Source organism: Lemur catta, chromosome 12 (genome assembly GCF_020740605.2).
Source record: "Lemur catta isolate mLemCat1 chromosome 12, mLemCat1.pri, whole genome shotgun sequence".
NCBI lineage: Eukaryota > Metazoa > Chordata > Mammalia > Primates > Lemuridae > Lemur > Lemur catta.
This window is the reverse complement of record NC_059139.1, coordinates 51827454-52108112: the sequence shown is the minus strand read 5'-3', so window position 1 is coordinate 52108112 and position 280659 is coordinate 51827454. Positions and strand designations below refer to the sequence as shown.

General features: G+C 37.7%; 2 protein-coding genes and 2 pseudogenes across 9 annotated transcripts; 3 read left to right on the top strand and 1 right to left on the bottom strand.

The window, feature by feature from the left end:
- Positions 1-40865: 40865 nt before the first annotated feature.
- On the bottom strand, positions 40866-227473 carry MSH3 (mutS homolog 3). Of its 2 annotated transcripts, XM_045566469.1 has the most exons (24): positions 227092-227473; positions 225426-225546; positions 218882-219102; positions 215231-215446; positions 213529-213645; positions 213004-213121; positions 211234-211379; positions 206845-207011; positions 168914-169026; positions 167368-167482; positions 153754-153838; positions 151226-151335; positions 134685-134817; positions 128241-128428; positions 127343-127511; positions 121936-122000; positions 119466-119582; positions 113826-113933; positions 98206-98317; positions 79626-79783; positions 51997-52183; positions 50301-50430; positions 43509-43680; positions 40866-41111 (listed from the first exon to the last, which is right to left on the bottom strand). In XM_045566469.1, the coding sequence occupies exons 1-24, from the start codon at positions 227290-227292 to the stop codon at positions 41000-41002; spliced, it is 3381 nt and encodes a 1126-aa protein (XP_045422425.1). In that variant the 5' UTR covers positions 227293-227473; the 3' UTR covers positions 40866-40999. The 2 variants fall into 2 exon arrangements, with proteins under 2 accessions (XP_045422425.1, XP_045422426.1); XM_045566470.1 differs by lacking the exons at positions 225426-225546; positions 227092-227473 and adding an exon at positions 225251-225310.
- Positions 191414-193280, top strand: LOC123648586 (annotated as a pseudogene). The gene is made up of 2 exons (XR_006738662.1): positions 191414-192474; positions 192822-193280. The product of XR_006738662.1 is annotated as a peptidyl-prolyl cis-trans isomerase FKBP1A-like (transcript).
- On the top strand, positions 227090-276251 carry DHFR (dihydrofolate reductase). Of its 6 annotated transcripts, none has more exons than XM_045566474.1 (7): positions 227435-227617; positions 227980-228029; positions 229954-230059; positions 240884-241010; positions 244390-244505; positions 273222-273278; positions 276078-276251. In XM_045566474.1, the coding sequence occupies exons 1-6, from the start codon at positions 227532-227534 to the stop codon at positions 273247-273249; spliced, it is 513 nt and encodes a 170-aa protein (XP_045422430.1). In that variant the 5' UTR covers positions 227435-227531; the 3' UTR covers positions 273250-273278; positions 276078-276251. The 6 variants fall into 6 exon arrangements, with proteins under 6 accessions (XP_045422427.1, XP_045422428.1, XP_045422430.1 ...); XM_045566473.1 differs by lacking the exon at positions 276078-276251 and adding an exon at positions 274165-274479; XM_045566475.1 differs by lacking the exon at positions 276078-276251 and adding an exon at positions 274092-274479.
- LOC123648587 lies at positions 260607-268085 on the top strand (annotated as a pseudogene).
- Positions 276252-280659: the final 4408 nt, after the last annotated feature.

The window sequence follows — 280659 nt, the reverse complement described above, 5'->3', positions numbered from 1 at the left end:
AACTATTCTTTGTATTTTTTAAAAAAACAGGTTTATTGTGGTACAACCGACTTACCACAAACTTCACATATTTAAAGAATACTATTTGATAAGTTTCAGTAAGTTAGATACCCATGAAACCAACACCACAATCAAAATAAGAAACATTTCCATCACCCCAAAAAAGTCACCTCATTCCCCTTGGAAATCCCTTCTCCCACCTTTTTTCCCCCTCAACCCCAGGCAGCTCCTGGTCTACTTTGTCACTGTGAATTAGTTTGCATTTTTTTAAATTTTATGCAGATGGACTCATACAGTATGTACTCTTTTGTCTGGCTTCTTTCATTCAGCATAATGATTTTGAAGTTTGTCCATTTTGATGAGTATATCGAGAGTTTATTTCTTTTCATTGCTGAATAGTATTCTATTGTGTTGTATTCTGTTGGATGGGCACACAAAAACATGTGTTTATACACTCACCTGTTGATGGACACTTGGGTTGTCCTTTGGGTTAACTCAAGAATGCTAAGATTTTATTCTATGTTTTTTTTTTATCAACAGAAGTTTTCTGGGGTTAGCTCCTACATTTAAGCCTATAATCCAATGGTATAAGGTATGAATTGAAGTTAGTATTTTTGAATATGGCTATCCAACCATTTCAGCACCATTTGTTGAAAAGATTATTCTTTCTCTATGGAATTCCTTTGTCAAAAATCAATTGGCTATACATGTACGGATCTCTTTCTGGACCCTATTCTGTTCCTTTAATGTATATCTTTATATATACACAAATCTACATTGATATATATCTTTACACCAACATGACACTATTTTGATTTTAATTTTCCAAAAAGTCTTAAAATCAAGTAGTTTAAAACTTTCAGTTTGGTTCTTCATTTTCAAAATTGTTTTGGCTATTCTAAGTCTTTTGTATAATATTTTCATATAAATCCTAGCTTCAAATCTTAGCTTGTAAATTTCTACCAAAAATGTCTTGCTGGGGTTTAGATTAAAATTGGCTTGAATCTACAGGTCAGTTTTAAGAGAACTGACATCTTAACAATATTGAATCCTCCAATCTATGAGTAAGGTTAATCTTTTCACTTGTTTAGGTCTTCTTTAAGTTCTCTCAGTGGTGGTGTGTAGTTTTCAGTGTACAGGTCTTGCACAACTTTTGCCCGACTTAACTCTAAGTAGTTCATATATATATATATATATATTTTTTTTTTTTTTTTTGAGACAGAGTCACCCTGGCCAGAGTGCTGTGGTGTCAGCCTAGCTCACAGCACCCTCAAACTCCTGGGCTCAAGCGATCCTACTGCCTCAGCCTCCCGAGTAGCCGGGACTACAGGCATGTGCCACCATGCCCGGCTAATTTTTTTTCTATATATATTTTTAGATGTCCATATAACTTCTTTCTATTTTTTAGTAAAGACGGGGTCTCGCTCTTGCTCAGGCTGGTCTCAAACTCCTAACCTCGAGCGATCCACCCGCCTCAGCCTCCCAGAGTGCTAGGATTACAGGTGTGAGCCACCGTGCCCAGCCAGTTCATATTTTTTGATGCAATCATAAATGGTGTGTTTTAAGTTATTTTATGGTTGTTCATTGATAGTAAATAGAAATAGAATTAATTTTGATATATTGATCTTATATCCTGAAACCTGCTAAATTCACTTATAAGTGCTTGTAACCTTTTTGTAGATTGTTTAAGATTTTCTGCATAGACAATCATGTTGTATGTTAATAAATATACTTTTATTTCTTCCTTTCATATCAGTATGCCTTTCATTTCTATTTCTGTCTCTTGCGATAGCTGGGACCTCAAAAAAAAAAGTTAAATAGAAGTGGTGAGAGTGTATATCCTTGCTTATTCCTGATCTTAGTAGGAAAGAATTTGGTCTTTGCCTGATTAAGTATGATGTTAGCTGTAGTTTTGTCATAGATGCCCTTAATCAGGTTGAAAAAGTTTCCTACTATTCCTGGTTTGCTGGGACTTTTTGATCATGACTGGATATTGAATTTTGACAGATGCTTTTTTGATGTTCTTATGGTTTTTCTTTTTTAATCTTTCAGTATCGTAAAGTAATAACTGCTTTTCAATGTTAAATAAGCCTTGCATTCAGGAATAAACTCTATCTTATTATGATGTATTATCTGCTGTTAACCCCATTAAGTGTATTTTTTCATCTTCAACATTATTTTTCACCACTAAAAGTTTGATTTGGGTCTTTTTGTCTTCCATTCTCTCCTCATCATGCTCATGCTTCCCTCTCCCATATCTGGCATATGGGGTATATTTATAAAAGCTGTTTTAATGTCCTTGTCTGCTAATTTTGTCATTTGTGTCATTTCTGGGTCTGCTCTTTTTGTTACTTCTTTTTCCTTCCTATGAACCACATTTTCCTTCTTCTTTGCCATTTTTGTTTAGATGAAAGGTGAATTTTACCTTTTGGGTTCTGTTATTGTTGCTATTTGTTTGTTTGTTGTAATACAGTCCTTTAAATATTTTCAACTTCGCTCTGGGGCTCAGTTAAGCAACTTGGAGATGGTTTGATCCATTTGAGGCTTGGTTTTAAGCCTTCCTAGGTGGGTTCAGGACAGATTTTAGCGGAGGTTAATTTGTCCTACCTATCTGAAGGCTCTACTTCACACTCCATGTGTTAGCAAATCTTTCCATTCTGACTACTAAGAAGTAGTGTAAGCTTTGAAGATTGTTCCTGCTGCTTCTTTCCAGAGGTTCTTTTTCAGGAAGTTCTCTCACATACATGAGCTAGTTAGGGTTCAGCTAAAGACTGTAGGAGAACCTCTGCAGATTTGGAGCTTTCCCTTTATGCAACTCTCTCTTCTCCAGCAATCTGTCCTGTATATTCTCGTCACTGGGCTCACTGAGCTCTTCGTCCCAGGGAGGCCATCAGGGCCTCTTTGGATTCTCTCACTCAGCGCTGCAGCCCAGCAACGCTCCCTGGGCTTAGGCTGGGGCACCCTGAGGGCTCATCTTGTTTGCTTCCTTTACTCAAGGATTATGATCTGTTATTGCCAATTTTACCATGTCTGGAAACCACTGTTTCACATATTTTGTCCTGTTTTTTTAGTTGTTTGAGGCAAGAAGTGGAAATTCTGTCTTTGTTCCTGGGAAATAATTTGACAGTTGCTCGTATAAGATGGAGAGTTGATGTTGCTGGGATAGCTACAGAGTAAACAGGTACCTTATCCTGCATGCAGGAGAGACTGAAAAAGAGCTGCACCAAGCTTGGCAGAAACTCACCATGGACTGGATTATTGATGTCCTATCTACCTGAGGTGAGGTGACTTATTTAACACAGAGGACCAGAGATGGCTCATGTTGGACCCTGGAGTACTGTTAGGTTCTTAAACAGGGGGTAGGGCATATGTCTCCCCCTAATTAGAATTAATCTTCCTTCCATAAAATCACCCTGAGAGGAGGTTGATTCCAAGACAAGAAATAAGAACTGGAGAGGAAAGGCTGGACCGAAGGGAGAGAGCGGCTCTCTTTAGTACCAGGAAACTCCTGTGTTAGTCTCCATGTTTAACACCTGCATTCTCTTCTCTCTCTGAACTCTGAGTTCTCTGTGCTTCTGAGGAAAATTAAAGAAAGGACCTATTCCATGCTTGGAATGGGTTGGTAAAGGTGAGTGTTGCTTTTCCTAACAGTCATCATTCCAACTGGCCTGAGGAAGGAGAGGCTCTGGAATTGCATGGAGGCAATTCCAGCTGCCAGGGGATAATAGACAAAAATGGAAACTCAGTGAGGAGGCTGGAGCAGGAGACTCTGTGCAAACATCTTTATGAGACCTCATAAGGAAGCAAGGCCTTTTTTTTTTTTTTTTTTTTTGAGACAGAGTCTCACTCTGTCACCCTGGCTAGAGTGTAATGGCGTCATCAGAGCTCAATGCAGCCTCAAACTCCTGGGCTCAAGTGATCCTCCTGCCTCAGCCTCCTGAGTAGCTGGGACTACAGGCACATGCCACCACTCCCAGCTATTTTTTTTTTTTTTCTATTTTTAGTAGAGGTGGGTCTTGCTCTTTCTCAGGCTGGTCTTAAACTCCTGAGCTCAAGTGATCCTCCTGCCTTAGCCTCCCAGAGTACTGGGATTACAGGTGTGAACCACTGTGCCTGGCCTCTCAGTGGCCTTTTAGCAATAACACTTTTTGATGGCAAAATTCCTACAGTCAGCTGGATGGGATATGGAAGCATGGTAATTAGTTATTAAAAGGCATGTTTCCTTATTTATTATCCTTGGATGTTGGTGCCTAAACACACACACACACACACACACACACACACACACACACACACACACAAATTAGGTATGCTGGCCAAGGTACCATTGGGAGTGCACATTCATATCCTTTAGGTTGAGGTCAGAAGTTTCCAAGTAATTCTAATGGCTAACTAGGGTTAAGAACCACTGCTCTCGGCCTTTGAGGCACGTGCTCCTGAGTTGTATGAAACCATCCATCTTATCCAGGTGCACACAGAACTGCTTGTTTTCGCCCTCTTCAATTCCTCTCCTCCTCTGCGAGGGTCCACTCCTCCTCTCATTCTTTCACTAGCTTCTCCTTTCCTATTTGTCCTCACTCATCTCTTCTAATGGGTTATTTCACCTGTAGCCCAGCTCTGTGGGCTAAAAGGCTAACCCTACACAGCCAAGGTTAGCCAATCAAAGAGGTGCTTTCCTTCTGGGTGTCAACCTCCACATCCAATCAGAGAGCTGTTTTCCTTCTAGATGGCAGCCTGGCCAATCACAGCACTTCAGCTGTAAAATTCTGAGCCTTGCCTCTTCCCAGCCATCCGTTCTTCATCGGGTGACCACCTTGTCCCAGTTGCCCAGGACTTCCTGGTTTCATCGTTGAAAGTTCTTTATCCTGCAAACTCCTCCATCCCCATCCCTCCCTCATTCCCCAACAAATGGGATGGTTGGTCTCCCTAACCCTGAGTGTCAATGCATGACTTCTTTGTTCCCGAGAGCTGTTTTCAAGGGCATTCAAGGTTTAAGTCCATCTGAGTACTTGAGAGTGGAAGTGGTGAGTTCCCAGATGACCTAAGATTTACCATGCTGGAGCTTGTTACCAAATGTTTATGCAGTTACATTTCCATGGTTTATTTTAAATGATAAAATGTTCATGTTCTGAGGCAGTAAATGTATCAGAGCCAAATACACACATAGAGTAGCATGTTTGCCTGAGGCAACTAAAATGAGATTCTGCAACTGTTAGTATGGGAAGCACACTTTTTAAATAGGGATTATTCTTTTTTGTGCAGGCTTTGGTACAAATTGTAAAGAAATACATAAAGAATAACAGTGTATATATACTTTATATTTGAAAAAAAATTACGCACCCACCACTAGCAAAGCATACATTCTCAGTTGATTTTCCGGTGCTGGCAATAGGCTCTGTGCTCCATCCACAGTCTTCCATCGAGCCACACATGGGGCCAAGGACAGAAATCTGGACCAGAGAATGCTGGGGGTAAGGGCATAGAGTGATGCTCACTGATTCACACAAAATCTAGAAGTGGCAGTGTGCATGGGGACATAGGCCTCTGAAGGACACTAGGAAAGAGAGATTCTACCATCTATGAGTCATCACTTTGAGTTTATCATTACAGTGTCCCTGGACATTTTTTTTAAATGCATACACTCCCCACAGAGATACACATCTTTGTATTAATGGGTTTATCAGATCATGTTCCTCCCAACAAGAGAAATAGAGCAGCATGAAAGCCCTAGATCTAAAAGAGGGAAATTGTAGGGAGAGAGGGGGAAGAGAGGTACAGGGTGATGTTAATGATGATAATTAATGATATTAGGGCAAAATGTATAGTTGAAAGACTTGGCAGAAAGGAGATTGGGAGACATTATATCATTCAGGGTTCAATTAGGGAAATTTAAGAATTTTAAACAAAGAGAATTTAATTCAGGGATGGAGGACCAAACAGAATTTGGGGTGGAAACTCAAAAATTAGGAACTGCAGGAAGACACTACAACTTCTCGTCTGAAGAGACAAAGGGAGAAGGTGAACACCTGGGCACCTGGAGTCACCTGACAGAAGCTGAATCAGGGTGGGCTTGTCTGGTGGGAGCTGAATCAGGGAGGAGGCTCAGCCCCGGCAGCAGACACCAGCCACGTCAGAGATGGGGAGAGAACTGGCTCCATGCTCTCTCTGAATTCTGACCCAGGCAGAGCCTGGGAGACATGCAGAGCCACAGGTGGCAAAAGTGGATTTGAGCCCAAGCAAGCCCAAGACTGGCTGACGCCAGACACACAGCTGTCCGTGCTGCTTCATGATTTATTCAACGTCCAACTGCCAGCGGTATGCTCTGAGCACTGGAGTGTTCCAGCCCTAGACTTTAAAACATACAACCTTACACTCCCAACTCTGTTTGCCCAAACTAGAAATAAGTTTATGGTCTCTGTGATCCACATCATTCAGAGGTCAATTCAACAAACATTTATTGAATTCCTACTAGTGATGGTGCTGATGATGGAAACAAATGTGAACAAGACACATGAGCCTCTAAGAGTTCCCCATCTGAGAGGAGAGGACTCACACAGGGACAGATGTTTATGAGGCAGGCAAGACAGAACGCCAAGGTGAGTTTTACCTGGCGCCACCAGAACAACAAACCCCGGATTTCTGGTTGATCTCAGTTTTTACTATGCTCAAAGAGTTTATTGAATAAATGAATGTTTTCCACCTCTAGTTCTCTATTTATATTGTTATTCTGTAAGTGTAACCTTCTTTCTTCACCTGGCAAATGCATGCTTTTTAATAGCTCCTTCTCTCTTCTGCCCTTCAACTGATGAGTGGATAAAGAAAATGTGGTGTGTGTACACACACACATACACACACCATGGAGTACTACTCAGCTACAAAAAGGAATGAAATAATGTACTTTGCAGCAACTTGGAGGGAACTGGAGATCATTATCCTAAGTGAAGTATCTCGGGAATGGAAAAACAAAACCCGCATGTTCTCACTTATAAGTGGGAGCTAAACGAGAAATATATATGGCCACAAAGAGGTGTGAAGGGCCGGGCGCGGTGGCTCACGCCTGTAATCCTAGCACTCTGGGAGGCCAAGGCGGGTGGATCGCTCGAGGTCAGGAGTTCGAGACCAGCCTGAGCAAGAGTGAGACCCCGTCTCTACTAATAATAGAAAGAAATGATCTGGCCAACTAAAAATATGTATAGAAAAAGTTAGCCAGGCATGGTGGCGCATGCCTGTAGTCCCAGCTACTTGGGAGGCTGAGGCAGTAGGATTGCTTCAGCCCAGGAGTTTGAGGTTGCTGTGAGCTAGGCTGACGTCACGGCACTCATGCCAACCCGGGCAACAGAGCGAGACTGTGTCTCAAAAAAAAAAAAAAAAAGAGGTGTGAAGGACATTGAGAACTAAGAAGGGGGAGGATGCGGGGTGAGGGATAAAAATCTACCTATCCAGTAAAATGTACACCATTCTGGTGAGAGGTACACTAAAAACCCTGACTTCAGCATTCCACAATTCATCTGTGTAACAAAAAAAACTTGTACCCCCTAAATCTATCGAACTAAAAAAGAAAGAAAAGACAAGGGAGTAGGGAGGAACAGAGCAACCCTCAGTCCCTGGGAGGTGGGATCGCAAGCCCCAGTCAAGGCCATCCCTGCCCAGCTACTTCAGCCACTGAAGTTCCCTCCCTCCATTCTTTTGAACTGAACACAATGGAGATTCCTGCTGTGCAAATTACACTGCCCAGTTAAGTCACTGAGGCCTGCCCAGCATTTTCCTGCTGATTAAGCTTTCATCTGAAGAAGCCCAGGAGCCTGTAGTGTCCCAGGTAACAACAGTGACAATAACAGCAAACACATAGCACTTGCTTACTATGTGCCAGATGTTGGGCTATGTCACTTCATAATTAAATTTTATAAGTTAACTAATTTGATCCTTACAGCAACCTTTTGAAGTGCATTTTATTATTATCACTCTTTTACAATGAAGAAACTAAGGCACAGAGAGGTTGAGTAACTTACCCAAAGACATATAGCTCATAAGTTGTAGAACCAGAATTTGAACTGTTAATCAAATAAAAAAAACAGAGACTCTCTAAAAGAAAATGATATTTGTTCACGAATAGAGCATAGTAATGGGAATACTATGTCAGAGTAAACTATGTGTGTATTCGGGGAAGTAAGGAAAGATGAAGGTTTTTAAAGGAAAGATGAGGAGGATTACATGATTGTTTTGAGACAATCATCCTTGGCTGTAAGGATCAATAATAAGGTGGCACCAGTCCAAGGCTGCACAAGCAGTTGCTGGGCAGATGTCTTCACAGAAGTACTTTTTCGGTAAGGTTGCAATGACCTTTGCAAAAGGTTGTGGGTTTTGCAGCATCTTTTGTGATAGCTTTTGTTATCAAGCATTTATGCAGGAGAACTCTACCTTCATAACCTTTCCTGGCTCTATTTTTCAGGGTTTTTGTTGACAAAGGTGACTATTTTGATTCTGACAATTTTCACAGAACCCAAGCAGTCTGGCTTTAGAATTAATGCTTTTAAGCACTATCTGGGACTTGTCTACCTTTCCAAAGGGGACATTTCTCCCGTTCCCATAGGGTCAAATGAGGTTTATCTAGTCTTGTTCTAACAGTTTCTTCTCTTTATGAATAACAAAAACCACTCTAGGTTCTTTAAGCAGAATGGGAATTTAATAAAGGAGTTCAAAGAATCCTGATGAGGATGAGAGAGTCAGGCTTTGAGGTTTGGGGCACAGAGCCAGGAACTTCCCAGGACTGCCTGGAGGCTCCTGCCCCCGTCTCGCGCTGGCATCCACAGGAGACCACCGCTGTCCTGCCACTCTGCCCCTGGCAGCTCAGAGTCTCTGGGTCACTCTCCAACACTCTTACCAGCTACTTCCTCATGACTTTCTCCTCATACTGAAGTCATGGGCAGGTATGTCTAAAAGCAGAGCCTAGGTCACATGCCAATGCTGCTGAGGAAGCAGGCACCTGAGTTCTGGTTTCTACTTTGGGAAGGAAGTACTCATAACCAGGGACTCTCCTCAGTGTAAAAGGATTTACAAAATATATCAGGCACAAGAATGCTCATACTAGCATTATTCGTGCTGCCCTCAAATTGGAAACAAGCCAAATGCCCATCAACATTAGAACAGATATTTCAATCAATTGTGGTATATTCATACAATGGAATAATATACAGCAATGCAATGAATGAAGAACAACTACAGGAAACAGCATGGATGAATCTCACACACATGTAAAATGAAAGAGCAGGCAAAACTGATGTGCAGTGTTAGAAATCAGAACAGTGCTTACCCTTAGGGAATTACTAACTGGGAGGGCATGTGAAAGAGTCTTCTAGGCTGTTGGAGATTTTCTAAATAGTGCTCTGGGTGCTGGTTACACAGTTGTTTTCACTGTATACAAATTCAGTGAGCTATATGCTTATGCATGTTATATTTTGATTAAAAAGTTTACTTAAATAAATGTGAGGGGCAGCTACATAAATGATAAATACAATCAACTGTCTGTTGCCATCTTCTCTGCTAAGTGATTGAGCGAATGAATTATTTTGTTCACATCCATCTCCTGGTCAAAACTTTCAGTAGTTCTTGGTAGACTGGAGGATAATATTGTATGTAAGCTCTTTAAACTGCCTTGCAAGAGTCTTTCTGGTCCAGCCTCAACCCTGATGCTCTGGCTTGGGCTGCACTCACCTGCCCTGACCCCTGGGGTTGGCTCTGCTCTCACCTGGAAAGGCCACACCTGAGAACTCTGGAAAACCCAATATTTTCTTGTAAGGCCAACTAAACCCTACCTCCTCCCTAGGGCCTCCTCACTCTGCACTTGACGATAAGTAAGGTTATCCTCAACTACCCCCAACTCCTATTGCAATTAGGATACATAAGATGCACTTGACAACCCCTTTTGCGTTCCAAGTAACAGCTCTTGAAATATGACTTAACTTTTTTTGTGGTTAATCACTTCCATGTATTTGCATTTTGTCTCACCAGCCAGATTGTGGACTTTTGGAAGAGTGATCATAGCTGACGGACTTATTTTCCTTGCAGGGTGTTGTATAGCCCTTGGTCCAAGGAGACAGTCTTTGGTAACTTTTAGACACATAGGTTCAGGCAGAAGGTTCACGTTTGAGGCTCCACTTCTGCCCCTTGCTAGCTGTAACTATGGAAGTTACTCAGGAATATAGAACTTTCCTGAATGGGTAGATAATGATAATTTACATACCCTTGCTAAGTGCTCCATGAATGTTAGACATAGTTAATATTTTTTTGTTTTTAACTCTAGAGCACCTTTTAAAGTTTGCCAGGAACCACGGGTCTCAGACCATAAAGAAGATGAGGACCTTGACTTTGGACATGGAAGGAAAGGAGCTTTGCTAGGGGAAGGTTCCAGGGAGAAGAAATGGCTTAAATGAGTCCATGTTCTTACCTCTCCAGGCCCTGAATTGAGCAATATTATAAATCTGACCCTGCCTCTCACCTTTCAGAATTTATGTGGGAATTCAATTGCTCAAATAATATTAGAAATGGTAGAGTTTAGCTTATTTTAGGTTTTAATTTTTACCAGCCTTAGCTGTGGCCCATCCACAGTGGCATGAAAATTAAAAGGCTCTCTCAGCAGAGGAAAAATGCCACCACTGAAGCCATGTAAAAAATGATTGATGGACATAATCCTGTTGTTAGCAGAGACTAGAGTATATGTCATTTGAACCAAAGATGCAAAACTTGGGTGAGCTCTGGAATGTCAGGTTAGCAGGCAGATGGAGGGTAAGATGACAGAAGAAATAAAATCCTTGAGATATGTCTTTTTTATTCAGGCAGCAATTTATAATTTTTTTGCCATTCTAAAAAGTTTTTATGTAATGATATTGAATTGCATGCCATTTTTACTTCTTTGGGTTGGGGTAATAATTGCAATAAAGAGATTGCAAAGATTTTAGGAATCTCATGGTCTGCTGTATGATCCATGATGGTGCCTGGCTATTGTGGTAATGATTGGTAGAAAGTTAGCTAAAGTGTGGCCATGTTTTATTTTTTGCAGAGCCTGAATGTGAGTGTTCTCTAGATGTGTCAATTTCTATGCCTGAGCTCAACTGTCACAGTCAGTGTGGTGGGAATGAAGTGCATTTTCAGCATCCAAGGGAACGTGCCAACAACTAGGCAAAGAATGTTCTGAGGAAAGAGGCTCTGAGCAGACCCCCTCTGGTCCTGACCACAGCACTTTCTCCCAGCTCAGCACTCTATGGATATTTGAGCTCATCTCCAGGGTCTCTGGGCTTATTAAAATAGTTCTTAGCCAGGCATTGTGGGGTGTGCCTGTAGTCCCAGATACTGAAGAGGCTGAGGTGGGAGGATCTCTTGAGCCCAGGAGTTCAAGGCTGTAGTGCACAATGATTGTGCCTGTGAATAGCCAGTGCACTCCAGCCTGGGCAGCATAGTGAGGCTCTGTCTCACCAAAAAAAGGTCTTAAAAACATAAAAATAAACATCAATACTACAGGGTAATCTTATTAGTTAATTAGGCCCCAAATCAGCTGCCAATCAGATAATTAAAATTCCTAACCTTATCTTTGTTCATTTGAGTGGGAGCCCTAAAGATAGTGTTCCTGACATGTTACTCAGTTAAGGCGAGGTATGAAACTTCGATGGGGATGTGGGGCAGAATTGTTCTAGAGATGAACCTGTGGAAGACAAGCCTGTATGAGACACCTCAGTAAGGATCTGGGAAGCAAAATGGAGAAGCTGCCCAACAAATGCTATCTGAGCAAAGCCAAGCCACAGTGGAGCTGCCTAAAGCTGAAAAGACAGCACATGTGGAGCAGTATGGTTTTATATAAATGCTGGAGCTAGTCATGGTACCAGTATGCATAATATCAATCTCAGATTCTTAAGTCAAATAGGCAGGGTTCAAATTCTGGTTCTGCCACTCATCAAAAGACTGTGGCCAACTCTGTAAGCTGGCACCTCAAAACCCAATGGAAATGTGTCCATTGATTTCCACATCTGTAAGTAGGAATAATGAAGATGATGAGGATGATGATGACGCCCACCTCATAGAGTTGTTCTAAAGATTAATGTATGCAAATTTTTAGCACAGTGCTGGGCATGCAGTATATATTCACTAGTTAACTATCATTATTCTACCCACTATCCCTGATCTTAGCCAAAATGCCAAGAAATTCAGCAGAAGTCTCAATCATTTCTTAACAAGCTCATTCCTTTGATCAATCCTTAGCTACTGCTACCCTTATTCTTTTATTTCTCACCAAGTTAATGGTAATGGATAGTAAAGCATTTCCTGTGGGATAGTCATTCAAATTTCCTATGCTGGGGACAAGCTCAATTTCCTGGAAAGGACCATCTGGCATCACCCCAGGCTGTCATTTGGAGCCAGGAACATTGCCTGGCAGTTGACATCTAGAGTATGTTTCATTTTTTCTTGTAGGATTCAATAGTCATATTTCCTTCAAATTACAGTTCTGCTCTCCTTTAGTGGTGGAATCAAATGTGAAAATTAGGCCTGAAATGAACATTCATTTTATAAAATTGTTGTCTCTATGTAGCAGCAATCTCTAGGTCTTGACCCAGTCCATAAATTCTGTAATGTTTTATTAAGAAGGCAATGAGAACCAGAGAGATTAGAAAAGAAACTTCTGCCCTGGGCTGCTAAAAGAAATCACTTAAGAAGACTCAAGCCTTAGAGTTTTTATGCTGTGTTGCACATACATTTTCATTTATTTTTATTTGCCTTTGTTTGCATGAGTTGTATGACGTTAACTGTCAATGAGTTTATTTATATGACTTTCATGGTGTTGTAGTTGCTGGTATCTACTGCTGTGATCATTATTTATGACAAAATTAGCTCTTCTTGGTAAACCTAGCAGGTTTTCACTCACAGAGTACATCTAGGTTTGTGTTATTTTAATCTCAAATGCAATTTGGCAAGCACTATAGTTGTGGAAGAGAACAAGGAAGCTGGATTATAGATTGCCTTTATGGAAAACAAAATATCCTGGGGATACTTTAAACTTTATTTTTTAATGGCATCTGAGGAAAATTGAGAAATTGACTGCATGGTTGGAATGTATGTGTCCCCTCTAAAATTCTTATGTCAGAACTTAAACCCCAAGGCAATGGTATTAGAAGGTAGCGCCTTCGGGAGGTGATTAGGTCATGAGGGCTCTACCCTTGTGAATAAAATTAATGCCCTTATAACATTGCTAGAGGGAACAGCTTGGCTCTTTTTTTGCCCTTCTATCCCTCCCACCACACAGTGTTCATTGCCTCCAGAGGATGCAACAAACAAGGCGCCACATTGGAAACAGAGAGCAGTCCTCACCAGACACCAAATCTGCCAGCACCTTGATCTTGAACTTCTCAGCCTCCAGAACTATGAGAAATAAATTTCTATTGTTTATATTACACATTGCCCAGTCTCAGGTATTTTGTTATAGCAGCAGGAACAGACTAAGATATATCCTAACTCTGATAATTACTTCTACCTTTGACTCTGATGATACCATTTTTTGGACTTAATGAGTTGAATTTTAACTCGATTTCCTGCTTTTATTTCCTGTGTTGTTAGTGTAGCTTGTCAGGTTATTGCACGCATAAACTTGAAAGATCACAGGAACTTTTAAAATACACTCATTTGTCTTAGTGGTGAGGAATATGCTTTAAGAATAAAAATTAATATTGAAATTGCTTTGAAGTTAAGATGCAGAAAAACTATATCCATGGAGGGTCACACGATGTGGGTTGCAGCATATTTAGAAATGGAGTTTTTTCTCATTAGTATTGGCACAGTTGAATAGATACTGACACATTGAGAAATTTTGGATTTCCAGTCATTGAGACCCCCTTGGAACATTATTACTACTTTTGCTGTATGACATAGTAACATTATCCCTTGAGCATCTTCCATTCTAAATTGTTACAATGGTCAAGAAAAAAAAAAAAAAACTCCTATTTTTAAAAGTCCTTTATCAAAGGAACTTCTCTGGTCACCTTTGGCCTGGCCCCACAGGAAGCAACTAGATCTCCCCTGGGCCACACCCAGCACCATTCTAAGCCTATTGTAAAGAGCTGTGATCACTGGGGCCTGGATCATACGAATATTCCCATTAGGCAACTGGTGGAGCCCTGCTTGGACAATGGAATAATGCAATAACACTTCCCTATATTTTTAGCAGGCTTTTATTTCAAAAATATCAAAATGTGACCCTATGTCATCTTGCAGGAATAACATTTAGGAAGTAATTTAGACCACGGTTCTCAAAACATTGCTTTATCAAAAGTTTCATTAGTCTTCTATGAAATGAGAAAAATAAAGACAATGTAGTAAGTTTATAATACAACTGGATTTATTAAAATTTAAAAGGCCCTCCTTTATACTGAAATTTTTGCCTTTTCTATTTTAGCCATTAAAATATTATTTTTATATTAAGTGATAGTGGTTGTAGAGAGTAAGATTTTAAAAAAATATTCTTAGCAAAATAAAGAACTGACAATCTAATCCAAGTTCTCCTCTACTCCCCAGCTCCGATTAAAAAAAAAAAAAAAAGAAAAATACAACTTGGATCCATTGAGCTATTCTTTTTGCAAGCTACACTGTGTACAAGTGAGTTGGGGTGTGCTGTGTTCTCCTGCATTTAAGAATCTTGCATGTGCAAGAATCTCCAGAACTGTGAGAAATAAAGCTCTATTGTTTATAAATCACCCAGTCTGAAGTATTTGTTATAGCAGCAGGAATAGACTGAGACATGCCCCAACTCATCCTTGACTATGCTTTGATTTCCTGACAGGGTTTGGCACCCTGAATGCAGTAGGTGTCCAATAAACACTTGTTTCATTGACTGTGAAGCAACTTCCATTTATAATGGAACCATCTTCAGGGAAATAGAATGCAGCCTATATTTCATGGTAATACAGTATTCTGAGAGTTGGTTACAATAGTAAAAGAGAGTGGAAAGGGATGCGGAGCAGCAAGCCTGGATGGATTCCTGGTTCCGTCCCTTTTCCATGATCCTCCTAAGTTTTGGTACCTTAGTTTTTGTCAATGAAATGTAGAAGATATTGTGCTTTGCTTCCCCATGGACTTGGTTGTGAGGATCAGATGTGAGTGCAGTGGCCTGCTCTTTGTTTACCTGGCACTCTATTTTGTTCCTCAGCATCTGTCCCATCGTGTGATTCTAGGGCAGCCTCCCAGCCATAATTCTGGGTCATAATGATGGGTGTGGGCCCAACAGCCACTTTCTCCTCTGCACAGTGGAAGCCTGAATGTAGTTGAAGCCTGAGTGAATTAGCCAAGCCGAGATGAGACCATGGCTAGTACACATTAAGTCCTCACTGTGCACTAGATATTGTCCTGAGCACTTTTGCACAAGAACCTTGGAGGTAGGTGCTGTTATTGTTATTCTCATACATCCAGGAGGAGCCCACATTCTCAGCCACCACATCACAACTGCCTTTCAAGGTGGAGGGACAGGAGGCAGACAAGTCATAACAAAGCCCTCGTAGGTCCACTCTTGTCCTTCTCAGTTACACAAGCCAACAGAGCCCCACTTTTGAAGGCAAGTGGTTACCCACAGGTCTGCTGTCAGGACTGCAGAAGGTCAGAACCATAAGGAGTGCAAGGAATATAGGCTCCATCCTCTTAGGAAGATGAGGAAACAGGTCCCATGATGTACACAAAGCCACGTGTTCCTGACATTGTTGGGGCCTCATACCCCACTCCTGCCTCTCACAAAGCTTCTGTACATCTTACCCCCCACCCCACACACCTCAGCACTCTTGCTCTTCTGCCATCACTCTCTTCTGTTTGAATTCTACCACCCATTCAATTCCATCCCTTCTGGGAAGCCTTTGCTCATCCCACCAGCCCTCCACAGTTCTCTTTCTTTCCTCTGGGTCACCATAGCAGTGTCTATACCAATCAACTGTATTCACAGAATGCCTACTGGGATCTTTAGTGTTGATATTTAATCCTGACCTCTATTCAATTCATGTACCCGATCCTTGATGCCACTAAATTTCTTGAAGGGCAGGACATTCTCTTTATTTCTCTTTTGTAGTTCTCAAAGCAGCTAGCACTAGTACCTGACATACAATTAATGTGTGTGGGTTGACCCTTACTTTGCTGTCATTCATCTTTCTCTCACACTACTGCCTGTCAGTTCTTCCTAAGAAGGTCAATAGCCTCCTCCCCTTATCGCTTCTGGCAGAGAGACCCAAGCACCCTTCCCAAGCCCAATCCAGCCTGGGGTCTGGTGATACTCAGACCTTCAAACCTCAGTCAGGAATGGAAAAAAACCAGGAACGGGACAGCCCTGTAACAGAGAAGCTGCCATTTGGGAATCTGGTGTACCCTCTATGTGACCTGGACCAATACACAACCTAGATATGTCACTGTAAATCTTTGTTGTATGAATAGCTCCAATATCATCAAAGTCACATCTTACCACCTCCTTTTCAACAGTTGTCACAAACTTCTTGAGAAAAAATATGTTGTCTAGGAAAATTGAAGGCTAGAATTGGATGGAAACATTAAATATAGGAAGAAGTAGTGTCCAGAATCCAAAATGTCAGAAGAAATTCGACATTAGGCCATACAAGTTAATGAACAAAATATTTGGTATTTTTCAATCAGAAAAAAATAGCTCAATTTTTTATTTTTATTTTTTGGTATTTTCTATGGTCAGGCACCCTACTGAATGCCTTAAACCTTGTAACAAAGTAAGGATTGTTTCATTTTATAGACTAGGAAACCGACCCTCATAGAGGCTGATGACCGGTCCAGGATAACACAAATGGAGAGAGAGAGTCATGTGGACTCTTAGCAGAGACTCGAAAACACTGTTTCATACCTAATTTTTAAAAGAACAGCAACTAAATCAGGTCATAAGTAATACGTGTATGTTTACTCCATTATGCCTTACGTAAACTTGTCTTAATGCAAACCACAGCAAAGATTCTTCCATTGATAAAGTTTCAAGTATTCCAAAATGGAAACATCATAATTTATCTAATTATAAAAGCAGGTGCTCAATATACTTTACCACAACTAAAAAACATCAAAAGAGTAAATGTTCATTATAAAAATTAAAAAAATAGTACCACAAATATAATAAACAGAATAAAAATCACTAGTAATCTTCTCCTCTCTCAGAATAACCGATTTATAATTTAGGATTCTGTAAGAAATTTAAATTCTCCTGCATTGTTACAGCTCTGCAGTGACCCCTCAGAGATGTTAACACTGAACGGCAGGCTTCTCTTCTGCCCAGTTTATCACCATATTTTTATTTTAGTTTCATTGATCTTTGAGGGGAGAGGGGTTAAAGTCAAAGTACTGGCAAATTCACACAAATCTATTGCAATCAGCAGTCTAAACGGCTTTGTGCACCTAAGCTGACAGCTTCTCCCTTTGTACGCAGAAGACTCAATGTTCAAAACAATATCATTGTGTCGATCAGGTAACCAAAAGAAGTGGGACACTTCAGGGCAAAAAGGATGACTCTAAATGTCAGTGCAAGGTGGAAAATGCTGTCTTTCTAAACCCAGTGAAGTCGTCCTGTTTTCCAGGTAAACACAGGTTTTACTTCTTACATAGAAAGCAGATTTACTGTTGAATGTTGAGGGTCTAAGAAACAAATAAAAGAAGGTCAAGTGTACGTGATTTCTACTTATGCCACTAGCTGACAGCTCCTATAATCCAAACTAACATATAGTAGTCCCTCTTATCCATGGGGATTACATTCCAAGACCCCAGCGGATGCCTGAAACACAGATAGTACCAAACCCTATATATGTGTTTTTTCCTATACATACATACCTATGGTAAAGTTTAATTTATAAGTTTTAAATTAGGCACAGTAAGATTAATAAAATAGAACAATTGTAATAACATACTGTAATAAAAACTATGTAAATGTGGTCTCTCTCTCTCTCTCTCTCTCTCTCAATAGCTTATTGTGCTGTACTCCAGGTAACTCAAACTGTGGAATGTGAAACAACAGATAAGGGGAGATCACTGTATTGCTTACATTGTTTTAAAAGGCATATTTTACCTCTCATAACATACCATACTAAGGAAATTCCTACATAACATGAATTTAGAGACAATCTCTATAATTTAAAAGAATACAATCATCTAGGCACTGAAGAAAAGGACATACACCAGAATTACAATATTAAAGAAACTGAAAGAGGTATTTAGAGTTATTTTGCCTGGATTGAGAAGGTTAAAGTGTGACAAAAACTGCCTTTGAGATATAAAAGGATATTATGAGAGATTGTGGTAAACCTACCATATTTACCAATTGCAAACCACTGTTACTTAACTACAATTTATAATGTCTCTAAACTTTAATGTATAACTGAAAAAGGAATATAACCCAATTAAGTCAATAATAGATACCTGATCCAATCCTATCAAAGTGATTCAGTCTGTTTTAGCTTAAGGAGCCCACTATGAATCACCTCCTTAGCACAAACTATTGGGTATGGTCTGAGGTGCCCACCATGAATAACAAAAACTTTCCTATTACTTGAGAAATTCCAAGGGTTTAGAGGTTACCTCTCAGGAAATAGGGACAAAGGCCAGCCAAATTTTTTATTACACAAAATTATATATCTAATAAAAGTCTAGAATATATAAAGGACACTTACAATTGAACAACAAAAAGACTATCCAATTAAAAAGTGGGCAAGGAATGTGAATAGACATTTTTCAAAAGAAGTTATACAAATGGCCAATGGGCACATGAAAAGATACTCAGCATCATTAGTTATTAGGAAATGCCAATCCAAACTACAATGAGATACTACTTCACACCATTATGATGGTTGTAATAATTTTCTTAAAAATAACAAGTGTTTGCAAGGATGTGGATTGGAGCCCTCATGCGATGCTGGTGGGAATGTAAATGATGCAGCCACTTCTTTGAAGCGTCTGTTCTGATTTTTACTCAAATTTTCTTTTAGGGATCATGCTTTGATATCATATCTAAAAACTCTTGGGTTAGGCCAGGTGTGGTGGCTCACACCTATAATCCTAGCACTTTGGGAGGCTGAGGCAGGAGGATTCCTTGAGAGCAGGAGTTTGAGACCAGCCTGAGCAACAGCAAGACCCCGACTCTACAAAAAAATAGAAAAATTAGTCGGGTGTGAGGTGATGCCCATACCTGTAGTCCCACCTACTCAGGAAGCTGAGGCAGGAGGATTGCTTGAGCCCAAGAGTTGGAGGTTGCAGTGAGCTATGATGATGCCACTGCACTCTAGCCGGGGTGACAGAGTGAGACCCTGTCTCCAGAAAACCAAAAAACCAAAACAAAACTCTTGGCCTAACCCAAGATCATAAGGACTTTCTGCTTTGTTTTCTTTCAAAAATTTTATAGCTTAATGTTTTACATTTAGGACTACAGTCGACCCACTTTGGGTCAATTTTTATTTAAGGTTTGAGTGAGGGATATGTTTTTGGCAAATGGATTTTTGATAAACAATGTCCAATTCTCACAGCACCAATTGTTGAAAATACTATCTTTTCCCTATTAAACTGCCTTTGCATCTTTGTCTAAAATGAATTGACTACATATTTGTGTGACATCTATTTCTGGACTTTCTGTCTTGATTAGTTTTATAGTAAGTCTTAAAATAGATCAGATTTTTTCAGTTTTGTTCTTTTTCAAATTTGTTTTAGCTATTCTAGTTCATTTGCCTTTTTATGTAAATTTTAGAGTCAGTCTGTCATATCTACAAAAATAACTGGTATGACTGATTGGGATTGTACTGAATCTATAGATTAATCTGGGAAGCAATGATGTCTTAACAAAATTGAGTCTTTCAATACATAAGCACAGTATCTCTTCATTTATTTATCTTTTGATTTCTTTCATCAATGTTTGGTAGTTTCACTATAAATATCCTGCACATATTTTGTTAGATGTGTACCTAAGTATTTCATTTTAGGGTATTGTAAATGGTACTGTCCTTTAATTTGGATTCAAATTTTTTATACAAAAATTGAATAAAATTATATACAATTGATTTTTTGTATATTGACCTTGTATCCTACAACTTGCAAAACTAATTTAATTAGTGCTAGCTTTTTTTGTAGATTTCTTTGGATTTTTTATATAGACAACCATGTAATCTGTAAACAGAAAACTATTTAATTTCTTCCTTTCCAATTTATATGCCTTTTTTTCTTTTTCTTGACTTATCGCATTGGCTAAGATTTCCAGTATGATATTACATAGATGTGGTGAGAGAAGACTTCCTTGCCTTGTTCTTGATCTTAGGGCAAAAGTATTCAGTCTTTCACAATTAAGAATATTAGCTGTAGGCTTTTTTAGACACCTTTTATCAGTTTCAGGAAGTTCTTTTCTAATCCTAGTTTGCTGAGTTTTTATCATAAATGGATATTAAATTTTGGTAAATGCTTTTTTGGTACCTACTGAGATGGTCATATGGTTTTTTTCTTTAGTTTGTTAATAGGGCCAGTTATATTATTGTCTGGAACAAACTCCTCTTAGTCATGACATTATTCTTTTTATTTATTACTGGATTTATTTTGCTAGTATTTTGTTGAGGATTTCTGTGTCTAAAGGGTATTGTTTATTGAATATTGACCTTGTGTTCAGAAGCTGTACTGAAACTTCAATTCATTTTGAATTGAGGTACAGGAATGCAAAGGCAACATGACCTATCTCTCATTCTATCTGTACTTTCCAAACCTCCACCAGGGAGATCTGTGCTTCGGAAGGAATCAGGTAAACCTCACACTTTGGTCTTCATTTAGTTCCTTGAGTACATTATCCGACAGTTAGAATCTGAGGATTAGAGGGGACAGTTGACTGGTAGCTCAGACCTCCAACAGGCCTGGCACGGGAAGATTAAGCATGCTGTGCTTTCTGCTCTACATTCTCCAAGACTATTTTATCCTTTGTCAAGACTCAGGTCAGGTGCCACCTCTGCTAGATGACTTCCCTGAATTTCTCCCCTGGTCCCACCCTCAATTTTGATTTAAGTGCATCTCCCATATGTTCCTCCTATACTTTATATATTTCTGCCAATGCATATAATAGATGACATCTATTACATGATGTTCTTATGACATGTAGACAATACAGTGTTGTAATTAAAAGTATGGATGCTAGAGTCAGCATGTCTGGGTTTAAATTCTAGCTTTATTTCTTAGAAGCTATGTAACTTAAAGAAAGTTTCTTAAATTCTGTGTGCCTCAGCTTTCTCATCTCTAATACAAGGATAATAATGCCTCTTTCATAAGGTTGTTGAGAGCATTAGGTAATTTATGTATAGCAGTTAGAATTATGTGCTTGGTATTTGGTAATTGATCAATAAATATTAGGTATTATTATTGTTATTTTAAATTTCTATTTATCCAAGGGGTAGTAAGGTTCTTGAGGGCAGAGAGCTTCATCTTACTCCTTTGTCATTCTTCAGCACTAGTAAGTGTGGCTGGTACACAGTAGGTGTTCAATAAATGTTTTGCTGTGTTTTGATATAGGCAGAACCAAGATGGCCTTGTCTCAGGGGTAGAATAAAAAAATAAACTTTAGTCTATCACCAAACACCAACGGTTCCTTTTGCTTCTCTCCAGAGTCTACGCAGTAACCACTGTTTGGACTATCCATGGTGCTGACCTTTGGCTAATTGGCTTAAGTAGCCAGAGGCTGCTTGACCAATAATTTGGGCCATGTCTTCTACTGACTTAATATCTCTGTCTCTGCTATGCCCCCAACATAACAAAGCATATTGTCACCTCATTGTGGCTAGAGACTAAGGTGTTTTTGGTAAGCCTCCCTACCTGACCTCTTAAATAAGCCAGTGGACTCTTGCTTAAATCCTACCCTGTTCAACTTGCTTCTCATGACACTGATCACAAAAGTAAGTAACTCTCTTCTCCATTCCTTCTTCCTTCCTCTCTTTCTCTAATGCCTTTTTCCTATGGTTTCTCCCCATTATTTTGTTGCTCTTGGGGTTTTATCCTATCTTTTCTTCCTTTTCTCCTTCCCCAACATTGATCCCATTCGACATCCACTACATTATTGGTGACTCTCCCTCAAAAAAATCCTTGACAATTAGGTATATTTTATCTAAATGCAGAGAGACAGGAAATAGAGGAGGCCTTCCATGGGAGAAGAGCAAGAGGCAGGCAGGCTTTCCAGAGGAAGGAAGCTGTATATTGGGCCTCTAATATTTACCTGTTTAAAATATGTTCACAGATTTCCTTAAGACAAAACTGAGGATAGGTGGGTTATGGGGGTTATATATAATGACAGGGATCTGACTAGGACTTAAAGCCCAGATGGGAAATGTCCCAAGGATGAACTCTGGTTACATCACTGGCTTCTGTGAGGCCAGACCTGGCTACAGAGTCAGTTTTTTGTTCCACATAAACTCTGCTAGAAGGAAGACATCTAAAGAAGAAGGAAAGTTCTGCAGGTTCCCCCTCTCCCCATTGGATTGACTTAAAAGAAATTCAGCTACACCTGTACACAGATAAATGTCATCACCATCTTTGAGTAAGAAGACCAGGAACACTAAACGTATGCAGTTTCTAATACTGCTATAGCAAAGTGCAACCAACAAATTTCATCTAGTGAAGGACCTGAATGAACCAGGTTTAGATAGGACAGTCTTAGAGCTCCTCTGACAGTCACTGGTGGAGGTGCACTGAGCCAAAGGGGCTAAGACAGCTTCTAACCGTTCACATGCTGGCAATTATTTACTGAAATGTTCCTAAGGTGAATAAGTGTGCATACAGCAACATACACACTTGTGTTTGTTAATATGAGGAACTGGTACAAGAATTTTTAAAAAATTTTGTTTTGTTTTGCTTTTTAAAGCTAACACTAGTTAGAGCCAGGCATTTTTCTAAGATCTTTACATCTATTAGCCCATTCAATTTCCAAAGTAGCCCAATGATTTAGGCACCATCACTATACAATTTTACATACAAAGAATAGGGCCTAGAGAAGTTAAGTAACTTGGCCAAACTCACAACACACCTAGGAAATGACTGTGTCAGCTGAATCAGGATTCAAATCCAGGGCTTCTGGCTCCACTCTCTGCTCTTAAACCTTGCGCTCCTCTGGGCCTTGAAGGGGATTATTGTGATGGGCCATTTTTCTAGGGGCACAGGAATGGGCAGAGGTGAATCCACGCTTCTTTAAATATCTTTCCAACAAATGTTAAGAACTCTTTAAAGTGAAAATGAGAATCTATCACCAGTAGTACACGCAATTCAAGGCAGCTATGGATGGGGTGAGCAAGGTGTTAGTTTGTGAGCTCAGCTCTGACTCACCCCGAAGGGGGCCACTTCTTAATTCACTCACTGTCTCCTAGGGTCCCAGTTACTTAGCTTTTCCCAACTCTGTGCCCTCAAATATACTAGACAATTTATAATCATATATTATCACATTATAACAAATATAAAATAGCATTTTATTGTGAAGAAATGGATCTGAAAGTTCTCTGAACATTTCTTGAAATATCCCTTATGATTTATTCTTTGAAACCATGTAATTTATCTGAGCGAGATCTCTGCAAAATCAGTCTAACCTCTCCCCATGCTTCATTTCCTGTAGTTTCTAACATCCATCCTGCAAAACAGCTCCCTCCCTTTACTTGTGCTGCTTCTCAGTCTCCTCACCCCAGGTCATCAGAAGTTGTTTTGGGGTGGACAGAGTCACCCCCTGCCTTGGGTGGTTGCTGTCTGATCTGAGCTCTTTCCTTCTCTACTTTGTTTTCTTCTCCCCAGTGAGTCCAACATTCTGGAGTCACCTTCTCCATCGTGTGTCTTCTCCCATCCCCAGCTCAGTTCATTCCTTCTCAGGAAATCTTTTTCCCAACCACGTCTCCAGTAATTCTCTTCCTCTTTCAGCTCTTTCTTCCTTGCTCCAGGAAAATCTCTGCCACAGACGTTGTTCATTCTAAAAACCAACCAACTAGACTTTTGTCCCTTGTTTGCTGCCATATCCCATTCAGAGCCTGCAGCAAGCAGTCTCTGTTACTTAGTAGACGATCAATACTCAATCTGTTCAATTAATGAAAGGGCTGAAGGAGACTGAAATCATGACTGTTAGATGAAATAAAGTGTCTTTGATACAACTTTCTCAAGAAGAAAACTATGATGTTTTTTCATTTCTTAAAACTTTCTTATTAAATTTACACTTGCATCTTTTACCTAATTATTTTTAGAAAATGTTTACTGAAGAATATCTTGAAACCATGTCAAGCTGCTTACTTTTATTTTAAAGAGAAACAGATATAATAAATAAAACTAGCGTCATTTGTCTTTCTATTGTCCCTGTTGGATTCATAAGAGTATTTCTCTACATCCCCACCTAGTTAAATTTGTTTTTCCTTGACAATTAGCATTTAACACATGTTTTTGAAAGCTTCTTTCTTACTCAATTGTGTTGATTTTCTGGCTACTTAAGTTACCCCTATTACAATATTCTGCTCTTATTCATCGCAATGTACAAAATTTTAGTCCTATTCTGGGATGAGATAGGCTTTTATGAGCTAACCTAGAAACATAAGTGCCCTCTTAACCTTGTTTCCATGGGGAAATGCATTTCAAATAACCAGCTAGCACACAGACTGTTAGAACACAAGCCATTTGTACACCATTGGCTGCCTGGAATGTTGAGGGCCTATGACTTTTATTTGCCACATGATATGCAGCAACAAAGTAGTTAAATGTGCTTTTCACTTGCATGTATCTGCACAGATGTTTCAAGGTTTTTGTAAGCTGATGGAAGAATGGAAATGCTCCAACAAAAAACCCACAATAAATCAACAAGGTGAAGTACTCTGTAAGAGCTTGATGCATTAGTCCATCCAAAGAAAATTTTATGGGACAACGTGCAGAAACAGATATTTTTGGTAAAGCTCTTCTAATTCAAGGCATAAATCTAAGAAAGAATGCTAAGAACTCACAGGTGCTGAGTAGCAACAAAACTTGACCTAGGGGCAATCTAACTATAAAATGGAGGAAACAGAAAGTGGAGAAAAACTGCAAATTTCTCACACCCAATTACTACCTAATTTATATGACGTAAATTAAAATGGCACAGTAAAAATTAAAAAGAAGAAGTTATTTTTATGAAGATCAATTCAGACCATTTAGGAAAACACTGTATTAGCTTTAATAGCAGCTTGACTGTTCTTAGGGGAATTTTTCAAAGCAGTTACCAGGATTGATTTAAGTGACTGTACAAATTTTACATATTTCTCTCTTATTAACAAGGTAGAAAGAAGTATATGGTAGCACAGACTCAAGTATCAAAATAACATTTTTGGCAAAAATAAAATATACTATGTAAAACAAAGACAAAAAGAAAGTAATGCTAGAACAACTGAGATATTTGTTGTGTGTTTCTAGAAACCTGAAATTAAAGTCAGATTCCTATGTGACATCCAGACACCATACTCTGCTATGACAAAAAAAAGAAAGACACCAAGAAAAATTAAAGAATGATCACATTTATGAGACTTTTTCAAGATCCATAAACAAAGACATAAGAAAAAGATTAAGAGTAGCAAAACATGGTTTGTGAAATAAAAACTAGAAAAAAACACAAGGAACATCTGGAAATAATAGATGATATAATGCCTAAAAAAAGACTGCTCCAAGAAACAATGAAAAGACCAAACTTTTATTGAGCATTTAGATGCCGGCTTACTTGCCTAAATCCATGATCTACCCTGTGGTGGTTGCTGCTGCTCATGACAGTGACTGAGAGTGGGGGAATATCCTTGCTTCAGAGGATGGCATGCATAGTACTCTTTGGGGCTAAAGCTATGAGGTCCCTTTGCATTCATTTATGTTGCAGCATTCAGATAGAATACAGATAGAGAGGGCTCAAGACAGTGGTATTGGCAGCTCCTCTGGCTTGCCTATCTTTTGTTTTTGAAATTACACATTAGGGTCTGGGGATACAGACCTGGGGAAAAAAACAGGCCTAGGCAGCTTCTAGGACTAGGTAGAGATTAAGGACACTACAACAAATGGCCACAGGGAGCTGAGAGCTTTGTTCAGTGCATACACCAAGGAGGACTTCATCAAGGTCTGAGCTGCACTAGGCTAGTCAAATTAAGCAAAACTCCCCAAATCCTTTTACTTTCATTATAGTTTTTTAAAGAACTGGTAAATCCAAGGCCTATCTGGGGCAGTCCTAAAGATGAACCCATTGTGAAACAGGCCAAGTGAACAAAGCTTTGTCCACACAGATTGTATCAGTTAGGATGCTTTGGGCAGCAAGAAACAGAAAAATCAGACATATGGCTTGAAACATGAACACATTAACAGTTCACTGAGATGTCGAGGTAGGCAGTCTATTGAGTGATTGATAGTTCAATTATGTCATCAAGGACCCCAGCTCTCTCTCTCCTGGACTCTACTGTTCTCAGCACACTGGTGTTTATCCTCATGGTCAGAGTTCAAGTATCACATTCTTACATTATGGCTTTTGAAATTGAAAGCAGAGGGAAGAGGACAAAAAATGCTTTCTCTGTGCATGTGACTCTTACCAGAAAAGAAAAATTCCCCTGGATTCTTGGGCAGATACCCCTTAAATCTCATTGTTCTGAACTGGGTCACATGCTCAGCCCTAGATGAATTACTTTCAAGAGAGAACCGAGTTGCTATGATTGGCTTAGAATTATCAAACTGTAGTCGGGCACATTGCTGACATTGGGTATATTGTAGCTAGGATTCTGAAGCTAGGATATTGAAGCTGGGATTCTGTTATTAAGGAACAAAAAGGAAACTGAGTAAGTTTGGCTTTCAGGACAGAATAATTAGGTACGTAAGAAGCCTCAGCAAAATGTTATATAAGTTACATAAATGTTTATGATGCTGCTATTATTTGGATGGAAAAATGCAACAGTCAGGAAAAGCTAAAGTTAAGCTGCAGGAACAAACAACCCCAAGAAAACAAAGGTTTATTTTCTGCTCACGTTATATGTCTATTACGGATCAGCTGTAAATCTGTTTCACGCACAGACTCAGGCTCACAGAGCAGGTCTTATCTGGGATACCGCTGGTCTTATAGAAGAGGAATAAAAGACACAGGGAATCAGGTGCCACTTCTTAATATTTCTGCTTCAAAGTGACACAGGTCACTTCTGCTCACAATTTATTGCCCAGAACAAGCCATTTTACTATGCTAGAGTTCAACAGTCAGGGAGTATAATCCTGTTGCAGCAAGGTGAACTCAGATAAGGCCAACAAATATTTTGAATGATAACACAATCTACCAAAAAGATGGATTTAGCCATTACTCACTTCAATATGGTCATGCTCATTTGTGACTCAGCATTAGGCTTTTCTGAGACTGCAGTCTTGCTTGAGTTTTTCTGTTGCCATTAAAAGTACAGCAGACAGACCTTACCATCATTTATTCTATGATGAGATGCTGCCTGAAGAACAAAGTCGATGTACAACAGCATTTATTTTCCTCTTAAATTTTTTTCAGTAGAATAAACAATACAACAACATTAAAGACTGTTTAACATGGCCCATACAAAATCCCATTTCCTGGGCTCCATCTCCCTTTCACGCTTTAAGCCCTTCTGAGTGCAGAAAGAATTTTATCCCCTCAACACCTCACACTCTTTTTTTTAAATCTAGAGTTAAGTTGGCTCAAGTGATAGTTCTCACACAACCACAACAGCCTCACCTGCACAGTTCAGATATGGCCTAGTTGGAAAAAGTGTTGAGAAGCTAGTTTAAACTGGGTGGGGGGTGGGGGGGCTGCAAACCCCACACCCTCTAAAGCTTGATTCTAGTCCTCCCAGGACACAGCCTGATAATGTCCTTGGTAAAGCAACTCTCTCCCAGAGCATTCTTTCCTGTATCCTCAGGATGAGAATCAGGGTAATTACATAACTATCTCTGATTTCCTGGTAATAATTATAAGAAGAAACATTGCTTTTCTTGTTGCATAGGGCTTTGCAGAAGGATCTGAAGCAAGCTTTTTGCATTTACAGTATATTTGAACTTATTTTGTGATTAAAAAAATTTCATGGCAACATATTATACAGAAATCATACATAACTTATGTAAAATAGTTGATAGATTAACTTTTTCCTCTTTAAACAACTCAACATGAATTTGTATGGGTTCATACATTTCCCCCCCCTGCATTTCTAAATCAAGACCTATGAATAAACAATATTATACAATCTATTAACTGTTAAAAACTGTGGTAAAGCATGCATAAGATCAAATGTATCATTTAACCATTTTGAAGTGTTCAGGTCAGTGGCATTCAGTACATTCACATTACTGTGCAACCAACAGCACTTGCCATCTTCGTCACTTTTCATCCTCTCAAACAGAAGCTCTGTACCCATTAAACACTAACTCCTCATTCTCCCTGTTTCCCAACCACCATTCTATTTTCTGTCTCTATGAATTTAACTACTCTAGGTACCTCACATAAGTGGAATCATATGGTATTTGTCTTTTTGCGACTGGCTTACCTCACTTAGCATAATGTCTCCAAGCTTCATCTATGCTGCAGCATGTGTCAGAATTTCCTTCCTTTTAAAGTCTATTAATTGTTAAATTGATACAGATGATGGGTTAAAAATGATTATTTTTACAAATACTTTTATTTTCTTTTTATTTTACATATGGTCAGATTCACTTTTGTCGACGTACAGTTCTATGAGTTGCAATATATGCATAGGTTTGTATTATCACACTCGGGATACAGAACTCCCAAAAGTTCCCTCATTACACCTTCTTCCCCCACTCTAACCTCAGGCAACCACTAATCAGTTCTTTCTCCTTATAGTTTGCCTTTTCCAGAATGTTATATAAATGGAATCACAGAGTACGTAACCTTTTGGGAGTGGCTTCTTTCACTTGGCACAATATGTGATATTTACTCATGTCATTGTACAGAGCAATAGTTTGTTCCTTTTTGTTGCTGAAAAGTATTTCAGTTGTACGGAGGTACCACGGTTTGTTTATCCAGTTACCAGATGAAAGGCATTTGGGTTGTTTCTAGTTATGGAACATTCTGAATGATGCCACAATAAACATTCATTACAAGTTTTTGTGTGAATATGTTTTCATTTCTCTAGAGTAAATAGCTAGGAGTGTGAATGCTAAACCATATGGCAACTGTATATTTCACTTTAATAGAAACTACCAAACTGTTTTCTAAAGTGGGTGTACCATTTTGCACTCCCACCAGCAACATGTAAGAGTTCCAATTGCTCCATATCATCACCAACATTTGGTATTGTCAGTTGTGTGTGTGCTGAGCCATTCTAATAGGCGTGCAATGGTATCTCATGGTTTTAACTTACATTTCTCTAATAACTAATGATGCCGCTCATCTTCTCACATGCTTTTTTGCCATTCATGTACCTTTTTCAGGGAAGTGTCTTCACACCTGTTGCCCATTGTTTCATTCAGTTGTTTCCTCATTGTTGAGTTTCAAGAACTCTTTATATATTATGGCTATAAGTCCTCTGTTGGATATGTGATCTGCAAATATTTTTTTCCCAGTCTATAGCTCTTTTCATTCTTCTAACAGTGTATTTTACAGATCAAAGGTATTTTTTAAATTTTGATGAAGACCCACTTATCCATTTTTAAAATGAATTATATTTGGTGTCATATCTGAAAACTCTTTGCCTAATCTAAGGTCATGAAGATTTTCTCCTATGTTTTCTTCTAGTAATGTTATAGGTTTTACATTTTACATTTAGGTCTACAGTACATTTTGAGTTAATTTTTGTACAAGGAGTGACATATAGCTCAGGTTTAGTTGCATATGGATATCCAGTTGTTCCAACATCATCTGTCAAAAAGACTGTTCTTTCTCCAAAGAATTGCCTTTTCTTCTTTGTCAAAAATCAATTGACAGCTGGGTGCAGTGGCTCATACCTGTAATACTAGCACTTTGAGAGTCCAAGGTGGGAGGATCACTTGAGGCCAGGAGTTCAAGACAAGCCTGGGCAATAGTGAGACCACATCTTTACAAAAAATTTAAGAAAAATTGCCAGGTATGGTGGCATGTGCCTGTAGTCCCAGCTACTCTGGGACAGGAGGCAGTAGGAACACTTGAGAAGGCGAGTTTGAGGTTGCAGTGAGCTATGATGACACCACTGCACTCTAGCCCAGTGACAGAGAGCCCGTCTCAAATAAATAAATAATAAATTGACCATATTTGTGGCATTTATTTCTGGACTCTATTCTATTCCATTGATCTGTGTTTGCCCTTTGTCACACTATCTTGATTCTTGTACATTTAGAGTAATTCTTAAAATTGAGTAAGATGAATCTTTTTCAAAATAGTTTTACCTTTTCATATACATTTTAAAACCCCTTGTCTATACCTATAAAAAATCTTGCTGGAATTTGGATTAGAATTCACTAAAATTATAAACTTGGGAGATTTGAAATAATAACTCTATTGAATCTTCTAATCCATGAACAGTATCTCTTCATTTATTATGATCTTTAATTTTTTTAAATCAGTGTTTCTAAGTTTTTAGCATATAGATTCTGCAGATATTTTGTTAGATTTAAACCAAAGTATTTCATTTTTGGGGAACTAAATAGTAGTTCTTTAAAACTTTTGATGTTCAATTGCTCATTGCTGGTAAATAGCAATGTGGTTGGCTTTTACATATTAACTGGGTATCCTGCATGCTAACCATGCTAAACTGACTAGTTCTAGCATCTCTTTTTAGAGATTCTCTTCGATTTCCTACATAGACAATCATACTGTTTGTGAGTAGAGAAAGTTTTATCTTCTCCTTTCCAATCTGTATGCCTCTTACTTATGTTTTCTATCTCATTACACTGGCCAGGAATTCTAGTATGATATTAAATAGAAATACTGAGAGCAGATATTCTTGCCTTTTTCCCAATCTTACGGGAAAGCAATTAGTTCTTCATTAAGAATGATGTTAGCTGCCAGTGTTTCATAGTTGCCATTTATCAAGTTAAGGAAGTTCTTTTATGTTCCTATTTTGTTGAATTTTGTTTTGTTTTTATCAAGAACGGATGTTGAATTTTGTCAAATGCATTTTCTGCATCTATTGATACAATCATGTTGTTTTTATACTTCAGTTTGTTAATATGGTGGATTCCATTGACCGAACAGCCTTGCATTCCTGGAAGAAACTCCACATAGTCTTGATCCATTTTTTTAAAATATATTGCTGGATTCAATTTGCTAATAGTTGAGGATTTTTGTGATACTGGTCTTGTCTTTGAAATCTTTCTCCAGTTTTGGTACTGGGGTAATGCTGATTCTTAAAATGAGTTGGGAATTATTCCTTCCTCTTCTATTTTTTGGAAGAGATTTTTTGAATTGGTCTTATTCTTCCTTAAATCTGGACCTGGAATTTTCTCTGCTAAAAGGTTTTTAACTACAAATTCAGTTACTTTAATGGATATACAATTATTCAAATTATCTATTTCTTCTTGTGTGAGCTTCGTTTGTGTTTCAAGGAAATGGCTCATTTTATCTAAGTTGTTGAACTTACGTGCACAGACTTGCTTATAGTATTTCCTCACTATTCTTTTGACGCTTATGTGATCAGTATTGCTTTTGCATCTTTCATTCCAGATATATTTCGTGTCTTTTCACTTTGGTCAGTCTGGCTAGAGGTTTACCAGTTTTATTGATCTTTTCCAAAGTTTTGGTTTCATTAGTGTTCTCTTTTGTTTACTATCTTCTGCTTGCCTTGGGTTTATTTTGCCCTTCATTTTTCTAGTTTCTTAAAATAGAAGCTTAGTGATTTCAGATCATCATTCTTTTCTACTGTATGCTATAAATTTTATGCTACAAATTTCCCATATAAATGTAATGCTATAAAATTCTGTTTTAGCTGCATCCCATAGATTTAGATATGTTGTATTTTCATTTTCACTACCTCCAAAATATTTTCTAATTTCCCTTGAGACTTTCTCTTTGGCCCATGGATTATTTAGAAGTGTGTTGTTTAATATCCACTTATATGGAGGAATTTCCAGATATCTTTGTGTTACTGATTTCTAGTTTAATTCCATGTTAGTGAGAGATGATTTTGTATTATTTCAATTCTTTAAAATTTGCTAAGGTTTTATGACCAAGGATATGGTATATTATGGGCAAAATTACATGTGTACTTGAAAGGAATGTGTATACTGCTCTTTCCGGGTGTCACACTCTATAAAAGTCAAGTAGATCAAGTTGGTTGATGGTATTCAGGCCTTCTATATTCTTGCTGGTTTTCTGTCTACTTGTTCTATTGATTACGGAGAGGAGTATTTAAGTTTCCATCTATAATTGTGGATTTATCTATTTCTCCTTTCAGTTCCATCAGTTTTTGTTTTATGTATTTTGAAGCTCTGTTGTTAGCTGCATACATATCCAGGATTAAGTCTTCTTAGTTAATTAACCACTTAATTATGTAATTTACCTCTTTAAACTGGTTGATTTTCCTTGTTTTGAAGTCTGTTTTGTCTGAGCAATATCTCCATTCTGGCTTTCTTTTGATGAGTCTTTGCATGAAATATCTTTTTCCATCCTTTTACTTTTTACTTAAAGTGGACTTCTAATAGATAGCATATATGATAAGTCCTTATTTAATGTCATTGATACGTTCTTGGAAACTGCGACTTTAAGTGAAATAATGTATAACAAAACCAGTTTTTTTCTTAACATTATAATAAAATGAAGTTATTCAAGGACCTGCCTTACATTTTGTCACTTAAAGTCATGTTTCCAAGAACCCATTGACAACATTAAATGAGGGCTTACTGTAGGTGGGTCTTCTATTCTGAACCAAAACGACCTATTCTGTCTTTTAATTGGTGTTTCTAGTACATTTACATTTAATGTAACTATTGATGGAATTGGATCTATCATTCTATTGTTTTCTGTTTATCCTCTCTTTTTCTTCATTCCTCAGTTTCTCCTTTTCTGCATGCTTTTGAATTATTTGAATACCTTTTGGTTTTATTTTTCTTCTTCGCTTTTTAAAAACTATATACTTTTTATAATATTTTTATGATTGCTCTAGGGATTATAATATACTTAACTTTTATAATCTACTTAGAATATTTTATCACTTCAAATAAAATGTAGGAAACTTTCAACCATATAGATCTCTTTACTTTTCACCCTTTGTGTTGTCATCATATGTATTATATCCACATACACCAAAAATCCCACCATTGAGTGTTATATTTCCCTGCAACCATTATGCATACGTTAAAGAACTTAAGAGAAGTAAAAGGTATATTTTATCTGTATATTGGCTATTTCTGTTGCTCTTCCTTCATTCCTTCATTCCTGAAGAACTTTTCTTAGCATTTCTTTTAGAGCAGGTGCACTGGTGACAAATTCTATTTTCCCTTTATCTGAGAATGCCTTTATTTTGCCCTCATTCCTGGGGGATATTTTCACAGAATGTAGAATTCTGAGTTGACATATCTTTACTGTTAGCATTTAAAATGTTCTACTGCTTTCTGGCCTCCATGATTTCTGATAAGAAATCCAGTCATTTGAATTATTTTGCCTGTATATATGTAATGTGGTGTATATATACCATATATACCATGGAGTACTACTTAGCCATAAAAAGGAATGAAATAATGTATTTTGCAACAACTTGGATAGAACTAGAGACCATTATCTTAAGTGAAGCATCTCAGGGATGGAAAAACAAACACCATATGCTTTCTCTAATAATTGGGAGCTAAATGATGGGCACACACAGGCAAAAAAAGGTGTAAAGGATATTGGAAACCAAAAAAAGGGGGAGGGTGGGAATGAGGGATAAAAACTTACTTATCGAATACAATGAACACTATTCTGGTGATGAGCACACTAAAAGCCCTGACTTAAGCATTATACAATGTATCCATATAACAAAAACATTTGTACTCCCTTAATATTTTGAAATTTTTAAAAAAGTCAGTAATCATAGATGCAGCAAAAACAAATAGAGAAAAGCTGATTCTCTGTAATGGTGGAACAGCCACCAAATTGGGAGAAACAGAAGCAGTGAGAAATGGAAGCCTATTGCTGATGAAGTGACAAAACAACAGAAATAGAACTATGCTGTATTCTGAAAATGATTCCAATTTCTCTTCTTCTATGAGCCCAGGTTAGGCCACTGTTTCTGTTTTTCTTCTCAATGTATCCTCTAGTGTCTTTCTGCTCTTGAAACTTAAAATAACCTATCACTGTTAAAGAAGTTTGCAACTATTCATTTAGACACAGATCAATGAACCTATGATAAATTGCCATTCTGAAGGAATCATTTTAGTTTAACAAGGTCTTAACTATGGTTGGGCATTCATATAACATTTTATTTTCTCTATTTTAGGGCTGGTCACAAATTGCCTGAATATAATAACAAGGTGTCTTGCAATTGACTACCTATACTGGCTTCCACTCATAAATGCATTTTTTACATTTAGATCAGATACCTTGAAGTCTCTAGTAGTTAATTCTATAGAAAAGTTACTATTTTCAATTTGTTCTTTCCCACAAATAAGGAATAGCATTTTCTCACTGCAAGAGAACATTAACTGAATGACTTTTTAAATTCAAACCTGACTTCAAGGCTTCTGATAAAGGAGTGATTGCTCTAGGAGCATCTAATACTGCAGTATAACTTAACCCACTGCTGATCAGCATTCATTTACACAAGGATATGTTTGCCTGTTGTTTAGTATGAGTTAATTCCTGTGTCCATCAAGAACCCTTTTCTAAGTCCATCATATTTTTGTACCTATAGCCAAATACTTTAGAAACCCAAAATATTGTGTGTGCTATAAAAGCTATTGATCACTAGAAAATTATAATGCCCAAGGTCACGAAGCAGAGTTAGTGCTTGGGGATACTTTCACTAAGTCTTTATCTGATAATGCTATACATTGATCTGAATATTATTTACAATGTAAAATACCATTATAGAAGAGAGTTTATAAACAATGTGAGGCATCAAGTGTGTTCTTTATAGGCCCTCCTTTAAATCTCATAACACAAAAATACAACTTCAAATGTCTGCTTTTGCCTGATATTCTGTTAAAAAGAAATCTAAAGATTTAGAGACATTAGAGGCTCACTGTTATTTGCAGAAGTGGCTTCTTCTGATGAATAAGAATTTGAAGGCAGTAATGTCCATCCTTCTCAAAACTAGACTCTTTAAAATATCTGCATTGGGATTACTTAGGATACTCAGCTTAAAAATCAAGTCCTACCTGTATTTCCACTCAATTTTGCTGTGAATCTAAAATTGCTCTAAAAAATAAAGTCTACTAAAAAAAGAACCTGGATATAAACCTTGTATCCTTTACAAAAATTAACTCAAATGGATCATTGTAAAATGCAAACTATAAAATTCATAGAAGATAATAGAGGAGAAAATCTAGATGATCTTGGCTGGCCATGGCAATGACTTTTTAGATACAACACCAAAGGCATGATCCCTGAAAGAAAGAATTGATTAGCTGGACCTCATTCAAACTAAAAACTTCTGCTCTGTGAAAGACACTGTCAAGAGAATGAGAAGATAAAGCATAGACGGGAAGAAAAGGTTTGCAAAAGACGTATCTGGTAAGTGACTGTTATCCAAAATATACAAAGAATGCTTAAAATTCAACAATGATAAAATGAACAACCAGATTCAAAATTGAGCCAAAGACCTCAACAGACACTTCACCAAAGAAGATATTCAGACGGCAAGTAAGCATATGAAAAGATGCTCCAAATCACATGTCATCAGGACAATGTAATTTAAAACAATGATATGCTACTACATGTTATTAGAATGACCAAAATCTGGAACATGGACAATACCAAATGCTGGAGACGAAGAGCAGCAATAGGAACTCTCATTCTTTGCTAGTGGGAATGCAATATGGTACAGCCACTTTGGAAGACAGTTTGGCAGTATTTTACAAAACTAAACATATTCTTACCATACAATCCAGCAATCACACTCCTTGGTATTTACCCAAATGAGCCGAAAACATCACACAAAAACCTGTACACAGATGTTTACAGCAGCTTTATTCATAACTGTCAAAATTTGGAGACAACCAGGATGTCCTTCAGTAGGTGAGTGGATAAACTCATGCAAATGATGGAATATTAAATTCAGCACTAAGAAGAAACAAGCTATCAAGCCATGAAAAGACATGGAGGACACTTAAGGGCATATTACTAAGTGACAAATGCCAGTTCTCAGCTCGCATTCTGAGCTGGAATCATAACATATGGAAACATATGGTATGTATAATTTTGAATCTAAAATTGCTCTAGGAAATAGTCCATTAAAAAATAATAATGAAGTTCCCAGGGCCCCACACCAGACCTGAGATGAAGACAGAAACTAACATTGACATATTTCTGTGTCCCAACTTCAGAGATTCAGATTCAAAAGCTTTAAAGTGGGGCCTGGAAATCTGCATTTTAAAAATTCCTTAGGTGCTTCTGATAGAAGGTGGATGATATCCCTACATTCAAAAGGGAGCTTCAGGGAAGTCAGCTTAAGAACAAGGGGCTTGCGGCTAGAAAGAAGATTAAAGTGGCAAATAATATTTCTGATGTGGAAATAAAAGACTGCTCTGAATGGCAAGCAAGCAAGCAAACAAACCAACCAACCAGAGATAATGAAGAGAGGATCTGAGCAAAGGACAAAACAACCAGAGAAAAGGATTCTTCCTCTGGAGCTTAATAATTATTTATGCAAGAAGACAGCCTGGCTATGTGTTTCATGAAGTCATGTAGGTACACATTCTTCACCATGATTTCATGGAAACAAGGTAGATGACAAGTTATCTTTGGGGATTTAGTCTCAAAAATAGATTAGGTAGTAAAGCTCTAACATACCAATTAGCAGTGTTGCAGTTTCTAAATGCCACAATACAAAGCACTTATCAAGAACAGGCAAAAATTGTTCTTTCTAATTGACAGGTCTTTGGGGAGAAAATAGGTTCACCCAATGGGTAAGAAAAAAATGGATTTTTTAGGATGACATTCAAAATCTAGCAAGTCAGTGAGTATGACTGCGAAATTGCACCTATAATTGGGGTAACCATATAAGTTATTACCCATAACAGAACACTTTTGAGTTAAAGAGGCTTTTAATAAATATGCCAGCAAAATAGGTGTAGACCAGAACTGTCCCAGGTAAACCAGAATGGATATTTCCCCAACTGTAACATTTCCCTGGATGTTAATAAACCTAACGATAATCATATATACTAATTCCAATGTTCCACAGAGGAATTGGCCTTCATTACAAAGTTGGAAACCACAGATGGTGTTAATACAAGTTGCTTTTTCTCTCCACCCATATCCTTGGTGTGAAACATCAAATAGCACTTTTATAATTACATAGCACAGCAGTAATTAATATTGATCTCAGAACTTAGTAAAGGTCAACATTAATTTGTAGAACACATTGAATTCAATCTAGTCTTTACTCTGGAATTCATGCAGTGGGCACTATTTCACCAGCCCCATTACCACCACCACCATGACAACAAACTCAAACTTGAACCAACTGTTAGCAAACCTTTTTATTTCTTTCTTAAGATATAGCACACTTCTCTAAGGATCTTGAGTTCCTAGTGAAATGGTGCCTTGATCATGAAAAGAAGCATCTTTTCACTGGGTGTCTAACCTGAAGGAGTTTGTTTCTTATTTTCTATAGTAGCAAATGTTTATCAGCATCTATAATATGCCATACTTGTCCTAAGTGACAGATAAAGCAGAGGAGAGAAGGGCCAAATGATTGTCAACCCAATAAAAAACATTGTTTTGCATTTGGAATCACTGAGACTAATGGTTCACAAACCTGACCGCACATCAAAATTACAAGGGGAGCTTTAAAAAAAAAAATACTATGCCTCTCCTCATCACCTAAAAACCTGTACACAAATGTTCACGGCAGAATTATTCATAATAGCCCCAAATGGAAACAATCCAAATATGCATCAACTGATTAATAGGTAAATAAAAATGCGGTAGATATATAAAATGGAATAGTTTCCAGCAGTAAATAAGAATGAGAGTCTGATACATGCTACAACATGGATGAACTTGGAAAACATCATACTAAGTGAAAAAAATCAGACACAAAAGACTACCTATGGTATGATTCCGTTCATATGAAATGTCCAAAATAGGCAAATCTACAGAGACAGAATGTAGATTAGTGGTTGTCTAGAGCTGGAGATCCTGGGAAGGAATGGAGAGTGACTGCTAATGGGTATAGGGCTTCTTTTTTAGGGTGATAAGACTGTTCTAAAATTGGCTATAGTGACAGTTGTACAACTTTGTGAATATAAAAACCCACTGAATTATACACTCTAAATGCATGAATTGTACAGTGTATAAATTATATGTCAATAAAGCTGATAAGAAATACAACACTAAACTTGGGTCCCAGTCCCAAAGATTCAATTGGGTTAGGTGGTACCTGGAATCACTTGATTTTAACATTTAGTGCTGAGAACCACTGGGATAGACTGAATAACTCAAATGCTTAGATTTTTACATTTTTTTCTTTCCCTTAAAGGTGTTTTTTAAATTATAAAATTTAACTTAAAAACTTACCTTTTCCCTTTTTTCTCTTTTAAAATTATAAATTGTAGTCCTGTGGATTTTTAAATATTCCTGTAATAGTTACATTATTATACAATAAGAATATTTTTAAAACTGTATAGAATACACAGCACTAATGAGATTAAGCAGCAGGGAAGTCAAAGCTGAAACTGGTTAAAATACGTTTTGGCTTTTTCCCTCCTAAGGTTGGAGTTATTAAATTGAATGGTCTGTATTTAGAAGGGGAATTGGTATTTGTTACTGCAGAAGCACTAGCTCTTAATTTGTAATTCTGCGGCTAAAAACAGACAAGTCACTTAAAGGAATATCTCCCATTTCATAGTTACTTCCCTTGATGTATTGGCCACCAGTCAGCCTGTCTTCCCCAGCTTCATTCAGTCTGAAGCGCTGAAGACATTCAACCTCCAGGCTCAGGCCCACCCAGTACTCCAGGGAACCTGGAGGGTCTTAGCAATACATTCACATCCCCATTCTCACACGTGTGGGTCATTTCTAACATTTGAATTGCAGCCCTAAGTTGGGTCTCTAGAATACAAACACAATCAATTGCAACTTTCCTGCCCATCTCCATGGCTTTTGTGTATTCTTTATGTCTGAGATTTGGCCTCAACTTTCCCTTCTACACCTCAGTAACCTGGCTGGGAATAAGCCCTACTTAGAAATGCAGTTTGGCAGTGCTAGGTTTCTCCCCTGTCTGGAGCTGGCTGGCTGGTGGACATCCTGCTTCATGCAGGAGAATCTACCCTATACTGTTCCACACTGTCACCTGCCAGAAGCTGTGTGTTGCCACTGGCAGGACACACTGCTCCTGGAACCCCCACCTGCTTGAATGCTGATGCTGGCCTGGAGCCCTGAAGGTCCACTCGGACATTACCAGTGATTGCTGGTCCCTGCAGCTCCCTCCGGCATGGGCATGACATTCCTGGATTCATCTCCTTTTCTCCCTGGCCTGCCAGTGAGGATACAGCATCATCTCTGAAATCTTAAATGTTTTAGAATGTAAAACATTTGCACTCATATAGAGTATCGAAACAATTTAGTTTTTTTTTTAAATGTAAAGAGTACATTCCAACTAAGTCTATTTTGAGACAATTTTGAGAATTTCACTACATGTTAATATTTCTGGAGGAGTGGTGGAATCAATCAAACTACATCATACCCTAAACTCCAAAAAGGCTGGGAATCAGAGAGCTGAAGTGTGAGCCACTCAAAAGTAAAGCAACAAACCACTCTTTGGGGACACTGTATTGACTCCTATGTCTGGAGTCACTGCTAGATTCACTGAAGGTAATAATCTAGAAGAAGGAATTATAAACATGTCCATCAAATGTGGGGAAGACATTTAACTGAGCCAGAATACTAAGTGGGTAGGAAATAGGATGGAGAGCCTTTGTGCAAAATCATATATTTAGAAACCGAAAGAACACATGGATAAGAGAAACCAGATTGTAAGTGCTGTAAAAAACCCAGGGACATAGTTGAGCACATGTCACCCTAAACTTGCATGGAGGGAGGGCTGTTATGAATCAACTAAGCTATAAGGCTGAATACTGGGGAGATCATACATTTGCTATGTTGATTAATGAAAAAGTCCAAAGTGAACAAGTTCAGTTCTGTTTATTGCTATGGTCAGAGTAGCAACCTTGGCTCCATAATTAAACCTAAAGAATGGCAATTGCCAGATATTTGAAAACATCAAAATTCAACAAGACATGCCATAATCTATAGCAAGTATTCATTAAGTATTTATTATTTGAATGATAAATAATTTCATCCAATAATCCTTAAACTGCTTAAAATATGCAACTTTTCAAATTTCATATGACCTTATTCCTTCTCTGCTCTAGTTTCTAAACGCTTGATAATTCTTTTTATTTCTTATCAAAAATTCTTATGTTCTTGGTGTGTAAACTGGTGGCATTATAAAATTACTTTAGTTCAAATGGAAGGGTAGATTCCTGCCAAACTGACCCAGTTGCCAACTATCTGAACTGAAACAAATAAAAATATGAAGTAAATTTTTATATCACCTTCCAAAAGTTCATGAATTGCAATTTACCACTTAAGACTTTATTTAGAAGATTTTGATCTTATGTGAAACTTACTGTCTGTGAAATTTTCTAATTACAAGGTGGAAGTCTTAATATTAAAAGGTGTTTATACTTTGAGAAGTCAGAAAGACAGTAACGTGAAAAAGACTTTCTTCACAAAGCCTCTGTTACCAATAGAAATATACCACAGTCATAATTTTATGCTCACATGTCATACAAAGATGGGCTGTTACTGGAGAGTTATTTTGTACAGTTGGTATTTTTAATTCTCCATTTTTTGTTCAAAAATTCAGTCTTCATTTTAATCAGGAAGAGAAGTCTGTGTTCCTTCCATTTCAAACTCATCGGTCCACTTTTGCAGGTCTTTTGCGTTGTGTATTGTCCACGACTTAGCAAAATACTTCAGCCTTTTCCTGGAGAAAAAAGAAAATACTACTTATTTAATAAATGAAATTATTGGGGGACAATACGTCTCAAGGGAAGCTACAAAAAGTCTGTAACAACACAATACCAGGTAGGCTCTGTGGTTAGGAAGCTGTGTCAGAGTCACCTTTCTGGCAAAAAGAGCTTTCAGAGCTACTGCTATAATCAGTCAAGGGACCAAGGTAATTGATCACCACTATTGCCTCTGTGCCTTCTCCTAAAATCCCTACTCCCAGAGAGGAGAACCTGACCTCCTCCCACTTCTGACTCTGCCAGAGGATAGCTGTGTGTGTGTCTATTTGCACCTGAAGACAAAAACACTCCTGTAGTGTGTTCCCAGGATGAAAGTGAAACTGTCTTAATAAAATAAAGCTAGCTAATGAATGAGTAAAATGCTAGCATAACATAGACCTGCTTTTTTTCCTGCAGAGTAGCAACCTAAGTAAGTATTCAGGATCTGGAGCTGGAGTACCTGAGTTCTAATTACTACTCCACCACCAACTGGCTATGTGACCCTGCATCAGTTTCTGGTCCATGCTGGCCTCCCTTTCCCCAGCTATAGCATGGGGATAATGATAGTCCCTAACTCACAAGGTGTTGTAAGGATTAAGTGAGTTAATGTATGTAAAACAGTAAGAACAGTAACTGGCTCAGTGTCTAGGCTGCTGCAAATGACTGCTTCAACTGGTTTCTGCACACAATAAATACTATTATGACAAATCCAAATGAAGGCATGAGAGTGAGTTTGATGTCTTTGATCTGGCCAACGGAATTGATGAGATAAGCACTTTTAGTGAAAAAGTAAGATAGTAAATATAGTGTCCTAATACATTACCAGATTCCATCCCAATGCAAGCTCTTCCAATAATTCTCTCATCTTGTTGGTAGAACGTTATAGATTTCAAAACGTCATGTACTAGTTGGAAGAGTTAAAATATTTATGAGTTTTCTGTGAATTTTCTTGTTCTTGCTTTATAGGCTATCTAGCAGCAGCAAGTGTAAACTATCATATTGTATTGCCATCTTGCATGTATATCCTTTGTAGTGAAGTTTTATTCTACTTTTTTCAGGAAAAAAGAATAATGATAATAAGACAACAATAAAAGAGGATTTAAATTTGTCTTTGGACTTTGCAGAGGAACAATGACTAAGTTTATTTTAAAATTGTCATAGATAATTTTCCCTCAGGAAAATTTTATCCTAATCTGCCTTGTAACAGAAATACGTTAAAATTGATTCTGGCACTTTGTTTCTGATCTGGCATTGTGGAAATGAGCCAGACACGGTGTTGATGGAGGTGGCTATGCACCATTCGTAGAGTCCCAGCACTCTGGACTTGGTCAACCACCATATGCCATGGCAAGGTGTGGCGTACAAGGCAGAACCGGTGGGGGAAGAGCTGACTGCACAACTGTTCTTCAGTATACAAGTTAGCAACTATTTCTTTAACTAACATTATTGGTATTAATATTTCAATATTGAAATTCGGTAATGATTCCCAGAACTAAAGAATATTCTTGGAGTATAACATGGGGGCCACTGGTAGCCAGCAAAGACTTTCTATTTGATCAACAACCTGTTCACTCATGGTCACATGGTTATCAACCAGGACACTAATGCCCTGCCCCCAGCACATCAGACTCTTCGGGTAGGGCAGAGGTAGGACAGCCGGTAGATGGGGAACTTACGATGTTTTATAATTTTATGTTTGGGATACAAAAGGCTGTCATTTACTATTTATTAACATGATATATTCCTAGGAATATCTACTTTCCAAAGTGTATCTCAGGTTTACATTAAGATTAGTTAATATGCTGACTCCATACTGGCTGGACAGCAAGGGTAAAAGGTAGAAACAGAGAGAAGCCAGTTGAGAACGTAAAATTTGTCACAAACAATCCACAAAATAAGTGATGTGTGGCTACTGACTATGATTATATGGTTATATAACATTATTATTTTCATTCATATCCTGATAGAATTCTCAATTTCTGAACGCAATCACTGCATAACTGAACGTAATATATGAATAAAAGAAGTCCTCTGGGATTTGTAAATATTGAAGGTTCTTTCAGTAATGTTTTTTATAATTGAATGTTTTAAACAACTAATATGTTGGCACACAGTAAGGAGTTAACTTAATTCTTTAGAAAAACGACTGAAAAACCAATTTAGCAACTTAATAAAATCTGACTAATACATAAAGATGGACTGAAGTCACCTGAGCTTTGCCAAGAGCTATTTTCACTTTATCATAATTAAATAATATGGAATATTTGAAGAAGTGCTTAAAAGTAGATCTGATGTTCATTTACAGGACAATCCTCTTCCTTGGACAACTCTGAAGGTTTCTTTATAAACAAACAATGCAGCACAATCATTCTGACCTTTTCATATTTACTAATCCTTCCAGCTCTTTTGACTTGTGAGCTGCTTTCTTCAAAACTTCTCCAGGAACATCTGCTAGTTTAGCCACATTTAATCCATAACTCCTTGCTGCAATTCCTCTGGTTATTTGATAAAGAAAAGTGACAAAATCAGGGACTTGTTCTTCTTTGCCTATTAAATAAAGAAAAAAAGAAAAGGATATCAAAACCAGGCTTGAAAGTTGAAAAAGAGGATTAAGAAGACATAAATTCTTATAATTTTATTAAAATTTATAATCTGAAAAAGAAATCCATTGTTCCTAATCACCTGTTAGCTCTTTTTGTCAATTTTACATATCTATAAAAAGGGAAAATACTGTTTTGAAATGCTTTTGCATTTAAGATCTTTTAGCTCAGTTAAAATAAGTTTTTTTTTTGTTGTTTGTTTGTTCGTTTGAGACAAGGTCTCTCACTCTGTCGCCCTGGCTGGAGTGCAGTGGCGTCATCATAGTTCACTGCAACCTCAAACTCTTGGGCTCAAGTGATCCTCCTGCCTCAGTCTCCCAAGTAGCTGGGACTACAGGCACGAGCACACCTGGTTAATTTTTGTATTTTTTGTAGAGATGCGGGTCTCCCTCTTGCTCTGGCTGGTCTTGAATCCCCGACCCTCAAGCGATCCTCCTGCCTCGGGCTCCCAAAGTGCCAGGATTACAGGAGTGAGCTACCACACCTGGCCTTAAAATAGTTTTTAACAACAAATCACCACAAAATTTGAAATGAACTTTATAAAAAATAAAGTGATTCTGATATATGTGGTACAATATAATTTCTCCTTTAAAAATAGATAAGGAAATATTACATGTTGCACAGTTTAAACAACAGACTGAGAAATTTTGGTTTATTAAATATTCTGGCTAAGAGTTATACATATTGATGTGGATGCCATTCAGTACCACCTGGATCCCAGTTAGGATTAAGGGGATTCCCCCAGCTGTCAGGAAGGTTGCCAGCCTGCAACCCTCAGCTGTATGCCCCTCTGGGAGCTGGTGCAGCTAAAGAGAGATGCTTCACCCAAAGTCATACTCCCTCTCAGGGCAGCCTGCATCTGGTGACTTGTTGCTATGGGGGTTGGTAGGCAGCCTCTAAGATGGTCACCAAAGATTCCTGACTCCTCATGTTCATGCCCTTGTATTATTCCCTCCCTCTGAGTGTGGGCTGGACCCACTGACTCGCTGCTAATGAATAGAGTATGGCAAAAGTGATGGGATGGAATGTCATTTCAGAAAGTGGGTAACAAAGACTGTGGCCTCTGTCTTGGGCACTCTCGCTTGCTTGCTTGCTTGCTCTGAGGGAAGCCAGCTGCCATGTTGTGAGCTGCCCTAGGGAGAGACCCACCTGGAAAGAAGCTGATGTTTTCCACCGGCAGTCAGTGAGGGCTTGAGGCCTGCCAAAATTTGGAGGCTTGCCAATAGCTATGTGAGTGGGCTAGGAAGTAGACTGCCTCAGTCAAGCCTTGAAGTGACTTCTGCCCTGGCCAATACCTTGACTGTAGCCTGGTGAGAGATCCTGAGCTAGAAGTGTTCTGCTAAATTGCCCCTAGATTCCTGATCCACAGAAATTATGAGGTAATGAATGTTTGTTGTTTTAAGATGCTATGTTTTGGGGGTAATTTTTTGTATATTGTTTGCAAATTACCCCAAACTAATAAAGATAACTAATAAAGGGTGTAAAGGCCTGGCCCCCTCACCCCAAGCTGAGGTAACTTTAAAGAACCACCCCAGCCTCAGAGCTCTCTGTAGGGCTGGCTGAAGCCTTATGATGCCACACAGCCCAATACTGCCCAGTCCTGCCTGCAGGTGTAAATCATGACACAACATTCCACAGTAAACCTCTTGAATGCAAATCTCAGAATCTGTTTCCTGGAGAATTCAGTCTGCCACACATAAACATACACGTGAATTTACAACTTTTAAAGAATTGGGATATAATGAAGTCCAATACTAACATGATGCTGAATGCAGTTTAATCGTTGACAAATCTAAAGCACATTAGATAATGTAGCTTTTATTATGAAATTCAATATAACTGCACGGTGTTGCTAATGTGTACAAGATGGACCATATGTATAATGATTTCTGTGACCTATTATAAGTTTTTCAAGAGCATTTTCTCATGCATTATTTTATTTGATAAATGTGCATGCTTTTTTTATCAGTTAAAAACTAAAACGCCAAAAGACTGAACACAACAGTGAGAAAGGACATGGAATCCTTACCCTCCTATAAGAATTCAGCAACAGACAAATAAGAGCTTTCTAAGGGTGGGTGCTGGAAGTGAGAGGTGGAGAGATGCCAACTCACTCAGGAACACACAGACTCAAACTACCATCACAAAGCACTGAAAATACCTTTTGCCCCCAAATAAAACTTAAAGAACACAAAGAACTGGTAAGGAAATCGGTGGAAACACGTTAGGGAAGATACATCTAGAAACCAATACCTATGAACTCGGATAATTTTTTGTTACTCTTAGATGCTCACAAGACTAAAGTGAAGTGAACAGCGGTAAGCAATCAAAAAAGCAAACTTTTCTCATTTTTAAGACAGAAAAATAGTCTTATCACTTCAACTGGGTTAGTCCTAACTGATTTCCCTGTCTCCAGGTTCTCCTGTATAACTTAGCCTCCATGCTGGTCTTTCGAAAACAAGATTCATTCATCTGTTTGTCTGCTCATCCGTCTGTCCAGTCAATACCAGGAGTTTCTGAGAGCCTGCTAAATGCCACAAAACTCCCCTAACTCAAAAATTGCTTTGCTGATGGGTTTTTAATTTTTTTTGTTTTTGGTATGTAATATGTAGTATGTATATAATACATTAATACATAGATAGGTAGATATAGATATAGCTATAATTATGTTTTTATGTGTAAATGTATAATATAGCTATAAAATATCACTAAATTACATGAAATATTACACTGTTCTGAACACCTTGTTCACACACCTCAGTACAAACAGCTGCTGAGTTTGTTATCATATGCTGGTCTCCACTTTAATACTAATTATGGTAGTTCTCACACCCTTCAAGGCAAAAAATAGCTTTTTCCATATATATGCTTTTACCCCTCTTTGTAGTGTGTGTGTGTGTGTGTGTGTGTGTTGGAAATATGGAGGCAGAGAGCCAGGCAGGAGAGAAGATGAACAAAAACAACTTGTTTTCTTACAGCCTCATAATAAAAGTTCTTGATGAGGATTTGACTTATAAGCTATGATGATTTCTTAAATGGATATTACTGAAAAGTTGATCTGGCACTGCTTAGAGTCACTGAAAGCATGTTTATGCTTATTATAAGGAAAATTAGCAAAATTTATTTTAAAGCCAAACTTTTCTAGGCAATTATTAAAGAGATGTATGCTGATCACATTATTTCTTTTAGGATAGATTCATGAAAATTTAGAGGTAGATGAATCTTATCCAAGACCATGCAAACTGGAATAGACCAAAACACAAGCTTCCTGACTGCTTGTCCCTTACTTTACCTATCACACCACGGGAAATGGACAAGCAGAGTATCTCAGAAGCCATCCAAAAGACCTCTGGGGCATTTTATTTTATTTTATTTTATTTTATTTTATTTTATTTTATTTTATTTATTCTTATTTCAGCATATTGTGGGGGTACAAAAGTTTAGGTTACATACATTGCCTTCCCTCCCACCCCCCGAGGCAGAGCTTCAAACGTGTCCAACCCCTAGACAGTGTGCATGACACTCTTTATGTATATATACACCCATCCCCTCCCCCACCCACATCTGCCCAACACCCGATCAATGTTATTCCTAAATGTGCTCTTAGGTGATGACCAGTGAAACCAATTTGATGGTGAGTACATGTGGTGCTTATTTTTCCATTCTTGGGATACTTCACTTAGTAGCATGGGTTCCAACTCTTTCCAGGAAAATACAAGAGGTGCTATATCACCATTGGTTCTTATAGCTGAGTAGTACTCCATGGTATACATATACCACATTTTGTTAATCCACTCATGTATTGATGAGCACTTGGGTTGCTTCCACATCTTCACAATTGTGAACTGTGCTGCTATAAACATTCAGGTGCAGATATCTTTGTTATAGAATGTCTTTTGTTCTCTGGGGCATTTTAGTGATGGCCTCTAATTTAGAAGAGGAGAAGTTCAGGTAGGGGTAATGGATGCAGCATAAATTTAGCCAGGAACAATATTGGAAGGGAACAGGCAATGGAGCAACGCTTCAACATTCTGAGTGAAAATGGCTTTCAACCTAAAATTCTAACCCTAGCTGAATTATAAATCAAATATAGAGGTATAGTGGAGACATTTTCATTCATGCAAAGCCTGAAAACTTTTAATTCCTTTAGTTAATATTAGTAGTAGCCTACCTAAAATTGATTCCACCCCTAAGAAAACCCTGATTTTATAAGGAATTAACTCCCTAACCATTTTACTGAGCTGATTGTACCCTCATATTCAGCTCCAAAAGTTGATCCTAGTCCATCTAGGCCCATCAAAGTCATCTCTGCCATCCTCACTGCTAAGAACTGATTTAAGAATAGGCATGCGATTCCATTCTGAAAATGAGACAGCATAATCATGAGACACTAGCAGGCTCTGAGAAAAAGGTTCCCTTGTTCCTAAGAGTCGCAGGATATGCTGGTTCCTTTTCTTTCTTCCTTTGAATATTGCCAATTCTGGATGTGATGCCTGAAAGAGCTGCAGCCATCTGGCTACCAGCAGATGATGAAGCTGATGATGAAGCTAGCCAGGCAGGAAGAGAGAGTCTAGAAAATTACAAAGAGGTGGAGCTAAAGCCCATTCTTCCCCTGAGGTGCCTGTAATTTGAGATTATTTGAGATTATATTTACTGTATCCTTATTGTTTGACCCAGTGTGAGTCTGGGTATTTTGTTACTTGCATCAAATGCCCAGAAGAGAGGTAAGAGAATTCCTACAATGGTAGCAAAGACAGGCCTCAGGACACCAGCCAGCTCAGATGAGGAGGAAGACAAAGGGCGCCAGGATAAAGAATCCCAGTGGGGACAAACTGGAACCACTAGGTTGAATCATGTGGAAAAACCTCCAGAGAAGCATTTCACAAAGAGAACATAAGATTCAGCTATAGACTAAAAAAACCAAACAAAACCAAAAAAGCCAAAATGAAAAATGTAAGAACAAGGCAATTCTTATCTTTAAGAAAATAGAAAAAGTAGTAAAAGAAAGAAAATGTACTTGTCTGCATACTTGGCTCATCAGTAAGCAATACCTACATGGCAATAATAATGGAAACTATAAATATGAATGAAATACAAAAAACATGAAACGATTATATTGAGAGGACAGGGGAAGGGAAGGCTGAAGACTCCCAACTAACACAATGAGAAGTCCATCAATCATGTATCAAGTTGAAGAATCAAGAGATAGGAAAATATGCATATTATTGAGATATATGACAGAAATGAAGAAAAGACTTGAAGACTGGGATGGGGAGAGGTGTGGAGTGAAGGGACAGAAGCCTGAGCCTTTTAGATCATTTAATTTTAAAAATTATGTTCATTGATAAAAGTTTAAATCAATAAAACAAAATACCAGAACACTTAGGGGAAAGGTATCATGCTCTGGGTTAAGCAGTCAGTTCACATCAAATGCTTAGCGGCACTGACGCTTCCCCTTCCCTGTTGGTGAACTCTATTTTGTCTGTCCCATGGGTTTTACCTTAAGTCTCCTCCTGTCACTTTGGATGCAGATTAATAGATACAAAACTTCTTCCATGACAGAATTTATGATCTGTTTTTCAAGAGTTCATGGTGGTGAAAGACAGGAATTGCCTAACATTACATTTATTTTAGGTCCAGTGCTTTGTTTTATTTGGGCTAGTTGCCTGATTTCTTTTTCAGGTCTATCCTTCTTTCTTTTCCAAAATAAAATTTGGACCCTGGAGTGCCCTGGATAATGGATTTTCCATTGTAGCACAACAATTGTGCAAATCACCACAAGGCCACAGGCTGGTAGCTTAAAAAAATTACTACTGAACAGAAAAAAAAATATGCTAAAGTCTACCATATTACTTACAGCAGTTGAATTTATTTCTATTGGCTAATGATGTTCTTTTTCATAAAAAGACTCATTTCTGTGCAATAACTGGAAAGGATAGGAAAAATGCTGTAGATCCTCCATGGCAGCTCTAGCAGAGTGGAAGAGAAGAGAATCTGGAAGCAGAAGACGTGGATTCTAGGCTCAGGTTAGCAACCCCCCGCCCCGACCCCCGAGTGGCTAACATGGGCAAGCACTTAACCTGAGATTCAGCTCCCTAGTAATATTAAGATAAAACATATGTCCAGTACAGTACTTGGCCCTTAGTAAGTACTATTCAATGATATTTGGAGGAAAATATTGGTTATTTTTAAAGATGACAAATAATACTCTGCACTTGACTATCAAGGGATCTTTCCTGAGATGAATCATGTAAGAATGTAAGGCACTAAGAGAAAAACTTAAAAACCCTCTCCACCCTCCAACCTCCCCCTTCTTGTTTTTTTTTAAAAGGTTTGCCATTACAAATGAGATGAGGAAGACCAGAGGACTCAGAGATAGCAAGGATAAATGTAAAGTCTACTTGACCTAAGCTTAGCAAAAATGTATCTGAAAAAATGTTATTTTAACTGACATTCATAGCTTTCATTATTAACAAGCAATGAGTTCATATTCCTATAAACTTAGAGTTGTCAAACATGAAAACCAATAATATTCTACTTGTACCTACTGCGGAAATATTTCATTACCTGGATCCTGTTTGCTTTCGTCCTCGATGACCAAGAATCCCATGTGGTAATTCCCCACATGTTGTGAGTAACTTTTCTCTAGTTCACAAACTGGTGGATAATGGGTGACAAACAGGGTTAAGGATTTCACCTGAAGCAATAAGACATAGCACAAATGTTATTTTACTTTTAAATTTTAATGACAACTTTTTTTAAACTTTGTTTTGAAAATTTTCAAATCCTCATAAAAGTTGTAAGAAAACTACAATGACCACCCTTGTACTCTTAATCTAGGCAACCAACTGTTAATATCTTGCCATATTCCCTTCCTTCCTCCCTTCCCCCCACAGACACACACACATTTTTTCCTGAACCATTTGAGAATTAGTTGTAGACATCATGACACTTTATCCCTAAATACTTAAGATTCTAAGAACAAAAACATTCTCCTCTAGAATCAGAATAAAATTACACTCAAGAAATATATTCCTATTATATAGTCCGTAAATTTCCCCAATTGTCCCAATAGTTCTTTTTTCCCCTCTTTTCTTGTCTTTTATGACATTAACATTTTTGAAGACTAAAGAAAGACGATCATCTGGAAAAATAAATGGAAATTACACCTTAAAAACAAAACAAAAACCAAAAAACTGAGGGCCACAAAAGGTTAAAGAGAAAGTAATTTTATTTTTGTATTGTTTTTTGAAAAGAAACATAAGTAATAAAATATGCTTTTATTGGCTACTTAAGGAAGAGGTGAAGAAATGAAAATGGGAAGAAGACAAAACGAAAAGAGCAATAAAATGGGGAAAAAAATGGAAAAAAAAAGACCAAAGGAAAGAACGGCTCGGGGCAGGTGCTAAGAGGGAGGAATAGAAAGGCAGAAACCAAAATGAACAAACACACAGAAAATAAACAAAAGGGGAGAGTTGGACAGAGATGACAGGGATGGAAAGTTTGACACAAACAAAATTTCACACAGAGATGCTTAGAAATGCACTCTGAAAAAAGAGATATGCAATGAACGAATGATGTTACTAAATTAGAGAGGGACACAAAGAGATGAGATATCGACATCTTTTAGGATGTCAGTGAAAGAAGTATTTCAGAGGGTAGAAATGGCACTATCTCATTGTCTTTCCTTAAGGAATCTGGCTGGCGGTGTATGGTCCCTGCTCTTGATTTAGAGTTTGCCAAGGATAATAAGATGCAGTTCTGACTGGAAATATTGCCAGGGAGGCCCTTCTCGTACAACCAGATTTATTTTGATTCAGCAAAAGAAAGAAAGACCATCAAACAACTATAAGCATTATTTAGGGTCACTCTATCTGAATTCAGTGCATAGCATTCTAATAATCAAATAGATTATGCCGGGCTAGGGTCAATTATAATCGAGTATTTGGAGACTGAGATCAGGCAAGTGAACTCTATAGTACGTACCACCCATATACAAAAAGGCATGCAGGGATCGCATAAAAGTACTATGACTATAGTCAATAATAATATATTACATGTTTCATAATAACTAAGAATAAATTTCAAATGTCTTACCACAAGAAATGATAAGCAAGGTGAATGACATGTTAACTGGCTTGATTTAATTATTCCACACTGTTTACACATATTCAAACATGTACTCCATAAATGTATACAATTATGATTTGTCAATTTAAAATAGTATTAATTTATTTTTTGAAAAGGTATTCAGGATACTTACATCTCTAATAAAATACTCAAGTGTAGCATAGGCAATGGCAATTCCATCATGGGTGCTTGTCCCTCTTCCCAGTTCATCCAAGATAACCAAGGACTGGGATGTTGCTTTTCTGATTATCTCTGCTGTGTCAGTCAGTTCTTCCATAAATGTACTCCGTCCTTTATATATATTGTCTGCAGCACCCATCCTGCAAATAAGATGACAACACCCTGATTTTCCTCTTAACTTCTTATTAGGAAGCCCAGCATTATTTTATTCATAATAAATATAAACAATCCCTAGGGATCTATGCCTTTTTAGCCAGTAATAGCTGAAATTGTATTAAACAAAAGAAAACATATGTTGAATGTAAGGAGTGCCTAACTTCAAAATGCACCTTGTGGGAACATTCTGGATAGAATCTCAGGTATTGGACAGAACGAAAAAGTAGGCAAACTTCTGAACCTGCCTTTTTCTGACCAATTACTTCCAAACCAAAGTTTTGGTATTCACAGCACAAAACAATGCTTCTCTGTATTGCTGTGTTTGAAACAGCATGAGTACAGTATTAGGATACTGTACAATTAAAGGATTTTTCAGTATTTCCTTAAGATTTCATACTGACATTATGAATTAAAGTACCATGTGTAAAATAATTTATTTATATAAAACTTTTTACTGGAACTAGAATTATAGATGTTTGCAACCTTGGATAGCAGCTAATACAGGTTGCAGGTTCCCAAGGTGGATTTTATGAAACACAGTTCCTAGAGATGTCAAGAAATGGGTCTAAAATATTTAAGGATTTCTTTCCTGTAAGACTTCTTAGAACCTGTAATATTGGATTACATATTGTGCATTTCTTAGAGAAGGATCTCTAGCACACATCTTTTATTTAAATGATTTAACCATGGACCTTAAAATTTCTTCTAAAGCACCTTGTAGCAATAATGTCCTACAGAACACATTTGAGAAAACACCTATTTAGTGCAAAAGGAACCTGAAAAAATGAAACGGAATAATTATGTAATACTTACTTAATGTCATGCAGTTAATTGGAAAACTCAGATTTCAGGTTTTTGACCCACTAGCCAGCTTTGTGGATGCTGGTAAGTATTTTTTCAGCAAAATCCCTTCATCAATTTAGTTTTGTTACAATGGTTCATAAAGTATAGCACACACTTCACACTTGACCTACAGCACTATAATATACCTTTCATTTCTGGAGAAATTCATGGTAAAAACAACCCTTAGCCAGCTGTGTGGCTGAAGCCATAAAATGGCGAGGAGATGAAGTGTGACATCCACAGATGGGCAGAGCCTTAGAACTGTTCCAGTAACCAGTGGTATTTAGAAACTGTAATTAACTACATCTATGATGGAGTTAATCAAGTTTTAGTCAAAGTGCTGTCAATTTTATCCGTTTAAAAATCAATAAATACAAAGCATAATTTCTGAAATGTTGCTAACTTAGGAACATTCTGGCTACTTTTTCAAAGTTCAAATACTGTTATTGACCTCAAACTTTATTAACTTTCTGTAATTATGATTTTTAAAAAGTATACTATGTCACTTTTATTAAAATCTACATGTACAGAAAAAAATATAGAGGGTTATGAACATGTTTATAGTAGTTATCTCTGGGTGGGAGGATTACTGGTCATTTGGTGACCCTTTCTCCTCCCCCAAGGACCTAGCAAAACATTTGGCACAAAGAGGAGATTGATAAACAGATATTAAATAAAAGCAACATAAAGCTTTCCTTCCCAACTCTAAAGGATTAAAACATATTAGAAACATTGCTCTAATATGACTGCAAAAAGATTTTACGCTGTTTATGTATTCTTTCTATTACTATCATTGGGGTACCTTTAGGAATCAGTTCAAATAAAATATATAGAGCCAATAAATATAGATTATATGTATGCATATAAGTAGCTAATTTAGTTTAATTTAAAGCAGCAAATCATATTTGATACAATAGAGACATTCACAAAGACTCAGTTTTGTCACTAGAAATTTGTGGTCTTATTTGATTACAGCTAAATTCATACAGCCTTCCAACATGAAAAGGTTCCCCACCTCTACCCTAAGGTGATTCCAATGATGTCCACCTCGTGGTGTTCACCCTCTCATGTGATCACCTCCCCCTGAGTGTAGGCAGGACCCGTGATTTGTTTTTAACCAAAAGACTATGGCAAAGGTGATGGGATATTAATCCTGTGAATATATATATATTATGCTTTGTTAGTTGACTGGCACTACAGACTTTCTCCCTACCTGGCTCTGAAGAAGTTCGCTGCCATGTTGTGAGAGGGTCATGTGATCTGTGAGTAGCCTCTAGGAGCTGAAAGCAGTGCCCAACCTACAGCCTGCAAGGGGCTGGGGACCTCAGCCCTATAACCACAGGAGATGAAATCTCCCAACAACCTGAGTGAGCTTGAAAGTGGGCCCATCTCTAGTTCTGTCTCCAGGCAAGAACCCAGCCTTGGTCAGTACCTTGACTGCAGCTTTGCATAGGCCCTGACCAAGCTGTGTCTGCAGTCATGAATCACAGAAATTGTGAAATAATAAAAGTGTTGCTTAAGCTGCTAAATTTGTTAAACAGCCCAGAAAACTAATACAGTAACTTTGTTTTATAAATATGAAAAATGAGAATTCAGCATTTCTTTCATTCCCTCTGCTCCCTTAATCTCTAATATCCAGTCCCTAAAACACTTTCAATCCCACTGTTGATTCACTAGTTTATACTCTTTGGCCTAAGCTATTCCAATACCCTAAATTTTTTCTCTACCCTCACTTTCCCTAATAGCTGATGTATCTTTCACCACTCCAGCAGATTCATATTTTAAAATTTACTGAGTCATTTTGATTCCTACACTTAAAAACTTAAATGGTTTCCTAATACTTGGAAAATAAAACTCAAAATTCCTAGCATGGTTTTCGAGACCATCTGGTGTGCTCTGGCGTTAAACCTCTCCCCAGTCTCTACTGCCCCAGGATCCCACATCCCTGTCACAACAATTTATGCTTGTCATCGCTGATACATGGCATATACTGTTTTTTAAAAAATAGCATTATTAAGATATAACTGACATAGCATAAAATTCAACCTTTTAAAGTGTATACAGTAGGCCATCCATAGCCATGGGTTCCACAGCTACAGATTCAACCAGCCACAGATTGAAAATATTTGAAAAAAATAAAAATAATACAAATTTAAGAAACAATACAGTATAACAACTATTTGCAAAGCATTCATACTGTATTAGGTATTATAATCTAGAGATGATTTAAAGATACAGGAGGATGTGCATAGGTTATATGCAAATATTATGCCATTTTATATCTGGGACTTGAGCATCCATAAATTTTGGTATGGAGGCAGTGATCCTTGGAACAATCACCCATGGATACTGATGGACAACTGTAATTCAGTGTTTTTTTAGTAAATTTAGAGAGTTGATGCCACACACCCTGTTCCCTCTGGGCATTTCCTCATTGCTCTGTTAGCATGGAATAGTCTTCACCCCTTTCTTTCTGTGGACCGAAAGCCTATTCTTTAAGCTGTTTCTCTGTAGCTCTCCCTGACTCCCCTCTTGTAGAACTGACTAGAAGATATATATATATACACACACACACACACACACACACACACACACACACACACACAGATGCTATCTTTCTGGAAGTAAGAGTTCTTTGATAACAAACCTGAGGGATTTACCTCTGTACTCTTCAATTGCTAAGCAGAGTATCCTTTACATAAGATGACCAACACATGTTGAAATGAATGATTTGTTTCCAGGGTTGTAATACAACTTCCTCAACCCAAATCATTCAAGAGTTAACAACTCTGTAAATGTCCAAAATTAAAATAAAGTTTAAAAACAGAAAGAACTAACTGATCCTTTGTGGGGAAAGTTGCAAGGAGCAACAGGATTTAAATTTTTTGTTGTTATTTTTGACACAGGGTCTCACTCTGTCACCCAGGTTGGAGTGCAGTGGCACAATCATAGCTCAGTGCAGCCTTGAACTCCTGGGCTCAACTATCCTACCACCTCAGCCTACTGAGTAGCTAGAACTACAGGTTCCTGCCACCACATCCAGCTCATTTTTTTTTTAGTTTTTGTAGAGATGGGGTCTTGGTATGTTACCCAGGCTGGCCTTGAACTCCTGGGCTCAAGCAATCCTCCTGCCTTGGCCTTCCAAAGTGCTGGGATTACAAGCATGAGCCACTGCACCCTGCTATGATTTAAATTTATATTTTTCCTTTGTGCTTCCATATAAATTAGGGTATCCTGGTACATTTTTGCTGAGTTTACTCTAAAAGACAAAATTATAATGTACATAATTCTAAGATTAAATATGGGAATCTTAATTTTTAATGGGATATCAAAAAGTAATTTTTAACATTTTAATGCAAAGTTTATTACAATAATATGATAACTGATAATTAAAGATTGGCACACAACCTCAGCAGTATTCATTCACACTTTCCACTCAGTTAAAAACACTGCATTTTAAAAAGTAATTCCAATTTTTATTTTTCACAGTGACCTAATTAATATAAAAATGCCTTTTCTATGTTGGTAAAGCCAAACTCATGCTAATGAAGTAAAATTTTTTAAAAATTCTATTGCGTTTTTTTTTTTCACCTTCTGCTTATCCAAACTGCCTTTGCTAGTATCTTCAAGACCTTCTTCACTAACATGACTAACAGATCACCCATCCTCCAGCCTGCCCCTCTTAGGTTTTGTCACTGATGACTACCCACTTGTAGATGCTTCTGATGATCTTAGTATCAAAGCCCAGACAGCCTCTCAGTCACCTTTTAACAAAAGCTTTTGCTCTTACCAAACCTTTCCTATAGGACTAACCTAGACAAGCTATAAGCAACAAAAAGGTGATTGTCCTAGAGCTACTCACCTTTCCTATAATTTTTATTTGTTTCTGTGCTCATATTCTCTACAGAGAATTCAGTCCTTCTCCTTTGACAGAAGGGAAGAACTCGTCGGATGGCAAAGCTTTTGCCATCACTGAGGCAAGAGATAGAATCAAAAAAGTCTTGCTGCTGGGAAAGTTCTTAGTAATCATTTTATACTCTCATGTTACAGATTAGGTAGAACATTTCAGAAGCCAAGTCACTTTCCCAAAATGATGAGCTAATCTGTGGCAAAGAAGAAACAAATACTCAGGTCCTCTGGTTCCTGGTCTGGGGTTTGCAGAATCACCACTATGTGCCTCATGATATTATAGGGTTTCTCTGTCCTTGAGGAGGCCAGGCCGGATTTCAGAAGAACTTGGATATACTTTTATTACGTAATGGTCCTGACTCCACTATTAGGTCAGTGGTTTTCAAATATATTTTTAGCTGTTAAATACTTTGTTCAAATAACATTTTATAAGAAAATTCACTCTGCAGATTAAAGGGATTACGCTTTGGCCAAGAACCCAGCACTACTAGGCCCCTTACCCTCATCCAGAGGGGTCTCTAGCACCCTGTAGAACAGTTTCAAGGCCATGGCATTAGGAGCTAACACATTTTCTATTATGATTCTATTTTTCCATAGAACCTGATGATAAAGTAGCAATGCTGCCCTGGAGATATTAAAGAAATACGAACCCATGAACCAGTCATCGAGGCTACTAGGGAATGCATTTGTGATTGTGGGAAGTATTTATTAATAAAAATGTTTTCTGTTAACTTCCCTTAAAAAATGTATAGTTTATTCTAATTTATTTATTCTCATTTGATTACTGGAAAACAACTGAACATCTTATAATAACAAATAGAAACCTGACTTTATCTTATGTTTCTATCCTTATTTTCTCTTTGATACAATGTCTTGAATACATACCATTCTCCTCTCTCATTATTCTGCTATATTGTATATATCTCAGTAAACTGTGTAAAATAATTTTTTATCAAGGCAGCATAATTTATATTAAATTATTAGTATTAAATCATAAGGTTTTATAATTTATAAAGATAATTTATATTAAATTATAAAGTTAATTTTTAAATTTCTAAAGTTTATAACTTTTATTAAATCAATCATTTATAAGACATGCTACTGGACAATGATTCTGAAATGTTCAAATGTTAAGATATATTAGAGATTTAAGGAATTATAGAACATGTAATTATCATTCTGTATTTATTTATAGTCAAACATGGTAAAAAAAATGGAAAATACATTCTTTAGGTTTCATCTTAGAGTTAGTTTGCCCTGAGTAGACAGAAGGTTACAGTTATGTGATTAAGAAAAAAAAATCACTCTGATATTTTTAGGAGTGGTGGCTGACTAATCTTTCTAATCCCTCTACTCCCCTCCTCTCCTATAACCCTTATATAGGTCAACAAAGCTTAATAAAGCATTAATGGAGAAAAGAAACTATTACTTTTTAAGGCAGTTTCTAAAATCAAATATATTATTTTGAAAATTGGAAAAAGTTTGTTTTTATGAGATCTTGATATTTTGAGATAATATTCTAGATGTTTCTCAGTTAGGCAAATGGGGAGGGCCTGTGTCCCTTCAAATCACTATCTCTGGGCCTTTTGCAAGGAAAATGCTAGTATGAGGAAAAAATACTGCAATTTGGAGGAAAAGAAGATTTTTCATATTGAATGATAAATAATTGGAGGTCAAATATTAAAATTGTTAATAGAGGCGATAATTACTTGTATTATATTCCTTGACATACTTTCAGTCCTTTTTTAAAAAATTGTGGTAAAATATAACAAAATTTACCATTTTAGTATTTCTTAGGTATGCAGTTCAGTGGTATTAAATACATTCACAATGTTGTGCAGCCATCACTACTATCCATTTGCAGAACTTCATCATTCCAAACAGAAGCTCTATATCCAATTAAAATAACTCTTTATTCTCCCCCTCCGCAGCCCCTAAAAACCTCTATTCTATTTTGTATCTATGAATTTGCTTATTTCCAAGTACCTTATATAAGTGGAATCATACAATATTTGTCCTTTAAGTGCTTTCTATAGGAGGGTTTTATGTCAGCTTATTTTGCCTTCTTTCTGAAACTGAAGATGTTCCCATTCATTTCACTTTGCTAAAAAGTTTGCAGAATTCTATCCAGAATGGTTGACTAAGCTTCTTGGTGTTTCCGTATACTACAAAAGATAATCTCCTAAAAAACAAAGTATTCTGAAATTTTAAAAAAAGTAACTTTTAAGAAGGATGGTAGAAGGAAGAAAAAACAAACCCAAAACCCAAAAACATTAAAGTCCAAGAGGAAAGGCTGCAAAAGAATACCAATTACTAAAAGACGTGTAGGCACTGCATAGTATTTAAAAGGCATAAAAATAGTGAAGTAGTACATCTGTGTTGCATTTAATTAAACATAAACATTAACTCAGAAGCTGAATGAAATTACAAATGACAAACCACTGCACATGTGCATTTTTAAAAAGCCTGGAAGGCCAAATACCTAGACCATAATGATCTCCAGGTGGTAGAATTACAGGTGATTTAAAAATTTTTCTTTTTGAGTTTTAAATTTTGCATAATAAATAAGCATTACTTGTGTGATTAGAAAAACAAATGTTACTTTAAAAAATCACAAATGATACATATAAGAACACTTTATACTGTATCATTAAGACAAGGCAGAATGATGATAATTACCAGATTAAATAACCAGCTTTCTTCTAGCAATACCAAAAATATTTTATTGGCATTGGTGAAATTACAGAGTCCCTGACTTATGAATTTTTTACTTTAGGATAGGTTTATCAGGGTATTAAATACATTTTGATTTATGATTTTTTTTCACTTATGATGGGTTGATCGGGACATTAATTAAGGAACATCTGTATTGTAATAGAAAAGAAAAATATTTCTTTCTCTAGTATAATCCTTTCTACCAATGGTTACAATCAAATCACACTACAGTATTTAATGTTTATTTATAAAAGCTATACTACTGAACTGCAAATATAACCAATCAAAAACCACTGTAGCAATCTTTCAATTTCAGTGGAAACATTGCTGAGAATCAAGATAGCAATCCTAAAAAATGCTAAACTTGTATTGGCTCATGTGACACAATGTTCACTGGAAGTGTCTACAAAGCATGTGCAGGAAACTTATGAAGGATGTGGGTAGTTTCCTATCAAAGGAAATTTACACTGTGCTGACTGGGTATATCATCCTCTGACATGGCTAGCAGTCCACTCTGTGGGAAAGCGCTAATAATCGCAAAAAAATAATAATTAAAAGAGCAAATGCTCTTACTCAACCTTAACTACAGCTGTGAAAAACCACAGATAGTTAAGGTTGCCAAAGGAAGATAAAATTATCAGTCATCAGGGATAAGATTAATCAGATTAATTAATAAGATTAATAGAAGGGAACTCAACATAACCAGAGGATACATCCTTATAATTGCACACACTATGGCCTCAGGCAAATCACAATCTCTCTGATCCTCAGTTTTTCTTTCTATAAGATGTTAGAAGTTGAAATTGAAACAATGGCTCCTAAATCTGGATATGCATCAGAGTCACTTGCAAAGGAGCTTAAAAATAATGAGTTCAAGCAGAAATTAGAAAAATGAAATTAAATCCAAAGCAGAAGAAATGATAAGATTAAAGCAGAAATCAATGAAACTGAAAACAGGAAATCAATAGACAAAATCAACCAAGAATTGATTCTTTGAAAAGATCAATAAAATTGATAAGCCTCTAGGGCAGGCTAAGAAAAAAAAAGAGGACACAAATTACTAATATTACAAATAAAAGAGGAAATACCACTAAAGAACCTATGGACATTAAAAAGGTAATAAAGGATTACTTTATGCTTCAAAATTTCATAATCTAGATGAAACAGACCAATTCCTTGAAAGACACCACCTGCCAAAACTCATACAAGAGGAAACAATCTGAATAGACCTGTATCTATTGAAGAAATTGAATCAATAATAACCTTCCAAAACAGAAAGCACCAGGCACAAATGGCTTCACTGGTGAATTCTATCAAACATTTAGGGAAGAAATTATATCAATTCCCTACAAACTCTTTCAGAGGATAGAAAGAGAGGGAATACTTCCTAGCACATTCTATAAGGCCAGCATTTCCTTAATACCAAAACCAGACAAAAACATTATAAGGAAACTACAGACTGGTATCTCTCATGAATATAGATGCAAATATACTCAACAAAACATTAGCAAATCGAATCCAACAATGTATAAAAGCATTATACACCACAACCAAATAGGATTCATGCCAGGGATGCAAAGCTGGTTTAACATCTGAAAATCAATTAATGTAATTCATCCCCACAACAGACTAAAGAAAAACCACATGATTCTATCAATAGATGGTGAGAAAGCATTTGACGAAATCCAAATCCAAAACTCCCAGTAAACTAGGAATAGAGGGGAACTTCCTCAACTTGATAAAGAGTAACTACAAAAAACCTACAGCTAACATCATACTTAATGGTAAGAAATTTTAAGCTTTCCCAACTAGGATCAGGAACCAGAAAAGCTGTCCACTCGTATCACTCCTTTTCAACACTCCTGCAAGTACTAGCTAAATGCAATAAGGCAGAAAAAGGAATTAAAAGGTGTTACGGTTTGAAATTTTTGTCCTTTCTGAAACTCATGTTGAAACTTAATCCCAAATGTAATGATATTAAAAGGTGGGGCCCTTAAGAGGTGACTGGCTCTGTCCTCATGAGTGGAATAATGCCAAGAGGAGAGGTGGGGTCAGAACCAGAGCCAGCACATAGAGCCCCTACTAGGGCAATGCCTAGTGGAACAGTGGGAGCAGGACCACTACTGAGGCCCTAGGACTGTAGAATCACCAATGTGCAGCTCCATCCTGGGAAAGCTGCAGGCACCTGACTCAAACCTGTGAGAACCGAAGCCTGGGCTGAGCCCAGGAAAGCTGTGGTTGGGGAGGAGGGCCTACCTGAGGCCCTGGGGGGCCACCAAAGGCTTTGCGGGGGCCAACCCCCATGCCAGTGTATCTAAGAAGTGGGAGTCAAGGGAGATTATTCTGTTCCTTCAAGATTTTATGTTTTTCCTGTTGGGTTTTATAATAATACTTATTTGGGGCCTGTTACTCCTTTTTTCTTGACTATATCTCCCTTATGAAATAGGAATGCCTGTCTTATGCCTGTGCCACCACTGTATTTTGGAAACAGATAACTTGTTTGATTTCACAGGCTCACAGCTATAAGAAACTTACCTCGAAAAGAAATGGACCTTGAGCCTTGCCCATACTGATTCAGATGAGACTCTGGACTTTGGACTTTTGAAGTGGTATTGGAATGACTTAAAACTTTGGGGCTATGAGCCACAAATTACTAATATTACAAATAAAAGAGGAAATACCACTAAAGAACCTATGGACATTAAAAAGGTAATAAAGGATTACTTTATGCTTCAAAATTTCATAATCTAGATGAAACAGACCAATTCCTTGAAAGACACCACCTGCCAAAACTCATACAAGAGGAAACAATCTGAATAGACCTGTATCTATTGAAGAAATTGAATCAATAATAACCTTCCAAAACAGAAAGCACCAGGCACAAATGGCTTCACTGGTGAATTCTATCAAACATTTAGGGAAGAAATTATATCAATTCCCTACAAACTCTTTCAGAGGATAGAAAGAGAGGGAATACTTCCTAGCACATTCTATAAGGCCAGCATTTCCTTAATACCAAAACCAGACAAAAACATTATAAGGAAACTACAGACTGGTATCTCTCATGAATATAGATGCAAATATACTCAACAAAACATTAGCAAATCGAATCCAACAATGTATAAAAGCATTATACACCACAACCAAATAGGATTCATGCCAGGGATGCAAAGCTGGTTTAACATCTGAAAATCAATTAATGTAATTCATCCCCACAACAGACTAAAGAAAAACCACATGATTCTATCAATAGATGGTGAGAAAGCATTTGACGAAATCCAAATCCAAAACTCCCAGTAAACTAGGAATAGAGGGGAACTTCCTCAACTTGATAAAGAGTAACTACAAAAAACCTACAGCTAACATCATACTTAATGGTAAGAAATTTTAAGCTTTCCCAACTAGGATCAGGAACCAGAAAAGCTGTCCACTCGTATCACTCCTTTTCAACACTCCTGCAAGTACTAGCTAAATGCAATAAGGCAGAAAAAGGAATTAAAAGGTGTTACGGTTTGAAATTTTTGTCCTTTCTGAAACTCATGTTGAAACTTAATCCCAAATGTAATGATATTAAAAGGTGGGGCCCTTAAGAGGTGACTGGCTCTGTCCTCATGAGTGGAATAATGCCAAGAGGAGAGGTGGGGTCAGAACCAGAGCCAGCACATAGAGCCCCTACTAGGGCAATGCCTAGTGGAACAGTGGGAGCAGGACCACTACTGAGGCCCTAGGACTGTAGAATCACCAATGTGCAGCTCCATCCTGGGAAAGCTGCAGGCACCTGACTCAAACCTGTGAGAACCGAAGCCTGGGCTGAGCCCAGGAAAGCTGTGGTTGGGGAGGAGGGCCTACCTGAGGCCCTGGGGGGCCACCAAAGGCTTTGCGGGGGCCAACCCCCATGCCAGTGTATCTAAGAAGTGGGAGTCAAGGGAGATTATTCTGTTCCTTCAAGATTTTATGTTTTTCCTGTTGGGTTTTATAATAATACTTATTTGGGGCCTGTTACTCCTTTTTTCTTGACTATATCTCCCTTATGAAATAGGAATGCCTGTCTTATGCCTGTGCCACCACTGTATTTTGGAAACAGATAACTTGTTTGATTTCACAGGCTCACAGCTATAAGAAACTTACCTCGAAAAGAAATGGACCTTGAGCCTTGCCCATACTGATTCAGATGAGACTCTGGACTTTGGACTTTTGAAGTGGTATTGGAATGACTTAAAACTTTGGGGCTATGAGGATGGAATGAATGTGAGAAGGACATGAGTTCTGGGAGGCCAGGGGCAGAATGGTATGGTTTGAATGATTGTTCCCTCTGAAACTCATATTGAAACTTAATCCCCTACGTAACAGTATTAAGAGGTGGGGCCTTTAAGAGGTAATTGGGTCAGGATGGCTCTGCCCTTATGAATGGATTAATATATTCATGGATTAATGGGTTATCATGAGAGTGTGTCTGTTATAAAAGCCAGTTTGGTTTTCTCTTGCAAGCCCTCTCACCATGTGATACCTTCTGCCGTGTTAAGATGCAGTAAGAATGCCCTCACCAGATGCAGCCAGCCTCAAGCCCTTATGTAAACTATGGACTTTGGGTGGTAATGATGTGTAAATGTAGGTTCATCAATTGTAACAAAGATACCACTCTGGTCAGGGATGTTTACAATAGGGAAGGCTATGCATGTGCGGGAGCAGGGATATAGGGAAATTTCTGCACCTTCCTCTTAATTTTGATGTAAACCTAAAACTGCTCTAAAAAAACAAAGTCTTAGCTGAACATAGTGGCTCATGCCTGTAATCTCAGCACTTTGGGAGGCTGAGATGGAAGGATCACTTGAGGTCAGGAGTTAGAGGCTGCAGTGATCTAGGATTGTGCCACTGCATTCCAGCCTGAGTGACATAGTGAGACTCCGTCTCTAAAAATAAAAATAAATAAAGTCTTTAAAAAAAATAGAGTTCAAGCTTCTTATCTGGGCACGGTGGCTCATGTCTATAATCCCAGCACTCTGGGAGCTGAGGTAGGAGGATTGCTAGAGGCCAAGAGTTTGAGACCAGCCTGGGCAACATAGTGAGACCTCTACAAAAAAAAAGGTTTTAAATTAAAGAATCAGTTGGGCATGGTGGCAGCTGTAGTCCCAGCTACTCAGGAGGCTGAGGAAGGAGGATCCCTTGAGTACAGGAATTCAAGGCTATAGTGAGCTATGATCCAATGCCGTTGTGCTCCAGCCTGGTGACAGATTGAGACCTTTCTTTAAATACAAAAAAAAAGGGGGGGTCTCTATCATACCTACTGCAAGAGTATCTCCAGGGGATCTACATTCAGGGGATTTGTCTGGGATCTGTGTTAAAAACCTAATCAAATCAAACCTTCAGGTGTTTTTGAGGCAGCCGATAAAGAACGGGCATTAAATTTACACAACCACTTCCCATCAAAAGATGAAGTGAGATATCTAGTGTTTGCTATATACAGCTACCAGAGCTAAATAAAGCACAGACATTCATAAGGCAACATTTCTGATGCCAATAAAATCATAACAACTTACTCATTTAGTAAAATGTCACTTATCATGTGGTTTTTAGTGCTGGTATTTACTACTAATTAGAAGATGTGGACTGATTCAAGATGTTTTCTTTCTGCCCATAAAGAATATATTTTGTATAGAGTACAAATACTCCACAGTAGGTACTCAATAAATATCTGCTGAATTAAACTAAATTAGGTAAACAAAGTTATCATCCACATGGTCAAAAGCAAACATTTAACATAATTTAAGCACTTAAATGCCTATTATTTTCCAGTTCTCTTTCAAGATAAACATACTGGTGCCATTCTGAGTACACAGCATTCGCAGAAGCTGGGTGTCAGAAGAGGGAGTTTATGGGGGTAGTGTGGCATAGAAATTATTAACTAGGGGCCACTTAATATAAATATCCCTTTTCACCAACATTTAATTGGCATAAATACAAATAAATTATGCTGGGAGAAGAGGCCAATTGTTTCGCTTTTTTTCAAACTATTTTCTAACCAAACTTAATAATTCATGGCTTTTCTAAAACTTCATTACTGAGTCTAAAAAGCTGAATGAGATTTAAGTTTATATTCATCAGGATAATGAACAACAGATCTTATCTCAGTGACACTCAAAGATTTTAATGATCCTTGGAAATATGGGTCTAGAAATATTTCATTGATGAGTGCATACACCACAATACAGATATAAATATATCAATTAAAGCTAAACATGCATGTTGGCCAAAACTCTATTTTAAAAAAAAAATCTGCTTGTTATTCAGGAAAAGGCTCATATGAAGTTATAATATTCAGGAAAAAAAAGATTCCTAACCTCCTATTTATAGCTTTTCATCCATTTACTTATTCTTAGAGCACACTGCACAGAACACAGTAGGCATTCTATGAGTATTTATGGAATCCACAAATTTAAACCTAGTGCTCTAAATGACCAATTAATAATATAAAAATAACCAATTTAAAGAGAAAGCTTGGAGCTTATGCAAATATCTCATTCTATTAGATTTTAATATTTTTCCATTGAGCACAAAAAGCATTTGAAGTGATTTAGAATAACATATTTCTAAGGAAAGAATTGCAATGAACATGAAACTAAGATTACAAGACATACGATAGATTCTCAAATTTGAGAAGCAAGCTTAGCATGAGCTTTAAAATGCCAATTCTTGGGTACCACCTTAGAGATTCCAAGTAAAAGATGTGTGCAATAGTGCTTAGAAAGTAGCATTTTTAACAAGCACCCCTATGATTCTGATACAGCTGTTCTAAGAATCATGCTAGATAAATACTCCCATGTAAGAAGAGAAGGGGAAAACCAAACCAAATTTGTTTCCACACCTGAGCCTCAAATTTAGCTCTCGCTGTCTTGGCAGCCAAGAGAAAAAGGAATTAAAGAGGAAGCAGCCATTGGCTGATAACAGGAAGCCTGGCAGTTTGTCAAGAAAGGCCAATCAATTGCTTCAAATCTTTTTGTAAACAGGCACAGTAAGCACATGGAGAGAAAAAATATCCCTTGCATTAACAAAATAATTTACCAGATGGCACCTCATGTAAAGGACATTAAGTAATAGAAATGAAAATGTCCTTATGAGCAATTTTGGAGAATATATAGAAACATCATCAAATGGGCACTTATTCTAATTTATTTTAAGCATGAGGACAAATTTTTAAATACTGCTGGTGGGATTCTAAACTAGTACAGCCCCCTCAGAGAAAATGAAAGATGCATGTTCCTTACAATCCAGCAATTCCACTCATAGATAAATTCTAGAGTCAGAAAGCTCACTTATGTACACTACAAGTTGCATATAAGTACTAGGACTGTTTGCAAAAAATTGGGATCATGCCAAATATCTCTCAAGGAAAATGAGTAAACTGTGATATATGCATATAATGGAATATCATCATTAGGAAAAATTAATGAGCTAGAAGTGTATGTACCCATATGGATTTATTTCCTAAGTATAACATGGGGGCGGAGCCATTTGTATTATAGAAGAATAGATAGTGTGACATAGTGCATATAAAGTTTAAGAGCATACCAAATAATTCTATGTATTGTTTCAAAACACATACCAATGAAGTAAAAATATAGAGAAATGTATAACACCAAAGTCAAGGACAACCAGTTAGTTACTATGGATGGGGTGGAGAGAAATTGGGTTAGGGTGGATTGGGGGCTCAATCATATTATAGTGCTTCATTTCTTCAGTAGCAGGAAGGTAAGTGGGGAATTATTATATGTCTGAATTATTTCATAATAAATAAATGAAAACTATTAATATAAGGGCATAATATTAAACTATATCCTGGTAAAGATTCTAAGGATATAATTTAATGTGGCCCACGTAGATTCCTTCCTATCCAGGAAGAGAGGTGGAGGACAGGGGAACAGATAGGGAACATGCCCTGCATACTAGAGGGCAGTCCATCCCAGATGGAGCTCTCAGAGGTTAGAGATCAAGGAGTATCTGTAGTACAGATACACTGCAGCCATTTAAAAGAGTGAGACTAATCTGAATGAACTGATAGGGAAATACGTCCTCCACAGGAAAACAAACTACCCAGTGGTAATGCTTAGTATGAAACCTTTTTTTAAAAAAGATTTACTTGTAGACTTGTGAAAGGTTACATAAGAAGCCATTAATAGTGCTAGACCTGGGGAGAAGGGCATATGTTTTTGTTTCACTTTATACCCTACCATACTGTCAAATATTTTTCATAATAAGCATCTATTGCTTTGCCAATTACACAACTGAGCTCTCCAGTAGGGGCTTCGGGAGAAACTTAGTTGTTCTTTAACATACTGATTGGCAATCCATCTAGCCCCTTAAGGCTGCTTCTGGGTCATGAGATAAAGGGATGTCATCAGCATGGAGGAAGATGTGCATCTTTCACGTGAGCACCTTCCATGCTCAGCCACTTCCTTAGAACACGAGGAATGGCACTGCCATCACCCCATTCTGGGTGGTCTATGGGTTTCTGAATTCTCAACTCTATTACAGCCACAGTATGATAGAGACAAGGTCAGGGCGACTGTATTGGTTAACTTCTTTCAGTGATGATAATGAAGAGCACTTCATAGTGATTTTATATCCTTTTAAAAATTATTCTCAAATCAACCCTGTGAAGTTAGTATTATCAAACTTTGTTTTACAGATGCAAAAACTGATACTCAGTTTAGAAAAGGGAGTACTATACACTCACATATATGAAAACAGACTTTTAAATCCAGAACACTAATGACATAGAATCTAAAAGAAAGAAAACTAAGATTTACCAAGTACCTACTATGTGCTTGGCATTTTTATGTACTTTAACTCCCACAGTAATCTATGAGGTAAGCAGTATCATCTCCATTTTATAGGTGAAAAACTGAGGTACTGAGTAGTAATTTGGAAAAAGCCACACATAGTTGTTAAGTGTCAAACGCAAGATTTGTACCCAAGTATAACATGTCAGATTCTTTTTACTATGACACAGTTCTTCTCTCAGGGCCCCATAAGGATGAAGCAACTTGTGCTCGGTCAGGAAACTGGGGAACTTGCACTGAATCCTGAGCTTTCTAGCTCTGTAGCCTCCATTCTTTCTGAAACACAGCCTACCTACTCACATCTTAGGAGATTTAATATTAGCAAGAGATTAGAGAATACTATTGACACATCAAGAACTGTGGAAAGTCTGGGATTTTACTATACTTCCAAGCTAACAAGTTTGCCCAGTAATGCTTCATAGGTGCTGGCAGAAGACATGAGACCCAAGGGTCAGAGACAAAGGACTCTTTTACTCATGTTGGTTTGCAACAGCCCCCAAGTCTTCTGAGGGTGATGCAAAGGGGCCCAGCATGTATGCTGTGCATGCAGTTAAGAAAAGCAAGCTTCCTCTCTGAGGGAAGATTTACATTATTCCTCAATGCTGTTTGCTGTAAGCGCAACCTTGACAAATGGGAAACAGCCCAGGTAAAGAGCTATAAGAGCACACAGAATGTGCAGGGACACAGGGCCCAAGGCAGACTGTTTCTATAAACATGACTTTAAGGCCCACAAAACAATAGCTACTTAAATGGCAAAGCAAAGGAAAATGTCCCATGTTTCAGTATTTAAATCTTCATAACATGCATATTTCTTTTTAACTGGCCTAAATGATTTTGTTAATTAATGTTTTAAAGTCATGATTGATCTTGAAATATGAGGTCAATAACTCTGGGTATGTTTTAGATTAATGAAGACTTCCAGGAAAAAGTGAAAATAATTTCAAATAAATTTAAAAATAATTTCATTTCTGATTGATTTTAATTTATATTAATACCTATACTTATTACCATACTGAATGGGGTAGAGGATAAAAAATGGAGTGGAGTTCTTTTCCTCCAACACTGTGTAATATCATGATGGCATGGGACAAGCAGTTATAAACTTAAAACAGATACTGAAATAAGACACTGAAAAAACTCAGTGTCCAAGTAAGTGGTGCATTAGGAGTTCAGAGGACATAGATCATTGTGGGATGAAATGGTCAGGTTAAGCTTCATGGAGATAGGACTTAAAATAATAACTAATAGTTATTGAGCAACTATTATATGCCAGGCACTACATTAAGTGTTTTATGTACATTTATTTAAACTACACATCAGCCCTAGAATATATGTATCATGATTATCCCATCTTACAGAGAAGGAAGCAGGTTCAGAGACTTTAATTGCTGGTATGGTCTGATATACAGATTTGCCCAAGACCTACAATTTTAAGGATGAGAATCCAGACTAGCTTCAGATTGAGCAACTCAGCTTCACCTGGACTTTCACAAAGTCCAAATCTCCTCTTATTCAGCATCACAAAGGTGCACTGGTGCACAGAGTACTGCCAGGACAGACTAATGTCCTTAACACTAGAAATTGTGCTCTTTACCTCTGTATCAGTGTGAATTTATTCTGTCCCATACCTAGATTTAAATGTATTCTTTATAAGACCAAATCTTACATAGAAATTAGGGCCGGGCGCAGTGGCTCACGCCTGTAATCCTAGCACTCTGGGAGGCCGACGCGGGCGGATCCCTCGAGGTCAGGAGTTCGAGACCAGCCTGAGCAAGAGCGAGACCCCGTCTCTACTAAAAATAGAAAGAAATTATCTGGCCAACTAAAAATATATATAGAAAAAAATTAGCTGGGCATGGTGGCTCATGCCTGTAGTCCCAGCTACTCGGGAGGCTGAGGCAGTAGGATTGCTTAAGCCCAGGAGTTTGAGGTTGCTGTGAGCTAGGCTGACGCCACGGCACTCACTCTAGCCCTGGCAACAGAGCGAGACTCTGTCTCAAAAAAAAAAAAAAGAAATTAGATGACTTTTTGAGTCCTGTGAAAAAACCTAGTTAAGCTGCGATGTTCTATTTTAGATGATATTTGAATCACAGGGGATGTTTCAGCCAGATTCCAGAAATCTGGACTAAGAAACATACGATGTCAACACATTTATTTTATTTATGAAAATTTTTATTGTCAGTCTTTTAACAAATACTGCATACCTACTTTGTACTGGGAAAGAGGAGATATGAAGATGTGCAGAATAGGCACAATTTCTGTCTCAGTGGCACCTGTCGTACAAGAATAACAATCAAACATCATTTCCTAAACTCTAGGCAAACCAAAGGGACCCAATAAAAACTAGTCTGTGTGTTATTACCCAATATATACTTCTAGCTGGTCTTATTACTAAAACTTGTCCAATACAATAGAAAGGTTTTTTTTTTAGTTGTTTTCTTAAGTAATTCACTTGGTTTTCTGGACACTGTGAACTACTTAATTGAACAAGTTTACCTTTGTGAAAACCTCTGAACCAGATCTGTGGCTTATCCACAGCAGTGCTGGTCATTGTGGGATATTTTAAGCCCTCATCTTCATTTTGACTTATACTATTTTGAATTTTCTGCAAGCTGCCTCATTCCTTTCTGGAAGATGGCAGGATAAATGTGAATGAATGAGCAAGCAAATAAAAATGTATACACATACTTCTATAGCACTGCATGACCATACTAAATTGTAATGACTTGTTTTTTCATCTCCCTTACTGGACTTGAGTTCCTTGAGGACAGGCAATTGTCTTACTCAACTTTGTATTCATAATGCCTAGCATAAAACTTTGGTACACTAAGGTTTTAATAAAAGTATGTTTTCAGCACAACAGAGTTTCGATCTTATTAATGGGAAATGCTAACATCTAATACCACTATAGTTTGTACTGACAACACAGAAATGTAATGGCCATCTTATCATGTATCCTCATTGCTGTGCCACACACTACAAGTTAAGATGACTTCTCAAATCAGATCCTTCCACCTGAGTATCAAGGTTTCTTAGGAGCACCACCATTCTATCACCCAGGCTTGGTGCCTTACTCTTTGCCTCTATTTCTTCATCTTTCTTCATCCATTGTAGTTGCCAAGGCCTGTCCATTGTAGCCCTACAAACTTTCTCCTCTGTCCCTTGTTCTATTTCCATCATTCTATTAATACTTAAGATGCCCAGGATCTCCCTGAGAACAATGCATCACATCATCCCTTTGTAGAGACTGTCTTTCACAGTGTTGCCAGATGAATATTCTTGAAACATAAATTGTAGCTCTGATCACATCACTTCCCTGCTAACAAGTCTTCAAGGACTCCCCACTACTCACAGAATGTTTCCACTTGCCTGACCCTGACTTCAGAGTTAATTCATTCAATAGCCCTGTTCTGAAGTATCTATTATGCATGTACAAAGCAAAGTTCTAGGGTAAGGGAGAGGAAGAGAAAAGTACAAAATATGAAACATCTTACAGGAATTGAAAACACAATAGTAGAGCAGACATCCACACTAATAACTATAAAATGAAAATTGGTAAGAGCTGAAAAGAAAAACATGTATGATTAGAGGGATTAATTCTGGCTTGAGAATCAAAGAAGGCTTTAAGGAGGAAGAGGTATCTGAGCTAGATCTTCAACAATAGATAGGATTTTAGCTGGAAAAAAAAGAGGAGGGGTATTTCTGACACAGGAAATAGTATCAACTGAAAAAGACAAATGGTAAAGTACTATATAATAACTTCCTGCCATTCAGAAAGAATGGTTTGGCTGACAGGTAAGTGAGGGAAGTAATAAAAGACAAGATTAAAATGGTTGAAGGTCATCTGCTGTGTCTTGACTGCCATGCTCAGAGATCTGTATTTGCCACAAGGAGGGCAATTAGAGGCTTATGCGCAGGAGAATGACCTAATCATAGCTGGGTTCTAAGAGGCAATTCACAGGACATGAAAACTTACTGAAGAGGGGAGAAAATGAAGGCTGGGAGGGAAGCAAAAGAGTTCCTGCAATAATATGCAAGAAGTAATGGGGGCCAGAATTAGAGCTGATGCAGTGAGAAATGAACGATGACTGGCCAGAGGGGGTGATTAATAATACCTGCTAGTGACACTGTAACTAGATTCTCACACATATTTCATCCATTTCTTCCTTGCTTGATAGATTAGCTTCTAGGTCCAGTACGTATGTGGAGCTCTGGGGCCACCATCAGCCAGCTCAGTTAGGCTGCCGTGTGTGGTGCCTACAGCTTCTGGGTGCATCACTGCCCAGCCAAGTGTGCCTCATCCCCAGGCTCCACTCTTCGCAAGGCAACTGCTGAGATGGAACACACCATATCTCCTTTCCATGTTTTCATCAGTCAGAACTCTAAGTGTGTATATTCCGTGGTTCCTGGACCCCACTTCAAGTCCATATTGCTTTACACTTCTTAGGCTTTATCCAACTCTCCATCTCCCCTCCTCCTAAACCCAGACATTAGCACCTTGGAATAGTTCCCAAATAACCAGAAAACTCCCCAATGTCCTCAACTCCTTCTCCTCAAGGACATTCCTTCCATTTCCTCTCCAGACTCTGCCTTGCAGCCCTCTCCAGAAATGGCTATTCACTTTCTTTCTTACATCCTGTGATAGCTCAACGGCTCTTCTGCTCACCACTCTCACTTCCAGGCTCCACTTTCTTGTAATAAAAATAATTCCTTTGAGCTTGTGCCATTGACCATAACATCTTCCCTCCTTCCACGTTGTCAGCAACTCAAGTTCAGATTGGTCCCCCTCATTCATGTTTGGCTTATATAGTCTTCTCCATAATAAGGGCCCTGCCATCATTTTGGGGGATCTCAAGGTCCATGTGCTAAACCAACCCACACCATTTGGATCAGTCCTCGATGTCCTTTTGCCAATTTCCTTCTCCTCTACTCTACCCCAGCCATCCAACAGCAGGGTCACATCTTGGACCTTATCATAGACCTAAAATGTCATCCATTCAGACAACCTCCTGTCCTCCTAGCTCATGCAATACTTCCACTATAACTATTCTTCAGTTCTTTCAGCTACCTGCCATTCCACTTTCCCCTGTTCTTTTAGCCCTCTCCTTTCTTTAAGTCCTGTGGTTCATCATGTAAGCCAACTGTCTATTTCAGACCTGCACACAAACCACTGTAGGAAGCCACCCATCAGGCAGGGTGGTTCCACCAAAAACTCACTACCCTCAGTGAGCCCCAGAACTGCTCGTCAATACTACTATGTTTCTTTGGTATCCTCCTGCCCTGTACAACAACTCTTCCCCACTCCACTGAACTATCCTCTACTTGCTAGCAGTTGAGAAAATAAAAGCCACCAAATATGTACTCCCTCATCTTACCAAATATACAAATTTACCCACATCTCACCTGTACCTTCTCTTATTTTACAATAAGAAAGATGTCCCTCACTATGACTATTACCTTCACCTTTGTTTGGGTCCTAACCTTAGGAATCTTACATCAGGAGTTTTTGAACTATTCTGACTATATATGTACATGTGAGTATATAAAACAAAAACTAGTTTCACAGAAGATGGGTTTCACCATGAATGGGATGGGTTACTACATGTAACATACTGATATTTTTTCTTCGACTCCATTAAAAGAAAAGCTTGTTTGGGTCAACTGTTGCATCCTGATACACTATGATGTGAAACAAAAAGTACCATCTAGGAGGTATTCTTGCTAAAAAAAAAAAAAAAAAATTCTAAACCTCTATCTAATTAAGCCTCTAGAGCTGATTTTCATCTTTAGAAAACATATGGAATAGAGGAACAAGTTTTTTAACATCACAAGAAGTAAACAGACAAATTTAGCACTTGGGACATTCATTAGGACAACTGATCCAGTTTCTGTAACAAGTCAGTGGAATAAAGAAAAAAAGAGATGGAAAGAAAGATGACTGTTACAGATGAAAAGATATTTCCTAGATATGACATTCAAATATTACATGCAGACCTAGCTTTGATCCCAATTCAAACAAGTCGACCATAAAAAACTATTTTTGAAACAATGAGGGAAATATGATTATGAACTGGGTATTATGATTATTGTTTAATTTCAATATATTTAGGGGGTATAAACTGAATTCCATTACACGTATATTAACACATGGTATAGTGGTAAAGTTGGGGCTTTTAGTGTACTCATCACCCAAATAGCATACCTGTACTCAACAAGTAATTTTTCATCCCTTACCCGCTCCCACCCTTCTCCCTTTCAAGTCCCCAGTGTCCATTATACCACTTAGTTCCCACTTACAAGTGAGAACATGTGGCATTTATTTTTCTTGAACTGGGTATTAGATGATGCCAAGAATTATCTAATTTTGTTAGGTGTGATAATGCATTGAGGTTATGTATAAAAATGTTCCACCTTTTTCAGTATGTAGTGGTGAATTGACATGCTGTCTAGTATTTAGTTTAAGACTTCACCAAAGGGGGAAAAATGAGAAATTTTAATAATTGTTGAATCTGGATAATGAGGACATAGGGTTTCATTATATTATTTTCTCTACTTCAGTATATGATTAAAATTTTTCATAATAAAAATTTTCCTCCAAAATGCTAATTGCAACTCAATGCATTGATTTCATATCCACAGTTTGAAAAACAATGCTTTATCCTACACAAGGATCTTATCTCTTTCTCAAATGGCTGTCATGAACTTTAAAACAAACAAAAAACCTTTACATTATGAAAACTTCCAAACATATACAACCAAGAAAAATAGCACAATAAAACCCCAATGTAGCCAACATTTGACTCCAAAAAAGATCAATTCATAGCCAATCTCATCTCATCTCTATCCTATCAACTTCCCCTATCTTGATTATTTTCATGTAAATCCCAGATAAGCAGATATTTAAAATGTACATACTTTAGTATGTATCACTAAAAGTAAGGATTTTTCTATTATATCATAACCACTGTATTATTTTTATCTCACTTTTTAAATTTACAGTTTAAATGTTTCACTAATGTTTAAAAGAAGGTTTATGTATTTGAATCAGGATTAAGATCTATATATGTTAGAACCAGGAGACAGGCTCTTTAACTCTCTTTTAATCTACAGGTTCTCTTTCCTCCTCCCCCACTTCTTTCCCCCATAGCCTAGATTTTGCAGACAGTATCCCCCTGGTAGTATTTAACATGTTCCTCTGTCCTTTTTTCTTTGTTGTAAACTGGTAGATAGATCTAGAGGCCTGAACAGATTCAGGTTTGATATTTTTGGCCAGATGATGACACAGACTGTGCTATAAATTTTTACCTAATGTCTGGTTGTTTCACCTTTGGCAATGTTAGCAGCCATTTCTGATTATTATTTAGATCTACTATTACATTAGGGCTTGCAAGAAGGCTGACTGATACTCTAATTGTTATCACTCCTGCTTTATCAGCTGGAACATTTCTGTAAAGAGACACTTCACCTCATCATCTATTTGAAAAGGTAGGATAGCTGCTTGAATCTTTCTCTTTATTTTCCTGTTTTCATCCTCCAAAGTGACTAATGATTTATGTATCATTATGACTCATTCTGATGTCCTCCAAAGGTGATCAATGCATTTTTTGTTTTTTTTAGAATCATAAATTCTTGTATATAACACATCCCATTGGATTTCCCACTGAAACATGTTCAAGTCTACCATTCAAAAACAAGAACAAGTAAGTCCTTTATTGGATCTCTCACTTCTTCCCAGCCAATCTTCCCCAGTGTCACTATACTAACCCCTCTACTTTCTGACCTCTAACTCACTCTACAACCCTCTAACTGGAGTGTGACCCCACCACTCCTCCAAAGCAGCTCTTGCTAAGGTCACTAGTGACATTCATTTTGCTAAGAAGAAAGGTGACTTGAGGTTTCACCACACCTAACCTTTTGGCACTGTTGACCACTTCTTTCCTTCTTGAAGCACTCCTTCTCCTCACTCCCATGACACTGTAATGTCCTAGTTCTTCTCCTGCTTCTCTGGTTCCTCCTCCTCTGTTGGTTTTCAAATTTATCTTCTTAGCTAAGTGTCAGCAGTTTTAAGACTTAGTCTCAGAACATTACTGTTCTTCACTATACTCTCTGTCAAGATGACTTCATTCACACCCAGGATTTCAATTATCAACTTACACAAAGATGTCTCACAACAAATTTATATCTTTACCTTTGCTCTCTCCCTCTGAACTCTAAACTTTATATCCAAAGGCCCACATGACAGCTCTCCTTGTAAGTCTCAGAGTAATTCTACTTATTCTGTACAAAAATAAAGTCAGAATCTATGACAAAAAAATCACCCTCTCCTAGTAAGTGCCAGCATTTACCACCCAGATGCACAAACCACTGCCATCTCTGACAATTCCATTTATCTCAGCCACCATACTCCCATCTATCACCAAGTTCTGTTGATTTATTTCCCAGTACCTTTCAAATATGACTTCACACTTAAATTTGCACTACAAACCTAGTCCAAGCTACAGATCTTCTCACCAAGACCACTGTAAGAGCCTACTGATTGGGCTACTCTGATCTACTCGATTCTTTCTCCAGACATTCTCTACATTGCAGCTAGTGCAGACACAATCATGCCCAGCCCTGCTTAAAAGTCTTCAGTAGTTTCCCATGGCTCCTAGGTGAACTCCTAACATGGCCTGTGCTCTGTGTAACTTGATCCAATCTATTATTGAGCTTCATCTAGAATCTTTCTCTCCTAGAGAGGTATCTTTCACTCCCTTGCCTATGTTTTTTATACTATAAGGACCTTTGTACATGCTGCTCTTTGAAACCCTCTTCCTTCTTTGATCGGTTAACTTATCCTTCAGATAGGCACTCAAAAGTCACTTGCTAAGGGAAGCCTTGCCCTGACCTTCCTGACCAGATCATTTCCCAGGACCACAGGCTATGGCGGTATCTTCCATGTAGCCTTTGTAGACTTGTCACAGCTGCAATTTTAGATTTCTTTATATGATTATTTGGTTAATGCTGATTTTATCCACTAGGTAAGTTTCATGAAAATAAACTGTGGTGGCTTTGCATGGCCAGCACTATCATATGTTACTCAGTACATGTTGGATGAATAAATGAAAATGAATAGAAAAATATCCAAATTTCTTAAAATTAGTGTGGGTTAGATGGCTTAGACTTGTACTCTTTAAATGTACTTTACATAAAGTACTCTATATACAGGGCACAGAACAGTGCCTGTAAATAAGAATGTTATTACACTAACAGATAAGCTGCTGTTATTACTGATTTTACTGCTTAAGACAGAAACTGTTTTCTAGTTACCTCTGAATGCATTCCCAACTACCATGCTTAACGTTATTATAAGAGCTGAACAAAATCACATTCTTATTTTCAATTTCCCTTGCAATTGCAAGGCCATGAGACACAGTTCTCATCAGTGAAATATAAGTGAAATTTTCCTGGGAGGCTTCTGAAAAGCTGTTGGTTTTTTGAAAATAAAAAGAGAAAGTTGTGGCAGTTCCTTCTTTTTTCTTCATGTGAATAGGAACATGATCCCTGGAGTTGCAGCAGCTGTCTTGAGACTACGAGGGAAAGGCCAAAAAAATCGCAGAGCCACTGAAACACCAGAAGCATCTGTCTCCCTTAAGCCTTCTTATTATATGAGCAAAATAACTTGCACTTTCTTTTATATTACATGTACTAACCCCTAATATGCTGCTTGATAACAAGATTCTCTTCCAGACAAATCACCTTATGTTGACCAATATGTTTTTTCTTTTTTTTTTTTTTGAGACAGAGTCTCGCTCTGTTGCCCGGGCTAGAGTGAGTACCGTGGCATCAGCCTAGCTCACAGCAACCTCAAACTCCTGGGCTTAAGGGATCCTACTGCCTCAGCCTCCCAAGTAGCTGGGACTACAGGCATGCGCCACCATGCCCGGCTAATTTTTTTCTATATATATTTTTAGTTGGTCAGATAATTTGTTTCTATTTTTAGTAGAGACGGGGTCTCGCTCTTGCTCAGGCTGGTCTCGAACTCCTGACCTCGAGTGATCCACCCGCCTCGGCCTCCCAGAGTGCTAGGATTACAGGCGTGAGCCACTGCGCCTGGCCTGTTTTTTCTTTCTCTTCTTTTTCTTCATTAAATTTCTGTTACTCTCCCTAATGTTATAACCAAAATAAAATACCTAGTATATTTTTCTTATAAGATAGAAAATTAATCACAATTTTAAAAATTAAAGGAATATTCTTTAAATTTCTTACACTGAGTTAATTTACAAGTATATGGAGATCAGAATAACATCCGTTTGGTGACATGACAAACACAATTTAGGTTGCTTTGTTCACTCTCAGATGAAAAATGAAACTTTCAAGTATTTTAGTGTTTACTCAAGAATATTAATATTAGTATGTGATATATTCTAATGTGATTCCACAGTCAAATATTATATAAATATGTAGCTGGACACTCAGACACCTTAGACACAGAGCTTGACTATACATACACAGATGATACTTACTAAATGTACATGTAAGAAATATAATACTTTAAAAGAAGTGATAAATCCCAAGGTGTCAAATAGACTGAACTATGAATTCTCCTTAGCAAGACCAGTATATTTCACTCCGAATATGGCATGAAATTTAGATTTATATATTGAGGGTAAGACCTAATCAGTTGCATGTAATGTTCTCTGAGTAGAAAGGGATATAAACTAGATTATCTTGGTCCAGTGCCTTTTTCAGTCTGTCCTCAGTTCTCTACCTATCAAATGGGGAGAGTAGAGAGTTTTCAGTCTGTGCTCTACAGAGCCTAACAGCCAAGTCTCCAAGCCTTCCACCCTTGGAAGGCAGAGCAGATCTGCTTTTATCTGTTTAAATGTTGATTTTCTACATAAGATGTTGCTTAATGTAAGAAGTCAGTAAGTAAAAATAATTTGAAAACCACTGGACAAAATGAATTTCTAAGTCTCCTCTAGTATTAATATTCATGGTGAAATGATTTCTTTAAGCACCTAAATGCTAAACATTTTAAGAGCAAATCTATTCATCTAAATATGTACATAAAAAGAATTATGTCATAATGTGGGCTTGACTTATTTTCAGAAATATATTCAGAAAGAATGAATGTTTTTACCTTGTGAAAATGCCATCCACAATCCCAATTGTCGCTTCCTCTGCAGGAACGTAGGAGCCAATCTGAGCCATGATAGTAATCAACGCAACTTGTTTTATGTAGGAGCTCTTTCCACCCATGTTTGGGCCAGTAATTATCATTACTCTCTCTGAGTTCTCCTAGAAAATAAAAAAGGAATTTCACTTATTATGCCACAAGGGTTTTTATGTAATATCTACAATTTATCCCATAAATGAAAATTCATTAGGCACAACATTGCTTTGTGGCACATTTAAATATGTCACCAATAAATATCACATAAGCATATTTCTTCATGTGAATAGGAACATGATCCCTGGAGTTGCAGCAGCTGTCTTGAGACTATGAGGGAAAGGCCAAAAAAATTGCAGAGCCACTGAAACACCAGAAGCATCTGTCTCCTTTAAGCCTTCTTATTAAATGAGCAAAATAACTTGCATTTTCTTTCATATTACATGTACTAACCCCTGATAAGAAATATCACATAACGATATCTCTTTATTTTCAACTTGAACTGTGCCATTGCAGAAAAGTGAATTCTTAGCAGTACTCACAGCTATTTCTGGGTATTAAAAAGGAAATAAGAAGTAATCTGAACTGGATAAGTACTATGGCTTTCTCATCAAACATTCTTTAATCTATCAATGTGGGTACTTCTCATATTGCTTATATTTAAAGTCTATCAATTTCCATTTGTCCATATTAAAACATATATATTGCCCAAGGCCCTATTTTGGGTTGGTAGCACATGAATTTTTCAGTTATAGGTAGATGACAATAGTAGATTTATAGAGAGAGAGATTTATAACACCAAATTCTAGATATTGGTTTTATTGGCATTTAATTATTCACTGGCATTTCACCAGAGCAAACGAAGGAGGCAGAAGAACTGTAACTCTTACAATGATCTAATTTTCTCGAACGACCCTGTATTGATCAATTATAGTATTTGCAATATATAGACCCCCCTTATAAGGGAAATGGTCCAACTGCAGCCCTCTGCAGAGGAGTTGGCCCAGGGTATCTATGCTCTGTGAACCTACCACCTTGGCAGTATCTGCACCTAGTCAAGAGTAGCCAATCCATAATTGGCCGATATGCCTAGCATGAAAGCTCTTCTCAAACTAGGCCAATCAAATAATCTCTTGGGAGTTAATTGGCAAGGTTCAATCAGTTGGTAACTGGAGGAAAGGCTGAAAAGAATCATAGAATAAGGCCACAAGGCACTGGGGACCATGAACAAGAAGTTATGAGGAGACAAAAGGTATGAAGAAAAGTTATATGGAGCCGAGGTAAAGAGGATAGCTAGTAATGAAGGGAAGAGAAGATAACAGAAGAGCCAAAGGAGGTAGGAAACTTCACGTAAACAACAGGAATCAAAGTAAAGCCCTATGAAGTCCTACTAATGGGAGGAAAAAAAAAAAAAAAAAGAAAACCTGCCCTATCCCTAAAGCTGTTTCATAACCTAATTAACCACACATTTCCAATTTCCCTAATGCCAAACTGTGCTAGAGAGTCTATTCTTCTTGTGTGATTCCTTTCTCTTATGGCTCCAGGCGGCTTTATAACAGACTTAATGAATCTCCATTACTTGAAGGAACTTGAGTGAATCTGTGTTTTTTGGGACAGAAAGAACCCAGAAAGACGTTTGGTACAAGTAGAATGATGAAACTGATGATAAAAACAAAATGAATTCTACAGAGATTAAAAAAGAATAAGCCTATTATAAAACAACCAAATATTTCTAAAATTTAAATAAAATGAACAAATCTTTTTAAAAAATTGCAAAAATGACACAAGAAATAGAAAATCTAATAATACCAAATCTATTAAGAAAATTAAACCTGTAATTAAAAGCCCTTCCACAAGACAAACTCTAAATCCAAATAACACCCCCACTGAATTCTTACAAACATTTAAGAAATAGCACCAGTATTACAAAAATTCTTCTATAGAACAGAATAAGAACTCTTCCCAAATCATGTCAGAAGAAAAAGTACAAACCAATTTCACGCATAAATGCACATGCAAAATTCCTTAATATTAATAAATCAATCCAAGGCTATATAAACCATTTAGAGCTTTTGAGGAATACAAAGTTGGTTTAATATTCAAAAGTCAATGTATTCACCACATTAATAGAATAAAGAAATCATATGATTATCTCCAATGACACAGAGAAAACTTTTGATAAAATTCAGCATTCATTCATGAAAAAAAGGACAGGAAAAGGAAATAAAAGGTATGAGGATTGGAAAGCAAATAATGAAACAGTCATTATTCCTCTATGTCATGACTGCATTCCCAGAAAATCTAAAGAAATCTACAAAAATTATTAGAATCAATAAATAAATTTAGTAAGATCTTTAGATATAAGTTCAGTATTCAAAAATCAACTTTTTCCTTGCATTTTAGCAACAAGTGCAGGCTATCTGAAATGCTTGGGACCAGAAATCTTTCAGATTTTGCATTTTTTTCAGATTTTGGAATATTTGCATTTTATGCTTACTGGTTCATCATCCCTAATCCAAAAATCAGAAATTTGAAATGCTCCAAAATCTGAAGCTTTTTGAGCACCAATGTGATGCTCAAAGGAAATGCTCACTGGAGCATTCTAGATTTCAAATTTTCAGATTAGAGATGCTCAACCTGTAATTGAAAATAAAAACTTTTTAATGATATAATTTACCATAGTATAGTATCAAAAGAAATCAAATACCTAGGAATAATCTTACAAAATGAGCAAGACTTCTACACAGAAAACTACAAAACATTATTGAAGGAAATTAAAGAAGACCTAATTAAATGAAAGAATGTACCATGTTCATGAACTGGAAGGCTCAATATTGTACTGCTATAATAATTACATTAATAGTAGTGTGATTTGGCACAAGGATATAAACACACACACACATACATACATACACACACCAGTGGAACAGAACAGAGTCCAGAAACAGATTGACATGTATGCAGTTCATTTACGACAAAGGTGACGCTGCAGTGCAATAGACTTTGCACTATAGTGTCTATACTATGTTCAACATAGCTTGTTGACAAAGATATGGAGAGCAATTCGGAAATGCCTAGTAAAGGTAAAGATTCTATATATTGGTCTATAGGACACAGCAATTCCTCTTTTAAGTATGTACCCTAGAAAAATACACAAGAGGCTGGGCATGGTGGCTCACGCCTGTAATCCTCACAGTCTGGGAGGCCAAGGCAGGAGGATCGCTCCAGGTCAGGAGTTTGAGACCAGCCTGAGCAAGAGCAAGACCTCATCTCTACTAAAAAATAGAAAGAAATTAACCGGAGAACTAAAAATATATAGAAAAAATTAACCGGGCATGGTGGCGCATGCCTGTAGTCCCAGCTACTTGGGAGGCTGAGGCAGTAGGATTGCTTAAGCCCAGGAGTTTGAGGTTGCTGTGAGCTAAGCTGAGACCACGGCACTCCAGCCCTGGGCAACAGAGTGGGACTGTCTCAAAAAAAAAAACAAAAAAAACAAAAAAACAACAATCTAATTGTCTAACATTAGGATCAAGTGACCCTCTGTCTCAGCCTACTTGTACACTTACTAAAACAATTATTTACAATGAAGAACACAAGATGGGCTCAGTGAGACATTTATGTACATTTAAAAAATACAAAAAACAATTACATATTGTTAATAGATACATACATATATGTCAAATAAAATAAAAACCATGTGTAAGAATAATAAATAACATCAGGATAATGGTTACCACATAGGGTAGGAGGTGAAGAGGGAGGAAAAGGAATAACAGGTAATTACTATGACCTTAGCTGTATTAGTAATATTTTATTTACTTAAAATAAAACTTAGGGCTGGGTGTGGTAGCTCACACCTGTAATACCAATGCTTTGGGAGGCCAAGGTAAGAGGATTGCTTGAGGCCAGGAGCTTCAGACCAACTGTGTAACACAATGAGAACCCATCTCTACAAAAAATTTAAAAATCAGCTGGGTGTGGTAGTGCGTGTCTGTAGTCTTAGCTACTGGAGAGGCTGAGGCAGAGGATCACTTGAGCCCAGGTGTTTGAGGCAGCTGCAGTGAGCTATGATTGCACCACTGCACTCAAGCCTGGGTGACAGAGCGAGACCTTGTCTCCAAAAAAAAGAAAAAAGAAAGAAAGAAAAAGAAAAAGAAACAAAACAAATATTACAAAATGTCAACCTCTATGACATCTGTGTGACAGATAAATGAGTATCTGTTATACTGTCTTTTTCATTGGTTTGAAATACTAAAAATCAAATCGTCTTAAGATTTAATTATTTCATGGATCATCATCATGAATAATCAAATAACTCTTTACAAACACATTTGTGCAATTTAGGAAAAATTCATGTAACTTCCAAGTGACATTTTGTTATCTGGACTTACAGAATGTGACATACAAATAAAGCAATAGAGAAAAGTACAAAATGGAAAGTGAAAGAATATAATGCCAGAGAGAATACCACACAGAAGGGTTACACATATCAGGGCTGAGGCTCCCTGAACCGTGATGGTATTGTTAAAGGAGCTGTCTCAAATGAATTACCAACGTCTGTGAGAGTCTTTCCTACATTTTCTTCTAGAATTCTAATCGTTTCCCATTTAAGGTTTAAATCTGTTATCCACCGTGATTTGATTTTTGTGAGAGGTGAAATCTGTGGGTCCTGTTTCAGTCTTCTACATGTGGCTATCCAGTTTTCCCAGCACCATTTATTGAATAGGGACTCTTGTCCCCAGAGTATGTTTTTGTCTATTTTGTCAAAGATTAGATGATTATATGAGGATGGTTTTATATTTGGGTTTTCTGTTCTGTTCCACTGGTCTGTGTCCCTGCCCTTGTGCCAATACCAAGCAGTTTTAAGCACCACAGCTTTGTAGTATAGTTTGAAGTCTGGCAAATCAATACCTCCCATTTTGTTTTTATTGCTTAAGATTGCTTTTGCTATACGGGGTCTTCTCTGTTTCCATACAAAGTGTATAATTATTTTTTCTAAATCTGTGAAAAATGATGTTGGTAATTTAATAGGAATTGCATTGAATCTATAGATTACTTTGGGTAGTATAGACATTTTAATGATGTTAATTCTTCCAATCCATGAGCATGGTATGGATTTCCTACATGACGAGCGCATTGCGCACCCTCTGGGGAATGGTCATGCTTGAGGGTGCAGACCCGGGGAGGTGGGGGGGGAGGGGATCGAGGTATGAATACATGGCGAGTACCAGGCGCACTGTCTGGAGAGTGGGAGCGGACGCGCTTGGGACTCTGACTCGGGGGGATGGGCGGGACAGGGACAATGTATATGACCTGAACTTATGTACCCCCATGATGAGCTGAAATAAAAAAAAAAAAAAAAAAAAATGAATTACCAAACTCAGTGAGACATGAGGATGATCGATGGAAATACAGAAACAGAAATTTTTTTAAATTAGTAATTTAGGAAAGCTATGAGGAAAAATGTATAATCTTTTATATTGTAGAAACCTTAATCCTTTCAATGCTTTGAAATATAAGAGTATTTATACTTATTGTTCAATTTAGCTTTTTCATCCAATGAGAATCAGTACTTTGACAGAGTATTTTTTTAAATCTTAATTTAATAAACTGCTTTAATAAATAAGATTCGCAGTAATAAAATATATAATAATAGCATTTAGAGTTAGAAGACTGGGATTCAGTTTCCGGCTTTGCCATGAACTAGGTATGCCTCATTTTTCTTATCTGTAGATTGAATAATAACAGAAATCCTGGCCCTACATGAGTTTTGTGAAGTTTAAAATAAATAAGAAAATAACATTCCTTTGAAACCATAAATGCTGTAACAGTTTTTGTAAATAATTTCTTTGAAAAATGCCTAAAACAGCCACATGAAGAAAAAGTCCCAATGCCCTATAGACTAATTGATTGAAACAGAAGACATGAACTAAAGGAAATAAAATATATTTAGCCCAGGCCTAATGTAAAAATCAGATGTGAAACTTACATGAAGATTTTGATAAGTAAAATTACATGTATGGCACTTATGAGATGTTACTCTCATCTGAATTTAAATTGCACATATATTGATGAAAAGAAGTATTACCCAAAGTAAATAAGCAAATCTGATACTTTCCAATAATTTCAAAAGGAATGACATTTTTCTGTTATACTGAGCTGCAAATAAATTGCTGGTCTTCAGAACTACAGAATCACATATGTTTCTTGAGCACTTCATTTCTTCTGAGTTTAATATAGGATGAAGTTTTTAGTTTATTTGAACTTTAGGATTTCATAGCCAATTGCCATACAAAAATCAATTCTTTGTACTTCACAGTTCTAATATTTAAACAATGTTTATTTAGCTAGGAAACAAGTCTTTCCCTGACACTATGCACTAGTAAGTGATAAATGATAAAACAAAAGACCCACAGACAACTTCTTTAACAGGCGAAGAGTAGCTACCAAACCCTACACAAAACACCAGACCTAATGGCAAAGTAGTAGAAGCTGTTCCTTTAGCTCAACCAAAACATGATGCCGGCCGGGCGTGGTGGCTCACGCCTGTAATCCTAGCACTCTGGGAGGCCGAGGCGGGTGGATTGTTTGAGCTCAGGAGTTCGAGACCAGCATGAGCAAGAGCGAGACCCCTGTCTCTACTAAAAATAGAAAAGAAATTATACGGACAGCAAAAACATATATATATATATATATATACATATGTGTGTATATATATATATATATATACATACATATGTGTATATATATATATATATATATATATATATATAGAGAGAGAGAGAGAGAGAGAGAGAGAGAGAGAGAGAGAGAATTAGCCAGGCATGGTGGTACATGCCTGTAGTCCCAGTTACTTGGGAGGCTGAGGCAGGATGATTGCTCGAGCCCAGGAGTTTGAGGTTGCTGTGAGCTAGGCTGATGCCACGGCACTCTAGCCTTGGCAACAGAGTGAGACTCTGTCTCAAAAAAAAAAAAAAAAAAATATGATGCCAACATTATCCTAGAGGTCCGAAGCAGCATAACATGACAATAAAAGAAATAAAAGGTATTAGGCCAAGAAAGGACAAACCACAAGTGTCAATATTCACAGATCATGTGACTGTCTACAAAAAAACCCCAAAAGAACCTTTAGACAATTAATGAGAGAATCTAGCCAAGTGGCTAGATTTAAGATCAAGTTACCAAATCAACTGCATTTTTCTGTAACAGCAACAAATAACTAGGAAACTAGTGTAAAAAAGATAATGACCTATATACCAACAAAAAGTACAGTAATAAATCTAATAAAAGATGTACAAAACCTTTGTATAGAAAATTTTAAAACTTTATTGAAAGGACTTAAAGAAAACCAAATAAAAGTACAACAGGTCCTCAAATAACATCATTTCATTCAACATTGTTTCATTATAACATTGATGAGGGAAAAAAACAAAAATTCATTCTGGGCTAGGCCCACTGTGTATGTGTTTGTGTGTTTACTTGTTTTCCCACATCTACATTGGTTTTCTCCAGGTACTCCAGTTTCCTCCCATATCCCAAAGATGTGCCCGTTAGGTGAACTGGAATGTCTAAATGGTTCCAGTTGGAGTGAGTGTGGGTGTGCCCTGCAATGGGATGGTGTTGTGTCTAGGGCTGGTTCCTGCCTTGCATCCTGAGCTGCTGGGGTAGGCTCACATCACCTGCAATCCTGAATTGGAACAAGGACTAAATAATTATGTTGTTTTATTAATCTTTCTTAAGTGTATGTATAGCTTACAATTTATTTCAATTTTAATACTGAAAGTGTTTGGGTCTTTATTTAGCAGTTTAGTGATGTTTTTGTGACCAGAAATATGCTATAGGAACTTAAATCCTGTTTATATCAATTAGCCTATAGTGAAACTGGTTTCATTATACATTGGTTCACTTAAAATTGCAGTTTCCCAGGACCTACCAACAACATTAAGTGGAGACTTACTATATACAATGTTCATGGAGGGACATGTTGATATGCCCTGTATATATATTCTAAAGATGCCCACTTCTCTTCAAACTGATCTACAGGATCAATGCAATTCCAATAAAAATCTCAATTTTTTTCCGTAAGGAACTGAGCAAGTTGATTCTAAAATAAAACAGAGGAGCACATGCTAAAGAAAGGTCTAGAAGTTCTATTAGAAAAATATGTGGGAAGAATTTTCCTACTAGATGTAAGAAATTGTTAAAATGCTACAGTAAATAATACCGTGTGATTTTGGCTTAAGGACATTAAAAACCCGACCAGTAAAAAAGAGTCCAAAACAGCCCCATGAAAATATGGAAACTTAATATGTGACAAAAAATTCTGTATATTGATGGAGGAATTATGGATTATTTGAAATTTGGTACAGAACAATTGATTATCCATATAGAAAGACATGAGATTAGAATTCTACTTCACATCATATATAAAAACAAATTCTGGATAGACTAATGACTTAAATCCGAAAATTAAAACTTTAAAAGGAATTCCTTAAAGGAATTATAGGAGAATATCTTTATGACTTCAGGGATTGGAAGGATTTCTTAAGTAAGGCACAAAAACACTCACCCATAAAGGAAGGACTGATACATTGAACTTCATTAAAATTAAGACTTTTGGTCATCAAAAGGCATCATATTAAAAGTGAAAAAACAAAAAGTAATCTCCTTTAAAATATCAGATTCATTATTTAAAAGTTCTGTGATAGAAGTTCAGTGTACTTAAAGTGTAGAATATGTCAAATTTTCTAGTAAATAAATCCTAATGTCTATTTCCAGTATTTAATTGTATGCTTTAGGGGAAATTTAGATGCTTGAAAAGTCAAAAATAATATTAAGAGGACTTACGAGTATGGAGAAATTTATTTCCACCATCCCTTCTAGAATGTCCTGTCTGACTACCATGGTTGTTTCCTGATCCAAATACCAATTTCAACTATTCTTGGCTATTCTGGTCTGAGGTTAGGCAGCAACGCTACAACTCGGAGAGCCACTGACACCACTGAGCAGGCAACAGAAACACCAAGACACTCAGGGCTTTGCTCTGGCATTTACTGAAATATGAAATATGATGAAAGCAATTGGACTAAAAAATAAACTCCAAGTAAAAACTTCACTCTGTGGAGATGATGGGTAGATTCCTGTGGGTCTTTCAGCCCAAGATATCAGAAAACAAAACTTACAAGGTAAGTTGTCTTCACTCCAGTGACAGCGCTCCAGAAGATTCCTATAGTTGAAGGCTAACAGAACAGGACTACCTAATCACATACAGAATATCAAGGTCAAATTAATTATCTCCTTCCCAGAGTTTTGTTTAATACTGCTGGAGGTGGTGGTATAAAGTGGAATAGTCCTTATGGAGAACAATTTTACAATACATGTTGAAATTCTTTAAACTTTTCAAACACAGAAGTGAATAAAGCATGATCCTATAATAATTATGAATGTGACCTGGGGATAATTGGCTGACATGCATCTGCACAGCCAAACTGGTTGTTAAATTTTGAAATAACAGTTAAACGCTATTTCCCAGAACTGGGTAAGTGACCCTCTCACCATCCTGGACCCTCCATAAGATCCCTCTAGATGAGGGTTCCCAGGTCAAACACAGGACACTCAGTAAAATTTGGATTTCTGGTAAACAAATAATGTTTTAGTATAAAATAAATATTGCATAGGACATACTTACCCTAAAAAATTATTCATTGTTTACCTGAAATTCAGATTTAACTAGATGTCCTGTACTTTTATTTGCTATGTCTGGCAACCCTACTCTACACTCACTGCCATTCAATCCGCTAATTTAATGGACCACCAGATGTCTACTATGCCTTGCCCCAGAGCTACAGCATGAGCTCTGATTAATCAATGCCTGTGAGAGTCAGCCCACCAAAAAAATCTCAACTACTTTTTTTTTTTTGTAGAGCCAGGGTTTCGCTATGTTATCAGGCTGGTCTCGAATTCCTGGCCTCAAGCGACTCACCTGCCTTGCAGTCCCAAAGAGCTGGGATTACAGGTGGAACCATCATGCCTGGCCAAAAAACCCCAACTTCTGGGAACCATCATTGGCCCCTTAGACAGACGGGAGGGTTGGCCCATGTCCTCCCATGCCTCCTTTCCAGTCCCATATGGGCACCACAGGAGTCCTACATGGTCACCCTCCCGCACACCAAAGCAGGCCTGGATAAGCTGGTGGTGGTGGTGTTCTTGTGCCTATCCAACCTCCCAAAGCTGTGGCAGCCTGTTGCCCCTCTCCTAGAGTTTCCCTCAGTAGGAACTGCAGGCTCCACAGGACCGTGGCTCAGAGAAAGCAGGAAGAGGCTTGGGAAAAAAGTAGATGAACAGTGACAGGAGCCACATGAGGTACGATTTGAGCCTTGCTGGGACAGGCGGAGGCCAGGGAAAGAATAGGGTACACTCAGTGCAGGTTCACTTTCCTCCTCTATTTAAAAGCCCACTGAAAACCTGCTTTCCATGGCCATTAACATTAATTTAGTTTAATTAACTACCTAAAAATGAAAGCCCACTTAGATAGTGCTTGCCCTGTGCCAGGAGCCATTCTAAATGTATATTCATTATCATCTTCTCGATTTTTCAAGAAAACTAAGATCCAGAGAGATTATTTAAAATTTAATTGAGAGAGAAGATGCCACACTTTTCACAAGATCTGCAGCCATCTGTCTTACATGAAAAGTTAGATTTGATCTAATTAAATGAGACTCTCAGTAAATGATTTTAAGGGGAATTATTTATGCATTGAGACAACCACCCACTTACTGAATGAAAGGAGAAATCCAAATTGAGTTACCTAGATGATTTTTGTTTTCTGTACAGTTTTCTACCATGAGCATTTTGAGGTCCCAATTCCACTTGTAAGAATAAATTCTATGAGGTACCATCACAGAGTTATTTATAACAGCAAAAAAAAAAAAATCAAAATAGAAAATTTTAAGATAATTATGGCACATCCATATTGAATACAATGAAGCCATTTAAACTTATCTTAAGACCTTTTTATTTTATTTATTTTTTTTTTTTTGAGACAGAGTCTCACTTTATTGCCCGGGCTAGAGTGAGTGCCGTGGCGTCAGCCTAGCTCACAGCAACCTCAAACTCCTGGGCTTAAGCAATCCTACGGCCTCAGCCTCCCGAGTAGCTGGGACTACAGGCATGCGCCACCATGCCCGGCTAATTTTTATGTATATATATTTTTAGTTGGCCAGATAATTTCTTTCTATTTTTAGTAGAGACGGGGTCTTGCTCTTGCTCAGGCTGGTCTCGAACTCCTGAGCTCAAACGATCCGCCCGCCTCGGCCTCCCAGAGTGCTAGGATTACAGGTGTGAGCCACCGCGCCCGACCCTAGACCTTTTTAAAATATAGAAAAATATTTGCATTATGACATTAAGTGAAAAAAGCAGGATATAAAATTCTTATATAAAAAAACCATAGCTATGTTTTTAAAAAATACAAAGAAAAGACAAAGGAAATCTGCAAAAAGGTTAACAGATTTGGGGATTAAGGAACAATTTTCTCCCCTTCTTTCTATCCCAACTGTCAATCTATAACTTATTTCTAAATGGGTTTTGCAGCAATGAGAGGTACTAACCACCATTTACTAAATGCATGCTATGTTAAGTATTATGCAAAAAAGGTCTGGAGAAATTTTCACTGTGGTGTCAATTTCTTCTGAGCCTGGACAAGTAAAGGCAGACTGGGAAAATTAAAGAATATGAATAAAGAATGGGTCCACAAATCAGGAAAGGTGGTTTCTGGTGCAGAGTCTGGGCAAGCCAATACAATTCAGTTTCACCCTCTCTAAAATGAGAGAGTTGAATTAAACGATCTCATGCCCCAAATCCAGGTGTATTTAGGATTACTTGGATATGTGGCCCTGGGTGAAACCAAAAGGCAGGAACTAAACTGACACCGGAGCTTTGTCCCAGATTTGCTTAGGAGAGGGGAAGCTATGGAATTCACTTGCATGAAGTACTTGGGAAAAGTGGTGCCTGGTGAACCTGGTCAGGCTGTGGTCACTACTGTGGAAGTGGATTTTCAATGACAGGGACTCACAGTCACTGCTAAATAAAAGAAGAGGTGCTCTAGCTCATGGTCCTTGGGTCTATCACTGGGTACACTAGAATGATGGTCAGTTATAATATCACTAAAGAAAGGAGATGTACAGCAGGAAAAAAAACTAAAATTGTCTTATGTTAATTTCTAAGCCCTGGACAACAGCTAATTTTCTGGGGGGGGAAAAAAGCTTTCTTCCTGGACAGGTATAAATACTGACATCTATCTTTAAAGAAGAACTATTATAGAACTATTTTTATAATAGCTGCAGACTGCTGAAAAAGTTTGGTAGTTTCAAAGTGTTTTATTCCTTAAAAATGTCAATCAATGGCAGGTCACACAGTAAGAGACTCCCAAGTAAAACCCTCCCTCAGGCAAGCTCTCAGCCAAATCTTTGCTCTTTTAAGCTAAGGTGAACTATAAACAGAAAGGGGGAAGTGAGGCTGGAGAGCAGCACAGGCTGCACGCTGAGATCTGAGATAAGAACCTCAATCTTCTGGTGCCTGGATGCTACCCAGGCTACATTCCCCAGAGTGTGAGAGCTGGCTGTTGCCCAGTTCAGCGCCATTGTTTTACAGATGAGGAAACCAAGGCCCAGCCAGTATGGTGGCCTGTCCAAGATGACAGTAAATAATAGCAGAGCAGGATTTGAATTTACACCTCCCATGAGGCACTTTCCCACTATACCTGTATACCAAAACATAGTATGTAAGAAGAACTTAAAAACAGAACAAAGAAAGTGCTAGAACAGAAAGAGATTATCTCTGGCCAGAGTGAGGGCGACAAAGGAGGTAGTATTTTGTTGGGTCTTGAAAGATGAGTAGGAGTTCAATCAGTGGAGATAGGTAAGGGACAAGAAGAGAAAAGAGGAATGTATGGGGCAGAGACAGCAGTGCAGGTCAGAACACTTTTATCATACAAATGTCCATCTCTATCCCAGAAGAAAGGGGCACCAGAGGAAGAAGTGCCAGAAAACAATGTTCAATTGCCAATAATGTTTCTTCTAATTTTAGTCCTTGGGCCCATGATCTAAAGATCATGCTATATGAAAAACACATTTATAGAATCTATGAGAATTTATAGAATCTATGAGAATAATCTAGCCATGGAATTAAGCTTAATGCTATTTTATTGTATGTATTATTATTATTGCTCTGCTTGGTAATTAGGTATAAATAGTCAACAGCTTATGAATGTTACTGTTAACTAGTCTTATTTTTACCTTTTCTACAGCCAAAGCAAGCATTTCTGGGACAGCTAGAAGTTTTTTGTACTGGGAGAAGTGAAGAAGTTGGAAAGTTTGTCTCCATCCTTACCAGCTTCAAGCACTCATTCCTGTAACAAATATGTGAGCACCTACTATGTGCCACACACAGTGCTTAGGACTGAAAGGCCTCAAGCCTTTTCTTGATCTCAGAAGGGATTGTGCCCAGGATCCCGGTGTCCACCCTGGCCCAGCTCTAAAACACCTGGGCTGTGGATTTCCCTTGGGCTAGAGAGAGCTACGTGGTTCAAGCACTTCCTGGGAATTTTTCTGCTCTACACACTTGACTCATTTCTTTCCCTTCCACAAATTGAGCTGTTAACCACAGTTTTCCTCCCCTCCCATAAGTTGAATTTATATTATTTATACTAAAAAAAAAAACACCCAGAAACTAAAAACCCCAACTTTAATCGCTGTCAAAATCCATCCATTAAAAAAAGTCATTTGGTTTAATAAGCAAATAATCCTGGGAAAGTTGAGACTGCAGTGGGTAGGATAGAGCCTCCCAAGCAGCATGTCTTGCTCTGCTTCATAGGGTGATACGTGTGCCAAGATGCTGGTCCATTAACTCACAAGGTGGCAGGTGGGGTTTGGGTAGCTACAGCCCCTGGGCCAGTCTCCTTTGCCCTGAAGCAATGTCTTCCTCCTTTTATTCCAGCGTGTCAAAATATTATCATTTTCCATGTGTGCTGCCAAGTGAAAAAGGTTGGAAAACACTGGCTTGCCTTACAATATGTTTATGTTCAGGGAAAATAGTTCAAGACTATCCAACTCAGGTAACCTCTGGCAGGTCACTTCCCTTTTTTGAGCTTTAGTTTGCTCACAAGTATGAAGAGGTGGTTACACTAAAAGATCCCTAATTTCTCTTCTAGTTCAACAGTAAAATTATTCTGTAAACTGTAAAATCCCCATATAATATCTTGAAAAATAACATTTTGTGAGGCAAAGAGGCAAAAATTTAAAGCAAGACTTGGAGACTGCTGAAGAATTCTAGCTAATCCTTATTGATTTAATAAATTTGATTAGGTGCCTGCTGTGTGCCAAAGAGCTGTGACTAATCCTGGGATTACACCTAAACAAGAGACGCACATTTCCTATTTTCTTCATGCTTACAATGAATGCACTGGGAAACATAAATCAAAAAAGATTATAATTTAGTGGGATAAGTACTAAGATGGGGAGAAACACAGAGTGGTGAGGGTATGTGAGAAGGTCCCCCACCCTAGCCTGGATGAGGGTGCAAGAGCTGACATCTAAGACAAGACTTGAACAAGCAAGAGCTGGGAGGTGGGGTGAGTGGGCTGTGGGCACGAGGCGGGAGTGGGTGGGGTGGGGAAAGATGACATTTTAGGCAGAGGGAACACCATCTGCCAAGTCCCAGAGGCATAGTGACTTGGGAACAACAAGAAGTCCAATCTGGCTGGAGTGTAAAGCATGAATCCAAAAGGGAGAGTGACACGGCAGGTGAGAGAAGCCCTGTGGCTGCACAGTGGAGAACACACAGAGGTGGGCAGGGTGGAGGTGGGAGACCCAGTGGCAGCCATGGCTACTAACACTTAGATTATGTAGTCAATCAGAGAAGGGGAACGAAAAAAAGAGTTTAAAAAACTATTCTTAAAACTGGGAGAACAAAAGTGGGTAGAAAGTTGGCTTGTTCAGAAGCACTATAATAAGTGCATATAATGCAGAATCCAGAAAAGTACACTTATAATTACATGTACAAAAGACCATTTCTTAAAACTACATGATTATCAAAAGCAACAATGTCATTTAACTTTGAAATTATTTTCAGGGTGAATTTTATAATTAACACCCATAAAATATTTTAAATTGAATTTTACGTAAGTTCTTTCTCAACACTATCCGTATATATAAATTTATACCCTGAAAAATAGAATGCACTTCACCATAGCAACAATTCTATATCAACTCCTACTCAAGTTAGAGAAAGCATATGTAATAGAAATGAATATTCTGGAATATTCTGAGGTGCCTGCTTGGAAAAAAAAAAAAAAATCACACCATTTATTGTGTAAAGATTTAAATATAAGAGTTCAATGTTTCTTTAAAACATTCTTGTTATTAGACAGAAGGCTATTTTTGTTTCTCAAATCTTGCTTTATTAAACAGTATAACATACTTTTTAAAAGAAAGAGAGAAAAAGAAAAAAAGAATGAAAAAAGAAACCACAAAAATCAATGCCAAGGATAATATACTTAGGATCAAGTTGATGGGCATAGGAACAGTAATAGAAAATTTTTAAGTGACTTATAAGTTAAATATAAACTAAGCTATTAAATATTAAACATTAGAACTACTTTTTCGAGAAAAGCTATATCCTACCAGTATTATGGGAACTGAAAAAGCAATTATATTCACATAGTCTTCTTTTTAAAGATAATAAAAAGATTAGTACTTATTAACTTGTTTGATAAATAAGTAATACACAAATATCCTAACAAGAAATATACAAATTTCCTAACAAGAATGAACAAGTTTATAGACATTGGGTCTTGGGTTGCTATGGTCTGAGTGCTTGTGTCTCCCCAAAATTCAGATGTTGAAATCCTAATTCCCAAAGTGATGGTATTAGGTGGGGTCTTTGGGAGGTGATGAGATCATGAGGGCCTATGAAAGACCCCTTACCCCTTTCCACCATGTGAGTATCCAGCAAGAAGGTGCCATTTATGAATCAGGAAACAGGCCCTTACCAGAAACTAAGCCTGCTGGTACCCTGACCTGGGACTTCCTAGGCTCCAAAACTAAGAGAAATAAATTTCTGTTGTTTATAAGCTACTCAGTCTATATTTTGTTATAGCAGCATGAACAGATTAAGATATGAGTTATATACTACCAAGTATTTGTATGATATCAAAATGCTGTATTCAACTAGACATAATTCAAAGCAATTCCTTTCATTTCCCACTCTTAAGGCCAGCCAAATTCACCATACCACATATCTCTGTCATCCTTGCTCACAGCCTAGGGTAGAAGAATTTGTTATAGTCCCAACTTCCTCCTGTTCTGGGCTTCCTTTCTCTGACCTACTCTCCAGCTGCTCCCCTACACCTCAATTCTCTCACTGTCCTCAGAAAAATTTCCCAATACTTCTGTTTCTAATCACCTTGCTTAACATTTCCTTCACATGTGAAATGAAGGCTTAAAGTGAAACCCTTAGTTGTGTGTTACTCCCCTGCAGCCCTCTAATCTGGGGGCTGAGCTCTCTGCCACATGCACCTCAGGGTTCAGAAGTTCTTTGCTTCTTTAGGGCTTTACCACCTCTGCTCGTCCTCACTGTGGGCATCAACAAACTTCCAGGTCACCAGTCCTTATTCCTTGCAATCTTGGACATCTGGATCAATGTCGTCTTCCATAACAAATCCTGTTGTTATCCTAGATGATTTCAACATTCACATGGACGGCTCTTTGCCAAACTCTGTTCCTTGATCTCTTCATCTCCAAAGACATTTCCCCTTTGTGTTACCTAACTTCCATGGCCACACCTATGATCTTGCCATCTCCCAGAAGAACACTACCTCTGAAATCTTAAAGTCAAGCATTTCACTCTTTGATACAACCTCTCTTACTACTACTTCTTACACATTAATCCTTTGATCCCAGCACCATACTATTTTACTCTGTGTTGACGAAGACCCTCTCTGGTCAGGCTTCTCTGAGCCCTCTTCTCAATGAGGTCTCAACTTTGGCCTATAAAAACACAGACTCTGAGCACAAATGATTTTCTCTATCCTCTCCCACTTGGAAAGTTGACCACCAGCATAGTTTCTAACAGATCAAGGGCTACTCCTTAGGGTGACCCCAGCCCCATTTAAAATGCCTGAGAAAGCTCAGTGTTGTCAGAATTCACTGTTCTTGCCAAAACTTGGTGATAGGCAGATGGACCCCTGAAGCCCTTCTTAGAATAGTTATTTTAGAAAGTTTGCCATTAATTATAAATACTTTCTCTGCCCCTTTAAGATGTAAATTTTCTACCTAGAACTGTATTCGCAAGGACTGCAGAGCTGGCTCTTTGAAAGGTGCTATTTAAGTGGTATAAGCACCAATTAGTAAATCCAGATGGGATTCACATTAACCAACCTCACACAGCCCCCAGCACACTGCCGCTCATTGATCCCTCATTGTCTCTTTAAAATGCCCAGTCACCTCTGCACAAATCAAAGTTGAGTTCAGTTCATGCTGGACTCTTCCCTATTGCAATAGTATTACTGAATAAAATCTATCCTTACCACTTTAACTAGTGTCCAGCTCTAGCTTTGACAATGTAACTTATATACCCTGCTACAAACAAGTTCACTCTTTGTGAAGTGAATTGGTTTCTTCCTTATCTCTGAACACTTCTTTCTTTATACCGTATGCTCCAACCTTGCTCAACATCTTTCAGTTCCTTGAATTTACCCTGCTAGGCCTCACTTTCAGCCTGTGCCATGCTGGTTGCTCTACCTGGAATACTTCCCTCCACTTTTCTGGTGTGCACTGACTCATTCTTCAGTTGATATCTCATCCCTGGGGAACATTCCTCAGCGCTCCTCCCACACTGGGTTAGGTCAACCTGCTGTCTATTGCCAGGACACGCTGGTTTCCTGTGTCATGGCACTCACCTACCTGTATTATATTAGCCTATCTTCTCTGGGAGGGCAGGGAAGAGTTCTGTCTTACCACTCTCTGTTCCTAATAACTCACTTCACTACCTGGAGCATAGGCACTCAGTATGCACGTGTTAAACAAGTAAGTATTTAGGATCACTAATGTTCTCTAAGAGAGCTCTAGCCCATATGATGAGAATTCTCATCACTGCAATCAGCTGAAGCATCTCTGATTCTTTCACAGAGCCTTTGAAAATAGTAGAACATAGGACAAAGCATATAACATTATACACTAATAGGAACTTGCAAAACCATGGATTCCAACCCCATAAGCATACTTGGGTATTTACAAATATAAAATATCTTTATTGGGTTACCTAGGTTAACTAATTGGCTTTAGTTGCTAAATCTTTCCATCTATGGATAATCTTTCATTGGAAATAGCACCAATTCCCTATTTGGTGGTAAATATAAAACTATGCCCAGGACTAGTCCATTTAAAGCCAAAGTTAAAATTTGGGTGACTTTTAATTATCAATACATTTAGTTAGTATTTAAGAGTTTGGGATGTTATCAACTTTTAGATATTTTTTGGCATAATGTGGTACTTACTGATAAATTTGTACTATTGGGAACATACTGATCCTGTTCTCCCAGCAACATGTCAATCACAGGGTGCCTTCCATTTTTTATTATGATTTTCTTTTCTTCTTGTACAGTTGGTCTGCAAAAAGAAGTTATGTTTCAATTTACCAGGCATGGAAATAGCCTTTTTAAAAAAACCCTAAGATAGCATGAAAAATTTCAGCACGCAGTTTGTAAGATAGACAACAAAACCTTAAATATACATTTTTAAGAACATGTATCCAGAATAAGGCTCTGAGTATAAAAGTCAAATTTTAATTGTAAAATAAAATTGGGAAAGTAATTATTACAGCAATAGTCCACTGAAGCATAAACTTTAGAAGAGTCTTATGACGATTCTATTATTGCAGTTTATCTTTATAAGATCCCTTTTCTTTTTAAAAAAATTTTTTAAGAGATGGGGTCTTGCTGTGTTGTCCAGACTATTCAAAGGTGCAATCACAGCACACTAGAGCCTTGAACTCCTGGGCTCAAGTGATCCTCCTGCCTCTGCCTCTCAAGTAGGTGGAACTATAGGAACATGCCACTGCATTCGGCTTTATTTTTCGTATTTCTATTGTTGCCTAAGATCAAATCAATATTTTCATCAGTAAAGATGACAGTTCAGATTATTGCTGCTTAAATTATTTTCAGTAGTAAGTATAATAAAGGAAAACATGTAAAATTATTTCTAGATTTATTATATTAATAGAAACTATGTTATGTGTTGGACTTGGAAACAAAATGACCTAAAATTTTCATATTCTGCTTAATTGAAACATCTTTCTATGGTCTTTAGTATCTTTCACTTTTAATACAAAAATTATTTTTTGGCCTTGCTGTTCTTCATGCTTTTTAAAACCTCCATATCCTGCTTTTATATACAGCTTTATCTATATATATCTATATATCTATATCCCTCTGAGGCCTGTCCTACTCTGAGGTCTCCTCTCCAGAGGTTACCACTGAGACTAGGTTGGTGACTTCCCTACCAACCTTCTTCTATGCATTTATGTTTATGTATATGCATTGTATTGATTCTGTTTTCTTTCTAAAAAATCATACTGTGATATATCATTCTGCAACTACTTTTCAAAAATTTTCAATAATTTTATTTTAACCCTCAGTATAAATAAAAAATAGATTTTCACCATTTACCATCTGGGTCCAATGGACCCTTTTATTTAATTTACAGAAGAACAAAGCAATAGTTAAAAAAGAAAAATCTCATGACAAATTTTAATAAGAATTTAAAGACAGCAAATCTCAAATTTTTGTTCTATATTTTCCTAGTTTTCAAGGCATATATACCTGGAGTGGGCAATACATTCTGAATGTAACTGATCATCAGCTGTCAAGCATGTCCCTGGGAACATATTCATTTATAAATACTAAATTCTGATTTGCACTGACTAAATATTAAATTCTAAATTTCAATACACTTCTAATAGGTTCTAGTTCATGACTTCTGTTTCTTCTCACATGTGCATCAACAAAAATGCAATACTTGAAAAATTTTTTGAAATGCTTTAAAGCTCATAATTTTCTTGAAGAGAGGACAGCTATCTTCTTTGCTCCATAATTGCAAGGCATTTTTGTTTTTAGATTTATGAACACCAATTAGAATAAATCAAATGAATACTTTTATTTCTACATGATTTATTTCCTTTCAATCTCCTGCCTGTCCACCTACAAACTGTTAACAGGTAAATTTTAGTGAACAAATACAATAAAGGATAAAAGGATACCACATCTTTTTAGCAAAACAGGATGGTTTGGGATCTTGTCACCAAATGTTGCACAATAAATGTTTCCTATGAAATGACTACAGGGATGAAAATAACACATTTCACTTTGCCCTTACAGATACATTATTCACACAATGATTCTTGAGTTTGAGAAAATTCATCTAGGATATTGTAATCTGAACACTTAGATTTTGTTTATACAAGAAATTCCACCATCATGATTAGTATCCAGAGGAGCACTGATATCATTCTCTTCACATTCATCTTCTGATTAACCTAATAAATGTGAAATGCCTTCTGTCAATTGTTTTCTCTTGCTATTATATGTGAAAAATAAAGAATTCTGAATTCTTGACTGTGTTCAATGAAAGCTAGAAGCAGACGTCAATGGTGACATCTGTGTTCTTCTTTTGTACCTTCCTGAAAGATCATGTAACACATCAGGCAATACAATAAGAAAACAGAAGGATGATGTGACAGTGATTTTTTTCTCCCTCCCTTTTGCATCATCATTCTCCTGTTTTCTTTTTATTTTAGACTTTTATGGTGTAGTTGGAATAACTGATAAACAATGTTGAAATAATCCCCAGCATGATGAAATAACAAAATGTTTCAAGATATAGGAAAAGTAAGATCACTAAAGATCCCAAAATACTTTTTAGATTTATAAAAGTGTCCAATGGAGCCACAGGATAAATGTAAGAAGGAATAAGTTTTATTCTCCTTTTTAAAAAAACAAAAAGTAAATTTTTTCTTTGTTCCTTGGAAAACCTTTAACTGCAACTATGTCCAATGGACTCTCATGGTATGATATACTGAAGATTAAGGATCATTTCTTGTCAGATTTTCAGGATTCTTTTGAAGTTGCTACATCATGAGTTAACTCTACTGTTAAACATTTAGGCTATGTACAAATTTTTACCGTTGTAAACAATGCTGCAATGAATAACCTTATATATACCTCCACATGTACATGTCCAAGTGTTTCCCTGAGCCGGAGTAAATTCTTGAAGTAGAATTTCTAAGTCATAGGGTATGCCTATATTTTTATTCTAATAGATGAGAGCAGCTATACCAATTTACTTTCCCACAAGCAACATGTGAATGCTGACTTTTTCATACCTTCACCTAGAGTTGGTATTATCAAACTTCTTAATTTTTGACAATGTGATGAGTGAACAGTATTATACCTCTGTTTTAATTTGTGCTCATTGATTACTAAGATTGAGCATCTTCTTACCGGTTTTTTGGCCATTTGTTGGTCTTTTTCAGCATCCTACCAATGACCTCCTCGAGTTGACTTAGAACTTTCACATATAAACATATTTCTGAACTTACTCATAACACCAAGAAATACGACTTTCCTAAATACTTAAATTCTTCTTCTTAAATACACCTGGCTGATAAAATCCCAAGAAGGTACTCTCACATTTTTCAAAGAAAGTGACTACAGTATCACCTGAGTAAATAATTTGTAATCATATGTTGGAGAGAGACACTTAAAATTACAAGAAAAGGATAGCTTTGGGATTTTAGAGTATAATTCTGTAGACAGAATTCTTATCTAGGTGAGTTATGAATGTACTATAAAAAAGCATTTATCAATTTTAAAATAAAATCATAGGTGCTCTGCCAAGTGAAATCAATATATCATATTCATGACATTGATCTGACTTCCCAGGAAGCTTTTTACCTTAGAATAAAATTGAGTGATTTGTTCTACACTAAAATTTACACTGACTTATTCTGTTGCTATCAAAATTATATAATGACAAAACACTCCCTGGTAGAGTCAGAAGTAAAGGATAATTCACAGAGCTAGGATGATATACTAGGATGGAATGAATAGTCATAGCAAGAATAATATGAAAAACATGTTGATGCTATCTTATGACAGTGAAGGAAAAAGAACTAAGGAAATCTAGATACTTCTTGGGAAGAATAAAACATTTGAACTTGAACAAATTTATTTTATTTTGTATTTTAAAACTCCATCTCTCTTTTAACTGCCCCAGAGAAACAGAACATAATCTATATCAGTAAAACAGTATAATACTGATAGAAAACCTAAAATAAGTACTTCTGCCTAAAGGTTTAGAATACAGTGTATAAGATACCACAATAGCATCTGGAAAGAAAAGATGCAATTATGAAGCCAAATAATCAATTTGAACTGCAATAGCTCAAATGCATTAAAGTTTTTTAAAAAGCTGGAATTCTAAGAAAAATATGTGTAAATTTCAGATATTTATATACTAGTTTAAAATGTATTTTAGATAGAAGTTTCTATTTCATGGCTATTTACATTCAATTTTATTTTTGCCAGAAAGAGACTGATGACATTACCAAAAGGCTACGGTTGATTCATTTAGATATTTTTCAGATGGATTTTCCTTAATATAAAATATATGGTATCCAATTTGGGAAATTTTTTAGCATGAGAAATATTCCCTAAATGTCTTACTGATGGCCTAGATGATTTGAAACAATCCTCCTATTGAGGAAAAACAGAAAAGTTGGATAACATATAGAAAACAGCTACCCAAAGGTGCCTGATAACTAATAAGATGGCAAGGCCGGGTGCGGTGGCTCACGCCTGTAATCCTAGCACTCTGGGAGGCCGAGGCGGTAGATCACTCAAGGTCAGGAGTTCGAGACCAGCCTGAGCAAGAGTGAGACCCCGTCTCTACTAAAAATAGAAAGAAATTATCTGGACAACTAAAAATATATATAGAAAAAAAAAGCCGGGCATGGTGGCTCATGCCTGTAGTCCCAGCTACTTGGGAGGCTGAGGCAGTAGGATCACTTAAGCCCAGGAGTTTGAGGTTGCTGTGAGCCAGGCTGATGCCACGGCACTCACTCTAGCCCAGGCAACAGAGTAAGACTCTGTCTCAAAAAAAGAAAAAAAAAAGATGGCAAGAAATTATCAGGCCAGGATCTGGGTGGGACAGAGACCCAGGAAAGGAGCCAGTTTTCCCCTATGGGTGTTTGCTAATTTCTGAGGGAACAGCTGAGGCTGAGTGCTATGGACAGTTTGCTCTGGATTAAGACACCAAAGGGCTATACACCAGCATAAGAGTGTATCTGAAATAGAAACTGTAGCTCTCCTTTGAATCACCTCAACCCCTGATTTGCATTAAGTGATGCTAGATTGTTACTGTCCTGAGATGTCTGATAAAAGCAAAAGTAACTCTTTCAGAATGAGTACAACATCAATTATTTTGCAAAAACAATGCCCAGTAGATAACCAAAATAACCAGACATTCAAGGAGATACATGAACAAAAACTAGCAGAAACAACAAACAATAGAAACAGACCCACAGAGACTCCAGTTATTTGAATTATCAGACACAGGCTTTAAAATAACTCTGTTTATTGTGTTCAAAGAAATAAGGCATAAGATTGAGAATTGACAGAGAAGTAAAAATGATTTTTTAAAAAGAATTAATATGTCCATGAAAAGTACTAACAACCCATAAGTTCAGATATTTTTATTAAAAACATTTTATAATACTTAAGTCCTTCTGATTTTTAAATAGTTTAACATCTGTAAATAATAATAGCTGCTATTACTAAGTAATTATCTGCCTGGTCCTATATATCTTTATCTGCACATTTCTGAGGTTTTTTTAATCCATGCAGTAACCAAGGATCATAGAGTTTATATAACTTGCTTAAGGTGAGCTATTAAATGAACAAGCTACTTATTCAAATATGTGCCTGTCCAATCCAAAGTCTACACTCTGAAGGACATACCTACAGATTCAAATTTTACTTATATAAATCCAGGGGCCTCTCTCTCTCTCTCTATATATATATATATATACACACACTAGAAGATGCCGCCAAAAGAACAAGGAGAAGCTGCAAACTGAAAGAATTTAGGATCAAACTTGCATATAGCAGATGCTCTAAAAATATTTTTTAAATCTGATGAGTCTAGGAATTAATTGTGTAGTTTTAAAATGATATAATGAGGGATACATTTTCACTCCTCAGATAGTTTTTGCCAAAACTACATCTCAATGAAGAATTCCTACAACCTGAAGATTTATCTCATTTACCAACTCATAACTTTACTTTTCACAATTTTACATATGCACACCTGAGACTTAAGAGTACACAGCTAGTTAGCGACAGCCCTGACATCAAAGTTGGATTCCGATTATTACATCACACTGAAAATCATACATTATTTTAAATTATACATTACATATGAATGTTTGGGTGTACATATAGACACATTCACATATATAGATATGAAAATTTCAATTTGGTGCAATGAAGCAAAGCACATCTTACAGATGTCCTTGTTTCACTGGCTGAAGTAGCAGCAGCAGCAAATGGCAGAAGGTCACTTTAAGTATAAGAAGGGATAAATCAGGCATAAGTATTTTTCAATGGGAAGAGCTTTATCTGAACATGCACTAAATGCACAGGTTGTATCCATCCTCCATGTAATTCAGAAACAGAATCCATTAAAAGTTTGCTTCACAAGTCTTGTATAGCCCAACAGAACTCCTACTAACATTGCAAATGCATAAGGGAAAAATCAAATCAATTGAAAGTAGATTCTTAGTCATTCAGAACTAGATCCAGCTAGAGTATATTTACATATCTCATCTTTATAGATGATAAATAGCATATAGTTTTTCTGCATTTACTGTACTGCAAAGTTTCAGCTCTAAAATGCCTGTTTTGGAATTTCCCATTCCAAAATGGCAGCATAGAGGCATGTTGGCTTTACTCTCCACCCTCCCCTCACCCCCTCATGAAAACCAAAAACAAATATACAGTATCCAGATCTACACCAGCAATAACCCAGAGCTCAAGTACGAGGATAAAACAGTTCCCAGGGCCACAGAGAAAAACTTTGAGCAGACGGTAGGAGAACTGAACTTCTACATCTGCAATGCCTCTATCCCCATTCTTCCCAGAACTAAAAACGTAGAAAATCTCTCCCAGACTAACAATTTCTACATGGGAAAAAGTGAAATTGAAATCGTCAAACAGCTTCCCCACCTTCTTGTGTTACCTAGCAGAAGACCTGCCTTAACCCAGAGGTAGCATTGTGACTGCCTGAAGGGAGAAATATCCCCGAGGATAGGCAGAGACAAATGGACGAGGTATGACTACCATCCTGAGCTCCAGAAACTCGACTCGGTAACTTGGGCAAAAGAGATGCCAAATCAGCGTGGCTGTTGAGCAGCACCAGGCTGTAGGAGGTATGTTCCCCAGCTCCCCCCACCTCCCCGGGGCATGAACCCCAAGCAAGACTTCCCAACTGCCAGACAATCCCTTTGGGACCTCCCCCATTTGAGATTGGCAGCATACCGACTATTTACTAGAGCCAAGGTGAACCTAGGCTTAAGGCACCACCTAGAGCCGAAAAGGAGGCAGCAATCTAACAGTGAAGATTCGCTAAGCAAATATATTCAATAAAAACCAAAACAACCCAGAATGTGAAAACTGGAATAAATAACTAATCTTCAATGCAAAGACACAGATGTATACCCACCAGAAACAGCAGCAAACAAAGAATCATAAACTTCCCAAAAGGACAAAGTGACTGATCCTAACATGATAGTGATTTGTGAGTTTTTGGATTAAGGATTCAAAATAGCAGTGTTACGGAGACTCAGAGATCTCCAAGATAACTCTTGAAAAGCAATTCAGAAATTTATCAGAGAAATTTAACAAACATTGAAATAATATTTCAACAAATCAATCTTGGAACTGAGAAATACATTTGTTGAACCGAAGAACTCTTTAGAGGTTCTCAACAGTAGAATGAACTAAAAAGAGGAAAGAATCAGTGAGCTTGAAGACTGCCTATGCGAAAATACAGTTAGAGAAGGAAAACAAAAACAAAAACAAAAGGGAATGAATACTGCCCAAAAGATACAGAAAATTACCTCAGAAGACCAAACCTAAGAATTACTGGTGTTCAAGAGGGAGCTGAGCAAGAACAAGGGGTAAAAAAGCTTACTCAAAGAAATAACAGAAAACTTCCCAAAACATAAGATATAAATATCCAGGTACAGGAAGGTCTTAGAACACCAAACAGATTCAACCAAAATAAGACTACTGCCAAGTATATAATAATCAAACAAACTCTCAAAGGTTAAGAAAAAAGAGAAGATCCTAAAAGCAGCAAGAGATAAGAAGCAAATAACATATAAAGAAGGTCCAACTCATCTGGCAACAGACTTCTCAGCAGAAACCATACAGGTCAGGAGGGAGTAGAACAATATTTTCACAGTGCTCAAAGAAAACTGTCATCCAAGAATACTGTATCCAGAAAAATTGCTGTTCAAATATGAAAGAGAGATAGTCTTCCCCAGATAAACAAATGCTGAGAGAATTAACCACCATCAGAACCATCTTGCAAGAAATGCTAAAAAGGAGTTCCTTCAATCTGAAAGAAAAAAACACCAACAGGCAAAAGAAAATTTTTCAAGGTATAAAGCCCACTGGTAAAATTAAGTAAACAGACAAACACAGAATACTCTATTACAGTATTAGTAGTGTGCAACCTACTCATACTCTAGTATGAAGCCCAAAAGACAAATTAAATAACAGCTACAGAAACTTGTTAAGAGATAGGTAATATAAAAATGTGTAAATTGAAACAACTAAAAGTCAAAATAGGGGGAATGGAGTTAAGTATAAAATTTTATGTGTGCATTTTTACCTTTGTTCCTATTCTTTTCTTTGTGATCTAAGGTAAGTTGTCACTCTCTAAAATAACTTATTAAATCTATAAGATTTTTTTGCAAGCTTCATGGTAACTACAGCACAAAATCCCGTGACAGATTCATTAAAAATAAAGTAACATATTAAAACATACTACCAGAGATAATCACTAAACCCTAAAGGCAGACAACAAGAAAAGAAGAAAGGAGTCTCAAAACAACCAGAAAACAAGCAACAAAATGGCAATAGTAAGTCCTTACTTATCATTAATAACACTGAATGTAAATGGTCGCAATTCTCCAATTAAAAGGCATAGGGTAGCTGAATAGATAAATAAACAAAACTCAACTAAATGCTGCATTCAAGAAACACACTTCACCTATAAAGACACACAAAGACTGAAAGTGAAGGAGTAGAAAAAGATATTCCATGCAACTGGAAACCAAGAAAAGAACACGAGTAGCTATACTCCTATCAGATAAAATAGATGTCAAAGACTATTAAAAAAGACAAGGAAGGTCACTATATGATGAAAATGGAGTCAATGTCAGCAAGAGGATATGATGATTATAAATATCTATGTGCACCCAACATCACAGCTCCCAAACATATAAAGCAAACATTAATAGACCTAAAGGGACAGATAGACTGAAATACAGTAATAGCAAACTTTAAAACCCCATTCTCAGTAATAAACAGATCATCCACACAGAAACAACAGAGTTAAACTACATATTAGATCAAAGAGGTCTGACATGCACAGAATATTTCACTCAACTGCTGCAGAATATACATTCTTTTCATCAGCACATAGAACATTTTCCAGAATAGACCATATCTTAGGACACAAAAGAAGCCTGTACAAATTCAAAACAATACAAATCAAATTAACTATCTTCTCTGACCATAATGGAATAAAACTAGAAATTAAATAACAAGAGGAACTATGGAAAATACACAAACACATGGAAATTGAACAACAGGTTCCTGAATACCAATTGGTCAATGAAGAAATGAAGACGGAAATTTAAAAATTTCATTTTAAAACAAATAAAAATGGAAATACAACATACCAAAATCCATGGGCTACAGCAAAGCAATACTAAGAGGGAAGCTTATAGCAATAAATGTCTATATCAAAAAGGTAGAAAGAAGGCAGGTGTGGTGGCCTATAATCCCAACACTTTGGGAGGCTGAGGTGGGAGGATTGCTTGAGACCAGGAGTTTGAGACCAGCTTGGCTGACAAAGTGAGATGCTGTCTCTACAAAAAATTTAAAAAATTAGCTGGGTATTATAGTGCATGCCTGTAGTCCTAACTACTCAGGAGGCTACGGCAGGAGGATTGTTCAAACCCAGGAATTTGAGATTACAGTGAGCCATGATCGTGCCACTGTACCCTAGCCTGGGCGAGATCCTGCCTCTAAAGGAAATTGGAGAAATAAAAAAGTAGAAAGAGTTCAAATAAAGAACCTAACAATATACCTCAAGGAACTAGAAAAGCAAGAATGAACCAAACCCAAAATTAGTAGGAGGAAAGAAATAATAAAGATCAGAGTAGAAATAAATGAAATTGAGACTGAGAAAATACAGAAGATCAACAAAATGAAAAGGTGGATTTTTGAAAAGATAAACAAAATCAACAAACTTTTAGCTACACTAAGAAAAAAAAGAGAGAAGACCCAAATAAATCAGAAACAAAAAAGGAGACATAACTGAGACCTCAGAAATACAAAGAATCACTAGAGACTATTATGAACAATTATATGCCAACAAATTGGGAAACCTAGAAGAAATGGATGAATTCTGGGACACATACAACCTATCAAGATTAAACCATGAAGAAACAGAAAACCTCAATAAATAAATAAAGAGTAACAAGATCGAAGATACAATAAAAAGTCTCCCATCAAGAAATGCCCAGGACCCAGTGGCTTCATTGTTGAATTCTACCAAACATTTAAAGAAGGATACCAATCCTACTCAAACTCTTCAAAAAATTGAACAGGAGGGAATACTTCCAAACTCATTCTATAAAGCCAACATTATTACCCTGATACCAAAATTAGACAAGGACATGACAAAAAAAAAACAAAAGTATAGGCCAATATCATTGATGATCACAGATACAAAACTCCTCAACAAAATATCAGCAAAACAAATTCAATAACATATTAAAAAGATCATTCATCACGATCAAGTGGGATTCATCCCAGAGATGCAAAGATGGTTCAACATATGTAAATCAGTAAATGTGATACATTACATTAATAGAATCAAGAACAAAAACCATATGATTATTTCAATAGATACTAAAAAAGAATTTGATAAAATACAACATCCTTTATAATAAAAATGCTCATCAAAATGGGTGTAGAAGGAACATACCTCAAAATAATAAAGGCCATATACAACAAATGTAAACCTAACATGGTACTGAACATATAATACAATATCCCTTTACAATAAAAATCCTCATCAAAATGGGTACAGAAGGAACAAACCTCAAAATAATAAAGGCCATAAACCACAAACCTAAACCTAATGTGGTACTGATAGGGAAAAACTGAAGGCCCTTACTCCAAAGACTAGAACAAGACAAGAATGCCCATTTTCACTTCTGTTATTCAATACAATACTAGAAGTCCTGGCTGGAGCAATTAGGCGAGAGACAGAAATAAAGGGTATCCAAATTGGGAGGGAATTAGCCTTGTTCCCAGACAACATCATCTTACATCTAGAAAAACGTAAAGACTTCATACCAAAAAACTGTTAGAACTGATAAACGAATTTGGTAAAGTTGCAGGATACAGAATCAACATGCAAAAATCAGTAGCATTTATATGTAGCAACACTGAATAATCTGAAAAAGAAAACAAGAAAGTAGTCCCATTTATAATACCTATAAAAAATATAAAATACCTAGGAATCAATCTAACCAAAGTGAAAGATCTATACAAGGAAAATTATAAAACTCTGAAGAAGAAACAAACAAACAAAAAAAAGCGGGGGAAGATATTCCATGCTCACACATTGGAAGAATACTGTTAAAATGACAATACTACCAAAATCAATGTACAGATTCAATGCAATCTCTATCAAAATGCCAAAAGATTCTTCATGGAAATGGGGGAAAAAACCCTTAAAATTTGTATGGAACCACAAAAGGTCCGAAATAGCCAAAGCAATCATATTAAAAAAAAAAAAAAAAAACCTGGAAGCATCACACTACCTGACTTCAAAATTTACCACAAAGCTATAGTATCTAAAACAGCATGGTACTGGCATAAAAACAGACAAATACACCAAGGGAACAGAACAGAGAACCTGGATATAAATCAATGCATTTACAACTAACTAACTTTGACAAAGGTGCAAAGAATATACAATGGGGAAAGGACAGTCTTTTCATGGTGTAGGGAAAATTGGATAACTATATGTAAAAGACTAAAACGATGCACAAAAATCAAACCAAAATGGATTAAAGATGTGAATCTAAAGCCTGAAAAAATGAAACTACTAGAAGAAAATTGAAGAAACCCCTCTAAGACACCGGAAAAGATTTTTGTGTAACACCTCAAAAGCACAGGCAACCAAAGCAAAATTAGACAACTGGGATTACATTATATCAAGCTAAAGAGCTTTTTCACAGCAAAAGAAGCAATCAACAAAGTGAAGAGACAACTCACAGAATGGGAGAAAATATCTGCAAACAATCTATCTGATAAGGGATTAATAACCAGAAAACATAGAGAACTCAATAATTAAGGAGATTACTAGCCCCCCAAAAAATCCAATTAAAAAATAGGCAAGAGATAGAAACATTTACAGAACAAGAAAAAACAATTCTAAATTACACATGAAATCAAAAAGGAGCCTGAATAACCAAAGCAATTCTAAGCAAAAAGAACAAAGCTGGAGGCATCCCATTACCTGACTTCAAATTACACTACAAGGCTATAGTAACCAAAAGAGAATAGTACTGGTGTAAAACACACAGATCAATGGAACAGAATAGAGAACTCAGAAATAAAACCATATACCTACAACCAACTGATCTTCAACAAAGCAGACAAACATACACTGGGGAAAAGACACCCTGTTTAATAAATGGTGCTGGGGAAACTGAATAGCCATGTACAGAAGAATGAAACTAGATCCTTCTCTCTCACCATATACAAAAATTAACACAAGATGGATTAAAGACTTAAATATAGGACCTGAAACCATAAAAATTATAGGATAAAACCTAGGAAAAACTCTTCTGGACATTGGCCTAAGCAAAGAATTTATGACTAAGACCCCAAAAGCAAATACAACAAAAACAAAAATAAATAAATGGAACTTGATTATACTAAAAAGTTTCTAACACAGCAAAAGATATAATCAGCAGAGTAAATAACCTACAGAATGGGAGAAAATATTTGCAAACTATACATCCAACAAAGGAGTAATATCTAGAATCTATAAGAACTCAAACAAATCAGTAAGAAAAAAACAACCCCATTAGGAAGTGGACAAAAGACACAAACATTTTTCAAAAGAAGATATACAAATGGCCAAAAACAAAAAAATGTTCAACATCACTAATCATCAGGGAAATTAAAACCACAGTGAGATACCACCTTACACCTGTTAGAATGGCCATTAAAAAGTCAAAAAAGCAACAGATGTTGGCATGGTTGCAGTAAAAAAGGAACACTTATATACTGTTAGTAAGAATGTAAATTAGTACAACCTCTATGGAAAAAAAGTATGGAGATTCCTCAAAGAATTAAAAGTAGACCTACCATTCAATCCAGCAATCCCACTACTGGGTATCTATCCAGAGGAAAAGAAATCATTGTATCAAAAAGATACCTACACTATATGTTTATCGCAGTATGATTCACAATTGCAAAGATATAGAATCAACCTAAGTGCCCATCAACTGATGACTGGATAAAGAAAATGTGATATATACATATATACACGCATATGCACACACATACATACCATGGAATACTACTCAGCCATAAAAAAGAATGAAATAATGTCTTTTGCAACAACTTGGATGGAACTGGAGGCCATTATACTAAGTGAAGTATCTCAGAAACGGAAAAACAAATGCATGTTCTCATTTAGAAGCGGGAGCTCGGTGACGGGTATGCATGGTCATACAGAGAGAGAGGTATAATATAATGGACATTAGAGACTCAGAAGAGGAGGAGGGAGATGAAGGATGAAAAATTACCTATTGGCTACAGTGTACACTATTTGGGTGACGGGTACACTAAAAGAACTGACTTCACCACTATACAATTCATCTATGTAACAAAAGACCATTTGTACCCCCAAAATCTATTGAAATACATATATTTTTTTAAAAAGACATACAAATGGCCAATAGGTATATGAAAAAAATGCTCAAAATCACTAATCCAAGAAATGGCAATCAAAACTACAATGAGATATCATCTCACACTAGTTAAAATGACTTGTATCAAAAAGACAGGCAATAACAAAACACTGCTGAGGATGTGGAGAAAGGGGAACTCTCATACACCGTTGCTGGGAATGTAAATTAGTACAGCCACTAAGGAGAACAGTATGGAGGTTCCCCAAAAATCTAAAAATTGAACTACTATATGATCCAGCAGTCTCACTACTGGGTATATATCCAAAAGAAAAGACATCAGTATATCAGAGGTATCTGCGCTCCCATGTTTATTGCAGCACTATTCACAATAGCCAAATACGTAATCGACTTAACTGCCCATAAACGGATAAATGGATAAAGAACATGTGTCTCATATATACAATGGAATATATTCAGCCATAAACAGAATAAAATCCTGTCATTTGCAGTAACATGGATGGAACTGGAGGCCATTATGTTAAGTGAAATAAGCCAAGAACAGACAGACAAATATTGCATGTTCTTACTCATAGGTGGGAGCTAAAAGGAGGTACAAAGAGAATGGTGGTTACCAGATGTCTGAAGGGAAGTGGTGGTGGGGGGCGGCAGGGGGAATGAATACCAAAAAAAAAAAATATAAATGTATTTATTACCACTGAATTGTACACTTAAAAATGGTAATGATGGTAAATTATATATGTATATTTTACCTCAATAAAAATAAATAAATAAAATGTCTATAGGTAACTAACAAGGCAAATCTATATGTGTTTGGATCCCTCTTATGTGACAAGAAACTAGGCAATCAGGAAAATGCAAAGAACCTATTTTAAATAAGACTGGTGTGCCTGACACTGTAGATATGCTCAACACAAATGGTTAGTAAGATAAAATGAAACAAAATGGCAAATGGTACGTTTAGGAACCATAATCACATAGTCAATTTCTCCATCTCTTCTCCTTCAAATAAAAGAAATGCTGCACATTAAACAAGCCTTTTAAAACATCCACTATCTACTAGGTACTATGCTAGGTACAAAGGCCATATATATTTAAAAAAAGATATTTGGCCCAAACTAGAGAGGAAACCAAGATAAAGAAAGAAGTATGAACAGCAAAACATAAATCTAATGCACTCTGTGGGCCTCAGGCACTGCCAGGCAACATCACTTACATGCTTTCTTTCTGGTCCTCACAGTAAGCCAGTGAGCTAAATAGTCTCTGAATTTTTAAGCATATGAAAAGACTGAAGCTTTTGGAAGACATACAACTTATCTAAAAGGTTACAGCTAAGATTTGAATTAGAGCCCTTTGATACTAACATCCTTTACCAAAAGGAGAATAAACATTCTATGTTGGGATGTTTAGAGGCTGATAAAGAACAATGGGATGAATTTGGGCTCTCAACAAGAGGGAACAGAAAAAAATCACAGAAAAGCACTCCCTACCCCCCTCAGTCCTCTCTTGACTAATCAAGCTATCATAATCATAAAAGTGTTCAAGTCAAAGCTAACAAATGAAAAGAGTGCTCAAACTTTATAAAAATGTCATCCATATAAACTTTAACATCTGCTTTTATTATACCCAGTCATAGAACAAGCAGGAACTTGTTAATTTTCAAATCAAGCTATATGTATATGACATTCAGCTTTATCGAGAGTCTAACATATTTGAGTAATTATATTTTATAATAAAGACGACAGTTAACTGAATAATGCCACCTTATCTAAATCATTGACAAAGGAGGGAAATAAAAAATGTATTTACCTGCAGTAATCTCCTTGCTTAGCGACCTTGGCCAGGGAGAAAATGCAGTCAACAGTTGCTAGGTGATGCGCTGCTTTACATAAGGAGTGATAATGTTCACTGAACTTCCTATAGAAGTGGCAGCAACAACAAAAAGGTGAGAACGTTGATTTCTTGTCCTATAAAAGCTATACAACAAGCAATCACTTTATCAGCTAATATAAGCATACACAAAATTACCAGGCATACCTAACAACTTAGGCATAATTAAAACAAATATAGCAATCATTCTCATTTAGCTCCAGTAACATCATGAACTACTCAGATGGGTGAGCTTCCCTTTATGCTTCTCCATCACAGCATCATCCAAACCTGAAATAAGAGTTTCAATACCTTTCTCTCACACTGAACTAGAAGCTTCCTGAAGCCAAGCCCACATCTGTCTGATCTATCCCATTGTAGACCTAATGTCTAGTCCATAATATTGGCACAGAATAAATGCTGTAATAAATGGTTATTTAAGACAAGCAAGAAAAAAGGTACTTTCTCACTTATCTCCAGTTATCTTATTAATAATGTCTACAAAAATTAAATATTAGTTTTAAAAAAGATAATGGTCATTACCTCAAATCTTTGGTTAATTAAAACTATAACACTCAGTGATGTAAAAGCTTAAAAGACTTATTCAGAAAAAGTACAGGAATACATGCTTTTCCTTCTTTTTTCTTTGTGCTTAAATTATCCCATTATCTTATATCATAGTATTTTACGTCAATGTGTGTAATATTATATAGACTTTGGACATCTGTACATAGTGATCAATTGCGGATGCTTGAAATATACATATTTAAACTACAAAAAGGACTTAAAATTTAATTTTTTTAAATGTTCAGTATATCTTTTTAAGTAAAGAGAAAATATACAACTGAGCTTAAAACCTTACAATAACTACTCTGCCTCCAAGAGAGATTACAAGACTTTGTTCAATTAAAAAATTTTTTTAAATGTAATTCTTCAAAGACTGGAAAATGAGGGAATGTAATGATAACCAAATTAACTGTAAAAAGGTCCAAAAGGAAAGCCAAAGGGAAAAACCAACATTTACTAATCAAAGACTATGAAGAGGCACCTATATTGTTTCTTTACAACCACCATCACGGTAGTCTTCATTACGTAAGTTTTACAAATGAAGTTCAGAGACATAAAGCAATTAGGCCTAACGCAATCAGCTGTGTGTTTAAGAGCACACAGCTATTAAACAGTAGAGCCTAGATTCAAACAGTAGACCTCTTTATATCACCCTGCAATTTAACAGACTTCTAGTAGCATCTTTCCTTATTTTTGCACATATACTGAAATAAAATAGTTGTAAGTTGACTGCTTTCTACAATAAAAAAAAAAATAGTGTAGCTCAAGTGCTCCTTACATCCTTCTAAAGATGATTCAAAAAAGAAAAACAAAAAGACATTAAACACCTCTCTTTAAAAATATTTCTCGGCTGGGTGCGGTGGCTCACGCCTGTAATCCTAGCACTCTGGGAGGCCGAGACGGGAGGATCACTAGAGGTCAGGAGTTCGAGACCAGCCTGAGCAAGAGCAAGACCCCGTCTCTACTAAAAAGAGAAAGAAATAATCTGGATAGCTAAAATTATACATAGAGAGAAAAATAAATTAGCCGGGCATGGTGACGCATGCCTGTAGTCCCAGCTACCTGGGAGGCTGAGGCAGAAGGATTGCTTAAGCCAAGGAGTTTGAGGTTGCTGTGAGCTTGACGCCATGGCACTCTAGCCCGGGCAACAGAACGAAACTCTGCCTCAAAAAAAAAAAAAAAAAATTTTCTCTATAGTAGTGTGTGTTTCAGAAATATTGAGTCTGTTTGCTACTGAAATTCAAAGGTCTTAGAGTGCTTCCTAGCTTGAAAGAGATATCCAGATTAAGCTACTAAGATGATCAGCTATTCCTACACAATCACTATAATTTTTTTAAACTGTAATTTTTCTAGTATTATTAGAATAAGATATTCTATGGAAATGTTTTCCATATACCAGAAACAATATTTTAACTATCCAGCTTTATTTCTATGTTAACTATTTAAAAATTGAAAAATATATTCAGTATAGTTTATACTTCTGTATCTGAGCAGAGCATAATGAATATAATCTACCTATTTCTCACTGAATCGAAGTTCATTAAAACAATACAATTCCCATTAATAATGTTAGAGTATGTGCAAAACCCCAAAGAGAAAGGGGATGGATCCCTGGCATCATACAAGTAGCCTTCAGCTACCACTTTAAAATGCTTCTGAGCTTTGAAGATGCCACATGTTGCACGGACCTAACTACGCCTTGTCACTCCTGGTCTGGCTTCGATTTAGATCTGACCACTCATTGACCTCTTTCACTGTGGTGTATGCTGTCCCTATTCTAATTACCAACACATCTGGTCTTCCCATTCTGGCACCTTCTCTTTTGCCAGAAAGCAGCCATATTTGATGTTTCTGCTCTTGCTTTTCTGGACAGGAGTTATCAAAACACTTTGGTACTAACAAATCATCAATTTTTTTCTCACTCTCATTCTCTCCTTCTCAGGTCCTGTCCAAGCCACTAAGACCCTAATGTCCTACTACCCAGCAGCCTGGGTTTGAGGGTAACTGATGATCTTCTAATTTTCAGGATGGAAATGAGTGACATAGCTCTCAGTGGGTACCATCTCAGTTAATAAAACAAAAAAGCAGGGAGAGATATGGTAATTATTTTGATATGGACAGCAATGTTCTTTCTCATATCCATGGTATAAATAAAATGAAAAACTATCATAAACCTATAAAATCACCATAACTTAAAGAAACCTTGCTTGATTTTTCAGTCTTTGTCCATTTGTTAAACCTTGCCAAACTTCAAAGAGATTATCTACACTTACAAAAATGACAAGACAAAAAATGGGCAATTCAGATAATAATCTGATAGACTGGGTTTATATCATAACAGCAAGCAACTTTATCATTATGACACCAACTAACTTAAGGATGAAGTTAAAGCACTATGATTTAATCTTTGGCCAAAAGATATTGCTGGGTCTATGGGAAGCAGATGAAAACACTTGGGTTCTAAAGCAGTTATAATAGCTAGAAGTTTACCATCAAGTGTTGCTCAATGACGTCAGAAGTTAATAAAAATGGAAAATTTTTTTATTTGGAAATGCATTTCTAAAATTTTTTAATTATATGAAATACCACAAATCAATTTTTAAAGAATTTGCAATTGAGAAGATTATCCACAGCCCTTCCTCTAGAATACAAAAAAAGAGACTGTTTCAGAGAGGATTTCATCCACAGCAGTGTCTGTAGCCTTGATTTCTTGCAACATTTTGATCAAAAGTAATATGACTAATGCATAACAGTTAGTACCTCAGTAAGAGACAAATATATTTATATGGCTGGTATTCAATCCTCTGATGTCAGGTTCATTGAGGTTAATCATTTTTTTAATGACATCATATTCAAACCATCTGGCACCTTAATAAATAGTGTGCATAACAATCAGTGCTGCTCTCAAGTGGGGGCTCTAGCTATAAACGCTCTAGCTACATTTCAGCCAATATTCTTTTTTTGGATAAAAACTTTAATATATTTTTATTTTGACAGTAATAAATGTACATTATAAGAACTTCTGAAATCATGTACAGTCATCCTTCAGTATCCATGGGAGATTAGTTCCAAGACACCGAGGATGCCAAAAGCCTTAGATGCTCAAGTCCCTTACATAAAATAGTGTAGTATTTGCATATAACCTATGTACACAGCCTCTCGAATATTTTAAATCATCTCTAGGTTATGAAATCATGCACTATATGAATAAAGCAAACATGGAATTATCCTACCAAATCCCAGGACCCTCCTAGACTATGGTCCTTGAAGCTTGAAAGGTGTAATTTTAGTCTAATTTGTGTGTTCTTGCTGATAATATTAAAGAAAAAGCCAGGAGAACTGAAAGCCTCAAAGGCCATGAAAACCCTTAAAATGGGAAAGTGACAGAGAGATGGAAAAGAAACTGAAGAGACAACATTTCCATCCCTGAATTAAAGATTCTCTATCAAAATATCTCAAAATATCCAGGATAAGTAACTCAGAATCTCTTCCTGGTCTTATAATTCAAGACTCCTCTAGGCAAAGAAAATTAATACCTACTTACTACCTTTTAAAAATTCTCACTTAATATTTTTATTTTACTTGGCAGGTTGGTTACATGAAATGGAATAAAGCAACCTGAAGGACCTCACTAAATATTTACTGTTTAAGTTTTTAAGGAGAGAAACCAAGAGAGAGATTTGTGTTTAGAATGATGCCTGTAGATTCACTGTGGGCAGCCTCTACACAGCCTGATGGGAAAGGCACTCACCTGACTGCCACATGACCTGGGTTGAATCTGGGCTCCACTCCTTATCCTTCTAAGACCTGCTTCTTATTTCTGCATCTCACTTTATTCGTTTGTAAATTGCATATGATAATAATACTTAACCTCACAGGACTCATGTCAGAAATAATGAGTTTATATATAAAGTACTTAGACCAATGGTAGCCTGGAACTGGCTTCTATCAACTCATGAAAATTAACTGTGCACATCTCTTCCCAACTCCAGTCCAGTGGTAGCTTGAAATCAGCCATGGAGGGAGTATTTACACTTGAGAAATCAGTAAACTTTACAAACATTACTGTTCTTCCATGGCCCTGGCTGTTAACCATTTGCCAGCACACCACTGATTTAAAACTGTCAGTATGAACACATAACTAGCCATAAATCAAAAATGTGAGACACTCTTTTAGACAATGGCAAGGATTCTTCAAAAAAATCCGATGTTATAAAAATTAAAAATGTGGGAGACTATTCTAGATTCAAACAGACTTAGGAAACATAATAACCAAATGGAATGTATAAAAGTTGATTAGATCTTTCATTTAAAAATCTGAGGGGGAACATTGAGGAAATCCAGGATTCAAATATATTCTTAATATTAATATTAATTTATCTAAGGTGTGATAATGGTGTTAAGATTATATAGTAGATTGTCCTTATTTTTAACATATGTATGCTTAAGTATTTAGGGGTAAAGTGTCATGATGTCTAAAACTTACTTCCAAAGGGTTCAGAAAAAAAAATAAGATAGAAAAACAAATGTGGCAAAATGTTAACATTATATAAACCTAGGTGAGGGGTGTATAGGCAGTCATTTCAACTTTCAGTAGATTTTTTTAAATCGCAAAATAAAAAGTTAGGGGGAAAATATACAGGATGTAAAAATAATGTTTTTAATTAAATGAAGATAAAAACAAAATAACCCATACTTGTCCAATTCTGAAAAAGATGTTAAGCTTTTACATAAGAAAGATAAATTCCAAGGTGAAATTTTAAAACGTGACTCTACTAAACATCCTTAGCAATAAATGTTAGTACAGTAAAAATAAAGTATATTTGGTCTCAAACCAAAGACTAAGATGAGCTTACATTTCAATGGATTAAAAACCAAATCAGAGAACACATGTACTCAACTATTTTATGGCAGGTCACAAGAAGTAATTTCTACTTTTCTTTTTGATGGAAAGATTTTCCGGTCTATTTCTCATAGCAAAAAGTCAGATTATATTTTTCATTGTAAACTCACTCTAGAAAATCAAGCCATTCAGCACTGCAGTCAAGGACTAGCTGCTCACGGAGCTGATTCAGATGTCTGTAATTTTCTACAATAAAAGGAGAGTGAAAGCGGCTCACAGCTTTTGTGCTAGAAGAGGGAAAAAACATAAATAGGAAATCAAGGTTAGTAAGAAATCAGTAATGCCATCACTTCAGAAAATTAAAGTAGTTATTTACTATTCTCTGATGAACCTTGAAAGGAAATAGCTGTAAATAGAGAACATTCTTTAATTACGGTCCTGAACTCTACTGATTCCAAAGTATATGACTATGTTCAGAAAGCTTTTTAAGTGCATTTCAAATTATATCCATATGGCAAAGTCAGAGTTTAGGATTTTTATTTCATAGGCAAAAAGCTTTTTTCTTTAAGTTATAATAAATGAAAATGCTTTTTAAAAAAAAGATCAGAAGCAAATATGGCAAAATAAAGTGTGACAAAGCTGGCAAGAAGATACATTGGGAAAGAGTTATATTATTCTTTATATTTTTACACTGTTCTGCATGATTGAAGTATTTCAGTGAAAAAAGAAAAATAAAAGGCATTACAAAAAACAGCAATGCATTAATTAAGGAGGCAATCAAAGAAGAGATCTTCAGGATCTTATGATCTATATAGAGTCACAGTGGCCCTGGGTGGGAAGAAGTGCCACATGCTCCTCACTTGGGCCTGAGCACCATTTCTGCTCTTTTGGTCCAGAGCCTGTAGAGCACATGAGTAATGTCGTGAGTCCCCAGTCAGAGAATCTAGGGAAAGGCTCTGACCCTCCCACTTACTAGCTATGTGACTTTGGGCAAATGGAACCGACCTTCTCTAAGCACCACTTTCTTCATCTATAAAATGGGAATAGTAGTATCTACCCCATAGGTACTGTTGAAAGGGTCAAACAGATAGTGCTTAGCAGAGTAACTATGTTGTGAGTACTCAATAAAAATTAGTTGTTTGGTGGTGGTGGTGGTAGTGGTGGCTGCTACTGCTGTTGAGGCTATCTATTATCATGATAGGTCTTCTGGTAGAAAAGGCCAGGGTGCACTCTGTTCTTTGTTTGCTCCTCTACTCCTAAAATATACTGTCACAATTATCTTTAATTTGGCAAGTTACTGGATTAGGGTTAGGTCTTTATATTCAAAATATGACAGATGATGTTCTAACCCTGTCAAGGTCCCAATAACCAAACAACAGATAAAAAATTGCAATGAACTTTCCCCAAAGCATCTTATTTGTTCATTCAATTTACATTATTGAAAGTTCAAAAGATGGTGACACTGATTTACGCTTTGCTTGTTGCTTTTAACTACATCATCTAGATTTCTATGCCAATATATTTTTAATAGCTTTCTCTTCTGGCAAGACTCATTTAGTGGGACATTTCAGTTATTGTTCTTGATGGACTAACATGATTTTTGGTAATTTCTCTTCATAAAGGATATTTCCATTCATTAGCCATACTATAGGACAAAAGGAAAGGAAAGAATGTCTGAAAGAGAGAAAACAACATCCCCTGAAAACAATATTGAAATTTAAAGTATAGCTTCTGGTCACACAGAAAAAAAAAAAGGATGGCATTACAGCTAAATAAACACATGCCTGTGCCTTCAACATCCAATGCTTTCGCAATGGATAATAGTTTTCTTTTTTAATTAAAAAAATAAATTAATAATCATTTACACGTCAAAATTTTCCTTCATCCTCAACAGAGTTCCTTTACAACATCACCAGCTACTAGTTCCTCTTTTACTATCTTAGGCAAATGTAACACTTTCATATCATATTCATAAGCAAACTTATTAGTAACAGTACTAATAAATATTCCAAAAAGGATACTACTCACAGGGGCATATACTTCCCTAAACCACTTCTTTAAACGAGTCCCTTCTTGGGGATCAACGCCTAACCAAGGAAAAAAGGCAGAGTCTCAATGTAATTCTCTAATCTTGTTTTTGACTAATTTGTTTTCATCAATTCATGAAAAGAAGATATAATTACAAAAAAAGATATAAAGAACTATTATAACTATGTGCCAAGGAAAACATTAAGAATAAAAAAATGTGGAGCTTAGTGAGGTAGAAAATGAAATTTCAGCTTCTTAAAAGAAATGTCAGGCACAGCATTCATTAAGATGTTCAGGCAACTAAACTAATTTTACAACTGAAGGTTCCTCAACTTTTTTCCCATGTGTACTCTGAGCCATAAGAATAAAACAATAATTTACAAAACAAGAAAACAAATGTATACAAATAAGATACCCTTTTGAAAAATGTTTTTTTAAGATCAATGATAAAAAAGAGTTAATTATTTCTTTGGTTAAAAGTTCCTTAGGAAAACCAAAGGGGGAGAATTGCTTTTAATTTCAAGAATATGGCTATTATCAATCCAACACTACGTAGGTATACAGATGTCATTATAGTTTATGTTATAAGAAAAAAATTATTTTTAAACCTACCTTCCAACCTTAATCCAATCAGTTGGTATACAAGATACAGCAGAGTTCTTTATTTCAATCATGAACTAAAATAAATACAAATAGATATTTAGATGAATAACATATTATTTAAAACTTTCTCAAAATTGTGGTGTAACAGTTTAGTACACATTGTTCTAAACATTCAAAATAAATCCAATATTGTTCTTCAGAGACTTTATATATGTCAATACAGCCAAATATTAATTAGGCTTTCAATACTTGGGATAAGGTAAAATCTGTATTGAGCAAAAAGTTTGTAATAAAGGATATAACTTGGGGCTTTAATGTTGATAATACTGTTATGTGCATAATATGAATAATGATTTTTTTCATTAATAACCTCTTTGATTTATTTCTAATGATCTTAGGAATTCTATTACTCAAATAAGATTGAATTTCTAAGTATATAAAATTTTAAAATATTCAATTACTAGATGTTACACCAGTTTGAGATATGGTCCCTCCTCTACTGTGAACAGAAGATTTTTTATAATAGCTTTTACCCAAGGAACCTAAATCCCCTAGAAGTATCCTCATAAAGAAAGCACTGACTTCCTCACTACTAAGAGAGTAAAGTATTTCTTCCCATATGAGCTTTAAGTTTTCACTCATGCAAACCATATCTTTATAGATCCATCTGTGTTGTGTAAGCAAGCTTCTCTGAAATCAGCCACAAAGCAAGTGACGTCAAGTTCTTCTATTGCATCTTTCATTTTTAGTATTAATTATATATCATCCCTTCTTGGTGTGCTCTCATTTCTGTATTATTACAATCAAATCCAATGTTTTATTTAAATAAAGTTTTTAAAATCTATTTTGTATAGAATGGAATCCACAAACTCTGTGGTTTTCATTAATTTTGAGATAGCTATAAGAACTTTTCACATTTATCAGTTTTATGATATGCATATAACTCCAGGTATTTATAATAGTCATATTAACAGTTATCAACCTGGCTCTTGCATTTATTTTTCCATTAATAGAAACACTGTAGCTTTTACATTAATTACAATAAGAATTAATGGCTAATTTTAAGAATTCTTATCCTTAGCAAAAATTTTTGAACTAATGATGTCCTCCTATATAAAGAGGAATTAATACAATTTCAGAACTGCCACACCCAGTTAAATAGTTAAGGCTAAAAAAGCCCCCTTTGACTATAAAAACTAGAATATAAAAATCATTAATGGGAAAGATAAAACCACTTTTAAACTATGCTAAATAATCCTGCTATTTTAAAATGTTCTATGAAAAGACACGTTGGCCATTCTGTAAAATAATTCTGGGGGCCGGGCGCGGTGGCTCACGCCTGTAATCCTAACACTCTGGGAGGCCGAGGCGGGTGGATCGCTCGAGGTCAGGAGTTCGAGACCAGCCTGAGCAAGAGTGAGACCCCGTCTCTACTAAAAATAGAAATAAATTATCTGGACAACTAAAAATAGACATACAAAAAATTAGCCGGGCATGGTGGCGCATGCCTGTAGTCCCAGCTACTCGGGAGGCTGAGGCAGTAGGATTGCTTAAGCCCAGGAGTTTGAGGTTGCTGTGAGCCAGGATAATGCCACGGCACTCACTCTAGCCCGGGCAACAGAGCGAGACTCTGTCTCAAAAAAAAAATAATAATAATAATAATTCTGGGAAGAGCTATGGCAAAGGCAAACAGCAAAATACAGGAACACATTGTATCGCTAATATTTGGGAAGGACACATCCAGATCCATAATGACTAACACAGAGCTCCACAGGAGTTTTGAAAAGAAGCCAACAATAACAAGGAGCACCTTGGGAACAGTGCAAAAGTATCAAAAGTCTACTCTAGGAGCCACAATCACTATAATAAGCTGCCATATTTAGTCAGTACAGGCTGGAAAACAGAGTGAGAGTCAGGAAAGCACGTGTAGAATTCCTGCTTGCTAAACTCCTGCAGTCACATCCTCAGATAAGTGCTGGGCCTGTGTGTCCTCTTTTCTCTTTCAGCAGTCTTCAGGTTTTCAGCCTGTGTTCCTCCTCAGAGCTGTCATCAGCTAGCTTTTTCTCTTCAACACTGAGCTATAGGATAGCAAAATTTTCCTCTAACCATTCCCTTTTTCAAACATTCTAACAATGAGCAGGAAGGCCTTCTGTTCGAGTATTTTACTGCTAAAGAAAACCAACATTGGAAAAGAGCATATACTCCAGAAGTCTTAGAGAGCTCTCATAGCAACTTTTCCTGCTCTACAGTTCCTGACTTTGTTTCTTAGGTGTTAATGTGAGAAGGCTGCCTTGATTCATTACAGCAATCTCTCATATTCTTTTCCTAGGACCCAATTCTGTCTTGGTTAAATGTCAGATATTGTTACTCAATCCACATGGCCTGTGGTATCACTGGACTGGCATCATTGCTCGGTTTGCTGAAATTCTTAACTCACCCCAGAAACTGCTTTCTGTTTTCTCCAGCACCATGCTTAACCCATTCCTCTGCTCCCTCCTTTTCTTTCTTGCTCTTAAGAATTTTCAAGTATTTTTATATAGAAGATTTAACAGAACGTTTTCTACATTTTAAACATATTAAACAGATTTTGGATACACTGCATGCTGTAAGTTAATAAAATTTTCTCTAAAGATTTTTCCCAATATTTCTTCTTTTCCCTTAAGAATAATATTTATCAATATAGCCTCCAATCTAAATATCACCCCACATCCATTCCATATTTGATTCAAGGTTAAGAGATAATTGTTGATATTCATAAAATATTATAGAGACTGTCACAGAAGCACTGAAGTATGGAAAATTACATAAGTTTCTGCTTTCATTAGTTTCTTATAAGCAATACTTTTAGAGTGAGAGAAAATAAGGCACCACACAATAAGGCTTAGTATTCTACTGAGTATATAAAAGCTGGAAACAGATGAAAAATGAATGTTGTCAAAAGTAACACTGATTTGACAGCCTAGCATATTTATTTAATTTTAGTAATAACAAGATCCATGTACCACCACATGGGTCTGCTATAATAAGTTTTTTAAAATTGTCACAAAAGTCTTATGTATAGAAACAAAATTTCAGACAGAACACAAAGGTATAGAATAAGCATATATAAACATAAAATAAGGGTTTTCCTCCTTGCCTCCCTCACTTTTCAGAGGTAATCATATCTGACAGAGTCTGTTCTTAGTCTTTTAACTATCTCTAAATAATTTGCTGATATCTTTAGTCCATTTTTTAAAACAGAATTTGGTTATAAAAATTCTGAGTATTTAGAATTCACTTGATGTTCGAATGAATAGAAACACTAGTTCCCAAAACAATTTTATGAAAGCAATTCTGTGCTAATGTACTACTAATATCCTAAGGGAGGTTGTTAAAAACCAACAACAATCCATCCTACTGTTAACAACTAAGAAATTTCTTTCCTCAAACCCATCAACTTAACCTATTAAATATATAAAGAATAAGAAGATAATTCATCTTCCTTCTTAATCATTTATAATTACTTGATTTCCATGCTGTATTTTTTCTTAAATCTCAATGCCATACTCATAATGAATAACCAATATACTATCTCTTATGAATTCCTGATGATTTTTTCCTGTTTTTTACTTTAAAAATGTCAAATGAATCCAAGGCTGTCTTCCCAAGGTTTAAACTTTATTTTAGCTTGAATAGGATGAGCTATAAAAGGTCTTGATTTTTATCAAATAAAACCCATAGTGTTGATAATCTCTTGCGTTAATATTTGTGAATGGAATGAAATAATGATATGGTAGAAAGACTGGGGGTCAGGCACACGTGGGCTTCTGACCTTGGGTGACTTACCTAACTACTCCAAACCTCAGTTTTCTTTTCAGCAAAATTGGAATGACCTTTTTGTGTGTTGTTATAAGAATTAAATAAAATTATGTATGTTAAGCACTTAGCACAACTCTGGACTTTAACAAGTACTTGATAAATGCTAACTAGTCCTATTATTGTTATTATATGAGTAACATAAGTGTAGCACTTTACGATTAGAAAGCACTTTCATGCATATTAACTTAATTGGTCTCCATAATAGTCTCACAACACAAGTGACTCTTCCATGGTCACCTAGTGGTAAGTGGTAAAACCGGCACTGACACTCAGCTTTCTCCACTGTCATACCAGGCAGCCACTTTTCTACTATATATCTTTTTATAAATGTTATTACAACACTTTTGACCATCTGATTTTCAACAAATAGCCAGAATAGTGGCCCTAAGGTGACTTTTTACTTTGCAAGGTCATGAATGCATGGTTAAGAGATATGAGTAAATATTTGGTGTTTGCATTTTCAGAAGATAAACATGAGTATAATTACTGTCAAAGGATTTTTCTGTTATATAGAGCTCTATGTAAAATGCAATGTGAAATGTCTGCCTGAGTATAATATCTTATTAATTTTAGTGCAGAAGACAGGCTGACTTAACCAATGATTAAATCTATTAAATGGCACAAGACTAATAAACATTTTAATAATGATTATCATTTACTGTAGAGTTTATTTCAAATAACCATACAATCAATAATCTATTGGTAAAATACACAAAGCAATTTAAATATTTAAAAATTCTATTTGAAATTTAACTCTTCCCCACCAGAGTATCTATTTTTTAAAATCCTAAAGAAAATGTTCATCCTATAGAAATTCATAAATTTCCTAATTTATTATTTTAATGAAGTAGAATTTCTCAAATTCTCTCAGTTGGGATCTCCATTATTTTATTAAACATAACACATAACAGTAGCATGGCTCAAGATTCAGAATAGGACCAAAAAGTACAACCACATTAAAAAAGCACACTTCTTCCTTTTCTGGTTCTCATTCAGGAATTAATATCCAACTTTAAACAGAAGTACATATCCCCCAAAACGCATTCTAAACAGCACCATAATCTTATGTAAGACTCATTAAATGTAGGTTTTCCCTCTGCAGATTTGTTTTTTTGTTGTTGTTGTTTTCGTTTTTTTTTAGCAGCTATACCCTTAACTTCAGGAGGAAGCCCTGCCATTTAATCACCATATGATCCAACCAACATAGGTGTTGTATCATTTCATCATCTGTAAGCCAGGGATCAAACACTAACTTCTTATTTCTTGGGCTTAGAACAAATGAACTCTATAAATTACGATTCAAAATAATTGATTTTTTATAACTTCAACAAATAACACTAAAACACATGTAACATTAAGTTGCATAACTTTACCAAGAAACTAATAAAAGACCATCATTAAAATAATTCTTATCAAAACAATTATTACAACATATTTCTAAGGAACAAAACAGAACATTTGAAAAAATATATCCTATCCTCAGATTTTTATTTACATTTCAAAACTGCCTTCCTACTAGAGAAAAACTAACACAAAATAAAAGTATGTTTGACATTACCTCCTGTCCTGATACTGTCACATATTGTGCAGAAGGATTTTTTAGTATTTTCCGTATTTCTTGCAAATGTATTCGGATCTTGTCGGTAACTTCTTGAATTTCATCCTTCCTCTTTTTTATTAAAGGGAAGTCAGAAAGGTCTTTGAATAGTTCAGTTTTATCCCCAATTCTAAAAAATTTTTAAATGCAAATACATATATTGAACCATATTAATTAGACCAGCTATCAATTATTTTTTGTAACATGATGTAAGATGAAAGCACTGGAAGTCAGGAAAATGTGGTTCTAATTCCAGCTCTGCTACTAAGTATTTATGGGTTTCTTAACTTCTCTGAAAATAGACAAAATTACCCTAGTATCATTTTTGTTTTGCAGGTTCAAGTTCCTGATTCCTATGGTAAAACCAAGAGATAAAATTAAGTATTTGTTGTTTACCTATTCAGAAAATAAAAACAAATGTAAATGTCAACTCTTTTATTGTTTTATATAGATCTCTTTATGCAATGCATTGTGAAATGACTACCTTTTAAAGGATAACTTTGCTTTGACAGATTCCAAATATAAGGCAGACCATCTCTGGATATCTAGGAAATAAGAACAAGATGCCATCTGACACCTGTTTTGGGGTTAATAAACAGCCACAACTTGGCTTTGCCTGGGTTTTCACCAGCCAAGTACATCTGTTCTAGATGGTGAACTGCCTAAATTTTACAGCCGAAGTGTTACTTTCAGCTGTAATGTAAAATTTTATTAGGATCCAATCATGTTTCTAATTACATATGTGCTCATTCAACTTCTACCATTATTCTAGCAAAGATTAAGAATCCACACATCAAATGGCAAATGTACTGGATTATGTTCACTGCTGAAAAGGAACAAATGGGGGTCTGATACTTACTTGGCAGCTTGTTCATTAAGTATCTTTAAGTAATGCTCTACTGGACTGAGAAGGTCAGGAATTTCTAAGATAACTGTCCGAAGCAAGTCTGACTGAATGTGGGAATTAACAGCAGGTATTAATGCTTGAAATTCTGACTTCAGATGATACAGGGTTTTGACAATCAAGAAGAACTCTTGGGTAGAACACTGAAAAAAAAAAATCTTTTTTCTAAATAGCATAAGATACATGAAAATGAAGTTTAATTAGTGAGCTTTTTAGGGTTACAATCAGAATAAAGCAAAATTTTAATTTCAACTAGTTAGCTGAAATAAAGTATCACTGATATTTTCTAAATGAGGTTAAACACTGTATAATATTTTAAAGCTATAAAGGCAATAATTTGAGCCAGGGATAATCAAGCCAATACTTTCTTAGTATCTTTTCATTTTAAAATACCTTGGCCATGTAGCAAAAATATGGTAAATAAGGTCAAAAATGTGAAGGATAATATCTGTAGGATAAATGAGTGATAAAGAGCAAAAGTCTCCCAAATATAATGGGCTCTTACAAACACACAAAAAGATGAATAATCCGAAGAATGACTAAACAAACTGAATGTACAGCTCATTGAAAGAGAACATCCAGTAATCACATGATTAACTTCATACATAACCAAAGACAAGCAAGTTAAAAATATAAGATAGCATTTTTCACTTATTAGAATGTCAAAGATTTAAAAGTTTCATAAAAACCATGTAAGACAGGATGAAAAAAAGACATTTTTATATAGTATTAGTAGAGGCCTAATCTTTTCAAAGAACTTGGCATTATCTTCATAATTTTTTAAAAAATGCATGTACCCTTTGAATAAACAATTCCACTGAAGAATTTATCTAAAAATATACTTAAACAAGTAGTGAAAAACATGTGTGTATCTGAACATGTACAGTAGCAGTGTTTATAATATTAAAAAGATGAATAAGGTACAAATATCCATCAATTGGGATTGTATTAGAAAAACTCATGCAGTCCAGGTATGGTGACTCATGCCTGCAATTCTAGCACTTTGGGAGGACAAGGTGGGAAAATAGCTTGAGACCAAGAGTTTGAGACCAGCCTGAGCAACATAGCAAGACCCCTTCTCTAAAAAAAAAAAAAAAAAAAGGAAAGAAAGAAAAATTAGCTGGGAGTGGTGGCGCATGCCTGTAGTTGCAGCTACTTGGGAAGCTGAAGCAGGAGGGTTGCTTGAGCCCAGGAGTTTGAGATTGCAGTGAGTTATGATCATGTCACTGCACTCTAGCCTGGACAACAGAGTAGGACCCTCTCTCAAAAAAAAAAAAAAGAAAAAGAAAGAAAGAAAAGAAAAAAAAAACTTGTGCAATGTGATACTATGAAATAGTTTAAACAATTAAGACATCTGTATATATTAATATGGAACTCCATAAATTCAACATATTATATAGTATGTTTATATCATATACCATATACTTTCACATATTTACACAGTAACATTTTTTTGTAACTCTTTAAATGATATATGTTATTCTATATAAGTAAAAAATAAAAATATGAACAAAAAATTTCTGGAAGGGTACACATACAACTTACTCTGGTTACCTCTGTATAGTAGGTATGGAGTGGGTGACAGAGGGAGATTTTTTACTCTTTGTTTTATACCCTTGTATACCATTGTAATTTTCTCAAACAGGAACATGAATAATTTTTACATTGGGTAAAGAGGGTGGGCTGAACATATGAATCTAATTTCTTTCCATCTTAAACTACAGCCAAGAGATTGTTTAAAAAGACATAAAACCACATGAATAACTAGGAAAGAAAATAACAGCAATGTCTTACAAGTTATAAAGCAAAAAGACAAGTAGTAATTGACTTAGAAGAGTCAAGATATCTGAATCTGTCTTTAAGGAAAATGAGACACAATTTCATTTACACCAAGAATCCTAAAAGACTCAGGAACTGGTACACAAATTATCTTTGAAAGTGAGAGCTGGTGAAGGGAGGAGAAACGCTTGGTTCAAAGTAATTAACTATCTATCCCCTATTCATCTCCATGCCACTGAGCAACCCCTCTCCTATCACATAAGAACACTAGTTTTATTCTCTGAAGAAGGTAAAACAGAGAGTACCTGGACCAGCATCAGACCCAGTGAAAGATAAAGGTACCACCAAAAGCACAGGATTAAAGGAACAGTTGCAAACTGAATGCAGAGATTCCCAGTTGTCCCCATCCAGCTTCCGGAACACTGTTAGCCAGTCAGGATCCCTGGAGTATCTCACAAGCTCAAAAGGAAAATTCTAAAGATACTATAGCAAGAGTTCTCCCAATAAATGGCCCAGCTAAGTTTACTGTACAGTTCACCTCATTTTATTGTTTTTGACAAGCCACACTCAACTATATAGACCTTCCTATCAACAATCTAGTTTCATACTCTTAAAAGTGATCAGATTCCTGAGGAAAAAAAATTTAACATAAAATGCAAAGACCAAAACAATCAATAAAACTTGAAGGGAGTACAGCCTACATTAGTAGAAGAAAATTTCTAACAAAAAAAAAAATCTAAAATATCCTCAGTAAAATATTAATAGAAGATACTGCAACCACAAAATAAAAATAGGAGGCTATTTAAAAGAAAAGAAACATTCAGAGAATAAGAAAACAACAAAAATTCTTAGAAATTAAACTATGATGGTGGAAATTAAACATTCACCAGAAGAGGTAGAAGATAAAGATAATGAAATTCTCTAAAACCTAAAATTTTATACCCAGCCAAATTATCAATAAAATGTGAGAATAAGGGGGAAAACAATTTCCAAACATTCATGTTTTAAAAACTTTACTTCTAACACCCTTTCTTAGGAAGGTTCTAGAGGATGTCCTCCACCAAAATGATGGAATAAACCAAGAGGAAGACATGGAATACAGAAAACAGAAGATTCCACTCAAGGGAAGTAAATGGAATCCAAGATGGTAGGTGTACAGCATATAGAGAGGGCAACCAGTCAAGACTGGATCATTTCAGAATGCTCTAGAAGACAGTTCATCAAGAAAATAAAATTGATAGACTATTTGATGAAAATAAATGTCAAGATGAGAGGACGATTTAGGGTTAAATTAATAAGGCACATAATAAGTAGTATATATAAAACAGATTAATGCTAAGAACATATTCAAAAAACTAATTATTAATCACAGAGGATAAAGTAAATTATGCAGAAAAATAAGAAGTTAGGTCCAACTGAGCAAAGTTGAATTCTAAGTGTATCATAAAGCAACTCTTATCCAGAAGGACCTCCCCGCACCCCTATACAGGAAGCTGGATTGTTTGCGAACTGTGGAAACTTAGCAGCTTTTTGGTCACAAGTCAATGACACATTTTAACAAAGGTGAAGAAATAAAAATAAACATTTTCAATATAATTTCTGAATAATAATCTCTTATAATTATTATAATTAGGCAAGAAAGGGATTAATTTTCCAAGCTCAGATGTGATGTAAAGTTAAGTCAGCAAGAGAAGAGAAAACCAGAAAGAAAAGTGCTTTACAATGAAGTTATAAGAGCCAGAGGAAGGATGTTTTCAAGTTTCTTAAGCAAAAGAATTCAAAGAAGCTGCAAGGAAGCTGAGGATAAGGCTAGTGAAGTGGCTGCTCCTGAAGTCACTGTGTTCAGCCCCACTTCTGGCACCAACCATCTCTGTGGAAGAGATCTCTATCATTAACACCATAAAGACACCTATTTGTGGATATTCCAGGGCACTTTCCACACAACCACACGGCCTAGGCTGACCACTGCCACAACATCCAAACAGTGTTCCCCCATTTTATGGATTTCACATAGTTGGCACAATCATACCCAGGGAATCACTCACTATGGACTGCATATAGTAGAAGCTTACTTAGAGTAATCTACTGATAAGGAAAAGACCTATGCTTGATGATATGTTCCAAAAACCAGCAAACTAATCCATAAAAAATTATGGAAGTAAAACTCAACAGAAATCAAGCAGGTGGGAGAGGAAAGGGGCAGATGGGTAAAAGCACACCTAATAGGTATAATAATATACATTATCTGGGTAGTAGGCACACTTGTAACTTTGACTCAAACTGTACAAAAGTAATTCAGGTAACCAAAACATTTGTACACCCATAATATTCTGAAATTAAAAAAAAAAAAAATTAAAGTTCTAGCTGGGTGCAGTGGTTCATACCTGTAATCCTAGCACTCTGGGAGGCTAAGGCAGAAGGACTGCTTGAGCTCAGGAGTTCAAGACCAGCCTGAGCAGGAGTGAAACCCTGGCTCTAGAAAAAAACAGAAAAAATACCCAGGCGACATGGTGCACGCCTGTAGTCCCAGCTACTGAGGAGGCTGAGGCAGGAGGATCGTTTGAGCCCAAGAGTTTGAGGTTGTTGCAGTGAGCTATGATGATGCCACTGCACTCTAGCCGGGGTGACAGAGTAAGACCCTGTCTCCAAAAAAAATAAATAAATAAATAAATAAATAAATAATAATAATAATTAAAGTGCTTAGTGTTCCTAAAGTTGGTTTGTAACTGAATCATTTCTACTCTTCACTTTTCAAACCAATCTTTAGGCACATTCTTGTGTAAAAATTAAAAGAGCAACAAGGAATGGCTTCTGAGTGAGCCATAAGTTCCTTTAGTAAAATACATTTTGAAATAAAAAATAGAAGTCATTCTTTCACTGCATATTGCTCACTTTTAAAATGAATTAGATTCTAACTTTATTTGAGTTTTGAAACTTTTATAAACACAGAAACCTTATGAAATACAATCATCAAAGTAAAGTTTACAAAGAAGCAGCAATGCATAATAGAAATCATAGTAGCATGGAATAATGCTGCCATCTTAATGACATATTCCAGGACATTCTGACTTAGCTCTTTTGATTAGCCACTGAAAATTTTTCAGCTTTGCTCCTCTCAAGAAAAACAAAAATCTCTGACATTTGTCAGTGAATCCTTTCAAGTACTAAAGACAAGGTGCCTGGAGATCTGTTGCTTGATGATATGCACTGATTGTCAGGCACTGGGCCAAGGATACAAAACAACAAATGGTTTGGCACCCACTCTGTAACCTCCAAAAAGTCAACCATAAAACTCTCAATTATCAGCACAATTGCTGTTTTTGCCAGCAAAACAACAACACAGTGTACCCAGTGATGGCGCAACAGATTCCATTGACCCCATGATCAACTCATGCAACTTTTTCCCCAGGAGTAGTATTCCCAAGTCTGGCTTGTACTTTGCTTTCAAGTTTAGCTGAAGCATATGGAACAGTTACATAAGTCCTCTTGGCACCACAAGTATTCTCCAAGGTAGTGTACTTATTCTAGTAAAACTTTGTGGGGTGAGGGGGCCTAAAAATAGTAAACACTAATGAAAAATTGGTCACCACTAAAACTTAGGCATATAAAAATTATTCTACAGTAAAATTATTAGATTGGCAAGGATTTACATTTGGGGAAATATAAAATTTGCTTATGAAAAGTAGCAACCAGAAAAAAAATGAAAGGCCAATCAAGACAACTACGTCAAACATGGTAGTGTCCAAAAGACATAGCCACAAAGAACACAGTCAAGAACACTGAGTCTAACTAAATGCAGATTCTGTCATTTACTAGTAAGTTGCTAATCCTCTCTCAGCATCATGTTAGCCAAGGTAATGAAAGCAATTATAGCATTATATATAATTCCTCATTAGCATGAAGGTAATAAAAATAGTATCTTTTCAATGTCATAAAGTTTTTACAAAGAAAAGGGTATAATGTATGTGAATGGCTTCTGAAAAAGGTAAAACAGTATAAAAAGTTTTTTTTTTTACAATTATAAAAATAACTAGTAACTTATTTTAGGCATATTTTGAAGATAAATTATTTCTGGGTATAGCCTCATTTTTGTTATGACTCAAGTGATAAAAATCAAAATAATGCTTTATTACTCACCTTCAGTATCCAAACTTATTTGTATACTGATACCACTACAAATATTACACCAGCAGATTTTTCATTTAAGTCAAACAAATTGTTCTAAGATCAAAAGAAATATGGTATCTCTTTTCTAAAGGATCTAAGATCAAAAGAAATATGGTATTTCTTTTCTAAAGTAGCAAGTCTAAGTAAATTTCCTATTTTGATAATTTTCTACACTTTGAGGATGAAACAAGAGACTATCCTATGTTATAATAGAAGAGCTTCTAAATGTGTTGATGTAGTTAACAGAAGTGAGAATACTATTTACAATGAAAAAATTAGTAAATCTTAATTTGTATAATCAAAATTTCTGAGGATTTAGCTATTCTCTAATGCTATTTGCAAGATTTTACAAAATAAAATAATAGAGCTCTCAGGTGTTTTCCTTTAATATATGATGTCCTCATGTTGAGGAACCTTATCAGCTTTAATAGATTTGATTTCTATCACACTTACTTTTTTGTGATAAATGCTACAGAGTCCTCTCTCTATGTCAGGCAATTTACGTAGATGATTTTCTATCTGACCAAACACACTAGATTCTGAATGGAGAACTTCAGATACAGCATCAAGGCGGGCATTTATTTCCCTGTAAGAACAGAGTAATAGCAATTATTAGATATGTTAGGAACTCAGAACATAGACATTTCCCACTCTAATGGCCAGGACTATGAGAAAGCCACTTAGAAAAGCACAAAGAAGACTCCTCCTCCATATCTCTGGTCATTCTCTGCCTCTTATTATCATCTGAATTAAAGATTAGGTACCATACAAGGAAAGTCATTATTAGCTGGGTGGGACAGAGACTGGCTCACCAGGCAAACACAGAGACTGCATTTCCCAGTCTCCCCTGCAGTTAGATGCGGCCACATACCTGAGTTCTGAAGTATGGGTAGGAATTACATGAGCCACTTCTATCCCTGGCCCATAAAAACTTCCTGGGTGAGTGTTCACATTTACTCTTTTCCTCCTTTGCTGGTTAAATGTTGAGCTCAGAGCAATCTTGTGTGCCACATGTTGACTCCACCTGCCTGAGTCCACAAGTGGAGCAGAAAATCCTCCATTCCCATATCCATTACCAGTTGTATCAGCAAGAAATAAAATGCTATTGTATTTAACCACTGAGATCGAGAACTTTTTTGCTATAACAGCTTCCATTACCTTGGCTAATATAGTAGGTCTACAATGAACAACAAGATGACTAGGTAGTGGTGGTGACAGTCAAACTGATCGACTGAACAAAACAGAATTAGGCATAGTCAGCCTGAGCGAAGACTGGGGAGTAACAATAGCAAGTGCAGAGGATATGACTTCAGAAGACTCGGGAGATCAGGGTTGCAGGATTTTAACAATGATGACATTTTAAGAAATGGGGCACTTGGGAAGACGTGGTGAGGCCTTGTCAACTTAAAATGGAAATCTGACAGACTACATATAACCCAAATGAGATGTGGTCCATGAAGTGCCTATAAACATCAAAGGTGCACACTAGGTATAAAAGCCACAAGTGACATTGAAAACTAAGATAAGAAAACATGTCTGGTGAATACTGGGCCCTCAGTAAATTTTTTTAAATAAATGAATGAATGAATAAGCAAGTGAATAAAAGCATGAAATGATGTTTTAGGGGGAAAAGATGCACCAGCCACTGAATAAACAAGTCTCTCTCTCAAAATTCTGTTGATACCATACACACTGATGTGAAGGGCAAACCTTACTGACATCAGGATCCTATCTCAATGACAGTTCAATTGAGTATTTTAAAATTAGTTGGGTGCTTTTATCTTCACTATCCTTATAATTACCTGTGAGATCGTGCCTTTTCACAATATAGAGCCACTATATAAACTTTAGGTCTCGTTTTTGTTCCATTTTTCTCTGGCTCATACCCTCCAATGTAGAATAAACATTTGGTTCAAGCATAATGCGGTAGAATAAGACAGAGCTTTGTAGACACAGACTGGCTCCTCTGGAATCCATCCACTTCTCTCCTTCTCTACTGCCACTACCCTAGTGTAAGTGAGAATCATTTCTTGCAAAGACTACTGGAACAGCCTCCTAACTTTCCCCCCGTACATCCATTTCTGTCCCTTTCTCCAATTCATCCTCCACACTGCAGCCTGAACAGTCTTCCTAAAACCCAAATCTGGCCATGTCATACCTCTGCTTTAAGCTCATCAATGAGTTATCACTAACTTTAGGTTCAAATCCAGAATCCTTAACTGACCTACAAGACAATGCCTGCTGACCTCTCAAGTCTCCCCTCAGGTCACCTGTCACTCTGACTCAACTTCTTCCAATGTCTCGATCACTCCAAGTTGTCTGACACTGGGCTTTTGCATCTGTTGCTTACTTTGCTTGGAAGACTCCTCTTCTCCCTACTGCCCACTGGCTATACTTAGTATAGCAAGCTCCTACCCACTCTTCCTCTGAAAGGGCTTTCTGGACTCACTAGACCAGGTTGAATCCCTTTGCCATCCTTTCTGATGCCACTCTCTTTTCTCTTGCCACAGTGGGAATCGTAACTATTTCTTCTTCAATAATTTAGTGTTTCACTGTCTTTCCCACTGGACTATAAACTCAGTGAGGACAGTGATCATTTCTTCATCCCTGCAGTTCCAGGATCACAATATATGCTCAATAAATAGTTCTTGAGTTGAATTCAATTCCAAAGACTACATATAAAGTAAATCAAGATGAGGTAAAAAAAATTAGATTTTCTTTGCATAGTATTGTTGTGATAAAATACATCAATGTTTTACTCTAAAATTTATCCAAAATGCTATACAAATATAAAGTTTTACTTTAATAACTCGCCCCAGCATAAATGAAAGATGATATCAATTGGAATAGACCAAGTTGATGCTACAGATGGTTTCAGGACAGATAAAATAACGCCATCTGTGAACGTATAAGACAGCCTACACAAATAGCTACTGTCTCAAAAATTTAAAAAAATGTTCTGAGTTATAGAAAGATAAAAGCAGGAGTGTAATGAAAATCTAAGCCATATTTATGAAATCTACCAGAAGATTTTCTTTAATGGATACAAAACTATAAGTTTCTTAGAGAAATGTTGTGTTAAGCTGGTTTGGAATCTTGGAAAACACAAAGGAAGCAGCTTTTATTCTAGCCTAGTGTTAGTGCAAGCAAAAGCAACATGTTCATTATGCATCATTTTGGTTTTAATCTAACCTTCTTTAGGGAACCAATAGCTCAGAGGTTAATAACTTGGGATCAGAAGGCAGGGTGCCTCAGTTCAAACCCAGGCTCTGTCATTTACCAACTATGTAGCCTTGCCTAGTTTCTCCATCTATAAAATGAGAACAGCAACGGGCCCTAACTCTTGGTATTATTACAAAAATTCAATGAAATAATACATGCCTAGACTTAGGACAGTGCCCACTACATAGTACTCATTAAATATTAACTATTACCATCATTGTTACAAAATTTGTTTAGTGGATACTAAAAAGGACAGCATGAGAGAGGGAGAAATAGCACCCAGAATATAATCTTGAAATAACTATATGTAGACAAACCTTAGAGCAAAACATGTAAACAGGTATTTTGTGCAAAGTGAACAAGGAAGGAATATACAAGAAGAGGTAGTCCTAGGATCTTGAATGCTAAATCTGACAGATAGTGATGATTTGAAGTACTATGTTGAAATTAGTTAGTAGGTTGCATAGAGAAAAAAGCATGCTATAGCTAATTATGGATGTCTAAATGGGCAGGGAGAGGGTAAAAGGGTGAGGGGCACTGTTTATCACAAAGTTCTCATCATTGGGGTAGCTATAATTCCATTTTATCTCCTATGTACAGATCAAAATGCAAATAAATCAGAATGACTTCAACAGTTTTAAAAATAATTCCAATACCTTAGAATTGCTCTTTAATTAGTGGTAACAAGACCTTCCAGGTAATTATAATAAAGCAATATGTCAGACCACCAGAATAGAAATTATTACTTTAGTACAATCAATGAGAGAGATTTGGCAGTAGTGACAGGCAACAAAACAGGAAGTAGCATTGTCAAATGAATGATAATAAAGACATTATTCCAAGATTCCCTCTGGTATGCTATGGTTGATCTTATAATACTACATAATCTAAACAAATGAAAAGAAGGCAAGTGAGTAATTCATTCCACATGCCCCCCACAAAAAAGAATCTGAGTTCCTAGGTATACCAAATATTCTTCTTTACCACCAGAGATCCAAGGACTAAATGTGGTGTCACTGGAGTCCTTCACATTTGAGGATGAACTAGGTGATGATGTATCTATTGTGTATGGCTGTCACTCAGAAACACAGTGTATGACCCACCACTATAGCCACTGATGGAGTCAGTACCTGCCGGTTGCTACTTGTGGAGATGCTCCTGGGGAGCTGAAGGATTGTTTGTTCACTAAAAGCTGTACTTTAAAGACAGATGACACAAAATGAATAAATTAAATTCAGACAGTAACACGCTGGGCATGTGATACAACTAAACCAACTATCTAAATAACCTTCTACTAGAAACATGAACCAAAATCCCTTTCCTAGGACCTAAGCATCACCACCTGCACCTACTTAGCTTTGCCCTTCACATACATCATTCATCCATTCATTCATTCATTCAAGGAGAACAATTACTGAGTACTTACAAAGTATCAACTGTAAAAGGTGGTAGACATTAGGGGTATAAGTGTTAACAAGAGATCTTTGTTAGTCACAAAGAATTTATACCGTAATGACAAATAGTAAAACTTTTTTAAAAGAATTAATGGTAACAATGTGATAAGATGATAAGATTATAACAGGGTTATGATCCAGGTACAATGGGAACGCAGAAGAGAAGGATCTAACCCAGTTTTAGAGTCAGGGAGGATTTCCTGGGGGGTGGCTATTGTCTCAGTGGAGACCTGTAAACAATTAGTGGAAGACAGAGGGTGAAGGTATGAAAAGTTGACGGTAGGAGCCAGAGAGGTAAGCAGAGGCCTGATCATATGAGCAAAGCAGGCCGCTTATGGGAGCTTTGACTTTATCTTGGGGACAATGGGATTCAAGGCTAATTTTAGATGGCCATGAGAACAGCAGCAGAAAGATCAGTTAGAAAACTGCTTCCAAAGTCCTGGAAAGCAGCACTGAAGGGCTAAACTTGAATAGAGGATATGGGAATGGAGAGAAGCACGTAGTGTCAAGAGATATTAAGGAGGCAAAATTAACAGGAGTTGTGACAGATTAGATGAGAGAGGAAGAGGAAGGAAAGTGTATGCTCAGTGATGAGATGCACTGTGACACCATCTACAAATATCATGTTCAAAGCTGTGCAGATCATCAAAGAAAGGTATTAGTTATAAAATTACATTCTAAAGAGCTATTCTGAATATTTACATTGTGGTAAATTGTAAATCATCCAAAAAGTTTTAAAGGATTACTACTACATGTGTTCTGATAATGCAACATTTTGATCAATAGAGTACAATTCACCTTCTTCAGAAATTAAACAGAACAATTGTCTGACAGCTACCCTTCATTATCAGTTAAGGCAACAAACCCAAGCTTTTGAAAAAGCAATATGAATTCTGTGTCTGGGAATGGTGGGAATAGGTACTTCCAGACCATTTCTCCCACTGAGGACAATTTTAAAAGCCAGAGGAAACATAAAACTATGTTCATCAAAGCATCAAAGAATTAACAAAATGGTATTTAATGACCATACCAAAATCTAAAAACAAGCAAGAACTCAGAGAAATAATCCAGCAGTCAAAGCCACTTTTGCACTGAAGAGACATGCCAGAAAAACCTGCTGTGAAAATGAGCTGACCCCAGAGTAAGAATGAACTTGCAATCTTATTTAGCATCATTTGGATGGCCTAAAATATCTTAAGCCCTGAACCTGAATTGAGATGGTCCCACATTGGTCGTGCCACCAGACACCTGGCACAAGCAAACAAAAGTCCTCTCTGGGAGAAGGCACCTTCATCCTAGCCCTTATGTTATTCTTAAAAATAACTTTCCAAATAATACGACCAGTATATAAACAAAGACAACCAAACACAAAAAGAAACCAGATGATTAAGAATTAACAGAAATAGGCCAGGCGCGGTGGCTCACGCCTGTAATCCCAACACCCTGGGCGGCCAAGGCAGGAGGATCATTCAAGCTCAGAAGTTTGAGACCAGCCTGAGCAAGAGTGAGACCCCATCTCTACTAAAAATAGAAAAAATTAGCCAGGCATGCTGATGCTCCCCTATAGTCCCAGCTACTCAGGAGGCTGAGGCAGGAGGATTGCTTGAGCCCAGGAGCTGGCCACTGCACTCTAGCCTCTAACCAAGGCTAGAGAGTGAGACTGTGTCTCAAAAAAAAAAAAAACCCACACGAAAAGAATTAACAGAAATAATTGAAAATAGGAACAGGTATACAAACTACCAAGCTATTCAGGGAAAAGTGAATGATAAGTACTCTAAATCCACAAAGAAGTCACCAAAAGAAAGCAAAAGAAACACAGAACAAAGTTGGGTGCAGTGGCTCGTGCCTGTGATCCTAGCCCTTTGGGAGGCCAAGGCAAAAGGATCACTTGAGGCCAGGAGTTCAAGACCAGCCTGAACAACATAGCAAGACCCCATCTCTACAAAAAATAGAAAAATTAGCCAGGCATGGTAGCATGTGCCTATAGTCCCAGTTTCTCAGGAGACTGAGGCAGGAGGATCACTTGAGCCTAAGAGTCTGAGGCTGCAGCGAACTGTGATGATGCCATCGTACTCTAGCTCTGGCAACACAGTGAGACTATGTCAAGAAAGGAAAGAATGGAAAGAAGGAAAGGAAGGAAGGAAAGGAAGGAGGGAAGGGACGAGAAGGAAAGGAAGGGAAGGAAAATTAAAAAAAGAAAGAAAGGAAAGGAAAGAAAGAAACAGTAGTTTGAGAAATTAGAAAGCAAATCAGTTATGTAACATCCATTGCTTTACAGGTGATCTTTCTTTGCTCTCTTTGTAACAGTTTTATCTCTGATTTAGTGTTTTGAGTTTCACTATGATTTAGCCAAATGTGGATTCCTTGTTTGTTTTCAATCACTCCGGATCCATTCTGCTTTCTAAATCTGAGGATTCACATCTTTCATGATTATGAGAAATTCTCATCCTTTATCATCTCCCTAAATATTGTCTCTCTTCCCATTCTAGTTTTATTTTCTTCTATAAATCTGATTCTAGGTTTGTCTTTCAATCTCTTGTATCTTCTATCACATTGTCTGCACCATATACTAGGTAGTTTCTTCAGATATTATCTTACATTTCAGTTATTATATTTAGTCTTATTTAATCCATCCACTGTTTTTAAAAATTATATGTAGTTCCTTTTTAAATCAACCTGAGACCCTTTGATGGTTTTTTTGTTCTATGTGAAAGGGCCAGCCTTGCTGAAATAACAGGAAAATATCTAATGCAATTTCCTAATAACATCTAAAGACCAATCATGAGCTCTCTCCCCAACCTCTGCTCTCTCTCTCCCTAGCTGGCAGGTACCCTGCAGGAACTGTTTTCACAAACATCTACAACGAGCCAAAAGACAGAAAGGAAATGTAAATCTTTCTCTTTTGCCAGAAACTGCTTTTAGAATGTTTTGTGGCCTGAAGGTGTTCCTGAGAAGCTCCTGGAGGGACAGCAGAGGGGCAAACTCCAGGCCTTAGTTTCCTGCCCAAAACCATATCTCAGGGGCAAAATCATATCCACTACCATAAGCCTGACTACATTTCAGAGATAACCAAGTCTCCAGGAGCAGAGAAAACAAGACAGACAGACAACCTGATGTCTCCCGGCTGCCTCCTGCTAATTACTCCACAGCCTTTTCTGTTTCCACTGACAACAATCACTAGGTCTTTTCTTTCTCTGTCTCCATAAAATCAGCAAGCCACTTGGCCTCAGTGCTGGCACCTCCCTTCTCTTTCTTCAGGATGCCAAGCTGTTCCTCCTCCCCCTCTTTCTTTCACTCTCTCTCTCTCCTCTAAGAAAATAAAATAAACTTTTACTTTTATAATATCCTAATCTCTGCATGAGAAATCTTTCTCCCCTGCACTGTGAGCACATACTAAGCTTTCCACCCTAATATTTTTAATTCTCTTTTGTATTTCTTCTAACTTGGTGATTTGATATTTGTCTGAGGTACAATCAAAGTGTTTTAAGTAAATTTTACAGCTTAGGAATTGCCAGACCACACGGATAGTATAAATTAGAACTGCACACCTATGAGGGAGGACCTGTGGTTAAGAATCCCTGGAAACTTTTCCACCTGATGAGACTATACCAAGATGTGTTTCTTTGTCACCTCTCTACTAAGATGATAGGCTTTAGAGTGTCTTACATTACTGTAGCCTCCCTAACTTAAATGGACCCAAGACCTTGTCTCCTGTCTCCCACAAAGCAATTAAAACTCAATCCTCTTGATTACCAAGATCTGCAAGGGCCCAGAGGGTAACTGCAACAGTCAATTCACCTCTATTTCCACCTCCTTTTTCAATCTGTTGCCTGAGTTTTTTCCCTATTTTTTTTAATACAATCTCAGCTATGTCCTAAAACGATGTTTGTTAGATTTTGCCCAGCATATCTGATTATTTCACATAAGCAGATATTTTATGACATTAAAGCCACAGAAAATGAAATCCTCTCATAGCATTTTGAGGGGAGATATTCTGAAAATCCTCACTAATAAAGGCAATAAAGATGGAGGAAGATAAAGTGGGAGGAGCCCAGAAGGAAGAGATACACATCTTCTTCTCCTCATTATCTTCTGTACTCCTTCTCCTCAGCCCAAATGGAAGTTGCCATTTACAGTTGGTCATCTGAGCTGGTTTAAATCTCACTGAAGGTCCTGACACTGAAGGACAAAGCAGAAACTACCTATCTGCACCTCTTGGGATGCAGACAGCCAGGAAATTTTAGCTGGCCTCTGCTTTGTTCTTTATCCACAGTGACACATGTAGACTTAGGTCATTCATTTTAACTGCTGTATAATATTCCAATATATGAGTAGATAGCAATTTTCCATTTCCCTACTAAGAACTAGGTTGCTTGCAGGTTTTTTTCTTACAACAAAGACCACAGCTATCTTCTTGACCAAAAATTGATACTAGGAACCATAATAATCCTTTATGTATACTGTCTCACTTGGTCCTCACAACACTGAGGTAGATATTGGAATTCCCATTTTACAGGTGAAGAAACTGTCCAAAGTGATATAATTGAGTGAGGAAATCAGAACTCAAGCTGAAGTCTCATTATCCAAAATTATGCTTTCAGATGGGCCCCAGTGTGTTTAGCTTGGATGACCTAAATCTCAGTTTTTCTCATCTATAAAATAGAAGTAATAACTATCTCTAAAAGAACAGTTGAAAAATTAATACAGATAATACAGGTCAAAAATGCAGCACAATTAGAGATTAGTTTTCCACCCTGACATTTTCTTTCCACTTCCTTGATCCTTCTGAGCTTTAAGCCCTCTGCTTCTCCAACACAGACACATTCAGAGTAACACGTCTCACCTCTCAGAGGTTAGTCTTTCCCCCATCCTACTCTTGGCTATTTTCTTTCTTCAAATCTTATATTCAGACTTCTGTTCCTTTCTCCCCCAAATTTTCCTTTGCTTATTTTTTAACACAAGTTTTCTTTTGTGATTATATTATATATACTGTTTTATTGTAAACATTCTTTTCATTCTATAATTTAATTTGATTAACATACTCCTTTTTCCCCTCTTTTTATTCCTCCACCTCCCCTTTCAAGCAACATATTTTTCATCCCTAAAATCAATCTAACACTTTGCATAAATACCTTCACCTGGATAGACAGTCCAGGATATTTGTCAAAGACAAGATGGATAATTTTTCAGAGAACTGCACTACAGGCACAAAACAGCAGAATGCTTGCTTGCAATTTACAAAATTCAATGGTTCTTTACATTTTCACTTCAGATGATGAACAAGTGCAAAACATTTAAATGATAATCAAAACACTTGCTTCCATTCAAGAGATGGGTACATTCAATTTACATATGCCAAAAGGAGGAAAAATTTGAAATACTGAGCCTATTTGTTACAGGTTGAATTGTGTGCCCCAAAAAAGATATGCTGAAGTCCTAACCCCCACTGTCTTAGCATGTGACCCTATTTAGAAATAGGGTCCCTGCAGATATAATTAGTTGAGATAAGATCATAATGGAGTAGGACTGTGTCCTTATTAAAAGAACACCAACTGAAGACACATGTATACAGAGAGAACATCATGTGAACATGAAGGCAAAGAAAGGAGACACATCTACAAGCCAAGGAAAGCCAAAGATTGCCAGCAAACCACCAGAAGCTAGGAGAGGGGCATGGAACAGATACTCCCTGAAAGAACCAACCCTACATAGACAAGAAAGCTATGTGAAGGTGAACAAAACAAAACAAAAAGAACCAACCCTACTGACGCCTTGATCTTGGACTTCTAGCCTCCAGAACTGTGAGATAATAAATTTCTGTTGTTTAAGCTGTCCAGTTTGTGGTACTTTGTTACAGCAGCCCTAGCAAACTAATACATCACTTAAATTACCCATTATAGAATTCAAATTCTACAAGTATGGCTTTAAAGAGCTGTAGGAAAATCACAGTGTCCCCCAAATATTACTAAGTAAATAAATTCCAATTCAGACGTGTTTAGAGTTATGAGCTAGACCTTTTACATGATACTTAAAACTAACTAAGCCTAAAAGTGGAAGACAGCACCTTCCTATCACCCAACCTAGCTTCCTTACTCAGTAACATGACTTTCTCAAGTAACTTCTATCATAATGCCACTAGAGATTTGATAAGAAAGCACGATGTTGCCACACCATCTCTTCCAGTCATAAGTACAATGTTTTCATACTTGGCCAAGCAATTAATTATTATTCCACTAAAAGGGAAGAAATTATTTTTCCCAACCAATTCTGCAGCATTAAAACAAGGAATCAAATAAAAGAAATGCCTCTTCCAAAGTTCTTTTAAAAGCAATTTTCTTAGAAAAATAGACTTTCCTTACAGAGGTGTGCCTTGATTTTCAGAGCCTATTTGGAAACCTAAAATTTCCAAATGGATTCACTTGTTCATAGTTTATTGATTACCTACTGTAGTCAAAACACCATGAGACACAGCCCTTAAGGGAGACTGCATGTGTGGTGGGGATGGAGGGTAAGAAGTGGGACAAAAATAAAGAGAGTTAACTTTTCACAGAGGGAGGAAGGAGAATAAGAAGGAATCCTCAAAAGAGACATCTGACTTGGGTCTAGAAAGGTTCACTCTTTTAATCACTCATTCAATAAACACTGATCGAATGCTTGCTATAAACATATAAGGGAACTTCAAGAAGTACATGGAAAAATGGAATTAAAAGATAAAAATTAAAAAATATAAACTTTATTTCTGTACATAAACTCCAACAAGTTTAAGGCATTTTTCATTTTTGTAAGTTATGATAGCAGCCATTTAGCCTATCCCTAAAGAAGTGAGGGTCCTGGAATTTAACCACACCAACCCCATCTTTTCACATTGTTAACCGAAGAAAAATAGGTACTGTTTAAAAATTTTTTAAGATTAGGAAATTAAAAAGAAACCAGAAGGAGTTGAATCAGGACTGTAAGGTAGATGCCTAATGATTTCCCATTGAAACTCACAAAATTGCCCTCATTAGATGAGAGGAATAAGCAGAAGCACTGTTATAGCGAAAGATTGGTGAAGCTTTCCCAGGAGTTTTTCTGCTAAAGCTTTGGCTAACTTTCTTAAAACACTCTCATTAATAGGCAGATGTTATTGTTCTTTGGCCCTGCAGGAAATCAACAAGCAAAATGCCTTGAGCATATCAAAAAACTGTTGTCATGACCTTTGCTCTTGACTGGTCTGCTTTTGTTTTGACTGGACCAATTCTACTTCTTGGTAGCTATTGACTTGATTGTGCTTTGTGTTCAGGATCATACTGGTAAAGCCACGGTTAATCTCCTGCACAATTCTCCAAAGAAATGCTTCAGGATCTTGATCCCACTTGTTTAAAATTTCCATGGAAGGCTCTGCTCTTGTCTGTAGCTCACCTGGGCACAGTGGTTTTGGTACTCATGGAGTAGAAAGTCTGCTCAGCTTTAATTTTTCTGTCAGAATTGTGTAAGCTAAACCAATTGAAACATCTATGGTGTCGGCTATTGTTTGTGCCATTAAACATCAATTCTCTTCAGTTAGGGCCTGAACAAAATGAATTTTTTCCTCGAAAATTGATGGGGATGGTCTCCCGCTATAAGGCTTCATTTTCACCATCATCTTGTCCTTTCTTAAAATGAGTTATCCATTTGTAAACTGCTGATTTCTTTAGGGCATTGTCCCCTAAATTTTTCGCAAAGCATCAGTGATTTCACCATTCTTCCTTCCAAGCAGGACCATAAATTTGGTGTTTGTTCCTGCTTCAATTTTAACAGAATTCATGGTGCTCTGATAAGGGCTCTTTTCAAACTAATACCTTATCCTTCTTAGTGCCTCACACTAGATCCTGTTCACACATAACAGGTTAGTACAAGTTTATTTTGAAGCAAAAAATTTTTGAAATCTGTGTTTTTTCACAATACACATTTTCCATGAACTTTTTGAAGATCTCTTGTACAGATAATGACACAGATAGATATTAAGTAAACACACAAATATCAATTATGATAATCTGTATATGCCATCAAAAAATGAGACAAGGAACATAATTTAGATTAGGAGGTCAGAGAAAACCTCTCTGAAGACATAACATTTTAAGCTGAGACCTAAAGGATAAGCAGTTAACCCTACAAAGATTGAAGAGAAAGGGAAGAATATTCTAGGTAGAAGAAAGGCCATCAAGTACAAAGACCACAAGATGAGAAAAAGCTTTCGGAGCCAACACACAGGCAACAAAAGCAAAAATAGACAAATGGGATTGCACCAAACTAAAAATCTCCTCCACAGCAAAGAAAATGATTAACAGAATGAAGAGACAACTCATAGACGGGAGAAAACATTTGCAAATCATACACTGGATAAGAGACTGATATCCAATTTACATGAGGAACTCAAACCACTCAATAATAAGAAAACAAATAACCCTATTTAAAAATGGGCAAAGGACCAGAATAGACATTTTTTAAAAGATGGATGGTCAACACATATAAGAAAAATGTTGAACAACTCTAATTAGAGAAATGCAAATTAAAACCACAATGAGATGTCACCTCACATCGAAAGGATGTGTATATAGCCAAAGGAATTGAAATCAGTATGTCAAAGAGCCATTTGTACTCCCACGTTCGTTGCAGCATTAGTCATGATAGTTAAGATATGGAAACCGAAGTGCCCGTTAACAGACAAATAGATTAAAATGTGATATATACACAATGAAATAATATTCAGTCTTTAAAAAAAAAAAGGCAGGAAATTCTGTCATTTTCAATAATACATCTGAACCCGGAGGACACTATGCTATGTGAAATAAGCCAGGCACAGAAAGAAAAATATCGTATGATCTCACTTATATGTGAAATCTAAAAAAGTCAAACTCAGAGAAGTAGAGAATAGAATGGTGGTCATCAGAGACTGGGGGAGAGTATAAGCAGGGAAAGAGGAGATATTGGTCAAAGAGCACAACATTTCAGTTAGATAGGAAAAATAAGTTCTGGTGATCTATTGCATAACATGGTGACTATAGTTAATAATGCAGTATATATGTCAAATAGCTAAAAGAGGATTTTAAATGCTCTTACCACAAAGAAATAATATTTGAGGTGCTGGATATGTTAATTACCCCGATTTGACCATTCTATAATATATACATATAAAGAAGCATCAAATTGTACTCCATAAATATATACTATAATTATTTGTCAATTAAAAATAAAATTAAAAACAAAAACTTTTTTTAAATTAAAAAATATAAATTTATGGTACAGGTAGAAGAGGTACTCATGAAAGAAGATCGATTCCTTTTTGTTTAATTTTTTAGTAAAATTCTACACCAACAAGGCTATTTTATGGAATAAAAGGTGATGGGGGGGTGGAAAAGCCTCTGAAACTTGGGTACTTGGTCCTAGACGTATAAACTATGTGATTGCCCCAAGAGCTAGAATAGGATAAAAAAAAAACAAAAAACAGGAGCCTAAGGGATTTAAGAGGATTCACGGATGACTGACAAATAACAAGATCTTGCAGAACCTGGGGAGATCTGCATTATCTTGCTAAATTCCCTCATCACAGACCCTAAACCAACCTTTGGCTGTCAATGTCAGAGACAGACTATTACCCTGGATGAACCACTGATGTGATCAACATAGCACTTATGTTAGTGTAAACAACAATACTGTCATGTGTCACTTAATGACAGGGATACATTCTGAGAATTGCACTGTTAGGTGATTTCACCATTGTGCGATCAGAGTATACTTACACAAGCTTAGATGGCATATCCTACTACACAGCTAGGCTATGTGGTACAGTCTAGTGTTCCTAGGCTACAAACCTGCACAGCATGTGACTATTGAATATTGTAGGCAGCTGTAACACAAGGATAAGTATTTGTGTGTCTACCCATACCTAAACATAAAAAACACCACTGTATATGTGGTCCCTCATTGGCCAAAATGTCATCATGCAGCACATGACTGTAAATATATAGCTGAGCCACTAACTAATCAGCACATTTTCTCTAGGTATTTGTTTGTAATAGGTTGTAAGCGCCATTAAGATTTAACCGGAATTTTGGCCGGGTGCAAGTGGCTCACACCATAATCCTAGCACTTTGGGAGGCCAAGGAACAAGGGCTGCTTGAGGCCCAGAGTTTGAGACCAGCAAGAGCGAAACCCCCATCTCTACAAAAAAAAAAGAAAAATTAGCCAGGCATGGTGGTACACGCCTGTAGTCCTAGCTTCTCAGGAGGCTGAGGCAGGAGGATTGCTTGAGCCCAGGAGTTTGAGGCTGCAGTGAGCTACAGCCCAGGCAACAGAGGGAGAACCTGTCTGGAATTCTTTTGAAGTGGATTTTGATAGATTAGGAGGATAAAAGTTTTAAAACTATGACCTAAAATAAAAACAGCAAAGAAGTAATTTTGTGCATTTGTTTTTGGCTAATGTCAATGGTAGGCCAGTGGAAAGTTCATACTTGAAAACATCAGTGGTTAAATGCCTGGCATATTTTCTCTCAGCATTTCTGGGAAGGTAGGATCCCCAAGGCATATGTGATCCAGCCTCTAAGAGCAGACAACATGATCTACCGAATTTATCTCAAATTAATACTGGTTACACAAAAGGAAGGAAATTTAGCATTAGAAATAAAAATTTTTATTTATGTGAAAAAGTCTGCTAGTAAGTCTGTTTCTGCTGAATATTTCAACCAACCAAATAACATAGCAAAAATTGCAGTGGTTGTTTAGGCAGATGCCTTTCCATGAGCCAGAATGCTACATCCCTTATTGTCCACGGAGTATCCACTGAAAGCCATCTTATCATAAGATCTCCTTATTTCATTTGAATATTGAACTAAAGGAAATATTTCCATTTTCAGGATTTCTTCTTTATCTCATCAATTTGCCATGTCTTAAGTTCTTTACAGTTTAAGACAGGAAATCAGAGTGACCCATTAAATCTGAAATGATTTAGTAATCATCATCAAAACAGTGTCTTAAGCTTATTACCAACATAAACAACATCTGTTATCCTTTACTGATAATAGCAACTATTTACTAATCACAGAGTAAAATGGGGCTAATAATACCACCTATTATACTTAGCCTGTTGCAGTTTAAAAGAGACAATGGTCATAAAGCTGCTAGGCTTACTGCCTGGTATGAGATAAAGAGCTGAAAGTTCTATTTCTTATAGCAACCCTGTGATGACACGTTCTACCATTTCAAAGATGAGAACACTGAGGATTAGTGAGATTGACTCACTCGGTTGACAGAGCCAACACATAACAGTTCTCTCACCCACCACACCATCTTCTCTCTGACCTAGGCATATGGGCAACTGTTCAGGACAACCGCTAGTGCCCACTCACATCTCTGCAGTCAGTGCTGGCTTAAAACCTGGGCTGAGCAAGTCATTGAAGCTCTCTGAATCTGTTTCCTCGTTTCAAAGACCTATTTCAAAGGGTGATTTTGAGTATTAAATACTGGTACATAGTAAGAGCTCAATAAATAGGATTTATTCAGTAAACATTAACTGAGCGTCTACTAAGTACCAGGCACTGTTCTAGGTCAGAGTCCCCAGATTTATCTGCATATCAGAATCATCTGGGGAACTTTAAAAAATTCCAACTCCCTGGCCACCCTGGAGACCAATTAAATCACAATCTCTGGGTGTTGGACACAGGCATTAGCATTTTGTAAAGTTTCCCAGATGATTTCAATATGCAGACAAGCTCAGAAATCACTGTGTTTTAGGCACAAGATTCAAGGACCTTCCCTCAAGGAGCTCCTAGTTTATTCATTCTACTTTCCTAATGCTTCACACTTGACCCGTCTTTTGGATTCCTTGCTGTTATTGCTTTAGCTCAGGACCTCAGCCCCTCTCCATGAACTTGCTAACTTCACCCTCTCTTAGTCCCCTCCTACACAAAAGCCCAGCTCTGATCATATCACCCCATGCTCAGAATCACTCCCTCCAGCTATCACCTCCTCAGATTAGCCTTCAAAGCCTTCCACAAAGGGCACCTACCTGTCTCTTCAGCACCCCCCTCCCTACTTGCTTACACTGATGACCCAAACTAACTGGATAACTCACTTTCCCACACAACAGGTCTGCTGGATCTGCAAACAGGCTCATTCTTAGGGATAAGGAAAAAGTCCTCCTGATATCAGTCTACTGCTGGTTACAAAATAAAATGTTCCCCAATTTAAAACTGTATTCTTATAAACCATGGTAACCCTGGTTTTATGGAGGCTAACATACCTTTAATTTCACAGTTTTACAAGTTCAGATTAAACACACAAAATTAATAATTCCTTTTACCTTAATTTTAGGAGTGGCTGGGTCACCCACTTCTTTAACTTCCGTCTTCCAAATGCAGTTTTAGTATGGTCTAAAACCCAAAGCAAACTTCCTTTGGTTTTCATATCCGTCTAAGAAAGTCCAGAAAACAAGTTTTATTAGTTAGACAATATATTGGGCCAAATGGTTGGATGTTCATGAGCCCTAGGTAGTCCCCATGTACCCCAATTTTAAATGCTATATCTGCCTAGCACAATGTGTAGCTCATAACGGTGTTCATTTAATGTTTGATGAATGAATACATACATATAGAAAATGAACTTCTGATATTTTACACAGAAAAGGGATAGTCTGTGTGGTTTTCGGTTAACTAAGAATAAATTATTGACGAGACTATTTTGAAATATATGCTTGTCCCAAGTATCTTAAAAATATAATTGCATACTTTCCTGCCTTGGGAAGTATAGCAAAGACAATTTAGTTTTCCTTTGGTAATTCAATGCCTTCCACTGCCTCAGAGTTACCATTTTACAGAGCAATGCTCTCATGACAGCACTGAACAAGTAGAAAGTACTGGAGATGGACACGAACCTGCATTGTACTCTAGCTGTTTATCCTGGAAGGGTTTTATTTTAGTCTGTTTTATTAAATCCCTAGTAAAAGTTTGCCTTTGTCACTTAAAAGTTTAGCCCTGAAAAATTCACAATTAAGTAGAGATGAGTTAATTTTAACAAAGGATTCACAGTATTACAGAGCCTTTTGAGATGTTTAAATTTTATTTGAAACATAAAATTGTTATTTCCACCTGAGTTATGTTTTTTGTTTGATTTCTATTTTTCCTTTTTCTCTGTAAGTAGCTACTTACAGAGCACCTCCTACATGCTAATCATAGCAAAGATATGGTCCCTTCCTCAGGGCATTTATACCTAAGTTTGGGGGGAAAAAAGACTTATAATTAGGATGCAATGCCAGATGGCAGGAATCAACTAGAAAAGGTGTAACATAAGCTCCCAGGCTTCAGGAGTTCAAGGCAGAGCACACAGAGAAGGTCGGAGATCAGGAAGGCTTCTCTGAGGAGGGGCTGGACAAGCAGAGTAGACTGAGAAAGGCAGGCCAAAACAGCAACAACCCTTTGCGTTGAGACAAAAGCCAACTGGCTTACCTGGAATAAAGGGCCTGGTGAGGACAGTGGAGGGAAATTACCTGACATTCTCCAATGACCTGACAGTACTGGAGAAGCAGGCTCAGACAAGACAGGGAGGGGTAGAAGAGACACACGTACTATTATACCTTTGCTCTGACCAACCTCTAACCTTTTCCACTGCTCTGCAGAAGGGGAGGCCAAAGTTGAGATGCAAAAACAAGCAGAAGATGGTAATTCTGAGCTTCTGTTTCTACAAGTCCTGATAATGGAAGGGATTTTGGAGGGTATTTTGACTCTAGATGATTTCTGCCTTATGAATTTGATTTCAGAAATGACTGAACTGCAGCAGGGTTTGAACAGGGAAGATGTGGCAGAAGCAAGGGGAGCTCAGAATGCCGGGGCTCTGTCTGTGGGCTGACTATGGGCTTTTCTCCAGCCAAGAAATGTTCTTTTATTCCTACTATTTATTCACTATCATGGATGGATATAAAGTTGATGAGACAGAGCTGCGGGACAGATTCTCAGATTCTGGATGACAAAATGACAAGATAAAAACGTTATTGAACAAAAATAAGTCTGACTAAGTATATTAGATAGACTGGAAGAGGGAGAAACTAAGTGAGAGAAACTAGTTAATAATATACGAATCCACGAGTCAGGAGGATAAATTCAGTGTTTACTTTAATTAACAACTGTAATAAATATTGCTGAAGAACTTTAAACCATTTGACTTAGATGGTTCAGGTTCTCTACTTAATCAAATAAGTTGGAATTGCTTTTTATCTCTACGACTTCATTAGGATAACATTAGTTTTTCAATATAACAGCTCATCTTTCCAAATAATTTAGTAAGTGAAAGCAATAACTTGAATGTCTTCATTATCTTCTTAATTCATCAATAAAGACCAAATAAACAATGATAAAAGTTTGTGATGTGAAATATTACCCATCTTACAGTCTAATTGAATATCCCAGTAACTTGTTTTATATGCTGGATAATGAAATAAGACTGCAAACATTTCAACAAAGAGTTAAAGGTATGTAGAAAAAATATAATCAAGCAGACAAAAAGTTAACTTCACACTAATTTTCAAAGATGATGCCTTTCCAAAGAAATGCTTGATATGGAAATAAGGATACAGAAATTGTCAGGATGGGCATGTCCTTCAATCATTAAAAAGGAAAGCTCAATAACTTCCTAAAACACCCCTCCCAAAAGTAGTATCTTACATATTTCATTCTCCAAAAAGTGAGTGCTGCAGTTATCAAGCAATAAATAGATGGCAGGCAGGATGGTCAGCTGAAGACATTATCGTTATTTTCACCAGCACTCCTGAGAACAGACCTTACTCCAGATTTTTTTCCAGAACTATTTTGAATCAACTAGCCCTTATGTTTGCCTGACCTGATTCTGCAGGATTTCCAGATTCCTTAATGTTGTTCCATTAATTGTCATAAACTCCATTTCACTTGACAGCTGTTTAAAATTCCTATAAAAGAATGAAATACAATTAGCCAAGTTGTTAAGTACATAAATAAAAAACTAATTTAGGAGCTAGAAACATTCCAGTAACATTATGACAAAAATTAGCATTTTGATAGGAAATCAAACCAAAAGGAGCAAAATGAAAATTCATCGGGATAGTGTATTCCATTAATGCTGATGCTGTTAAATAAATTAATAAAAGAGAAGGATAGTTACTCTAACACCAAAAAATAAGAACAAGAAAGGGAAATAATGGTAACAATGTTTTGTCTTTGTTTTATACCTCCAGAATTAGAACCTAATAGTCTTATCATTAGCAGAGCATGTGGTAGTATCTTCAGGAAAAGCTATGCAATTAGCTTGAAAAATATGTCATGATACTTAAAACTGTCCTCCTTATTCTTCGGCATGAGATCATCTTGATAAACATTTTTAAAACTTTTGATCAACATTCTGACATATGCAACAAATGTTATTTACTCTATCTACAATTAACAACATATATTAAGGTGATCAACATTTAGTGAGTATAAAACTGAAAATGTAGCAAAAGTTATTTCCTTAAACTCAATTAAGGAATTCACACTCTACTTTTGTTCCCATAACTATCCAAAACTAAATTAAAAGCTTAATTTCAAATAGACTTTAGAATTGAGATGCAATATGACTAATAAATGTACAATTCCAATTCATGTTACGAAGTATTAATGTATTACTAATGCAGCAGTTCAATTTCCTTTATCAGCCAGGCCTTAGATATTTCTGTCAATATCACTTACAGACCTTAAGGCTTATTTTTATTTTTTTGAGAAGGAAAGAGGAGTTTACTAATTTGCCAGCAAATGAGGAGGTTGGCAGATTCCCGTCTCAAAGTACCAATGTTCTCTTTATGGTTTATTTTTAAAGGCAAGAAAAATAATGCATGTCACTGACCTATTTAATGGAAGGAAAGCATAAGTCTTTGCACTCTAAACCTAACCATACTTCTCATGGCTGTAGAGATTTGTAAAATCCATTTTCCCAAGCCAGTTATGGAAACAAGTCCTCACTCAGGAATCTAGAGAGCCTAAAATCAGAGTCCAAAAAAGCAGTAGACATCCCTTTACTTCTAGAACTCCTCCAACTAAGGCCCCAAAGCACTGGAAAAAAGAAATATCTCATATTAGCAATGCTGCCTAGTAAGTGAACAAAGTCCTTTGAGAGTGTAATTTATCTGTGACAGGTTTGATCTACCATTGAAATGATAATCTCTCAATGATTTTCAGGGGAAACTCTCCAAAAACTGACTGACAGCAGGTGTGTGCAGCCCTTTCCCTCCTGTATCTGTTAACTTAATTTACCTTGAATTGCAGCAATTTATGTTGTGCTTCTACTCTCCTGAATGGATCTAAGTTCCTTGAAGGCAAAGGTTATGTATTAATTCATCTTGTAACACTTGCAGGATCCAGCAGAAAGTAGATGCTCAACGAATGCCTGCCATCTTTCTATGAAAAGCTAGTTTTGCTCCCCTTCCCCACCTCCCACCCCCATTTTGTGTCATAAAGCCCCAGAAATGCCTGTGAAATACTGAGGGACAGTTATAAGATATAAAACATTGTTTACAGGAAGAAACAACTGCGCAGTAATTGGCTGTGTAGCTGACAGGTGTCCACACAAATCTATGGTCAAAGACCCTAGTTGTAAGGGCTGATGGCCTGGACTCTGAGTTGGTATCTAACCAGTTACCAATGTGTTTAGATATGAGTCCTTTAATTCTCCTGTTCCTGATAGGTTTAACTAACCACATCCTAAGGGTGATCAGTGAACATGTTAGTGCCCTAATCAAGACCCTTAGAAGCGTGCTTAGTTGGTGTCTTAGTCTGTTTGAGCTGCTATAACAAAATAGACTAAGTAATTTATAAACAGAAATTTATTGCTCACAATTCTGGAAGCTGGGAAATCCACTATCAAGGTGCCAGCAGATTTGTTGTCTCATGAGGACTCAGAGATGGCACCTTCTACGTGTCCTCTCATGATGGAACGGGCAAACAGGCTCCCTCAAGCCTCTCTTTTTTTTTTTTTTTTTTTGAGACAGAGTCTCACTCTGTTGCCCGGGCTAGAGTGAGTGCCGTGGCGTCAGCCTAGCTCACAGCAATCTCAAACTCCTGGGCTTAAGCGATCCTACTGCCTCAGCCTCCCGAGTAGCTAGGACTACAGGCATGCGCCACCATGCCTGGCTGATTTTTTTTCTATATATATTTTTAGTTGGCCAGATAATTTCTTTCTATTTTTAGTAGAGATGGGGTTTCGCTCTTTCTCAGGCTGGTCTCGAACTCCTGACCTCGAGCAATCCACCCACCTCGGCCTCCCAGAGTGCTAGGATTACAGGCGTGAGCCACCGCGCCCGGCCCCTCAAGCCTCTCTTATAAGAGCACTAATCCCACTCATGAAGGATCTCAAGGAGAACCTAATCACCACCTAAAGGCTCTACCTCTTAATACTGCTACATTGGTGATTAAGTTTCAACACATAAATTTTACGGGGAGAAGGGACACAATTCAGACTACAACAGTTGGCACGTAAAAGATTAATTAAGAAACCACAATCCAGAAGCCTTTCCTCAAAGCATTTCAGCTAGCTGCCTTTATCTCTCACCAACAGCAGAGGTGTAAAAAATAATTTTTCACTGGTGAAATAAGTAGTAAGCGGTATTTAAGTGTGTGGACTATCCAGAAATGCTGCTCAGTTGCTTTTACCCTCAAATGAACAGGGTATAATAATCCTGTAAACCCAACAGTCCATACCCTAAGGAATGGTGCTTTAGGCTTAAAATTCTGAAAGCATCCCCTTTTCCACCAGTTACAAGGGTTCTATCTCCCGACTCCAAAAGCAATCTGCTCCTACTATACAATCACATATGCTTCAAGTGAACCATTGAAACAAGGTGCTGTCAGAATACCAAAAAGACAAAGAGTCAGGATTTCATGGAGTTAGAGTTTATGTGATGTTTTTGTGCCTGTTTGCTAAAAATGTGTGGCAGAATTTGTCAGACTAACATACTAACTAGTATAGAGGTGGTGAGAGAGGATGCTTAGAGCCCTCACCTACATACTAGAGGCTCCTAATATCTATAATATCAAAAACAGTAACTGAACAACCAAACTGGCTTAAGTTAGCACACAACACTAGACTTTTACAGAGAAAAGGTATAGGTTCTTTTAATTAGCAGTATTAATGTGTTGCATATGTGGTTTTTTGTTTGGTTGATTGTGGGGTATTTTTTTTTTCTTTTTGCCCTTACTGAACAAGTAATCTAAATTTCAAATCAGATGCAGTGAAAAGGAGTTTTTTAAAACTGACATTAATTTTAATAAAAGATCAACCACTGGGCATTCTTAAATTAGACTGATTCCTATGGAAAAGTATCAAGCAACTATAGGAAGGACTAGCCATGCTTTTAGAGTTACCCTATATTTGGTTGACAAGTATTCTGGAATTGGATTCTTCCTTCCAGATACAAAAGAAATTACCTCTGCCAGTGTCTCCTTCCATTAGGAATTACATACATTTTTTAACTAAAGGTTGTATCTGCCAGCTTCCTCAGGTATCCAGCAGTATATAATCACTGACCTGAAATAAGCAATTCTAAATTATTTATCCTTGTGGAAGAAGCCAAATTTTATGCACTTTGAAATGAACCTCATAAACAATGCCTGGCTAGAATTCATGCTGTGTGAACCTGGATACAAATCTTACAACCTAAGAATACACTTCATTAATATTTCAGACACCAAAAATACAAAGAATGCTTCTTTTGAGTTTTATAATGGGAGGAAAATGTCTTTGCCAAAAGCTTGCCAGGGAAATTAAGACTATCATTCCGACCCTACTTTTTAAAAAATGAAAACCAATCTTTCTCATTTAGACAAATACAGTAAAGGTATAGACCTTATTTAAAAGATCAAACCATTAAAAACATACCATTTAAATATTATTCAAAAATGAAAACGAAGACAAAAAAAACCTATCATATAACATGACATCTATAGCTGAAAAGAGTTCTCTATGTACAATTTTCAGAGTTCATAAATTCACCATTTGTCTAACTTTGGCAGTTAATTTTACGTATAAATTATCAATTGCTTTGTATTATAAAACTTCAGTATTATAGATTCACTTCTAATTGATCTATAATTAAACAAGACTAACTTTGCATCCCTAAATGCTGCCAATAAGCCTATTAGAGAGACAAATAATGAGAACGGTGTAACATTAAGTCCCCAAGACCACTGCCAGGTTCAATGATTCGCTAGGAGGATACACAGGACTTGACATATAGCCACACTAACAGCTATAGTTTATTGTGGTGAAAGGATACAAAACAAATCAGAAAAGAGAAAAGGCAAAGTCCAGAGGAAACCAGAGACAAGCATCCAAGAGTCCTCTCCTGGTGGAGTCACACAGGATGCACTTAATTTCCCCAGCAATGAGTTGTGACAATAGGTGTGCAATGCTATTCATCAGGAATACTCATTACAGACTTAGTACCCAGGGTTTTTATTGGGGGCTGGTCACACAGGCACCCTTTCCCTACCATGTGTCAAAATTCCAGCTCCCAGGAAGAAAGTAGGCATTCAGCATAAACCACATTGTTTGCACAAACAGTTGAAGCACAGTGAGCCATTCTCATCAGGGAATGGTGGAAACCCTCCCAAAATCCAGGGTTCCAGATTCCAGTCAAGGGCCAAGCTTGCAAGCAGGCCTTTGTAAGGAGAGTTGTCGCATCAGGCCTGCTATGTTAACTTTTTTTGCACATCTCTTTTCATATTCTATTTCTCTAAAAGTATGTTTATTCATTATTGTGTTCCTTCAAATTTACTCTTCTGTCTTAAATTGATATTTTTCTGTAATTATACTTCTTTCTTAAACCCTATCACCTCATTTCAAAGCTTTCCTACTACTCATTTATGTTCTTTCACATCTAATGTCACCTTCTTAGTGTCCTTCAGGTCCTTTTTTAAAAGCTGTAGTCTTTATTTCATCTGTGGGCATGTCGTTCTGACATGTATTCATTATCTGTAATGATGTTATCCTGCTCTTTATTTTTTTCTCATAGTAGTTTTGTATGAGATTTGAATTTGGTTCTCTTTCCATTGTTAATTTTCAAGTGAGTTAATTTTCCTGAAGTTTTAGAACACAGGCACTGTTTAGGATAGCTGTTCTAACTTTACAAACATCTCCCTCTTCTATTATGTGTAGTGTCCAATTATGACACCTGACCTCTGCTTTTATTCACAAAAGATTAACTACATGAGAAATGCCCTCCAACTATGAACAATTAGAAAATTGGACAAATTATATGGGATAAAAAACTTCTCAGGTATTGGGCAACACAGCACAGAGATGTGATCCCAAGGAAAAACAAATGAGGCAAACACTGACTGCCTTCTTGGCAAGCCCAGGGAAACAAGAATTTGTGAAACAGAATTCCAGTAGACAGTGCTGCACATAGAGCTCTAGCAATGTGCAGAAGAGTTCCCTCAAGTCTCTGGACAAGTACTGGTTCTCAAATGTGTGTGGGGACATCTGTGAGATCAGTGACAGAACAAGATACTAGAATGAATGATGACTAGAGCTCACACAGGGCTTAAAACACAGTTTGCTGTCCAGCCAGAGTACAACTATCCCAGAATACATGAGGCACTGAGTATAGGCCTCAGAAAGGTACTGCCTTAGCAATGGGATTAAAATAGACATAGACACAGATTTCTCAGCCTTTGCATCATTGACATTTAAAAAAAATAAGTGGGTGTATATATATCACCTTTATTGATATAATTCATATATTATACAATTCACCCATTTGGAGTATGCAATTCAATGGTTTTTAAGCAAAAAGAACAAATTGGGAGGCATCAATTTGCCAGACTTCAAACTATACTATAAGGCTATCGTAACTGAAACTGCATGGTACTGGCACAAGAACGAAGACATAGACCAATGGATCAAACCAGAGACCCCAGATATAAAACCATCCTCATACAGCCATCTGATCTTTGACAAAGCAGACAAAAACATACACTGGGGGAAAAAATCCCTATTCAATAAATGGTGCTGGGAAAATTGGATAGCCACATGAAAAAGAATGAAATGGGATCCACACCTCTCACCTCTCACAAAAATCAACTCACCATGGATAACAGGCTTAAACCTGAGGCTGAAACCATAAGAAAATGTTAGAAGACAATGTTGGAAAAACTCTTAGAGACAGTGGCCTAGCCAAAGAATTTATGAAGAAGACCCCAAAAGCAATCACAGCAACAAAAAAAAATAAATAAATAGGACCTGACCAAATTAAAAAGCTTCTGTACACCCAAGGAAACAATCATTAATGTTGGGAGCGGTCTCTGATTACGGGTGAGCACATAGCCAATAGAATCATTGCTGGGAGCCTTGTCAGGGCCCTCTACCAATCACTTCCCGCCACGACTACCTGCAATGGTATATAAGCCCACGGTCCTTCCTGTTCGGGGTCTCTCGCCATGTAACTAGACTAGATGCCTCATTAAACTGCTGTTGGAAGAACTCCAGTTTGTTGCGTCGTCCTTGCAGGCGAGTGCGGCGCGACAAGTGGTGCCGAAACCCGGGAACTTCTCGCACCGGCGGAGACGACCTCTTTGGAGGTGACTTCAGAACCACAGCAGCTGGGGCGGCTTTATTTTGGACCCCTGCCCTCTTCTGACGCCGGCACCGGGTGCTTGTGACCTACCCCATGGGGAACTCTCCTAGTTATCCCTGACCGTGTCCTGCGCCATTTTGTGCAGGACGTGGACCGGGTGGCCCCATGGTTTCTCCACTCGGGGTCTTTAACGATTCCGAGTTGGGATAAGCTAGAGCAGGACCTTCGCCGTGCCCGAGAGTCTGGTCCCCTTTGGGAGTGTGTTCTCCCTGTGTGGGCACTGGTGCGCTCCTGTTTAGAGGACGACCGTTGCAGCGGTCCGGTCCAGGAAGGTCAGCAAGTACTCAGTGATTATCAAGATAGTATGTCTGAGAGAGGCAAAGTGGGTCCGGCTCGGCCGGGGCGGCCGAGGAAAAGGCCAAAAAAGAAACGTAAGTCCGCGGGTAAACAGGAACGGCGGGGACGCCCGCCGCCTGAAAGGGACATGGAGGAGGTGGCTCTCAAAATGGCCTCCCTCCACATGTCGGCTTCCTCTTCTTCCTCTTCTTCCTCTTCTTCCTCTCGTCCTTCTTCTTCCTGTTCTTCTTCATCGTCTCGCTCTTCTTCCCGTTCGCGTTCTCGCGAGGCGGAGGAGGGGCTGTCTCCGCAGGAGAAGGCGGAGCTCGAGGAGGCGGCGGCTAGATATGAGGCGGAGCGTAATCGCCCGCCCCCGTACGCTACTGCCCCTCCTTTTCCCGTTGCGGGATCCGCCCCTCTAAATATGGAGGGCGGAACCTCGTTTGTGCCTCCCCGAGCTAGAAAGAAGATACAGAGGGAGTTTGCTTTCCCCGTCTTTGAGGACGCTAATCAACATCGCTTTCACGAACACCTAGATTACAAGCAACTAAAAGCTTTGGTTGAAGCTGTCAAGGCTTATGGGTGCAATGCCGCTTACACCCGTGGCCTACTGGAACGGCTAAGTGCGCATGCCATGATCCCCAGTGATTGGGCTGGTACCGCGCGGGCCTGTCTATCCATGGGGCAATATTTAGATTGGAAATCCATATAAATTCTTGGGCAGTACTCTGTTATATCTTCCCAGGAGACATAGATAACCATTACCCTAAACATCCCCTTCTTCAGTTTGCACTTCGCAATCAGCTTATCTTTCCTCATCTGACTTCCCCTGAGCCTCTAATTGGGGCTACCATTGTTTATACTGACGGGTCATCCACAGGCACCGGTAGCTATGTAATCAATGATCAGGTGTTTACGGCCCGCTTCGCTTACTCTTCTCCCCAGCACGTTGAATGTGCTATCGTTGAATTGGTTCTCCGAACCGTGCCAGAGCCCCTTAATATAATCTCTGATTCTGCTTATGTTGTTCAGGCTGTCCGTCACTTGGAAACAGCCTATTCTCTTAACTCTCGCAGCACGGTGTTCTCCTTATTCTGTGCTATCCGTGCTGCCATCCATTCGCGCCGGTCCCCATTTTTTATAACGCACATTCGGGCCCATTCCCTTTTGCCAGGCCCCATGGCGCGCGGCAATGCCCTGGCGGATCATGCCACTCACGCTTATTGGGTTGGCTCTCCGTTGGAGGCAGCTCGCCAGTTTCATTCTCTATACCATACTCCTTCACTGACGTTACGTCTCAAATTTGGCCTCTCGCGGGCAGCCGCACGCGATATTGTGCTGCAGTGCGCGGCCTGTGCACCTTTTCGTCCAGCACCTCATGTAGGTGTCAATCCTTGTGGTCTTCGGCCACTCCACTTGTGGCAAATGGACGTCACTCATTACTCCTCCTTTGGCACTCTTTCTTATGTCCATGTTTCTGTTGATACCTGCTCTGGCATAATTCATGCCACTCCCTTGACAGGTGAAAAGGTAAGTCATGTCATCACCCACTGCTTAGAGGCTTGGGCTGCCTGGGGTAAACCTCAGGTTATCAAAACTGACAATGGCCCTGCCTATACCTCACAAGCTTTTCGTCAATTCTGCACACGCCTAGGCGTGGAGCACCGCACGGGCCTTCCCTACAACCCCCAGGCCCAGGGTATCATAAAGCGTGCCCATGGCACCTTAAAGGCCTATCTCAAAAAACAAAAGGGGGAGACGGGGACGAGCCCTTTGGGCTTACGTACCCCTAAGCCTGTGCTCTCTCTCACCTTGTTCACTTTAAATTTTCTTTTGCTGGATGATCAGGGGCGCTCTGCTGCGGACCGCCACGCCAACCCCGGTTCCCCTTTATCAGAGCAGGTCTTGTGGAAGGATGTCCTGCTTAACAAATGGAAAGGCCCGGATCCGGTTGTGAGCCGGTCCAGGGGAGCTGTCTGTGTTTTCCCGCAGGACACTCCTGATCCAGTGTGGGTCCCGGCACGCTTAACGCGGCGAGTGCAGCGGTTGGCAGATGTGGAGGATGCAGATGATGGGGCGTCCGCTGCCGGGGATGCTGCTGCTCCTGACCTTTCTGCTGCTGGCCGCATCGGTGACGATGGACCGGCGCTGGGCCATCCTGTCGGTGTTCCCGAGACCGATGCCGGCGACCCATGATGCCCAGATCTTCCCCCGGCTGTTCGCTACTAATGCCTCTTTGGGCCTTGCCAATCTTACATGGAACTCCTCCTCAACATTTGAGACGTCGGTCCACGCTATTCAGCAGCGTAATCTGTCTTTCCCCTCCACACCTGTTTGCCTCTGGCCCCCTTTTATCTGGATCACTGCTACTTCCTCTGGTCCTGGTGTTCTCAATTGCTCCACGGCAAACTGCTCCTATGCCCGTTGCTGGAATGCCTCCAGCCAGTCCATGGCAATTGTTGCCCGTATGCCTCGGCATATTCCTTGGCCGGTGGAGGCTCCTAGCTTCTTGACCCTTTTCCGACAGCGAAGAGATTTTGGCGTTACTGCAGCTGTAATTTCCACATTGGCAGTGACTGCCGCACTGGCAGCCGCTACGGCTGCAGCGGTAGGCTCTGTTCAGACAGCACAGACGCTGAACAACCTATCGGCATCTGTGGCTACAGCTCTGGACACACAATCCGCCGTCAACGCGCATCTGAAGGGTGGTATCATGATACTGAACCAACGTGTGGACTTGGTCCAGGAGCAAATAGATGCCTTATGGCAGCTGGCACAGCTGGGCTGCGAATGGCGTTTCACAGGACTATGCATTACCGCGGTACCGTTTGATAATGCTTCCGCCGCGGCCAACAAGTCTCGTCAATTATCTGCTATGTTGACAGGACACTGGTCTAGTCAATTTACCGCCTTGACCCGGCAGTTGCAATTGGAGATCACCCACATTAACTCCACACGCCTGGACTTGACAGTGACCAATGGTCTCTTTCCTACATTTCAGTCAATAGTCCGAGGACTTCGGGACTGGGCTGGCCTGGGGTCCCTAGAGTTCATGGGGATCCTGGGAGCAGGTTTCGTGATCTGGGGGTTCCTGCGCGTTCGTGCACAGCGCCGCAGGGACCGAGTGGTGGTTACCCAAGCCCTAGCCGCCCTCGAGTGTGGTCAATCCCCTGGCATCTGGCTACAAATGTTATGCTCCGAAGGTCAATACCGCCTCCCCTCTCGCACAGCGTGACATGGCCCATGCACTCTGAGGGGTTTCCCCATTGCACCAGATTGTGGCGTGTCACCCCCTTACCAGCCGTTGCACCTCCCAGAGTCTCTGCTCATTGCACGGGAGACGGTGGCCTTTGCACCTGCTTCAGGGACTCCACCCCCTGGATCCGGACCTTGAGGTTGGAGTCCCCAAAGCTTGTGTTGCAAAACAAAAGGGGGAGCTGTTGGGAGCGGTCTCTGATTACGGGTGAGCACATAGCCAATAGAATCATTGCTGGGAGCCTTGTCAGGGCCCTCTACCAATCACTTCCCGCCACGACTACCTGCAATGGTATATAAGCCCACGGTCCTTCCTGTTCGGGGTCTCTCGCCATGTAACTAGACTAGATGCCTCATTAAACTGCTGTTGGAAGAACTCCAGTTTGTTGCGTCGTCCTTGCAGGCGAGTGCGGCGCGACACATTAAGGCAAATAGAAACCCTACAGAATGGGAGAAAATATTTGCATGCTATAGGTCCCATAAAACGCGGATAACTAAAATCTATAAAGAACTAAAGCAAATAAGCAAGAAAAAAAATCATACAACCCCATTAAAAAGTGGGCAAGAGACATGAACAGAAACTTTTCAAAAGAAGGTAGACTAATGGCCAAGAAACATACGAAAAATGCTCAACATCTCTAATCATCAGGGCAATGCAAATCAAAACCACAGTAATAACATCACTTAACTCCAGTGAGAATGGCTTTTATCAAAAAGTCCCAAAACAACAGATGCTGGCATGGATGCAGAGATAAGAACACTCATACATTGCTGGTGGGACTGCAAACTAGTACAACCTGTATGGAAGTAACTCAAAGAACTAAAAGTACAACTACCATTTATTTGATCCAGCAATCCCACTACTGGGTATTTATTTACCCAAAGGAAAAAAAGATATTCTATAAAAAAAATCTGCAATCGAATGTTTTTAACAGCACAATTCACAATTGAAAAGATGTGGAAACAACCCAAGAGCCCATCAATACATGAATCGATTAATACAATGTGGTAAATGTGTACCATGGAGTACTACCCAGTCATTAAAAAAAAAAATAGGGAACTAATACCTCTTATACTATCCTGGATGGAGCTGGAGCCTATTCTTCTAAGTGAAGTATCACAAGAATGGAAAAACAAACACCACATGTACTCACCATTAAATTGGAACTAATCAATCAACACCTATATTGCACTACCTATGTGCACATATGGTAGTAACATTTATCATGTGTCAGTCTCAAATTTATCTACCTCTAAACACATCAGGGCCTGATTTTTTTTTTTTTAAAAAGTTTCTTTATTCCAGTGTTAATACTTCTTTGCTTGATGATGTAGGGACAAAAACATAAGTCTTAATGGGCAAGTTGTTAATTAACTCTACCTCACTTACTTAGCGGCTCCCTGTCACGACCAAATCAAATGGTAGGTAGCTTATCACCCTTTCTTTATGAAGATGCAACACAACCAACCATACAGATAGATCTCTGCAATTAGTTCATTTTGGAGCTTAAAGTAGAATCCAATGGGGTATATTTCCAGGCTGCTACCTTTTTTAATAAAACATTTTAGGCACATTAAAACATATGTAGACTAATATAGCACCCAGGTTAAAAAATAAAACAACAGTTGGAATTCCACAATGTCATTCCACTCCATTCCAACCCTCACCCCCAAACTTTACCACTTTCCCTCTTTCCCCACTGGAAGAAATCACTCTTCTGAATTTGCTGTTCATCATTCCTATGAATGTCTTTACACCTTCCCCAAATATGTATGTATTCTTACAGGGTGTATATCAATAGCACTGTTCCACATGTTTCTAACTTCATATGATGGTATGTGCAGTGTGTACTTCAGCAACTTGATTTTTGGCTCAATATACTGTTAATTAAATTTTTAATATTGGTCATGTACCACTAATTCATTCATTTTCATTGCTGTATAATATTACATTGCATTAACATAACACAATGAATCCACTCTCCTGTTGATGGGCATTTAGATTAAAAAAAAAAAATCAAAGTAGAGATGGGGCCTTGCTCTTGCTCCGACTGGTCTCGAACTCCTCAGTGCAAGCAATTCTCCCACCTCAGCCTCCTAGAGTGCTAGGATTACAGGCGTGGTGAGCCACTGTGCCTGGCCGAGGCTGCTTTTAAACAGAACAAAACTGCTTCCAGAGAAATGATGTTCTGTTCCAGTCTAAATGCCACATAAAAGAACACACACCAAAGACATTACAAAGAGAATCCCAAGGAACCTGCCTCTCTTCCACTCTTTCCAACAACCTCGAACTAGCACCACCTCTTTGTTATCTAGTTAATTCATATTCTGCCCTTTCAGGGAGATAGCTCCTATTGCCCTCCCACCTGTGAAGAAAGGGAAGGATCTACTCATCCAAGATCTATATAATGGAGGGTGATTCTTGACAGAGGCACAGACAAGGGGCTAGAGAAAGTGGAATATAGAAAGGCAAGAAAATTATCCTACTACCTGTTTTTACTTGACTGATTATTAAACTAGTATTTTCCTAAAATGTCAATTGTCAGCTTTTAAATTTCCAAAATGTAAGAAGTTAATCACTCTTGTAAAAAGCTGTCTGTGTCAGTAGCTGGCCCCTGTATCTCCAACTTTATGGTCTATGAAATAAGAACTGAAACCAAGAAATAAAGGTGATGAAATTTTATGAATGCTTTTTAATACTACCTCTGAATCCAGTTAATATAAAGCAGTTTTATAGCCAAAATTATAATGTATCAAATAGCTATGATGAATATAATTTGAGAGAATTCCTAAGGATTCTATTAATATTTTTAATTAATATTTTGGGGCTTTTTTGAGACTGGGTCTCATTCTGTTGCCCAGGCTGGAATACAATGGTGCAATCATGGCTCACTATAATCTCAAACTTCTGGGTTTAAGGGATCCCCCTGCCTCAGCTTCACAATTGGCTGGGACTACAGGTACAAGCTACCATGCCCAGCTAATTATTTTTTTGTAGAAACGAGGTCTTGCTATGTTGCTGAGGCAAGTCTCAAACTCCTGGCCTCAAGCAATCCTCCCACCTCAACCTCCCAAAGTGCTGGGATTACAGGTGTGAGCCATTGTTTCTGTCCTAATATTTTTAATATTCTTCAGCAACAATACCAAGCCGTTCATCCTTGTACCCTAATAGAGTATTCTATCAACAGCAAGTAAATTTCTCTAAGTATCACACTTAATAAATTCAAATCAAGAAGTGTTTTTAGTATAACCTCTCTTTTTTTTTTATTTGAGAAGTCACTTACTCGGGTTTGGAGAGCATCTTTTCCAAGTTAAATTCTTTGAGGTATCTTATTATGGAAGCCAAAGAGCAAATCACAGGCTTCGCCAAGTTAATGATGCCAGAAATACTTTGAGAACCTATAAAACAGAGTATATACCCTCATTAACATTATTACCATTAAAAGACAAATTTTATAGTTATTGAAATAATAATTTAGACAGTATCTCTTAGAATTCCCCTTTGGAAAAATGTAAAATATTGCAAATATGTAGGGCATGGACAAATGGGCATTTTCTGAGGGTGGAATGAACCTTTTATGGAGAGTAACGGAGTATTTTTTCAAAATGTAAAACACTCATCCGTTTTGATCCAGAAATACTCCAAAATGTGCATCAAGAATGTGTGTACAAAAAGGTGAGTTGAAAAATCTTTTGTAATGTTAAAAAAAAAACTACAGACAACCTAAATCAACATCAATAGGGAAGTAGTTAAATCAATTTTGTTAAATCCAGATTATTACGCACGTACTAAAAAGAATGACTTACAGCTATCCATATTGATATGGAAAGCTATCCATAACATATTGCTAAGTGAGGGGGAAAAAAGTTGCCTAATCATTCTAGTCTCTCACCACAAATATTGCAACAGCTTTCCATCTGTCTCCCTGCTTCACCCTTGCACCCTATAGGGTATTCTTAACAGAGCAGCCAGAGGAATACTTTTTTAAATGTACATCAGATCATTAGATTACTCAAAAATCCTCCACCATCTCCCAACTCGCTGAGAGAAGAAGCCAAAGTCCTTACAGTGATTTATTTGTAAGGCCCCACGCAATCTGCCTGTCATCTCCTATTTCTGAGCTCACTCCCTAATATTCTCTCCCTCAGTGACTGTTCCAGCACACAGACTCCTTGCTATTCTTTAAACATGCCAGGCACCCTCCCACCTTAAGATATTTTGTGCTTACTGTTGTCGCTGCCTGAAATACTGTTCCTTCACATGTCCATATGACTTTTTTCCCTTAACTTCTTTGGTCTCTGTTCAAATCTTTGGTCAAGTGCCACTTTCTCAGTGAGGCCTTCTTTTACCACCCTAGTTAAAAGTTCAATCCCCATCCCTGCCTTATTTTCCTCATGGCATTCATCACCTTCTAACACTTGTCAATTAGACAAATAGTGGTTATTTAATACATTTAGACCCTGTCAGTAACATTTAGAGATTTTAATTCTGGCAACCAACCTTTCAAAATGCTAGCCTTTATCAGAATATTTGTCCCAAGGTTCTAAAAAGTTACAAGGATACTAATGGACCATCTTTAAAGATAAGCAAAAGGGAAAGTTGATCAATTACTCCTTCCACTCCAATGAATATGTCAAAACCATTAAGTTACTAACTGTTCGTAACTAAAAAGGAAGAAGCTGTAGTGGTATTTTTGATGAGCCCAACAATCATGAGCCCTTCTCCTACACTGGAAACTACCTTGTTGTCATTAAATTGAAAGTCATGCTCATAGCTTTATCCAAATCTCAAATCACTTCAATTTGAAGATATATGTGGAAAATATTTACCTTTTATGTCAACTATATCCTTTGCATAAAATTCCATAACCGCCTGGAAAGCATGACTGTATTCAAAATAAATGTTATCCATCCTTTCTACTCGAATTCTGTCATCCCGCACACTGAAAGAAAACAAGGAAAATTTCAAAGATAATTATCCATTATCTTGAATTATCTGTATTTAAGTCTTGGCCAGAAAAATAAAAAAAAAATTAGATAAAAACTCATTCCTTACTGTCTCCCAAGTTGAAGAAAAGGAGAGAAAAAGAGATCTAAAGTTGCCTTGCCAAAAGGTCTCATAAAATATCATCATTAATTTTCTTTAATCAATGGATATTATATATCACCTAGCATATAGTAAGTACTTTGTATCATTTAAAAAGAACTCCTTGAAATTAGAGCCAATTACATTAATAAATATGAAGGGAGAAAAACTGGAAAGCATCATTTTTATTTAATTACATTATTTGTTTGAATACTCTAGCGATAGAATACAGCATTGAGTAATTCTTTGAGGGGCTTTTTGCTAAGTCATTTCTATCACAGCCTCCAGTCAAATACAGCAAATTAGATTAACTCTCACTCTTTAAAGTGATTCTACAGTCTTTTTAAAAATACATATAAAAATTTGCCTAAGTACATAAACTAAAGCATCTCCTCCATGCTGGGTAGTGCATTTTCTTTTCCATTTTCTATTTTTCTTGACTCCCCATTTCCTCCTCCTCTTCTCCTTTCCTTACCACCTCACTCCCATGACTGTTACCTCCCATGTTAACAGCCTAGAATGAATCCTTCCATACACAAGCATCATATATGCTTATACATGTCACTGCATTATAAAAATGGGATGACTTTATATACACCAGATATATATGTCTGGTTTCACTAGAAACTTTTTGGGATTTTGATCAGATACGTAATGAATTAATTAGGAGGGAAATATATCTTAACAAATGAATAACCCATTGTTAAATATGGTAAATTTCTCTGTTCACATCTTTTATATCCAATAATAAATATTCTGTAATTTTCTCCTTGAAGGTTTTACATAGCTTTGGTTGTGCTCACTCTTAGATAAGTACACATTTCTCTCTTGTCTTTATCTGAAACAGAAACAGATGCTGGGTGGGGCTAGCATCAGGGGATTCTTATGCACACTAAAGAACCACTAACCTACACAAATAAAATAATCGTGAAACAGTAATTAATAGATGACAGGAAAGAGTATTGACAGAGTACTTGCTTTGGAAGTTTATCTTATATATTGATATGGGTATGATTTAAGAATATAAAGTGCCTATAAAAAATAGAGCTACACTATGAACATCTGAGTTAAGATAATCTAAAAAGTTTCTCAGTTTTTTTCTTTGACTCCCTATGCAGACCCCTCCCTTGGTCTCTCCACAAAATTGAAGACAGACTTCAAATAATCCCCAGCACCAAACCAAAGCAAGCTCTTTCTATTTTTATGACATTCCTTACTGAATAAAGAGATTCTATGATCTGGTTTGAAAGTTCAGCTACAATGCCTTATAATAAATAAACAATAGGGAAACTTTATTACCTATTCTGTTTAACAACTAGGTTAAAAATCTGAAAGATTTATGACTAAAAAATCTAAAGTTTATTTATATTTGTTTCTACTTTACAAAAAAAAGTTTTCAGAAACAAATTCTCATGGGTATATGCCACATCAGTCAGGTTCCCACTCTTAGTTTACAATCTAAGACCACAGACAATAATGTGGTAGACATCCATAAAAAATACAGAAAATACAAAAAGACACACAAATGGTGATGCCTTATCACAAAAGGAACACATTCCCTCCCTCCTCAATATTATGAATAAGTAGAAATGTTACCATTTTATAAATTCAATATTTATAATTTTTTGTTTTTTAATATAAAGATTTTATAAATATAGTCATTTGTTCTACCCAAACAACATAGTTCAGTCTCCTCAAATCCTGCCATAAAAACAGAATTGAATAGCCAAACCAAAGTCCACAAATAAAATATACTAAAATATGACTGTATCTCAAGAGATCCCTAAGAACTCCAAAATGCAAGCAGGTGGGATGAACAACAGACAACAGTAAAATATACATGCTAGTGGTCTCCACATAGGAAGAAGCAGATAAAAGCAAAAAAAACATCTAACAATCAGAAAACAGAGGCCAGGCACAGTGGCTCATGCCATAATCCCAGCTCTTTGGGAGGCCATGGCAAAAGGTTTACTTGAGGCCAAGAGTATGAGACCAGCCTAGGCAACATACTGTGACCCCATATCTACAAAAAATAAACAAATTAGCCAGGTGTGGTTGTGCACACCTGTAGTCCTAGCTATTCAGGAAGCTGAGGCAGGAGGATTGCTTGAGCCCTGAAGTTCGAGGTTACAATGAGCTATGATCACACCACTGTACTCCACCCTGGGTGAGACACCTGTTTCAAAAAAAAAAAGGGGGGGGAGGAGGGGGGGGGAGGCCAAAAGAAAACAAAACAGGAACACCACAAAAAAGCAATTTCTACACACTAGAAAAGTGTGGTAAGACATTTTGAGTAGTTGAAACTGGGGATGAGGCTTGTACACTTGATTAATAGTGAGTACAAGAAGTTCACAGTAAGGTCCGAAGGGGCTTTAGAAGTCTAGGTCCTATGAACTCACAAAACTAACTATGCAAAGCACTCTTTCAGGACTTACACTTGAGGAAAAACTCCTGTCAACAGAATCCAAAATAAGTAGAAAAGGGATAACAGAGTCAAAATAAAAAAGACAAAAGTACTACAAAACAAAGCCAGGAGAAAGTGAGCTGCCATGTTTTCAAATACTTGACAATGTGCAACAAAATAGATGAAACTCAAAAACATTACGCCAAGTGAAAGAAATCAAGCCAAAAAAACTATATACTGTACGATTCCACATATATGAAATTCTAAAAAAAGCAAAACTATATTGATGGAAAATTAATAATTGCCTGGGGCCAAATGTGAAGGGAGGGAACCAATTATTAATACAAAGGGATATGAGGAATTTTATTTGGGTAAAGGTATTGTTCCATACCTTGACTGTGGTAGTGGTGCTTATACAACTGTATAAAATCACAGTTCAAACCATACACTTACAAAGAGAACTGTTTATGATAATACTTTATGTTTAAAAAAAAAAAACACTGGAACCATGAAGTTAAAAAAGCTATACTGAACCCATGCCTCTTCTGAAAGTTCGGGAAAACTAATTTCACATAAAAATGACTAACAGAAAAGGATCAAGGTCAAATCCTGTACAAAGTTATAATAAGAAAAAGGAGAATAAGCACAGTAACATCTCTATAGACAATAGAGGCATATCAGATGGATACCTCCAGAAAACATGAAAACTCATTTAAAATTAAGACAAGCCAAAAAAATCATTAACTATATTTAGAAAAACTCAGAAATGAACTGGTACGACTCAGAAAATTAAACAGGAAAAATTATCTCATGATGAAGGATAGACTAGAAGGAACACAAAACTGAATACTATAGATAAAGCAGAAAATGAAAAGGGGAAAATTTTTCAAAGTCAAAAAGAAATGAAAAAAGATTTAGAAGATTGAAAAAAAGTAATAAATACAGAAGGTAGGCAAAGAAGATCAAAAACATGTATATAAAAGGGCACATCATATACCCGGGAAATCAATCCAGAAAGACCGCCCCAAGAAATAATCTAGTAAAATTATTTCCAAGCAAAATAGCAACTCCTTTATATAAGGGAGAAAAAAAAAAAAACCACAGAATTGCCAAACTTTAACAGCAATGTTTTATGTTAGAAGGCAATAGAGTAACATATTTAACATAGTAAAAAAAAAAAAAACCTGTAAGCCAAGAATTTCATATGTAGCCACTCTACCTTCCATGTATAAAGGCCACAGACAATGGTAATCAAAGTATGATCACCAGACCAATAGCATTGCCACTACAGGGGAATCTGTTAGAAATGCAAATTCTCAGGCCCCATCCCACATGTACTGAGTCACAGACTGGGAGTAAGGCCCAGCCAGTAATTCTGATGCACACAAAGGTTTAAGAACCACTGCACTAGAGAATGAATTTCAGACAATCAAAATAACTAGAGAGACAATGAAATCAGAATTGGTGATGAGAATTTAACATATATTTGCTTGGAGAACTAAAACTCAGTGAAGGCTATAAGAAGGTATAGTATATAACAGTTACATGTTCTAACAATGCAGATGTATTACAACTATGAAATAAACAGAAAGAAACAGAAACATATATTCAACAAAATTTTAACTGTTTTCAGTGATCTATACCATTAGTGGTCATATAGTGTTGTTACTCTGAAAACATGTGTAATGTGGGATGAAGCAAATTAAATATGTGATATTCTAATGATAAAACCAAAATACTTAAGAACCAGGATTGTCCACATGGGGGGGAAATGAAGATATAGACACAAGATTGAAAAGGTTAAATAAAACCTTTTTAGCCCTGAATTTGAATTAGTATTTTTTATGAATTCTTAATATAGTTTATCTTTAAACTATGTATATTCCCTAGCTCTGTCCAGTGAAAAGGCCTAGCAATAATGACCTATCCAATAAAGAGAGCCTCCCTAGGGCACAGATTGTGGTTTTGAAATGTCATTTCCTACTGAAAGAAACCAGGGCTTATTGGAGAAATGACAAATTCTAGGTATGGGATTGAAAATGTTTAAGATGAACCTAGAATATCTTGTTATACCAAAAAGCAAAAAAGCTACTAATAGAGTCATGGCAAAATGACACAAAAGCCACCTTAAAGAGGCTCACTGCCCAACTATGGACTAATTTGAGCATCAGGAAGAACAGCAACTGCAATGAGTCAAAACACATTGGATAGGTTTAAATCCATGAGTTCACAATGATACTTTAAAAAGCAAGACTTGTTCATCACTAAGTATCAATGGCTACTCAATTCACAGCAAGAGCCAATTATATGCCGCCTAATGAAAAACTATAATTTATGAAGTCATCTTGCTCCTCCACAAAAAAAACAAAAAACTTAAAAAACTGAACCTAGCCTCTCAATTCAACTACCAATTTATAGAAAATACACAGAAACATGTTAAACTCTATGGAACATAATCAGCAAAATCCAGACTGTGGAAAACTCCACAAGAAAAACAATTGCATTTCTTCAACAAATAAGGGGATAAAAAGAGATAGGAGAGAAAACCTGTAGATGAGAAGAGGCTTTAAAAGACATTTTAAAAACAAGCTGAGTAAAATGGCGTGCCATGTAGTCCCAGGTTCTCAGGAGGCTGAGGCAGAAGGATTTCTTGAGCCCAGGAGTTTAACGGCTGTCTTAACAACATAGCAAGACCCTTCCTCTAACTAAAATCTTTTAAAAATTAGAAAGACATTTTAAAAAGAAGCTAGTAAAAGTAAGCTCTAAACATGCACACTTTGGTGACAAAATTATGAAAAAAATTAATAACAATCAAAGTAAAGATCATGGTTACTCTGAAGGCTGTGACTGGGAAGGGGCAGAGAAGCTTCTAGAGTGACTGCTGAAATTCTATTCCTGGACTGGATGGTGGTTTCAGGGACCTTCCCCTATATTTATTACATTGTTTCCTGTATTTGTACCATATTTTAATTTTTTTTTCAAATAAACACAGGATTCCAATTTTACTGGTTTTTCCTAAAATAAACTTACTTCAAAAGCCATTTTTTACTTTTTATTTTAAGAGTCTGTTTTATCTTATAAGCAACTACCAATGTTCCATTATCATTCTGAATTGGAAAATACTTTGACAGTATGAAGACTACTCAAAGAAATAAATGTAGATTTACCAATTATCTATATCTATCCAAAGGAAAAGAAGTCATTTTATAACAAAAAACACCTGCACGCAAATATTTATCACAGCACAATTCATAATTGCAAAGATGTGGAATCAACCCAACTGCCCATCAATTCACAAGTGGATTAACAAAATGTGCTATACGCACACACACACCATGGAGTACTACTCAGTCATAAAAAGGAATGAAATAATTTTGTTTGCAGCAATCTGGATGGAACTAGAGACCACTATCCTAAGTGAAGTATCTCAGTAATAGAAAAACAAACACCATAGTTCTCACTAATAAGTGAGAGCTAAACAATGGGAACACAGGGGCATGAAAAGACATAAAGGATACTGGAAAACAAGTAGAGGGGAGAGAGGGAGTGGGTGTGGGATAAAAACTTACCTATTGGGTACAAGGAACACTATTCTGGTGACAGGCACACCAAAGCCCTGCCTTAAGCATTGTGCAAGGTATCCATGTAACAAAAATCCTAGTATCCTCTTAATATTTTGAAATTAATTTTAAAAAAGACTATAAAAAACCTATAAAGATTAAACCCAAATATATTCTATAATATAAAATACTGAAAATAAGAGAATCAACCTTTAGAACAGAAGTGAATCATGCAGAATTTCTCTGAATAAAAATTTACTGAAGAATTTTCTACTTAATAAATAAATATAAAGCAGTTGAAACATAAGTGTGCAATGGGGGAAACATTTAGCATTTTTCATTAATCAACAGGATTCTGAAAGTCTGCATAATGTTTTTAAATATTCACAGGTATTTCTACCAATTGATCTTATGGCTAATAGTGAATAACAGAGTAACTTTAAAAAATACTTAGAAGATGAGGGTGGGGGGGAGAAGAGGGGGAAAGAGGGAGGGAAAGCAGGGGAAGGGAGAAGAGAAACAAAAGAAAGAAAAGAAAGAAAGAAAAAGTTAAAAAATAAATTTAGATGGTGATCTGGCCCCCATCACTTCTCTAACCTCACTTTCTTCTACCCTCACCTTTATTCCTTCTGTTCTAATCACATTGACTTTTGGACTGTTCCTCAAATACCACAGGCTAACCTCTGGACCTTTGCACCTACTTTCCCTCTGCTCAAAATACTCTTCCCTAGATATCCACATGGCACCCTCTCTCCCTCAGGTCTTCTTCATTCAAAAGTCATCTCAGTGAGGCCGGGCACAGTGGCTCACGCCTGTAATCCTAGCACTCTGGGAGGCCAAGGCAGGTGGATTGCTCGAGGTCAGGAGTTTGAGACCAACCTCAGCAAGAGCGAGACCCCGTCTCTACTAAAAAATAGAAAGAAATTATATGGCCAACTAAAATATATATACAGAAAAAAATTAGCCAGGCATGGTGGCGCATGCCTGTAGTCCCAGCTACTGGGAAGGCTGAGGCAGTAGGATCACTTAAGCCCAGAAGTTTGAGGTTGCTGTGAGCTAGGCTGACGCCACGGCACTCACTCTAGCCTGGGCAACACAGCGAGACTCTGTCTCAAAAAAAAAAAAGTCACCTCAGTGAGACTGTCCCTGATTATCTTGTGTAAAATGGTATTCCTCACTAGAATTTATGAGGACATGGACTTTTGTCAATTTTATTTCTGCTGTACTCAATGCCTGGAACAGTACCTGGTACTGAATAGTGCTCAATCTATGTATTATAGTGTTGCTCAATGAATGAATAAATGAGTACAAGTTCGAGAACTATATCTCCCCTTGAGATAGGCAGCATTATCCTCATTTTATTACAAAAATGAGTAAATTGAGCTTTGAGAGATTAAGTACAATGCCCAAAGACACAAAAAGATAATAGATTAATAGATACTAAAACCCAGAGTAGCTGGCTCTAACCACTTTCTCTGTTCTACTACAAGCCGAGGGAGGCACAAGCTGATTCAGGAAGGAACCCAAGGAGGAGGATTTTCTCCCATCTGTGGTGCTGAAGAAGGATTTTTCTACCTTAATCCACTGGGGAGAGAATATCAAAATAACTATTGCAAATCTCCTATCACTTTTTATCTTCCTGTAGACTCCTTTAACCTGGATTTTTAGGAGTCTATAGTAAAGTTATTATCTAGCAACTCAAAAGGCAATGAATGGCTTTACATGAGCTCCACAGTGTTTTTAGACAAGTTCCTTGAGTGAACACAAGAAGCAGCTGGTACTCAATTACTCTTCTAATTAAAACTGTTTGATAAGCAGATAAGGATTTAGAAACCCATTAAATTTGACAAAAATGGACTTGTCAGTTATCCTTGAAGCTTTCATGGAAGCATTACAAGAATGTTAAACTTATCATTCTGCAATCTGTATATTAAATATCCTCATGCAAACATTTTTCTCAAACTGGTCAAAGTTATCAAATCTCATATCTGTATTTTCCTAGATTTTAAAGTTATAATAAATTCAAATCACTGTATCTATGAAACAAAAATCTATATGAAATTCCACATACAAGTAACATCCTACCAGAATTGTTAACCTAGATTTTAGTAAAATTTCCACTTTAACCTTTTCACATGTAACATGCCTCTCTATTACTAAAAATACAGGTGATTTTTGAAAAGTTACATGGTGATTAAAAACTCTCTCACAGAACTGTCAATCTTGATTTCCTCAAACTGTAGTCTGTGGAATGCCTGCAACAGAATCAACTGTAACACACATTAAAAGCACAGATTCCACAACCCAAATGTACTAAGTCTGAATTTCACAGGGAGTTAGATACGGAGCATTTTCATTTTTAACAGGTTTCTTGGGGTGAGTCACAGGCAAACTGCAGGTTGAGAACGTTAGTCCACATAAACAATGCTGGCAGCCATCGTAGGACAAAATGGAAATGGAAATCTCCCAAGACATGTATCCAGCGATAGTCTATATTTCAGCTGATTTACTAAAGATAGACAAAAAAATATCTTTTCACTTAAAAAAATTAAGGAAGTCATCTATGGTCATAAAATTGACCTGGGTCTAAAAAAATTATAAAGCCAAATTCCCTTTACCACCCTTTACAGAGGCTATTTGTGGCCTGGGGCTGAAGCCTCGTGAATGCAGAGGAGGCTGAACAGAGGCTGTGCTCCTCCCAGGGCCCAGGGGAGCAACTCCCCTTCTGTCCTTGATGGCAGGACTAACATCAAGATAGAGGTCTCAGTCCATTCAGTAGGATATGCCAAGCTGGACTGTTTTAAATTAAGACTTTTAATTTTTAAAAAATCCTTTTCACATGAAACATATCTGTTGTCAAATATATTGTTTTTGAAAAAATAAATGGTAATAAAACTCTCTCAACAAGTGTGGAGCCCACACTAAAACAAGAGAACTTCAGACCCAATAATATCTTTTAATGTCAACTTCAACATAAAACTGGTGACTCTCTAGTGTCAAATAACAGACCACCTACAGAGATTCTGAACTAATGCTCAATTGTGAACAAATAAATGTCAGCTTACCAATTTTATGATATATACTGACTTTAGAAACTATAATTTTTATAGACAAAAAGAGCCTGGTTAAAGGCTGACAATCTACTGTGGGAAAACTCACAAGGCCTCTTCTGACTAAGTACTTATTGGTAATAATACTGATTGAGTTCCAAGCTGAGTAACTAATTCTCTCAAGACAGAATGAAATAGAGTCCTTGACTGAATGAGACAGACAATATAACATGGTTACAATGTTACATATTAGAATTAGTATGAAATTCATTAATTTTATCAGGGTTCACTGGGGGGAGGGAACTATCACCACTTTCTTTGAAGACTAAAAGCATTATGTGAAATTACAATTCTAAAAACAAACACCAGAACAAAAATATCAGAATAACCTCAAAAACAAAGAAATCAGACCACATAGTAAAAGATTGAAAAGATATAAAAATAGAAAATAACACAAAATAATCTAGACAAACTAATATCAAATATGTCTGCATTAATAAAGGATATGGGCTAAACTCACCTGTTAGAAGAAAACTAACTTCTGATTGGATTATTAAAAAAAAACACACAAAAAACAAAAAATCCTCAAAACCTCTATGCTACAAATAGGAATGCAACTCAAAACAAAGTAATTCAAATAGGTTAAAAATAAAAGGATGGCTGAAAAAGGTTGCCTAGATATAGATACTAGGTAAATACAAATAAAAAGTATGAGGCTAGATCTTATTATCAGGAAGGACAGAATTCAGAACAAAAAGCATTAGATACGACAAAGAGGCACTTTTATATTAAAAGACAGAAGAAAGGTCCCTCCGTACCATTTTTGAAGACTTAGTTTTCTGAACCATTGAAATATACAACTTATTCAAGAAGCAAAATTGTTTATCAAAAGAGAGAGAAAGGAAAGAAAAGAATGGATTATGAGACTTATGCAGGAATTCCCAGGAGATGTTCTTCCACTTCCCTGGACTTGAACCTGGGAGGCTGGGAGTCCAGCGACAGAGCACCTGGAGCCATTCTGCCACCTTGTGGAACGTAACTGAACACAGGAAGAAAAAAAAGAAGAACCCCCTAAATCTAGCCAGGCCTGATTCCAGCCTACCTTCCAGTTTTTCAAATAAGAGCCATAGATAGTCAACTTAAAATTTTTTCAATAAGAACTCAACAGAAAGTGTGGGATTTTCAAAAAGAAAAAGGAAATTGTGTCCAGAGAAGGAAGTAGACACAGACAGCTTCTTAGAAAGATGGCAACCTTTACTGACGTCCACAGCCAACAGTGAATCAAGGTGAGGAAGACCTAGTTGGACAGTCAGTTGGCGAGTCTCTTTAGAACAGACCAACAGGGAGACAGAGTACGTGTCAGAGATTCTGGAGACTAGAAGGACCCCTCCCCAACAAGCAAAGGTGAAAGGACCTTGGCCAAGTTACCACAGGTGACCAAAAATTACAAGCAGCTTTAGGGCCCAGGCCCCGTAATGATTAAAGAGGCCTGAGGCAAAGAAACACACCAGGACCTACCCCTACCCTCTATCCCACAGAGAAGAGAGGCTTGTTTGGGAACAAGGGAAGACAGAAAAATTCCCCACTATGGGAATTCCATGGGGCCTCAAAGGGCGAGGTCCAGAAGTACCCAAGGCCAGCGTGCATGGGAGCTTAGGTGTTCAAAAGGCTGAGAGAAAGATGGGAGGTATTAGAAGGTAAGAAATCTGTACCTTATGTCTTTCTAAACCATTTTCAGAAATGGAGGTTGTATTTTTCTCTGGCAGTAAAGTTTCTGACAAAAAGCATGTGTGCTTAAAACACAGAAGCTTTATTTCTAAAGGTATAACTTCATAAACCTTTACAAGGGGAAAGAAATTTCATGAAATATAAACCAAAATAATGTCAACTGTGCTATAAAATACTATTCCTTCTGAAGTCCAGAAGCATTGATGAAGAAGAGGCATAGCTGTTTCCTTGTGTTATTTTCCTAAGAGGATATATAATGTAGTGTGCTTTAGAGCTGCAGTCCCCAACCCCCTGGCCGTGGGCCAGGTCTGTGGCCTATTAGGAACCGGGCTGCACGGCAGGAGGTAAGTAGTGGGACAGCAAGCGAAGATTCATCTGTATTTACAGCCGATCCCCATCGCTCACATCACCGCCTGAGCTCCGCCTCCGGTCCGGTCAGTGGCAGCATTAGATATTGCATTATGGTGAGTTTTATAGTTTTTCATTATATATTATGATGCAATAATAATAGAAATAAAGTACACAATAAATATAACATGCTTGGATCATCCCAAAAGCACTACCCCCCCAATCCCAGTCCAGTTGTTGTCTTCCATTAAACTGGTCCCCAGTGCCAAAAAGGTTGGGGACCACTGCTTTAGAGCCATAAGTCTGAATCAAATCCAAGTTTTGCCCCTTAATAGCTGTATAACTGGCCGGGCGTGGTGGCTCACGCCTGTAATCCTAGCACTCTGGAAGGCCGAGGCGGGTGGATCGCTCGAGGTCAGGAGTTCAAGACCAGCCTGAGCAAGAGCGAGACCCCATCTCTACTAAAAATAGAAAGAAATGATCTGGCCAACTAAAATATATACATAGAAAAAATTAGCCGGGCATGGTGGCACATGCCTGTAGTCCCAGCTACTCGGGAGGCTGAGGCAGTAGGATTGCTTGAGCCCAGGAGTTTGAGGTTGCTGTAAGCTAGGCTGACGCCACGGCACTCACTCTAGCCCGGGCAACAAAGTGAAACTCTGTCTCAAAAAAAAAAAAAATAGCTGTATAACCTAGACAAGGTACTTAACTAACATCTCTGTGCCTGTTTCCTCATCTTCAAAATCTGTATTAAAACAGTGGCTTCCTCACAAGAGTGTTTGCCAAGATTAAATCAGTCAATAAATATAAAGTCTTTAAAACAGTACCTAATACATAGGGTTGGCTATTGCTATTACTAATAATATGACTGCTGTTTAGAATGAGAGATAGGGTTAGTCATGTGCTCAAAGGAAAAGAAAGGAGAGAGTTTTAGAATAGAAGTAATTGGGCAGGACAGGCACAAAGCAATGAAGCTGCCAGAAATATGAAATACTCTCAGTAGCTACCAAGTTTTCTCTCAAACAGTACCTTTTTCACTCCAGGGGAACATAGGCTAAAGGCTAGGAAAAGCCGCTAATGAGTGATTTCAGAAACCACTGCCTTCCCCCACCAAAATACCACCTCATCTACTTCTGATGTTTGAAATGCCTTTAAATAGACATAAAGCATTTTCGTTTCACAAGTAGAAACAAAAGAAGTTACTTAAAGATCATTTAAATAGCAGTCATCAAGGCTTATCTATACTAAAGTTATTTTTAAACATAAGAAAAATTAACAGAAGTTGTTAAACTCTAAAATTGATTACTTAAGATGGTACCAGTTGGGCAATAAATGTGCTTTACCAAATGTTTCACAAATTCTATTAGCTCAGTTACACACAGAGTCATCTATTTTATATTCATCTCTAATTGGTTCTACTATGGAGAAGTTGGCATGGTAGGTTTCTAGAGCTCCCATCCCATCCTATATTTCTAATATGTGGCAAATAACTTCTGAGACAAAAGACCAAAATAAAAAAATTTTAAATGACATCCTAGCAAGTCAAATTCTAAAATATCCACTTAGGAACATAAAAATCTAGGTCACTTTTCAAAGTCAAATGCCAAATAAAGCCTTTGCACCAACAAAATTCAATGCTGATACAACAGTCTTTTCTATAAGTAGTGTGAAACAACTGGTAAATGTATGGAGAAAAATGAACTTCAACCCCTACCTCAATCATGATGCCCCTAAATTAAATCAAAATATGTAACAGAGATAGAAGTAAAAGCTAAAGCTATCAAACTTCTAGAAGAAAATATGAGAAAATCTTCATGACAGAGTAGGCAAAGATTTCTTAGGATACAAAAAGCACTAGTCACCATAAAGAAGAAATTGATAAATTTGACATCATAATTAAAACTTTCTCTTCTTCCAAGGTTATCAAGAAAATTAAAAGGCAAACCACAGACTGGAAGTAAATATCGACAATACGTGTATCTGACAAAGGATTTTTATTCAGAATATATAAAGGATTTTTATAACTTAAAACAAGCAATCCAAGTCTTAAAATGGGCAAAAGATATATATGAATGGATAGCCAATTAGCACATGTTAACATCACTGGTCATCAAGAAAAAGCAACCAAAATATGATACTACACACTAACTAGAATGGCTAAAATTAAAAAGACTGGCAATACCAAGAGTTGGCAAGGAGGTGCAACTACAACTCTCACACACTGCTGGTAGGAGGGTAAAGTTGTGAAACTACTCTGAAAAATACTTTGGCTATTTCTTATACAATAAATATATACTTACCCACATAACCCAGGAATTCCACTTCTAGGTATTTACCCAAATTAAAAACACATGTCCATGAAAAGACCAATACACAAATGTTCTTGACAGCTTTATTGAAAATAGCCAAAAGCTGGAAACAACACAAATGTTCAGCAATCAATAAATTTTGGTATATGAATATGATGCAATACCACTAAACAATACAAAGGAATGAACTACTGATATACTCAACATGGATGGATTTCATAGGCATTTATGCAGAGTAAAAGGGGCTGGACACAGGAGAGCACACATTGTATTGATTTCATTTATGTGAAATTCTAAAACAATAACTATCTTATACTGACAGAAATCAGACCATTAGTTGCTTGGAGTGGGAGGTGGAGGTGGGGAGAAAAATGATGGCTAAGAGACACAAGGAACGTTGTGGTAAGATGGAAATGTTCTATATCTTAATTGGGATGGTAGTTATATTGATGTGTTTATCTGTCAAAATTGACTCATACTTCAAATGTGTAAATTTTACTGTATACAAGTTATACCTGATTAAAGGTGACTGAAAATAAAACTTTGGTATTTGCCATATATAATTTATAGCTGAAGATTTTCTATTAAAAAATCTGAAAGAAAAATCAAAATCCTGTGCAAATGTGTATTCCAGATAAGTTTTTAAAATAAGATTCTAATTCCACTATTTACTCAGCAAAAAGGAATGGTGAGAAGTACCTCCTCTCATTTTGAAAAAAATATTTAACTTTAGAAAGTACATTCCAAATTTACACGCTTTGAGATGATCATAGTTTAAATGTCATCCGGTATTTATATTTAAATATATGATACAATCATCCTAACACATGGCAAATCTTAATTTACACTTCCTGTGGTTCAAAAAATATTTTCAATAGCCAAACAACAAAATTACCTATATTTGCCTTTGAGAAAAAGCAAAAGAAACCATATTTTTCTAAGAACTCTACAGTATTACATAATCCTAAAGACTATCAACATTAAAACATTTTCAGATCAGTGGAAATTCATCTCAGTTTTTTCATGCATGATTAAAAGCAATTTTCTCAGCAACTGACACAAAAATCAAGTCCATTTCACTCAGATCATGTGCCTTTTGAGTCTGTAAGTTCATTAACAAGCTCACGGCTGCCTCAGACAGCCTAAAATAACTAATCTTTCTAAACTAATATTTTTCTCCAGAAGTACAATTTTCCTGAGAAAGAGCTGTTTCAAAAAAAAAAAAAAAAAATCAAGAAATTTATCTGGAATTCATGGTATAAATTATACACAAGTAACACAGCTAAAAGGCGTTTCCTTTTCAGTTCAAGTCTACAAACCTTTACTATGCAATTACCATAGGGACAAATGGATTGGGGGTGGGGTAGAGAAGAAGGTCCCTTCCCTATGTTATGGCTTGATTTGTGTGTCCCCATAAAATTCAAATGTGGAAGTCCAAACCCCCATACAGAATGGGACCTTATTTAGAGATAAGGCCTTTACAGAGATAATCAAGTTAAAGGGAGGTCATTAGGGTAGGCCCTAATCTGACTAGTGTCCTTATAAAAAGTGGAAATTTGGACACAGAGACACACATAGAAGGAAGCTGATGTGCAGAGACATAGGAAGAAGGTGGCTGTCTACAAGCCAAGGAGAGGCCTGGAATACATCTCTCTTTCACAGCCCTCAAGAAGCAATCAGTACTGCTTACACCTTGACTTTTTACTTTTAGCTTTCAGAACTGTGAAACAATAACTTTCTTTTTAAGCCACTCAGTTGATGGTACTTTGTTACAGCAGCATAGCAAACTACTACATTCCACTGAAAGGGTCAACATCTATTGAGAGAGACATGTTTATGAACAAATCACCAGAACATCAAGCACACTGAGAGGAGTGCTATGGTAGCAGTTTCTTTACTCAGACCACTATTCTGTGGTCTCCTTGTACATGACCTGTTTAGAGCATGGCAATTAGTCTGGTGTAGCTACAGCCCAGACTGAGGGACAAGGGACCATATGGGAGGAAAGGTGTCACACTCCTGGCCTCAGGTATACGTCACCTAACACAAGCAATGGGTTTGCAAATTGAACTTCTGTAAAATGGATCATTTTAACCTTTTTTGCTTAACTTGTTACTTAAATACATTAAATCCAATTAGAATTTGAAAATACCTAAAAGACGGCAAGTGAAAATCTCTCTGGAAAACAAAATCACCACCTCCTTATTTGCCTTGCGTCTAACTCCTGATTTTAACATAGAAGAATTGGGCTACTAGGCAAAAAACACCTGTAGTCACTCAGATCAGCATGGCCTAGAGCCTCTGAGAACAAAAGCAGGAAAGTCATACAGATACCTTAAGCCACAAAGAGAATTCTGGAAGATGATGCTATCTATACTCACTAAGCACTTGGAGGGCAGGTAGCACCAAATGGGAAAAGTGTTTGAGTTTTCCACTTTTGAGGTTAGGCAAAAACAAAACAAAACAAACACTTCATATCACCAAGGCCCCAGAGGACTCTGTGGGAATCACTACTGAATTCCAGCATTGTTTTCTACATTTAGCCAGTATTTAAGACTATAATTTACTTTCAAAAAAGTCATTCTTCAGGGACTGAGCAGGGAAGGATGGTAGGAGTCCTTTCTAAGACCGAGGGAAGGGTCGTGACCCATGGCTATGGCAGCACTGCCGGACCAATGCAGGTTGTGGGCGTGGAACACAAGATGAGGAAGCCACTCCAGATGAGGATACTTCAGCAGGAGTGTCAAAGGGCAGGACTTATAAGGCAGATTCTTCCTCCCAGAAGGCCACTGCAGCATGTGTGGCTAAGTCTCAAGACATGTTACAGTTGGCTGAGCACCACGGAACACACCCTGCACAGAAACCATTCACATGTGCTTCTTGGCCCACTACAAAATATTCCCGAGATCATGAACAAAATCAGGATGCCCACTCTCCACACTTGGATTCAGTACTATACTGGTGTTTTATGGCTAGTCAGTAAAGCGAGAAAATGAGGGGGGGGGGGGTAAATCGTTCTTTATATCTATGTATTTACAGAGCATGTGAGCATATCAGCTTTTAGTATATTGGATAACGGCAGGAGTAAATAAAACACACATTCCTGAAGTAAAGTCTTTACGCTGTTGGTACAGAGGGAAAGAAAGTAGAAGGCAGGAAGCAAGATGGAGGCTTCTCTCTCCTTCTGGAAGCACATATTTCAATGTGCACAGGACCTCAGAATTAACCTAAGGAAGCCATTTGTTCTGCAGCTGCAGGCAAATGACAGAGTGTGATAGGAGGCTAAGCTATGTGTCTCTCTGTAGGAATAAGTAGGTGGGAGGGAGGCAGAAAATGACAATCAACCTACAGGCCAGGCTGTTCCCACTGTTCTCTGGAAGGCAGAAGAAAGAGAATTTTATTCTGTATGGGTGGGCAATCTCTTGTCTTACTCAATTTAATCACCCACAAGTAAACTTTGTGATATCTGGGGGTTGATAGTTAAGAGTTACATAAAAGACTGTAAAGTATACTTACCTATAAGGTAATTCATACATAAATGATACCCTGACTTAGTAACTAGAAATTGCTCAGAATTAAGAAGGGCAGTAATCACTGTATCAAGTACTTCCCAAGTGCCCAATATTTCAGTCAGAACCACAACTTGAATGGACATTCCTAAACCTGTCAGTTTTCAGCTAGTTTAAAAATTAGGCAGAAGAAACTGGACATCTGAGGGAGAGAGGCAGTGGTCTAATTCCAGTGAACAGCTACAGGTTAAGAAATGGTTCTTCAAAGCCAGGATCCACATTAAGAAATACATTTTACATCATTGCCCAGTGCCCACACATACTGATCATGTATTACTTTCCTATTGCTACTGTAACTATCACAAATTTAGTGGCTTAAAACAAACACATTTATTGTCTTACAGTTTTGTAGGTTGGGATTCTAACAGCGTTCCCATCAGGCAAAAATCAAGGTGTTGGTAGGGCTAGGTTCCTTTCTGGAGGCTCCAAGAGAGAATGTTTCTTTGCCTTTTCCAGCTTCTTGGCTTCTAGCTTCCTTAGCTTGTTGCCCCTTCCCTCATCTTCAAAGCCAGTGTCAGCAGGCAGTCCTTCCATCACATCACTCTGACCCTTCTACCACCCTCTTCCACGTTAAAAGGACTCATGATTAATTAGCTTCACGTGGATAATCCAGGATTCTATCCCTATCTTAGGGTCAGCTGATTAGCAACCTTAATTCCATCTGCAACCTTTTAATGGCCCTTTGCCATGTAACATATTCACAGGCTCTGGGGATTAGGCAGTAAATTTTCTGGCAGCCACATTCAAAAGGTAAAAAAAAAGGTGGGGGCCATCATTCTGGCTTCAACAGATAAATAGATAATGCTACCTCACCACCTATGTCCATTTCCTCAATTTTTTTTTTTTTTTTTTTTTTTTTGAGACAGGGTCTTGCTCTGTCACCTGGGCTAGAGGTGCAGTGGCTTCATCATGGCTCACTACAACCTCAAACTCTTTGGCTCAAGCGATCCTCTTGCCTTGGCCTTGGAAAGTGCTAGGATTATAGGCATGAGCCACTGTACCCAGCCCCATTTCCTCATTTATAAAATGAACATAATAACAGTAACTACCTCGAAGAATTGTTGTGAAGATGATGAGTTAAATTCCATTAGAACATTAAAATGGTCATAAAATGCACTACTGTACATAGTAAGAACTTCATTAGCTATTTTTAACAAATTCTTATTTCACCTCTGTTCAAATTTTTCTCTCATCATGGAATGTATTTTCCAAAAACCTATCTAGTTAAGTGTTAACTATCCTTCTAGGCCCATCTCTTGTTTGCAGCTGTCCTACATTCTATAAAGCTGCATTACCTAGTACAGTAGCTATTAACCACATGCAGCTAATACACACTCAAAATGTGGCTAGTTACAATTGAGATGTGCTACAATTGTAAAATACATACTGGATTTTGAATGGTATGTAAAAAAGAATATAAAGAATTGGTATGTTGGTCAGGCACGGTGGCTCATGCCTGTAATCCCAACAATATGGGAGGCCAAAGTGGGAGGATCACTTGAGGCCATGAGTTCCACACAAGCCTGGGCCTCTGTCTCTACAAAAAATTTTAAAAATTAGCCAAGCGTGGTGCTGCACACGTAGGCCTAGCTACTTAGGAGGCTGAGGCAGGAGAATCCCTTGAGTCCAGGAGTTTGAGGCTGCTATAATCACACCACTGCACCCCAGTCTGGATGACAAAGACCCTGTCTCAACAAAAAAAAAAAAAAGAGGAATTGATATGTAAAAAAGACTGTAAAAGAATTACATGTTGAAATGATAAATGATAATACTTTGGATATGCTGAATTAAACAAAATGTATTTTTAAAATTAATTTCACCTGTTTCTTTTTATCTTTTTTTTTTCTAACATCCCTCTTGATCTTTTTAATGTGGCTACCAGAAAATTTAAAATTACATATGTGGATCACATTATATTTCTGCTGAACAGTGCTGCTCTAGACAGAATTATTCTCTCTTCTTGTAACACTTAGTTTGCTTTCCTATAACAGTACTATGTCAATCTGTTTTGTACTGGAGTGACTTGTGTATGTGCTGGCTCTACAAATAGATTGGTCGCCCTTACTGGGAAGGGTCATGGACCTTTTAATATCAATAAGATCCATGGTAATTTTACAATAAGTTGTTTGTGAAGCTGAATGGAAAGGCAAATGTTACTCTGTTAATGTGTTACTTGGATACACTATTGGTTTATCATTAACAGGAATGCCCAGACGTAAATCTGTTGCTCTTTGAAGCAACTTTTTCTTGGGTTACAGTCAGAATTAGGTTGTTCAGCAAATGGAAAAAAAAAGCTTCATGAAATAACACTTAGCTTATTGTATATGCTACACTCAGATATCATTAACTCTATTCTATTTCACTTTTTTTAAAGTAGTAATCACAACCCATAAAATTGTTTTGAATTTTGTTTTCACTGATGGCTCATGACCACAGTGGGAAAAGCACTGCCCTGATGGGTCAGGTATAGACCTTCCTGGCAGGACACAAACCATCTTAAAGATGTCGTGTGACACCTAGCATTCCTCTGTTCCCAGTGACTCCCACCAGGTAAGGACTAACCCTGTGGTATGGTCATGGTCCACCACAGTCATCAAGGAAGGAATGCAGACCCACTCATCGTGCATTCTTCTCTCAATCTGCCTTCATATTAGGGTTGGGGGCAATCTAGTACACCCACATGGTATGTCCAGGGTCCATGTCCATTCCCATGAGGTGCCAAGCCCAGCTCAGCCTGGCCAGGAAGAGTTGGTCAGAGCTGAAGGTACAAAATAAGAGAGAGAGTTCATGATGCCACTGAGGGAAAGTGTCCTGGACCTTGTCACAGAGTATTCTGGACTGCTGAGGGGGGGAGGGGGATGGAGCTCCCATGCAAACCTGGAGAAAACGTTATCAACCTCAGTATTATGTATATTAAGTCAAACATTTTCTTTATATATATAAAATTAAATATCAGAAATTTTCTTAAAGAAGGGGTTCAGGTAGAGACGGAAAAAATGCAGAGGTAAAAAATACCAGGATAGAAAAATAATAGATTTTTATTGCTCTAGGAATTAAGACTTGGGGTAAAGGCTAAAAAGAACTCACAAAAAGAGGATGGGAGTGGGAAGAAATTCCTGGACTGAAAACAAGAGATAATAATCTCATCACGCCTGTAATCCTAGCACTCTGGGAGGCCGAGGCAGGAGGATCGCTCAAGGTCAGGAGTTCGAGACCAGCCTGAGCAAGAGCGAGACTCCATCTCTACTGAAAAATAAAAGAAATTAACTGGACAACTGAAAATATATGGAAAAAATTAGCCGGGCATGGTGGCGCATGCCTGTAGTCCCAGCTACCCGGGAGGCTGAGGCAGTAGGATTACTTGAGCCCAAGAGTTTGAGGTTGCTATGAGCTAGGCTGACACCACAGTACTCTAGCCTGGGCAACAGAGTGAGACTCTGTCTCAAAAAACAAATAATAATAATCTCAGAGTAAGCAAGAAAAAATAATATAAGTCAGTAAGAAATCTCCCCTCAGCTGGGAGGTTTGACAGGAAGGAGTCATTGAAAAGACTAGTGGACAAGTCTAAGTCCACAAAGGCAGAGAGGGGCTCTGAGGCAAGCTAGGCTCAAGTCGTGACTTAAGGTAGAAAATGAAAGGAGCTTTGCTAGCAGGGAAGAGAGTGAAAGAAATCTCTCTTTGAACCATGGGAAAGGGAAGGAAAAAAATACTGAAAGAGATCCTGAGGACAGACGGTAACTATATTAAGAGTTCAATTAAGAGGATTTCTGCCTTTTACACTACTGTCAGGTTATAGTTTAATGAGAGCAGAAGGTGAACTTACCAGCATCAAACAGGACTGGGGCTCTAGTGGCTTTGCCACTTTACTATCGAAGTGATCTTGCAACTTCGAGAGGTTTTTTCTAACACCTCAGTACCTCTGCCCCTCACTGTAAAATGAGAATAACCATCCTTTCTTCAGAGGGTTGTGTAAGGGTCATTGAAACCATGAACAATGTGTCTGGAACATGGTAGGGACTAAATTCTTCCCTTCATCTCCCATCTTTCCTTTTCCTTCCTTCCCCTTCAGCTCCTACTTTGTAACTCATATACTGTTTCCCTTTGACTTCACCTGAAATAATAGACTACTTTGATATTTAGTGTAGAATTTTTTTAAAAGATACTAATAATAAATAATTTAAAAGCATTTTTGGGATATTAACAGTTACAACACAAACCTTGAGAAAAACCATGAGAAACAAAATGTTTTAATTAGAAGTCTTTATGCAGTCAAATCCTCAACCTCAAATGAACAGATGTATTTACAAAAATCAAATAGAATTAGTAAAACAAACACCACACACCTCACACAATTGCTTCCAAACTTTCTGTTCAAGCAGTCTGGCCCCAGCTCTGTAGTAATTGGTAAGAGTTCTCCTCCAGACTTCTCAAATACTATTTCTTCCTATTCAACTACTTTCAAAAAACCTACTGCATTTACACTCCATTTATTCATTTCAAATAGATATATTCCTGAGGAGATACACTCAGTGAAAATGCACAAACAAGCTCATTATTTAATAAACCCCATACCAAATGCTCTTAGAAAATAACTATTAACGTACCATGTTTTAAAAATCTGGATTTTCATAAGTTAAACAAACCCATTAAACGTGCTACCTATATATATAAAAAGTACCAGGACCAAGAAAACTACTGAAAATACAATGGCATTTCCACCAGGGAAGAAATTAATAAATTTTTAAAAAGGAAATTAATATAGAACAGATTTTTAATACTAAGAACACTTTCTCTTTAAATGTCTTCCCAGCGACATTTTCCTACTGTGTATGAGATGTATTTCTGCTATTTAGACACTATCATCTCTACTACCACAATCAATATTCTAGTTCTAGATTTTTGAAATAGTTACGTGAAATTATCGTCTGATAAACATAATGAAATAGAATGACAGAGGAGTCACCTTAATATTTACCTTCTACTCTAGAACTGAGGAATGAGGAATATGAGGAAGACAAAATATAAAGAAAAAAAAGATTTCCTATGAACACCACAAAGGTTTCAACTGCCAGAGATAAGGTTAAGGCCTAGTTGTCATTAATATCCATCTTTAAAATATTTATTTAACTCCTTAGCTAAGATAACTTAACCATTTAGATTCCATTAATATTTACTGTAAGGGAAGGTCCATGGAAATGTCAGGATGCTTAAATTAAAGAAACATTTTTTAAAAATGTTTTAAAGGTGCGGGGGCGCAGGCGACGCGCGGAGGGACGAGGCAGAGCAGTGGAGCCGCCGTGAAGTCCCTCTCGGTCCACGTCGCCGGTCGTGCCGCCCGCCCAGTGTCCGCTGCCGCCATGGAAGTGCAGGTGGAGACCACCTCCCCAGGAGACGGGTGCACCTTCCCGAAGCACCGCCAGACCTGCGTGGTGCACTACACCGGGATGCTTGAAGATGGAAAGAAATGTGATTCCTCCCGGGACAGAAACAAGCCCTTTAAGTTTATGCTAGGCAAGCAGGAGGTGATCCGAGGCTAGGAAGAAGGGGTTGCCCAGATGAGTGTGGGTCAGAGAGCCAAACTGACTATATCTCCAGACTACACGTATGGCGCTACTGGGCACCCAGGCATCATCCCACCACATGCTACTCTCATCTTTGACGTGGAGCTTCTGAAACTTGAAGGACAAGAATGGCCTCCTCCCTTAGCTCCGTGTTCTCGGATCTGCCATGGAGGGATCTGGCGCCTCCAGACGTATGCACACGAATCCATACGGAGCTTTTCCTGATGTTCCACTACACTTTGTATAAACATCCACCCCGACTGAATGTTCTGTCACTCAGCTTTGCTTCCGACACCTCCAGTGCCCCTTCCCCTTTCTCCTTGTGTGTGTATTTACCTAAACTATATGCCATAAACCTCAAGTTACTCATTTTATTTTGTTTTCATTTTGGGGTGAAGATTCAGTTTCAGTCTTTTGGACCTCGGTTTCCAATTAAGTATATATATGATCAAGTATTAACAGCACAAGTTATGGGTTAACTTTAGAATAGGAATTGGTGTGGTTTTTTTTGGGGGGGTGGGGTTGCAAGAATCTATTTTATTTTATTTTTTTGGATGAAATTTTTATCTATTATATATTAAACATTCTTGCTGCTGTGCTGCAAAGCCATAGCAGATTTCAGGCGCTGTTGAGGGCTGAATTATTCTCCAAGTTGAGAGATGTCCTTGGGTTAAATTAAAAGCCCTACCTAAAACTGAAGTGGGGAGGGGGAGAGCCTTTGCCTCCCCTAGCCCCACCTCACCCCTCCCCTTAAACCCTCTGCCTTTTGAAAGCAGGTCATTTTCTTTTTTTTTTTTTTTTTGAGACAGAGTCTCACTTTGTTGCCCGGGCTAGAGTGCCGTGGCATCAGCCTAGCTCACAGCAACCTCAACCTCCTGGGCTTAAGCGATCCTCCTGCCTCAGCCTCCCGAGTAGCTGGGACTACAGGCATGAGCCACCATGCCCGGCTAATTTTTTTTTCTATATATATTTTTAGTTGTCCAGATAATTTATTTCTATTTTTAGTAGAGACGGGGTCTCGCTCAGTCTGGTCTCGAACTCCTGACCTCGAGTGATCCACCCGCCTCGGCCTCCCAGAGGGCTAGGATTACAGGCGTGAGCCACCGCGCCCGGCCGAAAGCAGGTCATTTTCACTGCAACACTGGACACTACAGGTATCTGTCCCTGGGCCAGCAGGGACCTCTGAAGCCTTCTTCGTGGCCTGGCTTAGTTTTTTTTTTTTTTCCATCCTGTCATTTTTCTAATGGGCTTTCAGAAATTTTGTAATCTCATAACTTTCCAAGCTCCACCATTTCCTAAAATTTAAGAACTTTAATTGAAAGTCTAAATTGAAGGTGCTGTTTGTAGACTTAACACCCAATGAAAGCCCAGCCATCATGACAAATCCTTGAATGTTCTCTTAAGAAAATGATGCTGGTCATCGCAGCTTCAGCATCTCCTGTTTTTTGATGCTTGGCTCCCTCTGCTGATCTCAAAGTTTCCTGACTTTGCTCCCGCAGCTCCTTCTCACCCCTTTGCTGTCCTGTGTAGTGATTTGGTGAGAGAAATTATTGCTGCCCCTCTCCCCCCCAGCACCACATATGAGTATATATTTACCATGTAAATATAAGTTGATTACCATACATGTGATATGTACGATTTCTAGCTATTACAATAACCCTTCTATGTTTATAAAACCCTAATCATTTTTCTTAAGAAAAACAAACAGGAGATGCCCATTATTCTCCTTATTCTAAATATCACTTATTAAATCATTCATTTACCAAGTATGTAAGTACTTGCTATGTGCAAGCTACTACGATAGGTGCTGGGGACAAAAAAGATGATGATACAGTTCCTGTCACCAGCCATCTCAGCTCAGTCTTTGTCACAGGAAACTCTTTATCCAAACCCTGTGTAATACTGCTTTCTCTCCACTGTTTCACCCTTGATTCACTTTCACTTGACCCATCCTCTCTCTCCAAACCCATCTGTCCTTCCTCAGGCTGCCATGTGCACCCTGGAAGAGCAGCCCAACCAAACTAGTTTCTGCTCCCTAAGAAAACCACCCTCTCTCACACCTCCATCTGCCTGGCTGCCATTCTTTCAGCCTCAGTTCTAACATACTCCTTTGGGAAACCTCACCCGAGTCCTTCAGGCAAAGCTTGATGCTCCCATGCTACCAGTGACTTTACAAGACCTTATCAACCAATCCTTTCATTATATAATTGTTTATTTCCAAGACTACCTTCCTACTAGACTATAAGAACCTAGATGGTAGGGATCTTATTCATTTTTGTATCCTCACCACCCAAAAACAAACTTGGCACACAGCAGGCACCCAATAAATGTTAAGGATGAATGAATGGATGTACAATAATGTGCAACTCAGAGGATGTAACAGTAAGTTGAGAATCTACTGGAAAAATCTATCAATATAGACAGTTTTTAAGAGATAAGAAAAGGATAATCAATTGGATTTACTGCTAGCTATCTAAATTAATAAAATAAACTTGAAGGCAGAAAAAAATACCTTAAGTAAGGTGAGCTACTATGAAAAATGGAGAGTAGCTCATCTTTAGGGAGCTTAAATGCTGGGCCCCAAATTCATCATCTATATTTCTTTATAACTCAAGCTTGGATTTTTTTTCATTCAAATAATGGTCCCATTTATACAAGATTTACTTCAAACAGAATCTAAATGACAAGAAGCAGATAATGTAACGCACGTTGTCCTAAAATTGTTCCAACAAGTTTCCTTAACTTTAGTCATTTCCCCTCCACCTAATATTGCCACATTTGCAGACACATCACTACTGTAACCTGATAGTTCTTGTTAAATCAACTCACATTTTTAACTCAAATGCCAACTTAAGAATCTTTCTATGCCATAAAAATTTATGAAATCACAGGTTTGATTCACTAGTTATACTTTTTAATATACCTTAAGTAAATATAATATTCAACTATCAAAGTAAAAAATGTTTATTTGTGAACCACTTAAACTTCTATCAGGTAAGTAAATGAGGTGTGATTTGCCTCTACCTGTGGTTGCCATGCTCTGTATAACTCAACTTACCACCTTCCCTATTTTGGGCCATCCCTCTTACAACCTGGGGCTCTGCACATAATTTATGCCCTTCTCTGGGCTCTCTGAATTCACTTGGGACTGAGGTTCCTTCAACTACTTTTGATTTTTAACTTTAATACTTAATTTTTGTGTGTAATAAATAAGAAAGGAAAAACTTTACAATTAGGAAACATGACCTAATCATCATGATAGCACTCTGATGGAAAGGTGGCAAAACTTCATTGCAAATTTTTGTATGCTGAGATTATTAATTCACCAAGGAATGGGACAGAATTTTCCCCACTGGCTGTGCTTTTAAAAATATGCTAACATGCTTAAACTTTAAGTGACACAAAAAAATAAAAAAACAGTTTTAAATCATAAAAAATTTGAAAAAGGAGTTTTCTTTTTCTCTTAACCAGATTCACTCATGTACAAAATTTAATTCTACTATAGTAAAGATCTGCAAGTTGGCATTATCGATATAATCAAAGTGCTAATTTTATTTTAATTAGATTAAAATAACACCAAAGAAGCAAAGTTTATTTATACATAAAGCAATCTCTAAAATAAGATCTTTGACTAGAAGAACTTCTGCTTCTGGGAAGAAGGAACAGACATGGTTTTCCCTATTCCTCCTGCTAAGCACAATTCCCTGCACATTACATATAAAACAAACATAAGATGACTCTGAAAACTGAACAGAAAGCAGACCAGCTAGGGAACTTGGGATCTGAGGAATGACAAGGTGGTGAGTTCCCTGGGTTTACTTCTTGGCACATACCCAGACTTGGAGCTGAAGACTCTGACAGCCCAGAAAGACCAACAGGCACAGACAAAAAAAGCCCCAACAAGCCTGTTCTCCCTAGACAAACATCCAGGAAAGGACAGAAAACTTTTAGCCAATAACCACTCTATGCCAGCCAGCCAAACACCACAGAAAAACCTGTGGTCTGCCTCCGACCCACACTAGCAAAGGCCAAGGAGGGTGGGAGGGCTAGATTTCCCTTCTCATCAGACTGAAATGAGGCACTCAAAACCCCTGCTGGGGTTGTGTCAGAGAAGACCAAGTAAGAAGCCAACCCTTTCATCCCCACTGGCCAGTAATGAGGCCTTAACCCCCATGGTGTCAGTGGAGACAGGAGGTAGGTAGTGTGGACTGCCACTCCCACCTGGCAATAAAGAGGCTCCCTGCTTCCTTCCCACAGGGGCGGAGTCAGAGAAGGCCTAGCAGACACCACATGGGGAGCTGGAACTCCCACACCCACCCCACAGAAACAAGAAGTGCCCACCTCCTTCAAGTGTCAACAGAGGCCACATAGAGAACCTGGACTTCTACCTTCACCTAGCAATAATGAGGCAGTACACTCCACCCCACTAAAGCAGTGTCAGAGAAAGCCAGCTGAAACAAAAGGCTTAAATAAGATACAGATTCTTATAGCATAATATGAAAAAGTATAGCTTCCAACCAAAAATCACTCATCATACCAAGAAACAGAAAGATCTCCAACTGAATGAAAAAAGACAATCAGAAGATGTCAACACCAAGATGATAGAGATATTAGAATTATCTGACAAAGCTTTCAGAGCAGCCATGATAAAAAATGCTTTAACAGTAATTATGCACATACTTGAAACAAATGGAAAAACAGAAAGCCAAGGCAAGGAAAAATTCTCTGCAAAGAAATTTTAGAAGGCATACAGAAAAAATGAACAAAAAATTTAGAAGGGAAAAATGCAATTACTGAATAGAAAACTCAGTGGATGGACCCAACAGCAGAATGGAGGGAACAGATGAAAGAATCAGTGAAATGGAAAACAGAACAATAGAAATTACCAAATCTGAACAACAGAGAGAATACAGACTAGGAAAAAAAAAACGAATAGAACCTTAGGGACCTGTGGGATTGTAACAAAAGATCTAACATTCTTGTCATCAGAGCCCAGAGGGAGAGAAGAAAGAAGGCAGGCAAAACAAAAGAAAACAAGAAATAATGGATGAAATATTCACAAATTTGGCAAAAGACATAAATCTACAGATTCAAGAAACAAAGTGAACCCCCAAAAGCCAAAGATATCTATGCCAATATACATCACAGTCATAATTTAACTTCTAAAACCTAAAAAAAAAAATCTTGAAAGCAGCAAGAGAAAAACCATACCTTAGCTATAGAAGTAAAACAATTTGAATGATACCAGATTTTTCATCTGAAACCATGAAGGCTAGATGGAAGTGGCACAATATTTTTCAAGCACTGAAAGAAAAGAACTGTCAACCCACAATCCCATACCTGGCAAAAATATTATTCAAGATTGAAAGGGAGACCAGGCACAGTGGGTTAGGCCTGTAATCCCAGCACTCCGAGAGGCCGAGGCGGGTGGATCATTTGAGCTCAGGAGTTTGAGATCAGCCTGAGCAAGAGCAAGACCCCTGTCTCTACTAAAAATAGAAAGAAATTATATGGATAACTAAATATATATATAAAAAATTAGCGGGGCATGGTGGTGCATGCCTGTAGTCCCAGGTACTCAGGAGGCTGAGGCAGAAGGATTGCTTGAGCCCAGGAGTTTGAGGTTGCTGTGAGCCAGCCTGATGCCATAGCACTCTAGCCCAGGCAACAGAGTGAGACTCTGTCTCAAAAAAAAAAAAAAAAAAAGAAAGGGAAATCAAGACATTCTTAAATGAAGGAAACCTAAGATTATTTGTCACAAGCAGATCTCTTCTAAAATAATGGTTAAGGGAAGTTTTCTAAACAGAAAGTATTAAACAATAAAAAGAAATCTTAGAATATCAGGAAAGAAGAACATGGTAAGCAAAAATATGGGTAAATACAATAGGTTTTCCTTCTGAGTTTCCTAAATTATGTTTGATGGTTAAATTAAAAATTATAACACTTTCTGATGTGGTGCTAAAGGTATGCAGAGAAAATATTTAAGACAATTATATTATAAATAGGAGAGGGTAAAGAAGTACAAACAGGCTGGGTGCAGTGGCTCATGCCTGTAATCTCAGCACCTTAGGTGGCAGAGGCAGGAGGACTGCTTGAGGCCTGGAGTTCTAAACCAGCCTGGACAACATAGTGAGACCCCATGTCTACAAAAAATAAAAATAAAAAAATTAGCCAAGTATGGTGCTACACGCCTGTAGTCCTAACTCCTCAGGAGGCTGAGGCAAGAGGATTGCTTGAGCCCAGGAGTTCAAGGTTACTGTGAGCTATGATCATGCCATTACACTCCAGCCTGGGTGACAGAGACCCTATGTCTAAAAAAAAATTTTTTTTTAAGTGTAAACAGAGATACGGTTTCTATATTTCACTCAAACTGGTAAAATAATGACATAAGCAGACAGTGATAAATTATGTATATATAATGTAATACCTAAAGTAACCTGTAAAAAAGCTATACATGATTTAGTAATTGTTTCCTTTGAGTTGTGCTTTTTGTATGTCATGTTTAGGAAATCTTTTCACATCCTGAGGTCATGAATATACACATACATAATTTTTTTCAATTGAAAATTTTTTGTAGGGTTTCATTTTAATTTTTTGTTTTGTTTTATTTTTTTGGTCATTTTGTATTTCAAAATATTATGGGGGTACGAATGTTTTTGTTACATGGATGCCTTGTATAACACTTAAGTTTGGGCTTTTAGTGTGCCCGTCACCATAATAGTGTTCACTGTATATCATATTAATTCATTTTTTTTTTTTTTTTTTTTTTTTTTTTTTTGAGACAGAGTCTCACTTTGTTGCCCGGGCTAGAGTGAGTGCTGTGGCATCAGCCTAGCTCACAGCAACCTCAGACTCCTGGGCTTAAGCGATCCTACTGCCTCAGCCTCCCGAGTAGCTGGGACTACAGGCATGAGCCACCATGCCCGGCTAATTTTTTTTTGTATATATATTTTTAGTTGTCCAGATAATTTCTTTCTATTTTTAGTAGAGACAGGGTCTCACTCTTGCTCAGGCTGGTCTCGAACTCCTGACCTCGAACGATCCACCTGCCTCGGCCTCCCAGAGCTAGTAATTCATTTTTTTTAATATGGAAAGCTGTTTGTTTCTGCAACATCAAGTGAATAGTACATCTTTCCCATTGTATCTGACATCAGTGTCCTATGAGCTTTCTATGTATGCATGAATTTGTTTTCTTCATCTCTGTTCTGTTCCATTTTTCCATTTGTCTCTCTATATATATACCAATTCCATACCACCTTACTATTGCTTTATAAGTTTTGAGTTTTGGTAGGGTAAGTCTCTCTACCTTTTTTCAGTGTAGTCTTACTTATTCCTGGCCCTTAGATCTAGTTTTCTCAAAGGATCTTGTCAATTTCTCTGAAAAACTCTGTTGCCCTTTGGATTAGAATTGCATTAAGTTTACATTTAAGAAGAAGTGACATCTTTATGTTGAATCTTTCCATTCATGAATATGCTGTCTTTTTCTATTATGTACTTAGTTCTCATTTAATATCTTCCAGTAAAGTTTTCAAATTTTCTTCATTAGGATCTTATTTTCCTTTTGGTGAATAAAGCCCTAGATAATGTTATTGTTGTTGCTATTTCAAGTGGTATCTTTTATTAAAAATTTCATTATCTATTTGTTGCTGCTGTACTGAAACACTATTCATTTTATAAATTGATCTTACATTTAATGACCTTGCTGAATTCTTATTACTTCTAATAATTTGTCACTTCTAGATTTTCCATATAGGTAATATCTGGTCTGTAAATCATGTCAGCTTTAGAATTTTTAATACATAGTCTTTAAATATTAATTGCTTTTCAGTTGTGCTATTTAAAAATATACTTCTGGGCAGTATCTGATCAACTTTAGGTAGTAAGAATATATATATGAAATAATCTACAGATAACATTTTATTAAATATAATTAATATATTAAATTAGAAGTTTAATTCTTTTCTTGGACAATTATAAACATGACAGGCATTAGAAAGAGGATTAGAAGGATTATGCACATACAGATAAAACTGAAAAAAAAATTTCATGAAATACTCTTATTATATATGGTGCATGCTGATAACTTCCATTTTTTTCAATAGTAGTTGCAATAATACCAAACTGATTCCATGACCTTCAGTTTGAAAAATATTGTCTTACATCAACTGGATTACCAACTTTTAAAATGAATATTGCTACATGCTTCAGTTCCTGCATTTCTGTTTATGTTTAAGACCACATTAGCAATAAAGAATGCTTAAACTGTTACAGCTTAATGAGAAAAAACAGGGGCAGTCTTAAAATTAAAGTGTTGCATTGGTACCAAGTGGAGAGCAAATCACTTAAGTCACACTGTGGTTTAAAGAGAGAAAAAGAGTGGGAAAGAGTTGAGTCTTTACACAGCACATTCCAACACAGGAACGCTCAACTGAAAAGAACCTGATCCCACTCTGGTGGAATCTATGCATGTGTGAGGGCAGGGAGTATATGAGAAATCTCAGCACCTTCCTCTCAATTTTGCTGTGAACCTAAAACTGCTCTAAAAATTAAAGTTCATTAAAAAAAAAGAAAAAAAGAGGAACCTTGTCCTCAACTGGGGGTACATTCCTCTTGAATGTTTATTTTCAGCAGCAGAACATGACCCTTTATACCAAACAATTGTTCATTTATATTTTACTCTTTTTATACGTTTGTTTTACTTTAATATCAAAGTTTGTTTTGACTTTGTTCCTGGAAAAAAGGTATCAGACCTAAGACACTAAGTTGTAGGTTTATAAATATTTAAGTCACATAATAATAAAAATAATGTAAGTCAAATTAGATGGGGTAGTTAGCAAAAATTGTTTTTTCGTCAAAAAAGATATTTTTTTCACTTTTACAATAAACATATTATTACACTTCTGTAACTTTTTAAATATAATTTAACAAATTTAAAGAAGAAAATTCCAACACAAAATAATAAAAGGAGTTGGTAAGCCAAATTTGAGAAACATCAAGATAAAGTATAAACCCCTCCCACCAGTGCCCAGAATCCTCAATAAAACAGCTCCAGTCTTCCTCTCTGGCCTTAAACACACAATCATTCAGCAAATATATACTGAACAGCTCTTAAGTGCTAGATTCTGTCCTAGGTTACTCTTTACCCATATATAACTACACTCCAGTTAACTCAATGTCACAATTCCCTTATCCCATCCTGTGATCACACTTCCCTGAAGGCCCTCACTCTACCCAGACCCACCTTCCCACACAACTTAGGGCCTTTGTTATTCACACCTGTATTCTACCTGGTGTATGGTACAGCATTCCACATTTACTTGGCTCTCAATACCTAAGAATCATATTGAAATGACTTCATATAAGCCCACAGAATTGAGCTTATTAAGCTTTGATAGAATAAATTGGAACACTGCAATCATACAATTGGTACCATCAAGAACTGGCCACTTAATAACATTTCCTATATATGAAACACTTCCTCTTAACCAAGTTCATGAGTAAAATCTGTTTTTCTCTTCTCATCCTTCAAAGAAATTTGGCATTTTTAAACCAATGATTCAAATAATGACAGAAGAAGTTGGACTTTAGCCATAACACAGCTACCTAGTTTGTATAACAATTCCTTTCATGATTATTACATATAATCTCATAGTAATAATTTCATTTTGACACCAAAACTCTACTAAACATTTTCCATTGAGAACTTGAAAATCAAAGTACAATAGCAAAAGTAGTGAGCAATCTCTACTACATAAATTATGAGGAACACAAAATTAAAATGCTACAATGGTAATTCCAAATATCTGTCACCACAAAGGACATTCAGGTGGTATAAATCTCCAGTATAAAGAATCATTTTGGGAATGGTTTTGGTTAAACCTCATATGATATAAAGCCCTGTGTGAACAAAAAGATGTAATAATGTATTTCTCTTTCTAACACTGAAAGTAGACATAGCAAAGGTTATTCTTATTCCCTAACATTAGGATTTCAATGTTTTCCTTAAATTCTCAGTGTACATATCTATCTTTGAGTAAAGGCTGATGTGCACAAGCATTTATTTCAAAGGTCAGATTGCTAAAGTCACTTTAGTACTGTAGGACATTCTTCCACAAATCTTTTATAAATGATATCAATGAGTTAATGCTAGTTTTTAACTATATACCTCTCTGAATGTCACGCAGTTTCTGTAAACTATATCAGAGCCAATATGGTAAAAAAAAAAAAATTCACTCACACCACTGATTATATGACGTGCAACAGATAAATTATAACCCCACATCCCTACGTTGTCCTGGTTCTCCACCTCAACTCTTTAACCTCTCTCTTGCTGTTCCTTTTCATTCTACCTCCTATTCCCAACTACTGGCATTTTCCAAAGTCGGTGATTTCGTTCCTTTCTCTGTATGCTTTTCTCTGTATGTTTATTTGTCCCATCTAGGCAGTAGACTGACCTCTTCTCTTCTATCATGCCATTCCTTTGCCCAGAAATCTTACATAGCTCTTTGCTGCATTTCATGGTCCTCAACCCTTTCCTCCCCCAGTTCTCATCCTGAAAGCTTCCTCTAATCAGAAAAATCTCCCTTCTGTCTTCACACTTCTCTAGTATTTCCAGCCTGTGTGCCCCAGCACTCATATCATTTCCATAAACATACAGTATAACCTTCCCTCCTCCCTCCTCACCAGTCTAACACACTGACTGCCACACTAGAAAAAAAAATTTTCCTTGGGGGCCATGGTGTTTTATTACGAAAATAGAATAAAAACTTCAAAAACAAGACAATCCTTTCTAATTTACTGAAAAATTTATTATTTTTTATTGTTTTCTGTGCCTGAGTTATATGCAACTTGAAAAATAGTTCTCGCAGCTCCCAAGGTGAAGAGATGTGTGAGTTACATACGCTTCACAAGGCCCTGGCTCAAAACTAGCATGAGTTAAATACAACTCGCATGGCAGTTAATGTGTTAAAGCCTTCCATTCTGCAAATGTCCCATCCAAGCCCACCTCCTCCACAAAGCCTCCCTTGACTATGCCAGAACCCAGGAAGCTCTCATTTCTCTGAACACAAAATTGAGTATCATCTGCAGTGTTCACCTGTCTCACCTCAAAAATCAGTTTCTTTGAGAACTAGCAAATATTAATAATATTTGTGTATTGCTTTCTATAGCTTTCCTCTCAACCAGTTCTATAAACATATAACATTTCTAAGCTAAATCAATCTTTACTGCAGTTAAATACAGTGCTCAAAATCATTGCTTTCCATTTGTTTCTCTCTATATGTTCTTACGATGAACAAAGAGTAATAAGATAGTAAGACTGGTTCCCTAAGACCCAGACTAAATTCTTACAAACGCATTTTACATAAATAAAAGTAGCTAATCTAAAAAACTGATAGTTTATCATTATTTATAAATAATTTTAGCTTACTATCTTTGACTAATATATGTTCTAAATTACAATATGATACAAAGTAAATAAGTCTATAATTTGAAATATAAAAATGAATGTGAAGATTTTCATAGACTTTCAATTGTAATTCACAGAATATAAATCCTTTGGAGACCTCTTGTGGATAAAGTTAAGAATACCAAAAAAAACCTAATATTTTAAGATAGATATTCTATAATTTCAAGCCATTCTTTTGCCTTTTCTCATGCAGCTTTAACATTTATGCCTTCAATATTAATGAAATATCAACTAGTAACTGACAAAAACTGCTGTTTTTACCTTCAGATTTACTGCAGAAGAAAAAAATGGGGTTCAAAGTCTGAGATACAAGCAACTTTGTGTGCTTAAAACAGACAGAAAGATATCACCAAAAACAAAACAAATTTTCGTACTTGAAAATTTACAGCTGTTTACTGGTAGTAAATATGGAACAGAACTTTGGCAAGCTATGTTTTCATACCTAATTAAAAGCATTCTGTATTCCCCTTGCTAAGTTTTCTTTTATTTTCTTTTTAATATGTCTGGGAGTTGTATCTCAGGTTGATAAAGGCTAAACTTTATCGATGTTAAAATGGAACCACTAGCATTTAGGGGAAAAATTAAGGTAGGACCTCACCTCACACACTAAAATAGAATGAAGAAAAAGTAAATGAAAAACTGAATGCTAAAAATAAAATTAAAAAAGAAAATAAATCAACTAAAAATACATATATGACAACATAGATGAAGTGCTTTCAGAATGGTGAGAAATCCTTTTAAGCATAAAAATAATGGAATGCTACCAGAAGTATGGAGGACTTCACTGGCCCAGACGGTCTACTAAAAATACACAGAAATAGTGAATTAAAATATAACCAAAAAATGTTTTTTAAAGAGAGTCAAAAAATAAAAAACTTCAAAAGAGGAAATCCCCAAGGGCTAAAAACAATATGAGAAACACAGCTGTAGGTGGAAAATTACACCCTAAAGGGCCATGCACAGAGAGACAATAAGGTCCAACATACTTCTGATAGAAGCTCCAAAAGAAAATAGGGGAGAAGCAACATTAAAAGAGACAATGGCCAACAGGAACAAGAAGGATAATAACTTCCACTTACAGAGAGCTTTCTATGTTAGACACTGTTTCAGTCACTTATTTAATCCTCACAACAATCCTATGACATAAGCACTCTTAATACCCTTATTTTAAGAAAAGGACACTGAATGAAAACACAGTAGAATAATTTACTCAAAGTCACCAAGGGGAAGAGCCAGTTTTCCAACCCAAGCCCTATGTCACAGGAGTTCACACTGTTTGAGCCTTTGACTTTTAAATCTCCACTACTACAATTCTGCCCATAGATATATAAATTAGCTGTAGACATTCCACAAAAATGCAGATTTAACTTTTGATTTTGCTTAGTCCAATATCCAAGTAAAATAAAAATGAACAAAGAATAAAAAAAGAAAATTTACAAAGGATGAAAAATTACATGTGGTAGTAAACATAGGAAAAATTATATATCCACAATGCTAACCAGAGAAACACATATTAAAACAAGACAAAAGCAGTCATTAAATTTGTTATGACCCACATCTGATACCCAAACTGTCTTTGTTTATGGCAAATTCAGGCCTTTGAATTTCATGTGATAAATGAATATTTAGGACTATTACCAGGCAATACTTCTTGCTAGACAGAAATTCAGTTTTGGCAATGTCTGTCACTGTGGAATGTTTTGATAAATTTTTTTGAATTTTGCCTTGATTGGTTTATAAAAATAAGTGGAAAACAGAAAAATGAATGTGTTGATACAACTGATCACCTTTAGTGTCAATCAATCCAACTTAATTGAATACACACTCAGTTATAAAGAAAAATTAAAATCAAAGACATGAAATATTGAAAATACAGTTTTAGAAGCCTATCTTTTAAATTTTTTTTTAGAGATTTCACAATCTTTTTAGCTAGGAACAAAACCTGTTGTACATTTACTGTTTGACTTTTAATTATTCAAGTTTGAGCACATGTTCAGAAAAGGATTAAGATCAAAATAAAGAGACTTGATGCAGAATTTTTTATCTCTGCAACTGGCAGAGATTATTTAAATGATCACTCCCAATGTAGACAAAGGTTCAAAGAACCCTCCTGTACTATACTAGTGGAAGCATAAATTGATATTGCCAATTCTAGCAAGCAGTCAAGAGCTTTATAAATGTGTATACCCTATGACCCAGTAACTCCACCTTCAGGAATTTATCTTAAGGAAATAATCAGAAATATACACAAATATTTCTATGTATTGATATTCATCATAGCAATATTTGTAATACTGGGAAAAAAGAATACAGTATAACAAAAGGAATGAGTAAATTATGATCTATTTATATGACTAAATGTTGTGCATTTTGTTTTCAAGAGTGCCTACTTAAATATTAGCAAATGAAATGGTGTTCACTGGGATTTGTTTCAAAATAGATAAGCCAGGGAGGGAAAGGAAGGAAGAAACAGAGAAGCAAAATTTGCTCTGAGTTGAAAAATGCTGAAGGTAGTAGATAAAGGATGGATTCATGGGAGTTTACTATACTATCCTGTGTAATTCTGTATTAATATATGTTTGAAATTTTCCATAATAAAGTGAAAAAATACATAGGGAATTTTTAAATAAAAAAACACAATATAAAAGTGATTTTGTAACATGAATCCAATCTCACAAATAAAAAAAAGGGATACACATACATGGAAATAAAACACCAAAATGTTGAATAGTCATCTCTGGGTTTGACTTATTATGTTTATCTTTCTTTGTGTAACTCCCAATTTCTTCTAAATGAACACATATTAGTTTTATAGTAAGAAAAATTATGACAGATACTTTGAAAGAAATTAAATTCAAATGAAAATGAATACTCAACACTAAGGACAAAGAAACATATGGAACTTCATTTAATAAATCAGTTTCATTTTCTAACTGATTTGTCAACCTACTAAATTAAAATCCTCCTGGGCCTTCCCTGACTAGTCTGAAGTCCAAATTCCTCAGTATATACAGTCCTCCTCACTCAAGCCCCAGCAGGCCATTCCCGTCTCTTTCCCACCATACTCCCCTGGGTGGCAGTATACAATCTTCCCAATGAGGCACCCTCATGTTTGGCATTTAATAACACCATGCCATGCGAATCCAGTGACCTACGTACATATTTGCCTCTCCCATTGGATTGTAAACTCTGTCAGACACATATCATAACCACATCTTCTTCCTCTGTATGAACAGTGCCTAGCACCCAGCCTCATAAGTAAGTGGTGTGACCTTAGGTCTAATAAACAAAACCACCAGACACAACCATCCATGAGTTGAAACTTGCAGCACAGACAAACCATTTTCAAAATTCCATAAGCTTTGTAAGAAATGAGTTCTAATTTATCTCCAGAAACTGAAGATTAATTGCCAAATAATACATACCATAAACCTCTTAATTACTAAATAATATCATTAAATAATATCAGGAACCTCCTTTAAAAGATCAACTTCTAAATTCCTACATTAAGGTAACATTACGTGTAATTTTGTTTTTCTTTTTAAAAATTTCCAGTACTACATTGGAAATATAATTTTTATAAATAAAAACTATTTTTAACAACTTTAGTAAGTATTGGTTTGGGGATTAAATCTAAGTTTCAGAGTCAGTATTTTTTTCTAGCAATTCACCAGCTTACCTAACAGCTGTGGCTCTGTGGATGAGCATTTCTGTTTGCTCCGACAAGGCTGATGGAAGGAGCAGCTCCACCGGCTGCAGGCATGATATCCGAGTCTCCAGCTCTGAACGGGAAGCAGAGTCCTGGAAACTATCAAACACAACCTCACCTGTGGCTGGCTGCACTCCCTGAAAACAAATAAAAATGGAATGTCACAGAAAATATACATTTTTCCAGTTATATCAATGACAGGCATAAACCTGGAAAAGGTAAAGATAATATACTCTCGGGCATGTAATCCATTTCTAAAATGTTTGGAAACCTATCTGCTTTTCAAGACTCTTACATAACGGGGCAGATTCCTAGATAATTAAACTATGCTAAACGGGATTTTCAAGAGACACCCTGAGTACAAATCCTAGATCTAATATACCTAATGGTGTGACGACAGCAAGTCACCAAACCCTACTGGGCCTCAGTTTCTTCCTCCATAAATGGGAATAAACCAGCCTACTTCCCTCATAGGGTTACAGGAAGGACCAAATCATCAAACATGTGAATTCTTTTGTGAACTACAGAGTACCATACAAATAGCAGTTATCACCACTAAAAGTAACAAGTGATATGGTCCTAGTAAACTGACCACCAGAATAATAGTAAATTACCACTTCATTATATAAAACACATAACAAGTATAATTTTTACAAAAAAGATTAAATATAACAAACTTTTGAACAAACCCCTAGTCTATCCAGTGAAATAACCATGCCAACTTAAAGCCACCCCCTAAAACCCCAACCCTATAATAGCAAAGATAAACTGGAAAAGATCACGGTTTGGAAGAGGTGATGTGAAGTTACTCAGCTGAGGTCCCAGAGTGATAATGTGCTGGAACCAAGGTTCAAACCCAGGTAATCTGACTTCCCAGGCCATACTTTATCCACTACTGAAGCTGATGAAATGCATGGGGCTAGTTACAGACCGCATTACATAAAAGGAGGAAAAATTACTAATCCCTGTATTCATAAGCCACTGATGAGAAGCCAACTGACACAGCCACTTCTGAAAACAGTCACGCATTATCTAAGAAAGTGGAAAATATACATACCCTATAACTCAGCAATTCTTCCCCTAGGTATACACGCCTAAGAAACTCAGGCACATGTATACTAGAAGATATCTACAAATATGTTTAAAGCAATATTCTCCATACAACCAAAAACTAGAAAGAACCCACATGTGCATCTATAGAGGAATAAATAAACTATAAATGATGAAATGAAATAGGACACAGCAATGAGTGACCTATAACACATGTAAAGAAATTTCACATACAAAATGGTAAACAAGGCAGGGTGCGGTGGCTCACGCCTGTAATCCTAGCCCTCTGGGAGGCCGAGGCGGGTGGATCGCTCGAGGTCAGGAGTTCGGGACCAGCCTGGGCGAGACTCCGTCTCTACTAAAAATAGACATAAAAATTATTTGGACAACTAAAAATATATATATAGAAAAAAATTAGCCGGGCATGGTGGCGCATGCCTGTAGTCCCAGCTACTGGGGAGGCTGAGGCAGTAGGATCGCTTAAGCCCAGGAGTTTGAGGTTGCTGTGAGCTAGGCTGACGCCACGGCACTCACTCTAGCCCGGGCAACAAAGTGAGACTCTGTCTCAAAAAAAAAAAAAAAAAAATGGTAAACAAAAAGCAAGACCCAAAAGAACACACACATATATTTACATTTGTATATAAAGTTTAAGGTGGTAAAGTTGGAACTAAAAGCCAGGAAATTATTCTATTAAAAGTCTGGGTTATAGTCACCTCTGGAGGGAAGAGACACACAGAGAACTTTTTTTTTTCCTTCTCATTTTTTGTTTTTTCCTTTTTTCTTTTCTTTTTCTTTCTTTCTTTCTTTTTTTTTTTTTTTTTTTTGAGACAGAGTCTCACTCTGTTGCCCAGGCTAGAGTGAGTGCCGTGGCGTCAGCCTACCTCACAGCAACCTCAAACTCTTGGGCTCGAGTAATCCTCTTGCCTCAGCCTCACAAGTAGCTGGGACTACAAGCCAGTACCACCATGTCCGGCTAATTTTTTCTATTTTCAGTAGAGACAGGGTGTCGCTCTTGCTCGGGCTGGTCTCAAACTCCTAACCTCAATCAATCCTCCTACCTTAGCCTCCCAGAGTGCTAGGATTATAGGTGTGAGCCACCGCTCCTGGCCCAAAGACCTTATAGGTTGTAGGTAGCATTAGAGTTCCTGACCTGTGTGAGTGCCTCATGTTACCCTGCAAATTTCTGTTTTATGCATTTTGCCATTTGAGTATTTTGTAATTATTTAAAATCCCTCATTTGTAGCTCAAGGAACTAACTTAATTGTAGCCCAGGGGCCTTCTCTAGTTCCCAGACAGTTGGACTATCAGCACAGCAGGATACATACATAAACTTAAGTCCCAATCTACAAACCAAGCATTTATAAAAGCCATGTACAGTTTTTCAAGTAACAACTTTATCAGCAAGACAAATTCCCTTTTCCTTTATTTAATCAGAGAAGTGGTCTGTATTGTAACACCTGCAACATCTATTACTCTGTGTGACATGTGACATCGAGAAGCCCAAAAAGTCAGTCCATATAAAACTGTATTGCCCAGATTGGAGGCACAGAGCCTGATCACAGTAGTACTACAGCAGCAAAGCCTTTGGTTTCAGATGACCAGTACCCAAAAGATGACTCCCCAATAGTGACCGGGGAACGTATAACACTCATCAGGTTCAGGGAAAAACCAGGGAGAACAGTGTTGTGGGTAAAGGAAGATGAGATCTCACTCAGCCACATTGGGCTTAAGGAGCAAGAGCAAATTCTAAGTGTCTTTGTTCAATAAAAATTTGGATGCAGGAGCCTGGAGCTCAGGAGAGGTATAGCCTGGACCCAGAGCTCAGGATGTCATCACCCAAAAGCAGTTGTTAAGGTCAAGGACAGGCCCTAAAAAAACTCTTGGGGGGAAACAAAGACTTTTCATCTTTTCAAGTCCTAGTTCACACACATGGTTAACTTCGGAGGTAGGCCAGAGAGTATTCCTAAACACACTATGTAGAAATTATATACCACTAACTCTGTTCTTTAGACTGAGTTTCAGGTAAATATAAAATAGTACATTGCAAATGTTAAAGCTTAAAAGCAAATAACCTTCCTATCTGTAGACAGGCTAAACTGCCTGTAGCTAGATAAACAGTGCTTCTCAGACAGGCACGGTGGCCCACGCCTGTAATCCTAGCATTCTGGGAGGCCAAGGCAAGCAGACTGCTTGAGCTCAGGAGTTCAAGATCAGCCTGAGCAAGAGTGAGACTCCATCTCTACTGAAAATAGAAAAATCAGCTAGTGGCATGCACCTGTAGTCCCAGCTACTCAGGAGGCTGAGGTAGGAGGATCACTTGAGCCCAGGAGTTTGAGGTTGCAGTGAGCTATGATGACACCACTGCACTGTAGCCCAGGTGACAGGGTGAGACTCTGTCTCAAAAAAAAAGTGTTTCTCAAAGATAAAAAAATCACTTAGAGCCATCCAACACCAATAGGAATGCTAACTCCCTGAAAGAAGGGCTTATTAGTTAAATATCAAGTTAACACAGAGTTATACAGTCAGAAAAAGGTATTAAAAAGCACACTGGAGACATTCGGATTGTAATTTTTGTTGATATTGTCACTGACTGTAGAAATTAGAAAAAGCAAAGAGAATCAGTTATTATTAGGACAGAGTTCTACTTCTGCTGAACTTACAACAGTATAAGGGAGTCTATAATCATTCTAAAGGGCCCTAAAAAGTCTAAAATTTTGAGCTCTGTCCAGGTAAGTCTATAAATAGGCAAATTTACTCATAAATTGTCAGAAGACAAGATCAATAAAACTGTGATTCACAAATCATATCCATCTGGTAAACTGACTGTGAATATTCCTAATATTAATTTACCTGGCATTTTGTATTAGCCATTTATCATTTCCCCTTAACCTGTCCTCCAAACCTAGATATAATAGATATAATAATATTATAATCATTCTTGTTTAATTTCAAACCCCTAGAGGAAATTTATAAAATACTCTGCTTCCCATGCAAGTGTTGGCCTAGTGTCTTATTCTACTATTTGTATACTGCCTTCATGTATGCCTGTCACTGTGTCTATCCTTAACCCTAAAATCCTAGAGCACATGGACCAAAACTATCTGCTAGCTTCCCATAGCATAGAGTACCAAGCAGCCACATGAGAAAATTGTAACTAGTGATTTAACATATATTATGAGGAAAATGTTTTTCTAGTACAATTACTTGAAGGCACACTTCATCAGATGTCGTCATTATAAGCCATACATTACTCACCTTTAGAGATACCACAAACATCTGTCATTCATTCTTCACCTACAAAGTACTTACCACAATGCCAATGAAAATATTCCCTTTTTTTTTGTCCTTAACATTTTCTGTATTTTCACAGATACACAAAAGATAGTTGGTAGAAGTATCAGTCATTATCTCATCGACATTTATAGCATCATCCAGCTTGATTAGGGGATTCACATGTAATAATAATTAAGGAAAAATATACGCTAAATTCCCATTAACTATTTTCTCCTTTAAAATAATGGTTCATTTTACCCAGTACTTTTGCTATTTACAAGAATATTCATTCTTCTGATTTATTCTGATCACAGCTGCATTCCTGATATTCCCTAAGATATAAGGATCATGCAAACAGGTAACTATTATCTTCTCACTTTCACAGGGCCTAGAAGAGTACATCAGATCCTACAAAAGCTCAAATATTAACCCACTTCTTTATTCGGATGGTGCTGAGACTTTAACAATCCCATAATGTTTAATTCCACAAGCCAAAGCATAAACACACTAAAATGCCATAAATTATTTTTCTCAAAGTGCCTAAAGCTCCCAGAAATAGCAAGAGAATTTTTAAAGATGTAAGAGAAGAAAACAGAAACATAAATACATACATGTATGTATGTGTGTACGTCTGTGTATGTGTGTATGAAATGAGTCCATTAATTAAATTCTCAGTGATCAAAGCTGATTTTTGACAGAGTCAGTCTGGGTACCTCCAATTTGGGTATCAGGAAATAAGAGCTATCATGGCAACAAAGGAGAAGCCAGGAGGCTTCAAATAAGAAGCCTTAGAAAATAGGCTTCAAATAAGAGACTCAAGCTTATGCAAAAGAAAAACTAAAATTACCAGGTTCTTTCAGTCTGATTAGCTTAAAACAACACAGGGCCATTAATGGTTTGGAGTCCATTCTGAGTGACACCCGTTCCCTATTTATGGTATTAATGGAACAAAACAGCCCTTACAATTTGGGTAGAAGCTAAACAGGTTGTAAATAAGCAGATCTGTAATAAGCCACAACAGAAATAATACTTTCACACAGTAGCATTTAAGATTGTCTTATCCCTACATTCTTTTACTTTAAGAGACCTGATGCCACCCCATAATAAACATTTTAAAAGATACTGTTATCTCATTTTATATATAATTATTTGGCTTTTAAAATGGACGAAATTTTATAACTTTGCTTTTGGAATTATTTTGCTTCAAGTAACACTGACTTTATGAACAACTATAAATCTGGGGGCAATAACTGTACACACTGAAGATTCTTGCAAAGAGAGAAAGCTTGACCTACAATCCATTTTCAAAACTAACAAAATTTTTATGAAGTTAACAATTAATGAAGATAGACTACTATTATATTTTACAAGCATTTCATTATACCTTAATTTTGACTTTGGCAGTTTTTTCACATTTTGAAATTAATAAGTTATTTTTAGGTCTTATTTTGAGAAGACCCTGAGGAGCCTGTAGGCCCTAAGCATCTTACTACTGCCTACAAATGGTCTAGAGAAAATGTAATTTTAAATCAGTAGCTAACCTGATATCATCTTTTATGAGGTCACTTTTTTCTTGCTCTTAAAGAATGAAGAATTGTCCTTTCACTATGACACTTGAAAAATGCTTGTTTCCAGCCATTATCAATCCTTCTGTCTTCAGTAGTGCACCTAATCAAGGGTTCATGTAACCATACTGCCTCATCTCATCAAAAAGGTACCCAAAGAACAATTAAAAAAAAAAACCTGCCACCTTAAAACAAAACCCTGTACCATTTAAGAAAAAAAATTCCTATTCAAAAAGGATATCTTCTCCAATGAGTGTGGATTTCGTATAAAGAGCAGTCAATTTCCGAGAAAAGAGTGTACTTTTATTGTCTCCAATGGCCTTTAATGCTGCAGTTTCAGTTTGCTTCACAACTCCCACCTTCAACAAAAGAAAGAAATACTGAATAGCAAATGATAAAAAATTATTTTTAAAAAATCATTTCAAAATGTTTAAAGGTTAATTCTGAAAACTTAAAATATCAATAAATAAATTACTCCACAATGTCCAGATGTAGGGCTTAAGTAATAAGCACAAGGAACTGACAAGTGTGGATAAATCACTAAGAAACATTCTACCAGAGTTAAAACACATTTTACCCTAAATATCTAACAATACATTAAAAACTCATAAAAATATAATGCTAATAATTATGAAACACTTTCATTTGTCTAAAATGCCAAATTCTAAAACCAATTAAAGCCTACCTACCACCTTACAAAACATGTTTTCACTCTCTGGAAGAGAATCCCAATTTCCTTTTCCCATAAATTAAAGCCAGAGCTGACCTTGTATCCTTTTGCCACAAGGCGGCGTACGTGAACAAACAGTCTGTGACTAGGTATACTTGCTGTCATGAAGTTGTGATCTAAATGGCAATAAATATTGAGCTCCCGGGCTGCAATCTAAAAATTAAAAGAAACTATCAATAAAAATGTCTATTTTAAGATTCTTTATGTGGGATTTGTTCACTTTGGTAAAAATGTATCAAGGTATACGCTTAGGGTTTGTACACTTACCTAGACATGTAGTATATCAATAAGAAGTTTAAAAGACATTCCCTGTATAGAAGCCTATGGTTCTATTTTTGGCAGTTCCAACAGCCTAACTTCGGGGCCAACATGTGCATCTATAAACAACTCAGAAAAATATAATAGGTCTTCTTCTATGTCCTTACAACTACCAAAAACATAAAGAACTGAACTTTCCCTACACAGACTATTCAATACAGAGAACATGAGACTCTAACGGACTAAGAATTTGCTACATGACACATGCAAATGACTGACAATGAGAAGACACCACAGAGCATACATAAAGGATGAACCCACTACAAGAAGAGAACCCCCAGGTCTGGTTAGGTAATTAATGATGCATGACTGATAGAAATACAGAACCAATCAGCACCACCCGATTCCCTGTTTTTCATCTGGAAAGCACATGGCTTAGATATTGCCCACTAGAGCCATGGAACTCACAGGCCCCTACTCCATCCCATGTCTGAGCTATATTAGTCTATCACTGAAGGGCAGGAAAACATCAGCCTTTACTGCGGTCAGACCTGAATTTACCATTTATCCTAGACAGTTTCTTTTTCCCCTTCACTTACGGGATGCCAACTATGTTATTTGTTCCTGTCTTCTGGAAACATATAATTTCAGAACACAGTATAATGCAACCAACTCAGAGAACACTACTTTCCTACCACAAGAGGATTTAGGAAACTTGAAGAAATAAATTTGGCCAAGTCTTCACTTCCCACCCATGAAGCAACAGATGTATTACCTCATCACTCTCTGATGCTGTACAATGCAACTAGGCCTAAAACTATGGAATCATCAGAATTGTCCATGACTTCCAACAAAGATGTCATCAGCAATACTTTCCCAAAGTTTGCCCACTAATGTTGAAATTCACTTTTTACCTTTATTGAGGCCTACATTAACTATCTCAAAATTAAATACAATCTCAATTTAGACTAAGATAGCAGGATGACTGACTGATACACAAAGAGACCTGTAAAACTTCAAACACAGGTAGCTGGCAGAGTTAGTATGTTCTTCCACTGAGACTTAACTTTGTTCCTGGCTGTGAAAATTCATAAATTTTAAGGGTAAGCAGAAGAAATTCCATACATCTCAAAATTTTTTTCCTGTTTCAGTCTTCATTAGAAAACATACTTATTTGATTATGGTTTATTCACTAACTGATTGATCCAATAAACTTTTGATGGATAAAAAGTACTGCTCTAGCACCATGGAAAATAAACACTAACATTCCAATAGGGACCCATCACTTCTCCCCCACCAAGTCTGGCTTGCACCAGGTTTCTTGTGTTATTTTTAGTTTTTACTTTAAATGACAGCATTTTTAAATGGTGGTTGATCAAATTAGCTTTTATATAAAGTTATAAAATGAAATAAAAATACTCAAAAATATCTAAGGCTGGACAAGAAAAACATGAAATAGTGTTTGAAAAAAACAACTTACCTCTGCATCTTCCCCAAAGAATCTGTATTTATATCCACATTCCACACACAAAATTGCATCTTTATGCTGCTGCTTCATTTCTATATATTGTAATTCTAATGGTGTATAGATGCTTTTGGACCGCTTGTTAGATGGTTTAGAATCAGAAGTTTTCTGTAAATTTTCATGACTGCTACATGATGATCCAAATTGACTGACATCAGAAAGTGTCTTATCCTGGCAACCAAAAGATTTACACAGTTTAAAAAGTATTAACCATAATAATAAGTTCCCAGAGAGAGAAAATGCAAATTTGGCAAAAAGCTAACACTTGGTGAATCTAGATGAAAAGTTTATAGAAGCACACTGTAGTATTCAGGCAAGTTATCAGTAGGTGAGAAATTTTTTGAAACTGAAAGGTTAAAAAAATTATGAGCAAACAAAACTATCATATAACAAAGCAAATTTTGAAATTGTAACATTTTAGTGTTTTATATACTTCTTTTTAAATTTGATTTCACTGAATCTATTATCAACATTTCTTTTTTTATTATTTATTCTCAGGTGTGTAATGCACAAAAGGCCAGTGGACAAGAATCTGACTCTCTCTCAGGAGTAGGCGGTTACAGAGTAGAGTCACTTGACTTGAGCAAGCATGCCAACAGATAATGTATTATATTTCCAAGCACACTCTAAAAAACAGTATATTCTAAAATCTTTATTCTAAGAAAGAAACATGATTGTTTTGGAAAAGAAATATGAGAAAGAGCTTTTGGAAAACATATAGCACGAGGCTACACTTTCAATGTTAGTATTGCTACTCTCCTTACCTTCCTGTGATGAGAATCATAATTAACTCCAATTCACAGTTCAGGGAAAATTCCTTGCTTATTAGACTCAATTTTGAAAAAAGTAAGACAAATTGATAGGATAAATCCAACTTCTAATTAATTGTCACTCTGTCACTGCTAACAACTAAAAATTTACCCAGCTACCTCTAGAATCAAAAATACAGACTAAAAGACAAGTGACAAGCAAGAAGAAAGGAGAAAGAAAGTAAACTGGCCCAGGAAGGGGAGACCCAGTCCAAAAGAAAACCCAGAAACATGTACTTTGCAGTGGCCAAATATTTACAAAACTCAGCTTACCTGAAACAGCAGGTAAAGACATTAGCTTTTCAAAAAGACTTAATTTATTTGAATAGTGTAACCCTGAAAATCTTTAAAAATCAGCAAAAAGAAGATGGTAAGGAATGGAGAGGTGCAGCAAGAGAAATGTAGGTCATTATACCAGATCTCAGAGACATTTGCTTTTAATTTTTATGGATTTTCTATATTGTTTCCATGACTTTTGTGTAAAATCTAGGAATGCTATTGAGGGTTAGGGTCAAGACATGAGAACCCCAGGAGTGGGACAGGACTTTGCCAAAGAGCAACCTGTGGACATGTCAGTTCACTGAGCAAATGCTGCTTGAACTTGAGGGGGACATTTCACTGATCAGGGATGTCTGTAATTGGACCCTGCCTTGAAGCCTGAGGGCCACAGCCTGGAGGTCTGCAAACAGATGGACTTGTAATCCAAAGACAGAGAGAATGATCAAAGGATGTCAGTCCAGCAGACAAGAGCAGTTTTCTATTCTAAGCCTGAGGCAATGTTCCTATCTCTCTCCTGAGTTCATGTCCCAGTAAATGAGGACTAGATAAATCCCATTTGGATTATACACTTTACTGCTGAGTCACGATTTTATCTTTAGCTTGTGTATACTTAGGTAGTCGATTGTTACTTTGGTGGACCTCGAAACTTAAAACTCATGATATGTACATGTAAATCGGTGACTGACAATAATTGTTTGCTGAAAGAATAAATGCTGATGCAGGACTCCACTCATGGCCTCCTGGCTCACAGGAATGCTGGAGGACCCCTGATTTCCCCATCACTTTAATCTATACTTTGTCTCTGTCTCCTTTATCTCCAATCTCTTGCAATGTTCCTCTGTGGGACCTGATTCGTTGGGAGAGTCACAAACTCCTGGCAGAAAACAATATATTGTAAAATGAATCAATATTTATAAAAATGCAATTCCTAAAAAAAATTATTCTTATTTCATACCTTATTCATTTAGGAAATGAGACAGGCTTTCAGAAAAAAAGTTCTATTCATGTTGGATACTAACAATTAAGTCAATCTGAATACTTGAATATTAAACAACTTTTTAAAAACCAATTGGATGGAAGTACTTCTCAAATATATTACATTCTCTTTTATACTTCCAGAAACAGCATGCTGCACTCAATTTAACCTTATCTTGACAATTCAGAGGGAGTATAATAAATTTGAAAACCTACCCAGAGTTATCATGCTGCTGGCCCTCCTAATGGTCCTAACAAAACCACTTCTCTAATTCATTTGGTAACTTTTTTACCATTCATCTGTGTCCTCCCATGCCATCAAACAGCTTATCACTTGTAATAATGCCACTGCTTCTAGGTGTCCCTTCTATTTGGTTACTTCTAATTTCCTCTGATGCAGAAATGCCAAGTTGGTCATTTTATGTATAAAGCAATAGTAAACATGCCCTTCTGAGGCCCTGGAGAAAATGCTTCAGTCAAACTGAGCTTTAACAGATAGACTTTATGACCACTACATTGAGGTGAACTGCTTCTCTAAATATTAAAAGAGATTAAGAACAAAAATACCCTTTTTTTCCTGATGATAAAATCAACCAATCAGCCTGCCTGAGGGAGGAGTTCATAGATTTGGACTTTGTGGGAAGAAGGAATGTGAACTTTTGAAAATTACAGGCAAAATTTTATTGGCCCAAGCATTTTTCTGAGGAAAGAAGCCACAGCATTTTTTAGAATTTCAATGACTCAAAAATATATATATATACACATATATACACACACACATATATAGAACCATTTCTGTAATTCAATCGTTGCCAACCATGACTATATATTAAAATAAAATGAGAACTTTTAAAAAATATCCAAGCTCAATTCTCAGTGAAGATCAATTAAATAAGATTCTGAGGGAAGGTTCTTAATATCAGTTTTTGGTTTTTTTTTAAGTTCTCCAAATGATTCTAATTTTTCAAAACTAAGGTTGAGAACCAACCAATGTTCTGAATTATAGGTTTCAGTGATGGAGCAAAAGTTAAATTCCCTGATTTTGCAATGATGAAAACCATTAAAAGCAACACAAGAAACTATGGAAGTACAAAGCCCATATCCATTTAGCTTAATTTACTTATCTGCCAAGCCTTCAGCTGAAAACCTCAAAACAGCTGTAGAAGTTGCCCATCGTGATTTTCCATACTAATCATGGAAACTATAAGGAAAACTATAAGAAACTGTTCTTGCATTAATTACTGATAAAGAATCCCTCTAAGTCAATGGCTCCTAATCCAGGCAGGAGAGTGGAATTACCTGGAAGGCTTTTATTTTGTTTTGTCTTAATACAAACCAATTCATCCCTCCCTAAAACACAGTAAATGAGAATCTCCAGGGATTTAAAAAACAAAGCTAAACTAAAAGACAAAATCTCCCTCAGCTAATCTGGATGATCAGCAAAGTCTGGGAACCATTACCTTGAGTGACCCCACAGAATACCAATACTTCAGAACCTGCTATTCTGGCTAACTGGATATTCATCTATATAGCAGTTACATACCTTTTGATTAATTTGAGATTTGGAACCTTCAGAAGAAGTTGCATTCTTTGCACGCAGATGAGTGATATCATCAAAATCAGTACATTTTGGCAGAACTGCAAATCTCTCCTGAAGAGGTTCTGCCTGGACTCTATTTTGAGGAAGGGCAGAATCGCAGCAGAATTCTTTCAATTTTTCCAGAGACTTTAAAACACTCCTGGTCCTCAGACATTTCCTTGGCTCTTAGGTAACAAATCAGAAGGAAATATAACAATAGTATTTTGGTCTCATTATGCCAATTCATAACCAGCACAGAATTTTTTAAAGAGGTAGATTCCCAGTAAAGCAATGAACCTAACACTAATGTGATTAAAAAAAAAAAAGAACACTGGGGTCACGATGAAGGTGGCATAGTGAAAAATAGATCTAATTTCACTTGTTCCTGAAATCCCATTATTACAGTAGGGTTTTGCTGCTTTTTTTTTTTTTTTTTTTTTTAAGATATAAGCCCATAAAGGAAAGAGAGACTAGGAGGGGTGACAATTGCAAATGAAATATCTAAAGCTAGAAGAGGCCAGGTACGGTGGCTCACACCTATAATCCTAGCACTCTGGGAGGCTGAGGCGGGAGGATCACTTGAGGTCAGGAGTTTGAGACCAGCCTAAGCAAGAGCGAGACCCCATCTCTACTAAAAATAGAAAAAATTAGCCTGGTGTGGTGGCATGTGACTGTAGCTACTTGGGGGGCTGAAGCAGAAGGATCACTTGAGCCAGGACCTTGAGGTTGCTGTGAGCTAGGCTGATGCCATGGCACTCTATCCAGGGCAACAGAGTGAGACTCTGTCTTGAAAAAAAATGAATAAAAATAAAAATAAAGCTAGAAGGGAAAATAGATGAGCAATAACCCATTCAAGACACCTGAAAGCTAAATCCTAAGTAAGTAATTAAGAAAACCAAGAACCATTCTTATTTTCAAGACAAAATGCTCAAAACACTCAGGAATTAGGGCACCAGTAACTCTGGAAATAGAGCAAAGAGAGGTCCTAAAAGAAAGAGGTTAGTTCAAAGCAATCTCATCTCTAGACCTCTACCACACTCCAAGCTCAAAGGCAACTGTCCTTCCCCCACATAAACAGCAGACTGGAGATTTCTTCTCTGGGAAGGCAAAACAGGCAGAGTTGGTAGAGTACTGTACCTAAGCCAGGAGGACGACAGGAACATAGGCTTACTATATACGGAGACCTCCAGCCTCTCCAGAATCCAGGCAGTCAGAGCAATTCCCTCCAGGCAGAAACTGGGAAGACTCTTGACCAGCTCAAGGGGAAAGACCTAAAGATACTGACATTACGATTCACCAAGAAAACCAAATCACCCTGCTCAGATAAACCTGCTTTCCCGCCTCCATCACTTTGCCCATGCTATGCTTTCCACATGTCAAAACTGTACTCTTCTTCAATATCCATCTCAAAGCTGCCTTTTCCATGAAACCTTCTGCTAATCCTCCCAGCATAAAAATCAGCTGTCCTTTCTCTGTAACAAGATCATATCTCTCTGTATCACTTATCACAGTCTGCCAATTAGTAGTTATTTATAAGCAAGCAATCCATAAAAGAAGGGAAATTATCATTTTCTGGGTCCCTACCATGCACTAGAGTACATTATTTCACCCTTAGAACAATACTATTAGGTAGCTAGTACTAAATATAAGGTAACTGGGGCTGCATGCATTTACCATCTCTTACCTTCCCTATTAAAGCAAAAACACTCTGAGAGAAAAGTTGTGTTTTGTTCATTTCTAAAAGTTTAAAATTTTCCATACTTACATTTAAACCTTTTTTCAGATGTATATTTTATCATGTCTCCTGTGACTGACTCTCTTACCTTGAAAAACGTAAATTTGAATCTTTTCTCAAATGTATATGTTCACCTTGTTTACTATTACTCTTCTCTTTCCAAAATGTATACTTCAATCACTCCTTAAAAGTATACTACAAGTAGGTATATCATACAAGGAATTCCTTCCTGTGGATACAAAATAACTTCCCCAGGATGGTGGTAGAGTAAAAATCTGGGGTTGTACTTGTGAAAAAGAGTATTGTGAACATTGATCATACAAAGTGGTTCACTCTTGTAATACCCAACTAAAACAGAGTCAAGAGAGGCCAGGGTCAGGTAGGGGATGTGGAAGCACTCTGAACACATAACACTGCTCAAAAAATCTAGTTCTCTGCAAGCCTGGCTGCTGAAACTGCTCGTTGTAACCTGAAACCGGTTTTATCTAATAGCTGCTAAGACTAGTTTTACCCACTGCAGTCACTCACCAATCAGAGCTTGCTAGCTCCCAAAACTTTACTTGTGCCAATGATCTTTCTTTCAAAACAATACATAATATTTCTCTTTTTTATGAAACCTACCACCTTCTTCTCTTTGTTCTTCAGATATACCCAAGACCACCCGGTCTATGTGTATGCTCCAAATTGCAATTCTGGCTTCCCAAATAAAATGTTTTAAACTTAGAGATTCATCTCTATATTTTACTTAACTTCAACACTATCTAAAACTGAAGTAATCAGAGACTCTTGTGGTTGGTAGATGCTACTGGTTGAGTAATAAATAATCAAACTTCATCATTTCCTAAAACATTTACATTTTATGATTTCATTCTGAGAAATGCATCATTAGGAAATTTCATCACTGTGCAAACATCATAGAGCATACTTACACAAACCTTGATAGTGTAGCCTACTATACACCTAAGCTATATGAGCTATATAGTATACCCTATTGCTCCTAGGCTACAAACCTGTATAGCATGTTACTATATTGAATGTTGTAGGCAACTGTAACACAACAGTAAGTATTAATATTTGTGCATCTGAACATATCTAAACAGAGGAAAGGTATAGTAAAAATACATATAATTTTATGAGACCAGTGTCATATATGTGATCCATCATTGACTGAAATATCACTTCTGGCACACAACTACATTTATCTTCTTAATGTTATGAATGTCTATCGTCTCTATATGGTGGAAATACTCTGTAATTTTTGGTGTGCTACTGCTACTATGCATCCCTTCCCAACTCTAGAAAGGTGAAGCCTTAAGAATAGGGCTAAACTAGCCCTAGAGTAAAGGCTACTACAGACCTTCTCTACCGAAATTTAAAAATAGTCCTTAAAAAGATCAAACTGATCCACAGGAACGTAACTGCTTGCCAGAACAAAGTCCGACACTTTTTAAAGAAATACAAAATCCAGCAGGAGACAACACAGAATTCAACATATCTATGATCCAACCAATTAATTACTAGATATGCAAAAAGTAGGAAAAATCAGTCAAGGGATGCAGGCCCAGAAACGACAAAGATAATACAATTAGCATACATGGACAAGAAAACACATTTTTAAATATGCTTCATATAATCAATAATGTAAAGAAAAACATGAGCAAAAAGAGGATCAAAAGGAAGATTTTTTTTTCTGTTGACAGCTTTAAAGAGATATAATTCATATAGAAAACTGAAAAAATGGAACTTCTAGAAATGAAATATATAATATCTAAAATGAACATTTTACTGAATGAGAGTTACAGCAGAATAGACACTACAGGAGAAAAAAGATCACTGAACTTGAAAATATATAAGTAGAACCTATCCAAAAGGAAGCACAAAGAAAAATAAGACTGGAAAACAAATGAAAAGAGCTTCAGTGATTTGAGGGATAACATCAAGTAGTCTAACATCCCTGTAATAAACTCTCAGGAGATGAGAGATACAGAAAAAATATTTGAGAAAATAATGGCCAAAAAAGTTTTCCAAATTTGGTAAGAACTATAAACCTACAGACCCAAGAAGCTTTAAATGAGCTCCAAACCGGACAAAAATAAATAAATAAAAATTTAAAAATAAAAACGAGACTAAGGTCCATCAAAATCAAAAGTGTGACAATCAATGATTAAGAGAAAATCTTAAGAGCAGCCAAAGAAAAAAGGCATATTAGGCAAGTCAATCTCTATAATTAAAATAAAACAACAAAAAAAAATCTTCCTGTTACATATGCTAAAGACTAAGAATCTTTGAAGGAATACTGTGACCCCCTTTCTTCTAAATATATGACTTTTCCAATATATACTTTACCTTGTTTATTATAATATCTCTTATATGAAATACTAAAAAAAAATTTTTTAATCTCTTTTCCAATCTGTATTTCACATTATTCCCTTTATTTTCAAAATACATATTTAAATCACTTTTGAAATGTATGTAAGTTTGCTTGTGAGTATAAAGTTTCCTTCCCCTGTGGATCCCAGATATAAAAAAATAACTTGTAAATTCAAGAGTTAAGAACTGAGGTGAATCTATACAATATTATCCAGAAATTAAAAGGAATGAATGTACTTTAGAGTAGTCAAAATGATAAAGGCAGAAGGTAAAATGGTAGGTGCCAGGGGGTCGGGGCAGGGAGTAATATGGAATTACTGTTTGATGGGTCAGAGTTTCAAAATTATAAGATTAAATGATTTCTGGAGATGGATGGTGATGATGGTTGCACAGCAATATAAATGTACTAAATACCAATGAACTATACACTTAAAAACAGCTAAGATGGTAAATTTTATGGGTATTTTACCACAATAAGAAAATGAAATTTTTTTAAAAGGGGAATTAAGTACTAATACATGCTACAACACAGATAACATGTTAAGTAAAAGAAACCGATAAAAAAGGCCACATGCTGTATGACTCCATTTATAAGAAACATCCAGAATAGGCAAATCCATAGATAGAAGGTAGACTAGTAGTTGCCAGGGAATGGGGAGTGCTGGGGGAAATGGGGGGTGGCTGCTAATGAGTACAGGGTTTCTTTTTTGGGCTGATGAAAAGGTTCTAAAGTTGATTTTGATGATGGTTGTACAACTCTAGGAATATATTAAAAGCCATTGAATTGTACATGCTAAATGGGTGAACTGTCTGGTATGAGAACTGTATCTTAATAATTGCTATTTTTTTAAAAAACTGAGGTGTAGTAGTCATCCAGCTTCCAACTAGTGGGTGCTCCTCTCCCTTCTTCCTGAGTGCCACCTGTAATCTGATTTGAAAACATTTCAAGTCTGTTGTCTTATTTCAACAACTTTCAATCTGCACTGTCCTGTGCGGCCTTGGTTAAGTTACTTAACTGTGGTAACTCTTAATTCTCTTCAGTATCACTCACCTCTTCCTCTATACAAGGAGGACAACAAGGGTTCTTGGGAAGAATAAATGAACTACAAAAAGTTCTAGAACAATGACAGGGTTTTCAAAATAGTGGGTGCTCATTCACTGCTTGTAGACCTCAAGAACAGGTCTGTGCAGAGCAATGAAGCAAATAAAGGTAGAAAGACCCAGAGATGCAACATTAGCACATGGCAAGTTCTGTAACGTCATACTTCCTTCCACACCCCCTTCAGAAAGGAAAAGGAGTGAGGTATTGTCAGACTTATTTTTCTTCTTAGCCATACATCTACATTCCTGCAGTTACTTCATACTAAGGCTGTCATGTTGATCCTAGATCCAAATTTCACCTTTTATGAAAGGATAGATACCTTACATGTATCTCCAGTGGACAGACAGAAACCTGCCAAAAACTTAAGTCCTTCACCAAATATCCTCTAAATGAGGAGTACAAAATAAAACTTTGGTGAATTCATGAAAATAAAGGTCATCCCCAAGAAAACAAAGACAGGAGAGGCCCACTAAATTGGGACTTTTTTTTTCTTCGTCTCATTCTCTTTACCTAATTTCCTAGGGATAATGAAGAAAGAGAGATTTCCTATCTTCCTTTATCACAAATTCTCCAAGGCCAAAAACTAGAGAAAAGTCCACTCAACCATCTATACTCAACACACCTCTAAAAGTCCAGAAACTCAAGAATGCTGTTTTTATTCAGTGCCTTTTAGCATAAAGAGCAGCTCCACGCCAAAAAAAAAAAAAGAGAGAGAGAGGGTAGATCTACATGTCCTGATACATTAAAAATTGTCCAAAATGTCTTGTTAAGCAAAAATAGTTGCAAATTACTATATATAGTATAATACAACCTGTAAAATATAATTATTTCAATATTAAACTAATTTGTGGGTCTATGAGTGTCCATATATATATGTGTATAAATAGAAAAATCTGGAAGAACACACAGAGCCTCAAACAATTAGCAGTAGGCCTCAATGAAAGGCAGGGGTTATGGGATCTTTTATTGTCTATCTTCCAAATTTCTGTACTGTTTGAAATTTTTATATCAAGAATGCCTACTTATTAATATAATCAGAACAAAAATAGCTAGAGGAAAAAAAGAGAAAGCTGGGAGTACTCTAGCTAAATTACAGAACTCCAGCTCTACCATCCACCTAACTTACCTCCTACACACATCACCACCACATATACAAGGACCACTACTCTCAGGCACAGTAGGGACCTTTCTCTGCAAAGAAAAAAGACACAATTCTTCAACAACCTCCTCTGCCCTCTGGAGAATTCAAGAATATCAGAGCCATGACTGGGGTGAAGGAAGAATCATTGCCCACAACTCACCAGGTTTGCCAGACATTACCAAATCACTTCCTTCTTCCTTTTCTTGGACTTTCTTTGCTTTCTTTTTAACAGGCCCACCATTTTCAAGTGGTCTCTTTTTACTTCTGTCAATTTCTGCCACCTGTATCAGAAAGGTTACAAAATGATGTGTTATCTGTATTCTGAGAAGGCCTGATGTATGTTAAATAATTTAAACCTTACACCTGAATGACAGCCAAGTTTCTTGCCATCCACCCTTCATAGACTCATCTCCTTTTAGCTCTGGAAAGGTCTAAGGGTGAACTGTTTTTATTATCATCAAAGAGAAAGTGGAGACTCTGATGACTTGGAGGTCACAGCCTAAGTACTTCAAGCCCTTTTAGAACTAATTGAAATCAAGTTTGCTACCTTTCTTTACTCAGTCACCCTTCAGTTATCTCAAATTATAAAACTTCAACAATTCTACTTACATATGATAGGTAAGATATATCTGAAACATAACTATCTACTTATCAAAGGCACAATTAGAGAGAAAAGACAGATAATAAAAGAACACTATCATTTTTAAAATGTTAACTGTAATTTAACTGTTTCCTGTGTGAAGGGCTATGCACCACTAAACATGCAACAAAATTATGAGCTTTTTGTTGGCAGGAAACCTGTCAAAAAACTTACTTAAGTCCTTCACCAAATACCCTCTAAATGATGGGTGCAAAATAAAATCTTGGTGAATTCATGAAAATGTAGGTCATCCCAAAAAAACACAGGCAAGAGAGAAACAATCACTTTAGGGAAGAAATATAAATGATGGCAACAAGATTTTGAAGCAATCTGTCACCTGCATTAGGTGACTAAAAGGCAATCTGTAATCTCCTTTCACATCCCCAGTTTGAGAATACTGCGCAGGGAACCCCAGTAAGGGCTCACCCTTCGGCCTTCTCCGGTGGCAGTATCCCTGGTTTTAAAAAAGAAGAAAAAAAGAGCGACGGCCGGGCGCGGTGGCTCACGCCTGTAATCCCAGCACTCTGGGAAGCCGAGGTGCGAGGATAGCTCGAGGTCAAGAGTTCGAGACCAGCCTGAGCAAGAGCCAGACCTGTCTCTACTAAAAATAGAAAACAGCCAGGTGCCGTGACGCACGTCAGTAGTCCCACTCTGGAGGCTGAGGCAGGAGGATCGCTTGAGCCCAGGAGTTTGGGATTGCAGTAGGCTGTGATGACGCCACGGCACTCTACCCGGGAAGACAGAGCGAGACTCTGTCTCAAAAAAAAAAAAAACAAATAAAAAACCAAAGTAAAACTCTTCAACCATCAATCCAGGGAAAAGAGGGACGATGGCGGTTAAAAGATGCATCCCTTGCCCACAGTTTCCCTCCTCTCCTCAGAATGGGAGTCAGAAGAAGTGAATGCCCGCCTCAGGCCTGCCAGTAAAAACCTGTGTGACCTTGGCCTCAAGTCTATTGCCATAAACAGAGGTAATAAAACCTTTGACCCACACCTAACGTATAGACCCAGCTGGGCTTCTCCCACTCTCTCCTTCCCCGGCCCCGCCATTTCTCTTCCAGCCCCATCATCTCGCGGACTCTGCCGCGTGGTGCCCGTATTCTCCCGCCAAACACACGAGCCCCGCCAGCCCCGGCTTGCCCCGCCCCCTTCCCCGAGGGCCCCGCCCCGACCTAGACACAACCCACCACGTGCGGCAGCAACTGGGGCGGGAAAGTGGACGCTGGGGGCGCTGCCGAGTCAGAATCCGCCTTGTCGGCTGCACCCGTGGGGGAGGAAGTGGATTTCAGGCTTCCCGTAGACTGGAAAAATCTGCTCAAAACCGCTTGTCCCGCAGGTGCTGGGCCGGGGGCAGCGCGGCCGCCCGACACAGGCTTCCGGCGAGACATCGCAGGCCAGGGAGTGGCAGGCCCCGGGCAAGGCCGAGCCGGGAGCGCGAGCCCGCGACCGCAGTTCCCTGGCGTCTGCGGGCGCGAGCACGCCGCGACCCTGCCGTGCGCCGGGGCGGAGGGCGGGGCCTCGCCTGCACAAATGGGACTGAGGGGGCGTGGCGGCTGCAGTTTCGCGCCAATCTTGGTCTGGCTTCCAAAAGGCGCGAGTGAGCTCGGTGGGGTTTACTGGTGCCGTCATGGTTCGTACGCTAAACTGCATCGTCGCTGTGTCCCAGAACATGGGCATTGGCAAGAACGGGGACCTGCCCTGGCCCCCACTCAGGTAGCTTCCGGGCCGGTGGGGGGCGGAGGCTGGTGCACGCGCCCCCTGATCGGGACACCTGGGCTGGGGTGCACCGGGCCGACTCGCCGCGGGAGGAGGGGACGGGACCTGCTACCTGAACGACTGGAGTGGGTGGGCGCGGGCTGGGTCCGCTTCTGTAGCGCGGGAGGCCAAGCTGTTGATTTTGGTCCGGATCCTGCTGACGCACGAGGCCTTTGTCCCACTGCGCCCTGTACTAGTGCAAAGTCCCAGCGCTGGAGGAACACCCCCGCCCCAACCCGCAGCGCACCGTTAGTCAGGCGCATTAGCGTTCGAGCCCACGAATAATGTTCTGAGTAACGCTGTGTTTCTCTAACTTGTAGGAATGAATTCAAGTATTTCCAAAAAATGACCACAACCTCTTCAGTTGAAGGTAATGTGGAAATTTTAAGTAATTGTGCGAAGGGTCTCGTTTGAGGAAGCTTACCAATGCAAATGTTATTAAAATGGAAAGTTTTCCATATTAATCTGGAACTTTTACTGTTGATCTATATGCAGTTCCCAAGATTCATTAACCATTCTTTTTGGTTTTAATATTTCTTTGAATCTTTATGTTAGCTCAGGCACATAATTTAGGTATTGGGTTAAATTGGCAACTGGGGCCAGGCAAGGTGGCTCACGCCTGTAATCTTAGCACTCTGGGAGGCTGAGGCGGGAGGATCGCTCGAGGTCAGGAGGTCGAGACCAGCCTGAGCAACAGCGAGATCCCCGTCTCTCCTTAAAAAAGAAAAAATAGAAAGAAACTAGCTGGACAACTAAAGATATACAGAAAAAATTAGCCAGGCATGGTGGCACATGCCTCTGTAGTCCCACCTACTCAGGAGGCTGAGGCAGGAGGATTGCTTGAGCCCAGGAGTTTGAGGTTGCTGTGAGCTAGGCTGACGCTGCGGCACTCTAGCCTGGGCAACAGAGTGAGACTCTGTCTCAAAAAAAAAAAAAAAAATTGGCAACTGGGTAGAGGCGTCCGTGGAGGCTAGCGCTCCCAAGGGAGACCGGAAGAGGCCTTTGGAACAGCTGCTGGAAGTGATAAGGCCTGAACGAGAGCTGTGGAGAAGAGAGGATGAAAATTTTTAAAATGGTTACATGATGCTTGATTTTGAACATCCGGAATTTAAAAGTGATGCACAAAAGCATCAAGGATGAACTCAGATTTCTGTTTGAGAATCTGGATGACAGAGAGAATGAAGGAGTAGAGAACAATGTGCAATTGTAATGATAAGGCACCTGTAGGACATCAAGGATAATTTCAAGCACAGGGAACTAGGTGAATTGAACCTCTGGAGAGAAGGGGATAACCAAAGAAAAGAATATGGGGGTGGAGGGATAACCCATTTAAAACCTAAGATATGTGTATTTATGGTCACAAGAGGTGGAGTGGCAGAAAAATCGGAAACAGAAAGGAGCAGATGATACATAAGTTTAATGGGACAGATACAAGACCCTTGTATTTGGCACTTAGGTCACTGGCAGAGAATCTGGTGATTCTAATTACATGATTACAACTGATTAAAACTAAATATTGGATATAAATTGGATAAAACCAAAGGGAAAAATACTTATATTTAGGTTATGAGTGATAAATGTGAATTTTGGTAAAAATATTCTAAGTTTTAATTTTTTTTAATGTGATCCACTAGTTGCCAAAATGACAATCATGTCTATGCACATATACACAGTAAGTGTTCACTTAACCTCATGGATAGGTTCTTGGAAACTGTGACTTTAAGTTAAGTAATGTATTAATATAATGAAACCATTTTACCATAGGCTAATCAATATAAAGAAGAGTTAAGCTCCTGTGGCATATTTCTTGTCACAAAAACATCACCAAATTTCTAAAGACAGACCCCCAAAACTTCTAATACTAAATATTGAAATAAATGTGAGTTATACATACCTTTAAGAAAGTAATAAAAAACAGTAAGATAATTATTTACCAGCTTATTCCATTTCAGGGTTCTGGGTAGCAAGCACCTATCCCAGCAATTCAGGGTACACTCACACACACACCTACCCACACTCAGAAAGGGACAGTTTAACACTCTGATTCACCTAACGTGCTCATCTTTGGGATGTGGGAGGAAACCAGAGTACCTGGAGAAAACCCACACAAACATGGGGACAATGTGCAAACTCCACGCAGACAGTGGCCTCAGCCAGGAATCAGTTATTTTTCTCATCAATGTTATAACAAAACCATGTTGAGTGAAACAATGTTATCTGAAGATCTGCTACATATATATGAAAAAATATATATAGGCTCAAAATATACTTATCCTTTCTATGTAATTTTATAGGTAAACAGAATCTGGTGATTATGGGTAGGAAAACCTGGTTCTCCATTCCTGAGAAGAATCGACCTTTAAAGGACAGAATTAATGTAGTTCTTAGTAGAGAACTCAAGTAAGTACTGTAACATAAATAACTTTTGTAGTTTCACATAAAATCAAAAGACCTATGTTTTGGGATTTGCTAAAATTAAGTGACAGTACCCCTTGGATCCAGCCCTAAATGTAATAAGATGTGAATTTTATGATGGGCTGAAACAGGTCATAATCTTATGCCTAGTTAGCTAAAATACCCAAATAATACTTTGTACTTCTGTTCATTACCCAGTGTCTGAAGGTAAAAAATTTCAAAGTATTGAAATGGTCCTAGGGATCCTGGGAAGGAGGTGGTGTCTCCAGTTGGCCTGTGCTAAGAATTTTCCTGTCCTCCAATCTAACATTGCAGTTGATAGTTCCTGATGCCTGGAAATGCCCAGGGGGCTGGGAGGTAGGAGGTATAATCACATTAAGATTGCCTAAGAGTTCAATTCTAGTGGTTTGACGTTTGCCGTGGCTTCCATGTTATTTACTCCATGCGTGATATATTCTGATTTCTATTTTGTTCATTTTTGTTGTTGATGACATTGGTTCTAACCCACTAAAACAACTTCCTGAGCCTCACGAGGTTTTTCTTTTAGGGGGAGGGCTTTGACCAAAACTGGACCTAAGGGAAAGTTCAAGGCCTGGCATGTTAATCACTCTTTTTTTTTTTTTTTTTTTTTTTTTTTGAGACAGAGTCTCACTCTGTTGCCTGGGCTAGAGTGCCATGGCGTCAGCCTAGCTCACAGCAACCTCAAACTTCTGGGCTCAAGCAATCCTTCTGCCTCAGCCTCCCGAGTAGCTGGGACTACGGGCATGTGCCACCATGCCCGGCTAATTTTTTCTATATATATATTTTTAGCTGTCAATATAGTTTCTTTCTATTTTTAGTAGAGACGGGGTTTCGCTCTTGCTCAGGCTGGTCTCGAACTCCTGAGCTCACACAATCCGCCCGCCTCGGCCTCCCAAGTGCTAGGATTACAGGCTTGAGCCACCGCGCCCGGCCAACTCTTTCTTAAATTAATAATGTAATCACACACACACAAAAAAAATGCGGTGTCCTAGGGCACTACTTGCTTTAAAACAATGTTGATAATATTCCTTTCCCATGTGTGTATATTAATCAGGGTTCAACCAGAGAAGCAAGCCTAGTAAAAGATATTTATATATGTATATATATATATTAAAGAGTTTTATTGCAAGGAATTGGCCTATGCAATTGCAGGGGCTGGCTAGGTGAGTCCAAAAATCTATAGGGCAGGCCATGAAGAAGGGCAGGCTAGAACTCTTCAGCAGGGGCTAAAGCTACACAGGGGAAATTTTTTCTTCAGGGAGCCCTCAACTCAGCTCTTAAGGCCTTTCAACTGATTGAATCAGGCTCACCCAGATTAAAGTCAACGAATTGTATATGTAATCACATCTACAAAATACTCTTGCAGCAACACCTACATTAGTGTCTGAATAAGGCGGGTGGTGGGGATGGGGAATATAGCCTAGCCAGGTTAACACCATGGGAAAGAAAAAAACATTACACAGCTTATCTGCTAAGGGGATTTAGGCTTACATAGATTTTCTCCCAAATTCCTCCTGGAATGGCATAGGTAAAAACCTAGAAGAAAGTGTATCAGAATATTTGCACTGATTGCCTCTGGGTGATGGGGAATATGTTGATGTGCATCTTGCCATCTGCTTCCATCTTCATGCTGTTCTTTCTCCTGGTTGCTAGGATATTCTGATTATCTTTTTCCATGGTAGGATTGAGATTCACAGACTGTATTGCCATTCCCAGACACTCTTTAATAACATTTTTGACTACTACTCAAGTTTATTTATGGCTAGCTTGAGCTAAAACAAACATAAAGAAATCTCAGTGGGGGAGATGCTCAGTTGAGCCAGCATTTCTCCTCAAATGGTGAGTCTAATTTCTTCATCATGAGCCCCACCCCCTGTGGTGTGTGTAATTGGATTTGGTTACTTCTTATATTTATATATAACTTTTGTTGGTGTATTTCGCCTTTTTTTTTTTTTCTCTTTTTAAGCTGAGAAAATTTAAAGTCTTTCTTATCAAGCATGCCAGGGAAGTAGTGACACCAGTTATTGAAAAATATCAGAGTTCATTTTTTTATCCTTGTCTGCTTGCTGGTCAGTGCCACACATACTGAGCACCAGCGTATACTATGAATATACTACAAATCACTGAACTGTACACTCAGAAGGGTGAATTGTATGATGTGTGGTTTATAAAGAAGTTTTACTGCAGTGCTGTAGCCTTGACACCATCTTTAGAAAATCCCTAATTGTCTCCATATATGTTATAGTCTCCAATCCATGAAAGATAACTAAATTTTATGGTGTAATAATTTTTATGATCTCACTATCATTCTCCACAGCGATTAATACCTTCTCTTCTTCCCCACCACTCACATACTTAGTATAGCAAACACTGACTGACCTGGCTTCTTATATGTGCTATGGCATCTAGTAACTTTGTGGCATTAGGCAAGTTACAAGTAAGTGTTGCTGAACCTCAATTTCCTTGGCTAAATGGGATTAATAATGGCAACTTCTTAGGGTGATTTTGAAGATTCACTATAATTTTGTATATAAAGTTTCTGGCACACAAAAGGTACAGATATCAATTCTACCTCCTAGCCCCATCTGCTTTACAGCCTATAGAAAATATTAACATTCATAAGATCACACTGAACAGATTGATCTTGTTTCACCTTAACATATCAATTTATTCTTACAATCTTGAGACAAATCTCCTCCTACCTAAATCAACTCTCTCCTCTCCCCGACTGTATTGTACATTGTTTTTTTCCATCTTTGGCACTTTGTTCCTTTGTCCCACTCTATAGTATTTTAAACCTCACCGCAGGTTACTTTTCTTCTACCTTCGACTTTCTCAGATCTTTCTTGTGGTAAATAACGTAGTATAACCTTCAGCAATTCTATAGTAGTGTGTCTTGTCTGTGCTTGTGCACATATTTTTCTCCTTTGACACTCAGCTAAGGAATCATGCCATGAGGAGTTCTTTCAACAACTTACCCTTCCGTTCTCCTATATAGCATCCTCTGCATGTCTGCACTGTATGTCTTTTCATACTTTGTGGCCACTGCTGAGATATTTCTCTGCCATCATGATTTTTGGGGGGGTACAGGACTCTATATTTTATCTATTCATCAAAGTAAACGTCGCACAAATTTTTGATCTCCCAGTACATATAAAAGTTTATGTTTATACTATAGTCTGTTAGGTGTGCAATAGCATTTTGTCTAAAAAAAAAAATACTGCATACTAACTCTTCCTTTCACCAAAGATGTCTGTGTAGCATGCAATGCTATTTGATAGCATTTTACCAACAATGGAATTTCTTTCAAAATGGGAGTCAGTTGTCTCAAACTGTGGCTCTGCTATATCAACTAAGTTTATGTGATATTCTAAATCCTTTGTTGTCATTTCAACAATGACCACAACATCTTCAAGAGTAGATTCCATCTTAAAAAATCACTTTCTTTGCTCATCCATAAGCAGCTTCTCGTCCCTTAAAATTTTATCATGAGATTGCAGCAATTCAGTCACATCTTCAGGCTCCACTTCTAATTCTAATTCTCTTGGTATTTCCACCACATCTATAGTTACCTCCTCCATAGAAGTTTTGAATAGCTCAAAGTCACCCATGAGAAACTTACTCCAAACTCCTGTTTTGATATTTTGACCTCTCATGAAACATGAGTGTGTTTTTTTTTATTTGTACAAATTTATGGCATATATGGGAAGTTTTGTTGCATGTATATAATGCATTGTGATTGAGTCACAGGATTTAATGTATCCATCACCCAAGTATAATACATTTTTGTTAAGTATAGTCCCCCCTACTCTGCTAGCAAACATTGGATTTATTCCTTCTATCTGAGAGTATGTTTGTACCTTTTATCCCATATCTCCTCATCCCCCCGCTCCCTTCCACTTACTCTTCCCAGTCTCAGTTTCTGTTATCTATTTTTCCACTCTACCTCCATGTGATGAAATTTTTTAACTCCCACGTGGACATGTGAACATGCAATATTGGTCTTGTGTCTGGCTTCTTTCACTTAAGATAATAACTTCCAGTTCCATCCATGTTGCTGTAAATGCAGGATTTCATTGTTTCCTATAGCTGAGTAATATTCCATTGTGTGTATTTACCACATTTTCTTTATCCATTCATCCATTGTTGAACATCGGGTTGATGCTGTATCTTTTCTATTGTTAATAGTTCAGCTGTAAACATGGGATTGCAGGTATCTCTTTGATGTTGATTTCTTTTCCTTTGGGTAAATACCCAATACTAGGATTGCTAAATCAAATGTTAATTCTATTTTTAGTTTATCTCCATACAGTTTTCCATAGTGGCTGTACTAATTTACATTCCCACTAACAGTGTTTAAGAGCTCCCATTTCTCCACAGTATCACCAACACCTGTTATTCTTTGTCTTTTTAATAATAGCCATTCTGATTGGGGTGAGATAATATCTATCTCGTTGTGGTTTTGATTTATATTTCTTTGATTAGTGAGTGATACTGAGTAGTTTTTTACATACCAGTTGGCCATTTGTATTTCATCCTTTGAGAAATGTCTATTTATGTCCTTTGCCCACGTTTTAATGGGATTATTAGTTTTTCTCCTGTTGTTTGAGTTCCTTGTACATTCTGATTATTGTACCATTATTGGATGAGTAGCTTACAATAATTTTTTCCCATTCCACAGATTATCTCTTTACTTTGTTGATTATTTCTTTTGCTATGCAGAAGCTTTGTAGTTTAATTAAGTTTGTTATGTGAGCTTTTGCAGTCTAAGCCATAAAAATCTTTGCCTGCAGCAATGCTCTAAAGAGTTTTCCTTAGGTTATGTTCCAGTATTATTTATGGTTTCAGGTCTTATGTTTAAGTCTTTAATGCATTCTGAGTTGATTTTTGTATATGGTGAGAGGTAGGGGTCAAGTTTCATTCCTCTTCCTGTGGCTACCCAATTTTCCCAGCACCATTTATTGAATAGGGCATCCTTTTCCCAGTGTAAGGTCTTGTCTGTCAGCTTTGTCCAAGATCAGTTGACTGTGAATATGCAGCTTTATTTCTGGGTTCTCTATTCTGTTCCATTGGCCTAATGTGTCTACCTTTTTTTTTTTTTTTTTTTTTGAGACAGAGTGTTGCTTTGTTGCCCTGGCTACAGTGAGTGCCTGGCGTCAGCCTAGCTCACAGCAACCTCACACTCCTGGACTTAAGCAATCCTACTGCCTCAGCCTCCCAAGTAGCTGGGACTACAGGCATGTACCACCATGCCCGGCTAATTTTTTTTTTTTTATATATATTTTGGTTGGCCAGATAATTTCTTTCTATTTTTAGTCGAGACGGGGTCTCGCTCTTGCTCAGGTTGATCTCGAACTCCTGACCTCAAGCGATCCACCCTCCTCGGCCTCCTAGAGTGCTAGGATTACAGGCGTGAGCCACCGTGCCCGGCCGTGTCTACCTTTATACCAGTACCTTGCTGTTTTGGTTTCTGTAGCCTTGTAGTATAACTTAAAGTCAGGTAATGTGATGCCTCTAGCTTTGTTCTTTTTGTTCAGGATTGCTTTGGCTATTTGGGCCCTTTTTGTTCCATATGCAGTTTAGGATTATTTTTTCTAGATCTGTGAAAGATGACGTTGGTATTTTAAAGGGAATTATGTTGACTCTGTAAATCATTTTGGGCAGTATAGACATTTTAACAATGTTGATTCTTCTAATCCATAAGTATGTCATATTTTTCCATTCATCTGTGTCATCTATGATTTCTTTCATCAGTGTTTTGTAGTTCTCATTGTAGAGAGGTTTCACCTCCTTGGTTAAGTATATTCCTAGGTATTTTATTTATTTATTTATTTATTTTTGCAGCTATTGAAAGTGATATTGAGTTCTTGATTTGACCCTCAGTTTGATTGCTATTAGTGTATAGAAATTCTACTGATTTGTGTACATTAATTTTGTGTTAGAGTGTGAGTTTCACGCCAAAAAATACTAACCCACCATTTTGCTTCTGTAAGCCTGCTTGCTTAAGATAGTGTCCCAAGTGTGGAAATTCCCCAGACAATTGTAACACCCATGTCCCGCATGAACAGGATATGGGCCCAAGCCTCAAACTGCTCAGATCCTGTTGCACCAGGATATGAAAGAGATGTGATGCTGCTTTTTGCCTCTGTAACCATGCTTGCTCTACCCCAGTAATTTTCCACCCTCAAATTCGCAGTATAAAAGCTTTCTGTTTCAAAGGCTCAGGGCTGCTCTCTGTACAGCTGCCTTAAGTGGTGCAGAGGGTAGTCGCTGGCCACCTAATAAAGACTCATAATTTGGCTCAATTCGGTCTTTAGGTGGTCTTTTCTCACATCGTGGACTATAACATTTTGTAACCTGAAATTTTACTGAATTTATCAATTCTAGAAGTCTTTTGGTGGGATCTTTAGGGTTTTCTAGATATAAGGTCATATTATCAGCAAAGAGGGATAGTTCAACCTCCTCTTTCCAGATTTGGATGCCCTTTATTTCAATCTCTTGCCTGATTGCTCTGGCTAGGACTTTAGCTGAGAGTAAGGTATTGAAGTACACCACTGTCATTGCATTGCAGTCTGTCTCTTTCTTTAGATCTAGTAATACTTGCTTTATGAATCTTGGTACTCCAGTGTTGGGTACCTATGTATTTAGAATTTAGAATTTCTTTATCCATTCATCCATTGTTGAACATCGGGTTGATGCTGTATCTTTTCTATTGTTAATGGTTCAGCTGTAAACATGGGATTGCAGGTATCTCTTTGATGTTGATTTCTTTTCCTTTGGGTAAATACCCAGTACTAGGATTACTAGATCAAATGTTAATTCTATTCTCTTACTAAATTGATCCCTTTATCATTATATAACGACCTTCTTTGTCTTTTTTATTTTGTTCATTTGGTTTTTTTGTTTTTGGTTTTTGCTCACCTTGATTTGGTCTGTTTTATCTAAGTCCTGTTTGCTTTTGGTTTACATTTGCATGGAACATCTTTTTCCATCCCTTTACTTTCAGTCTATATGTGTCTTTACTGGTAAGATAAGTTTCTTGTAAGTGGCATATAGTTGGCTTGTGTTGTTTCATCTTTATGTCTTTTAAGTGGAGAATTTAATCCATGTATGGTCAAGGTTATTACTTATATGTGAGGCTTTGTTCCTGTCACATTGGTGAATGTCTTAAGTTTCTTGCTAGACTTGAAGTTTTCGTATATTTGTTAAGTAGGTTTTCTCCTTTGCTCTCAGGGATATCACTAATCCAAATATTCAGTTGCTTTATGTTGTCCCAGATGTCACGAAGGCTTTGCTCACTCTTTTAAAGTCTTTTTTATTTTTGTCTGACTGGATTATTTCAAAACACCTCTCTTCAAGTTCTAAGATTCTTTCTTCTGCCTGATCTAGTGTACTCTACTCTTGAAGCTTTCAAATGTATTTTGTATTTCCTTCAGTGAATTCTTCAGTTCCAGAATTCTTTTTGGTTCTTTTTTAAAAATATCTATCTCTTTAGTAAACTTCTCATTCATGTCCTAAATTATTTTTCTGATTTCTTTGTATTGTTTTTCAGAATTCTTTTATATCTCACTGAGCTTTGTTAAAATCAGTATTTTGAATTCTTGGATCTTGAAAATTTCTTTCAATTAAGATTTATTGCTGGAGAATTATTGCGTTCCTTTGGAGATATCATATTTCCTTGCTTTTTCATGCTTCCTGTATGAATTCTTACATTGATATCTGCACATCTGAAATAATAATCACTTGTTATTTTTAAATTTACTTTGATAGGGAAGGACTTTTTCCTGACTATGTATGGTGTTTGTTGGATAAGATACTTCGGCTTTGATTCTGGGTGTGTACAGTAGTCTCTGTATGATTTCTTTAGCTATAAACAGTAGTAGTATCTGTGACTTCCTCAGTAGGTTAGTGTGCAGTTCTTATTGAAGGCCATGGTAAGCTTGTGCTGGGGACTGGGATGCCAGGTGGCCCAGTCTTCAGGCCCCAGTGCTGGCAACATTCAGCTGAACATGCCTGTCTTTGCGCCCCAGGGTGATGTACACTCTCACCTGTGTGGGCAGTTTCTCAGGCCCCTGAGCAGCTGGCATGGCATAGGGAGTAGCAGTAGCAGTGGCAGGCCAATTATCCATGTCCCAAGTAGTATGCATCAGTGTTGGCATTGCCTGTGATGGGCTGGGCAGGCCATTCTCCAGATCCACAGGTGGTGCTTGCAGGTAGGTTCCAGCTGAGGTGGTAGCAGCCAGGAGTTTAGTTCCAATATCAGCCCCCTGGGTGGAGTGCTTAGGTGCCCAAGGTGCTGGATTGGATTGAGTAACCCCCGGGATCTTGGGCTGTGTGCCCCATCTCCAGAGTGAGGGGTGAAACTGTAGTGGATGGGCTTGTGCTCGGGCCTCCCAATGGTGAGAGCAGGCACCAGCCATGGTGGATAGACCAAGGCAGAGTGCTTGGATGAGGGGTGGTAGCAGCCATGCTGAGGCCTTGCCACTGTAGGGGGTGGGGGCGTCCTCCATGGCCACAGCCTGGGCCAGCAAGTGGAGAATGCACATCCCTCTCACTCCCCAATCCCAGTAGCACTAGGTCACACCTAGCTCAAGGTCTCACTCTGTCTCTGTTACCCAGGCTAGAGTGCAGTGGCATCATCATAGCTTATTGCAACTGTAAACTCCTGGGTTCAAGTGATCCTCCTCACTCAGCCTCCCAAGTAGTTGGGACTACAGGCACAGACCACCATATTCAGCTAGTTTTTTTTCTATTTTTTGAAGAGACGGGGGTCTCACTCTTGATCCAGGCTAGTTTTGAACTCCTGACCTCAAGCCATCATCCTGCCTTGGTCTCCCAGAATGCTAGGATTACAGGCATGAGCCACCACGTCTGACCTATTTACTGTACTAATTTCTAGGATTTTGCTGTGAAGGGGCTGATGAACTCAAACATTAGCTCAAATTTTTGCTCATTCTTTTTTACTCATCTCGAGGTTCAGTGTTTCCTGAGAAACTTACTGCTAAACTACTAAATAACATTCTGCAGAAGCATTTCCTCCATGCCATTCTTTGCTGTAACTGAAATCTGAAACAAATCTTTAACCTTTTCTTTGTTTTCTTTTCCAGACTCACTACAAAAGGGCAAGAAGTAGTCTTCACCCAATCCCTTAAACCGTTTTCGAGACACTGTTCCACAATATTTAAAAATTACTGCCCCCTTCCTTTAAAGTCCACACCAACTGTTTATACCACTTTCTAAGTCATGCTGCTATTATCTACCAACTTCTAGGATACTTCTTCCAATTTTCCTCACATATCAGTTCCTAAATTGCCATTTTCCATTCCATTCTGTCTCCTGTCCTCAATTCTGACTTTAACATCCACAATTGCTAAAGCTGCCATAACTCTGTTTTGGTCATCCTAGACTTTGTTAACTAGACTGTCTTCTCTCCTAACTCCAAATCTTTGCATCTTCTAGATTCAATTCTCTCCAAGAATAGCCCAGTCTAACCTGCAACTGCCCTGATACCTTAGAAGATACCTTGGCTCATTTAACTTCTCCCTAGCCTCCATGTCTTTTTCCAGCCTGAAACAAAGTATATTCTTTGCTCTAGCCTAACACTTATAAAAATTACAAAGAGTAAAATAAGTAAAGTATATAAAAGGAGGAGAGGGGGGAGGAAACCAAGAGAATGAATAGTCCACATTAGTTCTTGATTAATCATTGTTATAACTACTGGTTTAAAGGCAATTATATAATCTTTTTAACGCACCAGGCTAAGAACTTGACATTGAATTATAATTTCTGTTCTACATGTAATTACTATGACAGCCTAGTTCTACATGTTTCCTCATTTATAAAGGGAAGAGCAACTCCCCCCCACCCCCAAAAAAAACAGTTTTGGAGGTTGTGAGAGATTGAGCTAGTCAATATAAACATTGAAATTAATTAACTTTTTTTCCCTTTTGGATTTTTAATTACATAACTAATAACAAGCTCATTTTTTAATACTTCACCCATTTCCATATTGTTTGAAATGTAAAAATCCTTTCCTCACTTCCAAAAATAACCACATATTAACACTCTATCATTCCAAACTTTTCTGCAGTCATTCAGACATTTTTCTAATATTTTATCGTGAAAATTTTCAAACATACAGAAAAAACTTGACAGTAAACAGTTGTATACCCACCACCTAGATACTACCATTAACATTTTACTGTGCTGGCTTCATCACATATCCAGCCATCCATCTTGTTTGTTTATGCATTTCAAAATAAATTGCAACATTAGTATACTTCCCCCTAATATTTCACCATTCATATTGTTAACTAGAATTCAGTGTTTCTTTACAGTTATTTCTTTTGAAGTAAATATGATATAAGGAGATGCACAAGTCTTACATGTACATTTGCTAAGTTTTCACAAATACACACCTGTGTAACCCAAGCCCTGTTAATGATACAGAATATTACCTTCACCCCCAGAAATTTCCCTCAGGCTCTGTCACAGGTAAGCTTTATCCTTCCCCTCCCGAGACAACTACTGTTCTGTCTTCCACCAGAGATACTACAAGGTATCACATATGGTTTTGTTTTTTGATTCATTGTGAACCATAGTTGCACAAATGTAGGTTGAATTACTGGTCATTAGCCAAACTGATATTAAGTGCTTTTTGTTGAAAGGATTCATATTTATGGTGATTTTAGTTTTATAATCACTGTTTTCTATCCAGACTATTTGAATAATATGGATGGATTTTACAAAAACTGTTTTGTGTTTTTTGTGTGTTTTTTTTAACCTCAGGGAACCTCCACAAGGAGCTCATTTTGTTGCTAAAAGTCTGGATGATGCCTTAAAACTTACTGAGCAACCACAGTTAGCAAATAAAGTAGACATGGTTTGGATAGTGGGAGGCAGTTCTGTTTATAAGGTAAGTAAAGTTACCTGTAAATGTAAAGATATGTTCTACCCTCCTTTGTTTCAGCTTCCCTGTCATTTAAAGGGGGATGGAGGAGACAGAGCACATAACCCATTGTGTGAACCTTAAAAAAATTAAGCCATGGTCATAGGAAGCAGCCCATTATCCCTACTGTTAATTAGACATGTTGTCAATTTAAATTATTCATTGTTTGATACTATCATACAAACTAAGTTAAAACACAAAAGTAAATGTCTTACTCTGTACCAGTCTATTTTTATTTATCTTTTTAATTGACAGATAATTGTATATATTTGTTGTGTACAACATGTTCTGAAATGTATACATTGTAGAATAGCTAAATCAAGCTAATTAATATTTGCATTACCTCACTTCTTTGTGTTGAATCTACTCTCAGGAATTTTTCAAGAATACAATACATTGTTATTAACTATAGTCACCGTGTTGTACAATAGATCTCTTGAACTTACTCCTCCTATCTAACAAATTTCATATCCTTTGACTAACATCTCCCTATATACCAATTTTCAAGTCAAAATAGTTGATATTACCAATTTGAAATCCATTCTCAATCCTTCCCTGAAAATGATATGTACACTGTTCTATTTTCTACTCCCTGGATTTGCCCTGGATACACTGAGTTATCCCTTTTTCTTCCAGGGTAAATAAGTCTCTTACTGAGGAAGGGAGTGGGTTCTTAATTGATGGACACTAAATAGATGTATATGAATTTGTTAAAAGCAGAAAACTTTTTGTCATTTTCATATAATGTGAGGGCACAGGGGAAGGATCGCATGATTTTATAACATAAGGAAAAATGGTATGTAAAAGAGAAGATTTGTTTTTTAATACCAAATGACTTCCAGCTTTAAAAAATTTTGAGGATAATCAATAGAATCGTTTGACTCTTTTAAAACATTTAATGAAAGATTAGCATTTATGAAAAGGAAGAAAAATCAGTTCCTACCCTTTGGGACTTGTGGTAACATACATGCACTAAAATTATCTTAGAAAGAAGAGATATGCCAGGATCCTAGATGGGATTATAAAAACTCTCAGTTTCTTAGCTTCCTGTCTCTACAACCTCTTATTTTTTTCATTTGTAATGGGAGAAATGGACATTTTTTTCTTTGATCTTTTCATCCAAATATGAATTTCTTCTAAGAAAACAAGTTATTTCTTTAATTTGTTCAATACCTATCACATTTTGGATGATTTGATACCATATTCACCTGAAAATGTATTCTTTAAACAATGAAAGTACTTAAATGCATTTATATAATTTGGTAAATCTGTACATAGATAAATACTAAGGAAAGGAAGTAGAACCTTCAAGTGATATATTTACAGTTTGTAGATCATTGAGGCTTATCTTCCTGTGGGCCAAATTAGGCCTACCAGCCTATTTTTATAAGTGAAGTTTCACTGGAGCACAGCCACACCCATTTGTTTAGTATTGTCTATGGCTGCTTTTGGCCCTCAAAGCCTAAAATATTTACCATCTGGCTCTTTTGAGAAAGTTTACCTTGTATCGTCAACTTTGATACAGAACTTCAAATGCTGCTGTAGGTAGTCCTGCAGTAGTCCCCCGTTATCCTCGGGGGATACATTCCACAACTCCCAGTGGATGCTTGAAACTGGATAGTACTGAACCCTATATATGTATGTATAATTTTTTTATATACGTACATAGCTATGATAAAGTTTTATTTATGAATTAAGGTACAGTAAGAGATGAACTACAATAATAGAACAATTACAGCAATATGACAACATCTCTGTTCTTGCACTTTGGGGCCATTGTTAAGTAAAATAAGACTTCCTTAAACCACAGGCACTGCGTTACTGCCACAGTCAATGTAATAACCCAGATGGCGCTTAAGTGACCAAGGGAGCAAGTAGGATAGACAGCATGAATACTCTGGACAAAAACATGATTAATGTCCTACGCAGGATTGAGGAGGATGGCTCCAGATTTCATCACACTACTCAGAACAGTGTGCAATTTAAGTCCTATGAATTGTTTATTTCTAGAATTTTCCATTTAACATTTTTGGACTGTAATTGACTGCAGGTAACCGAAACCGTGGAAAGTGAAACTGCAGATAACAGGGGACTAGTGTATTTAGTTTTTCTAATTTTTGGTACAATAAGAATTGGTAGAATATTTGTTTGCAGCAAAGATAATAAATGGTTTGATATAAGATGAAGTGTTAAAAATGAGAAGTAAAATTTGTTCTATGCCCTTATTTGCAATTCTAAGGATAACAAATACTTGGAACTTTATATATGTGTGTATTTGTATATATATTTTTTCTTTTCCCTATAAGCTATTTGAAGATCAAGAGTTATTGCTTTCTTGAAGCTGCAATTAGGACTCATACTTTTTATGAGAATTTTAAGATACTCATTCCAGGGCAGTTTTTTCTATAGAAACTATCAACAGTACTATAGGCAGTAATTAGGAAAGTCATTTATAATATATGGCCAAATACAATTGTTAGCAACAAGAGGCAGAATAAATTACCTTCCTACTAGCATTGTAATTATCTCCTGAGAAATAGAAGCATTATTAAATTTTATGTACATATACCAAATATGTCCTTTGGGTTTTCAATAGTCAAGTGAAATTGTACTATCTTATCCACATATACATACGTAGATTTTTCTGTGGGGAACAACTAGATAATTTGGAGTTCTTGGCCAGCGAGGTGGCTAACTCCTCTAATCCTAGCACTCTGGGAGGCCAAGGTGAGAGGATCACTTGAGCTAAGGAATTTGAGACCAGACTGAGCAAGAGCAAGACTCCATTCACTACCAAAAATAGAAAAAATTAGGCAGGCGTGGTGGCGAGAGGCTATGGTCCCAGCTACTTGGGAGGTTGAGGCAGGAGGATCACTTGAGCCCAGGTGTTGGAGGTTGCAGTGAGCTATAATGACGCCACTGCACTCTACCTGGGACAACAGAGTGAGACTCTGTCTCAAAAAATAAATAAAAATTAATAAATAAATTAGATAATTTGGGGTTTCTTAACTTTTAAAACAATAGCCAAAGGAAAACAACAAAACTGAATGTTTAAATTTCAAAGGAGTTCTTATAAGCAAACTAGAGGTCATACTACATTTAAACTCAGTCTCATAATTATTTATAATGATGAGTACCATTCACAATATAACTAAGGCACACTTTGTAGGGCTCCATACTAAAGAACAGGATATTTAAATGGTATGCTTTAGTGGAGACAAGCATGTCTTTAATACATAATATAAACTTAAACTAATTAAACAAGAATCTCAGAGTTTCTGTATCTTTTGACACAGATTAAGGAAATTGATGCTGTTTGTTTTTGTTTTTGTTTTTGCTTTCACAGGAAGCCATGAATCAACCAGGCCATCTTAAACTGTTTGTGACAAGAATCATGCAGGACTTTGAAAGCGACACATTTTTTCCAGAAATTGATTTGAAGAAATATAAACTTCTCTCAGAGTAAGTATAATGTTTTTAGTCTGAAGCTCTTTTGGATTTCCTGCTTACAAATTACAGAAAAGAACATGTCTTTTTAGATTGAATTCAGAGTAGCAGTATGTTTTATAGACAAATTCTATAGAAATTTTTGGAAATCTGCTTCAGTAGCCTTGGTAATGTTCATGCTTTAATGATTTTACTGAGATCTAGATTGAGTAGTCAATACTTCATTCTAGGAGAGTCAGGTGCAGTGCTAAGCACTGAGGAATCATATTTACCAGGCCAGCTGCTATTAGTACTCTCCAGAAGATTACATTGTCTAGTAGGGGGAAAGGTGGCAAATGACAGACATCAAAAGAGTGTGTGTGGTGAACTGAAATATCATGATGTGGTAGGTACTATGTAGTCTGAGAAGTCTTTTCTGAAGAGTGATGCTTTGGTACAATCTAAATAGCAAGAAGCCAGCCATGCAAAGAGCAGGAAGCTCATTCCAGGAATGGAAAATAGCTAGTAGTACAGAGGCCAGAGGTGGAACAGTCTCAGTCTGTTCCCTGAGCCTGATGGCCACTAGGGGCATTGTGAGCATGGGGGAGGCCAGAAGGGGTCAGACCAAGTGCAAGTTTATAGGGTTCTGAAAAGAGTGACATTGTTCTAGCTGCTTTCCGGAGAATGGACTGGATTGAGACAAGAGTGAACTAGGGATACCCATTAGCTGGAATAGTTCAGGTGAATGATGAAGGGACTTAGCTTAAAGTGGTAGCAGGTAGTGATGTAGAGAAGAGGTTACATTTGCTTTACCATGTAATTGTGACTTTAGCAAGAGGCTGCCTGATTTTGAAAACTCATGGCATTTCAGCTTAAAAGCACCTTTCGGCTGTTGGCTATAGAGAATAAAAGTGAAAGATTAATTATATCAATAATTTTAGACCAGCTTTTAGCACATTCTTGCAAATATTCTCAGTTTTATCTAATCATTATTCTTTGAGTGTGGGTTTTTGAAAGCCCCCCTAAAGGAACATTCAGAGCCAAGTCTGAATAAATGGATGGCCAAGTTTTAGAATAATAGTCTATTATTCTATAAAGCAATAGTCTTTCAAGTGGAATGACTGATTTTCTTAGACTCTTAACTCTAAAGAAAACTGAAAATTATCAGAACTATTAATATAAACAGTACAGACATTTACTTAGGCTCAAAAGGTAACTACTTAGAAAAATCACACTTAGTAATTTCATATATATTTATGTAAAAATAAGTTGTTTTACTTTGTCATACCTTATATATTTTCTCTTCTGCTTAGATGGCTGATTCTCATCTTATATGAATAGTGATCTCTGCTCTCCTTCATTTCTTATTTTTCTCTTCACTAATAACAAGTATAGATTACTGTGTGAATTAGCTTCATATTAAATACCTTTCCAAATCATATTGCTCTCAATCAGAACTCTTTGCAGAGTAACACAATCATATAATATGGTCTTTCTTGAAATTGGCTTCCTTCACTTAGCATAATGTTTACAAGGTTTATCCATCTCGTAATATCTATCAGTACTTAATTCCTTTCTATTACCAAAAAGTATTCCATTGTATGGATATACCACATTTTATTTATCCATTCATCAATTGGTGGACATTTGGTTTGTTCCTACTTTTTGGCTATTATGCTGCTGTGAACATTCATTCACGTACAAGTCTTTGTGTAGATGTATGTTTTCATTCCTCTTGGGTATAATTTAGAGGAACTGCTGTGTCATGTGCATTCTGTGTTCACATTTTGAAGAACTGCTAAACTGTTGTCCAACATGACTGTGCCTTTTTTGCATTCCTACCAGCAGTGAATGAAGGTTATAATTTCTGCACATCTTCAACGCTTATTATCTACCTTTTTGGTTATAGCTATCCTCGTGGGCGTGAAGTATAATAGTATCTCATGGTTTCAATTTGTGTTTCCCTAATGATTAATGATATATAGCATCTTTTCAGGTGTTTATTAACCATTTATATATCTTCTTTGGTGAAATATCTATTCAAATCCTTTGCCTATTTTTAAAATTTGGTTATTTCTTTTCCTATTATTGAGTTTTAAGAGTTCTCTGAATATTATGGATACAAGACTCTTCTCAGTTATATGATTTGCAAATATTTTCTCCCATTATCTGGACTGTGTTTTTCACTTTTTTAATGATACCATTACCTAATCCAAGCTCAAAAGGATTTACTCCTCTGTCTCCTTCCAAGAGTGTATACTTTTAACTCTTACATAGAAGTCTATGATCCAATTGAGTTGATTTATGTATGATGTAAGGAGGAGATCCACCTTTGTTCTTTTGTAGTTGTCCTAGCACTATTTGTTGAAAAGACTTTTTCTCCCATTTTATTGTTTTGGCACCCTTGTTGAAAATCAATTGACCATGAATGTGAGGGTTTATTTCTGGAGTCTCAGTTCTAGTCAATTGATCTATATGTACATTCCACACCATCTTGATTATTAACTTTTGAAATCAGGAAGTGCAAGTCTTCCAACTTCCTTCTTTTTCAAGATTTATTTTGGCTATTGTGGGTCTCTTGCATTTCCATGTGGACTTTATGATCAACTTGTCAATTTCTGCCAAAAAGCAGACAAGGATTGTATTATATCTGTAGATTACCCTAAAGAGTATTGCCATGTTAACAATATTAAGTCTTCCAAACCGTGAGCATGTGATGTCCTTCCATTTGAGTCCTCTTGAATTTCTTTCAGCAATGTTTTATAGCTTTCAGTGTATTATGTTTTATGCTTCTTTGTTAAATTTATTCTTAAATATTTTATTCCTTTTGATGCTATTGTAACTGGTATTGTTTTCTCAATTTTATCTTCAGACTGTTCATTGCTGGTATATAGAAATGCAAGCGATTTTTATTTGTTGATCTTTTATCCTGCAATCTTGCTGAGTTCATTTAGTAATTCTAATTATTAATAGGTTCCTTAGAATTCTCTATATACAGTATGTCATCTGCAAATAGAGATAATTTTACTTCTTCCTTTCTAATCTGGATTTTTTTTTCTTTGCCTAATTGCCTTGGCTAGATCTTCCAGCACAATGTTTACTAGTAAGTGGCAAGAGCAGACATATTTATCTTGTTCCTGATCTCACAGGGGAAACTTTCTGTCATCATTAAGGATAATGTTAGCTGCGGGTTTGTCATACACACCCTTTATCACATTGAGGAAGATCCCTTCTATTTCTAGTTTGTTGAGTATTTCTAACATTTTGTGACATGCTTTTTCTGAGTCTACTGAGATGATCATGTGGTTTTTGTCTGCCACACTAATTAACATTTAAATATACCATCATTCTGGTCTTTTACATTGATTGGTTTTCATGTTAAATCTTACATTTCTGGGATAAATTCCACTTTGGTAATGGTGTATAATCCTTCTCATATGTTGCCAGATTTAGTTTGCTAGTGTTTTGTTGAGGGCTTTTGCATTTATATTCAGAAGCTCTATTAGTCTGTAGTTTTGTTTTGGTTTTTTTGTTTGTTTGTTTGTTTTTAATGACTTCACCTGGCTTTGGAATCAGGCTAAACTGAACTCACAGAATGAATTAGGAAGTGCTTTCTTCTGTTTTTTGGAAGAGTTTGTGAAGGATTGATAGTACTACTTCTTTAAATGTCTTGGAAGATTTTAATGGCGAGTAGATTGAGAGAGGAACAAGGAAATTGCCCCAAAATGGACGTTCTAAACAAGGCTGTGGAAGAAAAAACAAAAACCTCTTTCCTCTGTTGCAGCGTGTGATCGTCTGGTGTTTAGGCGTGTACTAACATCATAACAGCCTCTTTAACATGGTGTGGAGAGATTCCCTGAGGGGAGACCTGGAGTAGGTCAGTCTTTCATTAAGTAGAGAAAAAGGAAACCTCTGACGACAAAGTAGATGTACTTTGTCGCTGAGGTTTGTGACATTGCTGAATTCTGGAGCTGCTTTCTCTCCAAATCTCTGTGCATTGGGGAACTTGGAGTTCTTCTCTACTGTCCAGAAATGAACTTTGGTCATTCTCTACTTCCCCTTTCTTTCCCCATAGCTATACACTTAGTTTAGGCCCCATTATCTCTGTTGGTAGTCGTCTTGTGCTTATATAGGTTTCAGTTCAAACACGGTGTCTTTTATTAACACCATACTTCCTGGTTAAAAAATAAAAAGTACTAGTATGATGAAATAAAGATGAAAGAAAGAACTACTGTGAGACAAAGGGAGAATAAAATTATAATGTAGATGAAGCCACAAGTGATGGAAGTCTAAGAGCAGAAGTTAATATTAACAAAGGAAGGTAGTAATACTTTGTGTCTGCCTTTTTCCCCTATAGGTCATTATTTGTCTGATTATTCTTTTGACAACATCGTGCCAGCCTGTCCTCTAAGGCTCTGCTGTCATTAATCTTGCCTGGAAGAAATGTATCTCAGACTTTTTACACTAGGCCCCACCCAAACCAGTGGCCCCAAATGTTTCATATCAGCCATTTGCTATGTAATAAGCCCCAAACAGGCTTTTACTTCTAGTTAACAACCTTGTGTGTGACCATGTAGTCAAAAAAGATAAAGACCAAAGAGGCCTTTGGAGGCAGTTATTTGACTCCAGAGCTGGGACAGATGCCCCTTATCAATGGACAATTTGAAGTAGGTTTTAGATGGGCTAGTGTTTCCTCTTCTGTCCAGGATGCTGGCATACTTCTCCATGTTATTTGTACATCCCTTTGCTCCTGAGCCTGTGCTTCCTCCTTAGAGTCTTGATTTTAATTGTGATTTGCTTATTATGGGTAACTATTTCAAGATTCTATTCACCGCTTTCTTAGACCTTCCATTAAATCATCTCTGGATAATTCTTGTATTTCTTTGTCAGTTCAGATTTTATGTTCATTCATATTCATTGGCTTCCTGAATTCCTGAAGATTCTAGAGGGGAATCTCTGGATGGTTCATAACATATAGGTGGTATTTCCAAATCCTGTTAGACTTGAGCTCAGAGTCCAAATATGGCTCGTAGGCAGAGTTTGCACTTTAGAAAAGTTTGGAGTCATGATTATGAGGTAATTATAATCATTATTAAAACAGACTGAATAAATGAATATTATGGAAAGAAAAACGAAATTTAAGCAGAATTAAATTTTAGTTTCACAGAGAAGATTAACATGAATACCATGGCTACATATCATATCCAGCCAATAGCATAGTGATTTTTAAGTTGTTATTCATGGTTTTAGAAATAATTTGATTCTTTGCTTTTGTCTTATTAGCTGACAATCTTGACACTCTTGAGAATTTTGCACAAAAGAAAATATGTAAATGTTATTTTTCATGACTCATTCCAAAGACTCTAAAATTATGGTTTAAAATTGGCCTAGTAAAATCATTTCTTTAAAAAAAAAAAAAAGCTATACTACTCCTAAAACAGTAGACTGGAAATAGCTTAGAAAATGGTTGGTAAATAGGAATATTGCTTCTTCCTCTGAAATATATTCTAGTGAAATCATCTTTTTCTTCTCCCTAAACATTATTATGTGTCTCTAATTATGTTTTTTATCAAAATGGCCTAATCTCTAATTAGTAAACAAAAGGTTAATGCCTGTTGTTACTCAGCAATATATTGGATATTGTGGATATTAAAAAGTTTTCCTGTATTATTGCTGCCTACACTGAGTTTAGAAAATAGTTAGGTGGACCAAACAAACCAATGTTAATGAGTAACATTTGTGGAGCACTTAAATTGCTAGGCACAATGCTGTTTATTTTACAAGTTTGAAGACTTTATTGACTGACAGGCTCAGAGACCTGTGACATAGCAGAACCAGTCTATTTAAAGGTCAAGCACAGTCTATTTAAAGGGGATGTTGCTAACCACCACCTGGAGCATACCAGGGTGCAGCCTGCACAATACTGAGGAGGTACACCAAGATTTGGGGCAACACAGCAATACTCAATGGAAGCTTGAGTGGTCAGAACAGTTCTCAGTGGAGAAAGCTGGGTTTTGAATGATAAGCTGAAGAAGAGAGAACACAGACGTAAGTGATAGGGAATAGGAAAGATCAGATAAACCGTGATCCTAAGTAAAGGAAGTGCAGTCTGCCACACATTAGGGAAATAGAGCAGTGTAGTGTCCATTGATTAAACAGAAATAGAGAATCTGTCACTGTGCAGGGCACATAGTAATAATTTCAGTTATGCTCTAAACAGCTAAAGATTATATTTTTCTTTGCTTCCACAAGAAATGTGATACAAGTAAAAGACTTACAAAAAGTTGTTAAGAAATTTTGGCTGGGCACAGTGGCTCATGCCTATAATGTCAGTACTTTGGGAGGCCGAGATGGGAGTATTGCCTAAGGCCAGGAGTTCAATTCAAGACCAGCCTGGGCAACATAGTGAGACCCTGTCTCTACAAAAAAAATAAAAAGAAATTTCTTATTAGCTGAGTGATGGAGTAGAAAGATACAACAGAAGCTAACAGTGGTTAGCAGAGAGAATTAGGAATCAGAAGGAAGAGATTATACTTTTCATTTTCTATCTTTCTATGTAGTTTGTAATTTTTTTTCTTACCATTTGCATAATAATCACCCAACTTAACAAAAGTGGCTTACCATTGTAAAGAAAAAAGGAAGGAAAAATTTATTTACTTTATGCACTATTGATGCCTTTTGGTTGAGAATCAGGGAAGCTATGTTTTTAATGGATACATAATTACACATATTTTTCTTTTATAGATACCCAGGTGTTCTTTCTGATGTCCAGGAAGAGAAAGGCATTAAGTACAAATTTGAAGTATATGAAAAGAATGATTAATATCTTCAGTGTTTTCTGATTTATTTCAAGTTGTTCCCCCTCCTTCTAAAAAAATTATACATTTTTACATTAGAAGAAAAGACTTACTGACTTTAGACCTAGGGATAATTATTTCTAAGCATGTTTTTATTCCCCATTAGTCTTAATTACACTATATCAAATACCATTTGTGAAACATTTCTCACTATAACTACTTCAGTGCCTCTCCCCTGCAGCCAGGACTGAGTCCCCACCACCTGCTACACTGAGGTGCCATTCCACACCCATCACATGTGGCATTCTTGCCAGTCCTTGCCATTGTCAGACTTGTAAAATATTAGCAGTATTAATTAAAGATGAAGATGCACTAACCTTCGATTCAGCAATTCCTCTATTGGCTAAATACTGAGAGAAAACCTCCTACATGTATATCTAGAAGTTTGTAGACAAATGTTACAGCCTTGTTTGTAATACTGAAAAACTGAGAACAGCCTGGAAGTCCAGTGACAGGAAAATGAATATATTACTGTCTTAGATTGGGTATCCCCCAAAGCAGATCCCAAAACTGAAATTTCAGTGAAACCAGTTTATCTGGTCGGTCATACCAGAAACCACCAATTGGGGTGTGGAAAAATGAGATGGGAAGGTAAGAAAGCCAGTTCAAGATCAGTGAGCAGGTTCTTACTGGGTAATAAGCTCAGTACTGCTGAGATACCTGGGAAATGGAGGGAAGAAAGCTGGAGTATTAGTACACCACTCATTGGTTGGGGGCTTATCCAGGGTTAACTCCCTGCCCTGTGTGTGGGCTGAGTACACGTCACCTGCTAGAGAGTCTCAGGTGTTTGCAGTAAGCAGCTGCTGGTGTACAAAGCACCAGTGAATGCTAAACACTTCAAGTAATTCCGTATGTTTGTGTGTGTAAGAGCTTCATACTTTTTATGCAGTAAAAAGTATAAAGCCACACGTGGTTTATTTGAAATATTTTCTAATTTAAAAAATACAGAAACAGGATGACCAATTAAAAGTTCAGGTGCAGAATGATGGTAGTTTGGACCAGAGAATTGGGCATAGTGAGAAATCCTGATTTAGGATATATTTTAACGTTGCAGATAGCGAGATTTTCTGATGGAGTTTGATTTTGGTTTTAGGCCTACTGAGTTTGAGATGCCTTTAAGAAAGTAGAGGAAGAATAAAAGAAAAAGAAACTGAAAACTGTTGAACCATGATTTAAGATTCTAAGAAAAAATCTATTTTCAACTGATAAATCTATATTCAGCCAAATAATCAAGGATAGAGATAAAATAAAGAAATTTTTAGACAAGCAAAGACTCAGGGGTTACCTTTTTGAAAAGCTACTGGAAGAAATTCTCCAGCAAAATGAAAGGAGTACACAAACCAAAAAAGAGGATGACATGGGATCCAGGAAATAGGATCCAACATAGGCAATATTCCAGCTATATAACTGGCTTATAAAACAAACTATATAAATATTAATAGGTTAGATGGGCATGGTGGCATATGCCTGTAGTCCCAGCTACTCAGGGGGATTACTTGAGCACAGGATTCCAGGCCAGCCTGGGCACCATACTGAGGCCCCATTAGCTTAAAAAAAATAATAATAATCATAGGTTATTGCTGCTTAACCCCTAAATCTGATAACTATTTTGGGACAATATGGAGGGAAAGTGAAGGTAGTGGTAGTGTAAAGCACTTGCCTCTGCAAAGAAATCGACAGGGGACTGTTGTTTTCATTTTAAGACTTTTGGAAACTATTTGGTTTTATTTAACCATTTTCATGTATTTCTTTAATAAAAACAATACCATCTTAATAAAAAGTTATACTAATTCTTAAGTACTGGCCTCCTGTTATTCTTTGTGCACTCAAGATTTAAAAGAAACTCTTTGATGGCAGTGTATCTCCATAGTCAGCTTAAAATTATAAAAAGGAAAACAGAATTAGCCAAGGGTCACACAAAGGCAGAAAGACCATTTGTTAGGAAACTGTCAGGCTTTCTTTCCTGGTGCCTGACTTGGTCATCATTCATGTGGCGTCAAGTCTCACTTTTTCCAGATTGATTTATGGAATAACACTATAAGGTGGATTTATGGAATAACACTATGAGGTGATAATTTAAGCAAAAATGTAAATAATAAAGCATGTTCTAAATATTCGGGTTAGCACATTTTGTTTCTGTGAGATTAAAATTATGTAACATACCTACTTCCTTACAGGCAGTGTTTCTCAAAATGTCCCCACTACACCTGTACGAGAGAGTGCTCCCAGAATCTGCCTTTTAAACAAGTATCCCAAATGATTCTGAAGCCTACTCAAGTTTGTAAGGCACTGGTGCTTTCACTCTAAGGAAAAAAATTGTACTTCCTATCTCTATAACATGTAAGTGAAACAAAACAGAAAACCAAGCAAGTTATAAGTCATGTTTGAGATGGTAAAATTGTAAAGAGTGATGCGTTACTGATTTAAGAACTAAAGACTTTCCATTTCTTAGATATGTAATACAAATATGTATTCAAGTATGAAATATCAATAACTCAAAGAGAATAAGCAAACTCAATAATAGGTGTCCCATAACAGATGCTTTTTTTTTTCTAACACTGTTCTTGCAAGGGTGCTTTTTTAAGCTGCTTCCTCATAGTTTGCTTTTCAATCATAAGTTTCTGTTTTGAAGTACCATAAAGTTAATGCAAACCAAATGATAGTTATCCAGCCTCCTCCCTAACAAGATGCTTTTTTTTTTTTAAAAAACAGGCTTCGCTCTGTCAACCAAGCTGGAGTGCAGTGGCCTCCTGTTATATTTTTGTGCACTCTTTAAAATTTTAAGGAAACTTTGGTGGCAGTGTATTCCCATAATCAGCTTAACAATATAGACAGGAAAACAGAATTAGCCAGTGGTCACAAGAAAGCAGAAAGACCATTTGTTAGGAAACTGTCAGGCTTTCTTTCATGATGCCTGACTCACTGCTCCCTGCAACCTTGAACTGGGCTCAAGGGGTCCTCCTGCCTCAGCCTCCCAGGTAGCTGGGACTGCAGGCATGCACCACCATGCCCAGCTATTTTTTTGTAGAGACATGGTGTTGCACAGGCTGGTCTCAACCTGGCTTCAAGTGATCCTCCCACCTCAGCCTCCCAAAGTGCTGGGATTACAGTCATGAGCCACTGCACCTGGCCCAAGATGCTTTTCTTATACAGGTAGTTAATAAACTAAAAATTATAAAGCAAATGACCTAATTAACCAGCATGACAGCCTGCTGCTAAAAAGATCCAGAAAAATAATTATCTTTGAAAGATTGAACCTTGTGATTAAGGATGTTCCAGCTGGGGGAAAAAGAGAAATACATAATTAAATGAGTACCAGGAATAGAATTAGAGACGCTATAATGAAAAGATAATATTACGAAGGGGATGGAGGCTCTGGCCAAACAGGAGGGAAGGCCTACAAACTACATGAAATTGTGCTGTTCGAAGGGGAAATTACATTAGTAACCATTTCTAATAATCTGCTCCTGCCCTTTCTGTTTCCCGGGAGACCTCATGTATACCAGGAAGTTTCTCTGTCAATACATTGACACTTCTGTTAAACTTCTTTCTTGGAACAAAAAAGAATAAAACACATTGGTGTGTGGTATTTCAAATAACCTGTAGTCAGTAATCAAATGTGAAATTTAATTATTGGAAAACAAATCTTAGATGGTCTCTACTTCTTTTGCCTGGAGCCATCGTACATACAAAAGACAAACCCTAAAGGAACAGAACTTAATCTACAAGGAGAAGACTTGATGATGCTGGAAGTTAGCAAAAACTGGGGAAGAGATTTTCTACAGCACTTACCAGCCAAAATCATTTGGGAAAGAGATCCTGAACTAGATTGCCCCTCTTTCAACCCCTGGTCATGGTCCCCTTCAAAGGGCCAAAAACAAGGATGTAGGTGGGTTCCAGTTGTCTCGCATTGCCAGCAGTTTGGTTTCTCAGTGCCAGTCCTCTTTGCTCTTGACAGGTGAATTAGCAAAACCTAAACTAGGGATTTTCCCCCAGCATTTTGTTTATAAATATGTCAAACACACAGAAAATTTGAAATAATTGTATGGTAAGCACCCATGTACCCATCACCTAGATTCTATTATTAACACTTTGCCATCTCTGCTTTATTACTTATTTAGCCATCCATCTATCCATCTTATTTTTGATGCATTTCAGAGTAAGTTATAGGTATCAGTATGCCTCATGGTTTTTTATGGTAAAAGTCACATAATGAAATGCAGATCTTAGCTTTCTACAGGTTTTGGCAAAATCATACACCTCTGTGTAACCCAAACCTCTATCACCCCAGAAAACTGCCTCATACTCCTTCCCAGTCAGTTCCCACTCCCATCCCCCAGAGGCAACCCCTATTCTGTTTTTCTTTTTTGTTTTTCTCATTATAGTTTAATTTTGCCTGTTCCTAAACTTCATATGAATAGCACTACCCCTTGTAGTAGCAAAAAAGCAAGCCCAGGAGTTTGACACTGCAGTGAGCTGTGGTGACGCCACTGCACTCTACTTGGGGCGACAGAGCAAGACTCTGTCTCAAAATTAAAAAAAAAAAAAAAAAAAAGAATGTTGTCAATTTGTTGAATACAAACTCACAGAAGGGCTGAAATCAGGCTCATTCAGATTGAACATTTCTGAATCTCCAGCTTAAAAACTTTAGCTATTACTCTTGTATATGAATGTAATGATACTGGTCAGAGTTTTCCATAGAAGCAGAACCAATAGGAGATATATATATTTTAATATATATTAAAACCTATAAATAGGATATATGTTTTTTAAAAGATTTATTTTAAAGAATTGGCTCATGCAATTGTGAGGGCTGGTGCGTCTGAAATCTGTAGGACAGGCCAGCAGGCTGGATATTCAGCCAGGAGTTGAGTCAGAATTTCTTCTCCAGAAAACCTCAGTTTTTGCTCTTAAATCCTTCAACTGATTTGATTAGGCCCACCCACATTGTCAGGGGTCCTTTACTTAAGGTCAACTGATTGTAGGTGTTGGTGCTCAGAAAACGACACCTCAAAGTGAAGGCCTCTGAAACAGCCTCAGAAGCAAAGTTTCTCTCTGGCCTTCTCCTGCCCTTCTGTCTCTGGACACCCATTCTCCCCCAGATGAGCCACAGAGACTAGAATCCCCTTCCCCACAGTGGGTCATAGAAACCAGAACCTCTTTTCCCTAAAGCCAGCCGTAAAACCTGAAAATATTAGTGAACTCCCTTTCTGTGTAAAAACGGGCCATAAAGAAGTTCTCTCACCTACCTTGTTTGCTAATAAGACCTCCATTCCAGAAAGGGTCCTGCCCCATCCCCAGAAGGAAGGCATGCTACACAGAGGCCAAGAAGAGTCTGAACAGGCCCTGCTCACTTTACCCCTCATCTATCCCCATTAGATTATACCCTTTTTGTCTCTTCACGTTTCTACACAACTGTCCATTCTTCATCAAGTCTAAGCATAAAAGTAGACAGTTTTCCCAGGGTCTTTGAGTCTTCATTCTGAAGACTCCTGTGTCAAGGGGAATTAGGATTAAATACATTTGTTATGCTTTTCTCTTGTTAACTTGTCTTTTGTTATAGAAGTGTCGGCCATGACCCTTATAATGGGTGAGGAAAGGTATCGCCCCTTTCCACCCCTACACAGGTGTTAACCATATCTACAAAATAGCAACATTTGTGTTTGATTAAGTCACTGAATACTATAGCCTGGCCAAATTAACAGAAAAAACTAACCGTCACAGTAGTCAAAGTAACTGAAAACGTGATTATGCTATATGCCTCCTTGGAGTTATTCTGTTTTTACATCAAGAAGCTTCTTGGAAAAAAAGGCAACACTCCCTTAAACACTGAAGTCACCTTTGTTCGCCTATCAGGATGGTTTTTCAAAAGAGTTTGTGGTTCAGTCTAAGCAAAATGACAGCCATGTCTTGGAAGTTTGTGATTTATGGTTGGGTCTTAATTGTCACCTCCTCCATAGTTCAGTGATTTTTCAAGCTTAGATTAAAAATGAAAAGTGAAATTTTAAGATTGTGGCCCCGACGCCCCTGAAATTCCTGCTCAAATAGGACATCTCTTGCTTTTTATCAGTGCTTTCAGGTATTTGCAGCTTTAAAAAGCATTCCTCTGGAAAATCAAATCTGAAAATACTGAAACAGCTGGCCTTCAGCTCTGCACTTTGAACAATAATGTCCATTGAATGCAGTTTGTCAAAATCTGTTTCTTTTCATAGCCTGTGGCTTGTGAGTGGTTTCTGGGAAATGCTGATTATAAGATAAGCTCTTTTCAATCGGTTTCAAAAGGTGACCCCCTGGTGGGTAACCGTCAAGTAGAAGTACCTTTTCAGAGAAGCGAGGGGGTGAGCAAACTCCTCTGGTCGGCCATTGTCGCAGCCGGGCCTCAGGAAACCGCCCATTCAGCCTGCAGCCCCCTGAAGGCGGCGCCAGCAGCGTTGGAGTCTGCTGCCCCCGCAGGCAGGGGCGTGGGGTGGGACAGGGGACTGCGGCTTCTGTAGTTTAACTTTTCTACACAAGGCTAAACCCGGGGAGAGGGCAGGAAAACAGCCAGCTTCAACATGAGCCAGCTCTCAGATCCGCCTTTGAGTCACTCTGTGAAGTGGAACCGAGTAATTGTCTCGTAGGAGACCTCCAGAAACAGCTCATGGGAAAGAACGATTTGTACCTGGAATATATTCATTAGCTTGTGTGTGGAAGGGCCACACGTGGATAGGAACCATTATCTTGGCGTGCTTTGCGCTCGGCAGCCTTGGGGCTGGAGGTGCAGAAGCCCACGTGCCGTGGCCTTGCCCGCGGGGCAGGTGGGGCGGGGGCGGGGGCCACTCCCGCGGATGTGGGTCCAGGGAGACCAGAGAAGGCAGACGCCTTGCACCAACACAGCAAGCACTGTTAAGGGCCTGTTTTCGGTTTCTTGAGACCCTCCTACTGTTCACGCTTAAATTGAGAGGGGATTTGGTTTGCCTCACTGGCTGTTTCCTCCCACTCATATTCACAATTACAGGTTTTTCATTGTCATTAAAATACATTTAATATGCACCTTTTTTTCTTTTTTATGGACCTCCGCTAAAAGCAGCACAAAGACAAAGTCCCTTGCCCTGAAATGGCGGAAAGAGCACTGGACTCAGAGAAGGCATGGGTTTCAATCCTGAGTCCACCCTGGAATGCTCTTTAAAATCTTTAGTTGCAAGGAACAAACACTAGACTCACCTCGTGAGTGATGGGGCAGGACAGGATGTTAACTGTACAGATACACACACGAATTGAAACCTGCATGTGAAGTCCTTTGGGAACCAGGGGCTCTGCTGGGAGTCAGTGGGGGGGGGGGTCTTTCACTATTTTGCCTGCATGCCACATTGTAACTGCAGCCTACCCTCCACCAAAGGCTTTTGTTTGGGAATTCCACTAATAACTCCTCATTTTCTGTTTCTTAACTCACATCCTCAAGTGATAATATGACTGTCTCAGCTCATCTTTTTAAGTCAAGCCCTAAATATAGTCCCATAAGGATTGATTGCTTGTGGGATAAGGGCCCTTCCAGAGTAGCCTGAGCAGCCTGCTTGTCTGGCTGAATGAGATGTGACCAAGCAGGCATTCTGAGGCTTGGCTTGTCCAAAACACCTGAGCAAGTTGCTTAACCCTTCCCAGAACCCATTTCCTCAAACTGGAATATGATGGTGACACCTGCCCAAGCCCACAGAATGACCACTCATGCACTCAGAAATCATTGTTATGGGCAATGTTTGTGTCCTCCAAAAATTCATATATTGAAGCCCTACTCCCCAATGTTTTGGTATGTGGAGGTGAGGCCTAGGGAAGTAATTCGGTTTACGTGAAGTCATGAAGGTGGAGCCCCCATGATGAGATTAGTGTCCTTATAAGAAGAAGAGATTGGCTAGGTGCAGTGGCTCACACCTGTAATTCTAGCACTCTGGGAGGCCGAGGCAGGAGGATTGCTTGATGCCAGCTCAGGACCAGCCTGAGCAATAGCAAGACGCCGTCTCTACAATAAATAGAAAGATTACCTGGGTGTGGTGGTGTGTGCCTGTAGTCCCAGCTACTCAGGAGGCTGAGGCAGGAGGATTGCTTGAGCCCAGGAGTTGGAGGCTGCAGTGAGCTATGATGACACCACTGTACTCTGGCCAAGGTGACAGAGTGAGATTTTGTATAAAAAAAAAAAGTGGCCAGAGCTTGCACTCTTTCCACCTTATGAAAACACAACAAGAAGGCTATTGGCCAGCTTCAAGCCAGGAAGAGCGTGCTCCGGACAGGGAAAGAATAAATCATTATTCCCTGACAAAGATTAGCGGTGTTTGCCTTAACTAAGAATTCAATCTGGCCCAGGTTAGTAATAAGCTGTAGTTTCAAAGTTTCAGGGATATGTGTGTGGCCTTAGGGGTAGATGTTCTTTGAAAGGCTCAGTGACAGACTTTCTCATGCTCCATGAAGCTGGCCCAGTCCAGAACTCCCGCTGCCCTGCCTCGTAATATGCTTGGGTAGCTGCATTGTGGACACAAGAAACTACATGGGAAACATTTGTTCTAGAGTGATTTAAGATAGGGAAACATGTACTTACAAGTTAGCTGAAAGGAAAGCAGCAGAGATTAAAGAGACACAGAGGAGAGAGAGGTAGGAGTGGAGTGAATGATGCCCCAAGAGCTCCAGAGTCCAGGTGGAGGGGCTGGCCGTGGAGAGGAGGAGGCAGCAAGGAAACGGTCAGGAGGGTGGCCCAGTTGACCAGGCAGGTGAAGGGGGAGAAAGTCATGTGTGTAAGGGGAGGTGGTTCATATATGGAGCTTAAATCTCTGTTGCTATGGTTTAGAATATTTGTCCCCTCTAAAACTCATGTTGAGATTTCATCCCCAGTGTGGCAGTATTGAGATGTGGGGCCTTTAAGAGGTGACTGCGTCATGAGGGCTCTGCCTTCATGAATGGATTAATTCACTAATGAGTTGATGTGTTAATAGCTTAATGGGTTAATGGAGTATGGGTTGTCATGGGAATGGGCTTGATGGCTTTATAAGCAGAGGAGGAGAGACATGAGCTAGCACGCTCAGCCCCTTGCTACACAGCCCGCTGCACCACCTCAGAGCTCTGCAGAGTCCCACCAGCAAGAAGGCTGTCACCAACGTGGCACCTCCACCTTGGACTTCCCAGGCTCCAGAGCTGGGAGAAATAATTTCCTTTTCTTTTAAACTACCCAGTTTCAGGTATTCTGTTCCAAGGACAGGAAATGGACTAAGATATACATAAATGTGGAGAAATGGAGCAAGGCTCTGAGGAGGAGGAGCATATGCTGAAAGAATGTGGGCTCCAGAACTGGCAGCCAAGGTGGGACGGAGCTGGCCAGGATCATAGGTATGTAAAGGTCAGGCCAACACACATTTAGACCATAAAGTGCATATATGTCAAGGTAATGTACATTTGGGGATGAAAGTGAAGGACATCTCATATATGCCAGTTTCTCAGTAAAAAAGGACCCAGGGATAGTCATCATTTCTCCTTTGATAAATCCAGAATAACTCATAGAGAATGTTAAGAGAAAACACAATGATTGAGGTTTGGGCAAACAAGTGCATTTTTAAAAAAAGTTTCAGTCTCCGTAATATATAAAAAGTACTAAAAAATAGAAAAGAAAGGGAGCAAAAGCTGATAGAAAAATGGACAAAAGATACGAACAGAAAAGTCACAGAAAAAGATACAAATGGCCCTTAAACATATGGAAGGCTGCTCAACATTACTACAACTAAGAGAAATCCCAATTAAAACTGCACCACAAAACTGGAAAGCTTTTGATGTACCAACATCATTCTCGGGTATGACTCCTATGAAGGGAAATTTGGCAAAATGAAGTACACATCACTACCTAGGTCGTCTTCTTGCCAAAAAGTTTAATCTGGACTGAATCAAGCCTCCGGACCCAAATTCCAATTTATAGGAAATGCAGACAATAAAGGAGTAAGTCAACAGGCACCATCACAAACTCAGAATGTTAAACATTTTTTAAGAAAAATAGCCTGGACCCTAAAAGATGTTAATACTGTAAACTAGAAATGAACCAAATGCCTATCAACAGTGGAATGAACAAATAAATTGTTATATAGTCATACAATGGAATGATTCAATTACACATAACAGAATAGATTACTTTCACAAATATATTGTCCAATAAAAGAAACAGAAGAATTAATATTCTTCAGTTCCACTAACATAAAGTTCATAAACAGACAAAACTAATCTGCTGTTTGAAGCCAAGATAGTGGTTTCACTCAAGAGGATAGTGGCAAGAAGGAAACAGGGGCTGTTCAACTCGTGAAAATTCACAGAGTTGTAAACTTAGGATTTGTGTATATTTCTTTTCTTTCTTTTAAACTTTTTTATTGTGGCATAATGCATACAGTGAAGTGCATAAAGTGTAATATCTTAAAATACACAGTTAGATGGCTTTTTACATTTATGTGCACCCTGTAACCAGCACCCAGATCAAGATATAAAACATTTTCAGCACCCAGGAAGGTTCCATGATGCCTTCCCTTCCTAGTCTATACCAATCCTCCCCCTGCACACACATACATATGACTACTTTTCTGACTTTTATCACATTCAATTAGTTTTTTCTGTGCTGAACTTCATTGGACTTCTGTGTCCAATTATTTTGGTGTCTCACCTTTTTTATTCATCATAATGCCTGTCAGATTTGTCCTTATTGTTGTGTATGTCAATGGTTTTTAAAATTTGTTGTATATTAGTCCATTAGTCCAGTGAATATAGCACATTATGTTTATCTGTTCTTCTATTGGTGGATATTTGGTTTGTTTCCAGTTTGAATTATGAATAATTCCAATACATGGTTTTTGGTAGACATAGGCACTCGTTTCTCTTTGTTTATCAACCTGGGAGTGGACTTGCTGAGTCATTGGGTAGGCATATGTTTGGCTTTAGTAGATACTACCTAACAGTTTTCCAAAGTGGTTATACCAACGTTACACCTACCAGTAATATAGCAGAGCTCTAATATGTCCATAACTTCATCAACCCTTGGATTTGTCATCTTTTTAATTTTAGCCATTTTGATAGGTATGTAATTCATTGTGGTTTTAATTTGTATTAATGTTTCTCTTATGGCTAATGATATTGAACACATTTTCATATATTTATTAGCCATTTAGATATCTTTTCTTGTGAAGTGACTGTTAAGTGTTTTGTCAATTTTTTTTTAAAAAAAGACTTGGGTTGTCATTTTCTTATGGATTTGTAGGAGTTCTGTTTATATTCTGGATATCTGAGAACTTTGTCAAATATAAGCACGTTCTCAATCTGTGGCTATATTCTCAATCTGTGGCTTTCTTTATACTTTCTTAATTGTGTCTTCTGATGAACAGACTTCCTTGTATTAGCTTTGAAGAAGCAGGTGGCCGTGTTGGGCAACCCCACATAACAAGGATCTACCATGACCTCTAGAAGCTGAGAGTAGCTTTTAAGCCAGCAAGAAACTGAAGCCCTCAGTTTTATAGATGTAATGAACTAAATTATGTCAACATCCTGAGTGAGTGTAGAGGTGGCTCTATCCACAGATAAGCCTCAGATGAGACCACAGCCCTGGCCAACACTGTGTGCAGTCTTGTGAAACCCTAAGAACAGGAACTGGCTAAGCCATCACAGAAACTGTGTGATAATAAATATATGTTGTTTTAAGCTGCTAAATATGTGGTCATATTATTGTGCAGCAACAGAAAGCTAACACAAGACGTGATGGCTAATTTTATGAGTCAACTTGACTGAGCCACAGGGGCACCCAGATACTGTTTAAACATTATTAAGGGTGTTTCTGTGAGGATGTGTTTGGATGCGATTAACATTTAAATCAGTAGACTGAGTACACAAATTGTCCTCCCTAGTGTGAGTGGGCCTTATCAAATCAGCCAAAGGCCTAAATAGAACAAAAAGTCTGACCCTCCCCTGAGTAAGGGAAATTCTTCCTGCCTGACTGCCTTCAAACTGGGACACTGGCTTTTTTCCTTCCTTCAGACTCAAACTGAAACATCGGATCTTTCTGTCTTGAGCCTACTGGCCTTAGGACAGGAACTGCACCAATGGCTCTACAGATCTCAGGCCTTCAGACTCAGATTGGAAGTAAACCATTGGCCCTCCTGGGGCTCCAGCTTGCTACCTCACCCTGAATATCTCAGAACTTGCCAGACTCCATAATTGCACAAACCAATTCAAATCAATCAATGCTTTGGTTCTGTTTCTCTGGAGAACCCTATTACACAAGGATGTATAGATGTCATTGCAATGTTCTTTAAACTTTTCTATATGTTTCAAAATACTCAAAATAAAAATAGCAAAAAAGGGTCCAAAGTCAGCCAGTGTCAGAAGACAGTTCAAAGTATGCTCTTAAGAAGGTTCACTAGATTTCCTCCCACCCTTGTGCTCAACCTCCCTCCCTCCCTTCTTCAGCAAATCTACTTTATTAATATGAACTTTGAAGCACACAATAGACACTGTAGTTAAATATAAATAAAAAATCTACCCTCTTTTTTGTGCAGATTTATGCTCTATAAACATTAAGGTTTGGCCTTAACCTTTGTTCTGCAAATGTTTCAGAATTTTTTCTACTGCCACATTGCAAGATAAATGTCAGTTTAAATGCAGGCTTTTCTGTAAAACTCAACAGCTTCACAGATGGCCTCTAATTCATAGTCATAAAAGACAGGACTACATTTTTTTGGTTGAAAATAATTGCAAGAAGCTCTTCTTCAGTTCCCACCAGAACAAAATGCCACTCTTGATGCTGCGTGAGGTCAGATTAATAAATTCAGACACCATCTCCAGGAGTTATCAACCAAACTGAGAAAATTAAATAAAAGCAAGGTTTTACCTAGTATTAATACAACCACTTTTTCCCCCATAAATCTCAATAGTTATACATGGCCAAATAGCTGTTTTGCTCCAGTTTGCTTTCTGTGATGTGACTTGAATAATCCTACACAGAAAGTGCACAAGGTTAGCCAGAAGCAAATGATGAAGATATATTTCATATTTATTTTCTGAAAAATATACCTTAAGGAAACCTATAATCATCGACATTATCTATGTATGTATGTATGTATGTATTTTGAGACAGAGTCTCACTCTGTCACCCGGGCTACAGTGGCATCACCGTAGCTCACTGTAGCCTCAAACTCCTGGGCTTAAGCAATCATCCTGCCTCAGCCTCCTGAGTAGCTGGGACTACAGGTGTGTGCCAACATGCCTGGCTAATTTTTCTGTTTTTTGTGGAGATGGGGATCTCACTCTTGCTCAGGCTAGTCTCAAACTCCTGGCCTCAAGTGATCCTCCCGCCTCAGATCCCAAAGTGACATTGTATTTTTAAGGAGGTTTAAGGAAGCCTGTGCATTAGAATCACCCAGGGAACTTAAATAATATGGGTGCCTAAGTTCCTATCCCACCCATTCCAGAGAGTCCAATTTTGGTCTGGGGTGTGGCCCCAGCATTAGAATTTTTAAGTTTCTCTGGTGATTCTAATGTGCAACAGAGGTTTAAGAATTACTGTAGTAAAGGCTCGATACATATTAGTTGAGTGAATGAATGAATGCTATACAAATACTTAGATTACATTCAGAAGCTAATTTGAACAGTTTAGTATGAATCAACTTGGAAAGTAAGAAGCACTTGTACTCTATGATCTAAGTTGTTCATGCTATATCAAAATGTGTAAACTTGGGAAAAAATAGGGTCAAAGATGAAGAAAAGTCTCAAAATGTTTTCAAATTATGAATAGCCGTGGCAACAAGGAGAGTCTGAAAAGACAGGACCTGAGAACTTGAGAACTTGAGATACGCCTTCATGTATCTCAAGGGCAGAACCGAGGTTACAGATAACAGCCAAAGTAAGCTAGATTTTGGCATAATATAAGACTTTCCTGAAAAGCAATGTTGTATGGCAATAGACTGAGTTACCTTGAAAGTGTCACTGTAGGAATTCAGACATTGGCTTTTCAACCTCTAAGCTAGGTTGCTACAGAGAAAACCCTGCACAAGATGCTATTTTAAGCATATATGTTCTTTTTTGGCCATCCAATATCCCTTTGCTATTTTGCTAGTAGCAACCTCCCAATTTTCTCTAAAGGCTTACTCTTCTCCAACTCTCAGGCAGTTGTGGTGGAGCTGACTTCCTGTCTAGCTCTAGGGGAAGAATGTTGATCACTCCCAACCAACTGGAAAACTGTGGTCTCCCTTACAGTGCCTGGTTCAAGAATGAGCAAATGACCCAAGTTGAGCCAATTTCAAAGCCAATGAGATTAAACTCTGGGATTTTTGCTTAAATTTTAAAGACTGTTTCTTTTACTAGATTTAAAGTTGTGAGAATGTGATACAGAAAATATATGAACTCAGGATAATGAAGAGAAGGGAATTTCAAAATGATCTTATTAATAGCCCTAGAGAGATTAAATATATCTATGAAACAAGAGGCTACAGAAAAAATATTCAGATACACAGAAAGAGTTATTGGAAATTTAAAAATATGATGTTAGTAATAAAAAATCATTTGTGAAGTTGAAAAATAAATTTGAGAAAATCTTACCAAAAGGAAAACAAAAAGATATAGATGAATAATAAGAGAGATCATACACACACACACAATTAATCCAAGAGGACTAACGTGCGAACAGTAGGAGACCCACAGAAATAGAACAGAAAAAATGGAAGCAAGTAAATTATCAAAAAAACAATACAAGAAAAATGCCTAAAATTGAAAAATAGGAATGTTTATACTAAAAGGTCCTACCACTGAAAGCAAACTAAAAATGAATTTAAAAGACACATTATCATTGTCTCTAAAGGTAAATTCTTATTATTCTAGGGCTTAGAAGAAAATAAAAAATCAAAATGTAGTAGTAAAGAAGGCTCTTGCCCATCCTCTAACATGCAAATACCTGCAGTGTCCTGTCTTCATAATACATATTACTCTGCAACCATTAGAGGCTAAAAAAAAAAATCATAAAAATGTTAAAAGATATTGATGTTTTAAGGAATTCTATACTGGCTTCTTTCATAATTATGGCAACCAAAATTCCCTGGTTTAGACAGGCCTAGAAGACAAAGTAGGTGACTAGAGAGAGGAAACTAGGAAAACAGCCTCCCTTATAATTCTGCCTAGTGGGTGGCGAAGGCCAACTGTCTTAGTCTGTTTTGTGCTGCTATAACAGACTATTTGAGACTGGGTATTTATGAAGAACAGAAATTTATTTCCCACAGTTCTGGAGGCTGGAAAGTCCAAGATCAAGGCACCAGCATTTGGTCTGGTGAAGGTCTTCTTGCTGCGTTCTCTTGTGGCAGAAGGACCAGCTCACTGACAAGCCCTCTTTTATAAAGGTCTAATCCTATTAACAAGGAAGGAGCCCCCATGACCTAAGCACCTCTTAAAGGTCCTGCCTCTTAACACTATCACATTGGCAACATCTGAATTTTGGAGGGGACACCATCTGGCTACTATATAATCCTGGAATAAGACTAGTAAATTTCTCAAGATGTCTTCCTAAAGCTCCAAAATTCCCTTGATAACATGCAAAATTTTACCGATGCATTAAAAAAAATCTATCAAATGGCCAACCATAACAACTGCAAAATTAAAATAAGTTTTGACAGTATGTTTCTATTGATGATGCTTTTATTCCCTCAAAAGTGTTCTTAACATTGTTACATTAGTTTTGCAATTAAAAAATTAAGTTCCAGGCCACCAAGGTGGCTCTTGCCTATAATCCTAGCACTTTGGAAGGCCTTTAAAGTGGGAAGATCACTTGAGGCCAGGAGTGCAAGACCACCCTAAGCAACATAGCAAGACCCCCATCTCTACAAAAAATAAAAAAGTTAGCTGGGCTTAGTAGGATGCACCTGTAGTCCCAGCTACTCGTGAGGCTGAGGCAGGAGGAGTTTGAGGTCACAATGAAGCCATGACCTCACCACTGCACTCTAGCCCGAGCAACAGAGTGAGACTCTGTCTAAAAAAAAAAAAAATTTACTTCCAATAGCTTCCTGCTCCTCACCTTCTCAGTAGGCTCCTGGGAATCCTTGCCTCCTCCCCACTGGTATGTCTCAAGATGAGTTTGACAAAGCTGCTGAGAATTTTAAGCGCTTCAAGACCAAGCCCGCAGATGATGAGATGCTGTTCATCTACAGCTGCTACAAACAAATGACTGCGGGTGACATAAATACAGAATGACCTAGGATTTTGTACCTCAAAGGCAAAGCCAAGTGGAGTGCCTGGAATGAGCTGAAAGGGACTGCCAAGGAAGGTGCCACTGAAGCTTACTCCAACACAATAGAACTAAAGAAAAAGTATGGAATATAAGAGACTGGATTTGGTTGCCAACCATGCAATTAACCTAAATTGATACAATGTTTATGTTTTTTCTAATACTGTGGATGATGTGAAATAGTGAAAACCAGTTAACCCTGTTCTTCAAGACTGTTCAGGATACAACTCTAACAGATTAAGGACTAACATAACTACTGACCTTCCCCGAGTAATTTTTATCAGAGATCAATTAAAAGTATATTTGTTACTTCAAAACAAAAATTAAATTTCTTTCTTTTTCCTTTAAAATAATTGGCCTCAAGTACAAAATGGTAACTTGAATTTATCTTGCTTACTCTCATGACATGTTCCAAGATGATTTTGTGAAGACCTAAGTGTTCCATTTAGTATTAGAAAGAAGTAAAATGTTAAGGGATGTTTAAGCTCTGTAAAGTTGAACAGAATAGCAGTTGAATGACAGGATATAATTACAGATCACTAAGGATATGGTACAAAGTGTACCAATCCCACCTCTTCATACTTAGCTGAGAACAGAGTGCTTTGGTGAGATACGAGATTAATAAAATATCCAAAGAAATAATAATTCTGGAAGAACCAAATCTTCCTGGTTAAAGTGATCAGAGGTGGAAGAATTATTACTAAAATTTAATAAAATCTCTACGAACCATAATGGACTAGAATCTGTACTACTTATGTGTCATTTAATTGAAATCTGCCTTTTACTTTTACTTTGTCGTTTCCCAGGAATATTTGTTCAAATACTCCAACTAAACGCACAAGTCTTCTATGAGCAAATACCATATCTTACATATCTCTCTATCTTAGGTTAAGTTTCCCTTAAAGCAGAAGCTAGACCAAGTGGGGACAGGCAGTTTGTTTGGGATGCAACCCTAGGAAGCAGGAATTAGGAAGAGGTGAGAGTAAAACAGGAGAGGAGAAGAAAGGCTTTGAAGGCTATGTTCTCAGCTTGCTAGTACAGGTCACAGGCCTGTCTGAAATCAGAGGTGGTCCACAGGGCTGTGACATGAGGCACCGAGAGCATGTGTTACACTCACAGACCTAGAATCTTGCCTTACACTCAAATGATTCTCTTTTTTTTTTTTTTTTTTTTTGGAGACAGAGTCTCACTCTGTTGCCCCGGCTAGAGTGAATGCCGTGGCGTCAGCCCAGCTCACAGCAACCTCAGACTCCTGGGCTTAAGCGATCCTACTGCCTCAGCCTCCCGAGTAGCTGGGACTACAGGCATGTGCCACCATGCCCGGCTAATGTTTTCTATATATATTTTTAGTTGGCCAGATAATTTGTTTCTATTTTTAGTAGAGACGGGGTCTTGCTGTTGCTCAGGCTGGTCTCGAACTCCTGACCTCGAGCGATCCACCCGCCTCGGCCTCCGAGAGTGCTAGGATTACAGGCGTGAGCCACCGCGCCCGGCCTCAAATGATTCTCAGTGAAAGCTTTCTGAGTCGTGTAATCCACCCCAGTGGCACGCCAAGGCTTCCTGCTCCAGTCAGGGACGGCGTCAAGGATGAGCTGAGGAGGAGTTGCACTCTTCCTCTCACGCCTGCATTCCAGGTCCTCATTTCATTTTGTCTGGTCCATGTGTCCTCATAGCAAGCAATAGAAGCCTTCTCATGCTAGCTGAAGCTAAGCGGTATTATGAGGTTGTGGGTATCTCAGGCATCCCAAAATGAGCCTGAAGCTGAGTCTGGATTCAGAAATCTGAAGGTGGCCCTTTCTCTGCATGCTGCTGCTGCTTCGCCGCAAGTTTTACAGTGAGCTGTCATACCGAGGATTTTAGGGATGAGAACTGGACAGAGGAGGCTGAGTTGCTGCTTATAGATACCCCAGAGGGCCAGTTGCATCCTGTCTAATAACCCCTCCTTCCTGCCTGAGCCACTTTGAGTTGGGTTTCTGTCACTAGCCTCTCATTCTTGCTCAGGCTGGTTCTCGAACTCCTGACCTCAAGCGATCCTCCCACCTTGGCCTCCCAAAGTGGTAGGATTACAGGCATGAGTGACTGCACCTGGCCCATCACCTAAATACTACTTCAATACAGATTATAATAATTTGTTCTTTTCATCACACTATAATGTAAAAACACTCACCAGATATTTTCAAAGTTTTAATATTGTATTTTAATATTGTATAGTAATCACTTAGTTTTCTTTCTTCCTTCTATGTGTTTGTTAAGTAGGAGCTACAACCTCAGCCCTATAGGAACAGTTCCTGTTGGAACTCTGCTTTTTCCAGGAATAAAATGCTGAACATTTCCCACTAAGGCCTGTCTCCATTTGGCCTGGATTTTTTCTTGTCTTCTTTGTCCTGTGACGCCCCCATTCCCTGCATAGTCCTCAGGGCTGGTTTCCCTGCAGGTCCTTCGCTCATCCAGCAGTGTAACTGTAAAAAATAAGATCTCCACTGGGCATAAATCAAATGGAGAAACAACACCCAACTCTAAATGGCAATAGCACGCAGAAGAGATGAGTTATCCTGAGGCATAGCAGTGCTTTCAACATAGCCCATCTGTCAATAACATAGCATCAAAGTGATGGTGATGCCTGAGAAAGCAGTTTTATTTTAAAATCTCATTTTTAAGTCTAAATGAGTCAAATTCCCTCCTTCCAAATGATTTTTTTCAGTTCTCTTGAGTGGTCCATATAACTAATGTCTGACCCCCTGAACTAAAGGGGTCTTGCCCATCCTCTAACATGGAAATACATGCAATGTCTTGTCTTCATGATACATATTACTCTGCAACCATTAGAAGCTAAAAAAAAATCATAAAAATGTTAAAAGATATTGATGTTTTAAGGAATTCTATACTGGCTTCTTTCATAATTATGGCAACCAAAATTCCCTGGTTTAAACAGGCCTAGAAGACAAAGTAGGTGACTATAGAGAGGGAACTAGGAAAATAGCCTCCCTTATAATTCTGCCTAGTGGGTGGCGAAGGCCAACTGTCTTAGTCTGTTTTGTGCTGCTATAACAATATTTGAGACTGGGTATTTATGAAGAACAGAAATTTATTTCCCACTGACTGGGGACACGTCCAGTTGCAACTCAATTCTACTAGGCACGTCAACCCACAGCCCAAAGGAAGAGAGGACCTAAGTTCCAGAGGTTACAGCTGGATTCATGAGAGTTTTAGAAAGGTAAGAAGTTTCTACAAAGTTAAAAAAAAAAAAAAAAGGAAGGAGGAGTGGGGTGTTGAAGTCTTAGGCTCCTTATCTATACAGCCATGGGGACAAGAGGAGAAGCTTAGGTTTGGCGCTGTCTCTGAGACTGTCCTCGTCCTACCCGGGCCTGCTGTGCAGCAGCATATCACACCGGCCCAGACTTCCTGTGCGGCCGTGCTCTGACCTCAGCACCTGGTTCTGTGACCACCTTGGCCTCTAAACCAAATGGACACTTTGTGGCCTCAGTTCTGTCAACCAGATACCTGTCTTTACCACTCCCCTTCCCTACCCTGCCTTTCTTCCCTGCCAAATACCACCGTTCCCCAGGAGTGGTGTCTGATTATAATCCCTGCTCTTTCACTAATTGGCTGTGCAATTTGGGGTTAATCAGTCAGCCATTCAGAACCTCAATTTTCTTATTGTAAAATGAGGTGTTTAGATGAAGTAGTTTCAAAGATCTCTTTGAATTCTAGAATACCACTGCCTCTCTGTCAGGCTCCTGGAGACTGTGGCCTGTCCCTGATTAGTCCATTGTCCCTAGAAAGGGTGTGTAGCAATGAAGTGCATTGAACAAATATGTCACAGCACAACATTCTTTGTAAAATATATGCTTTCCTGTTAGTTGGACCCTTAAAGTAACTGCAATTTTTAAATTAATTCTTTCTAGTCTAGAATTGGACCAGGTATAGAATAAAGTTTTCTTCATACATAATACCATATATCTTATTCTCACATAGAGTATGAAGCATCCAGTGTTTTTGCAAATAATGAAACCAACAGTGGCTAACATATACAGAAAAGAAATTTATTGGAAGGACACTGGATGTCTCAAAAAGTTTCAGGAAAACTGGAGAATTAGCTTTGGAGACAGGAACTTGGGTACACATGGCACAGTCAGGATCTCACCTGAGGTTCAGTCAGCAAAGGATGTCAGCCCTAACATCATCAGCCCTGGACACTTTTCACTGTCCTCTGCAGTCTCAATTCCATCCAGCCACTCTGAATGGTCTCTGAGCATCTCTGGCCTTGGTATCACACCCAGAAGATCCAAAGTCCCAGGAAAGAGCATCTGATTGACAAAGCCTTGGTCAAATGTCCAAACATGGTTTCAAGGGATCTGGAGGAGGCCGGGCGCGGTGGCTCACGCCTGTAATCCTAGCACTCTGGGAGGCCGAGGCGGGAGGATCAGTTGAGGTCAGGAGTTCGAGACCAGCCTGAGCAAGATCGAGATCCCCGACTCTACTAAAAATAGAAAGAAATGATCTGGACAGCTAAAAATATATATAAAAAATTATCCGGGCATGGTGGTGCATGCCTGTAGTCCCAGCTACTCGGGAGACTGAGGCAGAAGGATCGCTTAAACCCAAGAGTTTGAGATTGCTGTGAGCTAGGCTGACGCCACGGCACTCACTCTAGCCTAGGCAACAGAGCGAGACTCTGTCTCAAAAAAAAAAAAAAAAAAGGATCTCTGGAGGGAGATTATTCATTTCTCTCCAGCTTCCGGAGTAGGAAGTAAGATCATGGACTTCACTCGTTTTTGGATTCATCAAAATAGAAGGAGTGTTTGGATGCTGGACAAATGAAAATGACAAATATTCACTGCATAGTTTTCTTGCTTATGATTATAAATTTAACACATCCTGGAGGCCTATATAAGAGGTTTTATTATGCTATGGACTAGTTTATGTCTGATCAATTATCCTAGTATTACTTTATCTCTTCATTAATTTACATGAATCAGTTGTTGCTCCAGTTAGTGAAAACATATTCATCAGTACACTGACTAATTTATTGGGCTAGCTTTTCATATGTACATGACTCCTCTGAATGAGAAAATGAGTATTAAAGAGTGAATAATGAATCACCGGAAAAAACCACATCTTCATTCTGAGCACAGGCTGTCATTGACTTTTTTTTTTTTTTTAGACAGGTCTCTCTGTTATCCAGGTTGGAATGCAGTGACACAATAGTAGCTCACTGTAACCTTGAACTCTTGGGCTCAAGCGATCTTCCCACCACATGTAGCTAATTTTTAAAATTTTTTTTTTGTGGAGAGGCGGTCTCACTACGTTGCCCAGGCTGGTCTAGAACTCCTGGTCTCAAGCAATCCTCCCACTTAGCCTCCTGAAGTGCTGAGATTACAAGCATGAGCCACCATGCGCAGCCCCCTTAGAACTTCAAGTTCCTCCCCATACCAGTCTGCACAGTAGTTCTGACTCCCAGCTCCACAGGAGGAAGTGGGTTATGCAGTTTGGGTACAAAGAATGCATTAATCATCATACAGGTTTGGATGCATGTAACAAAGACCCTCAAGCAACAACGTCTTAAATAAGATAGAAAAGTTTGTTTCTCTTAGTAATATGATATGATACTCTTCACTGATATGATACCAACTTGTCCTTCAGGTCTCACTGGAAATGTCACATCCTCTGAGAAGCCCTCCCTGATGCCATCTACACAAGGTAAGGTATTCCCACTCTGTTCTCTGAGCACCTTCTAGCTTCTCTATGAAAAAAAATCTTATTTTCTGTTATGGATTGTTTAATTTTTCCCCACATTACAATTAGCCACACAAGGATAGAGGCTGTGTTTACCTTGTTCCTCACTGTATCTCCAGAGGCCTGGCTCCCACCTGCACGTCACAGGCACTTAATTGGCTGAATGTTCTCATAGGTGGCAGAAATTGAATATTCCTGGTTTATCATACGCAGGGCTGTGGCCCAGAAGATTTTTTAAAGAGTAAATAGTATTAAAAAAAAATCCAGTGAGATAGTAACCATTAATGCCCCTAGTATAACTGAAGATTTGGAAGAGAGCAAGAACAAATATTTCCATCTGAAAGACCTTAGCTTACAGGGCAGGAGTCAGCAAACTTTTTCTGTAAAATGACAGATAGTAAGCATTTTAGGCTACACAATCACCATTGCAAACTATTCAACTCTTGGCAGTGTAAAAGCCACAATAGACAATGTGTAAACTAATGGGTGTGGCTGTGTTTCAATAAAACTTTATTTATGGACACTGAAATTTGAACTTTTATATAATTTTCATGTGTCATGAGATATTATTCTTCTTTTGATTTTTTTCAACCATTTAAAAATGTAAACACATTCTTAGCTCATGGGCTTTGCAAAAACAAGCAGTGAGCTGAACTTGGCCCATGGGCTATAGTTCGCTGATCCCTGTTAGAAAGCACATTTTTGGCAAAGAAGAATCTCCACCTTTGGTTTCTTTCTTTATTCCCTCTACACACTCAGTGCAATTTACATTCACAGGCACCTACTGTGTGCCTGGCACTGGGCCAGATGGCAAAAACAGCCAAGACCTGCTTTCTGCCTCCAATACCAGGTGCCATGGACCTAAATATCTGTACATATGGCTGGCAGTGACACGTGCCCTAGGGAACCCACAAACTGCAGTTGCAGCCCGTAGTTGAGGGGATGGGGAAACACTTCATGACAAGGCAGCACCTGAGAGGCGTGAAGTGAGTCAAGTGCCCAGTGGAATCTGCAGCATCCAGGCTGGCTGTGGCCCAAGATGCATCCCACGGAGGGCCGCGGGAAGCACGGGAAGGCCTGGGCGGGCCGTGCCAGGGTCCTCAGGGCAGCAGAGATCACGGTCTTGTGGCCAGCCCAGGACCAATGGGGACAATTCACCCGAACTCCCAACAATGTATCAGTTCTTTGTTCTAACTTTCACAACAGTAAAAAGTGGTTTCTGAAGCTATTTGAATCTTATTCTGTTATTAGTGTACCAAACAATCCACCTGGCATACTCTGTGGGAAACATGCATTGGAAAGCAGGGAAAGTGCCATCGGTGCACTGCAGCAAAGGGAGTTGTGTTCTCTCGGGGACCATGGTTTACAAAAGGAGCCATTGTATGGAAGCAAGAATAAAATGATACTTTCAAAGATTCATTAGATTTTGGGAAAACTCTGAACTCCTCTCAATCACACGATGCCCAACCTTGATCCATATTAAATAAGAAACCCTCATTGTATGCTTCAGGGGAAAATTACTCAATATTGTGTTGCTTCTTTTCTTTTGGCTTTGGTTAGAAATCATGAATAGGAAAATAATAAATCACTCATCCCAACATAAAATATAGGAGGCAGGAAAAATCAAATCATGTTGCCAGAATGAAAACTGAATTTTCGTTCAGTTGGTTGCAAAATATCACGTTGCTCACCCAACCAAAAATTCAGGATGACTCTCTTTGAGTGCCTCGGATTAAAAGATACCATCTTAGGACAGAGGATGCTCAGGAAACGGAAGTGAAATTAATCTGCCTTCGGGGATCACCTCCCGCACGCTGACACACACACTGTGTGAGGGGAGATGAGCAGTCCAGTTGCAGGCAGCCCGTGAGCTGTGCCGGTGGGTGCTCAGGCAGAGCAGGCAGCTCTCCTTCCACTCGGGCATTCGCCCTGCTGCTCCTCTCTGCCGGCCTCATCCATCCCTCCTCTCCTTGCCCGGGTCATAGATTAGTAGGTAAGAGACTCCCGTGCAGGCTGAGTGCCCATCAGTAATGAATCCGAACAAACCACCTTGGTGCAGGATCAAAACTTCAAATTAATTAATTTATTTTACTTGTATTTCTTGAATAAATATTACATTTATATAGTTCAAATTTCAACACTTATAAATAGATATGGAGTAAAAACAAAACAAGACTCCTTCCGGCCACTGTCCACCAGGCATTCAGTTCCCCTGTCTATAGGTAGCCTATGTTGTTATGTTTCCTAAATATCCTTTTAGAAACATACACATATACATATTTTAAGCAAAATTTTAAAACACACTTTTAAATTATGAAACTAATTGGATTGGTTGAGGTAAAAGGCTAGAATGAAGAGTTCCAAAATGCAAAACTCAAGTAAAATAGACATTTTTTTCCTTTCTCATGTAACAGTCCAGAATAGGTGTTCCAGGTTGGTGGGTGGCTTTGAACTATGCTCCCGCCCCAGGGGAGACAGCCTGGCACCATGACTGTGGCCTAAGACTCAAGGGGTGGACATCACAAATTTATATTTTGTTGCTATCTGAGAACCTCCCAAAGGCTATGATGAAGCTTCTCTTTCCTCCTGTCAGTATAGGACATGGTGGGACCGAGGTGCAGAGGCAGCTGGGGTTTTTGGAAAACTGAGCACATCCCAGGTTAAGGCTCGTGGATTTTCAGCATGGACTCTCACGTGGAGGCGTTAACCCTCACTTCTGATCTTTCTAACACATCAGCAGCATATTTTTCTTTGCCATAACAGGGAAGCAATTATCTCCCAAAGATGAATCAGAAAACTGCTGGCAGCTTGGAAACAGCAGCCCATCCCCACTCTGAGCTGTTAAGGTTTAGAAAATGTTGGGGAAAGGTTCATCCAAAACATCAGAGCAGCGAGGAGAAAGGGGGAGACGTGAAGAAACAAAGGGGAAGAAACCAGGAGGAAGAAAATTCTGACTGTAAGCAGTAAAACGCGCTCTCTGTTGCTCAGTGTGACTAGCTGTGTTTGCCGTTTCCCTGCAACCTTTCCTGTCCTAAAGAGAACCCCCTCCAGAAAGATAATATTCACTGTGTTTGAATCTTTTCTTAAATGAAAAAGGCCTTGAAAAATGTATTTGCATCTCAAGAGCTGAAGCAAAATATTTTCCTGTCTTTGAAAGATGAAAAGATCAGGGGCCACGGCCAGCTGAAGGGGGAGAGAGGGATGCTGTCGCCACGAGAGCAGGAACGGCCATGTGGGCCCCGCTGCTCTGGGACACACCCCCTAAGATTTGCAAAAACTGCCTCTGAGCCTTCTGCTTTTTACTTTTATATTTTTTTGTTTTTTTGCTTGTGTGTATCTTTTTTGTTTTTTTGTTTTTGAGACAGAGTCTCACTTTGTTGCCCAGGCTAAAGTGCCATGGCATCAGCCCAGCTCACAGCAACCTCAGACTCCTGGGCTCAAGCGATCCTTCTGCCTCAGCCTCCCGAGTAGCTGGGACTACAGGCATGTGCCACCATGCCCAGCTAATTTTTCTATTTTTAGTTGTTTGGCTAATTTCTTTCTATTTTTAGTAGAGACGGGGTTTCACTCTTGCTCAGGCTGGTCTCAAACTCCTGACCTCAAGCAATCCTCCCGCCTCGGCCTCCCAGAGTGCTAGGATTACAGGCGTGAGCCACCATGCCCGGCCTTCTAATCCTTCTTTAGAGGTTATCTACTTCAGGTTTTTCGTATCTGCTTTTAATTTTGAAATTTCAAGAGGCTTTTCTTGTTTCCTGATTTCTTTTTTATAATATTCTGTTCTTATTTTATGGTTGAAATATTGCATCTATTATATTAATGATGGTTTTTGGTGTTTTCTTCTCCCTGCATTGTCTGTTTCCTTCAAAATTTGCTCTTTCTGTTTGTTTATTTGTTTGGTGCACTTATCTTGTTCCTAATCTTAGGGGGAAAGCTTTCAGCCTTCTATCCTTAAGTATTATGTCCACTGTGGGTAAAACAGAGTTTTAACCAGTTCTTATTTTAATTCCCTTTTCACTCCCAATTCTAAGGTAACTAATGCTACCAATTTCTGAGTATTTTAGGGTTTCTGGATTGTCGGTGGGTGGTTTTAAGATGTCTTCCTTGTAAGCTTAGGATTCTATCTTCTTTAATAAAATATTGATGATGTGGACTATGATGGTGATAACCATGGAATTTTAAATTCATGATGGCAGACTAACCACACATCTCTCTGTCTTGAGATCTGAATTAAATTGTGAGTAAATGAACTGTAGTATAAACCACAATTGTGAAGAGAACTGGGGTGATTTCATCAGTAGACAGAAATTTCAGCATATTTCTAGAACACAGAAAATAGATGGAGGGGTTCTGATGAAGATGTTTATCAAGCACATGCATCTACTTTTACTTCTTCCTAAAACATATTTTTAATGGCATAAAACTATGAGGACAGGGAGTCCCGCATTCCAGATAAGCTCACTTTATCACCCATGAGGTAGGATATATCCAGTTTGGCCTGAACACCTTGGGTCAGTGAATCTACACACCAGGGAGGTGGGACAGCACACAGGACAGTGGGAAGAGCTGTAAGGCTCTTTTCACCCCTGGTTCCACTCCTGAGCCTCCTTAAGAGAGTCAAAGCGCCTCTTGGAGCCCTGGTAGTCTCATTGGTAAAATGGGGATAAAAATATCTGTGCTATCTCCTTGAAGGGTGTGGCTGCTAGACTAATATGAGACCAGAAGTGAGTATAATCTAGATATTCTTTGAAGGTTAAAGTCATCTCTTCCTTTAATGATGGCAAGGACACCCCTGCCCAGATTAGGAAGACACAGACTTTGTAGTGTCATGCTGCCCCCACCTTACCTATTCTACTGTGGGAAGTCAGTCTCCACAATTACACCATCAACCCTGGACAGATTCGTCCTGAGTGCTGGAGGATGGAAAGGGTTATGGCACAGGTTGGGGACACTGTCCACTGACCACAGGGCCTTGTTCACAGTGCGAAATGTGATGTGATGTGTCCACCACTATTTTCTTGCTGTTACCACCCTCCGTGAAGGAGAATGTGTCTTCCCTGATGTTTAACTCAGCACAGGTGCCCCTGGCACAAATCAAACCAGATTCTCATTCTCTATATGAAAGCCCCTTGCCCCAGACATGTGGTGGCCAGAAGTGGTGTTCTTTCATCGGCCCCCCTCTCCTGCCCACCAGTCCTGGCACAGCACCCAGGTCAACAGGGAAAATGCTCTAGGTAAATTGTATCTTGAGGTTCCATTGTCCTTTCTGTGGACGTGGAATGTGTCCAATACCCTGCTGATAGGTGTGGTGGGCTAAATAATGGACTGCCAAAGAGGTTCACGTCCTAATCCCTGGAACCTATGAATATATTATTCTACATGGCAAAAGGAATTTTGCAGATGTGATTAAAGGACAGATCTTGAGATGGAAGATTGTCCTAGATTATCCAAGTGGGTCCAGTGCAATCACAAAGCTCCTAATAAATGTGAGGCAGGGCCAGGCACAGTGGCTCATGCCTGTAATCCTAGCACTCTGGCACTTTGGGAGGCCAAGGCAGGAGGATTGCTTGAGGCCAGAAGTTCCAGACCACCCTGAGCAAGAGTGAGAACCCATCTCCACAAAAAATAGAAAAATTAACCAGCTGTGGTGGCACACACCTGTAGTCCCAGGTACTCGGGAGGCTGAGGCAGGAGGATCATTTGAGCCCAGGAGTTGTAGGTTGCAGTGAGCTATGATGATGCCACTGCACTTTAGCTGGGGGGACAGAGCAATACCCTGTCTTAAAAAAAAAAAAAAAAAAGTGAGGCAGGAGAGTCAGAGGGAGAAAAAGACGTGACAACAGAAACAGAGTTGAGTGACTTGAGGGGTAGGATATTTGAAGATGGAGGAAGGGGCCACCAGCCCAGGAATGCAGGCAGCCTCTAAAAGCTAGAAAGATGAGGAAACAGATTCTCCCCTAGAGCCTCCAGAAGTAATGCAGACCTGTGGACACTTTGATTTTAGCCACATAAAACCCACTTTGGACTTCTGATGTCCAGAACCGTGAGAGAATAAATTTGTATTGTTTTAAGCCACTAAATTTGTGGCGATGTTTGTCGTAACAAGCAGTAATAGAGAACTAATAAAGTAGGAGTGAAAACTGGATCATCTACTTTGGAAAGCTGTCTGGCAATATCTACAGAAGCCAAACATATGCCTACGTCATGACTCACAATTCCACTCCTAGGTATGTACCCTACAGAAATACATACATATGTTCATCAAAAGACATCTACTATAATGTTCATAGCAGCATTATTTGTAATGTCCCCAACTTGAGAATTGAGGTACTTTCACACAGTGGAATGCTATGCAGCAAAAAGCATGAACAAACCACCACCACACACAGTGTACATCTCTTAAACATAATGTTGAGTGAAAGAAGCCAAACAACAGAGTATCTGCTGTATGATTCAATCGCTGTAAAATGCAAAAACTAGCACAGCTAATTTATGCGGTTTGAAGCCATTTCTCCCTCCGCTGGGGGATATGAGGGAGGCTTCTGGGGAGCTGGTAATGTTTCTTGATCTGGATAATGCTTCAGTTTGTGCAAAATCATTGAACTTTCGAAATGTGCTTTTAATACGTACACTATACATTGATTAAAACGAAAACAAACAAACAAAACAAAACGAGCTGGTAAAGGGGAAGCTGCCCAGTCCTTCCTGGTAACCTGTGGGTGTAGGCAAAGGGCAGCCCACATCCAGGACTCCAACTCCCTAGAGCCCAACTCGGGTCAAACGTCCTGTGAACTTGCTTTCCGTATGTTTACTAAAGAGCCCATTTCAGGGGGTTATTTACCTTAATAAAGGAAGCCTGTCCAGAGATAAATCTACTTTCCCCCTTTGAGGACTCAAAACTACAGACTAGTTTTGATTGACATTCCTCGAATAACGAAAGATAGTGATGGTCTTTTTTCCACCAGATCCTCCAAGATAAATGAAGAGTTTTAAAAAGCTGCTTCTACTTAATTTCCCCTTTCTTTATCTCTCAGTGGCGTTTAATACATGAAATGTATTTTGTGAAATTTTGTTAAAGTGTTCTATTAATGTTTGAATAATAGTGTAATAAAGTTCTAAACTCCTAAAAACAAGAAGAACGGTTGCTCCCGCTACCACCCCAAACTGAAGTGAGGCTCCGACTTTACCTAACGGGGGTACGGGGCCGTGGAGGGGCCGGTGGGGTCTGGACCCGAGGCCCAGCAGGGGGGATACGCGCTGAGGGGAGGCATACGGACGGCCCCGCCCAGGGACCGTGCTGTAGGTCTCCGCAATGGGAAGGCCCTGCCGCCCCAGCTCTCAGCCAAGT

Bases quoted from the DNA above. Each gene is read 5' to 3' on its own strand.
- DHFR (XM_045566471.1), top strand. From the start codon at position 227,532: ATGGTTCGTACGCTAAACTGCATCGTCGCTGTGTCCCAGAACATGGGC. The intron at 227,618-227,979 runs GTAGCTTCCGGG...TCTAACTTGTAG, and splicing joins CTGCCCTGGCCCCCACTCAG to GAATGAATTCAAGTATTTCC. The intron at 244,506-251,213 runs GTAAGTATAATG...TTTCTTTTATAG, and splicing joins AAATATAAACTTCTCTCAGA to ATACCCAGGTGTTCTTTCTG.
- MSH3 (XM_045566469.1), bottom strand. From the start codon at position 227,292: ATGTCTCGCCGGAAGCCTGTGTCGGGCGGCCGCGCTGCCCCCGGCCCA. The intron at 219,103-225,425 runs GTGAGTTGTGGG...TTGTTACCTAAG, and splicing joins GGTAATGTCTGGCAAACCTG to AGCCAAGGAAATGTCTGAGG. The intron at 213,122-213,528 runs GTCAGCTCTGGC...CTTTTGTTGAAG, and splicing joins TTGTGGCAAAAGGATACAAG to GTGGGAGTTGTGAAGCAAAC.